Consider the following 243793-nt stretch of genomic DNA (forward strand, 5'->3'; position numbering starts at 1 on the left):
TTTTTTCTCCTCTCGAGCCACTGTTAATTCCCAGTTTTTTGTTTCTTGTTTTTTGTTGAGCCCTTTATAATGGCTGTTTTTCGTTGTTTCCCCCCCAAAAAACCAAAAAAAACATACAATTGTTCAAAAAAAAAAACAAAAAAACAATATTCAGAAAAATCAAAAAAAATATAAAACAACAAAAACATTAAAAAAAAGTTCTTTTCAGAACTACCTCCCATTTTTAAAAATTACTAACATTTTAAGCACTCTTGACTTCATTTTTCTCATTGGTGTGCTTACCGGTGCGCGCACCGGAGAGCGCCCCGTTAGCGCAATAAAAAAAAAACAAGAGAAGGAGGGCAAAATAAGAAGAAAAAAAGTAAAGGATGTGGAATGAGAGGTAGGGATAGAACCGGGCTAAAAGAACAATCCTGAGGGAAAGTGTTAAGAAAACAGTGAGCAAAAGTAAATAGGAATAAAACAAGATGTATGATAGTGACTAAGGTTAAAACATGAGGAATAACAGGGAGAAAAAACAGAAAGCAGAAAAGAAGAAGTGACAGAAAAGGAATGATTGAAACAGCAAAGAAATGTAAATAACATAGGGGCATATTATCAACATAGGCGATAAAAGTTTCGCCGCTTTTATCGGCAGAAATCTGCCGCTAAAGCCGCTTTTGCGGCAGAAAACTGCCGCTAAAGCCACTTTTGCGGCAGTTTTCTGCCGATAAAAGCAGCGATAATTTTATTGCCTGTGTTGATAATATGCCCCTTAGTGTGCTTGAACTACAGAGAGAAAGCATAATGAACAAGTAGTGAAAGAGTGATCAGTCAGAGACAGTGAGAGTAATAGAGACGGAGTGAGTGAACAAGAGTGAGGAACTATGAGAAGAGAGGGACTGAGAAAAAGAGTGGAAGGAGTAGAATAAGTAAGTAATAGAGAAAGGAATGAGGGAAGTAGCAAAGGCAGGAAAGTGAGGGTTAAAGAAATGAAGTAGTGGAACTAATAGAAGTTAAATGTGATAGAAATGTAACGAAAAGAGTACAAAACATTTACCTTATAATTGTCGTTAACTTAGTCACTTGTTATTTTTATACTTTCAATCTGTGAAAGAGAGAACAAACATTTGAAAAATATTAAAACATGTATTTAAAAATTAGAAAAGACAAGGGAACAGATTGAAGGACAAACAGTTTTTTAACAACTTTGACACTTACAGAAGCCTCTGCTTCTCCATGCCCCCTACACAGTCCTAAAAATATACATTTTAAACTAACAGTATCTTGATGCAGATGAAGTGAGGCCTATCTTGCAACATGGTGCATCTTTTGCACTGCTGCTGTCTCACAAAAGTGACGCAACGGCAGCGCAAAAGAGGTGCACAGCCATCATAAAACTGTCCCTAACATTTTAAATGATTGTTTCAGGATGCCAATAAGGTGTGTCCTATCCAGAGGTTTGTTTGAGGTGAGGCCTACTCAGGGTTGCAGATGAAATTTAGAGTTGGTGAAGAGTACAGAGGAGATAATACATGTCCATGCCTACCAATGAAGTGAGTCATGTCCACTTCACTCTTGAACAAAGGCCAGACCTCCTCTGTTTTCTCCAAGTCGTATGGGAAACTTACAAGGCCTATCTGAGGGGAGTCTTAAGTTCATTAATGAATCATAAGAGAAAGAGTAGGAAAATAATAAGAAAGGAAGACTTGACGGCAATAACAAGTAAGGATCTTGAACTACAAAATGCAATCCTAACGAACTCCAGTAGAGTACATTCGCTAGAGAAGGAACTTACAGAGTTACAACTTCAGTTAAAAATTTCAGATGAGAGAATTCTTAAAGAAAAATGGGAGTCTAGTAGATTAAAAAATTTCGAATACGGGGAAAAGTGCGGAGCCCTCCTAGCCTGGAAAGCTAGAGAAGAGAGAACAAGAAATAACATTAAAGCCCTAGTACAACGGCAGACAGGAGATTTGATGGAAACGGATGCAGAGATTAGAGGAGAAGCAAGGTCCTTTATGAGTAGTCTCTACACGGAAGACAAAGATCCAAAGGGGGAGGATTTAGAATCCTGGCTGGCAACAAAACATTTACCGCAAATGTCTGAAACAGATAAAGCTTATTTGGGAAGTGAGATCACAGAAGGGGAAATTCTGGGACAACTGAAGAAAATGAAAAGAGGGAAAGCTGCAGGCTCAGACGGGTTACCAGTGGAGATTTATTTAGACAATAAAGATCAGCTAATACCTCCGCTAAGGGATCTTCTTAACTCATTATTAATCCACGGTCATTCTACTCCCCCCTCATGGGCTGAAGCCATTATAACGCTCATACTAAAACCTAACAAAGATTCCAAAAGAATAGAGTCCTATAGACCCATTTCATTGCTAAATACCGATATGAAGATCTATTCTGGAATTCTAGCCACTAGACTATCGAAGGTTATAAAATCCATAATTCACCCTGACCAGAGAGGCTTTATACCAGGGAGACAGTTAAATGAATTAACATTTCAAGCAATAGGAGCCATAGACTATGCCAGCACTAAAAATCTTCCGCTTGCCCTGATCGCCATAGACGCGGCTAAGGCCTTTGATCAGGTCAACTGGAAGTATTTATGGGCCACAATGGAGGCATTTGGGTTCCCTCTTATCTTTATAGAGGCGGTCAGATCATTATATCATAATCCAAAGGCGAAGGTTTTAGTTAATGGAATCCTATCCGAGTGGTTTGATATATCTCGTGGAACCAGGCAGGGCTGCCCATTATCTCCCCTTTTGTTCGATGTGTATATAGAGCCTTTTGCGTGTGGAATCAGAGAGGACAACATAATTCAACCATTCCAGCTCGGTAATCTGTCTCTGAAAGTGGTATTGTACGCAGATGACCTTCTCTTATATACCTCTGATCATTCAGCAGCAATACCAAGGTTGTTTCTCTTATCGGAAGAATTTGGGAAACTGTCAGGCTACCAGATAAATAAGGAGAAAACGGAGATTATGGGATGGAATAATAACATACACGTATTGGGTGCAAAACAGACAATGAGGTACCTGGGAATTCACTTAACCCAATCTGTAAAAGACATTACATCACTCAGTTGGCAAAAGGTGGCTAAAGACATTAATAAAACCTTAATTAGATGGGGGAGCCTGCCTTTGAATATATATGGTCGTGTCAATCTCATTAAGATGACAATCCTTCCAAAATTGACTTTCCTATTCAACTGCATCCCTCTATCATTTTCACCTAAAGACATTAATACTTTACAGGGCAAAATCGGATCATTCATATGGGCCTGCAAGTCCACTAGAATTGCATGGAAGAAGCTGAGAAGGGGCTTAAAAATTGGAGGGTTAGCCCTCCCGGATTTAATGCTATACTGCCATGCCTTCCACTTTAAAAATTTTAGGCTTCTTGCAAACAAGTTAGATGCATCATCGCAGGGCCGCCTGTTTCAAGCCTTATTAAACGATCTACCTTATGACCATGATTTCTTTTTATTTAAGTTTGGAGACCAGAATTTTTTTTTTTTTATTCGCCTCAGAATCCTACTGACTGCATTAAGAAATTGGGGGTTTATCAGGAAGACATTCGATATCCCTTATTATCATACACACACTCCAATATGGGATTCTCCTGGTACACCTCAATGTCTTCAAGATCGACTTTCACAACCTTTGAAAACAGCCGGGTTAAAAAAATGGGGAGATTTCTGGGGAGATTCAGGCTTAGTGAACTGGAACTCTTTAGCACAACTAACCAATGGCCAGCTGACTAGGTTCAAATACTATCAATTATCTGCCTGGTGGTCTAGTCAAAATATGCAAAGGGAGAAAAATACAGACATTCTTGATGCAATTGGCAGGGGGGGGGGGAATGGTTAAAAGAACTTTCATTTTGGTACAATTTAATGATTACAGAAGAGGATAGTATTTTGCACTTGGAGCTGAAAAAATTATGGGGAAACTGTATACCTGACCCTCCTGAGGAAATCTGCAAAGTTTGGTCAGACTCTTTTACTCTTTCACAGAGGCTAATTAAACCAGCCAATTTAAGACGTAATCATTTGTTTACGGCTTATAGAGTCTATTGGACTCCGGCCAAATTGCATAAGATTACTCGTAATAATTACTACTGTCCCCGATGTAATCATTGTACCGCTGATGATGTCCATATTTTCCTTGATTGTCCAGCTATTCAAGATTATTGGAAAGCGATAATGGATTTTTTGAGTGACGTACTTTCTATAACTATTACTTGCTCTCGTAGACTTGTATTTTTTGGCTTACTGGACGATTATAATATTAATAGTCTAGACACTAAGTTTATTTTCTATATAATAGTCATTGCAAGGAGACAAATTTGTATGGAGTGGAAGTCAGCGTCTCCTCCTAGATTTGTAATATGCTTGAAACACATAATGGAAGTATGTAAAATGGACTTAGCTGGTCGTAACGAGAGCACTGAAAATGTTTGGTCTAAACTGGTGATCTGGATAAACAGGTGAGCGGTCCTATGATTATGCCAGAGGTTGTGTCGGTCCTGTCCTCCACTATGCCTAGGGCGCCCAAAATAGGCTCTGAGGAGTGGGATAAGGAAAACAGCCTACCTCTGGGACATCCCTGTCTGCTATGATACTGTTTCCGGGGCGGATACGAAAACAACAGTATAAGAGGCAACAGCGAGACCCATCTAGAGCATAAGAATTCTGGTGGCATATATGAGGAAAAAAAAAAAAAAAAAGACCTCCTCTGTTTCCCTGGACAGGCCTAAACTTGATCTGCACAATGTGATTCGTAATATTAGGAAACACAGGTGATGTAATTGAAAAACGTGCAATTTCTTTTGTTCATTTCACAATCACATCACTTGTGTTTCCTTTGCTTATGTATCTCATTGTGCAGATGTAGTCCAGCATATGAAAGAGTACGCAGAAGTGCAGCACTGCATGCAACAACTTTGACACTTACTGAAGCCTCAGCTTCTGCATGCCCCCTACACAGTCCTAATTATATACATTTTAAACTGACGGTATCTTGCTGGAGATGAACTGAGGCCTATCTTGCAACATGGTGCATCTTTTACACTGCTGCTGCGTCACAAAAGTGACGGAACAGCAGCGCAAAAGAGGCGCACGGCCATCATAAATCTGCCCTTAACATTTTAAATGATTGTTTCTAGATGCTGATAAGGTGTGGCCTATCCACAGATTTGTTTCAGGTGAGTCCTACTCAGGGTTGCAGATGAAATGTAGGCTTGTTGAAGAGTACAGAGGAGATAATACATGTGCAGGCCTACCAACGAAGTGAGTCATGTCCACTGCACTCTTGAACAAATGTCAGACCTCCTCTGTCTCCTGGAACAGGCCTAAACCTCATCTACACAATGTGATGTGTAATGTTAGGAAACACAGGTAATGTAATTGAAAAACGTGCAATTTTTTTTGCTCATTCCACAATCACATCACCTGTGTTTCCTTTGCTTAGGTATCTCATTGTGCAGATGTAGTCTATCATATGAAAGACTACGTAGAATGTGAGCACTGTATGCAACAACTTTGACACTTACAGAAGCCTCAGCTTCTCCATGCCTACTACCAGTTCTAAGTGTATATCATAAATACAAAAAGTACATAATTAATTATACATGTTAAATGGTTTATTTTTGCTGTTCTCAGAATTTATCAAATTTCACTAAAAACAGTGACTTGAAGGTATTCATCATATAACAGCGGGGAAAAAAAACCACAATCAAAATGATTGTGTTTACAAAACCCATATAACATAACCAATCAGAAATCAGAACTCCTGAAAAGTAACTTACTTTCCATGACGTCGAAGGATATCCTATGAACAGCTTACACTCTGTTGTGCTGTTATTATTTTCAGCTCGCCACTTTCTGAAAGAAAAGCTCCATCGTTTTGACAAATATGTTACATACAATAAATGACTTCTCGCTCTCTACCGCACCTTTCCACAAGGCCAAACCGTGTAAGAGCCATTTATAACTCTTGGAATTCTTCTAAGCAAATCCCGTCATTTTGTATTTCCGCAACTTTCAGAAAGAAAACATTCAAGTTTACTTTCACAATCCTGTACTAGTAATATCTCACCCTTCTTGCTCACTCATGTTCCACATTTCCTATGACACTGATACTGCTTACTATGAGGCACATTACACTACCTCTATGACTACTACAATTATTTAATTCTCTTGATCACAGTGGATGTTGTCAAAGGACCATCATGTCATATAATAGCTGCAGTTAGAAATGTTCTTCCTAAAATCAACAACTGTGTAGCCACAACATTTGTAATTAAAGTTGAAAACTTATTTTCATCAGGTTTATATAGTTGGAATTTTTAAATGACATTATAAGCAAAAGTTTGTTCAAAATATGTCGACAGCATTGCAGACTTACATTACCTCTACTCCATGTTTTGATTGGCTGCTTGAATTAGCTTATTAAAAGAAACAGTTTTTCTGAACTCATTCAAAGTGCAGTTATTTTTCCATGACATCAAGTGTTATGGTAAGAACACCGTTTGCTTTGGGAAATACTCTGTTGTCCTTTAACTAATCCGTGCCCACCACTTTCTGTAAGAAAACCTTTTTTTTTTTCAGTAACTACTTAAAACTCAAAAATAAATTTTGACTCTACTACACTTATCCTCAAGGCCAAATAGTGTAGGAGCCATTAGAACCTCCTGAAATTCCTCAGAGCAAATCCCGAGATTCTTTCCCTAAAATATTGGTTGTAAAAACACCAGGTAAGAATTTTTAAGGTCAAAAGGCAATTTTTTTTTTAAAGTTAAAACAGAATCATTGCAGAATGACCAGCCGTTTCTAGACTTCAAATAAGCTGTGTAATGTCCTGATGTTGTTGAAGGACCGTCATGATATATAATTGCTGCAGTTACAAAAGTCCTTCCTGATATTGACAACTGCGAAGCCACAACATTTTTTATTAAAGTTGTCAATTTTGTTCCATCAGGCCTACATCGTTGGAACATTAAAATGACATACTGGCCATATGTTCGTATAAATAATGTGGACAACATTTCAGACTTACATTGGCTACACTCCATGTTGTGATCAGCTGCTTTTACTAGATTATTAAAGGACACTGATTTGCTGTCTGGCAAAGTTAAATATATAAATTTTTCTGAGTCTACACTAGTAGTACTTGATACCCTACAGTTCTCGCAGTCATGCTGCCATTGATAAGAAAGCCCAAACAGGTGATCTACATCTACACCTTCATCTTGCAATACATCAAGCATATACATTAAAAACTCCTGACAATCTTGCTGAATATTTTGAGAGAATTGTGTTTGACCTGAACATTTGTCTAACAGATTTCGAATTTCAGACACACTTTCTATTTTTGTTCTATCAGTGCTACATTTCTCTAACACAGAATTCAACAAACTGCAAAATCTTTGATCCGAATTGACCACAATCTCTTCTTTTAAATTTTCTAGAGAAAACAAAACATTAACCACTACATTAGCATAGCAGTTGACACCAGAACTGTTTTCAAATTGAAAACCAACAACATCTTCAACAAAATCCTTTTTCTTTCTGCTTATAATTTCTGGTTCATCGACTTTTCGTCTTTTTGCTACAACCTCTCTACTATTGGTCACATTTCTTCGTTTCCGGCCTACCACACTTTTCTCAAACAAAGGATATTGAGGCAAATGTGGCGCATACTCTCTTCTTAACCTATTGTATTCCTTAACACAATCTAGATCCGCACAAATGTTTGTGACATCACACTCAATCAAGTACAATCCCGATAAAGTTCTGACTCGTGACAATGCCACATATGCCATACCCTCCTTGAACACAGAACTGCCAATATTCACCAATGCACTGTCTACACTTAAACCTTGCGATTTATGGATTGTCACCGCATATGCCAAGCAAACAGGAAACTGCTTACGGCGAACATATAAGTCTTTTACAAGCAAAAACCTAGCAGAGCAACGACCAATTAGCTGTACTTCCTCAATGCCATCAAATTAAATTTTTAAAAATTCAATTCCATCTCTATTTCTGTATTTCTCAAAATCAACAACTTTACCCATTGATCCATTTACCAGACCTCTTTCAACATGTAAATTCCTTCTTAAAATTATACGGCAATTTAAGCACACATTCAGAGTCTTTTCAAAACCAGCAGTTTTAGATATAGTCTTCTCTAATGAATCCAATTTTGATTTCAAATTCTCAGACAAAATAATTGTTGCTCCCATATGCTCTACTCTGTCAATAGCTTCCAGCTTCACAATCTCTTGGTTTTCTAAATGCAACATTTTGTTGTTGAAGATGGCACATCCTGCAAGAGTTGGCATCAAACATATTCCAGATTTCTTCTCAGTAATTTTCTGAAAAATATTCTCAGGCACAACGTCTTCTTCTGGATACAAATTTGACAGTAATTGTGCATGTAAAGCTTCTTTCCCATGCTCGGTCACTTTTCCGATTCTAACATCTTGTAGAATATTCTTATAATCTTCATCCTTCGCTTGACGCATATTTTCACGCAGTTCAGCATAATTGAAGTTTAACCATATATTGACGTTGCCAATACTCCCTAGGCACTTCCTGGTATCTTCATGCGTGAGCATTTTGAACACAGGTTGTCCTTTCACTGGTGTCAGCTGCAGAAGATCACCGAAAACAATGATGTGTTTGCCACCAAATAACACATCATACTCTGTTTTAAGAGTAAATGTAAATGTAAATGTACAGGAATTTATATAGCGCAAATCACCAAGCGGTTTCTAAGCGCTTGCTTAGGGAACCCGTCCTGGTATTCCCCTGTGAGATAACCCCAGCAGGGTATCCGCAAGGTGAAAGCCAGGCATCCCACCGCGAGGGGCCGTTGTGGAGATTAAGCAAGCTATTGCCCAGAGTCGCAGAGTGTGAACCCGTGAATCAAGTAGGCACCGGAGCGAGAATTGTCGAGTCCATGGACATTTGTTTAGGACTCAAGACCCAGCTGAGCCAGGAATTGAACCCTGGTCCCGGGCTGACCTCTGCTTCCAGGTCTGCCTCCTCTAACCAGTGAGCCACACTTCTCCAAGAAGCTCAAGAGCTTCTTGCATTCTCAAATGCACAAAGGCAAGCATGACATTGGAAACCATGCTTACTTCGTCAGTGATAAGAAGTTTCATTTTCCTCAAGACTCTTGAAACTTCACAACAAGCATCTCCAGATAACTTGTGGTATTGTAATTTGTTATCATGCTCCACTGGCAGCATCAGTAGACGATGCAAAGTAATACCTTTAATGTTATGTGCTGCCAGTCCAGTTGGAGCGGTGACAACACAAGACAGCGATGACTCAGTCCTTTTCTGTAAATAACATGAAATTGCTTTAATGAGGAAACTTTTTCCAGTTCCCGCTTCTCCACTCACGTACAGTCGGACAGGCTTCAACGACGTACATAAGCACTCTTTCTTCTCATGACTTAATCCATGATCAATTTGGTTGGTAACTTCGTCATATATTTTCCTCTGCTCAACGTTGAGTTGTCTTTCCAAGTCTTCTAAGTTAACCGCATCCTCCCGAGCATGTGCCATGGCTCTTTCCACTTCAATCATGGCAGTAGCAGCTTCATTTTCGATAACTGGTCCTCCTAGTGGATCCTGACTCAATGAAACAGAACTCTGACTGTCCTGAGAACTGTCTCTAGCAATCTTGGCTGCAATCGTTGCTTCCTGCTCGATTTCCGCATTCAACATTTCTAGATATTTGGGAAAAACAGGACATTCTATGGTCTCCTTGGCGGCATTGAAAGAGTCTTCGTAACAGAGGAAATCTCCAAGCAGTTCCTCTTCTGCACGCCAAGGCTTGAAAAGTTGCAAAAGTGCTAAATAGAAAAACTCTTTTTTTTCAGGAGATTCGCCACTCAATTTTCGATGGTTTACCAAGTGGCATTTTCTTTGCTTGACCAGACATCCCTCACTTCCAATTACAGCATACACTCCTTTATCAATATCTTCTATGATGTTCCTCTTGAATATGTAATTTTGTAGAACCTCATACAGACAAACATTCTCGAGGTGACTGCTTCTATTTGGATAATATGTATCCAACATGTTGGTCTTCAAAATATCGGTACTGTTTGGCTCCTTTTCTGCCAAATACTCAATTTCCCGCACAGGTTTCAGAACTCGATTACGCGTTGCAGCAAGACCAAGACTCGCCCAAACGATACTCCTGGATTTGGCATAGAGACTTGCTGAAGACAACCGGTCAGAACATTCGTAAGCTCCGATTTCTCGATGTGACAACATCTTCAGACTGAAACTGTACAACTTCTTACTGAGGCTCTTTTCATGGGAAATGTCCTCCCACATATCCTTCAATTCTGTCTTTTCTTTTTTGGTGATGTAAGATGTCACATACCGAGCCACAGCCATACAGTTATCAGCCACAAACTGTATATCCATGTTAGCATTCCACATGGACAAAATCACTGGGTTGTAGTCGTTGATGTACTTGGACTCTTCGTTCCTTTTCAAATTGTATGTGTTTTTAGGTGATTTCTTCATCACATTATGTCGCAGCGAAGACATCAAACTGTTCACTCTTCCTTTAGAAATCACCGGTCGTGGAAAGGCGAAACGACATTTGGTGTAGAACTTGTCCTTGTTTCTGAATTTACGACAACAGTACTTTCCACAACGATGGCTTTGGAAGCGTAAAACTTGTTCTCTTAGGCTTTTGTCTTCCTTTGCGTTTGGAACAGCACATGTAGAATACTGTTCTATGAAACTCATCACTAAGTCTTCTGGATCTGTTCCAAATTTAGGTGCATCCTTGATCCACAGCAGCATATGTATATGAGGAGCACCTCTTGCTTGGTACTCCTTTCTCCAGAAGAAATCCAACACCTCTCCAAGAGGTAGATTTTTCTTGTTCATGATGAAAGACATCATAGCTTCAAATCTATGATTGAAGTACCTGCATACATTCACTGGATCCAAAGAGCACAGTTCTCCGGGTGTCTTGAATTCGATATTTTCAATGTTTCCATTTGCCTCTCGTAGAAATTCAAGTAAGTCTTCCCAGCCATACTCGGCACAGCTGAGAGTGAGGAACCATGTGGGAGTTCCTGAGTTCCTAAGTTCCTCAGCATACATTTTAAATCACCATGACGACGGTACCAGTACTCATTAGTACCACGCTGACACGCCATGAGATTAATCAGGTGAGAATCCAAAATACTGTCTTGCACATTGACTTTATCCATAAAGTCACTTGCCGAGATGTTTTGCATCAGTACACCACTTTTCAAGATGTGGTTCACTGCATATGACAGTCCAGACAGATCGCTTTCAAACAGGAGATGAAACAAATAGGGAATGCATTGACGAAACCTAGGATCTTCTGCATACAATCGTAAAGTCCGGTATTCAGAAGCAGGAATTTGATGAGGTCGCTCATCATATCTTCCTCCTTGACCTGTTGGAAATAGCTGTGGGAAACACCGAGCTTCCAAACTTTCCTCCCAAACACTAATGGGACTCCCTTTGGCTTGTTTCATTTGAAACAACTCAATAGCATTCCCCATGACTTCCTTGGAATGCAAAGTTTGAACACTATAATGTTCATATATTTCTTCATTTTTAGAGGGTTCTACTTTCTCAATTTGACCAGCACACAAATCGCTATCCTCTTATTCACTTACTTCCTCTTCTGCAACATATACATTCTTGTAGTACTTATTGTTTTTTTTCAAATACAATGTTGCCTTTTTGACTTTCCTAACATCCACTAAATCTTGCCATATTTTCTTACTCTTTGTCGGAACCCCATTAACTAAGATAACCAGAGGTTCCTCTTCCACTTTTTCTACTCCAATTGTATTAATGTTTTTCTTCAAATCTAGAGGCAAATAAACAACTCTTCCCTTTAATCCTCTCTGTAAATCTGATGGAGGCAATTTCCCTGTCTTTGGCTCCATTCTTACAATAGCCTGAAAGGGATGGATACTTTGAATCAAAATAGATTCATAAGTATTTAAATCCTTCAATTCAGAAGGAATCTCAACCAATTCCAGATTATTATGAACCGCTCTAGCAGGCATCCGGTTTTGATTTAATTTGTTACAACAATAAGTACACACACGTTGATCCAATCCCAAATCAAAACAATTTTCTACCATCAAGTATGTTGCGAAATCCTTCCATTCACTATTATTTTCCCTTTCACTTTTCGCATATAAATCCACTAACTTAGTCTGATTCTTATAATAAGTGCGTCGACAACACACACAAGTGAAATTAGGCCTCTCACTTGATTTCACCTGAAACGTGACAATTTCCTTCTGAAAATTATCTGTACTGGAAACCTGTACACTATCTTCCACATTACCCTCTTCTTCTGGGTAAATTTCAACATTCTCCTCTTTACTTGCAAAGTAACAAAACTCAATTTCTTCACAAATATTCTTCACATCTATTTCAGAACCATGCAAAAGAGCAGTGCATAATTGTTTAAGCATAATTGCTGGACTCTTAGCATAATACAACATTCTAACTAATTTCCTCACTTTATTATGATGCACTGCTAGCATCCTGAAATGATGAAAAACACTCTGGCATACTCTCCTGGAAAGACAAGCCAGTGAATGACCATGCAAACCTGTCACTTCTCTCACTCTGCAAGGATCTAATTCTTGCAACAACTTCATTTTCTGTTTTAAACTTTTCTTATTAAATGTCCGTACAAAATCACAAAGCAAATTGATGGAATCCTGTCGCACACTGCAAATACTACTACACTTCCAGATATACACTGGTCCCTTAGGACGTCTTCCTAAAACCTCATTACCTAACACCACTTCTGCCTCTGTTGTCACACGTTTTTCTTTTTCAACTGGACAACCATCTTTCACCTCATAAGCTCGACCACTGGTGTCAACTGCATGCACCAAATCATTATCCTGGAAATAACTCTCCTCATTAAAAAATGCCTCACAACTTGAACTATGCATCCATTCTCCTGAAAAAACTTCACAAAAATTACTACGATTAACTGTTCTCTTCCATCTACTATTTCTTTTGAAATCATAAATTGCCTTGTTTAGCGTCCTAATTCTATTGATTATCAAAATAAATAACTTTCGCTTAATTTCAAATGCCTGATCAATAATTTTCTTAACTTTTTTTTTCTCTTATAAAAAACCACTTTCTGTTGACCTTTCTTAATATTTTTTAACAAATTGCCAATTATCCTGTTGCGGAACATTCGTCTACGAATGTCCCTAAACTGATTTTTCCTTCTACTACCCTGAACTAATTTTATGAGCATATTTGACTATTTTATGAAAGACACTACACACAACCTGTTTTTGAAGTTGTGTTTAATTTTAAATGAAACGGTTTACATGTTTACTTTTCATTTCCAGTAACTTTTAAAAATAAATGTTTATAGTTCCATAGGCTCAAGCAGGTCAGCTTCCCACCCTATGTCATACAATTCTGACAAATCGGCATCCTCATCATGTTCTTCATCATCCTCAGGATTTAAATCATCCAAGGGATCTACTTCCACTGACGTTTCAATGACAAGTTCAATGATAAGATCGAGATCAACGGATTGCTCATTATCACTCATGGTTGATGTTGTCGTTATCTTTAAAGAAAGAGAACAACAATGAGATGTTGCAGAGTGAGAGACAAATCTCAGAGACTATGATAGTAAAATTGTTTAACAAGAGTAACATTTTGCAGATATTATTTAGCCATGTCAAGCGATGCTGAGGAGGTGAGGCCTATGTCGAAGTTTTCAGTGAACAGGACTCATCTCTTCTTAACCTTGGATAAGCCTCACCGACTCTGTGTCCCCTGCTCATACTTAAATGTAAAGGGGCAGATTTATGTTAACTGGCGCATCCCCAGGGATGCACCAGTTAACGTGCACCGCTGCTCTGTCACCCATGGTGTGCCGCATTTACAATGTGGAGCACCATTGAGCAAAAACAGCACAGATGCGTCACGCATCTGTGCCGCAAAAGCGGCACATTGCAGGAATCACGTCGTAAGCGCGACATGTCTACTGCAATGCACAGGGGCAAGCCACACATTGCATGGTGCATCACTCCTTATGCCTGTTTCAAACAGGCGTAAGGATTTGATTCAGCAATGCCATAAAGCTGACTCAGTGAAATCTTCTAAATTTCACTGTGTTAGTTTTACAGGGCTTTCATGCAAATGAATGCCCACCCTGCAACAAAACGCCTATATAAAACCTGACGCAGGTTTCATGTGGCACAGGACTTTACACCGTGACACATCTGCCTAGATGCATCAAGTTGTAAATATGTCGCAACATAGCGCATCTTTTGCGCCGCCGCTGCGTCACAAAAGTGACGCACAGCGGTGCAAAAGAGGCACACGGCTATCATAAATCTGTCCCTAACATTTTAAATGATTGATTCAGGATGACGATAAGGTGTGGCCTATCCAGAGGTTTGTTTGAGGTGAGGCCTACTCAGGGTTGCAGATGAAATTTAGGCTTGTTGAAGAATACAGAGGAGATAATACATGTGCAGGCCTACCAATGAAGTGAGTCATGTCCACTGCACTCTTGAACAAAGGTCAGACCTCTTCTGTGTCCGTGAACAGGCCTAAACCTCATCTGCACAATGTGATTCGTAAAGTTAGGAAACACAGGTGATGTAATTGAAAAATGTGGAATTTCTTTTCCTCATTTCACAATCACATCACCTGTGTTTCCTTTGCTTAGGTATCTCATTGTGCAGATGGAGTCTAGCATATCAAAGAGTACACAGAAGTTGAGCACTGTATACAACAATTTTGACATTTACAGAAGATTCAGATTGTCCATGCCCCCTACACAGTCCTAAATGTTTACAGTTTAAACGGACGGTATGTTGTTGGAGATGAAGTGAGGCCTGTCTTGCAACATGGTGCATCTTTTGCATCACTGCTGCATTGGTTTCATGTGGCACAGGACTTTACAGCATGACACATCTGCCTAGATGCATCAAGTTGTAAATATGTTGCAACATAGCAAATCTTTTGCACCGCCGCTGCGTCACAAAAGTGACGCACAGCGGCGCAAAAGAGGCACATGGCTATCATAAATCTGTCCCTAACATTTTAAATGATTGATTCAGGATGACGATAAGGTGTGGCCTATCCAGAGGTTTGTTTGAGGTGAGGCCTACTCAGGGTTGCAGATGAAATTTAGGCTTGTTGAAGAGTACAGAGGAGATAATACATGTGCAGGCCTACCAATGAAGTGAGTCATGTCCACTTCACTCTTGAACAAAGGCCAGACCTCTTCTGTGTCTGTGGACAGGGCTAAACCTCATCTGCACAATGTCATTCGTAAAGTTAGGAAACACAGGTGATGTAATTGAAAAATGTGGAATTTCTTTTCCTCATTTCACAATCACATCACCTGTGTTTCCTTTGCTTGGGTATCTCATTGTGCAGATGGAGTCTAGCATATCAAAGAGTACACAGAAGTTGAGCACTGTATACAACAATTTTGACATTTACAGAAGATTCAGCTTCTCCATGCCCCCTACACAGTCCTAAATGTTTACAGTTTAAACTGACGGTATCTTGTTGGAGATGAAGTGAGGCCTGTCTTGCAACATGGTGCATCTTTTGCATCACTGCTGCATCGGTTTCATGTGGCACAGGACCTTACAGCATGACACATCTGCCTAGATGCATCAAGTTGTAAATATGTCGCCACATAGCAAATCTTTTGCACCGCCGCTGCGTCACAAAAGTGACGCACAGTGGCGCAAAAGAGGCACACGGCTATCATAAATCTGTCCCTAACATTTTAAATGATTGATTCAGGATGACGATAAGGTGTGGCCTATTCAGAGGTTTGCTTGAGGTGAGGCCTACTCAGGGTTGCAGATGAAATTTAAGCTTGTTGAAGAGTACAGAGGAGATAATACATGTGCAGGCCTACCAATGAAGTAAGTCATGTCCACTTCACTCTTGAACAAAGGCCAGACCTCTTCTGTGTCCGTGGACAGGCCTAAACCTCATCTGCACAATGTGATTCGTAAAGTTAGGAAACACAGGTGATGTAATTGAAAAATGTGGAATTTCTTTTCCTCATTTCACAATCACATCACCTGTGTTTCCTTTGCTTAGGTATCTCATTGTGCAGATGGAGTCTAGCATATCAAAGAGTACACAGAAGGTGAGCACTGTATACAACAGTTTTGACATTTACAGAAGATTCAGCTTCTCCATGCCCCCTACACAGTCCTAAATGTTTACAGTTTAAACGGACGGTATGTTGTTGGAGATGAAGTGAGGCCTGTCTTGCAACATGGTGCATCTTTTGCATCACTGCTGCATTGGTTTCATGTGGCACAGGACTTTACAGCATGACACATCTGCCTAGATGCATCAAGTTGTAAATATGTCGCAACATAGCAAATCTTTTGCACCGCCGCTGCGTCACAAAAGTGACGCACTGCGGCGCAAAAGAGGCACACGGCTATCATAAATCTGTCCCTAACATTTTAAATGATTGATTCAGGATGACGATAAGGTGTGGCCTATCCATAGGTTTGTTTGAGGTGAGGCCTACTCAGGGCTGCAGATGAAATTTAGGCTTGTTGAAGAGTACAGAAGAGATAATACATCTGCAGGACTACCAATGAAGTGAGTCATGTCCACTTCACTCTTGAACAAAGGCCAGACCTCTTCTGTGTCTGTGGACAGGCCTAAACCTCATCTGCACAATGTCATTCGTAAAGTTAGGAAAGACAGGTGATGTAATTGAAAAATGTGGAATTTCTTTTCCTCGTTTCACAATCACATCACCTGTGTTTCCTTTGCTTAGGTATCTCATTGTGCAGATGGAGTCTAGCATATCAAAGAGTACACAGAAGTTGAGCACTGTATACAACAATTTTGACATTTACAGAAGATTCAGCTTCTCCATGCCCCCTACACAGTCCTAAATGTTTACAGTTTAAACTGACGGTATCCTGTTGGAGATGAAGTGAGGCCTGTCTTGCAACATGGTGCATCTTTTGCATCACTGCTGCATCGGTTTCATGTGGCACAGGACTTTACAGCATGACACATCTGCCTAGATGCATCAAGTTGTAAATATGTCGCCACATTGCAATTCTTTTGCACCGCCGCTGCGTCACAAAAGTGACGCACAGTGGCGCAAAAGAGGCACACGGCTATCATAAATCTGTCCCTAACATTTTAAATGATTGATTCAGGATGACGATAAGGTGTGGCCTATTCAGAGGTTTGTTTGAGGTGAGGCCTACTCAGGGTTGCAGATGAAATTTAAGCTTGTTGAAGAGTACAGAGGAGATAATACATGTGCAGGCCTACCAATGAAGTAAGTCATGTCCACTTTACTCTTGAACAAAGGCCAGACCTCTTCTGTGTCCGTGGACAGGCCTAAACCTCATCTGCACAATGTGATTCGTAAAGTTAGGAAACACAGGTGATGTAATTGAAAAATGTGGAATTTCTTTTCCTCATTTCACAATCACATCACCTGTGTTTCCTTTGCTTGGGTTTCTCATTGTGCAGATGGAGTCTAGCATATCAAAGACTACGCAGAAGGTGAGCACTGTATGGAACATGGCTATGTAACTCAAATAATCAAAATCTAAATTTGCCAAGCACAGATGGGGACGTATTTACAAGGACCTTGCACCACGGGGAAATGTCTTAAATTAAAATGGGAAAAATAACATCAAAGGGACTCAAAGGCCTTGTAAATATGCCCCAAGCAACCTATGAAACTCTAGCAGTACATATCAAGAAACCTAATTGATTTCAAAAAACGTTTTTAAACAAATGATGTAAAGCAATTATATACCTACATTCATGGGGAAGTGACTTAAAATGCTCTAAGACACATAAAAGTGTTTTTTTTTAAGGCCCTTGCACCATTTTTGCGTCACTTTTAACATGGCTGTGTAACTCAAAGAATGAAAATCTAAATTTGCCAAGCACACATGGGGGCGTATTTACAAGGACCTTCCACCACGGGGAAATGTCTTTAATTAAAATGGGAAAAATAACATCAAAGGGACTCAAATGCCTTTTAAATATACCCCAAGCAACCTATGAAACTCTAGCAGTACATATCAAGAAACCTAATTGATTTCAAAAAACGTTTTTAAACACATCATGTAAATCAATTATATACCTACATTCAAGGGGAAATGACTTAAAATGCCCTAAGACACATGAAAGCGTTTTTTTAAGGCCCTTGCACCATTTTTGCGTCACTTTTAACATGGCTATGTAACTCAAAGAATCAAAATCTAAATTTGCCAAGCACAGATGGGGGCGTATTTACAAGGACCTTGCACCACGGGGAAATGTCTTAAATTAAAATGGGAAAAATAACATCAGAGAGACTCAACTGCCTTATAAATATGCCCCAAGCAACCTATGAAACTCTAGCAGTACATATCAAGAAATCTAATTGATTTCAAAAAACGTTTTTAAACACATCATGTAAAGCAATTATTCAACCACATTCATGGGGAAGTGAGTTAAAATGCCCTAAGACACATGAAAGCATGTTTTTTAAGACCCTTGCACCATTTTTGCGTCACTTTTAACATGGCTATGTAACTCAAAGAAACAAAATCTATTTGTAAAACACTTGACACAAAGCAACATTTTAAATACACAACTTTCTTCATAATTTTCTCCCTAAAGCATACTATTCTCTATATAAATTAAATGAATCTTTTCTCACCTTAGCAAATACTTTATGAGTTTCAAAACAGTCTCAGACACACACCAATTTGTCTTCAGCAGAACAAAGGGTATGCACTCCAGAGGCTGCAGCCAAAAAAAGCGTAGAAATGCTGTAATTCATCACACATATCTCTCATGTCACCCAATCAAAACTCTTCCCTCACTTTTTTCGAATCAACACCCTTCCCCCCTCTGCCCTTTCTGCCTTTTTTGCATAGCAACCACCTCCTGAAAGACCTCTCATGTTTGCAACTTCACACAACAATGTTTCAATTGAACTCTGAACTCTCAGTACACCTGCGTATCCAGTGCAATCTTTCATAAAATGATTTTTTCTTGACCATTCAAATTACATCTTTCAAAGAACTCATCCATGCACCCTAACTTTCTGTTTCCAGCAATCAAAATCCACCAATCATTGCTACTGATTCATTAGCACAGACACTCCACAGTTTTTTTCATTATAAACTCTTATTTTTTCAACTGCCATTTCATTGCCACACTTCATCTGACTGCAGCAGAACCTTCTCTCACCATGTTTTCTGTCTGGATTGTTGGACATAGTTACATCTACTGGGCTCAAAGGTATGCTGATAACAGAAATTTACCTAACCTCAATTTACAAAATGTGGAAATCAAGTGGATTGGCCACAGAGGATTAAAATGTCACCAATTGATACCATTGGTGAAAACCTTTTTGCATTTGCCAAAACCTGACCTGTTAATTGTGCACTGTGGAGGAAATGACTTGGGCACTTTGACTGGGGTAGGTCTGGAAATGCTTTTAAAGGACACCTTTGACCAATTGATGGCACTTTTTCCTCAAACTGCCTTGGTATATTCAAATATATGCCAAAGACAGAAATGGAGGTGGTCGAACCAATTTTGTCCACAAATTGAGAAATCGAGGAAGCATGTAAATAAGTCTGTTTCAGCTTACATGAGAGACCATGGAATGGGCTCCATGTACAACAATAACTTGCGTTACTACATGCAAGATATCTACAGAGGAGATGGAGTTCACTTCTCAGATGAGGGGAACAGAATTTTCATCCTGAATTTAAGACTGTGCATTGGTACCTACTTATAAGTACCTAAATCTACCACAAACCCAAAAGCTCTTCTCAGAGCTACCCTAACTATGATCACCATAAACAAATTTTAAATGTAACTTTTTATTTACTAATTTTCACAATTTACGCTTTCCGGAGCGCTACCCGGTACGCGCACCGGACGCTCCTCAGCCACCCTCAGAAAACCTAGGGGGTCAGGATACGTCTACCGTGCCCCCTTCTACCCATTCTGAACATTATTTGCCCTCCATCTTGTATCTCAATTCTACCGAAACACAAAATGGAGGACTCCCGTAACGCTGCCGGTTCGCGTACCGGGGCGCTCACCGGGAAGCGCTCAATTAAAAAAGGTGGGAAAGTAATTTACAGAAAAACGACTGGAGACACTTTCACCAAAAATAGATTAGCTCATACTACATACCAATCCCTACCATTTTCACAAATTTGATTGAAATTCCATTTAGCCATTTAGCCTGTAGACCTCTCTAAATACCCTGAGGTAAATTACTTCACAAAACACATCTGAAGTGTTGGAATTGACAACCAATTAAAATGTTACTTTCATTTTCTACTTTTTTTACCTGACATTTGATTGGTTATGTACCTGAATATATATAAAAAAGAGAGAGAAACACAGCCATTTTGACTACTACTTCCTGAACTACATTGCAAGATCATTTTCACTCACAACTTAAACTAGTTTTTAAAAGGTAAGATGTTATTTTATAAATTTGAAAACATTTTCAGATAGTTATATACTATCCCTCTGTAAGAGTTAGACATTGAGAAAGGCTTGTTTCTTATAATTATGGATTGATTTAGGTTTCTGTAGTATAATTATGAATTTACTTAGGCTTTTTCACAGGCACTTTTTAATAGTACTACTTCACGCCTCAAAAGTACCTGTCTGAACTTAAACCCAACAGTGCCCTATCTCTACTGATATATTTATTTTTTATGCAAATTTCAGCACAAAAATGGAAGGAGAACAGAACGTTTCCTTTGAAATTGTCCTAGACATGAACAATGAGGAAATCATTGAACCCATTGACTTGGAATTCATGGATGAATCACGAGACCATGAACTTCTACAATGTGTAGAATCTGTGGATTTCTTACTTCAATATGAGGACGGTCAAATGTGGGAAGTTATGTTCAGTCAAAAAGAAGACATATCGGACAGTCAAATGTTAGACGTTCTATTAAATTTTGAAAAAGAATCAGAAAAATAAAATTATATTTAATATTAAAAAATTGTTTGAGTCTTTAATCATTTTTATATGTAATTCATCAACTAGTACCAAATTGATTATAATGTAAAGTCAGACTTATAGTATACTGTGCACAATCCCAAAAATATATTTATATTTAATAATCATAAATACTGCTACTTAAATTAAAAAAAACAACAAAAAGAACAATCAATAAACATACAATATTTCAAAATATCATAGTCTATCATTCTTTTTTCCTTATAGTACGCTCCCCAGACCGCTTCCCGGTGCGCGTACCGGGCGCTCCCCACGCAAAAAAAACAAATTTTTTTTTTTTTTTTGCCCCGCGGGGCCCTTTTAAAGCCTCCACATCAAACCTAGGGGGTCAGGGAGGATCTACTATGCCCCCTTATGGTCATTTCCCCCTTTGTTTTGGCCTCCTCTTGTCTCTCGATCCTACCGAGAGACAAGATGGCGGCCGCTCCGGACTGTTTAGAATGGTGACAGACACCGGAGAGCTAATCAGCTTCGCTTCGCGAAGTTCCGTTACGCGTCAGGTACGCGAACCGGGGCGCTGCCCGGAGCGCGCTTACAGATATATATATTTTTTTGAACGTTAATTTCTCAAAATACACTGGAGCACATATATTGAGACCTAGCAAAGGCACATCGGGCTAACAGTCCCTACAATTTTGCCAAGTTTCGTGCAAATCCATTCAGCCGTTCGGGCTAAAAGTGAGGCCAACCGCCCTATGGAAATTAACATGGGAAAAACGCGTTTTGGGACCCCCCTTTTTTCTCGGCCCCCCCTTGACGAACTCCTCCCAAATTTTCAGGGGCTGCTCAGAAACAAAATGTTCAATTTTCCTGAAAATTTCAGCCAATTCCGTCCACAAACGCCAAAGTTATTAGACATAGAATTTTCAAAAATCCCATAGAGAAAAAATCCTAACTATATATACCTACTGGCGACCGCCAGTAGGTAATAAATATATATATATATATATATATATATATATATATATATATATATATATATATATATATACACACAAACACAGGCGGGTGCTATAAAGTGAAGGCAAAATCGCGCATCAATATCAAAGCTCTGAGGTGAAGAAATACCAGCACTCACGGGAGCAGGTTCATCCAGAATTTAATGGGGTACAAGTATGCACAGACACATTTCAGCAACCGCCTTTCTCAATGATGAGGTGCTCATCAAACCCATCCCCCAGACCACAGCGGAAGGGCCCATAAAGAGATGAGCATTTAGTCATGCCAAAGATCAAGCAGGCTTCTAGTGAGTAGCCCTCAGCCCACTTCCCTAGGTCAGCACACACACAACACGGGCAGTCGTGAACTACAGGCTTTTATTACACACCAAACTTTTATTAAATATATGTAGCATAATATCAAAAATCACAAGTATATTGGTGATAGTAAATGTAAGGGAAGCGGAAAGAATGAAAAAACAAGCAGCATGTAGTTGTATATTGTTCCTACATGTCCGAGTTCCTAAACATTATTAGCTGTTTATCTGCTATAATCAGAAGTGTGTTGCAAGCCTAAACCAAGACGAGGGACTGTCCAAGCTTGTACAGCCCACAGGGTGGCTGGCTGCAGCTCAGTATGTTGGCAATGTATTTGTCGAGACAACTCATGGACAAAACTCCCCGGATGAAGATTCAGACATCTTTACTTCTGGCCACGCTATAGTGTTCTATATGAATCGGTCCTCACAAGTTGACATGAGAAAATGTTCTCATGGGGGGGTGTATGCTGAAAGAAACACCTGTAGAATACAGTGAAAACATCTCCATACACTAGGGTACACTGCGGTATGGGGTATTCTTGTGATTGGCATGACCTACCCTATCAGACCCCATTAAATACTAGGGCAGGGGGATTAAAACTACCTAGAAGTCCCTAGTCCACAATAGGGCATGGCAGGTTAGAGGCCAGCAGCTTTTTCTGCACTTGCGTGTGTTCACTGTTGAAGCCTGAGTTCAGTTTAAAAGCAGCCATGGGTGGCAGGTCTGCTTTAAAATTTAAATTGTGCCCAAACTCGACTTTTGTGTTTGTGGCACTTAAAAATGTATAACCTACAATATTGTGGCATATTAGGAATCCCCAAGGTCTCCCCTAGGTGTCCCAGGGGTGGGGGTCAGGCAGGGCTGGACTGGGAAACAAAACCGGCCCTGGCAAAGTGCTTGGCTGGCCCTCAGGTGGGGTTGTGCGGCCGAGCTGTATGCCAGGGCCGGTTTCGGCCGATTTTGTTACAGGAGTCGGTATTGCAGCTATGCTGCAAAAACGGCCCTATAACAAAAACGGCCCCACAGGAGCTCAAAAGCGGCCCCCACATTGGTGGCCTACCGGGGAAATGCCAGGTGCCCACCACGATCAGTCTGGCCCTGAGGACAGGTATTTAAGGTAGACCCTTATAAAACGAGTTTTATGTGCCCTGGGTCAAGTGAAATTTCACATTTCACTCCCCACATTGTGATAAAGTGCTGCCCAAATTTGACTTTGATGCTAAGACCACTGTGGAGTGAGGATCTGAAATATTTCTACAGATTCAGAGCCCATAAAGTCTCCCCTAGTTGTCCCATGGGGTGGGGGTCCTGTAGCTATAAGCAAAGTGCTTATAAAATATGTTTTTATAAGCCCTAGTGCTGGAAAAATGGCCCAAGTAATTTTTCCCATTGCAAATCCCATGCCACATAGGGTAACATGGCAAGAATATATTAACTAATAACTCCTGATAGGAGAATGATAGAACTTCCATTGAAAGACTTCCTAGAATGGTAGTGATGAATCCAATAATATCATATTGTTGAATTACTCCTAAAATGTACAGATAGGAAGTTATAAGACTTTCTTGTTTATAAGTCTGAAATTCAGCCTTCCAGTGGTCTGTCCTGATTGGTCAGAGTTAAGTGGATTAGCCAGGTTGCCTTTAAGAGGTGATAAAGAGCCCCTGGGGTTAACCAGCTCTGCTGGGAGGGCAGTGTGCTGCTACACAAGGAATGCCAGAGCAGGGGGAGGAGTTGTAAACCATGGTATTCAAAGAGTAGAGGACGGGCTCAGTGTCATTTACAACTTCACTCTTTTGACCCAAAGCGAGAGCTAGGCTTATGGAAGGAATGTGACAACAAAAGAGTACCAGAGGGTCTGAAAGGAAAGCAATGGGTTTGTGGTGTATGAAACCAGACGACAGTCACCCTCACAACTGATCTGGGGAGAAGAAGTATTCAATGACACCCTGATGGATGGTCAAAGATACCCATCAGTCACCATTTGTAACCGCCCTTCATCATTTGGGTTTCTTTCAAAACCATCTACCTAGATATGTCATTCTCAAACAGAAGGAGACCACGATGTTAATAGATCCCTTCAGTTGAGAAAACAGGTAGTATGGTATACCACTTCTCAAGGTTGGTAAGTGGAAAGTGTAAGGTGACTAATAGAGTGCAGTGCAAAAAACTAAGTGGATGAAAAAATAAATAAAAAGGTGTGTTTAAAATTGGATGAGGGAGTACAGAACAGAATTTATTCGGGTGATACTCACTCCGCCAATATTAAAATTATTTGTTCAGACAGTTTAAGAAATGAGCTGTCTAGAGATGGAACCAGGTCGACATGTTTCAGCAATTCATGGACATGTGTGTCCTTGCTTTCTTCAGGACCTTTACAACAAATTAATGCTACTGCGTAACAAAGAAATAAATAAGTGACAATAGGAAACACAGTTCACAGTCAAGTACTGATTTCACCTGCAATCTCTAGGTGAAGGGTCTTGTCTTGTTCCTTACAGGTTATGTCGTTCACTAGAAAGAGGTCAGAACAAGAAGGGTTGAGTGTCGGGAAAATGGAATTACACACTGAACACACAAACACACACAGGGCAGCTAGGTCCAATGATGATGGACCTTCAACTGAGTCAAATTATAAGAGTTGACTATAGACACTCATATACGTAGTGTAGTTTATTTACCAGTATTAGGATATATACATTGTATGCCCAATTGAAAATACCTCTTACCGCAACTTGTAAGAAGTGAAGACCTCACCCCACCTGGCAGTGGCTCAGGAGTAGAGTGAAGCACCGCTCTAAAGGGACAAGTGAACAACAAATCATACACTTGTCTCTCCTCAGTAAACAGACCACCAATTAACGAAAAACCCTCAGAAAAAATCGAGAAACATTGGATCAGTGATCCTTTACAAAAAGTGAACTATTGTCCACGGACTCGATAATTCTCGCTTCGGTGCCTACTCGAATCACGGGTTCACACTCTGCAACTCTGGGCAATAGCTTGCTTAATCTCCACTACGGCCCCCCCCCCCGCGGCGGGATGCCTAGCTTTCACCTTGGGGATGCCCAGTAGGGTTTATCTCACAGGGAAAAAGCCTGGACGGGTTCCCAAAGCAAGCGCCTTGAGACCTTGCGGTGATAAGGGGCTATATAAGAACCTTTGACATTTGACATTTGACATATACAAGCTCGTTGCTTGTCTCAACGTTAGTGTTAGGAATGTCTCAGTATTAATTAAAGGTTAAACACGTGGAGACATGTACAGATCTATAGCGCGGTCGAGTGTCTGTGAAGTGAGGCATCATAGTGCTGGATGTTTGCATAATGCCAGATCAGCGTCGGAGTAAAAGATAGCAATGGCGTGCTTACCTCTCCGTCGGTACTTCTGAGCCGGTGTCTGAACCGACTGGGGAGGCACCGACGGATAGCTTTGCACTCTGTTAAAAGGACCACGCGGATTGGCTGAAGGAACCACGTGATGCTTCACTACGCTCTCCGATACGCCCCCTACACCAAAGAGAAGTAAGGGCGCCTACCGTTGGTTGAATACAGTTTCCTCGGGGACCGGTGGTTGTTGATAAACAAACCGCAAATTTACGTAAACAGACTTTGTCCCAAGAGTTAGCGTTCGTGTCATCCCCCGGTTCACCGAAACAGTATGCCGTTCACTGCCTGACGTCGGGAACACAAAGACGTCTGTCATTAGTAACGTTCGAACTCTAAGATAACCGTTGATTATTAGCGAGCCACTCGTAGGGGAAAGGCGAGCCATCGTGAGCGGGTTCGTTGACAAACGATTGTTATAGAGTAACACCCAAATTATCGATGGTTCGCGAGTGCCTCATAAAGTAAGTTCAACTCTCAAAATGCAGACTCAGTCATCGCCTCTCCAATAGCCATATAGAGAGGTAAACATGTTAATGTGTGGTATATATAGATGTAGAAAAGGGCCATATTATAGCAGGTAAGGGAGAAAATAGGCTAATCACTGCTTGGTCACGTATGTATACACAGATGTAAATGCGAATACCTATACTCATTACATGGCACTGGACTTTGCAGCAGCAGCTGTTCCTAGACATGAAAGCGTCAAGGGAATGACAAGAAAAGGACACCTGTTATTGATCGCCGTACCAATCTAGGCGGGTAGTTGCGTGAAATCAACTGTTCAGACAATGTTGTAGAATGTTCCTTGTATGTTGCAATAGTGGAACAATTCCTTTGAACCCGCAAAAATTGTCCAAAAGGGATATTTTCCCTTAGAGATCTGGGATGATGGCTATCGAATAGTAGGAGGGAGTTCCTTGACATAGGTTTCCTATATAGTTCTGACTGTAGGCCATCAGGCGTTGCCACAATTAATAAGTCAAGGAAGGCGAGATTATGACCTCCTATCTCGATGGTGAATTTGAGAAAGGAGTTCCTACTATTCAGCCACTCCAGGAACTCAAGACATCTATCACCTGAACCACGCCAGATGACCAGCACATCATCGATGTACCTTTTCCAGGTCTTCAAATTATCGATGTAAGGATTATTGTCACTGAAGATATGCTGCTGTTCAAATGAGTGAACATAAAGATTCGCTAGGCTGGGGGCGTAAACGCTCCCCATACTAGTACCAGACACCTGTAAGTAGATGTCTTCCTCGAATCCCATGCCACATAGGGTAACATGGCAAGAAGATATTAACTAATAACTCCTGATAGGAGAATGATAGAACTTCCATTGAAAGACTTCCTAGAATGGTAGTGATGAATCCAACAATATCATATTGTTGAATTACTCCTAAAATGTACAGATAAGAAGTTATAAGACTTTCTTGTTTGTAAGTCCGAAATTCAGCCTTCCAGTGGTCTGTCATATTTGGTCAGAGTTAAGTGGATTAGCCAGGTTGCCTTTAAGAGGTGATAAAGAGCCCCTGGGGTTAACCAGCTCTGCTGGGAGGGCAGTGTGCTGCTACACAGGAATGCCAGAGCAGGGGGAGGAGTTGTAAACCATGGTATTCAAAGAGTAGAGGACGGGCTCAGTGTCATTTACAACTTCACTCTTTTGACCCAAAGCGAGAGCTAGGCTTATGGAAGGAATGCACAGATGCAGGGGGGAGAGACTATGGAGACTATGGGAAGTAGCCATCCTAGGGGTGTGTTTAGCCAGCTCTTACCTCCCTGCTGGAAAATCAGCCATTATTAATTTTGAGGATTTGGTACACTCTGGGACAAAATAATGCACACTCTACAGGATGTGGTCATATCCTTGGGGAGTTGCCCTGCTCCCATTGGTCAGGAGTGACCTCCTGCCTGACCCAGAGAACTTGGAATGAGTATCTGAGAGAGTCAGTGCCTCTCAGATCTGCTGCTTAAAACTTAATAGAATCAGAAGGGTCTACGCTAAACATTTCTGATGTGCATTTCCAAAGGCCAGGACTCTGAGATTGCGCCTTTTTTGCACCATTTGAAACAACAGCCCTGCGGATCAAACGTGCTTCAAAAGGACTAAAGAGTGGACTCTCTGCAAGCTACAGGTTAACATAGCTCACCTGGACATCACCACAAAGATTCCCCAGGCTGGAGTACTACCAGTGGATTTGTAAGGATTTTGTTCAAGTGGATCGCGGAATTAAATTCTCACACTTTCAAGGACCCCTTTGGAGATTCCAGAACCTTGGATTTTGTGTTGGATACTTTGGGACCCGCAAAAAGAACTTCAGGCAGGAGTTCTAACTGGACCCAACCTGCAGGATAAGGCTGCACCAGAGTGGTGAGATATTCTCCAGAACAATTGCAGAACATGAATGTGTCCCTGTCAGATCAAATTAAATGACTAAAAGGGGCACTGTTGGTTTCTAAGCACTAGAAAGTGACTAATCTTTAAGAATTTGCAGCCAAGCATGGGAATAATTCTCTAAGACCTTTGCTGAGTCTTATCATGTGTTAATGGCCGTATTGCCAGTGGCAGACCTACATTTGCCCCTACCAATAATCCACTTTCCAACAGATTGTGACGTGTTTCATGTACCTTATTGCAAGGCAGCCAATGCTATATGTTTTAGTTAAATAATAACACTCATATGCGATGCATACATGGAATATTGGTGCACTTTTGGAAAAAAAGACATGCTAATAATACATGAGTATCATGTTTTATTATAATATATGGCACTTCAGAACAGTGCAAATACCATGTCATTCAGGACAGGGATCTTAGGTCACAGGCCATTGACTGGGGGTCATATAGCAGTACACAGTGGGAAAAACAATGTGCGCAACATGGGCGTTGATTCACCAAAATGGCAGGGATAGCGAAAGGGACAAAGTATGCTTAGTAGAATGCACACGCATTGCACTTTGGCAGAAGGGAATGTGCTTCAGCTCATACCTGCCAAAAGTACTCCTCTCCCTTGGAGATAAAAAATTAGCAATATCTTATTTGATTTGGTGCATTTTTTCTCTCCCATTTAGGTGCAAGGCAGCACTGCAACTCTGCTGCAGCATTGCCTTGCATCAAAGAATAGTAAATCTGGACCTCAATATCACCCAGTCTCACTCAGTACCTGTCACTCGACTCTCACTCACTTTTACTCTCAAGCACATGCTTACAAATACAGAATTTGTTTTTAACATGTGCAAGCTCCCTCTCACTTAAGTACGCTGTCACCGGCAAGCACGCATACAACATGTATTTAAAACCATGTTTTCTTGCCACAGCTGCCACCATAGGTACTAAGGGTTGTCAGGTTTTATTACATTAATAGAGAATAATGTAAAATTATTCACTATTAGTGAAATGAAAACACAGGTAGACAATAAGGAATGCAGAACCCTCATGTGTTCTTGTCACTGATTTTGCTAGCCCTGAGGCCCCAAGAGCAGTGCCAGGGGTGGTGATAAGCTTGACATGGGTTGCAGCCGAGACCCCTTGAAATCTTTAAATGACATCCATGGTGAGCAACACACCTACTAGCGAAATGCACATGAAGTGCGGTTGCAGTTTGATAAAACGTGAAAATGGGAAATAGTCCACCTTTGAAATGTTGTTGAACTTGACAGTATACCGCGCATTTGCCGATGTGTCTTGGCAATTAAACAGAGGGAAGGGTTAAAACCAGTGATCGAAGTGGGTGGCATCGGCAGGGCACGGCGTTAAATAGATTCCATTCCCCTATTTTTTGTATTTTAATCATGCGTACCTGGACGGCAGAAACAGCCATGGTCTGCAGATAAGGCTCGACGTTCCAGGCCATTCCGAGACGGTCGGGAGGGCAGAGAAGTAAGAGGACTCTGTCTTTTCCTTGTTGCCCAGAGAAGACAAGGACGGTGTTCACTTCTTCTCTGCCGCTAGCAACTGCCCCATCTCTTTCTTGCCATTCTTTCCTCTCTTTTTGTTTCGCTATTTTTCACTTGCTGAAAATTGTGACTTCAAGAAACGGTTATCACCCTCTCATTCCTCCTTTTGTTTATTTGTTCCCCAGTGAAATGGATCCAAAAAAGAAAAACAGTTGGGGGGCATGACCAAGATGGTGTCTTGCTAAGACGCTCCTCCGGAGCGCTCCGCTCCCGCCGGCCTAATTGCAGCATTCCCGGTGGCACCGGGATACCGTTACCGACTAGGGGATCCTCCAGTAGCGCGTCGCATGCCGGAGGAGCATTGTGGAGTCGGCGGCACCCCAGCATTGAGCCGATCTCTTAAAGCGGGAATACCTAGCGGGACTACTGTCTCCTCGGGGAGACCTCGACGGAGCCAGTGGAGGCGGCGGATGCCGCAGTGGTCCATTATGAGCCCTGGGTGCTGCCACACGGTGCTCTGAGGATGATATCCCCCGACCGGAACAACAGCTGACTTTCGGGCGGGGCCGCAGGAGCTGACCCGGGCTGCGCTGCTCACGCGAGGTCCCGGCTCTACTGCAGCACACAGGCCTCTCCCTGGTAGTCTTGAGGGGGGCGTGTCTACATCCCCTCTAATCTGCGGAGCTTTCCGGTCCTCCCTGACTCCTTGGCTGACTCCTTCCTACTGATTGGGGTGCGCAGGGATACAGCTTCATCTTCCCTGCTGAGGGAAGGTGGGGGCCTGGCTGGTGGAGGCGGCGGAGAGTGCACACCAGGCCGGGCCACTCCTGGGAGGCCCTGAGGCCTGGCTTGATCAACCACCTGGCTCAGAGGTGAGTCCACAGCAGGGCTTTCTGGTGGGGACCACGATTCCTTAACCCAGCAACAACAGACAGCCGGGTCCCCATCACACCGCACTTTACCCCTCCTACTCTTAAGGGGCCCCTATACTGCCTTGAGGCTGGACTGGAGAACTCAGCACCCCTACCTGAGCCCTGCTCTGACTCTGGCGCCCTGCTCTTAGATATTTAGCCATTCCTAGCCCAGACACGCGGTGGGCCCACCCACGCCTCACCTCGCCCTGGCCGCAGGGACTCCCCAGGACTCAGGTTGCTGCTACTTGGACCCTAGCTCAGCAGCAGAGGCCTTGGTGCGGGCACGCAGCCTTGGAGATCCCAGCTGCAGGACTGGCAATCCCTCTGCAGCACAAGGGAGATAGGGCCTAGCAGCAGGCCCTTGAAGGTACTGCGCTATTGCTGTTCTGTGGACCTGTAGCGCCTGCGAGGAATCGGCGCGCAAAGACAACCAGCTGCGATCCCCTGGCCTGGCGCAGCCTCCTGCAGTTTCCCTAAGTCCTTCACCGCGGGCAGCTCCACTGCGCTTCCTGCTGTGGCCTGGGCACTGGGCCCCACAAGTGCGGATGCTGTGGCTGCCCCCAAGGGCAGAAAGGACAGATCCGTTAAAGAACTCTTGCTTAAGTCTACCCAGCAGCCGGAACGCCAGACGAGCCTGGATGGCGCAGATTAAGCAGAGGGGAATGGGGGTCCAGAGGCTCCGATCAGCTGCTCCTTCCTGGAGTCTCCTCCCTCCGAGATGACTTGCCCACCCTGATGCTCAATCTCCAGGCGGACCTGCGGGATGTAAGCCGCGACGTGGACTTGCTGGGGGACCGAGTGCACATGCTAGAAGAGCACAAAACAGGAAGAGATGAGGAATTGAGGAACATCCAACAAGAAGTTATCCGACTGAAGGAACAAAACCTAGATCTCCGGGCTCATACTGAGGACTTAGAAAACAGGTCCCATCGGATCAACATCCGCATCCGCGGCATGATGACAGCGAGGGGGATGTTGATGTTGAGGCTCTCGTGGCAGGCCTTTTCTGTGCTATCTTAGGGGAACCACGCACGAGGTGGGCCCACGCAGGGCGGCCCCTGCACCCCCAGCAGATATCTGACCTGTGTACACGACTACCAGATAAAGGAGAGGATCCTCTGCGAGTCTCGTTGGAACCCCACCTTCACGTACTACGGTCGGACTCCCACCTTATTCCAGGATTTAGCTGCTTCCACGCAGGTCTTTCCGCCTGATCAAGCTTCAACTTCAAGGCTCTGGCATACGATATTCCTGGGGACATCCATTCAGGCTGATCTTTTCCTACCAAGGGGAGCTGAGACAAATCTGTTCACTCCAAGCAGCCTCCAAACTCCTGCGCATTGAGGAACCCACACAGGATCCATAGAGCCAGAACACGCGGCCCAGCTGGCGCCGAAGTGGTCACGGATGGACCACCATTAAACCCTGAGCCCTGCTACGCGCCTTGACCCGGACACTGTGGCCAAGGACCAACTGGCAGTGCTAACATCCGTCACAGGAGTATCTACAGAATGAGGTAGACCCCTGCCATTTGCGTGATCCATTGAGTACGCACCCTTGCCTTAAGCCGAAGACATTAATGACCTATATGGGCATTCTGGTAGAAGCCGGGAGCTATGGGCCTCGAGTGCCCCTTTCTCTCTTTTCTAAGACATTGACTTTGGTCTCACATATTCTTCATGGTTTTTTTTCCTATGGGGGTTTTGTTTTACACAATGTTGGGGTCTCCTTTCCCTTGCCGAATCTCTATTGCACACCCATAGATTGACTACCCATGCATGTTGTTACCACTTTGCTTAGACCACCTTCTACCTACGATGTCTACAGGCCGTCGGGCCTTTCGGTCCCTACAGTGCATAACTCCCCCCATCTTAATCTAGATGAGTATTAAGATTCTTACACTGAACGTGAAAGGGCTCAACAATCCCATTATGCGTAGAGCTATCTTGTCTTATCTGGAGAACTCCGGGGCCCACCTTTGCTTGCTACAAGAAACACACTTACCAAATGCGCTCCAAGGCTTTCCCACACCAATGTTACTCTTCCCTCCCCACTAAAAAGGCTGGAGTAGCCATCCTAGTCGCACGCACATTTCCTGGGAGGGTGGGGACCAAGGTGACGGAGGTCAAAGGACGACTCCTAGCGCACTCTGTGACTATAGGGGGGCATAACTTCACATTGGTCGCTATTTATGCTCCTAACGATGGCCAGGGAGCTTTCTTACACAAAACAATTGGAGACTTAACCTCCATACACAATTAATATTGTCCTTGGGGGTAATTTAAATATACTGTTCGACGGTTAGCTCAATTGCTCTGCACAGCGGCAGGAGTTCACAGGGGCTCTTTCAGAAACCCATTGCTGATGGTTACACGACCTAGGGTTAGTGGACAAATGGAGGCACCTCCATCCTCATACGTGTGACTAGACCTTTTACTCCCACGCCAGGGGGACTTATGCACGACTTGACTACTTCCTGATATCTCGCTCATTCTCCGATTGGTGCAATCATCCATCATTGAACCTCAAACACTTTCGGATCACACAGCCCTGACCGTGACTCTACTGTTCCCTCCTATTATTAGACCACCATATTCATGGCGATGTAGAGACGCACTCCTACATCGCACTGAAGTAGTGGCATGCCTTACAACAAGCATTTGCAATGCAATAGGTCTCGCATTAGGAAAGTTTGAGCTATTGGCCTTGTAAATGACAAATTTTTTCTTTGTGTTGGTTTTGAAAATAGCAAAATTAATAGATTTGTCATTTACAATGCCAACAGTTTTAACTTTCGCAAATGTGACACCTTTAGCATTTGTAATGCAATATGTGTTGTATTTACGTGACTTAGATGTATTGATGTTACAAATAACAATGGCTTTTATTTTTTAAAAATAATTAATACTTAAATAAAAGTTATTGTAATTTATAATGGCAATAGCTTAAACTTTTGTAAATAACTTTTGTGAAGATTATGTTCAGTGTATTTTATTGCGACGAAAATCGAAGAACAGAAGTGAAATATTAACATTTTTTTGTAACATTTTAATAAAGCTTGAAACATTGAGAGAACATATTTGAATCAGTTGTTGAATGGTTGCACAGATTGATGTTGTAGTGGCGACGAGTGATGCTGTGGCGACGAGTGATGCGGTGGCGACGAGTGATGCGGTGGCGACGAGTGATGCGGTGGCGACGAGTGATGCTGTGGCGACGAGGGATGCTGTGGCGACGAGTGATGCTGTGGCGTTCAGTGATGCTGTGGCGACGAGTGATGCTGTGGCGTTCAGTGATGCTGTGGTAGCGCATAGTGATGTTGTGGTGCTCCTGAGTGATGCTGTGGTGGTGCTGAGTGATGCTGTGGTGGTGCTGAGTGATGCTGTGGTGGTGCTGAGTGATGCTGGTGTTGCGCTGAGTGGTGCAGTGGTGGTGCTGAGTGATGCTGTGGTGGTGCTGAGTGATGTTGTGGTGGTGCTGAGTGGGGCTGTGGTGGTGCCGAGTGATGCTGTGGTGGTGCTGAGGGATGCTGTGGTGGTGCTGAGTGATGCTGTGGTGGTGCTGAGTGATGCTGTGGTGGTGCTGAGTGGTGCTGTGGTGGTGCTGAGTGGTGCTGAGTGATGCTGTGGTGATGCTGAGTGGTGCCGTGGTGATGCTGAGTGGTGCTGTGGTGATGCTGAGTGGTGCTGTGGTGGTGCTGAGTGGTGCTCTGGTGGTGCTGAGTGTATAATCATATAACCACTTGGACATATGTAAAGCCCTTTGCTACTAAATAGACTTGGGCCACAAAAAAATTGTAAAATGGCATAGTAATTTCTTGAAAATATATACCCTGGGCCCTCATTTGAAACATTTGATCATAGATTCGAACTGAAACAACTGTCTGAAAAAAATATGTTCCAACACAGAAGCTTGAAAGCTGGTAAATGGCAATGCGCTGCATTAACTGTTGCACTACGTCAGACCAGAGAGGTTTGTAAATGGAAACAGAACCTTGAGACAATTATATAGAACAATATTATTACACGTTACCTAATATGCTTCTTTTGTAGCTTATATGTATTTGGAAATAGCTTGAAAAGGCTGCTTATTCCGGATGAAGGTAAAAAAGGGCTCGGACTGAAATCAGTATGTTTAGGTTTTGTTTACCTTTCATAAATACGTTGTAGTAAAAAAAAAAGTCACAATAAGGAGACTGGATATATGTGACTTTGTGGCTTTAGTGTTCACTACAGACTAATGCATTTACTGTACTTGCCATATAGTTTAGATAATCTGCAGAGCGGATTTCACAAAAAAGTTTTGTTGACCAAATGTATGACAAATAATACTACCAGAAAAGGTGACACATAAATTAGCTTTTTGCCACATAGTTCAAATACCTTTGCCGCATAAATAATATCACTGCACTGTGGTGTGATATATTTATATATATATAAATACACAAACTTCAAATGGATGCAGCAAATAAGAAGCAGGAAGTCCGTGCAGGCGTGATTTCTTTCAATAAACAAAGCTGTACTTGCTGTACTTTCAGGTGAAAGGCAACCGACTTGAATTCTCCCATTCATCTACAGGTGGATAGCAGCTGCAGCAGCCTATGCATTATCTAATTCTACCACAGTCTTTAGGTGTTATCGCCAATATGTATCATGGTATAACTATGCTAGTACCGCACATTCTACCTTCGTAAGGAGGCGTGGGATAGCATTCTGCATGCTTTTGGTGTATGCAAAGCTTTCTAAACAAAAGCAATGGTGTACGAATGACAAGGCGACTCAGTGCAAGGCAACAACCCAAAAAAGCATGCCATCCTCACATACACATCAGTTGCCGGTCCTTAAACTGGCAGCAGCTGCAAACATCGAGCAGGATAGCTCGCTTTTCTTAAATATCGAACATAAACTTGACATTCACCAGATGTATTTTATGAATGGTGTGCTGGCATGCACTTATGATAGTGGATCGTGCATTATTTGGGGTTTGGGTGCACGCACTGTATGCTATGAATGCATGCAGTGTGTGTGAGAGTGCGTGGGCTGTCTGTGCACCCTGTGCGTTAAGGGAGCCCAGGTACAGTTTGACAGCATGAAGAGTGGGCCGCTTGTGCTGTGCTGAATGGACGAATGCACCAATTTTATGAGCAAGCACACTCTCTGATGTGCACGCATGTTGCAGAACACCCCTATTGAATGAATGACTCGAACATTCCAGTTACATATGGTGCCAGTGAAGCGCTACTGTAGTTTCTGTCGTGAAATATGACTCGCAACCATAGAATGAGGAGACACAACTTAGGAGATGCGTCACTTCCTGCTATCGGGGAACAGTAGGGAAATTCAAGATGACTGGCTTAAGGAACGCTGGTTATCCTCCGTTTTAGCTCAAATATAGTCTGCTTAGCTTTCGGATACGGCAGCTTGAACTTCGTCTTTTATTTTAGAGGAAATTTTTTTTTGAGGCGCCCAGTCTGCGCTCAGGACCTGGCGCAGTCTGCGCTTTTTTCTCTCTGTCAGTGGCACATGGACGAGACAATCAACTGGATCCGCTTCAGTCATAAAACCGAGCCCCATCAAAGCTACCGGACACCATAAACACACGTATTACATCATGACCTTTATGTATCACACCAACTTGTCTGAGGAAGTTTACCCTTCTGATCACTGAAGATCTTGTTCCTCGCAAAAAAAACAAAAATGGATTTAAGCAACTATACAAACTTTGTGGTTAACGGATTTATCACGTTGTTTTCACATACTGTTTGCTTGCTCTTAAAATATCCAAATCAATCGGTTTGTGTTCGTGCTTGTGTGCACAGTCACTCTGAATTTCTCATATTGTTATCACGGTTGGTTATTAACCTAGATTATTGTGTTGGATGTATTGAATGAAAGGTAAAGCCGTTCTAATGCTCTTGTCGTTGTCAGCTAAAAAAAACAAGTACAATAAAAACTCACCGCCGCAGCCCGGCTTGTACAGGAAGCCAGGCAACCTGTGTTGGGACGGGGGCGGGGCCGCAAAAAGACAGGAAGCAGACGGGAGCCTACCCCGCGCTCCTGTGCCCGTCAGCCGGAAGATTGCCGGGAGATTTGCGTGTCAGCTAGCGGGGCTCCCGTGCTCGTGGAGAGCCCCGCCTGCTGCTGAGGATGACCCGCTGCCTGCCGAAGGAGAGAGGGACACACGAAAAGAACTCGGTGAGTGGGGTGGGAGGGGTGGAGGGGACATGTGCGTGCGCGAGTGCGGCGGGGGGGCGCGGGCGGGCTGTCTATGTGTGTGCGTGCGTGCGTGTAGTGTCTTGAAGTGCGTGTGTGTGACTGTGGGGGAGGGGGGTGTGTGTGAGCGAGTGTCTGTGCCGTGTGCCTGTATGTGTGCCGTGTGCCTGTATGTGTGTGCCTGCGTGTGCATGCGCTCGCCTGTGTGTGCGTGCGTGCATGCAGAGGGGTGGGGGCTGCCTATATGTAAAGCGCTCTGATACCTGATTCGGTTCGGGTCTAGTTCGCGCTATATAAAAGTCTGTAAAAAAAAATGGCTGTGAGTTACTCTGCGCATGCGCGGGTCAGACGCGCGCTCCCGCGGTGAAAAATGCGAAGGAAACGCTCGTGCACATTGGTGTCCACATTCCCAATAACGGGCAACAATAGTTGTCGAGCAGACACTCTCAATGCTCACGCATTGAGAGTACGTCTGCTCGACCTAAAAACATTAGAAGATGTTTTTAATTATAAACAACACGCATGACACCTCTATCATATCCCTTTGGGAAACGCTTACATTAGTGGCTGGGGGAGACCTCATAGCTACCTCTGCTGCAGACAATAAGGCCTGTAAAGAAAAAAGGGATGAGCTTACTGAGCACATGCTGGAATTGGAAGGGATCCATAAGAGGACGGGAGCCCCCCGAGGTTTGCGGAAACTAAAAGCGAGCAGGACACAACTAGCCAATCTCGACCTCGATAGGGCGAAATATGCTGCGCTTCGGTTGAAGCATGCATTTTATATGGGAGGGAACAGATGTGGTCACCTATTAGCCCATTAACTGAGCGTGCAGAGGCAAGCAGCGACGGTTCCCCTCATCTTGACCACCGATGAAGCGGAACATACACGTGCCGAGCACATAGCTGACACATTTCGAGACTTCTACTCCACCCTGTACTCCGCACTGCCCCAGCCCAACCAGAACCCTTCTAGGAATTGCCAGGACGTAACACTTACCAAGCTGATGGAACATCAGGCAGCTACCCCGAAAACCCCCATTAGGCATGAAGAGGTTATCTCGGCTATATCCCGACTTAAACTTCTTAAATCCCTCGGACCGGATGGGTTTACCGCCCTTTTTTCTAAAACTTTTTGTCCCCTTGTGGCCCCCATATTAACGCAACTTTTCAACTCCTTTGCCGACTCCGGGGAACTTCCGCCTACCATGCTCCTAGCGTCAGTTGCAGTAATACCCAAGCCTGGGAAAGACAGTCAATATTGCGCTCCGTACAGGCCGATATCACTCCTAAACATCGACTTCAAGATCTTCACAGGGATCCTTGCGGCAAGACTAGGGCCTATGATGCCGGGCCTGATAGATCCGGACCTGGCAGGCTTTGTCGCAACGAGGCAGTGCAGCAATAACACCTGACGGTTATTACACCTCCTAGACAAGTCCCACTGGTAGTCCGAGTAAAGGATCTTACTCTCAATAGATGCCGAGAAGGCACTTGATAGGGTTCATTGGCCCTTTTTGGAGACTGTCCTGGAGAAACTCGGGGTTGGCTGTCGGTTTCGGCGGTGGGTCTTCAGTGGCTACAGTCATCCATCAGCCACTGTTACAGGGAATGGTTTTACCTCTGCACCTTTTAACATCACCAGGGGTACGCAGCAGGGCTGCCCACTTTCCCCTTTACTATTCACTCTCTATATGGAGCCGCTGGCCCAGCAGATATGGGAGAACTGGTTGATCCAGGGAATCCTCTTTGGAGTAGAGCGTCACACAGTTAGCCTATATGCGGCCGATGTGGTTGCAACACTCGAGTCCCCTCGCACCTCTCCCAGCTTTTCTGGCCAAACTGGAGGAATTTGCAGCAGCTTCTGGCTTCAAGGTCAATGTAGCTAAATCCCAAGCGTTGAGCTTCTCACTGAAGCAGACCACCATTATCGTCCTGGCCCATACGTGCCCTATTCAATGGGAGCAAAAAGCTATGCCCTACCTGGGCATTGTGTTGTCTTTACCCATAGCTGAGTCAAACTCCCTCAACTACACTATGCTATTGCGCCAAACTAAACAGGAACTCCAGGGGTGGCGACCATTCAATCTTTCATGGCTGGGTAGGATAGCTGCCCTTAAAATTAGCATAGTCCCCAAAATCCTAAATCTTTTCCAAACTCTCCCGGTGAAGCCCTGTCCGGGTGTCTTAAAGCAAATGCAGTCTGAATTGGTCTCATTTGTTTGGGCAGAGAAGAGCCCATTACTAAGCAGGGAGTTGAGCTACAGGCCCCATGTGGAAGGGTGGTTAGGGATCCCTGACCTTGACCGCTATTACAAGGCAACGCAACTGAGGGCCCTCCTAGAGCCGGAATCTGAGAAGCACTGGCTCTTCATGGAGCGAGCGCTTGCGAAGATAGCCCTCTGGAAGATTCCCTTCCTTCGCAAGATTAGTAGACCTCCAGGGCTCTATGGTTCTTTGCTAGCCCGCGCCACATTGACAGCGTGGGACGCGACAGCCACCCGCAATGGCTTGACGACCTTCCCCTCGTCCCTCACTCCCATTACCGAAAACCGGGATTTCTCTCCGGGCCTTAATCGGGACGCGTTCCATCATTGGGATACAGAGGGGCATAGGTCTGAAGGGCATTTCTTTGACGTTGAGGGCTCCCGTTCCTTTGAGGATTTCAAGACCGCTTTCCATGTGCCAGAAACAGAGCACTACCATTACCTACAAATATGACACTGGGTCATGAAGACCCAGGTCCGCTCAGGAGTGGGGAGGTTCCTCACCAAGTCTGAGCGATTACTGCTTTCCAAAAACTCCCCCGAGCGACTCATTACAGAACTCTATCACATCCTGCGGCCCCCTGAACAGTTGGTCAAGTCAGCTGGCCAAAGACACTGGGAGCTTGAACTAGGACGGTCGCTTACCCCCAAAGAATGGATGGTTATTTATTACCGAGCCCGGCACTCAGCATGTAATATAAACAACATTAAGACGGCCACTAAGATCATGACATACTGGTGCCTTACACCCTCCCGGCTTCACAAGAGCGACCCCGATCGCTCTCCCACTTGCTGGAAGGGGTGTGACTCTCAAGGCACACTCTTACACCTGCTATGGGAATGCCCTACGCTCTCTACTTATTGGTCACAGGTGCTAGACGAGATTGACAGCCACTTTGACACTACACTCCTCTGCTCTCCTGCACATGTAGTCCTGGGGGTATCTGACAGACTTACTTATCCCCATACTTCTCGCAAATGCAAACAAATAGGTATAGCCTGGGGGCAGCATTACAAAATATTCTATCACACTGGGGCACAGACACTATACCAAATAAACAAAGATGGCTGCACCGACTGTGGTATGTTCTGGGCATGGAACGCATCACCTCCTCGCTTCAGGGGAATGGGGCCTCCTTCGCTGATGTGTGGCGCCCCTTTGTCTCCTTGTTTTGCACCGAATTCCATGAGATGTCCTGTCCTAGATACCTACGGCTGCTTCGCCTTCCTGACCTAGGTCAAAACGCAACTTAGACGATATCCCCGACGATTTGGTGGATTGTTTCTCATCTTATGATTCAGATGTCTGGTACTGGGGAGGGGACGGGAGGGGGGAGGGAGGGTACGGGGACGGGGGTGGGTGAGTTCCTACTTTCTTTATTTTGTTTTTGTGTTTGTTACCTTGATGCTCTGAAAAGCAATCTGACAGCTACTGGCCTGCGACTCCAGCCATATCTTACACTGCATCTTGTTATTAAAACTCAATAAAAAGATTTCAAACTAAAAGAAAAAACAGTTTTGCTGGAAATGTCATTGTTTTCTGACATTGTTCTATCCAAAGTGCAGTCTCCGGATTAAAAGGTTCAAAATATGAAAAATAAATAAGTATCTAAATAAAACAAGAGAGAGTAGTCACAAAACAAATTAGCGTCTCTTTACAGAATTTACCAGTGAAGTGCTACTTTTGTTTTCTTGTTTTTTTTTTAACAGTACTGTTTTCCCCGGTGGGTTAGTGCACCATTCCTAGAGGTACTGGAATGCCTGATTGATGGATGGATTGGAAAAAAAAATGTGTACCGCGTCTCTGTGTTCACGGACGTGGTCTTTTTATACTATACTGCTTACCTTTTGTAAGTATATAAGCAATGGACATTGAAATTGGTCCCTTACGGGCCCCGTAGTCATGTCCTTTACTTTTCAGGCAAAATCACTCAGTGATTTCTGAATATTGAGTGTAAAAGCGGTAAAGTAACCATCTTGTTACTTACGTTTCACAGGCTTTACTTAATTTTGCATTTCCTATTAGTGTTTGCTTTTTCCAGGATACTGTTACTTTTGTTGTTGTTAATTGAGACAACATATTTCTCTTGTCTAGTGCGTAATTTGAACTGGGTCACATGCAAGTGTTTATAGCAGGGCACAATTGGGTTGTAGTTGAAGGCAGTGGAAGTTTCTTTCAGTCGGGCAGAATGGTGTTCAGTGGGGGAGAGGATGTGGCACTATTTTCAGAGCTGCCTAATTTGGAATTGAGGAACCAGGTTCACCCTTCATGACCAGTTCCCCAGACCACTCTCCTGAGGGAACACTGTCCCATGCTAGACATTAGAGGGTCCCATAAGACCTTAGTAGCCCTGGTGTCTTAGCACCAGCAGGTGGACCCTAGCGGTTGCAATTGTAAATTAACCTTGAAGGTCTGTCCATCTCATTCCATACTGAATTCACCTCCAGTCTTGCAAGCAGGCCTATGAAGCAACACACCCTAGAGCAGCAGTGACTATGTCACCGAGGTCACAGGACCATTGAGAAGGGCCAGCTCTAGGGCGGTGTGACCACACTGTCAGCTGACTTTGGGTAGGGGCGTCGTGTTTGCATATATATTCAGTTTTAAAAGCACTTGCTGTCTCCTTCCTTGCCTACAACAATTTTTGGCAACAATAAAAATGTCACAATAACTCCAGTGATTTAAGTTCTTCCTACAGAGAGATAGGAGTTTTGTCTAGTGAAAGTTGTTACTCATGGATAAGTAGCGCAGAGGGTTAATGTGCAGGCTGCTAACAATATGTACCATGCAGATCACAAAGCGCACATAATGTAAATAGGGCAGCGGGTTACTGCTTTTGTCTGAGAGATCCTTTTGTTACTTTCAGTTTATATGTTAAAATCCTAATGTACAACAGTGAACTATTTATTAATTGTCATCTAAGAGCCGCAGGCAAACTGCAAGGAAAAGATAGATTTTTACACCGTCTTTGAGTAGCCTAATGTTTCAAAAAGGGTCATTTGGATAGAAATCAATTCTGGTTATTAAAGAGAACCCTCAACCATGGTGTTAGAACTGGGGGTGAGGTTCCGTGACGATTTGAACCCGTGTTTTTAACATTGTCGCAAATACATAATTTTGGTATCAGTGAACCGCAAATGATCCATTTAGTATATCCCGGTGTTTTCGCTATGCTACGAGCAAGAGCACTCCTGTCACAAACACATTTCTGTTCTACCCATGGCATCCATCTTAGATCACGGCAGACATTTTGTATTCCTTGCCCTCACATAGTCAATGGACACGCAATGACCTCTTTCAATTAAGGACACATAGGCTTTAGCAGGCAATTCACCTTGCTAGTGACACGTGCACCTTAGGCAAGCAACGCTGTGACAACATGACTCAGCAAGAGCTGCCTCCCCAGCCTAAACCAGTCCTGCTATACTGGTTCTCGTGTCCGTTGGCCTGATCATGATTAGGCGGCCGAAGCTGGTAACCTTGCCCATTTACGACCCACAAACATCTCTTATCCTACTTTTCTATCTTCTGCACCTGGCTCTGCTCCTTCCCTTCTGGGCCTTTATTAGGGGGAGGTAACGAAATTTACGATGAGGCGGTCCGGCTCTTGAATGAAAAGCTGACATGAGATTATGATGGAATAGTGGGAACCCTTCGTTCTTAATATTTTGACATCGGACACTGTGGACGATTCTTGTGTAAATGCCAAATATTTATTGTTTAGGACACGAATGTTTAGAACTGTTCTAGCATGTAAAGAATTTGCCCCAAGCAGAAAATTTAGTATTTAAGGAGCAACCCATTTTGTACAAATCGAACAGGCTCCTAGATACTGCCATGTGTAGTTTCTGTGACTTCTGTGTCCCTGCAGTAATAAACCTTTGGTCTTTGACGCCACCATCGAGAAGCCCGTGTTTCTGTTTGTTTGTGCACCGAGGCAGGTAGAACTCCGGGGTCTTCGGGTGTTATCCCTGACACCTCTGGACGGAACCAAAAAAGTCCAGAACTCCAATTGGCGCCCAACGTGGGGCGACGTCATTCGGTACCGGTCCAAAAGCCTGAAGAGTTCGAGAAGCTTCGTGTGAAGATTCCAGAGGGAGGCGCCCCACTTCATCGATCCCGGCATATCGCAAAAGTGGCCCGACGTTCTCTTCCACGAGGGTTCCCGTTCGGATGGCTACAGTGGTCCGTTGCTTTGACCGTCGCCCTGTCTTGGACCCGAGGTGCAGTCCTTAGTACGGCGAGACGTGACGGGTTTCTCCTTGGTGACGTCTTCAGTGCCTCAGTTAAGTATTAAGTATTAAGTAGTTGCTAGTTGGTTACTTCGTAAGGGTTGCTCCTGTTTGGATAATCCTTTTAGTTTTTGGTTTGGTTTGGTTTCGTAAGATTATCACTGGTTGTTCTGGTTAAGATAATCATTTGGTTTAGTTTGGGTATCGATACATTTGTTCGCTTTGGTAGGCCTAAGTTCTTGGTTCTTGGTTCGAGTACACAACTTTTGTTTGTGTTTTGTCTGTTCTGTGTTCCGGATTATAAAATGGTAAGTCGGAAAAATTGTATGTTGTCTTGTTTTAGTTGCAACAGTGATTCCCAGTTGGAGGACTCGTGTTCGGTTCCTCCGATTGGAACTCCCCTTTATGATCTATATTGCAAATTTGGTGTGGGCCCTATCTCTTATAACGAGGTATGGATCCACTATACAGAGAAAGATGGTGTCCTTAGTTGGCCACTGCATGGTAGTTTTGAACCCCAAGTTCTTGATAACTTAGAAACGAAATTGTTCAAGAAGAAAGCCCGGCCGGCAATGTTTGATTCTTTCCGTTATTGGCGAAAAGAATCTAAACAGAGAGAAGTTAAAAAGTTGAAGAAAGAACAGAAAGAGCAAGAGTTGACTTTAGAACAGTCTGCTAAGCAGCTGCAACTCAACGAGTCTGAGAAGGCGATGGAGGTGACCAATAGAGAGCGTAATTTAGCGATAGACAAGTGCTATCCTGCTTTGCCATCGAGTACGGCTAAGATAGTAGAGGACCCTGAAAAGGATCCCCTGTTGTCTTACTTGTTAAGATCACCCCCACCGTATGCACAAGGTGCTACGGCTCCACCTATACCGAATGTTCAATTACCGGTTGCTGGACAACCTGGTGTTCCTGCTCTTCTGAATCAAGTTCCTGTACCTCCTGTGGTCAATATTAATGTTCCTTCGGCACCCCCTCTTCCATGGTTGCCGGCTTCTTTACCTATACCTGTATCGCTCACACCTGCTAGTTCACAGGCTACTTTGCCCGCTACTCCTACTGTTCCTGTTCTATCTGTTCCAACTGCTACTCTATTTACTGCTTCTGCTAATATTATGACTCCGCTTTCTGTTCGTCGGAGAATCACTGATTCTGTCTCTAATATTTTATCTCCCTTCTATAAAACTCTGATTAAGACTCCTACCTCTGACTCTGTGCAGAGACGTAGTCAGCTTCCTAGCACTGAAGAACGGGGAATATTAGATTCCACTGCTCTTAGATGGGTTTCGAAAGTTGGAAGATATAATGTACAAGATGTATTAGATACATTTATGCAATGGAACGAACCGACACAACGATATGTGTTCGATGAAATGTGCTTCCTTCTACGTGAGGAATTGGAAGAGGATGACTCTGAATCAAATCTAGAAGAATTAATTAATGTTCAGAAAGAGTTTGCTGCAGGTATGATAGTTGGTCAAAATATAAAAGAAGCGATGGAAATGATTTTAAGTTATAGGAATGACCCATCACTTCGTTCACCGAGGGAGTTAGAGAAACGTAGTACGAAACAAAGTCGTCAATACCCAATGAGGGAGGTTCCACCAATTTGGCGTGAAGCTGTGCAAGCTAATGTAAACCTTGGTATTGCAGCCGCTCCGGCCCAATTCCAGAGAGTATGGATACATATTCCATGGAAGCGAGCTGAAGTATTAGCAGTGAAACAGGCCTTGCCAGATCCGCGTAAAAATCCTGCAGGGTACTACAAAGAGTTGGCTCAGACGGTTGAAGCTTGTGTATTGAATCTAGCTGACATAGATCTGCTATTTGGTAATGTAGTACCGCAACCAATTTGGGCTAAAATTCGGAAAGAGAATCATCCAGTTGCCCTAGGTGGTGATTGGGCAGCTATAATTGCGGCGGATGGTCAGCAAACAGGTGGTTCCAAACCTGAACCCTTAATTGCTAATTTGCCCTGTAGAATAATCGATTTAATGAAAACCCTGATGCCAGCATTGCGCGTTAACTGGGACAAATTGTCCGCGTGCAAACAGAAGAAAGACGAAAGCGTCTCCGACTTTTTCACAAGATTCGAGGAGACTTTTGTGGATCATAGTGGTCAGGATATGAGCACAGAAGGAGGCCAGAGATTTTTTGTTGATAAATTTGTGCACAATCTGTTGCCAGAACTTAGTGGTAAATTAAAGAATTCTGAGAGTGCGTGGGATGTCTCTACGACTGCGCAAATACTTGCGACTGCCCAGTACTATGAAAATAGGGATAAAGAGGAGAAAGAAAAATCAGATAAAAAGACGAAAGATTTAAAAACTAAAGTTCTTTTACAGCAAGCATATCCGCCTCGCACGAATCAGACTAATACACAGCAAGGGTCATATCAAAGGACGGAGTATAATTCTCAGAGGCCACAGTACCAATGGAATCAATGTGCTTATTGCAAAATGGAAGGCCATTATAAGACTGAGTGTCCAGTCTTAGCGCAAAATAATGCTGCGACAGCTCAGAGAGGTCGTGGTAGTTCTATACAAAACTCTAGAGGTCGAGGACGAGGTGCTATGCCTCCACAGACAAGTGATCGCCCTTCTAATCATTTCGATCAGCGAAATGGACAATCTGCCCAACAAAATAGGTCTCAACAGTATCATGTTGAAGACTGCTATGAAGCTAGTGAGGAAATTCAGCCAAGGGAGTACTAGGACAGCCATGGACAAAGAGAGGGAGTAGTATCAGTTCCAGTAGATCAGAGTGGGCCTTATGTCGCAGTAGCAACATCAGGTATAGTCGAACCGTTTCTGTTGGATACTGGTGCAGCAAAAAGTTCTATCATACATGCGAAACTCCCTGGCGCACCTTTGTCTGGCTCAACAAATGTTTCAGTAGGTTTTTCAGGCGCCCCTGTTCACAACCCTGTTTCTGGTCCTTTGTGTATTTCTGTTGGACCCCGCCACTTGAAAGCACCCCTGATTTTGACGACAGGTTGTAATGAAAATCTGCTTGGTTTAGACTTGTTAAAACGCCCATATGCGACATTGTACTGTTCTCCAGAAGGAGTACAGCTTACGTTGGGTAAAAGAATCACCTCTCCAATGTACTTGTCGATGGATGCGCTCCCACCAGAGCTGCGTTCTCTCCCTGATACTCTTTGGGCGACTGGTCCTAATGATGTAGGTCTTTTGGAAATCCCACCATATGTAGTAACTTTGAAAGCGAATGTAAAATTTCCACGAATTCCACAATACAGAATCTCTAGTGAAGGTGAGCGTGCGCTCCTACTGATAGTACAAGATCTGATCAAGAAAGACGTTGTAGAAGAAACTAGAGGTAATGTCTGTAATAGTCCTGTACTGCCTATTCTGAAACGAACTGACCCAACAAAACCTCCAGTATATAGGTTTGTAATTGATCTTAGAGAGGTTAATAAAATTGTGATTCCACAGTTTCCTGTGGTTCCAGACATTACTGCATTGTTAACATTGATTCCTGCTACAGCAGCATGGTTTTCGGTTATCGACTTGAAAAATGCCTTTTTCAGCATTCCGATAGCCGAGGAAAGCAGAGATATCTTCGGTTTCTCTCTAGGAGGACGAAGCTTCAGGTTTAAACGTGCTCCACAAGGTTATTGTGAAAGCCCATCTATTTATAGTCAAGCATTAAAAAGCCAGTTAGACTCATTTGTACTTCCTCCTGGTTCTGCTTTAGCACAATATGTCGATGATCTTCTAGTGGCTGCCGATGACAAGGAAACTTGCAAAACAGCTACAATTTCTTTATTGCATCATTTGTCAAATTTGAATCACAAGGTGTCACCTTCAAAAATGCAATACTGTTGCCAAGAAGTGACCTACCTAGGTCATCTCTTGTCAAAGGAGGGAAGGAAGTTGACCCCAGAGAGAATAAAAGCAATTACACAGATGAATGTTCCTAGCACGCAGAGAGAAGTACGTGCCTTTTTAGGTATTACCTCATATTGTAGGCAATGGATCCCAAATTTTTCTCTTTTGGCAAAACCATTGGTAGCTTTGACTGGGAAAAATGTTCCGAGTCCAGTGCCATGGTCCGCCGAATGTCAGGAGAGTTTTTCTGAGTTACGTAATGCACTGTGTTCAGCTCCTGTATTGGGTACACCCGATTACAGTAAGCCATTCACGCTCTATGTCCATGAGAGAGAAGGTTGTGCGTTGAGTGTTTTGACACAGAAATTTGGTGATAAACAACGCCCTTGTGCGTATTTTTCATCAACGTTAGATCCGGTAGCTAGAGCGTTGCCTAGTTGCTTGAGAGCTACAGCCGCAGCTGCAGCCTCCATTCGACAATCTGCTGGTTTAGTAATGAACAACATGCTAGTGGTTATGGTTCCTCATGCTGTGGATACACTCATGAACCGAACCAAGACGCAGCACCTTACCAGTGCTAGATTATCAGGTTACGAACTGACATTGCTAGCGAGTCATATTCAGATCAAAAGATGCAATGTATTAAATCCAGCAACATTGTTGCCGACTAGTCAAGAGTCGAGTGATTCCGAACCACACGACTGTTGTTTCAGAACTGAGGAAGAGACAAAAGGACGAATTGATTTAAAAGACACTCCGTTATCAGATCCAGATGGCATGTTGTATGTTGATGGGTCTTGCTTCAAATTGGAGAATGGTGACGTGACTGCTGCCTATGCAGTAACGACTTTGAGTACGATTGTGGAGACTGCAAGAGTGAGTCAGAATTCTGCCCAGGCTGCAGAATTGATCGCGCTAACAAGAGCGTGCGTTTTAGCTAAGGGAAAGAGAGTGAATGTGTTCACAGATAGCCAGTACGCGTTCGGCGTGGCCCATAGTTTTGGCCGTTTGTGGAAAGAGAGAGGTTTCATTACGTCCCATGGGACTAAGATCCAACATGGTCAGCTAGTTAATGACTTGTTGGAATCTTTAACCTTGCCGACTGAAGTTGCGATTGTGAAATGCAGTGCTCATAAAGCAATCACGGATGATGTTGGTCGTGGGAATGCTTTTGCTGATGAGACTGCTAAACAGACAGCTAGAAATATGATGAGTAGAATGTATGTTACAACGTCTGCAAGATGGATTTCTGAGTCTGGAATGTGTGAGGACACAGTGGAAAGTGTGAAAGAAATTCAGAAAGAGGCGACTGAGGAGGAAAAGCTTGCATGGAAAGAGAGCACGGGTAAATTGGACTTGAGTGGGTGTTGGATTGACTTGTCGGAACAACAGCGTTGGATGTTGCCTGATGCGTATGTGCTTGCAGTAGTAACGATGGCACATGGAACAGCGCATATCAGTTCTAAAGGGATTTGTAAGATGTTGGCTCCAGTTTGGAAGAATGATGGGATTAGTAAGTGTGCAGAGAGAGTGGTGAGAAATTGTATGGTATGCTTGATGCATAATCCTGGCAAGGGAATCCCCACACCTGCAGGTCACTTCGCTCCTCCTTCCTGCCCCTTTGAAGTGATTCAGTTAGACTTCATTCATATGGATCGTTGCAACAATCTAAAGTACGTCCTAGTGGTAGTTTGTGCGCTCTCCAGATGGGTCGAAGCATACCCACTGAAGGACAATACTGCTTTGTCCACTGCCAAAATCCTTCTTAAAGAATACTTCCCCAGATTCGGAATGCCACGGATTGTATGGTCAGATAACGGAAGTGAGTTCGTAGGGAAAGTTATGCAGAGTGTGTGTGCCGGCTTAGGGATTAAACAAAAGTTTCACAGTGCGAATCATCCCCAGTCTGCGGGTTTAGTTGAGGGTTACAATGGCACCCTTAAACTGAAACTTGCTAAGATACAAGCGTCCACGGGTTTGCCCTGGCCAGATGCACTGCCTTTGGCTTTGTTATCAACAAGAGCAACTGTACATTCTAGAGTAGGGCTTAGTCCATATGAAATAATTTTTGGTCGTCCTGCAAATGTTTGGGGGGTACCTAGACCGAAAGAATTTAAGCAGCTGGAATACCCAATGTTAATTGATTACCTTTTCGACTTGACTGCTAAATTGAGCCTTATTCACCAACAGGTTTTCGATGCATTACCAAAGCCACCGGAGAGTCCAGGTCATCAGCTGAAACCTGGGGATCAAGTAGTCATTAGAAATTTTGCAAGAACGAAAAATCTTCAGCCCAGATTCGTTGGCCCCTTCCAAGTCTTATTGGCGACGAGAACTGCTATTCGTGTGGCCGGACGGAAGAATTGGATCCACACGACACACGTCAAACGTGTGCCTCTGCCACTTCCTTATGACAACTGGGTAAAGAAAGGAATCAGTGCCTCTGAAGCAGAACAAATACCCAGTTTCATCCCTTTCAGTGATGCAGAACTGATCCCTGATACATCAAACTCTGGCTCTCCTCCTGAAACTGCTCTTTTGAACCCTGAACATTTGCCATCTGCACCAAAAGAACATTTACCATCTGCAAACGTGAACATTGCAACGTCGGCTGAAAATACATTGTTTCCAGATCAGACAGCTCCTGCAAAACTGAGATACAATTTGCGTTCTCGCAATATGGACAAATAAAGCAGGAAACTGCCTATTTTAACAGCTAAATTTTTGATACATTGCCTCCAGCCAGGAAGTTTGCTATTATTTTGTTGTTTTAAATTTTGCCTTGCCGTCTGGGTAGCCGTAGGGTCGTGGCTGTGTGCCTAGTTGAATCTGCGGGGGTCAGACACAAGGTCGATCTTTCTGTTAGTTCTGGGAACTCCCAGGGCTGATAGAGGCATTTTCATCTACGTACACATCATCAGTGGTCACGAGCGGATTGTAGAAGATGGAGCTTCCTGAGCTGCAACGAAAGAATGTAATTTATGTTCGCAGAAATAGACTGTACAGAATACTTCACAGCAAATGCTTTCTAATGCAATGTGCAGTTACGTTTTTAATTGTTTTGATAACGTTGGTGGGTGGAATCATCTTTGGTGTGCATTTAATTTTTATGCCGGTGACTACAGTACCTCCCCTTGATCCTACTACTTCTACGGTTTCTTCTATGCATTCTTTTCACTCGTTTCCTGAACACGAACAAGCTCGACGCTCAGAATTTATTAACAATACATTTGTACAGCTCTTGCATCAACACCAACTGGTAGTTAATACTACAGACTGCTGGGTGTGTGGCTTGATACCTCACACTATGGATAAAGGCATTCCCTATCTAGTCTTGCCTTTTAGCTATAATGGATCATTCCAGGCCTTTCAGACCATTTTTTCCTATGCCCTTGAGACCTATCCTCCGCGTCCACCACGGTCCACTAAATACAACTCAGCCAACAAAGCTTTAGTCCAGGGAATTATTGACATGATTAAAGACGTCAATAATACTCCATCTTACCCTAGAGATGAATTACGGGTGTATTTGAGTTGGAACTCTACAGAGTACCGCCTTAGTTTGGGAGAAAGCAAGCGTAAAAGCTCCACTTCAGTCTGGGTCGTGCCTCACCGAGGTCAGGTCTGTTTGCAAGGAAATGGGAGAAATCTGAGAGCTCAGCTAGGGAGGAGTGAGTGCTTTGAGACTTACGTATTTCCGTCTAACTCCTCCCCTGCCTTCCTTACTGCTAGGGGTACTTACTTCATCTGTCAAGACAGAGCGTATACATGGCTGCCTGCTGACTTCTAAGGTTCATGTTATATTGCTCGATTGTTACCTCCGACATACACTGCTTCTTCAGATTATCACAAGACCAGAGTAGCAAGAGGTGTCTTCAGCAAGGAAGATACCGCTGGTCAGGAAGCTGGAGACTTCTTCAAAGGTTTCCTTCCGTTTGGGGGGCCTATGGCCAATAGTAGAAATCTACGTCAACTAACACGGGTAGTTGAATCTACTATTACAGAAACTGCTGGTGCCCTTAGTAACTTAACAGCTGAGCTTCAGGCAGATCGTCTCATGACGTTACAGAACCGAATGGTTCTAGACGTAATACTTGCAGATCGAGGTGGGGTATGCAGAATGATCCAATCGAGCTGCTGTGTTTTTATTCCCAATAATGCTCCAACCGTCTATGAAGCGATCTCTAAGCTACACAAGATTTCCGACTCTATACACGTAGACAAGGGAAACTGGTCCTTCATGGAGTGGTTTTGGACTCTGGTATCAGCGTGGGGATGGAAGGTTCTGATGGTCATTGGTGTCATCCTAGTATTTCTGTTCTCGTGCTGCCTTATTATCCAATGTGGTCCCGCTTTGTGTAGTCTCTGTGCTGCAACCTGTTTCAGAAAACCACCTGCATTTGGAGAGAAGGTACGAGACAAAATGATGATGCAACAACATGTCACTGACCTAATGAGCATAGAGTTAGACTCTGACATAGACTGAGTAATTGCCTATGTAAGGGCAAAAGGAGGGTCTGAGGTTCCGTGACGATTTGAACCCGTGTTTTTAACATTGTCGCAAATACATAATTTTGGTATCAGTGAACCGCAAATGATCCATTTAGTATATCCCGGTGTTTTCGCTATGCTACGAGCAAGAGCACTCCTGTCACAAACACATTTCTGTTCTACCCATGGCATCCATCTTAGATCACGGCAGACATTTTGTATTCCTTGCCCTCACATAGTCAATGGACACGCAATGACCTCTTTCAATTAAGGACACATAGGCTTTAGCAGGCAGTTCACCTTGCTAGTGACACGTGCACCTTAGGCAAGCAACGCTGTGACAACATGACTCAGCAAGAGCTGCCTCCCCAGCCTAAACCAGTCCTGCTATACTGGTTCTCGTGTCCGTTGGCCTGATCATGATTAGGCGGCCGAAGCTGGTAACCTTGCCCATTTACGACCCACAAACATCTCTTATCCTACTTTTCTATCTTCTGCACCTGGCTCTGCTCCTTCCCTTCTGGGCCTTTATTAGGGGGAGGTAACGAAATTTACGATGAGGCGGTCCGGCTCTTGAATGAAAAGCTGACATGAGATTATGATGGAATAGTGGGAACCCTTCGTTCTTAATATTTTGACATCGGACACTGTGGACGATCCTTGTGTAAATGCCAAATATTTATTGTTTAGGACACGAATGTTTAGAACTGTTCTAGCATGTAAAGAATTTGCCCCAAGCAGAAAATTTAGTATTTAAGGAGCAACCCATTTTGTACAAATCGAACAGGCTCCTAGATACTGCCATGTGTAGTTTCTGTGACTTCTGTGTCCCTGCAGTAATAAACCTTTGGTCTTTGACGCCACCATCGAGAAGCCCGTGTTTCTGTTTGTTTGTGCACCGAGGCAGGTAGAACTCCGGGGTCTTCGGGTGTTATCCCCGACACCTCTGGACGGAACCAAAAAAGTCCAGAACTCCAGGGGTCTTTAGTTGGCAATGGTATATACCTTTGACCAAATAGGGACCCTTGCTTCTAAGTCAGGGAAAGGGGATTACACTACTGGTAAACCCCTGCTCACCCCCTTGGTAGCTTGGCACGAGTAGACAGGCTTATCTCAGAGGCAGCGTGTTGAGCATTTGTGATCACATACAGTAATACATTGAAAACACTACAGATGGACACCACACAGGTTTTATAAAAAATAAGTATTCTTTATATAGATTTAGCACAAGACCACAAACGACAAAAAAAACACAATACAGTAATCAATAATAATTCTTCAAGATGGTAGGAATAGTTCAAAAATAGGTTATTCAAAGCAGTCTTTAGCAAAAGATAACCCCAACGGGAGTTATCACGACGTCAAGGTCAAAGAAATCCCAAAGTACGGAGCCGATCGCGAGGTGCGCGGCGTCGGACCCTGAGTCAAAACAGACCCACAGAGAACAGTACCTTGTAAAAGCGAAAACAAAGACAGCTCACAGCGTCTGGGAGGTGTGGCGTTGTTGGCGCGTTGATGCGTCGGTTCCTTGCTTCGGGGAGATGAGGCGTTGGTGTCATAGATGCCGGCGCAGGGAAGGGAGGCTTCGGTGCCTGACCGGAAAGGAGGTGATGTCACGATGGCGCCAAAACCACGATTCTGTAAGATGTCACGATGTCGATGGTTTCTTGACCACCCACATCGACGATTGGCTCCGCGATGATGTTGGCTTCAAAGTCGATGCAGCACAGCAGCAAGCGTCGGGCCGATGTTGCAAGTGGGAGCAGCGCTCATGGCTATGGCAGGCTTACGATGTCGTTCGCTGGCGTCGATGTGGCATGGCGGGCTGCGTTGGGTCTACGTTGCAAGTCGGAGCAGCGGTCATGGCTTTTATGCAGATGACGGCGTCGCTCGCTGGCATCGGTGTTGCCGAATTCCTTCTGTAGCAGCTATAACAGCAAGTTCCAGATGCAGGCAAACAGAAGGGGTGAAGTCTGATATCCCTGAGACTTCGGTCAGGAGGCAAGCTCAAATCAAGCCCTTGGAGTAGTATTCTGCAAGATGATGAAAGTTCTTCAAAAGTTACTCCTCCTTTCCTTGGCATCAAAGAAACCACTGCAGGCCAACCCAGCAAACAGCACACTGGCAGAGGGGCAGTCCAAACTCCTTCCACTTCCTTGGTTCTTCTCCTTGGCAAAGGTTTCTCTTGTGTTCCCAGAAGTGATCTAATTTCTTGGGGTCTGGGTCCCCATATTTATACTGCAAAATCATTTGTCCTCTGAAGGCAGAGGGTCCTGTACCTAGTCCAAACCAGTTCTGTGAAGTCCTGGAGCACTTTGTTTACATGACACCTTCTTTTTTCTTTGGGAGGGTTGGGCAGGGTCATCAGACACACCACAGGAGGTGGAGCCAGCATTGTGGCAGGCACCGTCCTATTCAGGCCCAGGTGCTACTCCTCCAACCACTCTACACACGATAGGTCTATTCAGCCCTGTGCTGATTCACCCTGTCTCCTGGAGCCACCCCAGCCCATGTCACTCACAAGGTTTGTTCAAGATTGCGTCGTCCAGGGTCTCCTGTCACATGGTCTCTGAAAAAGCACCTTCCCCCCCAGGGCTCACACCCGTTACAGTGGATTTTAGTGCGTGTCTGAAATCTGTAGGCCTTAGGAAAGTAAAACTAGCCCATGTGCTCCCTATCCCCATAAGAGAATAATGGAATACACACTGTAAAGCACACTGACTTTCCCTGGCATGTTTCTTTCCACGGTATTAAGCCTATTCCATGTAACCACCCAATTCTGCATAAGTCTTGCCACACCATTCACTTTGTAGCTGTTCCTGGACTGCGCACAGCAAGAATCTCCCTTGAGCAGCCCATCCACGTGTGCACACAAATGTACACATGGGTCTGCATGTAACCAGCCGGTGTCCTTTACTCCAGCTGCTGCGCATCGGCCTGGTCACGCCAGGGGGACACCAGTAAAATCCCCATGCAGTCTCTCATTATGCATTCACTGTGGATGAGTCCCAACTTATGAGGCTCCCCCACAGTAAAAGCTCAACAAGTAGGTGCTCAAAAAGCGAAAAATCCAGGCGGCTCATAGCGTCAGAACCACCTTCTAACACAACTCTACTAAAAGATGTATTTTATCATTCTGAGTTCAAGCATACTAAATTTGAATTTCTACTGTGTTCCTTGAGTCAGTTAGGATTATAAAATGTTATAATCAAACTGCCCATTCCGGCCTATGGGGACAGGTAGCCTTGGAATAGTGAAAAATGAAAATGGCTGTAATTCACTATCAGGACATGTCACACACATCAGGGCATGTCCTACCTCTTACATACAATGCACTCTGCCCTAGGGCCTACCTTAGGGGTGTCTGATATGTAGAAAAGGGAAGGTTTCAGAACTGGCAAGTGGGTGCACTTGCCAAGTCGACATGGCAGTACCAGACGGCACACAAGCTCTGCAATGGCACGCCTGAGACAGACTTTACAAGCTTCTTCTGTGGGTTGCACAATCAGCGCTGCAAGCCCACCAGCAGCATTTGATTTGTAGGCCCTGGGCATACATGATGCACTGTACTAAGGTCGGACAAGTAAATCAAATAAGCCAATCATGGAGTCGCTAATCAATACATCAATTTAACAAAAGGAGCACTTGCACTGTGGCACTGAATAGCAGTGGCACAATGCCCAAAGCACCTAAACCAATAAAACATATCAAAAACAGATGAGGCAGTCAGTGAAAAATGGAAGGGAGACTCATGCCAATGGTACCAGGTCTAACACATGATATTACGTTTTAAATTCTGAGGTTGTGTTTCTCCAGACCAATCACTGTTAAACTATATGGCCTACTAGTATTGTTGTCATGGGACTCCTACACCTTATAGTCCTTAGTCTTATGTAACATTTCCTATACAGTGTTTTACACACATATAATTGATTGTCTCTGTGTAATGTGGGTGATGTAAAGTGCTCTGACACCCTACACTGGTATGAGTGGCGCTGTAAATCAAATTCAATGCATCTGAGAGAGAGCACAGTTATGGAGACTTGAGGGGTATTGTTAAAGAATTGTAGTGTGGGAATCCATGGTGGAGGTGGTCATTGGGGGGCACCAACAAACATTGTTGCACAAGGTGCCACCAGAGCTAAAGTCCAGTCCATCTCACTCATTGGTACCTCCATTTGGCCTTGTTTCAGCAGTAGTAGATGCAACTCACAAAGGATCGACAATGCAAGATTTGCTCGCACACCAAACTAAGTATGTAACCTTCACAGTCTCTTTGGTTCATGCACAAGCACTTTTAACATGTGCTGCCTGCTTTGTGGACACTTGGATTATGCACCAAAGAAGGACAAAATGATGCTGCAGTGTTGACTATTATGCAGCTAAAAAAAGGCTGCAGCGTGATGCAGTATATTTTCTGATACTTTATTATTCTGACATTTTCACACATGCTAACAGTCTTTGCAAAAAATGTTGCCTTATTAGTGCAAGTGTAACATACAAATGCAGCAGTGAGAAAGGTGATCAGTCAACCTTTACAAAGGGCCCTCCACTTCTCACAAGTCACATTTTTTAGTAACATATGATCCGTTTGAGCTACAAATAGTGTAATAGTTAAAATTGTCAGATTATGCAGCAAATGATGTATTATGTGGCAAATGTGCCAGAGCCATAATCATGTGGAAAACATTTGCACACAAGGATATTTTGCCATTCATGTTTGAGCTGCACTTGTGGGAAAAGGGAGGAGATTTGCTGATGACAGAAACTGTATGGCTCAGACAAATGGCTTGCGATTCCACTTTTAAGCGTATTTGTGAAAGGAAACGTATTCCACTTTGTGAATGTATTTTAATGTTAATAACTCACTATTTAACCTTAAATAAACATTTGTATTTATTGGTTGAATTTAATAACATAATAAGCTGCAACTGTTTAGTGAAATGCCCAAGAAATACAAAAAATTGGGATGTTTTGCGCATTCTGGCCATACCTCTGACTACGCCCACTGATCCAATCTTTGGGTTATTCCCGCGCTCTGATTCTCCGCCCACAGTTCCCCTACTCATCCTACCCCCCCTTCACAGACCACTGGTTAGAACAGATGTGTTTTGGGAGATTTCTGATCGCATATCTGTTTATTTTAAACGTTAATACATTTTCCAAATAGATCAAAGCGCAATAGCGTTGGGGTAATGGTTCTACAGAAGGGGACACATTTATCTCCAAGAGGAGCATGGAAAGGTGAAAAGGCACCCATTTCACAGCTTAAAGAACCAATGTACTCAAATTTATCAAAGAGCTGGGTCTCCGTAACACGCAGCAGCTAGCTTCAGCTGCAGATTATATTTTGTCACGCATTTTATTATATTGAACAGTCACTGGGTGGGGGAGTGGGGGTCAACAAAAGGTGAAAGAAAAACAAAGACAAAAATAGATCAAATCTTTCCCTTTTTTATTCACGTTTCCAAAGAAATCTGCAAACCACAAATCAGCAGAATTGGGGCAAAAAATCGTAATACAAATAATCGGGATCACCATTTAATAGTGCAAGTGAATTGAGAATATATTTGCTGGAGAACAGTGACAGTACAATAAATATTAAATATTGGTAATTATAATGTTGCCCACCACACTCTGCTGCCCCCAGTGACCCTCCCTGAGACCTGTAGTTATCCTCTTCCATGAAGGAATATGTGTCCAAACCTGTCCCAAAGTGTACACTGGACAAAGCTCCCGTCGGGGTTCATACAAGACCCCCCTGAACTCCCAGGACCTCAGGGCCCGCAGCCCAGCTGGTCACTGAACCCCAGTGCATGCCGGGAGGAGCCGAAGTTGAAGACTGGAGGCCACTGGGGCGCAATGGACCATTCGTCCAGGAAGTCCAGATCACACCGGAAGTCCTCCTGCAAGTTCCGGAGCAGAGGCGCGGGGGCGTGTCCTGGCCCAGGGTGTCCGGGAGGCTGAGGGAGGGAGGCTTGAGGGGGGACAGGTGAAGGCCCAGTCCTCAGAGTCAGGGGGGGTCCTGGTACCCGGAGGCCCGGTGTCTGCCTTCCGCTGGCGTGGGCTGGATAAGATGAGGCCTGCTGCTGGGGATGGTGATGGTAAAGGTTCTGGTCCTGATACTGGTTCTGGTCCTGGTATTTGTCCTGGTGCTGGGGATGGTAAAGGTTCTGATCCTGGTTATCGTGCTGGTCGTGGTATTTGTCCTGGTTCTGGTGCTGCTCCGGGCACTGGTCCAGTTGCCGGTGCTGCCGCCGCCGCTGCTCTGGACTCACAAATGGTTTTCCGGGTTTGCGTAAGTGCCGCGCTCTGCGGTTCTGGAACCAGACCTGTGTCAAAGGGAAAGCAGAGAACAGAGGGTGAGGGGAGGACAGACGGGAGCATCTAAAGAGAACAGACTCTAGAACACCCCCCCCCCCCCCGTGAACCCTTGCACCCCTCGCCCTGGACCCCGGGACTCCCCTCTGCTGCCTCCTTATCCTCTGCCCCACCTCCCCTCGCCTGTCTCTTTCTGTCCATTCTGGTTCTGTGCAGAATTAAAGTCATTTTTAAATACCTCAGAGCGGCAGGAGGCAGGGGACAGAGAAACAATGGGGCAATGATTTCTGGTCATAATATTCAGACTTTTCAGAAAGAAGGTCGAAGAAGAGAGAAAGCGTACAGAGAAGAGAGAGAGACAGAGCCCGGTAAGGGTAGGTCCTACGCAGAGACTGAAGGATGCAACATATGAGAAAGAACAGGTCGCGTTAGAGTGGTGCCTAGTTACATAACTGGAGGGAGAGACGTTTAGGGGGAGCAGAGCCATCAAAAGTAGAGATAACGAGAGAGATGTTACGCACAGGAGATGCTGCCCCGGGCCTGCGCGCTGCACTCACCTGGACCCTGGATTCGGGGACCCCGGTCACCTCGGAGATGTGAGTCCTGCTGCTGAAGTCGGGGTAGGGGTTGAGGTGAAAAGCCGCCCTCAGGAGGGCGAGCTGGTCTGTGCTGAAGCTGGTCCTCCTCCTGCAGCCCCCTCCAGAGGAGGGCAGAGAGGGCTCAGGAGAGGGCAGAGAGGGCTCAGGAGAGGGCAGAGAGGGCTCAGGAGAGGGCAGAGGGGGCCCGGTCATCCTGAGGGCCCCGCCAGAAGCCATCCAGGGCTCTTCCGAGGGCACAGCAGGCCTGGCACTCTTGAGGGCCCCGCCAGGAGTCAGCCAGGGCTCTTCCGAGGGCGCAGCAGGCCTGGCACTCTTGAGGGTCCCCCCGTCCTCCAGCTCTTGAGATGCCCCTGCAGGGTGGAGACGGAAGGGCTGTTAGAAACACTCCTCATCTCTTATAAACAATAACAGACACTAGTGATCCAGCCCGGGTCAGGCTGCTGGGCCAGGACCGGTCCAGGCACTCACCTGTCAGGGCTGCTGGGGGCTCTGGGTGCTGCTGCGGGGTCTCCCGGGCCCTCTTGGAGGGGTGGGCTCGGGGGTAGTCATTCTCCAGAGACAGCACCTCGCAGATCACCAGCTCCAGCTCGGGGTCTCTCTCCATCCTCCTCTCCGCTCCGGACTCTGCTCTGAGGCCCACCTCGGGCCCTGGTTATAGCTGCTCCTGGAGCAGAGGCTCACGGGAAGGGGCCACGGGCACGTGTATTCCAGGTATGGTTCAAAGGGTGCCGGGTGGGCAGTGCCAGTGTTTGATGCACTGAAGATGCCACAACTTTCAAGTCTGGGTCAGAACTGAGCCCTGGCACGGACCCGCCCCGCCCACTTTTCACGCCTCTTCGGCACCGCCAGCTTCAAAGAGATCACAGAGGGGCCGGGGCAAATTAAAGCGGTGTATGTGAGTCCTTCTCTGATGCCAATACACTAATGGACACAATATACATCCCTTCCCCGTCCACGTGCTGGAGGGGAACAATAGCTAAATGTATTAATTTACTGTCATGTTCAACTCATCACATACGCTGACAGTAAAATACTAGAATTATTTCACAAATTACGGGTGAATACCTTTCTTTATTAGACAGTGAAATGAATGTGATGTCTTGTCTGCTAGAACCCTGCACAGAATGGGCGCTGCGTTGGCTAAGCATCTAGCGGCAGATATGCGCTGAGGCGTTTAGGCCAGTAAAATAATATTATTCAACTAAATGGGTCTCTATTTTCTGACCTTCGTCCAGCTCCTCACACATGGCCCATAATGACATTTACAGACTTCTGTGCCATCAGGCGGGCACGTGGACGTCCTTTCATTTATGCATAGATTTTATATAGCGCCTATTTGTTCCAAGGTCGCCAGGGCGCTCTACGCGAATAGTTTAATTCATGTACAAAGAACTAATGACAGGATCAGTATGAAACTTTCGGGATTCGACTGGAAGTTTGACATATCACCATCTCCAGCTCGGGGTCTCTCTCCATCCTCCCGTCAGCTCCGGACTCTGTTCCTTGGGGCCCACCCCGGCCCCCGGTTATAGCTGCTCCAGGAGCAGAGGCTCACGGGAAGGGGCCACGGGCACGTGTATTCCAGGTATGGTTCAAAGGGGGCCGGGTGGGCAGTGCCAGTGTTTGATGCACCTGAAGATGCCACAACTTTCAAGTCTGGGTCAGAACCGAGCCCTGGCACCGGACCCGCCCGCCCACTGTTCACACCTCTTCGGCACCGCCAGCTTCAAAGAGATCACACAGGGGCCGGGGCAAATTAAAGCGGTGTATGTGAGTCCTTCTCTGATGTCAATACACTAAGGGTCACAATATACATCCCTTCCCCGTCCACGTGCTGGAGGGGAACAATAGCTAAATGTATTATTTTGTTATATGTATTACATATAGTGACAATTAAATACTACAGTTAGTTCGCAAATCAAAAGTATAACTTTCCTCCCAAGCAGTAACATTTGTGTGAAATTGTATTGTCCATTAGAAGACAGTCCTCTTAAATTAATATCAAATGTATAGTGCATTCTCATGACGCTGATTAGTGTAATACATTAATTGTGTTTACCATTACATACTTAAATGTGTTCGTAGGTATGAGCATCTATCTGTACATCAGTTTTAAAGATTTTAGGCCAGTAAATTAGTATCACTCGAGAACTGTGGGTGTGTGTGTTTTGAACCTCGGCCGGCTCCACGAACAAAGTACATCGGTAAATGTAATGTCTTCAATACCACGCGTCAGGGCGGTCAGACACGTATGTGTTTTTTCATTTACGAATGTATTAGATTTTTTAATAAAACGCTTATTCAGCCCAAGGTCGCCAGGGTGCTTCGCGTGAATTGTTTAATCTGTGTACAAGAATGCAACGGCAGGATTAGAATAAAATGTACAGGAATCGATTGAGTGCTTGACAAATTTACCATGCTGGTGATGCAAATATCTGTTGATATGACGTAAGACATCTTTTGACCAGAAGACATGCATTACTGTGTGATGTCTTACTAGGGTCAGAGAAATGGCGCTTTGTGGACTCGGGGAGCTGTGACTAAGAACGATTTCTGCACACGAGTATCCTCTGATGGCACTGCACACTGCCGGAGGGTGACGGGCTTTAACCTGAAGTAAGGCCTTGCGCGCCCTTGCTTGCTCTCCACTGATCCGCATGCGCATTGAGGTCATGTGACGGGGCTCAGTTAATCATTAGCACGTGCTTCCGTTCTTTCCCTTGCAGGTAAGGCGCGCCATTCCCGCTATATATGCATTCTTTGCTAAGTGCAAGGCTTTAAGTGGGCCGGGTCTCACCGAGTCTGAGCACCGGCAGTGTTTCTCAGATGGCCTCGAAACGGGTCTCTATCGGTCTCTGTTTTGTGCCATGGCATAGGGGTCTGTTTCTTTTCCGGACTGAAGTGACAACAGGCACATGGATGTGCGCGTGAGCGTTGTAGGGAAAGGAAATCCTTTAAAGAGAGTAATTTTCTCTCTGGATTTCCCTTTTCTTTTTTAAACTTAGGAGCAGCAACTTTGTCGTGGTGTTACCAGGGATTTAAGTGGAAGTTTTTTCACTATTATATACAAGCGATAGTGCAGTTTTTTTTATCTTATGCAACTAATAACCATTGACAAAGCTAATAGTCCTTACTTGCTGTAGGTATGATGTTAATTGTTGTATCACAAATCTGGATGCAATGACAGAACCAGCAAAATACAAGTCAGACGGCACACTTTGCTAAGCACAGATTTTTAGCTCACGTGTTTTTAAGCCACGCCCTTAATTACAATGACCATGCCCTTTGAGAGACCCCCCCCCCAGTTTTTTCATCCCACTTAAATCCCTGGCCAAGTGGTAAAGTAGGGTGAAAGCCTGAGTCGGAATCAGTTGCAGGGGCGGATGTGGACAAGGCCAGGACTCTGCAGACCCTATGAGTCGGTATCAGGACTCGCCAGCACCGGAGGCACACTTGCCAACTCTTAAAAACAAGAAAGAGGGACATAGTGAAAAAAATGGAGGAATTTATTTTCCCTGACTAACATTGCAACAGAGGCACTTCTAGTGTCTCACCCTTGCTGCCCGCTTACACCTGTTTATTGTATTACCCTCCTACTTGTATTTTGCACTGTATTTTCTTTCTCTCCTTTATTCTTATGGATATTGATCTAGATATTGCTTTTTTCCTTACTCCCATCATATTGTAAATCGCTCTTTTAACCTTCGGGTCGTTCGCGCTATATAAAACTTTATAAATAAATAAAATAGGCGACATCCACAGGTAAAAGAATATAAAAACAGTTTGTTTATGGCTTTAAAAAGCAATAGTCTCCCAAGTGATTCGGGCCTGTTGGTGTGTAGAGAGAGGGGGCTCCATGTGCCCGATAATGAAGCGCGGGTGGGGTCCTCTGACAAACAGCAGCACACACGCCCAGGCGGGCTGCTTTGGGTGGCTATTGCCTCGTCTGGGTGTTAAAGGGATACAAGGAAGCACGTGGACATACATCACAGCTGTGGCCAGGCTGCTCATTGAGAGCGCTTGCCCTGCAATATTCCAGCCACCCCAGCCACATTGCTCCTTGGTTAGGGGTACAGCAAGATCGCCTAAAAGTTGTATTTTTTCTATTACTATTATAATTCGTTTACAAAAAAGGGGAAATGGCTAAAATCGTTTCTCCTCTAGTGGTTGCTATTTGTAAGACAATGCTGGCTGAGGTATAGGGCACATAGGAGTGGTTCAACTACCCCACCCTCCAAGAGCTTACTACAACGTGTACACCCACCAGAAAAATACAGGGCTCCAAATAACTGTTCCACAGAGCCAGTAGGTGCAACACACTCCCAGGCCATCACTAAGCACAAGCAGAGACTATTCAATGGGCCCACAGAGACAGGCCCTGAAAAATCTCACAACCGAGTCTGCTGACATCCTAGAGCCCTTCCAGATCGCTGCTGATAGTAGGGGCAAGGAAGCTGCACCCTCCTCTGTTCACATAACACTCCACCAGCACCACACAACCAAGGAAGACCCAGACAACTTACCTTTCATTGTTGCAGCATTACCTCCCACCATACACTGCCATCAGTAAACCACCAGCGCAGGCCAAAACACCTTACTTGCCCATTGTTTTAGCATTTTTTTCCCACCATTTACTTCTATATGCAGGACATGAGGCCCTTAAATGGCAACTTTGCTTACAGTGCCACCAACTGTACATTCCCAGCAGTAGACCACAAGGAAAGTCCTTACCTGGCCACTTTTAACATTTTCCCCACAAGACCCCAGGCCAGTAGACTCCAAGACCAGACCCAGACATTTTACATGGTACATCGTAACATTACCTCCCACCGTACACTCCCACCAGTAGGCCACACGGCCAAGCCCAGTCACCTTACCTAGTACCTTGTTAGATTGCTTACCCTTCCACCATACACTCATTCCAGAAGACTCTTAACTGGCCCATTGTTGTAGCATTACCTTCCACCATGCACTATCCCTAGTAGAGCACTATGGCAGACCTTTGTTGAAGCAGTATCCCTCTCCATGCAATCCTGTGAGTAGACTACAGAGGCCAAATGTTCTGCTGACTGGATTCACTTAGAGTTTCTGTTTCTTCTACACCCCACCAGTAGACCACAAAGGTAGGTCCAGCCACCCAGTACTTTTGGAGCAGCTAGGTACATCACTACCATGTTTTACAAACAATATCTCTCCTGGGACCTCGACAGGTCCTATAGTGGTGAAATGAGAATAAGTAAAGAAAGGGGAGAACAACAGTCAATGATGTAGGAGGGAGTGTTCTGAAGATGAACAGAACACCTATAAGAGTCTGCACCCTCCTGATTCAGTAATGTCCCCAGGTTGTAAAGTGGGAAGACCCTTTTGTTATTATAGCCCTCACTCACTCTAATAGTGACATGTTTCATCATGGGCTCAGCCTGACTCCAAAAGGTCAGGGTGGGCTCGACCATATCAAACACAAGGAGATGGACGATCACTGAAACTTTTCTGACACTCAACCCCAGTCACAGATCTGGGTTGAATCCATCATCGTTCTTTAGCTCACTTCGCCACCCCAGTTCAGACATAGCTATATGCAAATCAGTCTTGACCCTGTGCCTCATGGGAACAGCCCAACCCGAACTGACAAAGCATGTCTTCCCTGGACTGGAAACAAGCATGCTGGGACCATTTCAGGCTAACAGCCCTCATCAGCCAGGCTAGCTTGAATCCAGTGCCAAAGTGAGCAAGAGACCCAGTTCTGGGCATACCCTGCGACTTAGGATGAACAAAGCAAACACAAGGAGATGATAGAATGAGCGCTAAAACCTTTCAGACACCTACCCCCAGTCACAGACCTGGGTTGGATCCATCATCGTTCTTTGGCTCACTTCGCCACCCCAGTTCAGACACAGCTATATGCAAATCAGTCTTGACCCTGTGTCTCATGGGAACAGTCCAACACGAACTGCCAAGCCATGTCTTCCCTGGACGGGACACAAGCATCCTTGGACCGGTTTCGGGGTAACGGCCCTCATCAGCCAGGATAGTTTGAATACAGTGGCAAAGTGAGCAAGGGACCCACATCTGGACACACCCTGCCAACTTAGGGCAAACAAAGCAAACACAAGGAGATGATGAACGGAGCGCTGAACCTTTTCAGACACCCACCCCCAGTCACAGATCTGGGCTGAATCTATCATCGTTCTTTAGCTCACTTCGCCACCCCAGTTCAGACACAGCTATATGCAAATCAGCCTTGACCCTGTGCCTCATGAGAACAGTCCAGTCTGAACTACCAAGCCATGTCTTCCCTAGACCAGAAACAAGCATTCTGGGACCGGTTTCGGGCTAACAGCCCTCATCAGCCAGGCTAGCTTGAATCCAGTGGCAAAGTGAGCCAGGGATCCAGGTCTGGGCATACCCTGCCAACTTAGGGTGAACAAAGTAAACACAAAGAGATGATGGACGGAGCGCTGAAACTTTTCAAACACTCACCCCCTCACAGATCTGGCTTGAATCCCTCACCGTTTTTTAGCTCACTTCGCCACCCCAGTTCAGACACAGCTATATGCAAATCAGTTTTGACCCTGTGCCTCATGGGAACAGTCTAGCCCAATGTGCCAAGGCATGTCTTCCCTGGACCAAAACAAGCATCCTGGGACCGGTTTCAGGCTAACAGCCCTCATCAGCCAGGTTAGCTTGAATCCAGTGGCATAGTGAGCAAAGGACCCGAGTCTGGGCATACCGGCCAACTTAGGGGGAACAAAAAAAACACAAGGTGATGATGGATGGAGCGCTGAAACCTTCCAGACACTCACCCCCAGTCACAGATCTGGGTTGAATCCATCATCGTTATTTAGCTCACTTCACCACCCCAGTTCAGACACAGCAATATGTAAATCAGTCTTGACCCTGTGCCTTCTGAGAACAGTCCAGCCCAAACTGCCAAGCCATGTCTTCCCGGGACCAGAAACAAGCATTCTGAGACTGGTTCCGGGCTAACAGCCCTTATCAGCCAGGCTAGCTTGAAACCAGTGACAAAGTGAGCAAGGGACCAACGTCTGGGCATACCCTGCCAACTTAAGGCGAACAAAGCAAACACAAGGAGATGATGGACGGAGCGCTGAAACATTTCAGACACTCACCCCCATCACAGATCTGGGTTGAATCCATCATCGTTCTTTAGCTTACTTCGCCACCCCAGTTCAGACAGCTATATGCAAATCATTCTTGACCCACGTCTGGGCATACCATGCCAACTTAGGGCAAATAAAGCAAACACAAGGAGATGATGAACAGAGCGCTGAAACCCTTCAGACACTCACCCCCAGTCACAGATTTGGGTTGAGTCCATCATCGTTCTTTAGCTCACTTCGCCACCCCAGTTCAGACACAGCTATATGCAAATCAGTCTTGACTCTGTGCCTCATGGGAACAGTACAGCCCAATGTGCCAAGGCATGTCTTCCCCGGACCAAAACAAACATCCTGGGACCAGTTTAAAGCTAATAGCCCTCATCAGCCAGGCTAGCTTGAATCCAGTGGTAAAGTGAGCAAGGGACCCACGCCTGGGCATACCCTGCTTACTTAGGGCAAACAAAGCAAACACAAGGATATGCTGGACGGAGCGCTGAAACCTTTCAGACACTTACCCCCGTCACAGATCTGGGTTGAATCCATCATCCTTCTTTAGCTCACTTCACCACCCCAGTTCAGACACAGCTATATGCAAATCAGTCTTGACCCTGTGCCTTCTGAGAACAGTCCAGCCCAAACTGCCAAGCCATGTCTTCCCGGGACCAGAAACAAGCATTCTGAGACTGGTTCCGGGCTAACAGCCCTTATCAGCCAGGCTAGCTTGAAACCAGTGACAAAGTGAGCAAGGGACCCACGTCTGGGCATACCCTGCCAACTTAAGGCGAACAAAGCAAACACAAGGAGATGATGGACGGAGCGCTGAAACCCTTCAGACACTCACCCCCAGTCACAGATTTGGGTTGAGTCCATCATCGTTCTTTAGCTCACTTCGCCACCCCAGTTCAGACACAGCTATATGCAAATCAGTCTTGACTCTGTGCCTCATGGGAACAGTACAGCCCAATGTGCCAAGGCATGTCTTCCCCGGACCAAAACAAACATCCTGGGACCAGTTTAAAGCTAATAGCCCTCATCAGCCAGGCTAGCTTGAATCCAGTGGTAAAGTGAGCAAGGGACCCACGCCTGGGCATACCCTGCTTACTTAGGGCAAACAAAGCAAACACAAGGATATGCTGGACGGAGCGCTGAAACCTTTCAGACACTTACCCCCCGTCACAGATCTGGGTTGAATCCATCATCCTTCTTTAGCTCACTTCACCACCCCAGTTCAGACACAGCTATATGCAAATCAGTCTTGACCCTGTGCCTCATGGGAATAGTCCAGCCCAATGAGCCAAGGCATGTCTTCCCTGGACCAAAACAAGCATCCTGGTACCAGTTTCGGGGTAACAGCCCTCATCAGCCAGGCTAGCTTCAATACAGTGGCAAAGTGAGCACGCTGTAGGAAACTATCTGAACAGCCTGCAGCTTCATCATAAGCTTCTCATCCAATCAGAAGCAGAGGTTTTTTACCTTACGTGACAAATTTGGGAGGCTAGCTAGAGCCTTCCACATGTGCTGAGGGCCCCATAGTTGGGTATTTTTACCAGGACCATATCCTCAGTCTTCAGTTGAACTCAAATCAAATCAAATTAGGGACCCTTACTCACCCGTAAGGGTCCCAAGGCACTGGGGGTGTGGAAGGGGTTCACAGGTCCCAGTCCATCAAGAAGGGGGTCTGTCGAAGAGCCAGGCTTTGAGGTTTCTTGCGAAGATGGGGAGGGTTGTTATCTGTCTGAGGTGGAGCGGAAGGTCGTTTCAGGCACTGGCCGCACGGAAGGAGAAGGAGCGGCCTCCCGATCTGGTCTTTCTGATGTGGAGGACCACGGCGTAGTAGAGCTGGGCTGATCGTAGGGTCCTTTGGGGTTCGTGGAATTTGAGTCGGCTGTTCAGGTTTGCTGGTCCGGTGTCGTGGAGGGCCTTGTGAGCGTGCGTTAGCATCTTGAAGGTGACTCTAGCTTCGATGGGGAGCCAGTCGAGTGTGCGCAGGTGCTGGGAGATGTGGCAGTGGCTTGGCAGGTTGAGGACCAGTCTTGCGGCAGCGTTTTAGATGTTCTGTAGCTTGCGGGTGAGGTTTTTGTTTATTCCGGCATAGAGAGCGTTGCCGTAGTCGAGCCTGCTGGTGACCAGGGCATGAGTGACAGTTTTTCTGTGTTCAAGGTGGATCCATTTGAAGGTCTTACATAGGAGGCAGAGGGTGTGGAAGCAGGAGGATGAGACAGAGTTGATCTGGCGGTCCATTTTGAGTTTTGAGTCCAGGATGATTCCCAGGTTGCGTGCGTGGTCCGTGGGGGTGGGCGGACTTCCGAGGGCGGGGGGACCACCAGGTGTCGTTCCAGGCACCTGGGTTTGGGCCCATGATGAGTACTTCCGTTTTTGTTTGTGTTTAGTTATAGGCCTGAGCAGAGATCCTGCTCAGGCCTAAGTTCAGGGTTTGGGTGTCATTACTTTGTGCAGACAACAAAGCATGGATGATATGTGTGTCGTCTGCATATGAGAACAAAGTTAAGCTGCAGCTCTCCACCACCTTTGCAAGTAGGTGAGCAGAAATGTTAAACAGCATTGGGCTTAATGCCAATCCCTGGGGGACGCCACAGGCTAGTGTTCATAGTTCCCACCTAGCACTGCCTGAAAAGACCTGGAATAAACGGTCTCCAAGAAACCAATACATCCAGACTAATACAGCGCCTTCCAGGCCCAGTGACTTCAGCCTTTCCAGGGGGATGGAATGGGACACTGTGTCAAAGGCCGCACTGAGATCCAATAAAATCAATGAGGCTGTACCACCCTCATCCAGGAGACACCGTAAAAGTTCAGTGACCCCTAGGAGAGTGGATTCAGTACTGTGTCCTGCCCGGAAGCCTGACTGAGATGGATGCAGACCATTAAAATCTTCCACAAAGGTAGCAAGCTGCGAATTGAAAATGATTTTCCAGGACCCTCGAGGATGGGCAGCATTGAAATCGGTGTAAAACTCGATCAGTTAGTGGGGTAGAGACTGGGCTTTTTCAGGAGTGGGAGAACCATAGCATGTTTCCTGGGTTATGGAATGCCACCCTTTCCAAGCGAGGAGTTGAGTACTTCTACCACCTTTTGGAGTATCTCCTGATCCAAGAGACAGAATTTCCACTGACGGAGACGGTCAAGTGAGGAGCCAGATGTAACTGATCTCAATATGGTCAGGAATTGAGATATGTTCAGCGAGGACATTTGTTCAATTTTCTGAACACCTGGGACCGCACATGGCTGAGTTTTTACCTTTCCTAGGCTACCCTCCTCGAGCAAATTACTCGGGGTGGTACAAGCAACCAGAGCAACAACCAAAGGACCCTCTGCGGGAAGAGTTCGAATGTTGGCCACTTTCTCAACAAAGAAATTGGCCAAATCTTTGCAAAGATTGTTGGACAACACGGGTACCAGAGAGATTTGTTTGGGTTCTGAAAGTTCCTTAACCACATTAAACAATGTTTTGGGCATTTATAATTTTGACAGAGTAAAATGGTGCTCTAGTGGCCTTTCAGAGCCCTTTATAGGTTGTTTAAACCTAGTTTATACACCGCCTTCCTCTCCTAACAGTAGGACTTGCTCCACTCTCTTTCTCTAAGCCCTCGCAGTGTTTTATTTTCTAGCTGCAAGGCTTTGCTAAACCATGGAGCAGGGGGATGAATTCTCTGCAAGGCACTCAATGTCACTGGAAAAACACACTATCTTGCAGGGCTAGAGGGATGTTTATAGACCAAGCCTAAGTATTATCCCCATGGAAATCAACGATCAACTACAAACTTAGGGGTCTAATCAGGGATCCAAAAGTAATCCTCTACTCATAGTAACCTTATCAGTAGTACAAGGGTACGAAGACAGTGACACTAACAAACCAGATCACACGATGTGAAGAACCAGTAGCGTAAGTCACCCCTGGTATTAGGATTCCCATCAACAGTCTTGTAATGATCAATATTATCATTTGGTAATCCTTATCGGGTATTGTGTCTCTAGATCATTGAGACCGGCATACCCAGATAACCAGATACGGGGTAGCGACCCACAATCACTCGGTACTACCACATGATGTTGATATGATGGGAAGTGCAGTGTAAACAAATAAGTGGTGGTCTAAAAAAGGATAAAGAGCTCAACCAAGAATATTTTTAATAATTGTTGGCCCCTTCCCTAATAAAATCAAGAACAGTGTAGTATCATCATCGCAGTCCACACAAATAGCTGCGAGGAGACCAACATGTTTCAGCCACTAAAGGTTAACTCCTCAGGCTTTCGTCAGGGTCTCTGTTCAATCAAAATACTACTGCTTAAAAGTGAATAAAGTGTGAAAAAATATAGAAAAAACACACAAGTGAAAACCAGTAAAGGATATAGTGTTCCTTCAACTGTATCAACTCCTCTCTGACTCAGTCACGGCCTGAGACAACGACGGACAGAGCGGGGTCTCACATATCCTGAGCCAGGTCCAGGAAGAGGTGAGGTCCACTCCCCGGACATTTTGGTACAAATTCCACCAGGTGCCGAAGAGAGGAGTTGATACAGTTGAAGGAACACTATATCCTTTACTGGTTTTCACTTGTGTGTTTTTTCTATATTTTTTCACACTTTATTCACTTTTAAGCAGTAGTATTTTGATTGAACAGAGACCCTGACGAAAGCCTGAGGAGTTAACCTTTAGTGGCTGAAACATGTTGGTCTCCTCGCAGCTATTTGTGTGGACTGCGATGATGATACTACACTGTTCTTGATTTTATTAGGGAAGGGGCCAACAATTATTAAAAATATTCTTGGTTGAGCTCCCTATCCTTTTTTAGACCACCACTTATTTGTTTACACTGCACTTCCCATCATATCAACATCATGTGGTAGTACCGAGTGATTGTGGGTCACTACCCCGTATCTGGTTATCTGGGTATGCCGGTCTCAATGATCTAGAGACACAATACCCGATAAGGATTACCAAATGATAATATTGATCATTACAAGACTGTTGATGGGAATCCTATTACCAGGGGTGACTTACGCTACTGGTTCTTCACATCGTGTGATCTGGTTTGTTAGTGTCACTGTCTTCGTACCCTTGTACTACTGATAAGGTTACTATGAGTAGAGGATTACTTTTGGATCCCTGATTAGACCCCTAAGTTTGTAGTTGATCACTCAATGTCACTGGCCAGGTAATCTCCAGGGGATTCATAATCTACTGATCAACCACTGGTAGATCACAATCCACTGTATGATCGAAATTAGATACAGTGCGACACAGTCGGGCATTCAAATCAGAGATCAGAGATGTCTAGTCTCACCCAATTTCTAGACGAGCCCTGACCAGTAGCCGGTTTGCTAAAAGGAGTACTCTGCTTCTTAACAAAGAAAGGCACAGCTAAATGGTCTGACAACAATAACGACACCAGAGGGTCAGTGGTAGGACCCTCAAGATTGGAAAGAAATTGGGTAAAGAAGAAGGCCTGTCTCACGGGTGCTTGCTGAGTTAACCAGACCAATATGTTGCGCACCTTGATCACCTTTAAAGGTCGCTCCCAGGTTACCCAAGGGACCTTAAGGGTGGATATTCAAGTCCCTTATAAGTGTAACATTTGCACCCTTTAAGATATGAGGGTCAAGTAGGTCAGGGACCACTGAGCACCAGTTCCCTGCGTATCCTGGTGGCCGATAGATTAGCGCCCCAGATAAAGTGACTTTATGAAACAGCCCTAAGGAAAAAACCAAGGCTTCCCATTCTGGGATAGGTAGCTCCTGCGTCTTGCACAAGTATTTATTCTTGAGTATGATGGCAATCCCGCCTCCAACCCTACCTTGCCAATCCCTTCTGGAAATGGCATAATTGGGTAGAAGTGTGGCGATAATGTCTAGTAAAGATGCCTCATGCAGCCAGGTTTCCTTTGGAAACACAGCATCAGGATTATTATTCAACATGAAATTAAATATATGTAGTTGATGTTTGGCCAGGGATTAGCAATTAATACTTAAGAAAGTGAAATTCGCTCTCTAGGGTACTCCTTGATGGACAGGCTTTGTTGCTGATCGAGTAATAAAGACATGTGGCATTGGCATGGTAACTCATGCACCCATCATCCCCAGGATTGGCAGGGACGTTACATCTAAAGCAGCTAAAGGAGTGTCTCTTCGGGTCCAGAGAGGCAATGCCTGGCCTCCCACAGGTCGACCACAGTGCCAAGAGCTCTATGGAGAACACCAGCTATTCTTCTGGGTGCAGACGGACTTGCCTTAGGCAAAAACTGCACCACTAACTTGAGCTGGCACTGGGACAACCAAGATGGCTGACAAAAAGGTGCAGTGAGACGGGCGCTTGAACACGCGCTCCACGCTTCACCACGAGTTCCGCGCTTCACCACCAACTATTTTAAAAAGTCAAAAAGGCATTGCAATAAATTAATTGCGCTGTCTGGGTCCTGACGGTCCTTGAAAGCAAGTTGCCCAGTAGGGGAGCCTTTGGTGGGCAATTCTCTGCAGGAGGACCCTGCAGGCATGTGCCACAAACAGGCTACCCTTCTAGAGATGTTGCTTTGAAGAGCACTGTCAGCGGCCCAGGCAACATACCAACTTTATGCAATTACCATCAAGGTGATTACATAGCCCAATTTGACAGTGCTCCTAAAAGCTACTGTATCAGGTTTTGTTTTTACTCTGCAGAGCAACCCAAATTCAGCTCCAATTCATCTGGTAGTTCTACAAAGCTCTAGTATTTTCACTTGTGTACTGGCTGTGGACCCCTACAAGCATTCACCCAGGGGTAGGCAGCTGCATTCGAGCACACACCAGAGTCTTGAAAGAACCACTTTTTGAAGGGAAGCGGGGACATTTACAGACAGATTATCGAGGCACCTGAAGTCTAACTGGTGACTTCTAGAAAACTGACAACTGGAGCAATAGATAGAAGCAAAACACAGTTTACATTCCTGCCCTACTGTGGTACCAGGTGCTTATAAAACTAGATGAAATTACATATATCTTGCCCACTAACACAAAGACATAAATCACTCCCTGGAAGGTGGTTTATTCTCGCCTTCAGGCTGCTCTTGCAAGTTTTCCCCTTCAAAGGCAGATACATACTTTAACTCATAAACCTTTTAATGCTGAACATCAGTATAAAATTATGCTCTTAGTTCTCAGTGGTAAGATATTAAGGGTGCTTGTTCAGTGGTCGCAATTACAAGTGGGTCAGAGTCTACTGCACCTGGTAGTTACTGGGAGTGAGAAACTCCACATCCCCTGAATACATCTTGACAGGACAATCTTGTCATACTTTCTGGGGAAAAGGGCCTGGTGAATACTGGGAAAGAGGATTTCGATGTTGAAAGCACCAATATCTTCATGTTATTGCCCATTTAAAAAGCGACAACTTGTAGCATGGACTATGTACTATACCCATTACATTTTGAACCATGGGACACCAGACCTTAATGGGAATAACCATATGGTGCACTCTTAATCAATCCTTGGGAAGTTTTATACTTTGGGAGTGACGCCTCTTACATCAGAGCCTTGACTAATTGACTAAAAGTGAGGAATTAATACTAAACATAAGAAAATGTAGCGTTTACATATACTCATGCATGGTAATTCACTGAATTTTTGGAACTATATAATGAAAAAATGTTTTTTTATTCACAGCCTGATTGTTCCCCCTCCTTGTTTGTATACACCCCCGCCCTGAAGAAGGTGTGGCCTACTTTGGCACTTAACACGGAAACGCGCGTCAGCGTGAACTTTTTGGACTGCAGCAACTTAGTCCCTGCGGACTATACTTCCTCATCTGCTCTGCGTCCATAATTTGCACCCCTGTCCAAATAACCATTTTTCCACTCTATGGCAGTCGTGGGTGTCCCCTTGTATGTTAATGAATGAGAAAACGAATGAATTGGTGAACTCTGGATTGTATGTGAGTTGTTCTTGTGTGTATGGGAGTATGAGGAACTTATGTATGTATTTTATTTAAAGTGCCTATATATTCACCTGTTGTTCCTTATGTTATCATTTTTTGAAAAATGTATATATATGAAATGTGTTTCACAAAAACCAATAACTTGGTCTTTAAAAAAAACTTATAAAAAAATAGTAATAAAAGGACTATGTCTCTAAAATACCAGTAAAGTCTATGGCTCAGATGTTTTGTTGATGTCACCCCATATATAACTTTGTGGATCCCTATTGGGACCCTTGATATCTGTATTGGCAGGGTGTGTTGTTTTCTATTTTGTTGCACTCTTAATCAAGAACTTAGCAGAAAGTGATGAAAAAGAGTTCCACGGAGTGATCAAACACACATTTGGTCAGGGCTTAAGCGCTGGTAACGCTCGGTGCAGCAATCTTTATTGCCCCCTCCCCCATAACCTCTTCCTTCACAGATTCCCTCACTACCACCCTCCAATGGTGACCCTAATTTCCCCTTAGCGCCTCTCTCTCTCATTTATTTTATAGCGCTACTCATCCCACTGAACACTGTCAACGTGTTTTTACATCATCAACATATTATACAGAGACAATGAGTTATACACGTGTGTAAATCAATGTATAGGAAATGTTAATTAAGAAAAAGAGGACTACAAGGTGTAGGAGTCGAAGGTCATTCATACTAATGGGCATTATATGTTAAGAGTGCTAGGTGTGGAGAAACGAAGGGGAAGATTAACGATGCACAGTAAGTAAAGTTGCTGCAATCTGATGGGCTGCAGGTGAAAATGAGAGAGACAACAGCACCATATATACAAAAATATGGTGCTGTTGCTCTCTCCTCTAGTGCTGGTGTACATTAGGATGTCTTGTGCCAATGCATACACATTTACACCAGAGTGGAAGGTTGTTTGTGTGATTTCAAGCTTAAGCTTTATACTGGAAAGTTACACTTCCAGCCCACAATTCTTTGCTTTGACAAAGTTTAACACTTTATCACATTGTATGTGGGCTGTACAGTGCAGTACTCATGCAAAGTTGGAAAGGTCTTTTGAAAATAAATCTTTTCCCCAACTTTGCGCCTTCCTTGAGGAGGTGTACATTTTTTATGCCAATCCCTTTCTATCAAATTTAGTAGAGAGGGATTAGCGTCTAAATCCCTGGGTGAGTGCATGGGAATGCCCATGTACCAAACGTAACACAGTGGTTGGTCATACTAGTAAAATTGTATTGCTACCCAAAGGAACCCTTTTTAGCGAGCTTCAAATAACAAAAGATAGAGGGGGAAAACAATAAGGTTCTAATCAAACCAAATTAGAAATATTTGTAAGGCGCTAACAGGTCGATAAGGCAAAAGGACCCACAAGTGAGACTTAAAACACTTCATTAAACAGCCAAGTCTTCAACTGATGTCTAAAAGACTCCGGATTCTGAATGGCTCTGGGAGACAAGGGCAAGGTATCCCAGCCTCAGGTAGCCATAGCAGAAAAGCAAGAATCACTCCATCTTTTCTTCTTTGTCTTGGGCACTACTATCAGTAAACCTCCATAGAGCGCAATGTTCTTGGAGGCTGGTAGTGCAGCAGCATCTTGCGCAAAAATCTAGGCCCCAGTCCATACAAAGCTTTGTGAGCTAAGGTCAGTTCCTTAAATGTCATTCTTGCCTTGACCGGCAACTAATGCAAATCTTTCAGGTGGGCATACACCGTGCTACTCCTAGGAATCTCGAGTAAAAGCCGAGCAGCAGCACTGTGCACCACCTGCATTCTTTTTAACAAGTACTCCAGGAGGAAGAGCATTGGCAAAATCCAGCATGGGACGTTATCAAAGAATGGATCATCAACATTTGACAGGAAGCGGGAAGCATATACAGAAACTTCCTCAACATCCTGAGGAGGTCAAAACATATCCTGACCATGCTTTCAACTTGAGATTTGAAGGCGAGATATTATCAAACTTTACTCCTAAATTTGGCACTACAGTGGAAGGAGCTGGTGGAGAGGGGGACTGGTTGAGCCAAATCTCACCTCCCCACCGTGGAAGGGGGAGGGGGGGCAAAAACCAACACCTCTGTCTTGCTAGTGTTGCATTGGAGATTGTTCTGAGAAATCCAATTAAGCACTGCAGAAAGACACAATTTCAATTTAAGGTGGGCAGTTGAAACATCGCCCTCCCATGTTCACATTAACTGCGTGTCATCAGCATAGGAAATAATCTGCACCCCTAAAGACTCCACCAAGGCTGCCAGCACGTAATTTCTCTGTTGTCCAAAACCTTGAATTCAGATTATCAAAGAGAAATATCTAATTCCTTTACAGCCTGTAGGTGGCAGCAGAGCCTCTTGAATATTCTCGATTATTTAAAATAAATTAAAACAATTGAATAGCATGTTTTTCTTACCTACAGTTAAGTCATTATTTTGTCAGAGCATTTGCTAATGTTTGACATTTTAACTAATTATATATAATTTCTCAGTTTCAGCATGGCATTGCTTCTTTTTAGTTGTCACATTTCACTTTCATTCTGAATCATATCACGCTGATTACAAAAAATATCCAAGTACGCCTTATTCATTAAATAGAATTTTATTCATCCATTTATAAAACAGATTTTTGTTCGGCACGCGGATATTTGTAAAAGGTACTATGTGGCCCCATACTGAAACGTTTGGAGACTCCTGTACTATATTATGAGTCAAAACTGTGGCTAAACAAATCGCATATCATTTCCTCAAGTGCATTAACCACCAGAGTTATCATGCCATTGTAATACCCCCTGAAAAATAAAATGCTGTGCACATAAAGATCTCTCCAGGCTGCTCTTATCCCAGTCCGGCTTGCCGTACAGAGGGCACCCCTTGATCCTGGCACCCTGTGCGACGGCACCTGTCACACTCCCCTGAAGCCAGCACTACATTATATACAGGACGTTTCATACTTGCACCAGTGCCTTTAATGATCAATTGATATCAGTGCTTACACAAAGCTGTCCCACAGTTTTGTTTGTTAGCCAATGAAAGTTTATGTTGCACAGACTAAGATTTATTTATTGCACATGAAATGCTCTTTGGTTAGTAGGATTCACTGAATTACATTAAAGTCTCTTTTGTCCTGAATACAAACTTGTTGAAGTTGGATTGTAGGTGATTTTATATGAATTCATAAGTGAGACTGACTGAGGTTTTCTAACGTTGCACAAGCTGATCACTTTACATAAAAGATGGTGCACTTAAAACCCATGTAAATGCAGATTGTTGAAAAGGGTGCTATTTGTTTGCTTCAGAACCTGAAGCTAGAAAATACAAAGGACTTGTGTCGAGGTAGTGACTGGAATTGAGATGTCTTGTGTGAATCTATATTGGTGACCATCTATAGATCCATTAGGCCAGAACCTCCCAAGGAAGACTGTCTTAACACCTTCGCTGCGGCAGCAATTCCGCCGCAGCGCTAGGGGGTGGGGGGGGGGCACTCCCATGCTCGTGACGGAACCGCTCCATCGCGAGCCTCGGGCGCGCTGTGCTTGTGACGGAACGGTTACGTCACGGCCCGCCCGCTCAATAGAACGCGCAGGTGCAAAATCAGCGCCACGCAGGAGCGCCGAGCGGGCCGTGATGGAACCGCTCCGTCAAAAGCACAGCACGAGTGAGGCTGGTAACGGAGCGGTTCCGTCACCAGCATGGAAGGTGTTAAGGGAATGAAAACACTGCATGCTGGTTGTTCAGAACCTTCCAATGGGTCTGGCCTCAAGAATGCAATGAAAACCTCGCAGCCCGATTGGCCAAAACTAACTCAAGGGCTGACACTAAACAACTATCACACACTTTGTGAAGACCAGAACACAAGAAAGAAGGAACAATAAATGATAGACAGGGTAAAAAAATACTATAGAATTGAAACCATGAGCTCAAAATACAACACCTTCTGTAGGTTAATGTCTGGGGGGTTGAGTATGGATATGTGAATGGCGGTTTATTTAAGATAGGATACCACTCAAGTCAAAATTAAAAAGAAACAGTGTTAGAAGAGGGTCAAAGGTTGCCAGGACAACACACTCTGCATGAGTGGACTAACTCTTGCTGCTGCCTGCGAAGCACAGTATGTTTAACCCAGACTTAAAAGGGTCATGAGAAGGGCGGATACTAAAGTGATTCCATCACTCTGTAAACACTTAACTGGGTCACATTTATAATGCTGCATTTAATGTGAGAAAGATGAGAGAGAGAGGGGACAGCGAGAGAGGACCAAGAGGAGAGTGAGAGGAGAGATCATCCTTTATGAGGTATTTGATGGGGGGGGGGTGGAAGTCTGGGACTTATAGTGGAATAGACTGGGATGCATCATAACACAAACTGGCATATGGTGGAAACCCTGGAGGATGAAACCTAATGCTCATCATAATATTGACTGGCAAACAGGGGCCGTTTATGAACTGATTACCATATGGAAGGTTGTCCTTGACTTATATGGATGGCACCTTAGGTACATCACATGAAGAATTCCAGGGACCAATCCATGCACTGCATGACATATGGCGTCCCATATGGGACACTTCATGAAATTACTAGAATTTGTAAAAACGCATGGTCCACTTCATGTCTTTGACAGTCAGAAAGTCAATGCACAAGGGGCATTTTGGCACTGGCTGACTTAAGGGAAGTTGCCTGAGGACCATGACGGCAATGGGTATAACAAACAAGGTAGTAATGAATAACATTTGTGCAATAACTAAAAATTTAAAAAAATTGTGGGAGACAAACTTAGCACTTCCAGAAAATGAAAAGTTGATATTTAAGCACACATTTAAAGCATGCACATTTTGCACAGTGAATGTATTTTTAGAAAACTACAATTTGGAGTTCTGGACTTTAACACACTTTTAGGACAATAGGAATACATTTACAAAATATTCCAACCTAATATTTGAGTAATAATTCTTTTTTATGCTGATTTGAGGGAGATGTATTGTTAATGTTGTAACAAAATTCCTTTAGTTGCAAATAATAATTTCTTCCTGCTATGGTGGATATATTAAGCCTACCTCCATAATCTATAACAATGGTTTTTCAAGTCTTTATTTTCGCTATGCATATCTGCTGTCTGAAACTGCAGCCCTTCATACAGCTGTAACCAAAATGGTTTTTTTTGCACTTTTATATTTAGTTCGAACTCGCTACATGAGCACCAGTTGCACACATTTTTATTTTTTAGGTACATGGTGATTAAATGATTTGCCCAGAATCAAAGGATGTTTGAGCTGACGACAGACTCGAACCTGGCTCCTCAGCATCATAGTCGGTTGCTCTAGCCATTAAGCCACATCCTCTCCCCATCTGTTGACAATAACTCTTAAAGGAAAGCACTGCTGTCTAAAGACTGATATTGGTAGTTACACAATTTTATAATTTTTGAACCTTCAAACTAGGTTTTCAGTCATGGTGTATAGCAGCTAATTTACACAGAAATGATAGGGTGGGAAAGCAAATAATTGAAGCTTGGAATAAAAAAGGTTAGTATCTATTTCTAAGCATTGGAGATTGATAGCTTAAGCTAAGCTGGGGCATAACATGACATAAAATATGTTTTTGTGTAAACTGAATGATGGGGAGAACAACGTTATTAGAGAATATAATGAAAAGGGACAGGATGTGTCCTAACGGTTGGAGCAGTCTACCTCAAAGCTGGGGAACTGGATTTGAGACTCTGCAGGGATGTTCAACTTCCTGTGATTCAGGGCAAATCACTTAATCTTCCAATGCCCAACAAAAATGAATGTGTCCGTCTGTAATGCAACTGGTGTTCATGAAAAGCGCTCTAATACCTTTGTGTCAAGTTCGCGCTACATACATCTCAGGAAAAATAAAATTAAAAAAGAATAGTGCAAATTAGTAGAAATTGGGAAGAAACAAGAGAGACTGAATTACAAGAAGAGGATGAACAGAGCTTCAGGAATTCAAAGACACATCCTAGGCTAAAAGTTGAGGAAAAGATGTGTATGGTGCATTAGAAATCTCAGAAAGATGAGAAAGTAGAAATTCTTGGAAAAAGTAAAAGTGATCAGAGTTATGTGATTGATGGTGCTTTCTTGGCTGAAGAACCAATATTTAAAGAAATATATTATGTCTGTGGCAAAACTGCTTATTTTAATCTCCGGGATAATTGGGTGAGAAGCTGTTAGCTTGCTTTCTTCCTGGAAACTTATCTTACCAATTACAATATTTCTTTAGATTAACTTCCTGAAAACAATAATTTAGAGTCTATTTCTAACCATTTGAGATTGATAGTGTGGGCTAATCTGGGACATAACATGACATAAAGTAAGTTTGTGTGTTAACTGAATGATGGGAAGAGCGGGCTTATTAGAGAATATAATGAAAGAAGAGTGCAAATTAGTAGAAATTAGGAAGAAACAATAAAGACTGAACTACAAGGAGAGGCTAGACAGAGCTTCAGGAATTCAAAGGCACGTCCTAGGCTAAAAATGGAGCAAGAGAGGAAGGAGTGATGTGATGTGTATGGTGCATGAGAAATCTCAGAAAGATGAGCCAGTAGAAATAGTTTGAAAGAGTAAGAGTGATCAGAGTGATGCGGCTGATGATGAGTTTCTGGCTGAAGAACCAATATTAAGATAAATGTATTATGTCTGAGGCAAAACTACCTGTTTTACTCTCCGGTATGATTGGGTGGGAAGCTGTTATCCTGATTTATTTAATCTTCCCTTGTGTTTATCATGCAAATGAAACGAGTGAAAGGGAAGATATTAGTCTTAAAAGAGTGAAAAGTAGTTTTCAAGTACTGATAGATAGGTTTGCTGCTTTGATACCTCCTAGAGATGCTGCCTCGAATGATGTGAAAATAAGGAAGCTGTCTACTTTGGTGGATCATGTGGCTACTAACAATGTCCTTGCATTAACCGGTATTAATGAAGAGGCTATTCGTGCTCTGGAGATTAAATGGTCTTCCTTTGGACATTCATCTTGCGAAAGAGGGTGGAGTCTGTCATGTACTTAGGGCCCAACAGTGCTGCACCTACAAATTTGACAATACCAAGCTAATTTTATTAGTAACATTAGTGATATTTTGCCTACGGCAAAAATTCATGAAGAGTATGATCTGGAGGGGACAATCCGCTCATAGTTTAGTGAGAATGGAAAAGGAATTACTAAGGTTGGCGAGTGGTTTGGTGATGTATGTGGGAGCATGGTTCAGAAAGTCTTAACCTCAATAACAATTCTTCTTCTTTGTATAATCACTTTCATTCTTATAAATAACATTTTTAGAAGTAGTTCGCTTTAAGAATAGTCTCAATTTTGGGTGCAAAAATAAGGTGCAGGAGACAGAAAAAAGGAAGAGAGGTAATATCGAACTAGAAAACATTAAGGCACACCCCTATGAAATTATCAAGAGTGTGGGAGAATCAAGGTAGAAGAAGCTGAAGATTTTGGAAACTGTGTTGCAAACTAATTTAGTTAAAAACATGTGAATTGTGATGATTTGTTCATCAGAGGGGATTTGTTAGAGCAAACCATGACTATTTAATGATAGGAATGATTTCCATTCAACACAAAGTTGCTGTCACTAATAGGACTGTGTTTTCCTTCAATGGGCCAAACTAGACCCTGACTCCAACTTTAATTCAAAATGTGAACATGCTATAATTTTTTACTCTCCACATGCAGCAAATGTTCCCTGAAACATTATCGAATGCAATATGTTTAGTGATTTTGAATTGGATGTTGTTCTTTGTAAGCTGTAGAGGAAGCTTTTCCTCTCAAATGTTACTGTTCAATGTTCTTCTTGCTTAAAGCTCACTGAGCCAATTCTTTGCAAAGGACTTACATTGTTTTATGTGTAAGGAGATTTGTACTGTCAAATTTAATGACATTAGAACATAAGTGGCTAGTTATTATTCATTTAAGTGATGGTATTAGGTATTGTTGCATTATACCCAGTATTGTAATTTGCTAACCCTATGAATCATTTTGCTCACCTCATGTTGACTGTATGATTTTACGGTGTATTTTGTAGGGGTGGGTGAAACAATTTGCTCCACCAGTGAAGTTCGCAGAGTTTTGCCCCTTCCGAGTTCCAGCTTGGGACTGCAAGCAGAGTTTTTTTGACAAGCAATTCACCAACATTGAGTTGATGAGCAGGAATTTGCATCCTCTAGCGTGATTTTCGGGCACTGAAATGCGGGCAGTCGTGATCGTTCACATTGAAAAAGATGCTGCTTGAGTAGAAAAAAACGATTCGAGCGGCAGAAAGAAACGGCACCTATAGAGCGCTGTGAGGTGCCGTTCGCGCAAATCTTACAGCTCGGAACAAGCTCCCGGCATTAAAAATCAGCACGACGTGCCAAACTCCTCCTACTCGTAAAAGCTTGCAGAGTTTTTAATCGAACTTTGTGGAATTCTGCAGAGTTAAAACTCTGCGAGTTCCACCCATACCTAGTATTTTGCTATAAAAGAGGCACATTTTGGAGGTGAGCCAGTGAGGCTTTCCCTTATTCTTAAAAATCAAACTAATACTGATTTGCTGCATACTCTGTACTTACAAATTCTACTTGAGGGAGACTTTAAGCCTCATGCTGCATTTAATGCTAGCTATTTCTGATCCTTATGCTAGTTACCTCAATATAATTTATTATGAATTTTGCCTGATTTTGAGACAAACCATATGTTGCCTTCTGTAATGAAATTAAATCTTTCAATAAACCTTCGTGGTTTCTACCCAATAATATGCTCGAGAAGGCCTATCTAACAGACTATGCTATTTGATTTGTTGGCTATCTTAGTCTATTAAAGAGGCACATTTCCTCATACATTCCTAATGACATCACAGCCCGTATCCTGCGTAGGGGTTTTATCTTTAGATTATCTGATAGGATAGCATCATCATAATTAACAAGAAAAGCAGGTTATGTATATTGCAGTATGAAAGTCACTTCACACAGGTTCCAAGTTAAAGGCTTTGCAAACAAGGTTTCTGATGGTTCACAATATGCCCTCTCATATTGGCTCAAAGCCCATAAGGTGCAAACATGCAAGTGTGTGCACGTATGTCATATTGCATCTCCATCTCTATCCAGTAGAGCACCCAAAGAACAATTTCCATGGGCCCTCAGCTATACTGCAAAGAGGCCTTCTTCACATAATGCCCATTCTTCACTCTCCAAATTATTCTCTCTCCTTGGGCCTCTCACCCTTACACCAGCTCCCAGTCCTCATCACTCAGGAGGTGGAGATTCACAGTCTTATAATTAACTATGTCTGCAGCACGGGATTTACTAGTGGCCTCATAAACCTGAAAGATCACTGGGGGGACAGGCTTGAACCTTGCCTCCTCAGCTAGGAGACAGTAATAGCCCTCTTGCAAGGAGTCCAGCTTCACAAAATTCTTGGGTGGCTTGCCGGCGGCCAGGTAGTGCTGGTACTCCTTGTCCACTTCAGCTGCCATGACCTCCTGCGGCGGAAGGCGGCAAGATCCGGATAGCACTGCCAAGCAGTATTGCACCTGGCAATCAAAGAGAATAAATGGACAAACAGCGGTGCAGAGTCCAATGAAGAAGAGGTTGGGTAGCTCAGGGTGGATGAGGTGTTTGTAGAGTGGGGGAAGTGATACACCACCAGCCTGCAGTCCTGTTTGATGCATGAGGAATGGGAAGCGGTAATTGTACCCCGTGCAAAAGATGAACACATCCGCTTGCTGCAGGGAGCCATCTTGGAAGTGGACAGACATTGAGGAAAAGCCCTGGACAGAAGGTGCTTGCTGAAGGTTTGCAGGCAGAGGACACTTCAGGAGTGTTTTGTGGTGACTCAGGATCACTTGCTTGGCCACAGTGCAGATCTCCAGGGCAATATCAATTCCAGAGGGGCCCGCACCCAGGACAACAACGGTTTTGTCAGTGAAATGATCTGGACAGCGGTAGTCATGGCTGTGAAGGATGAGACCTGCAAGGAGAGTCACAAAAGATAAATCAGAATGCAGAAGGGTCAACCAAAAAAAAGTAATCTAATTTGTGTTCATTCATACAGGCCAACAGAAGGTATGTGAACTGCAAACATGATATTTGCAAGCTACATGCAGAGGATAAAATAAAACAATTGCAAAGCGAATCATAAGCGACATATATATGAACAAATAAGTGCATCATATAATGCTGACAGATGACATTTACGTTAAACAATGTACCTTTAGCACCACAAAAGGACTGATCGTTTTCAATCACTCCCTGCAGGGCAAATGATTCATGCAGAGTAGCATTTGAATGTGTATTGTAGAATCTGGCATACTTGCAACTTTACAAAATGGTACCGAGAAAGACTTTCACTTGTATGTGCACAGTCCAAGTGTTGCAAAAGGGCAACTGTGAACAGACTTGTGCCCAATGTGTTGGCAGGAGAATAGACTTAAAAGTTATCTGGATAAAGAGAGAGGCCTATGTGGTTTGCAACACACCCTATTTGCCAGTGGACTTCTATGTTACTTACCCTAGAAGCATCTGTTTGTGGAATGTTGTGCTGTAGATTCACATGTTGTGCACACTCCTGCTTCCTTCAAAACAGATCCCAAAGATTCAAGGTCAACCAATCCCTGTCCAACCCCATGCCAGTCAAATTAGGAGTTCCACAAGGCTCCTCCCTCTCACCAACCCATTTCAACCTTTTCATGGAACCTCTTACCGATCTTCTCAGTCTCGCCAAGATTCACTTCCATATGTATGCAGACGACACCCAAATCTACATCAAGATCCACTCACTTGATGACATCAAATCACTCAACTCCACACTACAAAAAACCCAAACATGGCTGGCCGAAAACCATTTGAAACTAAACTCCTTCAAAACGGAATTCCTCTTAATCGCTCCCCCTAACAAAACTCCCACTATCCTGGATTGGCTGAAGCACTTAACAGCTCTCAAAGGACAACCTCTTATCGTCGACTCAGCGAAATCGCTACGGATAATGCTTGACAGCAACTTAAAGATACAGAAGCATATCAGCGCTTCCACAAAAGGAGCTAACTTCCACCTGAAGACCCTGCGAAAACTGAAACCCTTTCTGCCAGCCCTCGATTTCAAACAAGCAGTTCAAGCCCTAGTAATACCTAGAGTGGAATTATGGGGCGGTAACCTTATGCGGCCTCCCAAGGTCAACTCAGCTGCGAGACTCATCACGGGTTCAAAGAGAAACTCACATATCCCCTGACCCGAGAGCCCTCAACTGGCTACCATTTGAAGCTAGAATTCATCTTAAAATCGCTTGTATGATGCACAAGGCCCTACACCACAATTCCCCGCACTACCTAACTCAGAAACTGAAGCTCTCTCCGGGCAGCAGATCCTCCAGGTGTGCCAAGACACTTCTTCTAAAACCACAACGATTTGCCAAGAACAAACCTATATCCGTTCATTCTCTGGTATGGCTCCTAGGATCTGGAACGCTTTGCCCACTGAAACAAGAACGAACCCGTCCTCTGCCTCCTTCAAAAAAGAAGTGAAAGCGATCCTCATGGCTAAATTCATGTGAACTCTGTCCTTTTAGCTAGCTTCACTGTATATTATAGCTATCTATGTCTTTGTGCTCCATAGTTGTCATTTTTATTTTCGCAATAGCTTATGTGTACATGTATAAGCTATGTATAGCTGTTTCACCTATATCTTTGTTTGCTACATCTTGTTTTGTACATTTGTCTTGTAAAGTGCTCTGATACTCCCAAGGGTCTGGTTCGCGCTATATAAAACCCTCAAAATAAATAAATAAATACTCCTGCCATCCAGTGTTCCATCCAGTGTTCCAGAGGTTTATTAGCTTAGTGAAAACAATGTTTAGGTTCCACACAGGACAGGATGGAATCTGTGGTGGGATAAACTTTTTGAGCCCTTCCATGAAGCCTTTGATGACAGGCACCCTGAAATGCAAAGTGTGCTATCTGTTTTGGAGATAAGCAGCTGAATGAAGCTTAATAGACGTATATGCGAAGCATGACTTTTGCACACCAAGCAGGTAACAATGCTTTGGACTTTTAGTTTCAGAGTATGAATGTTTTAGGGATACAATAGCACACAAACCGTTTCCACTCGGCAGCATACTATACAGGCCTCCTTACAAAAGGTCATGCATTCTGCAGGCAGATTAAATTACCCAAATACTATGACTTCAGGAGCCAAAACACAAGATTGAGCTGTTTGGCGTTGGGATGTCTGAGAATGCCTTGATTTTGGGCGGAAAGGTCCGGTCTGTTGGGCAGCTTCTCGTGGGGCACGAGAGAGGCTGGGAAGAGTGGTTAACAAAGGCTGTCTGGCACAGGCTAGGGCTACTAGAATGAGGGTGAGGGATGTCAGCCGAGCCCTTTGAACCACAAACAGAAGTCGGAGAGGAAGAAAAGCATACCCACATATCCCTGACCAGTTCATCCATAGTGCACTGCTCATGGACTGTGGCTGTAAAAACCTGGATGCATATTGCGCTTTCGGCTGTGACAAACAGGAATATGAGGGGGAATCCCCATCAGCGGAAGTATGGGGTAGAGTTCCTATTCATGGGCTTGCAGATGCATCCTGCTGAGCAGGCCTGCGAAGTCACCGTCCACAACACATATGTATGGAATGAGGAGATGGACCTTGTGATGAATCACTCACTGCCAAATGCCCTGGGCTAGGGCCAACAAGTACAGGGAGTGTGTGCCGCCCTGCATCTGGAGGTAAACCATGGCAGTTGTGTTGTGTATTAGGACAGTAAGTACTTTCTGTTGATTGAGGGGGAAAGGGGCCCTGAGGGTTAAATGTATTGCCAACAACTCCAGATGACTGATGTGGAGATCCAGTTGATCAGGTGTCCACACATTGTACAGTCAGGTCTTCTAAATGTGCCCCCAACCGGTCAGGGATAAGCCTGTGGAGATGGTCACTTGTGGAATTGGGTCCAGGAAAGGCCTCCCTGCAACAGACTGCTGGCATTCCACCACTGCTTAAAGCTATAGTACTAGATCCTCCTACTGGCGCAACACTTCTGACCTTTATGCTGCTAGGCACTCCTGCAATGGATGCATTGTACCCCGACGTGTGTGACCATGGCTATACAAGAGGGCATCATGCCTAGGAGGTGCATGATCATCCTGACCATTACCTGGTGATCTGGCTGAAAAAGAGGTAACATCCTTTGGAATGCTTTCACCTTTGTTGGGGTGGTGAATGCAGTTTTGCCCCTATGAAGGGCTGTACCTGTAGGGGCCAGAGATGGGATTTGGTTGCAGTGATGGTGAAGCCTAGGCCGTGTAATATATGTATTGTGGCGTGGGTGTGTGCTAGGCATTGCTTGTGGTTGGCAGTCTTGAGTAGCCACTCATCCAAATAAGGAAAGAAATGGATGCCGCTCCCTCTGAGGTGAGCTGTTACCACTGCAGAACACTTTGCAAACACCCTGGGAGCTATTGTCACTCAAAAGGGAAGCACTTTGAACTGATAATGTTGACCACTTACTACAAACATCAGGAAACTAAAATGTGCAGGGTAGATGGGTATGTGGAAGTAGGTGTCTTTTAGGTCAAGAGCGGTCATGAAGTTGCCTTACTGTAGCAGTGAAATTACATCTTGGAGCGTCACCATGTGAGAATCGAGGATGGGACTTAGGGACCTGTTCTTGTTGGGGATCAGAAAGTAAAAAGAGTACACCCTTTTTCTGTGGTGCTGTTGCGGCACAAGTTCTATAGCTACTTTGCTGAGTAATGCGTGCATCTCCTCTTAGAGGAGCTGCTGGTGTTCTGGGGAGAGCTTGTGTGTGTGGGTTAGGGGTGGGGGAATAGATCCGAGGTGATCTCTGCTCAGCAGTGCAAAAACTGCTGTAATGTTCCCCCAGAGTGGTAAGGGAGTCAATGCTTAGCAAGTGTTGTCCCCTAGTGGGCTAACCCATTTTCTATCCCTTGGTTATTGCTGCCTCTATATCCTCCCTTATAGGAGGTGGTTGCTGCTATTGTTTTGTCTGAGGGAGAATGTTGAGACCGTAGGGGCTGTAAATGTGGTCCCCCAATGATATGGTCTGAAGTAAAAGGAGCCGTGGGCAGCTGGTATCTGTAGGGCATCAATGGCCTGGGCCGTCTGTGTCCTTTTTAATTTACTCCAAGATCTCATCAACTTGAAACCCAAAAAGGTGCCCCTCGTCGAAAGGCAAATTGAGGAGATGTTGGAGCTCCAGTTCAAAGCCAAACACATGCAGCCACGTGTGTCTGCGGTGAAGGACACTTCTGTTGATTGGATGTGCAGCGGGGCCGACTGCGTCTAGAGCACACGTGATGTTGGTGTTTGAAATGATTTTCCCTTCTGCCTCCAACTCTTGGCCAAGTTTCCTATAAGGCTTTGGACAATGTTGAATTACATCTTACATTTCACACCTGTGGGCGCGGTCATACAGAGAGAGCACGCCCTCTAAATGGGCAATCCGCCAATGTGTGGCAGACTGGGCGGTGAAGCGCTTGCCAGTAGCATCAATCATTTTGCTCTCTAGGTCAGAAGGGGAGGCATCACCTGTACCCTGAGTCAGCTCCAAAGGTGGGTTTTGTACCTCTTCAAAAATGTATTTCCTTTTTGGAGGAACATGATCCTAGGGCTTTTCCAGAGGCTTGGCCTGGATCCAACCGGTGACAAACACAAAGGGTATCTATGGGTCTAAATAAGAAGAAGACCTATTGATGTCAGACCAATGTACAACTCATAGAAAAAGAACCAAAAACGTAACTAGGCAAGATAAACTAAATCTTCACCCTATGAGGGATACCCATCAGTCTCCACTCAGTACCGCCCTTCATCATTTGGGACTCCTCAAAGGATATGTCCAACATATGCATAATAGGTGGTTTCTGAAAGGAAGATGTAATAACATTCATCCACCACCTAGTGCGTTGTACTATCCTTCAGCTGTTGTTACTAACTGATGTTTCAAGTAGTGGGTGATGGGATAGCAGTGTGTGTGAGAATAATAAGTGGTGAAGTAAAAATAGAATAACCGAGCAACAAATATTTTATTCAGCTAAATGCTCTGTCTTCTATATTTAAAAGCAAAATAGCAAAGGCAGTTTAGAACAAATAGCTGCGTGGATCGGCAGCAGGAAGAAGAGTGACAGCTTACTTTCCAGGTGACCACGTTCCTTCACACACAGTTTTGTGATTTTTGTTTTCACTTGCACGTTTTATAGCAGTAGTAGTTATAAGGTCCTGAGGAAGGCAGGGACTACTTGGTCCCGTTGCTGAAACATGTCGACCTATTAGATCCAGGCAGCTATTTGTTCTAAACTGCCTTTGCTATTTTGCTTTTAAATATAAGAGACTGAGCATTTAGCTGAATAAAATATGTGTTGCTCGGTTATTCTATTTTTACTTCACCACTTATTATTCTCACACACACTGCTATTCCATCACCCACTACTTGAAACATCAGTTAGTAACAACAGCTGAAGGATAGTACAACGCACTAGGTGGTGGATGAATGTTATTACATCTTCCTTTCAGAAACCACCTATTATGCATATGTTGGACATATCCTTTAAGGAGTCGCAAATGATGAAGGGCGGTACCGAGTGGAGACTGATGGGTATCCCTCATAGGGTGAAGATTTAGTTTATCTTGCCTTAGTTACGTTTTTGGTTCTTTTTCTATGAGTTGGACATTGGTGTGACATCAATAGGTCTTCTTCTTATTTAGACCCATAGATACCCTTTGTGTTTGTCAATGTTGGATTAGGGATAGTGTCTATGCTAGGTCTTTAAACATTCCCTTTGGCCCCAATTAACTTTTTGTTTGTACTGGATCCAACCGGTGCCAAGTTGAATATGGATGCAATGCTGGCTGGCATCGAACTCTTCATGAAGGCGCTGAAGGATTAGCTGTTCAAAGTCCTTGGAGGTAGCGGAAGAGGCAGGCATTGGTTGGCGCCCTCTTCAGATATGTAAGTTTTCAAGGCCCATGCAGTGCTACACTTGCTTTCGAGTCTAAGGTCCTTGGCTCCAAAACTGGTCTGGAGGCGGTTCTCAGGGCTGGAGATGTAGCACCTGCTGTGTTAGATGGGCGAGACCTGGAGGCAGAGTTTGGTGATGAAGTATTGCGTGTAACAAGACCAAACCCTTGACTCTGTGCCGACCAAGGCATGCAGCAGTGGTGACCCACTTTCAGGATTATGTTGATGTCCATGATCAACAGATGATGGCAAACTGTGCACAGTGGCCATAGCCAAGGGCCCAAATTTGGCTACTATGTTCTGTTGCCTTTCCCAATGTATTGTAGTTGTATACTTCCTGCTTCTTGGAGTCCCATTTGCTCTGCCAAAATATTTACACATTTCAAAAGGTGCTGTATGGCTCTGGTCGAACATTTATACATTTATTGCAACAGTACTAACATTGTTGTAATGCACCTAACTCACACTACAATACATCCTTTAGGCTAGGCCTTGAGTGCTCACTTGAGTGACCCTGAAAGTCAAGGGGGCTTAGTGAGACCACCTTTCCATGAATCTTGGCTGGTTGGGAACTAACAGTTGGAGGATTGTTTGTTGATTCGCAGTAAGCGGATGCAACAACCCACATCAACCTGCTCTCAACTAAAAAATAAAAATAAAAGGCAGAACAAGTAGTCCTCGTTCTCCCCTAAATAATAAGGAATACAAAGAAGCACTGTTGTGGTCAGGCAATGTAGTTCACAATGGCAATTGTCTGGTTCTTGACAGTGCTTGAAAGCAAGCTGCCCAGTAGGGGAGTCTTTGGTGGGGACGTCTCTGCTGGAGAACCCTGCATTCATGTGGCACACACAGGATACCCTTCTATGGCTATTGCTTTGAAGCGCATGGTTAGGGGCCCAGCAACATAGTTCAATTTGACAGAGCACCCCTAAACTACTGTTCTAGGCTTTGGGCTATTTTTCATCCGTGGAGCAATCCTAATTCGCCTTCAATTCATCTGGAAATTCTACAAAGCCCTATTATTGAACTTTAGTATTCTCAGTTGTGTATTGGCTGTAGACCCCTACAACCTTGCACCCAGGGGTAGGCAGCTGCATTTGAGCACACACCAGAGCCTTGAAAGAACCACTTTTTGAAGGGAATGGGGGGGGGGCATTCACACACAGATTATTGAGGCACTTGAAGTCTAACTGGTGACTTCTGCAAGACTGTAAATGAAGCAATAGGGAGGAGGAGAAAACAATTTACAGTTCTGGCCTACTGTGGTAGACAGGTGCTTCTAAAACTAGATCATATTACATATATCTCGACCCCCTTAACACAAAGCCATACTTCAGTCCATTGAAGGTGGTTTATTCTTGAAGGCTTAACTTGCCTTCAGGCTGCTTTTGCAAATTTGTATTCAGTGGCCCCAGCTGTTCTGGCTAAGTCAAGTTTTTCAGTCAAAGAATTTTTCTACTTCAAAAGCAGATACACACGCTTACTCATAAACCTATTGAAACTGAACAATAGTATCCAATTATATCCTTAGCTCACAGTAGGAAGAGATTTTATTTTAGTTGCTTGTGCAGAGGTGGCAATTACAAGTGGGTCGGAGTTGTGAGAGCGGATTCCTTTACATGTTGGAGCTCATCACTAATTGAGGCTTATGCTAACTAAAGTTGTGTTTACAATGTCCTCCATTTTGTATTAATGACATCAATATGACGTATGACGTGATAACTGTTGTTCTTCGTGTTCCAAATAAAATACTGCAAAACTCACATTAATAAACTGAGAGCTGTTCTCAGAGACCTTTCACTCTGTACCCAACCAAGGACAATTCAACTGTCCCAGGCTTTTATCACACAATGTATCAACTGGATTGGTGAACTAACAGTGGCAATGTCTGGAAATTCAAAGTAGTACCACAATGGGAGAATCTTCTAATTTATTTGCAGTAAATTGTTTCATATTGCTCGTTCCTTATTGGTGCATTTCTCGAGAATCATGTACTCATGTACAATGGATCAATGTCTTTGCCTAAAGTCCTATAAAAGGATGTGTAGATTTATATGTGAGGTGAACACCTTTTCCCCAGCTATAAAGGCAAATATATGCTGGATTTCACTTAGAACTGTACCGAGTCCTTTGTACTTATGATTTGGATGCTTTGCTACTAAAGATTTCCTATGGCATGTTCAATATGAACTGCCTATTAACAATTTCTATAAAGCTTAGAAACAACCCTTGTCTGCCATTTTTACAAGAATGTTTGTCACCTGCTACTGGGTTTAATCATTCTAATGCCAGTGATGGCTCCAGTTGGGGAGAACTAAAATCTGTCTCGGGACTACACCGCACCTGGTCCCAGGCATTGGCACGCCCTATAAGCAAATATTGGTATAAGTCTACACGCTGACAAAGTTTACAGCTTCTGGTAGATACTTGCCGTGAGAAAGTTCAAATCCCCCAGATACATGTTGACAGGACACACCTGCCATGCTTTCCAGGGAAACAGACCTGGTAAATACTGAGATAGCGGATTTCGAGGAAAAAAGCACCAACAACTTCATGCCCCTCCCCATTTAAAAGTGGATAACTTGTAACATTTGCTATTTATTATACCTATTACATTCTGAACCATGGGACACTAGACTTTAATGGATCAAACCATATGGTGCACTCTTAATCAAGGACTTTGTAGAAAGAGATGAACAATAGTTCCAAAGAGCGATGATACACAATGCATCAGGGACGGCTTTGACATTGGTGGCACCCGGTGCAACAATCTTTATTGCTGCACACCATGACCTCCGCCTTCACATATTCCCTCACTACCACCATCAATGGTGCCCCTGATCTCTCTTTAACCCCTCTCTCCCACATTTTATAGCACTACTCATCCCAATGTAGACTATCAGAGCGTTTTACATCACAAACATATTATACAGAGAGAAAGAGTTATACAAGTGTGTAAATCGATGTATTCGAAATGTTACTTAAGAAAAAGAGGACTACAAGGTGTAGGAGTCACAGGTCATCCATACTAGTAGGCATTATATGTTAAGAGTGCTAGGTGTGGAGAAACAAAGGGGAAGAGTAACAATGCGCAGCAAGGAAAATTGCGGCACTATGCTAGGATGCAGGTGAAAATAAGAGAAAACAGCACCATATCACAAAAATATATATGGTGCTGCTGCTCTCTCCTCTGGTGCTGGCACATCTTAGGCTGCCTTCCAATGCAAATACATTTACACCATAGTGCAAGGGTGTTTGTGTGATGTCAATCTTAAGCTTTAGCCTGGAAAGGTATGCTTCCAGCCCAAAGTTCTATGCTTTGACAAAGTTGAACACTTTACCACATTGTATGTGTGATGTACGGTGCAGCACATGTGCAAAGTTGGAAAGGTGTGGTGACAATAACTCTTTTCTCCAACTTTGCGCTTGCCTTAAGGAGGCGTCATTTTTTTATGCCAATCCTTTTCTACCAAAGTTAGTAGATAGGAAATCCATGGGGGAGTGCATGGGAATGTCCACGTACCACCCAAGGTATGCCTCCTTGAAGCAAAGTACCATACAGTGCTAATGTGTTTAACATTAGGATTACTGTACAACAAAACTCAAGATTTGCACTTACAGTAAGTCCCAACACACTTTGCACCAGGTTTGCATCACCTTTGTGATGCAAACCAGGCGCAGACACTGCCCCATAAACGTAACAGTGATTGATAAATCAAACTTATAAAATTGTATTGCTACCCAAAGGAACACTTTTTAGCAACCTTAAAATAACGAAAGATTGAGGGGGTAAAACCAATAAGGTTCTAAACCAATGCCTTTTAATTTGCTTGTAGCACTTTGATTTCAGTTCATAGCTTAATGTGCTATATTATTGTTACTTATGGACTCCAAGTAGGAAAAGGATCTCCGAAACAAAAGCAATAACCCACTGAGCTATCAACATGAAAATACTAATCCAAGATCTCCATCTCACACGTGGTGCTTTGCAACGGGAGCATTTACCATTTATTCTACTAGATCATGAGTCCATTTGAGTACTTTATTTTGGTTGATAGACCGTAAAAGTGCAATTAAATCTTACATTACATTAAAATAATCGTTATTAAACTACATATTCAAGTGACCCAGGGATGTCCTTAATTACCCGCCACAGTTCATGGACCCTCGTGACAGCATATGCCCACAACCCTTTGGATTCCGCCTAATGTGATGCGCCCTATTATTAAAAAGTCCTTAAAACGGAGTGTTTGCATCTTCCTCAAGGATAAAAAAGACATTTAAAATCCTAAATAAGGTGTTAAACTATTGTCGATTGGACAGTGGGCTAATGACCCTTCATAACCACCTTAGCCATAAAGTGGTTACAATGTGTCCAAACGACTCCGACTGAAAATCCTGCCCATTAGGTTGCTTGACCCTACTAGAACTGGTCGATCTATGATCCATCTTGGTTAAAACCAACTAGGGAGGGGGTAATCATTGGGTCTGGGTGGGAAATATGAGGTCTCGGAGACAGGTGGGATGTAAAACATGAACCAATGGCAGGCTAGTGATTTGTTGGTTTCAAATAGTGCCGCGTAACCACCTCACAGTTCCAACTAAAGTTCATGCCCTTCACTATGTGGCCTGGTCTTATCCCCGAATGTGATGTCTATTAGCTTAAATCTAAATGTTGGAGCCTAGGAGAGACTTGCGCGCACACAACATAGAAAATAGGAAGCGCAAAACTGCAAATACAATTGGCTGTTGGGTGTTATATTTCAGGAGCCTAAATGCTGCTGCACAATGAACGGTCCCCAGATTCCTACACAGCTGTTATCAAGCTTTTTTTATAGCCGGGGCAAAAAAAGAACACATGCAGTTCAGTTTCCTCTACATTAGTACAAGCCGGGCACCCTAATTGATTGGTGCCCACCCATCTGTTGGAAAATGAGCGCAGGGGGAGTGGCCTGTACCTAAATTGTACATATAACTTCCTTGCTAATACTTGCTCTATCTCATCTAGGAAAGGCTCCAAATTATAGTGGACTTCAATTTTTTCCCTCTCTATAACTCCTAGCCAGTTCCTTCCTTGTTATTGCAGGACACAATGTTTCTGGGTCACTCCACATACTCATTCTTCCTATACTATAGAGTGCGTTCCTAATATATGTGAGCCACGCTATTTCCCCTGCCCCCGGAAGACCCATGACCTCTTTAAGTTCAGATCTATAAGCTACCAATTCAGGGGTCGCCCATATGCGTCGCCAGAAGGTTAGCGATCTGAGACCTATTACCTCTGCGATCGGTCTCACACCAAGATCCAAACGTGGAGGAACGAGTGCAGTGCTAATGGGAAGTCCAAATATCCACCTGATAAAATTGTTCTCAATCTTAGGTATGTTTTTTGTAGGGCAATGCCCTCAATTTTTTACGTAAGGGTAACCCCTAGATATTAAAACACCAATACTCTCTCAAGCGGTGTGCTGTTCGGACAGGGATTAGGGCATTGTGCATGCTGGATTGAAGACCATATATTTGGTCTTCTGAATATTGATCTCCATCCCTCTATTATTTCAAAAAACAGCAAAGCTAGTAAGGATCCTCTGAATACCCATTGGTGACTTGGAGAGCAGGAGAGTGTCATCAGCAAACATCATTGCTGCTATTTTATAATGCGCTAGCTTCGAGGCATCAATGTCATTCCCCTCATTCAATGTGTCAACCAATGCCTTAATATACAGACAAAGCAATGTGGGGGCTAGCACCCATCCCTGTCTGACTCCTCTGTTCACTACAAGAGGCGCAGTGAGTTCACCATGCTTCCCGAACCTAATTTGAGCATTGTTGGCTTCGAGCAATCTCCTGATCATATGGCATAGATAAGTAGGGACCCCAATGTCACTTATAAAAGACCATAGCTTGTTCCTGGGTACGAGGTCGAAAGCAGTTTTTAGATCAACAAATATTAAATAGAAACTGCTTCCCTCTAGAGTCACCATTTTCCAGTGCAAAAGGCGGAGCCTAAAGATTTGATCAACGGTGGAGGTGTTTTTCCTAAAACCAGCTTGGAAGGGTCTCAAGATGTTGTGATCCTCCATCCAATCCTGGAGGCATGCCAATAGTATCCGGGATAAGATTTTCTGAGTCAAAACTGTGACTAAAGAAAATTGCATATGTTGTCCTTAAGAGCATTAACTACCAGAGTTATCATGCCGTTTTAATAGTTCCTGTAAAAGGCTGTGCACACAAAGATGTCTCCAGGCTGTTCTTATCTCAGTCAAGCTTGTGGTGCAGAGGGTACCTCTTGATCCTGGCACCCGGTTCAACGGCACCTGTCACACTTCCCTGAAGCCAGCACCACATTTTATACAAGACTTGTCATTCTTGCATGATCAATTGATATAAGGGCTCACACATTGTTGCAGCAATTTTGTTTATTAAGGGCTCTGTTAGCCAATGAAAATGTATGTTGCACAGACTGGAATGCATTAAATCTCTCTTCTCCTGAATACAAACTTATTGAAGTTGGATTGTGTGTGATCTTATTTGAATTCATAGGTGAGACTGACTGAGGTTTTCTAACAATACACAAGCTAATCATTTTACATAAAAGATAGTGCACATAAAATACAAAATGTTAATGCAGATTGATTAAAAGTGTGCTAGATTTGTTTTCTTCAGAAGAGGAAGCTGGAAAATAATAAAGGACTTGGTGAAGACAAGAACACAAGAAAGAAGGAACAATAAATGATAGACAGGGTATAAACAAAAATACTTAACTATTGAATTAATGAGCTAAAAATGCAGCACCTTCTGTTAGTCAATGTCTAGATGGTAGACTAAGGATATGTGTATGGTGATTTATTTAAGATATGATACCACTCAGTCAAAATTAAACTGCATTAGAAGAGGGTCAAAGTTTGCCAGGACAACACACTCTGCATGAGTGAACTAACTCTTGCTGCTGCCTGTGAAGCACAGTACGTTTAATCCGGACTTAAAAGGGTCATGAGAAGTGGGGATACTAAAGTGATTTTATCACTCTGTAAACACTGAGTGGGTTACATTTATAATGCTGCATTTAGAGTGAGGAGAGAGGAAGAAGGGACAGCGAGAGTGGACCGAGAGGAGAGTGAGAGGAGAGAGAAAGGAGAGAGCATCCTTCATGAGGTATTTCATGGCACGTGCGGGTGGACGTCTGGGACTTCTAGTGGAATGGACTAGGATGCATCATAGCAAAAATTGGTATATGGTGGATACCTTAGAGGATGAGACCTAATGCTCAGAGTACTGACTGGCAAAAAGGGGCCCATTATGAACTAATTAGTATATGGAAGGATGTCCTTGACTGATATGGATGGTACCCTAGGAAGATTACATGAGAAACTTCAAGGTCTAATCAGTGCACTTAGGGGCATATGGCGTCCCACCTGGGACACTTCCAATATTTTAGACTATATGATCATTAGGAAGCATAAATTAAGTACATTTCTTTGTAATTCTGAAGTGTGATGGAAATAAATATTTTAATGCGATCAAAATAAATCAATACAGTTAGTGATGCCATTTCTACACATTATTGTGTGCTGTATAGTTTTATCAGTAAAACTGTATGTCTGTTCACATGTAATGGCCATTTTAATTGAAAATGTGTTGTCTGTAATGGTTGTGCACCACCATATCATGTATACTCCAACTTGTGCCACTCCATAACAGTCTATGCCACTCTACCTCACTCCCCTCTATGAAATTCTATTAGGTTCTACTCTAGGCCACTTCAGTCTACGACTCTTGCCTCCACTTTATGCCACTCCATTTTACCACACTCCACTTTACGACACTCACAACATTCTAACAACACTCTACTCCAATCTACGAAACTCCACACTATGGGACTCCTAGCCATTCTCTTCTATGCCTCTAACTTTCTTTGAGCAGCCAAGCTGTTGTACAACATAGCTAAACCACATTGGCAAAGCTAATAGCTCTTGCATAGGTGAGACTTTGCCAAAGCCTATTAACGTATCCTCCAAAATATGGAATATTTGACTTTTGCAAAATTTCCAAGCTTCAACAAGACAAACGTTAACTTTTCTGGTGCCAATTCCCTGTAGATGGATGTCCCATCTGAAAATGGCTTGATGTCTGGCAGCAGTGATTTGGCTCCAAAGTTTTCCCCACTACCTCTCAGAGATACATAGCACTAAAAGGCAGGCAAGGGATACAGCATAAACCAAGGGATATAAAAGTGACCCGTGGCAGGAATTCAGTGGATAGGATGGCATCCCTCAGCAGCAAGAGCGTATCCTTGCCGTCGCACAGGACTCCATTTATGCTCTTCTAAATTTTTGACTGCTTTTCTTTCCTTTACACCAGTGACATTAAAAAAACACACACACACACACACACATATATATTTATAGGATGCACTGACCATGCAAATTCATGATTTTAATATCCCATATGTTCTAATATTCACACACTACCACTTTTAAGAGAGGAAGGAAAGTCATGAAGTATCTGTGCAAGCCAGAAGCGTCATTCTCCTAGGGCCCTGTGAATCACTTCTATGTCTCTGGGGTTGCTTGAAGTCAGGAACATCATTCTCTCAGGGCTTTATAAATCACGTTGGTGTATCTGGTGTTGATTGGGTGTGTGGGAAATGGTCCCAAGTCTTGAAAATCTGATCTGTGACACCGATGAGCAGATGTCATTCACTGCGAGCAACAAATCTGCTGACTCTACTGGATGAATCATTCCAAGGATTATTCAATTAAGATTGACTTAATCACTGTCCCAGCCGACAAAGGTCCGTTGAATGGAATTCTGGGTTAGAATGGGAAACCAATAGCAGCCCTCATAAAATTGAGTGATGCAACATGTGACTACCTAAGAGTGCATGGCAGGGGAGCAATAAATAGTTAGCTCAGTAAACTATAGCTTGTGAATTACGGTGCACCTTTTTTGTTTTATTCATTAATTTTGTCACTTTAGCCTTTGTTTTTTCAGTGAATTTCTAGAGTTTTTTCCTTTACTGTAAAGTTAGATATTGCCATTCCCAACTATAACTTCACATTTAACCTTTGTTTTTTCCAGTGCATTTCTAGATTTGTTTCCTTTAACATAAAGATAGTTATTGTTACAATACCTAACTATAACATCACGTTAACCTGTTTTTTTCAGTGATTTTTTAAATTAAATCATATTCACTCAAATCCATCACTGAGCATATTGCTGATCATGCGCAGTAGAGGGGTGGTCCTGAGCCAACCTTTGCAGATGCCAACACCCTGCTAAGCATGGCCATAAGCCATGCATGTTGGAGTTGGCTGCAACGCCTGGCCTGGAATCGGGCCCAGCCCCTGCGGCACACGCAGCAGAATGCCATGTGCAGCCTGGGTTTGGCTACAGAGCCTGGCTAAGGACTTGTTCTGCATCCAACCCCTATTGGTAGCAAGCCCCCCACCGTGCGCAGAGTGGGGCTGGGCAGTCAACCCCCCTGCCATGTGCAGCCTTCTTCTTTGTAGAGTGTGGGGTTGGCCATAGATACTGGCCTGTGGCAAGGCACTGCACCCAATCTCCCTGAGGCAGACAACATTCTGTCCTGGCCAACCCCTGGCATTGTCATGCAACTCTCCATTGACACCTAACCTTTATATATGTTTCTTTTCCAGCAGTACCGCACTAGAGGTCTCGCTGGGTACTGCGTACACATGGCACAATATTTTGTTTTTTAATTTGGTCCCAAACGGTCTCAGACAGCTGCACCCACAAAGGCCAAAGGGTCAGGGTACTCCTGCCCCCTTATACCTCATCTGTTTTAGAGTCCCCATGTTCCTAAATAGCAGCTGCAGCATTTCTGTTGATGCTGCAGCCAGCCAATCCAAGCACTATGCTCAGTAACAAGTGACCATACTGGTGCCATGGTACCGATGGCAGACAGGAATGAAAACACTTTCGGGTATTCAGAACCCTCAATTTTTTTCTTTTTTTAAATATGCGGTACGAGATTTGCAGTTGGCGGCGGTGGGCGCCATTTTAGGTAGGGCTGGGGGTGCGCTCTAGTCGCGCCGCCCTCCCAGGCTATTTAGAGCTGCTCATTGAAGCCCTCGCTGCCTATTTTAGAGCTCTCCCTAGCGAGAGACACTAGGGCTGCGAGCGTTTTTACCTGGAACCTACTTGCTGGCATATTTACTAGTGAAACTGTGTTTTAAGCTGCAAAGAGATCGTTTTTCTGAATTTTACTTGGGGGTTTCTAAATAGAATTTTAACTGGGGAATTTATCTAGGCACACTAACATCTCTCTAACACGCTGATTTTCCTTTTCTCTGCCTCGTCCAGCCGTCTTGTGTGATTTGCTGTTGGCGGCGGTGGGCGCCATTTTAGGTAGGGCTGGGGGTGCGCTCTAGTCGCGCCACCCTCCCACCCTCCTCACACCCTATATAATGTGTATTCCGGCCAGACGGCGCAGCGGGCTGGCGCAGCGGGCGCGCCGGATGCGCGCCGAAGCCGCGCCTAAGCCAAGCCCGTCTGCGCCGTCCGCGACAGGAGACGGCCCAGGGCCCCTACCCCTGGCCCGGATTGTAGATTCTCCTGGAGCAGGAGTGAATTAGTAAGTTTTGCCTCTAATGTGTGCACTCCTGGCCACCACACTGTAAGGGTAGGGGAGAATGAAGGGTGTAGTCACTGCCAATTCCGCTTCAGCACAGCGCTAGCAGACACCAGGGCTAGCAACTCCTCGCTGTCCTGCGGCCTCATTAATGTGAGGTCGCTTAGCTGTCATAAACACAATGTATATGACCTTCTCATTGATAAACATCCTGATCTGCTGTTTATCACAGAAACTTGGCTTGATGCCAACTCTGATCCCGATATCATTCAGGCCTTACCAGATGATTATCAGATGGTGCGCCTGGACAGGCCGGTAGGCAGAGGAGGCGGAATTGCGATCGCCTTCAAACAGCAATGGGCCTGCAAACTAGAACCAGTTAATCTGGCAGGATGTGAGGCGGGTGTTTTCACCATAACAATCGACGGGAGCATGACTGTAAAGGGTCTGCTAGTTTATCGCTCACCGGGTCCTATGTCCAGATTTAAAGGCAGTCTTTTAGAGTGTGTCACAGAAACAATGATAAGGAGGGACAAGTTTCTGCTGTTGGGAGACTTAAACACACACCTGGAAGACTCACTAGACAAAGGAGCGGTGGAGTTCCGGGAAGAACTTCACACCCTACAGCTAGAGCTAAAGGGGCAACTTCCAACACATAATCGTGGGCATCTGTTAGACCCTATATTTGCCAATTGGGAGGATGTCTTAGTTGCTCCCCCAGTGCCCCTGCCCAGGACAGATCACTTCTTTGTTCCTTTTGTTATTCACTTGCCCAAGCATAAAGCTATCGCTCCCACCCCTCTTAACTACCCTCGACGTAGGTGGGCAAGATTCTCCCTGCTAGAGTTTAACAAGGCTCTTACCGCGGAAGGGCCCCCAGGAGGCAATGACGTGGCAATGGCGAATAAACTGCTCAATGACCGCATCACGGCTGCTTTGGACTGCACAGCCCCATTGGGCCGGTCAACCAAAGGTGTCCATAGACAAAGAACCGCCCCCTGGTTCAGCGAGGTGCTGCGCTGCGCCAAAAGGGACTGTAAACGAGCAGAAAGACAATGGAGAGTGGCATATGATGACCGGATGAAAGAGGCCTATCTCATTAAGAGACGTACCTATCATAACAAAATCCGGATAGAGAAAGCCACATACTATGCAGACAGAATCCACGGGGCAGAGAATTCTGCCAGGGAACTGTTCAGCATATATAAGTCCCTAGCCACCCCAAAAACCTTTACTAAAGATGAGGACCACTCAGTAGCAGCATGCAATCGCATTGCCAACTATTTCGGAGACAAAGTGTCTAAGATCTATTCTACTTTTCCCGACATACCACCTGCAGCGGAAGAGCCTGCAGACTCAGCAGGAGATGAAGCCGATCAAAATCTGCTATTTAATTTCACTATCCCCTCATCGGAGGATTTAGTTAGAATTTGCAGATCTGTCAAATCTGGCTCTCCTCGAGATCCCGCATCCCCAAAAAGGCTGAGTGACAGTCTGGAGACACTAGAACCTTACATCAGGCACCTGCTAGATGTCTCCTTCCGATCCAGTTCTATACCTGAGGATTGGAAACAGGCTGTGGTGCTTCCCCTACGCAAGAAGCCTAACATTGGCTTTGAGAAGCTGGACAATCTACGCCCCATTTCTCTGCTGCCTTATTTCTCTAAGGTAGCGGAGAAGGTGGTAAACAAACAGCTAATGAAATATGTGGAGGAAAGCAACCTTCTTCATCCTACCCAATTCGGGTTTCGGCCCCGTCATTCTACGGAGTCCGACCTTCTCAGGGCTACCGAAACCCTCAGGCAAGGTGCTGACGAGGGACAAACCATGGCTCTAATCCTCTTAGACCTCAGCGCGGCGTTCGACACTGTAGCACATTCCATCTTGCTACAGTGTCTGAACAAAGGTGGGGTGAGAGGGGCAGCGCTGAAATGGATTTATTCATTTCTTGCAGGCCGAGGCTTCCAAGTGAGGCAAGGTGATCACTACTCTGAGCGTATCTCTTTGGACCAGGGGGTGCCGCAGGGCTCGTCCCTGAGTCCAACACTTTTTAATCTTTATGTTGCCCCGATTGCCACCTTAGTAGAGAGTCACGGCTTCCGATTGGTGTCTTATGCCGATGACACCCAGTTGGTTATCTCCCTGTCGCGTGCACCCGGTCTTTCGGCGGACATCTTCAGAGCGTGCATGCAAGATCTAGCTGCCTGGATGTCCGCCAATTGTCTCAAGCTCAACGGAGGCAAGACCGAGGTGCTGGTCGTGGGGGGAGGCCAATCGGCATGGACATCGGCATGGTGGCCGCCATGCCTAGGTCCAACACCCATTCCGTGCCAGAAAGCAAAGAACTTGGGCATCTGGTTCGATACTGACCTGACCTTTGGCCCCCAGATCAATCGGGTGGTCGGATCATGTTTCGGGACCCTCAAAAGTCTCAGGAAGGCATTGAAGTTTCTACCTGTGAGAGCCCGTCAAACCCTGGTGCATGCACTAGTCACATCAAAGATGGACTATGGCAATCTTCTCTATTTAGGGACCTTGGAGAAGAATTTGAGCCGCCTACAGATCTTACAGAATGCCGCTGCCCGACTAGTGCTTAGACTACCCAGAAGAGCCGCATCCTCAGCGGCCCTCCGGTCTTTGCATTGGCTCCCGATCAGAAGCAGGGTAGAATTCAAAGCACTATGCACGTGCCATCGGATCATCAATGGGAGGTCTCCTCTCCCTTTGAAAGGACTGCTGACGTTTTACGAGCCGTCTCGCTCCCTGAGATCTTCCGGCTCAGGACTCCTGGCTATCCCCAAGGTGTCTAGAGCACGGATGGGCGGAAGATCCTTTAGGTACCTTGCAGCTTCTAGATGGAACAAACTACCCATAGCATTGCGATTAGAACCATCAGAACTAATCTTTAGAGCCAAGCTTAAAACTGCACTTTTCGCACAGTAAGGTATTCCGCTTCTGTAGGTTCCAGTAGGTATCTGCTCCTCAGCGCGGGGACACGCCGCTGTGCGTCACCAAGCGCTTTACAAAACCCCCTAAATAGAAATAGAAAATAGAAATAGAGATGAGTATTGCGAAACTCCTGTAATCTGACTGGACCACTGTCCAGATATCACTATCTTTAGGAGCTTATTTCTCAAAATTTGCTAAACAGATTTGAACCAAATCACAATCAGCATGCTATCTCCGTAAAGATCTGGCTCTCTGCCAAATTTGGTGTAATTCTGTTCAGCCGTTTTATCTAAAATGTTTGTTAAAATTCCTCCCTGAAATGTTATTTTTTTATTTCGTGAAGATTCGTCAATTTGTGCCAAAGTTAATGACAAAAAGAAAGACACCCTTCTTATGGAAAGTCTAACCTTAACATAGCTATAACAACAAATGATGACTGCCACAATGTAAACTAGCGCATGTGTGTATGTATGTATGTATGTATATATATATATATATATATATATATATATATATATATATATATATATATATATTATATATATATATAAAAAACGGACTTCATGTAAGCATCAAATACAGTAGGTTACCTTTACTTCACCTGCATAAAAGGTGCAGAGAATGAAAATCACCTATGGACCACCAGTGGGGTCCAGGGTGGGGCTGCTTATCCAGTCATTGACAAACACTATTTGGAGTGAGTGGTATGATACATGTCAGCCATATCCAAGTCTAAATCATATTAAGATTTCATTCATTTACTAAGGTACAACCTGGGATTATGCACATGTTGGATTTATATTCTCTACATGGCATTGAGTCAAATAAAGAAGTTACGTTGAAGCACTAGGTATAACTGAGTACTTGCTACAGTTACTTAGGGAGTGAAACCATTTTGATTATGGGGGCTTGCCCCATCAAGGATAGCCACACTATGACCAGTACAGGGCGTCTTGCAGGAGACAGTCCTGCAGGAAAGGCAAGTCTCTATCCCACTCAGTCTTCTTGTCGCATGATGCATATATGCCCAGGCATGTAAAATCATTGGTCGTAACCTTCATGCCAGAGGTCCGTTGTTTCTCCGTTGATTGGGTAGACCACTGATTTAGCTGTATTAACCATGAAGCCTGAAAAAAGTAGATCACCTGTATAGATGGAAACTGTCCACATATCCAGTCCGGTCAAAGTTAAAATTTGAGCAAGTTGGCATAACCATTCCATCAGAGGCTTTGTGGCTGAGTGGCAATGTCTTTTATTAGCGGAGCCAAACGTTTAGTGTTAGTCCGGCATCATCCAATAAGTCACCACCGGTCTGGTCCCTCTGCCCACCAAGGCCAAGCATGAGTGCCAGTGGGAAATGATTCGACAGACCTTTGGCAAGAATATGTGTATTCACGAAGAGCCCAAGAATGGGGAGTATCATTAGAAAGTACTGTATCCCAAAAAAAGGAATGAGTTAGCCCCAGAGTAAAACATAAAATAATGGTAATTAGAGAGTGAAAGATGCCAAGGATCACTCAGGTCCATGGATATTGCAAAGTCCGCAAGAGGAAACGTACTTCTATATATTCAAGTAGGGCTGTGTGAACTGTCAAATGACTGACCTATAACACATTTAAAGTCTACACCCATAACCAATATACACCTGGGAGATTGCACCAGGGGTTCCTTGATCTTTCAAGGAAGGCTTATGACAGTGGCTTGTGAGGGGGCTGGGGGTATATGCTCGGTATAGAGCACTGTTTGTACATAGGATGTCACATGTGGAAACAAATCAGCCTATCCGTCTGTGTTGTGTTGGTAGGAATTGGAAGGAAAGGCGTCATTTGAGCAGTATGGCTATTCCCTGGAAACTCAATCAGAACAAACTTTTAATGTATAATACTGTCCTCAGTTTTACCAATGTATTATTAACCTTTCTGCCATGCCTCTGTGTTACATGAACAGTATTGCTGTATTAGCCGGAGGTGAAAGGGGTTAGGCTTGATGTTCGTGTATAAAGAAACTGCTGCTATCCATATAGATAACAGGATGGGATGTAAGAAACACCAGAGTTAATTTCAAAGCAATGGTGACAAATATCCTTTGTGTTAGCTGTCAAACGTTGCTCACTGTGCACGTTTGCTATTTTTTGAATCTTTAAAAAAGGTCTCATACTTGTTTAAGCTGCCTATTTACTTTCATTTATAATTCTGCTTGACCTACTCAGATGTGTGCATAAAACAAATATTCACGCCTGATTTTTAGTTCTAAATTTTAGTCCTGAATTTTGACCCTATGTCATATTTACACTCACTGCCTCCATGTCAGGTGGTCACCATTTCAACAAAGAAGTGATGAAAACAACTACTGACACAGAGTCAAACTTGGGTTCCATGATTGGATATGCCAAGGGGTGCGGGGGGACTTGAGGGGTATGAAGATCAAACCAAGAACTAACTCAAGATCAAGAACAAAGAGAAAATCAAAGAACTCAAACTCAAAAAGTGAAACTGAAAATTCGAATTTCAAAATCCCACAAAGGAAACCCGCTTGCAGTTGAACTAGAGAATGAAGCTGTTCTAGACAAAAATGTGAACCAAGTGAAGAAGTGGCAAAAGTTCTTGAAGTGTATGGTTTGAGGGCGACAACCAGCTTAGAGTTTAGCGAGAATTGAAAAGGGATTACTAATGTTGGTGAATGGTTTGGTGATGTATGTGGGAGCATGCTTCAGAAAGTCCTAACCCCATTAACAATTCTTCTTCTTTGTATAATCAGTCTCATTCTTTTAAATTACCTTTTTATAAGTAGTTTGTTTTTGGAATGGTCTAAATTGTGGGTGTAAAAATATGGCGCAGGAGACAGAAAAAAGGAAGCCAGGTAACTTCGAACTGAAAAAGATGGCCGAGGGTCAGGAGCTCCTGGAATGAGCTGCGGGTTGGGGATCACCTAAATGGTCGATATCCCTGTTTAACCCCGCACCCAGCTCATGTGCATGCTGCCCACCAATCACCCCAATTCACCTCCTGGGTTCCCGCAGACCCCTCTTACCTTGATGCGGACCGCCGTGCGACTGCCGAATGCTGGGCACTGCCGGAGGCCATCGGATGCCCGGATGTCTGGCGGGCGCCTGCCCTTGGCCGAGGCTCGACAGGGGAACCAGTGCGGATAGCGGGACAATTAAGGAGGTGGTGATGACATGCTCGCGATCGATCGACGAGAGCCCCCACGAGTTCTAAACTGGCTTCCACAAGCTTCTGAGTGTGCTTTGCCAGCTTCCAGCGGGGGATGATGAGGCAGGGCAGCAGATTGCACGGGAACCGGGTGAGTCACTGCCCGATTGTTACTCTACCCTTCATTAGCACACCCATCAGAGGGGGCGTCATCGGCTAATGAAGATAAGAGCCCCCCATCACGGGTGCACCATCTACTGAACTTCGCCAACACGACGCCTGGAAGCGTCCTGGGGTCTCTTTCTGACATAATTGAGGGAAACTCCCCCGTTCTCTTCATTGATCAGCTGAACTGATCCCTGCAGGGGGAAGGGGGGCCCTGGTGTCTGGGATCTCATCCTCCATTTTTTGTGTTCCTTTCTGCCTCGTGGACACACAGCTTTCCTGCAATAGGCATGGAAAGAGGACTGAATCACCTAACATGGAAAGGAAAAGAGGCCTGATCTAAGAAAGAAAAAGCGGCGGCCATCTTAGAACAGTGTGAAGAGAAATGAAATGAAATGAAATGAAAGGTAAACGTATAAAACGCGATTGCTGCCCTGGGGCGTCCAAGCGCTGACTAGAAAGTGGGATCGCTGTCAGAGGAAAGCAGCCGGGGGAATTAATAATGAGCGTTAAAAAGAAAAGTCTTTAATTGCTTCCGGAAGGAGGACAGGTTAGGGTCGGCCCTAAGCTGAAGGGGAAGCGAGTTCCACAGTCTGGTGGCATTGTAAGAGAACATCCTGCCACCAGCTCTTGCTCTCTTTATTCTAGGAACTATGGCCAAGTAGGCCTGGCTAGAGCGGAGGTTTTTCTTAGGGTGTATCTGAAGGAACAAAGAATAAAGAAGAGAAGAGTAAAGAAAATAAAGGAAAAGTATCTGAAGGAATAAAGGAAATAAGAGAAAATAAAAGGAAGGAAAGAGAAGATAGCAAAAGGAAAGGGGTCTCTCTGGACCTTCTCTACATTTTGGACCCTCTTGAGGGGGCAACTCCTCTTGGCATCATTGCGCACTAGACATTCCTTGTACATAAGCCAGACCTACCACCTGAATCACTCCTTCGGGACCTGAGTATCCACACTTTCCCAACATGGCTGGGCATGGTCTGACCCCCACAGGCGACAACTCCTACACCGTTATCTATCCTGCCTACCTCACGAAATCCGCAGCTAAATCCTTTAAACACTCCCTCCTGGAAAGGCACCCTGAGACCCTAGTCTCTGACCATCGTACCACCGTGGACAAGGGCCCAATCATCAATGACCTTATCTTTTACTCCAGGAGAACGGCCATCTGGCGCAACACACTCTTGAACCTTCTCTACGTACATAATACCAGGAACATTCCACACGGCAGCAAGCTCATGATCGCACCTTCCGCAATCCTGCGTGCTGACCTCACCATCACCTTATACAAAAATGGATTCATCCTGATCCAAGCTTCAACAAAAGACCTTAACAAATTTGCGGACCTCTTCCCTCTCCTTAAAAAACATGTACACGACCCCCCTGCTTCCCCGCTCCCCCTGTGCCTTCCCCCGCCTAAACCTCCAAGGGACTTGCCCGCTCTCCAGCCATGCACGACAGGGCTCCAAACGCAGACCGAAAGAGCACCCCTACTACGCATCCAGCGCCTACCAATGCCGGCGAGCCTATACCCACTACCTCCACTCCACATTCCCTTCCCTCTTACAGATCCGGACACCAGCCCAATGGTCCTACCCTCTAGACAGCTTTGCCCGTCTACATGCCTACCCACACAAGCCATCAGTAACCTCCCCAAACCCTCTACCTCTAATCCACCTTGCCGGGGGGATACAGGAACTCTCATCTCTGGTTGTCTTAGTCACACCCCTAAGCCTAATCCCGCTACCTCTAATCCACCAAACCGTGAGGATACTGGAACTCATGACGCTGATTGACTTACCCAAACTACTACGCCTACTGACACCCCCCCCCCGGCCAAACCCTCTAGACCTCATAGCTCGTCCTCCAGGTCCCCCTCACCAGCCAGCAGTAGCCTCCCTAAACACTCTACCCTAAAACCTCCCTACCGCGGGGTTATTGGAACCCATGACTCTGGTCGTCTCAACCACACCACTAAGCCCACTGCACTCTACACCAAGTCAGTTCCATCACCGCCGACCCCTTGCCCGCCAGAGCACCCTTCTTTCAGGGATTTGGACACTCTCTACCGCAAAGCCACTGAATTAACCCTGTGCATACACAAGTCCGCCATGGACCTCAAAAACCTCCTGCACCTCTCCGAACTCACTCTCTCTAAAATCAGGCTCTCACAGAACTCTACCCCCCCACATCCTACTCCAAGCCCCTTCTCCACCCTTTCCCGTTACCCCTGAGCCCTCAAAGGCAGCCCTGCTACTTCTCAGAGGAAGAAATACAGGCCCTCCCCATCTATCCTACAAACCTACCCCTGCTATGACTAGCACTATGGAACTCTCGGAGGATGAAATTGTTGACCTCCCCATTAGCTACTATCATCCATGCCCCTCTGTCCTGAAGACAGATCAACCCACGGTCGACAACCTCACTGAACACTATTCCTCAACGATATCCAATATAATTGATGACCTTGCGCCACTGAAACGAACACAGATCAACGGATCCCTTAACAATGAGAGGAGGTCTCTCCGACAAACAGAACGGAGCTGGAAAAGCACCCTACCGCCGACCATCTTAAACTTCTCCGACAGGCCAGAAATGCCTACAACAAAAAAATCATTAATTCTAAAAAATAATTCTTCAGAGCTGAACTGGATAACGCGAAGAATAGACCTCGCAAATTATTCGAGCTGGTCAAACACCAATCAAATAAACTTGCCAAATCATCCAAAGAAACCCCTATTTCTACAATCACATGCGAACAATTCTCCTTCTTCTGTGATCAAATCTCTGCTCTAGGAAAGGAACTCATATCTGCTACTAATTCCCAAACCCCGCCTGTTCCACATCCCCACTCAGTGCTGCCCCCACGGTCTTCCCCCAAAAACCAAGCTTCATGGTCCAACTTCAAAGTCTATGATGAACACTCGATCTCTAAAACTCTTTCCTCCCTAAGCCCCAACAATCACTTCAACGACCCTCTCCCTTCAAAATTGCCTTGCCTCTGTTTCTCAGGCTATCATCCCATCCTGGACGACCATAATCAACTCCTCTCTCCTACAGGGATCAATTCCTGACTCTCTCAAAGCCGACCAGGTGGTCCCCATTCTTAAAAAACACACTTTAGATCCTGCCTCTCCTGACAATTACAGACCTATCTCTAACATCCCTCTCCTAGCTAAAGTGCTGGAAAAATGTGTTCAGCAAAAGTTAAGCCAACACATCGCTAACTTCCACCTTCTAGACGACTTGCAATCTGGTTTATCAGGACCATCAAGCTGAAGGCCTTTTTCTATAACCAAGAACCTAATGTCGAGACATCAGACACGGGTTTGAAACCAAAATCTTCCTTCACACCACAGGATAACCAGCTCCCAGTGGAAGTCTTAGCTTTTGAGAAAGCTGTCATGACTGAGTTAGGCAAATTGGATACAGACTCCAGGGTCTTTCAGAACATGAGCAGACTAGAGAACGAGGCTGTGAGGGAATTATCAAGAAACAAATTGATTATCATAAAACCCGCAGACAAGGGCGGGGCCGTTGTGATTCAAACAATGACGGCATATGATCAAGAATGCAGGAGACTCCTCGCAGACAGGAGGAATTATCAGGTTCTGGATGAGGACCCCACAGAGTCCATACGAATCCAAGTGGGAGCAATGACCGAAGAAGCTCTCAGCCATGATTGGCTCACGAAAAAAGAGGCCCTGTTTCTGACACAGAAAAACCCACGGGTACCGTATTTTTATACGATACCCAAGGTTCACAAGAACCTCGAGAACCCCCCTGGTCGCCCCATCGTGTCGGGCATCGCTTCTATTTTGGAACCCCTTTCCAAGTTCGCGGATGCCTTCCTGGGACCTTTGGTACAGGCCACTGATACATATCTTAAGGATACGAAAGCCGTCCTTCAATTACTGAAAGACCATCCTTTCAACCCAACCTCACAAATCTTACTGAGCCTCGATGTGGAGAGCTTGTACACCAGTCTCCCACACGATGAAACCCTGAACATCATTGAGGAAGTCTTGTATAGCAAGCAGTGGCTTTACCATACCCCACGAGGTGTGGTGATGGAATGCATCTCGATGGCCCTCACGAAGAATTTTTTCGAGTATGAGGGTACCCTCTACTTGCAACGCCATGGGACTAGCATGGGGAGCACCTTTGCTCCAAGCCTGGCGGGTCTCTATGTCCACCACCTGGAGACTACCAAAATCCTTCACCAGGACAATCCGTTCAGGAGTAAAATCCTGTCATGGAAACGTTATATCGATGACGTCTTGGTCATATGGGAAGGCAATAACCAATCTGTTTTGGATTTCATGCAATGGATTAACAGCCAGAACGATTTCCTGAAATTTACTCATCAAATGTCCAATGAGTCCATGGTCTTTTTAGACCTCAACATTTATCATGAGGTTGGACATTTAAAGACAGAGACACACTTTAAACCGACAGCAAGGAACTGCCTCCTCAGGTTCGACAGTTTTCATCCACGTCACCTGAGGGAGAACTTACCATATGGACAGTTCCTTCGCCTACGTCGGAACTGCAGCGATGTGGGAAAGTACAAAATCCAAGCACTGGATCTGAGCAAAAAACTACAACAGAGGAAATACCCAGATAAGATCATTAACCAGGCTATGAAAAGAGCCCGGAACAACAACCGGGAAGCTCTTTTAGATGACAACCCACCAAAAGAGGAATCTGTCAGACCAGTCTGTGTCACGACCTTCAGCCCCGTGTCAAACCAGGTTTCCAAACTGGTAAACAAACACTGGCGCATCCTTACGAGTGTGAATTTAGATCTGGAAAAACCCATCTTTGCACATAGGAGAGGAAGAAACTTGAAGGATATCCTGGTCCATACAAGACCTCAAACCAATGTAACACAGCAGACAAGGCTAAAAGGACTACATGGGCATCACCCATGTGGGAATTGTAATAGTTGCCACCTGACGAAGAAAAGCCTGACTCTTGAATTTAGTAATGGCGAGAAATGGGAACAACGCGCTGTCACGAATTGCAACAGCCGCAACGTGGTGTATCTTATCACATGCCCTTGCGGAAAAGAGTATGTAGGAATGACCACACGTGCAGTCAAAACCAGAATTAATGAACACAAGAGCAATGTGAGATGCAAAAAACAGACAACGAAAATGGCATCTCACTTCCTAGAGGCACAGCACTGTGTGAATGATATACATTGGACTGTTATTGAGCAATTGAAATCTGAAAGAGGCTTGTTTGAGAAGGAACAAAGATGGGTGTTCCGTCTGGGCTCAGATGTGACTGGGTTGAACGACTCCATTCCATGGAGCCAATTGCGCTAAATAACCCCCATTTTTTGCCAAGCACGCCGAGATCTGTTAAACACCTACTCCATTCCATGGAGCCAATTGCGTTAAATAACCACCACTTTTGCCAAGAACCCAGAGATCTGTTAACCATCTCCCTCCACACTCTTTTTCTAGTTTTCCCTGTCCTCAATACTCACTCCACAGGAGGACATCCTCGTTAACATCCAGGTCAAAAAACCCTACTGTTCCATTTGGCTCATAGGGGTCCAGTGATAGATGTAGTCCATTAGTCTTTGTTTTGAAAATTTACCTCCTAATCGGCTTGTTACCAGGCTTTAAATACTTGTAACATTTCCCCCCTTAATGCCCATGGTTAAATATTATCATTATCCCTTTTTGTGTAGGCGGCTTATACATGGCGCCTTTTACTGTCACCAAAGCGATCTCAGCTCGTCTCCTTGTAACACACGAGGTTTCTATGTTAAATCAATTCGAATACAGGCAATTATACCATCTCCGCGCATGCGCGAGGCGGCAGACACTGAGTCCGGTCTGTCACCGGTATCGCACATGCGCGAAGCGACTCAGGGTTGTCACTGACGAATAGAGCAGGGGCGCATGCGCACCACTTTAACACTACTCCTCCGCACATGCGCATCCACACGGGAACACCCTACCCGGTGCGCGCAGATGCGGTATGCAGACTAGGGGTCCGGACCAGTTATGGGCCTTTTCCGCTTTCAATTAGGGGCTAATTGAAGCCTTCTGAGACTATTTAAACTCGCTCCTTAGTTCACAGCCTCACTCGTCGGAGCCGCGTGGAGGGGGAGCAAGCCAGACAGCCCTGTGAATAACCGTGAGTGTGCATGGATGTATGAACAAGCCTAATGGTGTGTGATCTTTTATTATCGAGGGATTACAAACCTTTTGATCCATTCCCTTAAATACCTCACAGGTTGCCATATCGGGTAGAACGGACCCCCCAACACGCTGTGGCTCATGAGGCCATTGGACCTCTCTTAATAAGTAAGCTACACAATTGGGTCAGAAACCATACCCTCTAAGACCTATCTGATACTTTGAATGTGTATGTGTCTCAGTCTATATGTTGTTCGTTTTTTTCCGTTTTTTTCCTTTTTTTAGGGTTCCTGGACCTTCACTTTTGTTCCTTGTTACCCTTCTGTGTATTTACACAGTATAAATACGAGAACATGTATTATCCTGTTTAATAATAATTCTTAGGGTTCCTGGACCTTCACTTTTGTTCCTTATTACCCTTCTGTGTGTTTGCACAGTATGGACACAACAATCTGTGTCATCATGTTTTACATGACTTTTCTGTTACAGGTATCCTGAACCGCCAACTGGGCGCAACGGACCGTACATCCAACATAGATAGGTACATTATTCACCATATCTATTTTTGTAGAGCACACTTTTAAAATCTACACACATGTGAGTAAGGTGGGGATAAGTAGTGCATATTCCCGTCCTGAAGAAGGAGTTCCATAACTCCGAAACATGTCGACGCACTAACTTGGTTGGGTTACCCTAATTAGTAAACCACAACCACTCTAGCACTCTTTTTAATAATACCAGCCGGAGACTCATTAAAATTTTTTTCAGCACTCACGTGCCAGGTATTTTTTAATCCTTCACTTTCACCTCACCACTCACATTTTGGTACCCTCACACACACCAAACACATAGTTCACTCATAAAGTGCTCCTGCGTAGTCGTGAAGTCGTAGCACGCCGCATTCCGTAGAGGTTTGCGAAGACCCCGATGATGAAGCATGACACCAAGGGGCCTGTTGGTGTGTGAGGGGTATTTTAACAACACTGGTTGCTCCCCACCATTGTGGTAACAGCCGCCGTCCACCTAGTGGATTCCTTTTTGTTTATGATAGTTGCTAGGGGAGACAGAATCCACTATTCCCTCTCCATCCCTCTTTTGTTAAAGATTATTTGTAGACAGCGCGCAGCTGTGGGAACCCCTCCCTTATCGAACAACACTGTATATGTTTGACGACACACTTCACATTCATCATTAGATTGACCATCCACAGAAACCACCATGGAGGATGAACACGGGCTTACTTTCACTGAGGATGACATTGACAGGATTTTGGCGCAGGACAATCCATTCGAGGGTTTAAGCACCGACAACCCTGCCCCTACAGTAGGAGATTGGGATGAACTAACCAATGTGCGGAAGGTACAGATCAGAGCTGCCCTACATGGACTGCTAATGAGGGAGTACTTAAGGAACAAACTAGCCCCTCAGGGCTTACTAGTAAAAAATGAACCTTTTATCTTCCAGGATGATTTAGCTTTTAAAAAAGCATGGTCTTTGATCTCCTGGCATTGTACCAGAGACTGGTTAGTCCTCATAGTACAGACGGCAAGTAAAAAATCCCAAGAATTAAAGATTGAAATACAGAGACTGGAAGTCCAACTAAAAGGTTATATCCAACCGGCTGATTTAAAGAAAGGTTTAGAAGAACTTAATAAACAAATGTCTGAGTTTGAGGCCACTTTAAAACAAAGTAAATTTAATAAATTCAAAAAAGATAAGGACCGCTTTACAGCTGAATGGGCTTACCCTTACACCAAAGCGGACTATGTGGCTAGTGGGAATACCAGTGACGCTGACAGCGTCAACTCTGATGGGAGTTCCGCCAGTAACAACTCTGGGGGATTCAGGAACAAGAGATATCAAAGGGGCGGCTATCGGCAACAGAGAAACCAGTATCCACGCCAAAGGGGATGGCGGGGTTTCCAAGGACCACCCATGTTCAATCCTTTTCAGGGCCCATTTCAGTTTCCACAGTACCAATATGGTCCACCACAAATGGGACCAATGTACCCACAATGGGGGGATGATCAGTCCACCGTACCACAACAAAACCAACAACCTTTTTTATCGTGGGGCCCAGGATCCAACAGGGGCAGGAACAAGAGAGGGAACAATGTCACTTGGCAACCGGTGACAGAATCAGACCCCAGAAGGCACACCAGGAGCATGACAGCGGGTCAAGCCTCAACCAGCAAGAGAGGGACTTAGTTATCAACATATCCCCATGGCCATTAACTGAGATACAGCAAAAAGTACTGAACAAGGGTCTAGGTTATGTACCAACGAACAAACCAGACATTTTTCTTCTACACAGGGAGGTCCAGGATTTTATCAGGACCATCAAGCTGAAGGCCTTTTTCTATAACCAAGAACCTAATGTCGAGACATCAGACACGGGTTTGAAACCAAAATCTTCCTTCACACCACAGGATAACCAGCTCCCAGTGGAAGTCTTAGCTTTTGAGAAAGCTGTCATGACTGAGTTAGGCAAATTGGATACAGACTCCAGGGTCTTTCAGAACATGAGCAGACTAGAGAACGAGGCTGTGAGGGAATTATCAAGAAACAAATTGATTATCATAAAACCCGCGGACAAGGGCGGGGCCGTTGTGATTCAAACAATGACGGCATATGATCAAGAATGCAGGAGACTCCTCGCAGACAGGAGGAATTATCAGGTTCTGGATGAGGACCCCACAGAGTCCATACGAATCCAAGTGGGAGCAATGACCGAAGAAGCTCTCAGCCATGATTGGCTCACGAAAAAAGAGGCCCTGTTTCTGACACAGAAAAACCCACGGGTACCGTATTTTTATACGATACCCAAGGTTCACAAGAACCTCGAGAACCCCCCTGGTCGCCCCATCGTGTCGGGCATCGCTTCTATTTTGGAACCCCTTTCCAAGTTCGCGGATGCCTTCCTGAGCCCTTTGGTACAGGCCACTGATACATATCTTAAGGATACGAAAGCCGTCCTTCAATTACTGAAAGACCATCCTTTCAACCCAACCTCACAAATCTTACTGAGCCTCGATGTGGAGAGCTTGTACACCAGTCTCCCACACGATGAAACCCTGAACATCATTGAGGAAGTCTTGTATAGCAAGCAGTGGCTTTACCATACCCCACGAGGTGTGGTGATGGAATGCATCTCGATGGCCCTCACGAAGAATTTTTTCGAGTATGAAGGTACCCTCTACTTGCAACGCCATGGGACTAGCATGGGGAGCACCTTTGCTCCAAGCCTGGCGGGTCTCTATGTCCACCACCTGGAGACTACCAAAATCCTTCACCAGGACAATCCGTTCAGGAGTAAAATCCTGTCATGGAAACGTTATATCGATGACGTCTTGGTCATATGGGAAGGCAATAACCAATCTGTTTTGGATTTCATGCAATGGATTAACAGCCAGAACGATTTCCTGAAATTTACTCATCAAATGTCCAATGAGTCCATGGTCTTTTTAGACCTCAACATTTATCATGAGGTTGGACATTTAAAGACAGAGACACACTTTAAACCGACAGCAAGGAACTGCCTCCTCAGGTTCGACAGTTTTCATCCACGTCACCTGAGGGAGAACTTACCATATGGACAGTTCCTTCGCCTACGTCGGAACTGCAGCGATGTGGGAAAGTACAAAATCCAAGCACTGGATCTGAGCAAAAAACTACAACAGAGGAAATACCCAGATAAGATCATTAACCAGGCTATGAAAAGAGCCCGGAACAACAACCGGGAAGCTCTTTTAGATGACAACCCACCAAAAGAGGAATCTGTCAGACCAGTCTGTGTCACGACCTTCAGCCCCGTGTCAAACCAGGTTTCCAAACTGGTAAACAAACACTGGCGCATCCTTACGAGTGTGAATTTAGATCTGGAAAAACCCATCTTTGCACATAGGAGAGGAAGAAACTTGAAGGATATCCTGGTCCATACAAGACCTCAAACCAATGTAACACAGCAGACAAGGCTAAAAGGACTACATGGGCATCACCCATGTGGGAATTGTAATAGTTGCCACCTGACGAAGAAAAGCCTGACTCTTGAATTTAGTAATGGCGAGAAATGGGAACAACGCGCTGTCACGAATTGCAACAGCCGCAACGTGGTGTATCTTATCACATGCCCTTGCGGAAAAGAGTATGTAGGAATGACCACACGTGCAGTCAAAACCAGAATTAATGAACACAAGAGCAATGTGAGATGCAAAAAAACAGACAACGAAAATGGCATCTCACTTCCTAGAGGCACAGCACTGTGTGAATGATATACATTGGACTGTTATTGAGCAATTGAAATCTGAAAGAGGCTTGTTTGAGAAGGAACAAAGATGGGTGTTCCGTCTGGGCTCAGATGTGACTGGGTTGAACGACTCCATTCCATGGAGCCAATTGCGCTAAATAACCCCCATTTTTTGCCAAGCACGCCGAGATCTGTTAAACACCTACTCCATTCCATGGAGCCAATTGCGTTAAATAACCACCACTTTTGCCAAGAACCCAGAGATCTGTTAACCATCTCCCTCCACACTCTTTTTCTAGTTTTCCCTGTCCTCAATACTCACTCCACAGGAGGACATCCTCGTTAACATCCAGGTCAAAAAACCCTACTGTTCCATTTGGCTCATAGGGGTCCAGTGATAGATGTAGTCCATTAGTCTTTGTTTTGAAAATGTACCTCCTAATCGGCTTGTTACCAGGCTTTAAATACTTGTAACATTTCCCCCCTTAATGCCCATGGTTAAATATTATCATTATCCCTTTTTGTGTAGGCGGCTTATACATGGCGCCTTTTACTGTCACCAAAGCGATCTCAGCTCGTCTCCTTGTAACACACGAGGTTTCTATGTTAAATCAATTCGAATACAGGCAATTATACCATCTCCGCGCATGCGCGAGGCGGCAGACACTGAGTCCGGTCTGTCACCGGTATCGCACATGCGCGAAGCGACTCAGGGTTGTCACTGACGAATAGAGCAGGGGCGCATGCGCACCACTTTAACACTACTCCTCCGCACATGCGCATCCACACGGGAACACCCTACCCGGTGCGCGCAGATGCGGTATGCAGACTAGGGGTCCGGACCAGTTATGGGCCTTTTCCGCTTTCAATTAGGGGCTAATTGAAGCCTTCTGAGACTATTTAAACTCGCTCCTTAGTTCACAGCCTCACTCGTCGGAGCCGCGTGGAGGGGGAGCAAGCCAGACAGCCCTGTGAATAACCGTGAGTGTGCATGGATGTATGAACAAGCCTAATGGTGTGTGATCTTTTATTATCGAGGGATTACAAACCTTTTGATCCATTCCCTTAAATACCTCACAGGTTGCCATATCGGGTAGAACGGACCCCCCAACACGCTGTGGCTCATGAGGCCATTGGACCTCTCTTAATAAGTAAGCTACACAATTGGGTCAGAAACCATACCCTCTAAGACCTATCTGATACTTTGAATGTGTATGTGTCTCAGTCTATATGTTGTTCGTTTTTTTCCGTTTTTTTCCTTTTTTTAGGGTTCCTGGACCTTCACTTTTGTTCCTTGTTACCCTTCTGTGTATTTACACAGTATAAATACGAGAACATGTATTATCCTGTTTAATAATAATTCTTAGGGTTCCTGGACCTTCACTTTTGTTCCTTATTACCCTTCTGTGTGTTTGCACAGTATGGACACAACAATCTGTGTCATCATGTTTTACATGACTTTTCTGTTACAGGTATCCTGAACCGCCAACTGGGCGCAACGGACCGTACATCCAACATAGGTAGGTACATTATTCACCATATCTATTTTTGTAGAGCACACTTTTAAAATCTACACACATGTGAGTAAGGTGGGGATAAGTAGTGCATATTCCCGTCCTGAAGAAGGAGTTCCATAACTCCGAAACATGTCGACGCACTAACTTGGTTGGGTTACCCTAATTAGTAAACCACAACCACTCTAGCACTCTTTTTAATAATACCAGCCGGAGACTCATTAAAAAAATTTTCAGCACTCACGTGCCAGGTATTTTTTAATCCTTCACTTTCACCTCACCACTCACATTTTGGTACCCTCACACACACCAAACACATAGTTCACTCATACAGTGCTCCTGCGTAGTCGTGAAGTCGTAGCACGCCACATTCCGTAGAGGTTTGCGAAGACCCCGATGATGAAGCATGACACCAAGGGGCCTGTTGGTGTGTGAGGGGTATTTTAACAACACTGGTTGCTCCCCACCATTGTGGTAACAGCCGCCGTCCACCTAGTGGATTCCTTTTTGTTTATGATAGTTGCTAGGGGAGACAGAATCCACTATTCCCTCTCCATCCCTCTTTTGTTAAAGATTACAGCACGGAAACCACACTCCTCCACATTGTCGATGATGCTCTTCAAGCCCTTGACCAAGGCAAAACCTGTCTCTTGATCCTCCTTGACCTATCCTCGGCTTTTAACAAGGTTAACCACGAAATTCTCCTGAATCGCCTCAATCTTAGGATGGGCCTGGATGGCATGGTGCTGGCCTGGTTCCGATCCTTCCTCCAGAACCGCTCGCAGAAAATCCTGATCAATGGCAACCTATCCGCCCCCTCTCCGATCACAGTTGGAGTCCCCCAAGGATCAACCTTATCCCCTACCCTTTTCAATCTGTACCTCGAACCACTCTCAGAGGTGCTGCGCACTGCCAATATCTCCTACCACATGTATGCCGATGACACACAGCTCTACATCAATATCTCTTCTCCTGAGGATATCCGTTCCCTGAACGAGGCCTTAAATCTAACTGTTCACTGGCTCACATCCAACCAGCTCAAACGCAACGCCCAAAAAACAGAGTTTCTCTTAATCTCACCACCTAACGCCAATACAGACTTTCAAGCTTGGACCAAGGCTATCACAGCGCTAAACTGCTCTCCTACTATCGTTGACTCTGCGAAATCCCTGGGAATTACCTTAGACGGCAACATGAACATGCGGGCCATATCAACATGATGGCCAAAACCGCAAGATTTCACCTGAACTACCTACCAAACTTGAAACCTTTCCTCGACCCTCCTGATCTAAAATCAGCCATCCAGGCCTTAGTCATCTCTCAACTAGAATATGGTTGCTCCACTCTTGCAGGCCTACCCAAGACCTCTCTGGCACCCTTGAAAGCCTGCCTCAACGCCGCCGCCAGACTCCTAACTGGCTCCAAGAAGTTTGGCCACATCTCGCCCCACCTTAAAGCTCTGAACTGGCTTCCTATCGAGGCCAGCATCCAATTCAAACTGGCTTGCATCACCCACAAGGCCCTCTATTCCAAGTCTCCTGCTTTTCTCGCACAGAAACTTGTATTATCTGGAGGAAGCAGAAACTCCCGGTCAGCCAGTGCCCTTTTGCTCCAACCCGCACGCTTCAAGAAAAAAAAGAACATACATTCGGGCTTTCTCTGGGGCCGCTCCAAGAATATGGAACTCACGCCCACCCGCCATTAGAAGGATACCGTCTGTTGCCCACTTCAAAAACGAGACCAAATTGTTCCTAATGGGCAAATTCCTCTCCTAAAGCTCACACTACAATCACCCCCTCAACCTGCCTTTACCTATCATCATTGCACTTTTCCGTGGCTGCCTTCCTTACGTTACCCACCCTGCACTTCGAACTATCTGGGTGATGAGACTGCTTTTCTAGTTCATCGCATCGCTTTTGCTCCTATCCCGTATAGTAGTCGATTTTTATGATTGTTTTGTTTCCCCATATACTGTTTCTATTTGTTCCTTTATCCCTTGACTCTCCTTCCCCCTTGTTATATATTCCCCTGATTCTACTGTAAAGCGCTCTGATACCCTCACGGGTCTGGTTCGCGCTCTATAAAACACTAAATAAATAAATAAAATTAAGGTACACACCTATGAAATTATCAAGAGTGTGGGAGAATTGTGATTCTCCTAAAACCATGTCTAGAATCTGGATTTCATTAAAGACACGGAGGCTGACATTATGCAATATGTTTTAATGCAGTCTACAATAGTACCAGAAAAGAACATTGAAACAAGGCAAATGGCATGAGCTGACAACAATCTGCCTCTTTTAAATCAAGCGAAGAGAAATAAGAAAGTTCAAAGGTATCGGATTGAAAACTTAAAGGATTCTAAAGGATCCAAATGGAGACATGAAGAAGAAAGTAACCCAACAAGTATTCAGCCAAAGGACCGTAGGTTATGAAGAAGGGTTACTTGAAAAGAAAGAAAGCAATGAATGTCTCTAGAACAAAATAAACCATATCAAAGACAAGATAAAAGGAAATAAGAGTTATTTCAATGCATCACATAGGTATGAATGTAAATAAATAATCCATGTTGAAGAAATCACAAATCACCAAACACTAGTGGGATAATATCAGCCTCCGTGTCTTTAATGAAATCCAGATTCTCTAGACATGGCAATAGGAGAATCACAATTTCATTACATTACATTTTGCATGTTGGTAGCTTTGTAACACACTATTAGACATATGTTTGATAGGTTTACAAAAATGTCGAGCAAAGGTACAAGCGTTCAACCAGTCGGACGCTTTAAGAATATCATCCAGCTTACCTCCAGACCATAGAGATTTACTGGCCATAGCACCTCTAACAGAATGAGCTTGAAATTTTGACAAATCAATACCTGCTAAGTTCATGAGGGTCTCAACCCATCTAGCAATGGAAGTAGAGGTTATGGCTTTATGAGGCTTAATAAAGGAAATGAGAAATTGTTTCTTATCAACAGGACGTAGACTAGACATTCTCTGATCATATACCTTCATGCACTCAACCACACAAAGTTTTGGGCAAAGATCGGAACGTGGATAGAAGATCAAATCAGACATGGCTTTGGTTCTTCTGCAAATCTCGAATTTTACTCCAAATATGTTATAAGATCTGTTAGAGATCTCCAGGGCTTTACCGTCAGAGACTCTACGACAGGAGATAAGACAAAGAAGAGTTGCAAGCTTGATGGAGAGAAGCTTTCTATTCAGAAGGGAATTATCAGGCCAGGAGTTGAAAAGATCTAGAATCAAGTTCACATCCCAGAGGGTATCTTGTTAGGGTCTTGGGGGTCTCCTTAGTTGAATGCTCTTCATCACTCTGCAAACAATGACATTTTTACCCACTGTTTTCCCATTGACAAGTATATGACCAGCAGAAATGGCAGATCTATAGCAATTGATAGATCTATAGCTTGAACCTTTATCAAATAGTTCGACCAGAAAGTTCACTACATCAACAATAGGTGCCTGTAGGGAATCCAAGTTCCTTTCCAGGCACCAACGAACCCAGATTTTTCAAATGTTATTGTATCTGTAGTGAGTGTCTGGTGCCCAGGACTCTCTGAGGAGAGTTGCCGCTGATGACGAAAGTCCTGAGATTTCGTTGGATCTCCTGACACTCTCCAAGCAAGAAGGTTCAAACTCCCTGTTTGGGTTAGGAGATGAAAATCTCCATACACGTCTGTAAGGAGGTTCTCTAGAGAAGGGATTAAGAGGGGAAGATCGTAGGCCAGTTCCAGAGTGGTGGGAAACCATGCCTGGGATGGCCAGAATGGAGTTATCAGGACAAGTGAGCATTGGTCTTGTCTCACTTTCTGTAAGACTCTTTGGATCATGGTAAAAGGAGGAAAAGCATATGCGTTGATCCCTGACCATGGTAGTAGGAAGTCATTCACTGCTAGAGAACCGGGGTCCGGCATCCAGCTGAAATAATTCTCTAGTTGAGAAGTGAGACTGCTCGCAAAAAGGTCTCCAGGGTAATTAGATCTTCGTACCAGAGACCGGACCTAAGGGCCCTCCCTTTTATCCTTTGTAAGGCCCGATAATTCAGAGGGCCTGGAAAAATCGCCTGAATAGAAGAAGAGAGAAGTCCTAAAAGTCTGGCTAGTTCCCTCAAAGGAAGATCTTTTTGTCTCAAAACATGTCTTATCTCTTTCTTGATCTTTGAAATTTTGGTGGAAGGTAGAAGAAGGAGACACTTGGAGGTATCCAGGGTGAAACCGAGGATCTCCAGTGATTTTGATGGAGTCAGGATAGACTTTTCTTTGTTTATAATGAATCATAGACTTTCTAGAAGATTCATAACAGTTTCCAGATCTAGGAGAATTTGTTGAAGGTCTTGAGAAATTATCAGAATGTCGTCGAGATAAACGATGAGACGAATACCTCTTTCTCTCAGAAAAGAGGCGACCGCCCTTACGACCTTGGTAAGGCACCATGGGGCAGAAGAAAGTCCGAAAGGAAGGGCCTGGAACTGATAAAAATTATTTTTCCACATAAATTGGAGAAAAGGTAGGTGGATTACGGCCAAAGGAATGGTGAAATACGCGTCCTTTAAATCTAGTTTGACCAACCAGTCTTCTTTCAAGAGGAGGTCTCTCAGGAGGTGTATACCCTCCATGTTGAAATGCCTGTAGACCAGAAATTTGTTGAGATTTTTCAAATTTATTACAGGTCTCCAACCTTTCCCTTTTTTCTCTACGAGGAATAATGTACTTATGAATGTTAAAGAATCCAAGGGAACCTCTTTTATTGCACCTTTCTGGAGCATAGAGGTTATCTCCTCTTCTACTATTTTGTGTTTTTCCAAGGAGAGAGGTATCTTGGAAAGGAGGTTTGAAAGGGAACCTGAAGAAAATCTATCATAAATCCCTTGAAGGCGTTCAGGACCCATGGATCTTGAGTAATTAACTTCCAATTCTGGAAAAAAGCTTGAGTCTGCCTCCCACCTTTAAGGGGATAGAAGGGGGAGGGGGTAGGAGAGGAGGACTTACTTGGTGGATTGGAGTTGAATGAACCACAGGATCTAGATCCTCTTGAGCGAGTTCCTCTCAAATGCTGGGGGTAGAAGGTAGGAGTGTTGAATTGCTGGTATCCCCGTCCAAAGCCACGGAATCTTTGATAGGGCCCCTGGTTAAACCGGCCAGAAGAAAGGCCCCTTCTTCCGGCCCTTTCAAAAAGGTTACTGTTAAAAACCCTTTTCATATTCTGTTGAGCCTTGTCTAGGGCTGTAAATGTTGAGACATATTTACCAAGGGACTTGATGAGTTCCTCTCCGAAAAGAAGGCCTTTTGGATTTGCAGATGGCTCTTTGTCGGCCATATCGGAAAGCTTGGGATCAATTTTGTAGAGAATTAGTTTATGCCTTTCAGCGTTAATGCTCACGTTAACGTTGCCCAAGAGTATTAGGGCTCTTTTGCAGCAACCTCTGATATGATCTGTATTAAGAGGTGTGCCATGGATATGGCTCTCTTCAGCTGAGTCGAGAATTCTTGCAAGGGGGCCAAGGACATCTAGAAGATGGTCCTAGCAACCCTTAAATGATTTTTCTATCCCTTTTCTAGGGTCACGACTGAGCTTAAAAAGAAATGTTATAAGCTCAGAGTCTAGATTGGGAGTCAGACAGGTCTTATCTTCAATGGAAGGACTTGATCAAGACGAGGAAAAACCCTTGGCGAGCTAGGCATGAAGCGTGTCTGCTGCCAAGGTGAATTCCTCTCATCACCACCGCGACGCAAGTATTGCCTAAAGCGCGTCGCGGTAGAGGGACTGTAGGCTACATGCGCCGGAAACTTTGAGGAATTGTTTGGGCGTTCATACGCGTGAGGAGCGGGGAGAAGAGTAGCGCGTTGCTCATGCGTTGTAGTCAAGGTAAAGCTTTATCGGTAGCGCGCGAGGGAAGTTAAGCAGAGCACCACTAGCGCGTGAGGAGACGCGGGGGTACAAGCGGCAATTTAAAAAATAGATAAATAAATAAGGAATACTTACGTGTTTTCTGTAAAGGAAGGGTGTTAAGGATATTAACATAAAAATACACAAGGCAAATGCAATGATTAAAAAATTCCCGACTACGGGGGTGAGGTGGGAAATCTCCATAAATTGGAGATCGGTAAGGTGAGGGGAGGGGGGTGGGGGTGGTTTTTTGGGATTAGGCCACCAATAAACTACCAATAATCAAAATAGAGGTAATTCAAAGAGAGAGAGAGGTTACTTATCTGCTCGGAGCTGCATTTAAAAGAGGCAGATTGTTGTCCGCTCATGCCATTTACCTTGTTTCAATGTTCTTTTCTGGAACCTTTGGAGACTGCATTAACAGATATTGCATAATGCGGCCTCCGTTCTTGTAATGAAATCAAGATACAAGAAGCTGAAGATTTTGGAAACTGTGTTGTAAACTGGTTTAGTTGAAAAAAAGTGTGAATTGTGATGATTTGGTCATCAGAGGGGGGTTTGTTAGAGCAACCAATGGCGCTTAAATGATAGGAATGATTTACATTTGACACAACTGTGCTGACACTAATAGGACTGTGTTTTCCTTAAATTGGCCAAACTAGGCCCAGACTCCAAGTTAATTCAAAATGTGAACATGCTATCATTTTTTACTCTCTTCACATGTAGCAAAATGTGCACTAAAACATTATTGAATGCAATATGTTTTGTGATTTTGAATCGGATGTTGTTCTTTGTAAGCTGTAGAGGATGCTTTTCCTCTCAAATGTAACTGTTCAATGTTCTTCCTGCTTAAAACTCATTGAGCCCATTCTCTGCATAGGTCTTTCATTGTTTTCTGTGGAAAAAGATTTGTACTGGTACATTTGATGACATTAGGGCATAAGGGGCTTGGTGTTATTCATCTAAGGGATTGTATTAGGTATGGTTTAATTTTATTCTATATTGTGATTTGCTGAACCTATGTATCACTTGTTCACTTCATGCTGACTGTATGATTTTACAGTGTATTTTGTAGGGATGGGTCAAAAGTTTGACTTCTCCAGCAGAGCTTGCTGAGTTTTGCCCCTTCTGTATTCTGCATTCGACATGTGGTGGAGTTTTTTGCGCTCACAGGTCACCAACATTAAGTTGGTGCGCGGGAATTTGCATTCCCTAGCATGATATTTCGGGCGCTAAAAAGCCTCCGGTGAGATTTCTCAAGACGGGCGGTCGCGAAGGTCGGTGTTAAGAAAGCTGCCGCTCGAGTAGAAAATCGATTCGAGCAGTAAAAGAAACACTACCCTCTGGTGCACCGCGTGCTCCAATTTGTGCTGATTTCACAGCACGGAACAAGCTCCCAGCCCTAAAAATCAGCGTGACGTGCCAAATTGCAACCACTCACAAAATCTCATATAGTTTTATGTCATTTCATGGAATTTTGGGAAGTGAAACTCCGCAAGTTCCACCTAACCCTGGTATTTTGCTACAAAAGAGGTTCATTTTGGAGGTGAGCCAGTGTGGCTTTCCCTTATTCTTAGAAAGCAGACTCACACTGATTTGTTGTATTCTCTGGACTTCCAATAATTTACAAAATCTACTTGAGGGAGACCTCCGGTCTCATGCTACTTTTAATGGTAGCTGTTTCTGAACCTTATGCTAACTCCCTGAATATAGTTTCATATGAATTTTGCCTGATTTTGAGACAAACCATATGTTGCCTTCTGTAATGAAATTAAATCTTTCAATAAACCTTCAGGGTTTCTACTTTACTATCAGTCTTGAGAAGGCCTATCTAAGTGACAATGCTATTTGAGTTGTTGGTAATCTTAATCTAAGAGGCATATTTCCTCATACATTCTTCAGGACAACAGTGCCTGTATCCTGCGAAGGGGTTTTAGCTTTAGATTATCTGATAGGATAGAGTCATCATAATTAATAAGAAAAACAGATTATGAATATTGCAGTATAAAAGCCATATCACAAAGGTTCCAAGTTAAAGGTTTTGCAAACAAGGTTTCTGATGGTGCACAATATGCCCTCTCATATTGGCCCAAACCAATAAAGCCCAAAGACGCAAGTGTATGTACGTATGTCATATTGCAGCTCTATTTATATCCATTTGAGCACCCAGAGACCCATTTCCATGGCCATCAGCTGAACTGTAAAGTGGCCCTCCTCACATAATACAGGACTTCACTCTCAGAAATATTCCCTCTCCTTGGGCCTCACACCCTTACACCAGCTCCCAGTCCTCATCACTCAGGAGGTGGAGATTCACAGTCTTATAATTAACTGGGTCGGTGGCACGGAATTTAATGGTGGCCTCATAAACCTGAAAGATCACTGGGGGTACAGGCTTGATTCTTGCCTCCTCAGCTAGGAGACTGCAGTAGCCCTCTTGCAAAGACTCCAGCTTCACAAAGTACTTGGGTGGTTTGCCGGTGGCCAGGTAGCGCTGGTACTCCTTGTCCACTTCAGCTGCCATGGCCTCCTGCGATGGAAGGAGGCAAGACCCTGCCAGCACTGCCAGACAGTATCGCACCTGGTAATCAAAGAGCATAAATGGACAAACAGCGGTGCAGAGGCCGATGAAGAAGAGGTTGGGTAGCTTAGGGTGGATGAGGTGTTTGTAGAGTGGGGGAAGTGATGCACCACAAGCCTGCAGTCCTGTTTCCTGCATGAGGAATGGGAAGCGGTAATTGTACCCCGTGCAGAAGATGAACACATCAGCTTGCTGCAGGGAGCCATCTTGGAAGTGGACACAAGTTGGGGAAAAGCCCTGGACAGTAGGAGCTTGCTGAAGATTGGCAGGCAGAGGACACTTCAGCAGTGCATTGCGGTGACTCAGGATAACTTGCTTGGCCACAGTGCAGATCTCCAGGGCAATGTCAATACCAGAGCGGCCGGCGCCCAGGACAACAACAGTTTTGTTAGTGAACTGCTCTGGACAGCGGTAGGCATGGCTGTGAAGGATGATACCTGGGGGGAGAGTCACAAAGAATATCAGAATGATCAGACTGAGGGTCAACCAAAAGAAGGAAACCTCATTTTTGTTAATTTACACAGTTCAACAGAAGGTATGAGAACTGCAAATATGATATGTTCATGCTACATGCAGAAGATAACATAGAACAATTGCAAAGTGAATTATAAGCGACAGATATAGGAACACATAAGTGCTTCATATAATGCTGACAGATGATATTTACTTTAAACAATGTTCCTTTAGCACCACAAAGGGCTGATGTTTTTGTATAACTCACAGAAGGGCACAAGGGTCATGCAGGTTAACATTTGAATGTGAATAGTAGAATTTTGCATACTTGTAACTTTACAAAAGGGCAACTGGAAAGTAGGCTTTCACTAATATGTGTACAGTCCAAGTGTTGCAAAAGGGCAACTGTAAACAGACTTTCACTAATATGTGTAAAGTGCAAATTATCAGATTAATGGTAGACACAAATTGCCCAGTAATACTTGTGAATTATTATAACAATGTTCCCCACGGTTTATTAGAAGGGTTTGTGAAGGCAATGCGTGGACAGCTGCATAAGCTGCAGGAGACAGGGAGCAAATATTTGATTGTAGTCTGGGGGGGGATTTTAATACTGCCCTCTGTCAACACTCGGATACTGGGAACTGCGGAATTACATATGACAGGGAGACCTTTTTTTCCACATTTCCCACATACAATGTATGGTGAATGTTTAATTGAATTAGTATTTGAGTTTGATCTGGGTTTCGCCAACTCTTTAGGTAGTCCCCCTGTGCCTCTTGGCCCTAAGTTTAATGGGCGTGGAACTTTTTCCACAATAGATTTTATCTTGGTTTCCAATCGTTATGGTTCAATTGTTGATGATTTCTGCCAGCATCAGATTGCATTGAGTGACCATTTTGCTCAGAGTGCTTTTCAGATAAAATCTAGTTAAAGTTAACAGCCCAAGTTCTATTTTAGAAAGTATTTCTTTATCTAGTCAAAATGGTTATACCCTGAGCTGGGAGAAAGTGGTACCCACAGATTTTATGGCTGGTGTGGTAACAAATTGCCACAATGAGATTATGGCATGCTTGGATGAAAACACTGCATTAGAGGTAATTATTGATAGTTTTTCTGATATCGCAGATTACGTCAAGAAGGCGCTTACCATTAGTGTAAACTGTAGGAAAAGGCGTAATATGAAAAAGGGGTGGTTCGATCCAAATTGTACTCTGGCCTATAGAAATCTTAAGCATGCCCTGCATAAAGAAGTTAAAGATAGGGATAAAATTAGAGAGGCACAGAAAAAGAATATAAGCTTGCCCTAAAACGTAGAAGAGATAGCCTGAAAGTAGAGGCCTGGATAGCCCTCCGTGAAGCATCCATTGCCAAAGATTCTAGTGCATTTTTGGAAGGCAGTTAATGCACCCTTTTTTATAGATGAGGAGCTAGCCACTATTGAGGTGGCTATCCCAGAACACAGATGGATAGAGCACTTCTTGATATTGTATGATGAAACACCCATACAGCCACATGACACTATGGGCACTGAGACAGAGTGTGACATATTGTCAAGGAACTTCGAGGAGGACCATGGAACATTGTTAACCGCATGCGTGCGGGCGGAATTCCGCCCGTACGCTGGGATTTGCGGTATCGCATGTTACATGACGAGCTGGGCTCGTCATCAGCGTAGCAGGAGGCTACCTCATGACGAGCCCAGCTCGTCATGAGCGTCGAAGGGGTTAAGGGACCATGGGAAAGCACTAGTATTTGAGTTAAATGAGGAAAATCTGGCTAATGCAGCAAGTTCGGGAAGAAAAGCAGCAGGGTGTTGTGGTAAATAAATAAATAATACCCTATTTTTGAATGAATAAATGAATAACAGATAGCTCAATAAATAAGAGTCAAGATTCGAGGTAGTAGGAGTTTTGCAGGTTTAATACAGCATAAGGACAGGAACAGGACGACCTGCACAGGAATAGGAAGGCAGGGCCCAGCAGCTGCTGGGGCTGGATCTGGGATGAGCGCGCTAAGGAATAATCTTTTAATAACAGTACATGAGCATATATACATAACGCAAACACATAGCATTACATTGCAATAGGCGTAGCAGTGGGTGGAGCAAAGGGTGTGACGCGTAGTAGTCGCGAAAGATAAGGGTGAAAAGAGGTGTAACAGGGCGTATACATAGACATGTGATGCAAACGTAACAGAATATGTCATGAATGGGGCGGAAACCATGGAGGGGGCTACCTGAGGAGCCGGGACCTCTAACCTGATGGTGCGCGCAAACTAGCAATGACGTGTTACTAGGAGAAGCTGGGGGCTTCGAACTCTGTGCTAGGAGCAGAGACTGAAGTCTGGAGAGTCAGGGCGACATGTACCTAAACAGTATCTAGTATCTGATGTTTAGAGAACATGTTGATATAAACTAGAAGTCAGGAGGGGAAAGGCTAACAGACACTAAGACTGGACCATGCATTATTCTACATGTAGTGCGTGATGAAGAATATTAAATGACCATTAAATGCAGTATTTCTCTTACATGGAGACGTGAAGGCTAGACAATGACGGAAACTATTGATGCGATTCAGTAGCTTTTAGGAATGCAGAGAAGGAGGACTGAACTGATAACTGGAATCATAACATACTCTTGGCAGACTCAGAGGCAGAGCCAGGCTGAGCCGGGCACTGCGAGGCAGGAAGTAAGTGAAGGGTCGAGGATACAGGTGGGGGCTGTATCGCTCCTCAGCGAGGGCTTCAGGAGACAGGAGACAGGAGCTGAATCTGGTGTCCAGGCCCTTTTGAGGCCTAGAACGGGAACTTTACATACAATAACGTGCACACTGAGAAACGTGGCAACGTAGCTTTACATAGGCCTGATATTCGTAGTATTCACGAGAACTGGAAACTGGCATACTAGAGGTGGACACAACTATAATTGCGTCTTTAAATCAAACATAGGGAATACATATGCATATTTAATCATGCACATATAACATATGATGGATGACACGTAGGGACACAGAACATGACAAAATTTACTTTTCCACATTCCCTCCTTGTCACTACGTTTCCATCAGGAAACATCAATATTCATGATACCATCTATCATTTCATACAGTATCATTTGCTCGTCTCGAATTATCCTGGAACGGGATTTAGAACGGGGCTTGGGACTAGGAATACAAGAGGTAGCACAAATGCCGCAAATCGCAGGGCCACATTGTATACAGAGGCAGCAGCTGAATATGATCGCTACTGCAATACCTAGAAAGGACAATACTTTCCATCCCCAGGCGGAAATTATATTCCAGAACCAACCGGACCATGTCCAGGTGCCTGGATCTTGGTGTAACAGATGGGCAATTTTATGGAGTCTGGTTATAGCTGAATAAACAGACGGCGCGTTATTTGGAATGAAAATGCAGCAACTAGATCCGATGACTCTACAGGCCCCGCCCCTATCGGCCAATATGACGTCAAGGACGAGACGATTCTGGAGCACGGCAATTCTCATAAAGGATTGTTCTTCGGTTAAATTACTTAGAGCAGAAGTAGTCTCAATTACTACTGCTTCGAGTGTTCTGGTTAATCTACGTATCAGTTTACTATTCACAACTGTACCTAAATAAGGAAAGACACCTTTATTGATATCTATATATTGTTCTAGAGTAGTTTCAGTATAATCGACAATCGGGAGGTTTCTCTTGGGTCTTGTATGTACTAGGTGGGAATTCCTATGGTAGTCGGGTGGGGCTAGGAAAACTGGTGGCAGTAGGAAGGCAATGTAACAGGTTCCCTCCCAATCGAGGGGCAGACGAACATATGCAGTTTGACCACAAATAAAATAAGAATGACGTGAAGCTTTGAAAATAGATTTCCCACTGTCACTATACTTGACAATAGTAGTACAATCACTATGTCCTACATGTACGGAACCATTATTTCGGACACATAATTCGCCTTTGACTGGCAGTACTGAAATAGCAGGTAAGTCTGGAGTAGTATCAGACTGAACATTCAGGACCATGAAATTCGAAGAATAATTACCTAAATTATACACTTCATTTTCTAGATCTAACCCGGTTCTGTGGAGGAGACCTTGCTTGTCTGGAAAACATGTACTGTTAAGAAAAGATATATCTGTTAAGGATGACGTTAACGTGGACCATGCTCCACACGAACCATTATGTGAAAAAGGATAAGGAAAAAGTGGCAGAACTCCCTTCGGTGTCTGGAAAGGGGGGAGTCGACCACATACCCAACAATTAGTGGCATTGCTGGTCTGGTGTGAATAATGTAACATGCGGATGAAAGAATTATTTCGCATAGCGAGGCGGTAAGAGAGTTCATGAGGAGGCAGATCACTAAACGTATGCTCTATTGTAGCATTAGCAGACTTATTTACATGAAGAACTGGGAAATACAGGTAAAATGCGTAACTGGTGCAGGAAATCATAATGCTGAGAAATAATATGAAACATAGAAAAACGATACATCGAATTGAGTTTTGACTAACTCTCTCACTATGGGGGTCTATTTTATACATGTCAGAAACAGTCTAACCGTTTCACCTAGGGGAGGACTTAGACAATCAAACTGGCTGACTTATTTTACTCGACCGGAGTTTCAACTTATACTCCTGTTGTGGAGTTTTCTCTAACAGGGGAGGGTTTGTAGCAATGTCTTTTGCGGGACAGTCCTTGAGAACAATATTTTGGCAATCCTTCAAATCCTGGGAAATGTTCTTTGAGACGGGTTTCAGTCCATAAAACTTCTTTACGTGTGAAAGGTGCACCCAGCCTTTGCGACCCTCCAACTTCACGGCTGTACGGGTGGCGAGGAGGACCTGTCGGGGCTCCTTCCAGCGTGGCTCCAGCGGACTTGAGCGGTCAAAATTGCGGACAAGAACCATGGATCCTGGAACGATTTCATGCGGTGCCACCTCGGTATTGTCTGGAAATGCGGCGGCAACCTGTGAACGACAAGAGTTGAGGGCAGACATCAAGGAAGCTAGGTAATCTGTCAGCATATTACTTGAAACATCGGTAATACTTCGGGGTCTAGGAGTACCCCACATGTTAGGGGGGCGGCCGAATACGACCTCATACGGGGACAGACCTGATCTGGAATGTGCGACCATGCGCATATAGAACAAAGCGACTGGCAGAGCTACTAGCCAGTCTACACCTTTCTCTTGACAAACTTTTGCAATACGGATTTTCAAAGTCTGGTTATGTCTCTCTACGAGACCGGCTGCTTCAGGATGGCGTACACAATGAAACTTCCACTGGTACCCTAACAAAAGGGAAACATGCTTCATCAACTCAGATGAGAATGGCTGGCCGTTGTCAGAATATACGACTCTAGGGAGTCCATAGCGGGGGAAGAACTCACGAACCAGCTGCTTGGCAGTGGTCGCGGCGGTGTAATCTGGGACTGGATATGCTTCTGTCCACCTGGACAAAGCGCATACAACTACAAGGACATACTTGAAACCTCGACATCGTTCCATCTGAATATAATCCATCTGGAGGACTTCAAAAGGGTGGTCAGGGGGCTGGAATCCACCTTGTTCCACCGGGACACTTTTACCTGGATTAAACTGGCAACATATCATACAGGTACGGACTTTCTGCTTGGCTGCAGCTCGTAAATGCTTGTTGAACCAAATGTTCTGGATACTGTCTAACATAGCTTTTTCTCCTAAATGTGCTGGACTATGTGCAGTATTAATAATGACTTGAACCATAGAGTCGGGGAGAAACCATGTGGCTCTACCCTTCGTTAACCATCCTTGATCTGTCTGGACCCCTCCTTGTTCGGACCATTTCTTGATTTCTTCAGGAGTAGCATGTAACTGGATATCTATGACATCTTGTGTAGGGTCCTTAACTGTCATGCATGTAGTCGGATCTGGAGTGTGTGTCTGTGTCGGATTAACTGGAATGTCTGGAGTCTGTGCTGTAAGCTTGGCTGTGCGATCTGCTAGATCGTTACCTTGAGAAATAATGTCAGTAACTTTCGTATGTGCTTTGCACTTCATGATAGCGATAGATGTCGGTAAATGTATGGCATCTAACAGAGCTTGAATAAGGAGACCATGCTGAATCTTGGTTCCATGAGAAGTCATGAAACCTCTCTCTTGCCAGAGCACTCCGAAGTCGTGTACAACTCCAAATGCGTAGCGTGAATCTGTGTAAACATTAACTTTCAAGTTCTTGGCGTGTATGCAGGCTTGTGTCAGAGCAACTAGCTCTGCTGCTTGAGCGGACAGGGTGTCAATACGGTGTGTCTCAATAACTTCGGTGTCGGTAGTCACTGCATACGCGGCGACTAGTTCTCCTGTACTTGTTCTCATGCATGAACCATCCACATAAAGTGTCAGGTCGGGGTCTAGTAACGGAATATCTGTCAGATCTTGTCTTGGCTTTGTCGTAATGTTAACTACTTCCACGCAGTCATGTGTGGCAGAATTCGAAGTAACTGATGGTAACAGTGTAGCAGGATTGAGAACGTTGCAGCGTCTGATTTCTATGTGTGGCTGAAACAGTGTCAATTCATAACCTGTTAAACGTGCAATTGTCAAGTGCTGAGTTTGTGTTCGGTTTAAAAGAACTTCCACGGAATGTGGAACTTGTACTGTCAGGGAGTGTCCTAATACTATGGAATCACTTTGTCTGATAGCTAGGGCTGTGGCTGCAACTGACTTGAGGCACGCAGGCAGAGCCTGGGCTACAGGATCTAATGTGCTCGAAAAATAAGCACATGGCTTGTATTGTCCTGCTTGATCTTGTGTGAGAACAGATAATGCTGTACCTTCGCGTTCAGTGACGAAAAGTGTAAAAGGCTTACTGTAGTTCGGTGTCGCTAGAACTGGAGCTTGGCATAGGGCTTTCTTTAACTCATTGAAACTAAGTGTATGTTCAGATGTCCAAGGGAGTACAGTCGATACGGCTGCCTCCTGTGTCGTTAACTGTATCAGTGGCTTGGCTAGAAATGCATACTGAGGAATCCATTGTCGGCAGTAAGAAGTGAGGCCGATAAAAGCACGTACCTCCTTCTGGGTCTTGGGCTGAGGAAGACTCGCTATTAACTGGATACGGTCTGGTGTCAACTGCCTACCCCTCTTGGACAGTAAGTGTCCTAAGTAGACCACTTGCTGGACACAGAATTGAAGCTTAGAAGGGGACACCTTGTGCCCCATCTCGGCTAGGAAATACAAGACTGTAAGGGATGCTCGCTCGCAAGCACGTTCAGAACGGGCTGTGATCAGGAGATCATCGACATACTGGAGCAGGGCAGTGTCAGTTGGCATGTGAATGTTGTCTAGTTGTCTCTTAAGTGCTTGACTATAAATACTAGGACTTTCTGTGAAACCTTGAGGAGCTCGTGTGAACATATAGCTCCTTCCATTTAAACAAAATCCGAAAAGGAACTGGCTATCTGGATGAATAGGGACACTGAAAAACGCGTTCTTGAGGTCGATTACAGTAAAGAACGTGGCTTCGGAATCAATGGCTGTCAATAGGGAAGAGATATCTGGAACGACTGGGTACTGAGGAATAATACATTTATTAAGTTCTCGTAGGTCAATCACTAATCGATATACTGGGGGTGCATTTGGATCAGTACGTTTCATGACTGGAATGATCGGAGAATTGCATACATTGGAGTCAGTTTCTACAACCACTCCTTGAGCCATGAGCTCGTCAATAATTTTGGATAAGGCTGCTACAGCCTCAGGTGGCAATCTGTACTGTCTGATTCGTGGTAACACCACACCTGGCTTGAGAGTCACACGATGGGGTGTGATTTGCATATAACCAACATCAGTTGGACCTTGCGCCCATAGATGCTGCGGAACATTGGACAATCTGGGATCAAAATCTCGTAATACATAGTGACCCTTAAAGTCACGTAGGAACAGACGTATTCCCTCTGGAGAACAGCATATAACTGCACCTAACTCTTTCAGTGTTTTAATGCCTAATAGGTTTTCTGGACATGACTTAGTAAGTAACAAATCAGTAGTACGGGACAATGGACCTACTTCTAGAGTAACTGGCTTTGATATTTCATTTACAATGGGTTTTCCTGAAAATCCAAGGGAAACATTTCTTGAGCCTGAGAGCGGAGCCCCTGGAACTTCGGCGTGACTGATGGTGGTCCTACTTGCCCCTGTATCAATCAAAAACTTTCTGTCTTTCCCTAATACTTGACTGTGAACATAGGGACCTTCTTGATCTACAGGTATCTCGATGAGAGGCAAGCCTACCTCCCTCTCTAGGCTGTTTCATGAATATGGCTGGTACTCTGGATACTCAGACTGTGCATACTGGTACATCTGCTGTGTAACGTGCTGTGTTGCAGCAATAGGCTGCGGTACAGTAACTGTCTGTTGTGCATTCTGTGGCTGAGGAGTCTGTGAAACTTGTTCGTGTCTAGGCGGACGTGGTCTTTCTTTAGTCTTACCAGTGGCTATGTTGTGTTTCAGAACTGCACACTCGTTTATAAAATGACCTGGCTGTTTACAATAATTGCAGTTCCCTTTAACGGGAGCTGCAGGATGACTGGCTTGATTCGGACCCCTCTTCTGACTGTCTTGAGGAACAGATTGTGCAACTAGTACTTTCATTTTCGTGTCTTTCATACGTTTTCTCTCGTGTTCTTGTTCTTCCCTGATCCTATTCTGGTGGTATTGGAGCATCTGCAACATCTGGGACGGGGTATTAGCTTGCCAGGTACTTTCGACTTTCAAAACTCGATTCTTAATTTGTGGACTTGAATTCTCGACTAATTTAGTAACAAAAAGGTGAGGGTATGACTCACTACTTGTCTTGAGGCCACTGTTGATGCTAAAACATTTCTCAAATCTGGAATAAAAATCACTAATGTCTTCGTCTTGTTTCTGTTTACAGGCTGAGATTGCATCCCAGTCTTCTTTTCTAGTTGTCAATAACCTAGGCAAAACTTGTATTAATAATTCCGGTAATTCTTTACATTTCGCTCCAAGACCGGTACCTGGTACTCGTGCCTTGTCTTCGGCTTCTAGAACTGCCCAATCGATCTTTTTCTCTCCCACCTCCCATTCTTTTTCCTTGAGCTTTTCATACACCCCTGCGGGCAACAGAACTTTCAACATTTTAATTATATCTGGGTACGTGTATTCTCCCATACGGAGCATGTCTTTTAATTCTCTATGGAACCCTGCTGGATCTTTATCATGACAGGGAATTAATTTCTTCATCTCTAGGAGTTCCATCTTTGTAATCGGAGTGTAAACAAACACTCGTTCTAGTTCGCCACCCGTTCCTCTAACTGGGTGGACTTCTCGTAACGGATTCTGTCTCTCCATGTAAAATGGTTTACTTTCTGGGGGTGAGACATGAACAAAATGCGGATTCAAAAACGTTCTATATTTGTGACGCTGTTCTAGAATGACACTAATTAAATCGGTACCTAAACCTTTCCATCTATACTGGAGTAACTCGTTCAGGATATCGTGTAACGGGCCTGGATCAGAGTGTTGACCCTCATACAATGTAATGAGGTGCTGAATCATATACATACCCGCCAGTCGTTGCTCGGCTGGGGGCAGTTTCAGAAACATTTGTGCCACTATTTCGTCTGGAAAAGTGGTAGAATCAGTAGTCCATCGGACTGCCGATCGGGCTAGTTCTTGTTCATGCATAGTACTTAACTCACTATAACCGATTCGTGATTTCAGAATGTGATCGGTAGCTTGAAACACTTGTTCTAGAGAACCTTGTTCTGGTGCTGGATGATGAAAAATAGACTTGTGTTCTAGGCGTAAATGGCGATCTGGAAATCTAGATTTTCCTACATACGCTATTCTGTCGGGATTCTCGTCGTCTAACTCTTCAGGATCAGAGTTACTTTCTTTCTCGCTTACTTGTGCTGCTTTACGCTGTTCGTGTAACTTTATTATTTCTTTACGGATTTTCTTGTACATACTTTCCATAGCACTGATGGTTCTGTGCTTACCCTCGGCTATATTATCACTCCACTTTGTCAGGGTTCTCATTTCGGCTTGATCTTTGGTCGGATAATCTTGTTCTCGTATTAGACAATTAATCAGAAACTTTAATAGCATGAGCTGGACTTCAGCTTTTCTTTGAGACATGACTTCGCCAATGCTTTCTGGATCATCCCCTGTACGGATGAAACGATATATTCTGTCTAGATCTTCTTTCATATTCGGTAGGGTGACTAGATACTCGGCCACCCTTCTTACACGTAATGAATATAAAACCATATTATCCTCTCCTGGGACTGGATCATAGCCACATTCATTAAGGGCTTTTCTTATTTCTGCTACAGACTGATGTCTGGGCGTACGCTGTGACGCTTGCATATGTAATTCGGCTGTCGTTAAACGCTTGTGTGGCGGCGGGGTTTGAGGAGTACCTCCCCCTGCGGCCCCTAAACTAGAGTCGTCGACTGATCCTCTTCGTACTAGTGTGGCAGGAAATTGAAATGCGGGCTGAACTGGTATGGCGGGCTGGACCTGGGGGACCGTAGCAGGTACTGCAAGGGGTACCCCGGTGTCTGGAGAAGCAGGGAGTGCCTGATTTACAGGGACTGGTGGAGCGGGGACAGGATTTGCATATTCTTGGACTGTGTCGTCCAAATAGGACGAAATAAAAATATCAGCTGCGGTCTGTTTGTGACGTAGCTTGGTCGGAACTAATGGTGGCGGGAAATTACTGGATGCCTCTGGGGTCGCTTTTGGCAAGCCCTCGGCAAGGAGAGGATACATACCCCTAATAAGAGCATGCCTCTGTCTGTCTGACTGTTCGGCTTTAACTTGTTCACCTATCTCGATTAGTTCTTTTTCTTGTGCTCGTTCTAAGGATTCTCTACTTAATTCTGACTTTCTGATTTCTTTTTCGGTTCTTTTATGAGCTTCTTTGCGCCATAACTCGATGGCATCTTTCTGTGACTGTCTGGCTTTCTTTTTCCATAATACCTCTTCTACTCGCATGATGCACTCGGCATCCCATGTACCCGATACGGGCCATCTATACTTTTCTTCTAACTGTTTGGTATACTCTACCCATAAATCTAGATATAGTATGGCACTTATGCCATGTTTCTGATACATAAAATGACCTGGACTGTCCCTAGGCGGAACTGGAACTGCTGCTTCCAGCAGACCCTTTCTAGTTTTTAACTGACGTAACTTAGAAAACAAGGGCATGACTGGACTGTAATCTAGACACAATACAATACACAATGAACACGATACTTATTCCCCATTCATACCACGACATTAAAATACATGAAGAACATTTAAAAATAACAGTTCGAACAGAATACTACCTGGAATACGGAACACAGAATACATGAATTTTCTCGAGAACAGAACTGACTGGAACAGAAACTAGATGCACTGCTGAAACAGTACGAAACTTACCGGTCTCATAAAGAGACACGTCAGGACCCGCATCCACCGAAGTGGACACTTCGTTTGTGGGTCTGTGTACCACCAACCCACGGACCAGAGTCAATCAGATTGACCCTGTCTAGATACTACCCCAGTAACGGTACTCACCGGGCAGCAAGAACGGAAGGCCTCAGACTGGACTGGACTGCTTCGACGTCGGACGGACGAACTTCGGACTTCTGTTACGGGTGGGCCTCCGGATACCTCGGACCTTGGACTCTCGGCTTGGGCTCTGGTCGGGACTCGCCGCGTTCCTCCACTGTCTCGTCTGGATGCTGGACCGCCTCCTCCGTCTCCTCCGTGGGCCTGAGGGATACTTGAAGCAGAAATATCTGCCGGTGCGCAGAAGAGTTCCGTCACGACTGCAGAGGGTCAGGGGGTCGGCGTGGCTTCACCGACGCGTGGGGAAAGGGCAAGTCCCTGTTCGGGCGCCATTATGTGGTAAATAAATAAATAATACCCTATTTTTGAATGAATAAATGAATAACAGATAGCTCAATAAATAAGAGTCAAGATTCGAGGTAGTAGGAGTTTTGCAGGTTTAATACAGCATAAGGACAGGAACAGGACGACCTGCACAGGAATAGGAAGGCAGGGCCCAGCAGCTGCTGGGGCTGGATCTGGGATGAGCGCGCTAAGGAATAATCTTTTAATAACAGTACATGAGCATATATACATAACGCAAACACATAGCATTACATTGCAATAGGCGTAGCAGTGGGTGGAGCAAAGGGTGTGACGCGTAGTAGTCGCGAAAGATAAGGGTGAAAAGAGGTGTAACAGGGCGTATACATAGACATGTGATGCAAACGTAACAGAATATGTCATGAATGGGGCGGAAACCATGGAGGGGGCTACCTGAGGAGCCGGGACCTCTAACCTGATGGTGCGCGCAAACTAGCAATGACGTGTTACTAGGAGAAGCTGGGGGCTTCGAACTCTGTGCTAGGAGCAGAGACTGAAGTCTGGAGAGTCAGGGCGACATGTACCTAAACAGTATCTAGTATCTGATGTTTAGAGAACATGTTGATATAAACTAGAAGTCAGGAGGGGAAAGGCTAACAGACACTAAGACTGGACCATGCATTATTCTACATGTAGCGCGTGATGAAGAATATTAAATGACCATTAAATGCAGTATTTCTCTTACATGGAGACGTGAAGGCTAGACAATGACGGAAACTATTGATGCGATTCAGTAGCTTTTAGGAATGCAGAGAAGGAGGACTGAACTGATAACTGGAATCATAACATACTCTTGGCAGACTCAGAGGCAGAGCCAGGCTGAGCCGGGCACTGCGAGGCAGGAAGTAAGTGAAGGGTCGAGGATACAGGTGGGGGCTGTATCGCTCCTCAGCGAGGGCTTCAGGAGACAGGAGACAGGAGCTGAATCTGGTGTCCAGGCCCTTTTGAGGCCTAGAAACGGGAACTTTACATACAATAATGTGCACACTGAGAAACGTGGCAACGTAGCTTTACATAGGCCTGATATTCGTAGTATTCACGAGAACTGGAAACTGGCATACTAGAGGTGGACACAACTATAATTGCGTCTTTAAATCAAACATAGGGAATACATATGCATATTTAATCATGCACATACAACATATGATGGATGACACGTAGGGACACAGAACATGACAAAATTTACTTTTCCACAGTGTCCCTGTCGATATCTTTAAAGCTAATATTGCACAATGGGGCCCATTGTTGACGCAAGTATTTAACGCATATAGTTCTGCTGGCTTTATTTCAACATGGTATGAGTCTATCCTTGTTCCAATATTTAACAAGCATTGAAAATGCAATAGGTCTCGCAATAGAAGAGTTTGACGTTTTTCGTTTTGCAAATGGATGAGTGGCGTTGCGTGGATGAGTGGCGTTGCGTGGATGAGTGGCGTTGCGTGGATGAGTGGCGTTGCGTGGATGAGTGGCGTTGCGTGGATGAGTGGGGTTGCGTGGATGAGTGGGGTTGCGTGGATGAGTGGGGTTGCGTGGATGAGTGGGGTTGCGTGGATGCGTTGCGTGTGTGAGTGGCGTTGCGTGTGTGAGTGGCGTTGCGTGTGTGAGTGGCGTTGCGTGTGTGAGTGGCGTTGCGTGTGTGAGTGGCGTTGCGTGTGTGAGTGGTGTTGCGTGGGGGGATGGATGGATGGATGGAGTGGGGGATGGATGGAGTGGGGGATGGATGGATGGAGTGGGGGGATGGATGGATGGAGTGGGATGGATGGATGGAGTGGGATGGATGGATGGAGTGGGGGGATGGATGGATGGAGTGGGGGATGGATGGATGGATGGATGGATGGAGTGGGGGATGGATGGATGGAGTGGGGGATGGATGGATGGAGTGGGATGGATGGATGGATGGATGGATGGATGGATGGATGGATGGATGGATGGATGGATGGAGTGGGATGGATGGATGGATGGAGTGGGATGGATGGATGGATGAAGTGGGATGGATGGATGGATGGAGTGGGGAATGGATGGATGGATGGAGTGGGGGGATGTATGGATGGAGTGGGGGATGGATGGAGTGGGGGATGGATGGAATGGGGGATTGATGGATGGAGTGGGATGGATGGATGGATGGATGGATGGATGGAGTGGGATGAGTGGGATGGATGGATGGATGGAGTGGGATGGATGGATGGATGGATGGATGGAGTGGGATGGATGGATGGATGGAGTGGGGGGATGGATGGAGTGGGGGGATGGATGGATGGAGTGGGGGGATGATGGAGTGGGGGGAGGGATGGATGGAGTGGAAACCGGGCGGCAAGGGCTGTGATTTATAATGTGTTATGTTTAGGAGTAAACGGGCGTACGACATAGCAGGTATGTCCATCTTTAATGAATATGTAGGGCACAAATGACGTGATAAACAGAAGAGGCGCAGATTGGTGGTTGAAGAGCCCAGAGAGTGGTAAAAACAATAACAAAAGATGCAGCAAAGGCTTCAAAGTTAAGAAAAGATGCAGGCACTGCTTTGGTATTGTGAGGAGGAGGACATGTAACCGGAAATACAATGTTTATAATGTAAAAGTTTAAATCAACAGGAAACATGAGAAATTACCTGGCTGCAGTGGAAATTAAAGAGAAACATGCAGACAAAGGTTTTATGCCGGAGGACACAAATGAACCAGGACGGGAAAGCAAATATTTATGATGTAAAACTATATTAACAGCAAACCTGCGAAACCATGTGGGGAAGGAGGATATTTAATAAACAGAGAGGTATGTGAAAACATAAAAGAAACAGGCAGGCAAATCTTTCTGATTCTATAGAGGTTAAAACGCACGGGGAAGCTTTAATTTGTAATTTAAAACGTTAATGTAGCAGGAGTTTAGAAGTGTAGATAGTTTAAAAGATTAAATAAACAGGAGTAAGCAGGCAATGAAACATAACAAGTGAGACGGAAAGCCAGAGGCCAGCATCAAACGGACAATACAGAGGGTCTGTTGCTTGTGTGCTCAGCCGTGACCTGCGCCAAGGAGCTGAGAGCGTTGGGAGAAGGGGGTGTAGTGCACGCGCTGGGAAGAGCAGCAGCAGGGAGGGGGTGGCAAATGGTTCTTTGCTTTGGGCGCTCTGTAGTGGGGAAGGGGGATGGGGCACGTATAGGAGGTGGCAGGAAAAACAGGGACAGGGTAGAAGAAACAGTAAGGGGATGGGATAAGTTAAACAAGTGAAAAATGAGTGAGCCCCTTCATGGTTGTGTGTGACAGACACCTCCTTTATGCTGCAGTAATATCGGGGAATTCAGAAGTAACAAGGAGTGGGGGAAAGGAGCGGTGGGAGCGAGAGGAGACGAGATGCCAGCAGAGCCGAGGATGGGAACCCAGAGGCGGCCCTAAGGCTGGCAGCAGAGAGGGGAAGTCGGAGAGGCTGTGTGCGGGGAGAGAGGAACAGATGGCTGTGAAGCAGGGGGGGGTGGGTGGGGAGCGTAGGGACGGCTCAGATGCCTGAGGCAGAGCGCACGCTTTAATTTGTAATTTAAAACGTTAATGTAGCAGGAGTTTAGAAGTGTAGATAGTTTAAAAGATTAAATAAACAGGAGTAAGCAGGCAATGAAACATAAGTGAGACGGAAAGCCAGAGGCCAGCATCAAACGGACAATACAGAGGGTCTGTTGCTTGTGTGCTCAGCCGTGACCTGCGCCAAGGAGCTGAGAGCGTTGGGAGAAGGGGGTGTAGTGCACGCGCTGGGAAGAGCAGCAGCAGGGAGGGGGTGGCAAATGGTTCTTTGCTTTGGGCGCTCTGTAGTGGGGAAGGGGGATGGGGCACGTATAGGAGGTGGCAGGAAAAACAGGGACAGGGTAGAAGAAACAGTAAGGGGATGGGATAAGTTAAACAAGAGGCTGGGAAACAAAGAACGTGTAGCTGGAGGGGGCGGGATGGATTACAGAGAAGGAAGACGGGTGGGAGAAATGTGCGAAAAACAAGTAAACGAGTAAAACAAGAGCACTTACAGGGGGCGGAGCAGGGAGAGCGGCCTTTGAAGTGCACTTTACACGGCCGGCCGGCAGTGAAACTGAAAGCATGGCCGGCCGCCGTGAAAGCCTTTGATGACGCAGCAGGGGGAACAGACGGCGAGAGGGTGTGAAAGCAGCAGGGGCAGGCAGGCGGCTGGGGGCATGTGCACGCGCTTTTAAGCGCATGCGCATTAAGCTTCAATTTCACGGGCACTGCAAGGAATCGCCACGATTCCTTGCAAGTTGGTTAAAGACTGTTTAAGCCCCAATAGTCTCGCAAGCTCGATGCGCATGCGCATCGACAGGCGAGACCTAAAAAGGGGGACAGGAACGAGCCGGCCTGTTACCGACCAATATCGTTGTTAGATTCAACAGTGAAAATTGTCGGTCTGGTTATATTGAACAGACTCCAGGATTGGGCAGAGGAACGATCGGTGATAAGCGACTTGCAGTTTGGCTTTCAGAAAAAGCTAGGCACAATTGAGCAGGGCCTAAACTTAAACATTTTATTGAATAAGTATACTAAAGCAAAAAAGAGGGCACTGTATTTGGCCTTCGTCGACTTATCATCGGCATTCGATTGTGTGAGGCACAATAAATTGTGGCTTATTCTAGAAGAATTGGGCGTCGATACAGTCTTAATCTCTTTTATAAGACAGTTTTATTTAGGGGCAAAGGCGCGGGTACGGTTTGGGACAAGTGGGGAATGCACGGGTCACTTTACGGTGAAACGAGGTGTTAGGCAAGGGTGCGTCCTTGCACTGGTTCTTTTTACTTTGTACATAAACAACATTGAAAAGGTCTTGGTTCAAGAATGTAAAGACCTACCTGAGGCAGGTGAACGCCCTATTCCCGCACTGTTATACGTGGACGACGCGGTTCTACACCGTTGGGACTGTAAAGAATGGTTACCAGCTTTGCAAATTTTATGTCAGAAAGAGGTCTCACCATCAACACATCTAAAACTTTTATAATGAATTTTGGGTCAGGATGTTTAAAGACAAAATCAATTTTTATTGACAAAAAACGGATTGAAAGGGCAAAGTTATTTTCCTATTTTGGAATTCTGTTTGATCGTACGGGGTCATGGGTGCAGGGTGTGAAAGCAAGGAGATTATAATATATAAAGACCATATCTGCACTATCAAATTTCAGTAGGAAATTGGGCAGACGTCCCACAGTGAAATTATTAGATATTTACAATGCGAAATGCGTCAGCGTTTCTTTGTATGGAGCTGGCATATGGGGGTATGCGGACGAAAGCTCGCTGCAGGCAGCTGAAAATGTGTTTTTAAGACTTTTATTGATGGTCCCTAACAGCACCCCTTCCTTTATTTGCCACACTGAACTAGGTCTGACATATCTGGAAGACATTATTAAGATTCAACCAGTCCTGTTGTGGCATAGGATATGGACAACAGAGGAAACACATTTTGATCGTGGGGTTTTAGAAGACTGTGGGGGCCTGGACGGGGTGATACATATTAGATGGTTGCTGTATGTTAAATAATTTTTATATAATATAGGACACCATGAATTTTATGATAATCCGCTCACTATGATTAGGATGAGCAAATTGCTGCCTGAGTTTCTTGACTGAGCGGAGTTTGTGCATTGAATTCAATAAACCAACGGTGCAGGCACACAATCTCACACTAACAACTTTCAGCCTGCAGCCATACCTACGCCTGTTAATTAGTGATTATGACCGTTTCCTACTGATGCATTTCCACCTGGGTACTCTCTATAGATTAATACATTTTCCATCTGTAAATGACTGGTCAAAACAACTTTGCAAATGCCCGTGTGATGACACTTCTGACCAGTCTACTATACATGTGTTATTTTTTTGCACATTTTATTCTATACAGAGAAAACTATGGATCGTTCCTGTTTTAAAAGTATTAGGTATGAGGTCTTGTCGTCCAGCATTTGTGGCACTTCAACAATTAGAGACAGTTTTTGTGGTAGCCTCTGTTACAGCCTTTTTAAAAAAAAAATTAGGAGCAGGAAAACGCTCACAATCTGATAAAAAGAAAAATGAATTTATGTTTATGTACGTGGTGCCATGTCCCCTATTGCAGTCTTTTTATGTGCTTTTATGGTTATATTTGTGTAACCGAATAAAGTATTATTTAATTGAATTGAGTGTACAGTCCAAGTGTTGCAAAAGGACAACTGTAAACAGACGTTCACTAAAATGTGGACAGTCAAAGTGTTGGCAGGTGAACAAGACTTAACAGTTGGCTAGATCAAGAGAGAGACCTGTGTGGTTTGAAATGCACCGTAGCGGCCAGTGGACTTTCACCTATTATAGGAAACCAGACAAAAATCTTCACTCTTCATCACTGAAGATGGCCTATGCCACATGAAGAGCTGCTGACCCACAACCTCTTTGGCCCTCAGGTAGCAAGATATCCCTACTTCAGTTGAACACCACGAATAACCACAAACCCAGGAGGTAAGAAAACTTTTACTTTGCGGCATGTAGTGCTATAGATTCACATGCTGAGCCTACTCCTGCTATCTAGTGTTGGGCTCTGACATGTGGAAGGTGCTTTTCTTCGAAGAAGTCTTTTCGAGTCACAAAGCACTGTGACTCCATCTTTTGCTGATGATACACATGGGCTTTGGCCCTATTATTAGATTGTTTTTTCCTCACACAGGGTGAGGACGTATATGAAGCATAGAGATACAGAAAGATGACTATGTGTAGGAACGATTATAGATTAAAGTTTAAGAGAAAATATCTGCAGCACTGAAAGGCATTTGGGGAAGAGGGTGGGCACATGTAAATCTACAGTGCTATACGCCACAAACAGATGCTTACAGGGTAAGTAACATTTTCCGTTCAAGGCATGTGTAGCTGTAGATACACCTGCTAGGCACAGACGGTAAAGCACTCCTCATGAAGTGGCGGCTAACCTGAGCATGTGGAAGACACTTTGAAAAGTGTGTGAAGGACAGCCTGACCAACATTGGCTTATTGGCATGCTGAAACATCCTCACAGGAAAGTTTTGTGAACGTGTGGGATGCAGACCAGGTAGCTGCTTTGCAAATGTCAAGTATAGTACATTCAGTTTTAGCAGGCCTCAAAATAAACAAATCATCTTCCTGTTGCTACATGGTCGTCAGTGCCTGACTGACCTTCCTGGGGGACTTGCCTGGTCTCCCCAGTCCTTTAAATATCTGGGTGTACAGGTGTTTTATACTTTGGAGGACCTTCAATATGGCAATTTTAAGCCGGTGTTCCGGAGCTGGGAGTGCTGCTACAAACAGCACTGAAATGTTGGAGGGTGTGCCTTCGGAGCACGGCTGGAACTCCCCTATATGCACCGGATTTGCCCCTAGTAGGGCTTCAACATGGCAACATCCTCTCCCATAGCTGCCAAGGTTTCAGATTGCTTATGTGTGACATTGTCATAATTTCAGTGTAATTATGAGTGACATTCAACAACTATGAGTGACACTTTCTCGCAAGCAAATTCAATCAATGAAGACGGGGGAAACACATAAGTAGCAGAAATTACACCCATTTGCGCAATGAGAAACTCTAAAAATATCTTTAAACTGATGCATAACACCAGAAGTGGAAGGGCACCCACCTAGATTACTTAGGCTCATGAGCATGACGTGCTAAAAGTAAATGAATTAAGGAATGTTGATGGTGCTAGTGACACTAGACTGCTGTAGTGGGTGATAAAAAGAGAAGGAGGCGGATAAGGACTGTTTCCAAGATTGGATCTCCTCACTTGAAAGCACACATTAACGTTCGCTGAGGTAGGAAATGTAGCCACGGTACAGACTCCACTACCTAAATTTTGAGCAGGTGTTGTTCTTTAATTTCTCCTGCTCTGACTAATGTAAAATAAAAAGCTTTACCTAATCACTTTCTTGACTGCTCGGCTGTTATAAATCTGGCCTAATCAAATGAGTAAACCGACATCAGTTTTATTTAAGAGCACTGATAGTTTTATGAGTTCAGATTTTTCACTTCAAAGAGTGAAGACGGCGCCATGGCAATAGGTGCCTCCCCCGGGGCTGGGACATGCTCTCACAGCTGCAGGCAGCAGCCCGCCGGCAGGCTCCGGTCGGGCCCGAGTTGGTTGACTCCCTAGTCCAGGGGGTCTTGATTTTACTGACTACACACACTGAACAGAGCATGCAGCGGGCCGAAAGTGGCGAGGAGCAGCTATCTCTGCTACAGGGCGGCAGCACGCTCACAACTGAGTCAGCTGCCGCCAATGCTGGTGGGGCCTGGTGAGCCTCAGAAAGGCCGCGGCAAGCCTGCGATGGTGCAAGCGGTAACTGCGCAGGTCACGGTGGCTTGCGCATAACCTCAGCTACTTCCACCAAGACTTAGCGACTCATCTTCCTGTCCAGTGAATGCCAGCGCCAATTGTGAAGGAGGCACCAAAACAATTATTGCAGTGTGGCGGGCAGCAGCAGCAAACCTAATAAACCATAACTGCTGCACACTCGGAGAGAGTTATGGATACACTGTTGCAATCACGTGATCACGTCACGTGAATGCCATGCCCCTGGCAGGCCCGCAGCAGCTGTGGTATAATGCTCATTGGTGTCGGCACGACACACCTGACCTGCCATTCTAGCTCACTTGAGACTATTGCAAGACACTGCCAGAGCAGCATGTGGTGGGCGAGGTCAGGGCCTCGCGCGCAGCGCTAGATTATAAGAAGGGGACACACACACTTAGTTGTAGGGTATGCCGGAAAGACCCCGAGCGGTCTTCCGCGCTTTTTAATATATACCTCGGGGCGTGCCTGTCCCGAGGGTGAAGGCGTGCGTGTGTGTGTGTTGCAACAATGTAGGTGAGAGGCCGGGTGGCTCTCTACATCCCTCCTTCAATTTAGTTCACATGTAAACTGTCCAAACACAATGGCTAAGGGGAAGTGCACATAAAGTCTCGTAGTCTTTGGCTTGGCCCAGGATTGGGCCGCAGGTGGTATCTGTGGTTGGACCGGGCAGGAGACTCAACAGCCCCGGCCGGGGTTGGTGTGTCATCTCGGGAGGAAGAGGTGCACCCAGTTGTTTCACTTCGGGGCACGCCAAGGTGACGCCTGTCTTCTCCTGGCTGGTCACGGTTCGGAAGGGGCACGGAGTTTCGGGCCCCCGTTCTTCCATCACCCGGACCATCTGCGCCGACATCGATGGTTTCGTCGGCCTCCTGGGGAGTGCCATCCGGCGCTCCTATTCGTTTGAAACAAGATACATTCCGTGTGACAGTCTGTTGACCGAGGCGGGCCGTCACCATTGTTCCTTGAATTTTCTCCACGACCCATCGCTCTGGTTCGAACGGGGTTCTAAATTTCCACCCAGGGTGCCGATCTTGTACCACAACGATGTCTCCTTCTTGCAACCCTGGGTGTTTAGCATGTCTCTTTTCGCTTGCTTTCTGGTTCGTGACCGTTCTCCGTGCCTGGATGGCATCACCATCTCTCTCTTCCGGGGTCCATGTAGAGGACGCAGGGATGTTGCCTCTTGGTGCTCTTTTGAATAGGACATGCGCCGGGGGCGCAGTGGGTGGTGCTATGCGGGGTCTGTCGGTATGCACTCAGGAATTGGTCTAATGCAGCTTCCGGGTCTTTGCCATCGTTGACGGCGATGCGGAGCGCCCTGTTGAGAGTCCGCATGAGCCTCTCCACTTCGCCGTTTGCTTGCGGCCACAACGGTGTGATCTTGCGGTGTTTTATCCCTAGGCCCTCCAGGTATGTTTGGAACTCTCGCCCTTGAAAAGGGGGTCCGTTGTCCGACTTCACCTCCTCCGGGAGTCCCATAGTGGCAAAGACGTGGTCCAACGCTTTCTTGACTGGTCCAAATGCTGTGGAGGAGAGTAGTTCCACGACAGGGAATTTTGAAAAAGAATCCACGACGACCAGCGTGTGTCGACCATCTGGGAAGCTCCCGAAGTCTATGCTCAGCTGGGTCCAGGGTGTTGTCGCCGCTTCTTCAGTGATGACTGGGGCTGGGGCCGGATCTGACCCCGTGATGGTGCAGGCATGACAAGAGCGCACCATCTCATCCACCATGCGATCCATGGCCGGGAACCATACTTTGTTGCGTAGTCTGGCCTTCGTCTTGGCTGTTCCTTGGTGGCCCGTGTGAGCGATCACGAGGGTCTGTTGTTGGAGGCTTGCTGGCACCACAATGAGATGCCCTCTCAGTATAATGCCTTCATCGCCGATGCTCAATTCATGGCGGATCTGCCATAGCTGTTGTCGGGCATGGCTAATCTCCGGACGAAGTCCTTGAGCTCCTTCCAGAAACCTCGTCCAGCTTCCAGTGTCCAGGGCATTCTTGACGCGGGTCAGAGTCTCATCTTCAGCGGTGGCTCTTCCAATCTCCTGCAGGGTGAGGGTCTCCGGGCAGGCGGCCACGGACACCATGTGGACGAATTCCTCCACCAATGGACTATCCGCCAGTGGGATTACTTTTCTGGTGACATCCGGATGCCTGGACAGATAGTCCGCTGGATTATGGGCGCCGGGCCGGAAGACTAGGGTGAAATTGTAGCCTTGTAGCTGGACGGCCCATCGTTCAATCCGCGGAGGGGCAAGCCTGGAGGACCCGGTGAACAGGGGCAGGAGTGGCTTGTGGTCGGTCACAATGGTGAAGGGTTGGCCGCAGAGATACAAGTGAAAATGTTGGCAGGCCCACTTGATGGCTAGCGCCTCTCGCTCGATTTGAGCATATCGCGTTTCAGTGTCCGTGAGAGCCTTGCTCGCATATGCGACAGGTTTCCAGTCATTCTGGCCATATTCCTGCAGTAGAACAGCGCCGAGGCCTACGGGGCTGGCGTCCACGACCAATTCGGTCTTCCTGCGTGGCTGGAAGTAAGCCATTGTGGCCTTGTCCAGAAGGCTCGCCTTGATTTCCTGGAAGGCTTGGTTTGCTGCGCCAGTCCATTCCCATTCATGGTCTTGTCTAGTGAGTGCGCGGAGGGGCTCGGCCAGGTCGGGTATAAATCGGCCACAGTACGTGGCCATCCCGAGGAAGCTTCTCACCTCGGTGGGGTTTCTGGGCGTGCTGGCATTCTGGATAGCTTCCACCTTCTTCGGATCAACTCGGAGTCCTTCGCGCGTGAATCGGTAGCCGAAGAAGTCCACCGCTTCTTGGTAGAACGAGCACTTTTCCCTGTGGAGGGTTAGTCCATGTTCCTGTAACCTTTGTAGGGTGGCCCTCAGATGTGCATGGTGTTCCTCCAGCGTGTTCGAGTAGATCAGAATGTCGTCGCTCAAGTTGATGACCCCACTCAGCCCGGACAGGACTTCCTTTATTGCATTCTGAAACACTTCGGCCGCTGATGACACTCCAAAGCTTAACCTCTTGTATCTCCGGAGCCCGACATGGGTGGAGAAAGTCGTGATGTATCGGCTGCTCTGATCAAGTTCCAACTGGTGGTAACCCGCGTTGAGATCAAGTTTAGAGAACCACTTTGCCCCGTTGAGGTCGGCGACGATGTCGTCCATGGTGGGCGTGATGTGGCGCTCCCTTTTCACGGCAGTGTTTGGCAGCCTCATGTCGACGCACAGCCTGATGGCGCCAGGCTGCTTGGGCTTCGGGGCAACCACCAGTGGAGACACCCACGGAGTCGGTCCCGACACCTCGATGACATCGAGGTCTTCGAGCTTCTTCAGCTCCTCTTCGACCTGAGCGCGGAGGTTAAAAGGCACTCTTCTGTGACGCAAGGCGACGGGACGGATGGAGGTGTCTATGTGTAGTTTGATTTTCTTGCCTTTGAGCTTTCCAAGGCCGCTGAAGAGCGCAGGGAAGTCTCCTAGTATGGTATCAGCGTGTGATTGGTGGACTTGGTTGGCGAAGAAGACCAGCCCGAGGTCTTCCGCGGTGTTGCAGCTGAGTAGTGTCCCTTTCTTCCCCTCCGTTACGTGGAACCGGGCCTCCGTTGTGTACTCCCCATTGCGAATGGTGGTGCTGATGATGCCGCGTAGCGGCATGGGTTCGGTGCCTCCATATGTGTATATCCGAGCGTTCGTCGGGGCCAGTGAGGGTTTAGGCGACATCTGTTCATACTGGTCAGAGTCCATGACATTCACGGAGGCTCCGGTGTCAATCAGCGCTCTGATCTCCGATCCTTCCACCGAGATCGTGCACATGGGTGGTGGTCTCTTCCGGGTGGATATCCTGCTGACATAGGATACTACATATACTTCATCGTCTTCGTCGTCCTCATAGTACGGTTTCCGTTCTTGGGCCTTCGTGTCGGGCGGCGGGTGTTCTTGTTCCAGCGACAGTTGTCTCACTCTGGATGTCATCGACCGAGATCCATATCCGCCTCGCGCCCTTTGGGCGTTGGGCCTGTATCGTCCTCCTTGGCACACCGCGGCAAAATGGTTGAGTCTGCCGCACTTCGAGCACGTCTTTCCCTTCGCGTTGCACACAGCGGTCGCTGCATGGTCTCCCCCACAGTAGGCACACTGAGCGTCCCGGGTCTGCCACTGTCGAGCTCTACCTCCCATCGGTCTCCTCTGTATCGCGTCAACAGTTTCTTCCTTGATGGGCGCCATTTTGGGTGCGGCTTGCGGGGCTATGGGGGACCGGAGCGCCAGCTCCATTTCATCTGCTCTGGAATCCGACAGTTCATGGGAGCGGGCAAGAACGAGAATGGCATCCAACGTGATGCCCGGTTGTCTGAGGATGAGCTTCCGTAGAAGTTTTGATTTGCAACCTACGATGATCTGGTCTCTGATTTCCTCACGTGGTTCTGTAAATGGGCAGCTGCTAGCCAGCCGGCGCAGCCTCGCATAATACATGTCCACCGATTCGGCCTCCGTTTGCCACGCCCGCTTAAACTTGAACTTCTCATAGTCGGTGTTGACCTGGGGGTCAAAGTGGGTATATGCGGGGCTATGGGGGACCGGAGCGCCAGCTCCATTTCATCTGCTCTGGAATCCGACAGTTCATGGGAGCGGGCAAGAACGAGAATGGCATCCAACGTGATGCCCGGTTGTCTGAGGATGAGCTTCCGTAGAAGTTTTGATTTGCAACCTACGATGATCTGGTCTCTGATTTCCTCACGTGGTTCTGTAAACGGGCAGCTGCTGGCCAGCCGGCGCAGCCTCGCATAATACATGTCCACCGATTCGGCCTCCGTTTGCCACGCCCGCTTAAACTTGAACTTCTCATAGTCGGTGTTGACCTGGGGGTCAAAGTGGGTATTCAGCGCGGCCACCGCCGCGTCATAGTCATCGTCCTCACCGGTGTTCGGGAGAGACTCGAAAAGGTCGTAGATTTCTGGGCCTCCATACAGGATCAAAAGTGATCTTTTCACGGTGTTATCGGTTTCTCTGGTGCCTCTAAAGTAGAGGCTCAAACGCCCCAGCCACGCCTTCCATCGCGGCGCCGCAGTTGCTGGGTCCGCAGTCTCGCTGAATGGCGGAAGCGGGGCCACTCCAGTGTGGGCATGGCTGACTATGTGAGTGTCAGCTCCGCGCCGTGGAGGTGGGCGTGGCGTAGCGGCATGCGCGGCCGTCCACGTGGGTGCACCCCCTGTGGCGGCGTCGTTCATGATGGTGGCCCTTCCCTTGGATCACACCCCACCTGCGCGGGCCGCGCAGCGAGGAACGGAGATAGGATGGTGAGTACGTGACCGTCTAGCTTCCTGACACGGGGCTCCCACGTGAGGCAGAAGTTGAGTTGGCCAGTGCTTGTTTGTCACCGAAATGCACGTCGCGGTGCGGCAAGGAAGGTGGGCGGATGGTGGCACACGTGACTCGCACCCTGGACGTGGCGTGGGTGGTGGCAGGACAGCCACTCTGTAGCGAAAATCTCAAAATGATGGAACAGTTGCACTTGCCAATGTTTGATGATCCTGTTGATCCCTGTGTAGTGACTTGTAACGGTCCACCGTGTTATTATTATTTTTTTTTTTTTTTCCTTTCTTAGTGCTGCAGACTTCGATATTCCCCACCTGCTCCTGGTGAGAGCACAGACGCGCAGGACACGGCAGGATGAGGCAGAGGGCCAGACACGCGTTGGAAGCACCACGTGGTTGTGCCTCGGGGCTGACGTGCAGCGTCCCCCCTGTTCACCCCTCCCCCTCCGGGGCAGCACGCTATGGAAGCGCACTCGCGCTGGATGCAGAGCGGGGCAAGCCCCCAGACGGCAGCACTCGCAGCGCGGGGGCCGGGCAAAAGCCGCGGGGCGAGGTACTCACCAGGCGGCTCCCGCCAGCTGAACGCGCTCCAACCAGGGAGGCACGTGGGCAGGGAGCCGACTTTGAGCAGGCACAGCAGGCCGGCGGACGAGCTCCGCGGCCCGGGAAAACAGCAGAGCAGGGGCGGCCGGCAGCAGACGACAGGTGAGGGGCAGGACAGCTCCGGCAGGGCGGCCAGGCACGCGTAGGAGCAGAACCGGCCTCGTCACCAGTGTGGTGGGCGAGGTCAGGGCCTCGCGCGCAGCGCTAGATTATAAGAAGGGGACACACACACTTAGTTGTAGGGTATGCCGGAAAGACCCCGAGCGGTCTTCCGCGCTTTTTAATATATAACTCGGGGCGTGCCCGTCCCGAGGGTGAAGGCGTGCGTGTGTGTGTGTTGCAACAATGTAGGTGAGAGGCCGGGTGGCTCTCTACACAGCACGCGCTCCGCGCTGCGTGCTCATCAGGAGTATTTGGCCAAGGCGGCAATTTCGGTCCTACTCATCTCTTCCTCTGCACTGCGGCGGTTTCAAGGAGGCGCTACAAATGCATGACCTGGCATTTTATTGCGGTGTTGCAGACCACTGCCCAAAACTGCGTTAATATCACGCCTGATGCTTGGTACTTGGCAGGACTGCTAGTCTACAGCGACAGCACGTGGGTGGACAATCAAACACTGCAGTGTGTGTGTGTGTTTAATTCTTACATCACCCAGATTGCTTTTGTGTGACATTTGGGTGTTTTCAGTGTGCGTGTAATTAACACTACTGCCAAACCAGTGACACTCTCTTATAAATACATCAAAGCAGTAACTAGTATTTTTGTGCTTCTGTGTGAAATTTCGATTATTATTCAATGTCAAAACCTAGCTTCTGTAGTTAACCAGTGAAAACCATTAAAAGCCAGACAAATAGAAAAGCTTCTCAACGTGACACCGGCAAGCATGTGCCCTTACGTTTGCTGTACCTGAAATAGTCTCCTCGTAAAATGCTCCTAGGTAGACGTTCCTTACACATTGAAAGAACTAAAGGGTTCTGCTAAAAACAAAACTACCTACCCGACCTACCAGTAGAGAGGCGAATACCATGGATCTCAGCTGCTACTAATAATCAATAAAGATTAGAAACCATCTGAAGTTCTGTACAGCTCATCAATCGATCCTAATAACACAAAGTGACATAACCAACACCCTAACAACCATGCACCCAAAGCGCACCCACAATCTTTGTTGTGAGTATAAGTGCTATATATTTGACTATGGGGCATCTGCTTAATCAACAATTCAAAAGTGACTTACACCGATCATATGGAATGTGCTACATAAATACTAACACTGTACTTTAAAAAATCTCTTTTAACATCTGCTCTACGTGTTACCTCTTTAATAGACCTACCAGCCTGTGACCTTGCCCACATGTTTGAAATCGTGGCTGAACTGGCAGTGCCAAATCTCTTTAAATATCCGACCTTGACAGCCTCTTCCCCCTGACCGGTCTCCCCACTTTTGCAATTATTAATGCTGCTTAGAGCATCACTCCAGGGCCTCTGGCCCACGTGGGAGATTCAAACCAGGATGTGAGGCCCCAAAAATACAGGCCAAAAGAACAAGCATTTGCAATGCAATAGGTCTCGCAATTGTGAGATTTTGAGCTATTGGCCTTGTAAACGACAATGCTTTTTATTTGTGTTAAAAAAACTGCAATAATAAAAGGCATTGTCATTTACAATACCAATAGGTCAAAGTTTCTAAAATGTAAGACCTATTGGATTGCAAATGCTTGTTGTTTACAAGCATACCATGCTGTGCTTTCACGTTAATAGAGGCTACGCCTCTTTCTTTAGACGAGCTGTCTAAAGAAAGATCTGTGGCCGCTATTAAAGTTAAAGCGCAGTATAGGGCGCTTTTATCAAAAAAGCATTTGTTTGCAAAGTTTACAAACAAATGTTTATTTTGTGGAAAAGCACCCCGTGTACGCGTGCATGGCACGCTGAATGTTGCAGGAAAGCATGCAGTGCCTGCAGTAGGAGAAACCATTAAAGAAAATAGTGCTTACAGAGTAAATAAGACGAACAGTGTAACAACCGAAGTAAAATGGCCAGGCCTCAAGAGAGGTTACAAATGAAGAAAAGGTGGTACGAAGGAGAGACTAAAAGGCCTATTAACGAATCAGAAACCAGAATTTACGAAGGAAAATTACACAATTTAGTTATTAGAGGGCTCTATTTGCAAGGTGACATAAACTGCTTTGCTAAAAAGGCCTTGGTGTGAATAGTTGAAAAACCCCATCTTGGGCCAACTCTCATTTGTGCTTAGTTCTATAATGTTAAGTAAATGAAGCTTTAAGATGTACATTTGTATATGCAGCACGATAATTGCATGCGTTAGCAACAAAGTAAGTATGTATTTTGCAGTTGCTTTCCCCAAGCAGGTAGGAGTATTGTGTGTTGGAAGCCATGCAGTTATTTCATGGAGTCAAAGAAAGGTGTTTTGCTAAGTTGAAAGATCATTGATATTCAGTTGTTATGTGGGCAGAAAATGCAGTGGGTTGACACACGCCATAATAATAATAATCTTTATTGCATGATTAATTAAAATCTTTGCAATTAGGCAATAAAAACAAGAAGGAGAAAAGTACATGAATAACACACGCCATAAAGTTCCATGGTTTGCTGTGAAATATGTGGTTTGATAGGAGAGAGTATGTGGCTCAAAGGAGACTCTTTAATTGCTTTTAGCTACACAGTTATGATATATGTTTCGTAAGATTGTAGTTAATATGGCCACGCAGTGCTGTTGAAGTTTGGGTACCTTCATTCCCTGGTCTCAAGAATTTACCACAAACTGGAGACTGTGTTGGATGGACTCAGATTATCACTTACGTGGAAGAGGGTATTCATCTACTTTCTTGCGCAGGTTTGTTGAAAAGTGACTTGTAAGTGTTGTTCAGTGAGTGTAGTGAACTGTTATTATCAATCAGGAACGTGCAAGTTAGTTTTGTTGTGGATGAGCTTCAAGTTGGTCAGCAAGCAATATGGGTGGCACTATTCCCCTCCGAGTTTTATGGGTTAACAGACACCCAGATTGTGTGGTTTGCATGTTTTTGTTCACATTTGTGGGTTAGATATATTTGAATTGGAAAGTTTCCTGATCCTTTGTTTTATTAGAAGTTGACAAGATCTCCTTCCAGCTGTAATCAATTCCCACCGCACTCATGCACACTAGCCTCTACATAATACAGTAAAATCAACAATACAAGTGAAACTTTACGCACCAACATAATATACAACTGTAGCGGCTTCTGAAAACTTAGGCAGCTGTGTCACAGTTGCAGAGGAACAGCTTCCATACTGTCAATCGATCGGATTTGACATTGGGACAATGTCGCTTGGACTCATCTGCATGAGGCCAATTTCTGCTCCTAAGAAACAACATCCTAAACAGTGGCAAGTCATCGATCATGTGATATTCGTCTCCAGTCACCTCTCCCGAGCCAGTTCAGCCATTTCCACATAAGTGGCTAATGAAGAGGATATAAGGATTCTCACAGATGTTTCATGAGGATGGTATGTGCCTTGCTGACTTTAGTATTCAACCCATATGGCCATTGTCAGCTGCCCGAGGGCTGATACCAATAGGCACTCAGAACCAAAGAAATTATGGTGTTTGGACAAATATGCTGGGGAGGTACAACATTTTTGTGGAATCATCTTAAAATAAACTTACAACATGACAGTATTGAATAATTCAGAGGAAGTGTATTGGCACATACCCCCCAAGCTAGGACAAACTAAAATCATAAGGACAGCCAACACTAAACAGGAGCTGAATGAGATACCCTTCTCATGCCCTTTTTTACCCCCTCTAAAACAGTGAATAATGGCAATGTAAACAACAATGTTATATCTCTACTGCACACAATACCATCTCCATTCTGCAGGTGCTGTAGTAAATACTTGCTATACAGCGCTCTGGAATGCCAAATCGCTAAGACAGAGTTCAGTAGGAGGAAAAATTTGAAAGTGGATACATCCAACTTAGTTAGTCTACCGGGAATATCGTATGTTTTTAGAAAAATGTAGCCAGGTGAATAACGGTCTTAAGTACTAGCATGGTCAAAGGAGTCACCCGCCTGCTAGTCAACTTCAAATAAAGCTCGATTGTCGACATCAGGAACTTAATACATCAGGGACAAGCTCTGTAACGTATAGTGGGCAGCACAACTACGAATAGAAATTCAAATTTCACCATATACCCCACTAAACGCTTTTGCAAGTACTCAAGTCAGGCTCTTTATTTTAGACATTTGAGCACTATCTGCTTTTAAAAGGTCCCTGACGTAGATTGATGGCATCTTGCTATACCCAATAGGCAAGCACAATGCCTCCAGTTACCCAAAAGAGCTAAATATGTACATTTAGCTGTGCTGGGATTTTGCATCAGGTTCCCGAGTAAACAAACAAGTACACAGAATAACTGCTACTTTACGTTTAAACCCTGCCTTAAGAATAATTATCCTCAAGTTTCACCAATCCATCAAAAATTACTGAAAACAAAGTACAAAGAGGGACGTGCTGCCAGTCCTATAATCTCATCAACCTTTGTCCTAAAAAAACTGAAGAACTACTCAATGAGATCTTTGTGAGGCTTGGGTTTCCTGAATGAACTCATTAATACGAAATGCAGCGAGTCTATGAGCCGACAATAGGATTTTTTCCTTGCCCATTACCCTAGGCTACGAAGTGGCATTCTTTGGGATGCATCGCTTCTGAAGAAATTAGTACAATGAAGAACCAGCTTGCCTTTACGTTGTATATAGGTTGCAAGGCCCCACCATTTTAATGCCCGGTACTGCCAATCAGATGCGTCGTCCTAAATGAACTGGGCTTAGCCGTACACAGCACGTACAGCGCTGTTGACTATCAGAAATGGACACATCATCTTAAGACCTAGCCAGATCACAAAGTTGAGTACAGAAAAACAAGCATTGGCGAAGCCGAAAGATTCTGCCTGGGCAAGATCTATTGGCTTTGTCAATGTTATTTCAGCCATGTTATACAGCAGCGCTGATGCTGTGCAGCTTGGCTGAGAGGGGACAAAATAAAGCGCCATCATGCAGTGAGAGTTTACCGTGTCACAGTGTCTTTTTTGTTTTTACTTTCAGTCATGATGCACTGCATTTGCGCTACTGAATTACATGGCTTAAAATAAATACATTTAAAACAAAAACACAAACACTGAAAGGACACTCACAAAGAAACCACAATGCACGCACAGCAGAGTGTGGGTGGGGGGAAAGGTTGCGAAAATCCACAGAGAGTGGGCGGAGGGTGAAGAGGTGCATAAATCCACAGACAGCGCAGAGCGAGCGGTGGGAAGGGGGTGCGAAAATGCATAGACAAGGGAGTGCGAGCAGGCGGATAAAAAAAATAATAAACTGAGCGTGGTGTCCCTGACGCCACGCATCCTAAAAAAGTTTTAAACTAATGCGTGCTGTGTTCCTTAATAAAGTAAATAGTTATCGGAGTTGAGATTTACAAAATGAGCTGTCCCCATTGCCAAAGCAGAATGAAAACAAGATTTCCTTGCGCGAATAAAGAAAAAAAAAGTGCTCACCCACTAATTAAAGGAGACAGTCTCAAGCCGCAAGCAAACGATCCAGTCCGGATGGGCGAGCCAAAAACAAGCCTCACTTCAAATAGAAAGCGAGCATTTACCATAGGATGACGCGCGCCAATAAAAAGCATGGGCGGAGCTTCCTCTCCACTTCCAAAATCTCCTCGATTACAAGAGGTCTCGCAGAGCGAGCAGCTCATACGCTGCAACACTAGGTGAGACCTAAAACCTAAAAAGAAAAGAAAATAAATGTCCAGCCTTTAGCAGCAGGACTCCAGGGCCTCTCTCTGTCCACGTAGGACCTCGCCCACCAGGAAGGATTTGCGAGGCACCAAAATGAAGAAGTTACAGACCGTCACTGACTAAGTGTCACCGAGTCTCAGCCGACTCGCACCATTTATTATCCTCACTGGTTGATTGAGGCCGGTGCAATAATCACATACAACACCGCCAACAGCTAGAACTGTCAGAAACATGCTTTAAATTACCCCCGGCGCTTTTGAGAAAGAAGGTCAGAAACACACAGTTGGTCAGAGCCTGGACCCTGCCAAGGAAGTGAGCTATACAGCGAGCTTTTCTATAACTTGGGTACGGCGTCCACTGACTGCAGGCTGCTGCTGGAAGAAATTATTTCTATAATGTAAATAGTTCAAGAAACACACTTGGGTAGCTGTACTGCACCCCTCGGTCTCTCCTAATGCAACTTAACTTGTTACAGCGACTCTGCACTGTGAGGTAAGCTCAAACTAGGAGTGACCATCTGCAGCTCGCCTCCTCAGTCAGTGAGTCCTCGACTCGGCCAGGCCTGTTGTGTCCGACCAATCCAATGACAGTAGTTCACTCTCCCTATCCTCAATTGGATTCTAAGCGGCACAGCCGGGGGTCAAATTTCCCGCAGCTGCTCAGACTGATAAAGCCGATCCACACGATTGTCACTGCTGCGCCATGATGATATGTGCAAAGAAACCCAGTGCCTCCCACAAGGTAACTCCGGCAGCACTACATCACGTAACCTCCGCTCCAAGCGACGCCTAAAGTGCAACACAAAACCTGTCAGACTGGGCTGCTATGTCTCTGTAGTAGCCAGTTAGCACTACCTCCACATCACAGCAAAGAGCGCACAGGAATCACATCTCCTTCTCAGAACCTCATGATGATGCATTGTAGTACCAACCTGCCAGCAGAGCTACTACTAGTGCATGCAAGCGAAGGCGTGCTGCAGCTGCATCTCCTCTTAGAACTATTAGGCAGTGTAATGGCTTCAGTGACAGCTAAGGCCCTATTGCGCCTCATGTGTGACAGTGCATTTTAGTGCAGAAATGCGGAGTACCACACTGAAATGCATTAGTCTAATGCCTGATGCGCGATACTTGGCGGGACTGCTCTCCGCATTCACAAGGAGACAATTGTCGGAATAGACATCAGCCGGTGTTATCAAGGTGAGTGACTGCTTTCAAAAATGGGACCTCATCCCGCTGGATGATTTCTTATCCCACTATGACCTACCGCAGGGCCAGGTCCTAACGTACCATGCTTTGGAGAGAATGTTTGGGGATCTATGGCGGGGTGGACGGCAAGTGCTGAAGACTCATGGGGTCCTCCAGGCACTGGCCACACTAGAGGCACTTCAACATCTAGTGAACTGACTCTACAGAGCACAGATAGAGATGACCACAACACCTCTAGATCGGACACAAGGAAAATGGGAAGCAATTATAGGGAGAGACTAACTGGACAAGTAATGGAGTTCTGGGGAGTCCGAAGTGGGTGTCTAGAAACACCAAATTTAAGCTTATCCAATTGAATTACTTACTCATAGCCTCCTTGACCCATCACAGATTACGAGTCATGTTCTCAGGTATAATCCCACTTACAGCGTGCAGGCGTTCCAAAGCTCGTATAAAGCTCAGAAATTGGCAGCACGTCCAGCTACCAGTAAATATTTTCTACTGATGAGAGAGGAATCCCGAAACACTGGTATGTAGAAATACGGTTGCGAAAGACGGCATTGGCTGAAAAATTATAGGAACTTTGTGTTTAAAGCTGCACTACAGCTACCAAGACGCTCTGGGTAATGGCGGGGTTACATGCAAGCAGCACATTCCTACCCACTTTGAGCTCCTGAGATGGGTTTACTGCCTCTTCAAAAAAGAATTTCCTTTTTGGAGAAACACGTTCTTTGGGATTCTCTTGAGGCTCGGGCTGGATCCGGCCAGTGCCAGGTTGAATGTGGATGCAATGCCGACTGGTGTCAAATTCCTCATGGAGGCGCTGAAGGATTAGCTGTTTAAAGTTCTTGAGGTAGCGAAAGAGGCAGGCATTTGTTGGCGCCCTCATCAGAGTGGATGGCTTTCGAGCCCATTCAGTGCTAGACTTGCTTTCAAGCCCAAAGTCCTCCGCTCCAAAACAGGTCTGGTGGCAGTACTCGGGGCTGGAGATGAAGAACCTGCTGAGTTAGATGGGCGAGAATTCGATGCAGACTTTGGCAACAAAGTATTGCCTACAAGTCCAAACCCTCCACTTGGTGCTGACCAAAGCATGCAGCAGTGGTGATCCAGAGGCCTCATGAGCGCTTTGGGAGGTTGAGGCTCCAGCGCCCAGAGGAGGTAATTGATGGTGAGGCACCATCTGTTGGGTGGTAGTACTCACTGCAACCACTTTGGATTCGTGTTGTGCCGGCGGGGAGCTCTATTCGCCCTCCACTTCTGAACTGGAACTCTCTGCAAAAGAAAGCTCCTCTACCTTGCCTCCGGTGGTCTCCTGCTGTGTCACAATAAGTATATGTTTGTGCACATTACTCTACCCGTCCAGCTTCCTCGTAAGTACATTGTTGTGGTACTGTGTATTTACTTTCAGGATTGTTACTATGTCCATGGCCAACAGATGATCGCAAACTGTGCACAGTGCCTATAGTCAAGGTCCCAAATATTGCCACTATGTTCCCTTCCTTTTACCAATTTATTGTAGTTGTATACTTCCTGTCTATCAAGATCCCATTTGCTCTGCCAAAATATCTATACATTTCAAGACATTATTAAAGTGTTGTGTACTCACAGCTCTGGCCGGACATTCATATCTTTATTGCAAGAGTATTAACACCTAAACTCACCCTACAACACATCCTTTAAGCTAGGCCTGGAGTACTCGATAATGTCGACCCTGAAAGTCAAAGAGGCTTAGTGAGGCCACAGTTACTTGAGTTTGGGCTGATAGGAACTAACAGTTGGTGGATTGTTTGATGATTTGCAGTAAGTAGATGAAACAACCCACATCAGCCCGCCCTTGACTAAAGAAAGAAAAGGCAGCTCAAGTAGTCCTTGTTCTCCACTGGAGGATGAGGAATAAAGAGCAGCACTGTTACTGTCAGGCAATGTAGTTCTCTTAATGGTAATTGGTTTCAATATATTACATTGTCCGGCTCTTGACAGTGCTTGAAAGCAAGTTGCCCAGCAGGGGAGCCTTGGGTGGGCATATCTCTACTGAAGAACCAGGAGGACCCTGCAGGCATGTGCCACATACAGGCTACCTTTATAGAGACATTGCTTTGAAGTGCACTGTCAGGGGCCCAGCCAACATAGTAACGTTTATGCAATTACCATCAAGGTGAATACATAGCTCAATTTGACAGCACTCCTAAAAGATATTGTACTAGGCTTTGGCTTTTTTTCATCTGCAAAGCAACCCTAATTCAACTTTAATTCATCTGGTAATTCTACAAAGTCCTAGCTCTAGTATTCTCACTTTTGTATTGGCTGTTGACCCCTATAACTGTGCATCAAAGGATAGGAAACTGCATTTAAGCACACGCTAGAGACTTGAAAGAACCACTTTTTGAAGGGAAGGGGGGTATTCACAAACCGATTATTGAGGCACTTGAAGTCTAACTGGTGACTTCTGGAAGACTGTAAACTGGAGCAATAGAGGAGAAAACATTTTACAGGTCTGGCCAACTGTGGTACCAGGTGCTTAAAAAACAAGATGAAATTACATATATCTTGCCCCCTAACACAAAGCCATAATTCACTCCCTTAAAGGTTGTTTATTCTGAAGGCTTAACTCGCCTTTAGGCTGTACCTGAACAATGCAGGTCTAACAACTACATTGGAGGGGCCCATAAAGCCCAGGATGACCAAGTTCCTTTGGCGGTGAAAACTGCAGGTTCATAGAGGATCGCTCATAGTCAGTGAAATAATGTCACCTTCCACAACAGGTAAATTGTAAGGTAAGTTTTATTGAAGAGGCAAAGCGCAAGCGAACAGCCCAGGAGAGGTTCTGCATGATCACAGACTCAATTCCAGTGTCATGGAATTCCTTCTTCAAATGGAGTTCCACCTTCTGGAAATAAGAGCGCGACATACAACATAATAATCGTCTGGAAATTCAATGTAGTACTACGATGGGAGACTCTTTAAATGTATTTTGTAGTAAATTGTTTCTTATTGCTCATTCTCTATAGGTGTATTTCCTGAGAATAGTGTACCCATATAGAATGGAATGAATGTCTTTGTCTAAAGTCTCAAAAACGGACATATAGCTTTCTATGTGAGAGAGAAACCTTTTCCCCACCTGTAGAAGGTGAATCTATGCAGGATTTCACTTAAGAACAGTACTGAGTTTTGTACGTATGATCTATAAACTTTGCTACTAAAGATTTCCTAATGCATGTTCGATGTGAACAGCCCATTATTTTTTTTTATATAAAGCTTATAAACAACAACTCTTGTCTTTAAGATTTCACAAAAATGTTTGTCACCTGCTACTGGGTTTAATCATTCTAATACCAGTGATGGCTCCAGTGAGGTAGCACAAAAGTCCATCTCGGGATTACACAGCTACCGGTCCCAGGTACTGGCACGCCGTAGATGTAAATATTGGTATAAGTTTAAGGGCTGACAAAGTTTACAGTACCTGGTAGATACTGGGAGTAAGAAAGTCCACATCCCCTGGCTAAATTGATAGGACAGATCTGCCAAACTTTCTGGGGAAAAAGGCCTGGTAAAATTCCTACTGGGAAAGCAGATTTCGATGAAGAAAGCACCAACAGCTTCATGTTATCCCCCATTACAAAGGGAGAACTTGTAACATGAGCTATTTATTATACCCATTACATTCTGAACCACTCTTAATCAATGACGTAGTAACAAGAGTCCCACAGACTGATCAAAAACACATTAAATCAAGGCCTGCTTTGACATTGGTGACACTAGTGCAACAATCTTTATTGTAGCACCCCATGACCTCCTCCTTCACATATTCCCTCACTACCACATACAATGGTGCTCCTGATCTCTCTTTAACTCCTCTCCCTTACATGTTATAGCCCTACTCATCCTAATGAAGACTCTCAGAGCGTTTTACATCGTAAACATATTATACAGAGACAAAGAGTCATACAAGTGTGTAAATCAAAGTACAGGAAATTTTATTTAAGGAAAACAGGACTACTAGGTGCAGAAGTCAAAGGTCATCTATACTAGTAGGCATTATATGTTAAGAGTGCTAGGTGTGGAGAAAGGAAGGGGAAGAGTAACAATGCACATTGCAGCGCTTTGCTAGGACGCAGGTGAAAAAGAGAGACAACAATCTCTCTGGTGCTGGCATACTTTAGGCTGCCTTGTGCCAATGCGTACACCTTTGTACCATAGCGCAAAGGTGTTTGCGTGATGTCAAGCTTAGGTTTTATACTGGTGGAAAGTTACGCTTCCAGCCCAAAATTCTATGCTTTGACAAGGTTTAACACTTTACCACATTGTATGTGTGCACAGTTGGAAAAGTCTGGTGAAAATAAATCTTTTCTCCAACTTTGCGGTTTCCTCAAGGAGGTATGCCTCTATGACGCAAAGTAGCACATAGTGCTAATTTGTGTTACTTTAGGATTACTGTACACCACAATTCAGGATTTGCACTTAAAATAAGTCCCAATACACTTTGCAACATGACGGCGATTCAGGAAGAAGACACTGCCACATATTACGGTGGGCGATTTTCTCACCTCTTACCAAAAGGATTATTATGTCCAAGCCATTTTCTGAGATACTTAATTTCAGTCTGACAAACGGTGGTTACATCCAACTTTCAAAATTTGAATAGACGTAGTCTTCAAAAAAAACTATTGTGTTCTACTATTTGGTGGTCTGTTAATAATTCGATTCAAAAGGTGAAAATATTTGCCAGATCACATTTTGGAGGATCTCTAAACCCAGAAAAGCAATGTTCTATTATATTTCGAATTCCACAATTTGCAGTACAAGCCCCGATGAAGTTCCAAAAGGTTGCATCTTTGGGGAACGAAACGTGTTGGCTGTTTTTATGAACTAATTTTGAAATAAAAGAAGAGATTGATGAAATAACAACAGACTATATTGTGTTCAGTGCACATCCTATTGTTAAATGTACTTTGGGAATCTGTAACCAGTGGCACCAAAAGGTGACAGGTGCTGGAGAATTGTGAATGATCATCCTTATTCAGCAGCAGACATATAGTGATAGTGCTAAGTCCGTCACCTTGCTTTGTGTTTTTTACGTGCAACAGGATTGCATCACCTTTGTGGTGCAAACCAGGCGCAGAGTCTGCCCCATAAATGTAACAGTGATTGGTGAGTCATACTTAAAAAATTGTATTGCTACCCAAAGGAACCCTTTTTAGTAACCTTAAAATAACGAAAGATTGAGGAGGGAAAAACAATAAGGTTCTAAACTTTTGCCTTTCAATTTGCATGCAGCAATTTGATGCCAGTTCATAGCTCAATGTGCTATATTGGAAGGATTGTCACTCATGGACTCCAAGTAAAAAAAGATCTCCGTCACTAAATCAATAACCCACTGAGCTACCAACATACAAATACTAATCTAAATTCTCCATGTCACACGTTGTGCTTTGCAGTAGGAATATTTACCATGTATTTTACTATATCATGAGTCAACACCGTTACAAAAAAAATCTTACATCTTTTCCTCCATTGCATTAACCACCAGAGTTATCATGCTGTTGTATTATCCCCTGGAAAATGCTGTGCACACAAAGATCTCTCCAGGCTGCTCTTATCTCAGTCCAGCTTGTCATGCAGAAGGCACCCCTTGACCCTGGCACCTGGTGTGACGGCACCGATCGCACTCCCCAGAAGCTAGCACTATATTGTGCATAGGAAGTGTTGTACTTGTTGCAGTGCCTTTATCGATCAATGGATATCAGGCCGTAGACACTGCTGAACAAACAACTCTGTTTATTAGGGTCTCTGTTGTTTGCCAATGAAAGTTCATGTTGCACAGACTGAGATTTTATTGCACATACATGAACTGCTCTTTGGTTAGTAGGACTCATTGAATTCAATCTCCTTACCCTGAATACGAACTCATAGAAGTGGGATTGTAAGTGATGTTTGAATTCATAAATGAGACTTACTGAGGTTTTCTAAGGTTACACAAGCTGATCATTTTACATAACAGAGAGTGCACATAAAATACAACATGTTGATGCAGAATGCTGAAAAGTGTGCTAGATTTGTTAAGTTCAGAACGGGAAGCGAGAAAATAATAAAGGACTTGTGTCGAGGAAGTGACTGGAATTGAAATGTCTTGTGTGAATCTATATTAGTGACCATCTATAGATCCCATAGGCCAGAACCTCCCAAGGAAGGCTGTCTTAAGGGAATGAAAACACTGCATGCTGGTTGTTCAGAACCTTTCAATGGGTATAGTCTCAAAAAGTCAATGACAACCTCATAGCCTGATTATTTCAGGGGCTGACACTAAACAACAATAACACACTTTGTGAAGACCAGAACACGAGAAAGAAGGAACAATAAATGATAGACAGGGTATCAACAAAAAAACTTTAGCATTGAAATCATGAGCACAAAATGCAGCACCCTTTGTAAGTTTATGTCTAGGGTCTAGAGTATGGAAAAGCGAATGGCGGTTTATTTAAGATAGGATACCTCTAAGTCAAAATAATTAAGAAAACTGCATTAGAAGAGGGTGAAAGGTTGACAGGACAACACACTCTGCATGAGTGAACTAACTATTGCTGCTGCCTGCGAAGCACAGTATGTTTAATCCGGACTTGAAAGGGTCATGAGAAGTGGGGATACTAAAGTGATTTCATCACTCTGTAAGCACTGACTGGGTCACATTTATAATGCTGCATTAAATGTGTGACAGAGAGAGAGAGAGAACCGAGAGGAGAATGAGAGGAGAGAGCATTAAGCAAAGGATGCAGCATGAACCAAGGGTTTTAAAAGTGAGCAGTGGCAGGGCATCAGTAGATGAGATGGCATCCCTGAAAAGCAAGAGCCTATTCTTGCTGTCACACAGGGCTCCATTTAATTGCTCTTTTTTTAAACTTTGACTGTTTCCCCTTTGTTAAAAGTGGTAACAAAAATGTGAAGATTTGATGCAGTGACCACTCACATTCATAGTATTAATGGCCCACATCTACGAGTGTTCACACGTTGCCACTTCTAAGAGATTAAGGGAAGACATGAAGTATCTGTGAAAGTAGATCTTCCCTGGAAGAGGCCAGTGTGTTACCAGGTTTAGCTAGACAATTGACAAAATCCGAAAACCGAACCTGTTTGTCCTGAAAGGAAGCCAGGAGCATTATTCTCCCACGGCTTTATGAATCACTTCTGTGTCCCTGGGGGCGCTTAGAAGGCAGGCAATGGTCCCAAATATTGAAAATCTGATCTGTGACATCAATGTGCAGACGTCACTCACTGCGAGCAACGCCTAATCTGCTGGACGAATCACTGCAAGGCTTATTCACTTATGACTGACAGTTAATCGAAGGTTCAGCCAACAAAGTTGCTTTGAATGGAAGCCTGGGCCAGACTAGGGAATCGAAAGCAGCCCACGCAAAAATAAGCGATGCGATATTGGAGGTTATGGAGGTTTCTGTTTTTTCTTATCATATTCACTCAGCTCTATCACTGAGTATATCTCTGATCAAACGCAGTAGAGGGTTGGGCCTGCGCCAAACTCTCGAAGACCGCCACCACCCTGCTAAGCATGGCCAAAAACCGTGCCTGGCACGGGATTGGCTGCAGCATCTGGCCTGGAACCAGGCCCTGCTCCCAGTCCCCGTCTTGTACGCACGGTCAAAGGCTGAGAGCACTGTGGGTTTGGCCACAAAGCCAGGGCTGTGGCCAGGTCCTGCATCCAGCCCCCCATGGGCAGCAAGCCCCCCACCATGCACAGCGCAGAGATGGGTGGTCAACTCTCATGCCTTGTTTAGCCTTCTTCTGTAGATGGTGTGGGTTGGCCATAAGTACTGGCCTGTGGCCAGGCACTGTGCCCAGCCGCCCGAGCCAGCCAGCAATCTGTCCTGGCCAACCTCCCGGATTGTCGTACAACTCTCCATGGACACCAACCCTTTATATATTTTTTTTGCAGTACTCCCACAGGACCACATTGGAGGTTTCGCTGGGTCCATGGGCACACTGAACAACTCTTTGTTTTCATTACGGCCCAAAGGTCTCAGGGAAAGCACCCCTCTGCCTTACAAGGGCCAAGAGTACTCCTACTCATTTTCAACTTCATCTGTTTCAGAGTCCCAGTGTCTTGAAATAGCAGCTGCAACATTTCTGTTGATTTGCGGCCAGCCAATCAGTTTTCTCAGTACCAGGAGAACATACCGGTCCCATGCTGAAGATATAGTGGACGGGAAAAAAAGCTCTATCGGCTACTCAGAACCCTCAATTTTTTTCTTTTGATATACGGTACCAGGAAAGTGCTGTAGTACTCCTGCACTCCAGCGGGACCAACTGACCAGTTATCATCTTTTGAACCTTTATTTTTTCAAAAACAGCTTAACAGATTTACGCCAAATCACAAAAAGCATGCTTCCTGAGTAAAGATCTGGCTTTCTGCCAAATTTGGTGAAATTCTGTTCAGCTGTTTTAAGAAAGAGCTTCTTAAAATTTGTATCTGAAATTGCATGGGGAAAATACGTTTTGGAATCCCCCCATTTTTTCAGCCTCAGTCGGAAAAATCACCTCGAATATTTGCAGAAGGCACCAAGGTGTATATACTTTAAAAACACTCTTTCTATGGAAAGTCTGACCTACCTATAACTACACAATGGGGACCGCGACTGTGTAATATATATATATACATATGTTATGTTCGAAATATATATATATATATATATATACATATATATATATATATATATATATATATATGTGTATATATATATATATATATATATATATATATATATATATATATATATATATATATATATACACACACACACATACACACACCACACAAAACCCTTGTTGTTACCTGTACTGTTATAAAATTTAGAAGTTCAATGCATGAGTGAAATTAACTGAAAATTCTACAAATTTACAGACTGTAACAATAACATGGGGTATTGATGTCATAGGTAATATGAACAGTATGCCTCAAATAGGTGATCTAAAATTAACTAACATCTGCACACAGACTCTACTACAACTAACAGCATATTAAGTCTGTGACTAATCACCTAAGCTGCCATGGTCTCCATAAACGCCTTTGCCTTTGTCTCCTAGTTGTGTTTTCACCAATTCTTACAGGCTCAGAAGCTTTGTGACTCACCTTGAAAGTTCTCAACTCCTGGAATTTCAGGGATGAAGGGGTCGAAAAAATGCCTAAAAATGTAAACAAGACATAAGAAGGAAATATAGCAAATAATGTCAGCAAGTTATTGGCACTATATGGAGATTATAATAATATACCACCTAGCTCATATCCGTTGACGAACATCTGCAACCAGTAAAATGCACAAAGAGCCAATAACAGAGAAAAGGCCCGCACTATTGCCCATTCATTTATTGGCCTCTCTCTCATTCTATCGTGAGATTATTTGGCCCATTAAGAAGAGTCAGAACATGGCATTAAATCAGGGACGCTGAATAGTGTTGGGCCCTCAGAGGAGCTTAACAATATCAGAAATGTTTTCAAGGTAAAGACATCATGTAAAGATTTGGCCGAACATCAGATCTTAAGTTAAGGTAGGGCCTGCGATGGCTAGGAACAGATTCACAGATTCCTGCTATTATAATTGATGGCAGAGTGTAGAATAGTGGATTTTTAAACCTAAATAGCATAATGATTCAGGAAGCAAAACCGTGTAGATTACACAGAATAATTTCCTATAACAGAGGGCTTCGATGTTCTGGGTCAGAGGCATTTTATTTTTTGTCACTTCTTGTGAGTTGTGGTGTACTTTCCAATGGAGAATTTGAAGACAAATTTCTAACTAGGATTTTGAACTATAGCAAGAAATAAATCCAGCGTTAAGTGAAATAGTGAGTGTGTATACAGTGACGTATATACAAGCCGAATATAATTCATAGAAGAAACTAATCAACAAGAAACATCTATGAAACGAAATTATTTGTGTATCTGTTTATCCAGTGCATCCAAGGGTTCCTTATGGATTTGTGCATGTTTGCTTCATGGAATATTTGTCAGGCCAGGTTCAGATGTTATAAACCACTGTATGCATTGATTTCAATTCGTAATCTCCATTGGGAAAATTTCCACTTAAGAGATCTAAACATAATTTAACCTCCACAAGGCAATTCTTTGCTGTATCTGTCCACTTTCTGTTGGTCCAGGACAATATACAAATATAGATCCAAACTTAGAATTTTAGAGCCATTGTTTGATGGTCCAAGTGCCAAAGAGTGTCATGGAGAGGTTAAGACATTACCAGCCCTTGTGCAGAACTGGTGATTGTGGGTAGTCTAGTTACTATGTCTTTGGAGGAACAGAGATCAGGCAGTAAGAGCTTAGTCTACACGTTAATGCACACAGTGTGACTCTTAACTCCACAAGGCTGACAAGTGAGATACATTCATAACATAATAAACGACTCAGCACTACAAATCGGCCTAGGAGACATATGGGTCTTTTGCAAAATGTAAACAAATAAATAAGAACAAAAAAAATACATGCAAACAAAACTTCACAAGAATAGTAGGGAGGAAACTAAGTTCAGGGGTGGGTATAACCAAGGTTTGAAAAACGTCATGAATAGGAGAAATTTCTGATAATTTCTAGTTGATAATTGTCTGGATATGCCTCGCATCTCTTCAGAAATTAACTGCTGGCATTCCAGGCTGTGTACATACAAATTATCTTAACGTTTTTGAATCCTTGACCTTGGGGTTTTAATGTGGTACGGTCCTTGTTTTTGGAGGGTCTTGACAATGCAGGAGGGTTAAAGGATAAAGCTATAATTCATATATTTTACCTAAATGAGAATAGACAGCCGTTGCCCTCTAGGACACCAAAGACGTTTTAAAATTTTCAGAAATATGGAAATATATGACATTAAATCTGTATGGGAGGTACTCCTGAAGTCAGAAATATGGACTCAAAGAGAGTCCTCGGTTAAAGTTATACATCACTCTTGTTTAGGAGAATGGAGAAAACAGTTTCAAGCCTTATAAAGTTGTGGATAATGTCCAATGCAAGTTTCACAATATATAAATGACTGGCGGTAGGAATTAAGTTAAGAGGGGATATGTGGAAAAGGGTATTTTCAGATATTACAAAGACACCAGTCAAAATTAGAAAGTTAAAATTGTTGAATTCATTCATGTGCTGGATATGTGTCCGAAAGAAATCAAGTATTATAAGTGTAAGCTGGTTCACTGTGATACAGTTCATTATTTGGGGACGGATATATCAACATAAATTGTAATGGTAGTAAAGTAATGTGCACATAAGCGTAAAGAGAATTTTTATTTCTCTCTTTACAGGAGAGTAAATATTGAGCTATGGTACTATTTAATGGACTCAAAAGTCTGTTGCTGTAAGCAAAAAACAATATTGTGTAAATGAAAGTGCATGACTCCTACTAAGATTGACGGCTAGGTGGCAGAGCTCACAAAGTTTGTTACCATGCAGAAAGGCATGAGCTTTCTGAGAAATATAATTAATCATTTTCAAGGAATGTGGAAAATTATTTGTTGATATACTATGATTACTTCACCTTCTTTTATTGAAGAAGGCTGTACTCAGTTGGAACTATATTTACATTTCAGTGAATGTATGTAAATATACAATCTAACAATGTATTTAGCAAACAATGCACAATGGTTACTTTAAGTATGATGACTTGTAGTGGTTAGAACAGTTTAGAAATGATGCAGGTTTAGAGATGAAGTGAATGAAGAGAGTTCAATAGGCTAATGATATAACTGGTCTTCCCAAATGGAGGATGAGGAGTTCTGCATAGCGGAGAATGGATTTTTGAGAAGCAAGAGCAAATAAGGGTTGCCTATAATGAATGACACTTCTACTGTCATTGTGAGGCAGAAGAGCTTGTACTGTTAACCTGCGGTCTGGGAGAGGAAATCAGGGATTTCACTTTAGAGAGAAGATGTAGGTGGAACCCATCATTTCCAAATAGTTTGGACACATGGTTAAAAAGTCCAAGTAACAAAAGATTCCCGGAGCACACAGATAATATAATGCAAAGTTGCAAAAGTAACAGTTCAAATTCTTGACTCCTCAGTTGTAGTTGTGTAACAGAAAGGTCTTTTATTTCATAAAGTCCACTCCTTGCGCCAACGCGTTTCGCCTAGGTTAAAGACACCTATGGCTTCGTCAAGGCTGGAAATAATACAGAAAACGTATATTTGTAATCATTTCTTACATATATCGGTTAATAAAGCCAATCACCATTTCAACAGGCAGTATGTGTCAGGACTGTAAACCACCTAGGTGACATGTAATCCTACATGCTGTTCATTATACCATTATTTAGTATGCAAACTATCAAAATCCATGAAGAAAAGGTATAAATATATACAAGTGAAACATGTATAAATATCAGTGTCCAATATTATATCATGGACCCATGAAGTGTCAATCAGTTTATTGTTAATGTACAACCCAAGTGCACGTGAGAAGAGAAAAGAAAGGAAACAAAAATGCATCAATAAGATGCCAATACCTTCACTTAGTCAGGATGTGCCCTGAAATTGAGATTTTAGAGAATCTAAGTTAGCCTACTCACTTATCAAAGGATGTTTAATTTAAATAGGTGGATTGTTTTCAAGATCTGATTAAGTCGAATGGCATACCTTCACAAGTGTCCCCTCCAAAGTAAATATCTTTATATCTGTCCGATTTTCCAATATATGTATGAAGAATATTTTCTTATAGCTGTTGTCCGTTTTTAGCACGTCCTGCCCAGGAGTAAGTAAATCCAAATTAGTGTCTCCATATAGATATTGACACCACACGCTAAAGTGATAAATCCATGTAACTAAACAAGGTAGGTCGGGGTGTCCTGCGCTTACCTCACAAATGAAGAGGATGGGTACAGAAGATCCAACAAATGCGGTGGGTCCGATACCCGTAATAGTTATGTCCCAAGATTCAACAGCGTAAGTCTACCTGCGAACCCAATTATCAAACAATAAAGTTAAGCCGATATTCCATATGGACATTGGAAACTAGTAGATATTATTAAGTATCTCTACAAGTAGGTCTCTATCTAAATCTTACCTTGTCCAAATAAGACAGAAACTCAAATCTGCGGCGTCCTGCCCGTGTGCAGGCAAGCATGCACAACTTCCGTGTGTGCGCCGCGTTTTACTATGACATGAAAATAGAAACACGACAAGTCTCTCCTATCCAAAAAAACCCCGCTAGAGCGGTCGCCATTACAGAGCGGAGCCATGTAATTATCTCAACAGAAAAGCCCGAATCAAGAGCTCTAAAAGGGCTATAGAGAAGACCGTCTGCTATAGAGACTAGTCATTGTAATATAAACAAAACAAGTTATTCTTATAATTAGTATTGTTAGACGTATTTTGACGGAGCTGTCACCGATTTGGAAGCCCGTATCCCGGACAAATGGAAAGCCCTAATAAATTATTTAAGGCTCAGGGAACCCACTGGCTACAAACTGTAGAGGTTATGCTATTCCGGCAACCTCTGTCCATAAAGGGTTTGTGCGAAATTAAATACTACTCAAAAATAGCCCGTATTGGGGCTATATCCAATTAGTATAATGGTGCATTCGGGTTGTGCATTCACTTTTGCTGAGAATTCACCAACAGGTTATTGTTTACTTAAAATAACATGTATATCATAAACATTCATTGGCAAAGAGTCATTTCATAGTCAATAGAAATACATTACAATCTTGCGAGAGAGTTACCAGGTTGCGCATCAGTCCCTGCCACAGATCCAGTAACAGAGAGAATATATAAATCGATGTAGAACATTTAACAATTGTATTCTAATCTCCCAGAAAGAATTGGAGTTCATGATCAAAGTTTATCCCGTGATCCACGGCTTTTAAGCGCATAATCCATTTGGCCTCACATCTGCGTAATAACAGTTCTCTATTCCCACCCCGGGGGTTAGGTTTGATTTGGTCAATCCCAAAGAATACAAAGCTTTTGCTGGTATTTTGTATAGGACAGTTATTGATGTGTTCCGCCGTGGGGTATCGTGCATCATTATTTTTTAATGCTCTCATATGTTCCCCCATGCGGTCTTTAAGCATTCTGATTGTGCTTCCTACATATACCTTGGAGCACTTGCATTGAATAATATACACTACGTATTTGGTGCTGCAAGTGATATTTGTTAAGATATCATACTTTCTGCAACCATCAATGTGAAACTATTTGGTTTTGTCCAATGCATATTTACACATGCCACAGTGGCCACATTTGTAAACATCTAGCCAATTGTCTGGGCTCTGTGTTGGGTAACTTGGGCTAAGGAGGTTACCTAATTAGGGTTTTTACAAATGTGGCCACTGTGGCATGTGTAAATATGCATTGGACAAAACCAAAGAGTTTCACATTGATGGTTGCAGAAAGTATGATATCTTAACAAATATCACTTGCAGCACCAAATACGTAGTGTATATTATTCAATGCAAGTGCTCTAAGGTATATGTAGGAAGCACAATCAGAATGCTTAAAGACCGCATGGGGGAACATATGAGAGCATTAAAAAATAATGATGCACGATACCCCACGGCGGAACACATCAATAACTGTCCTATACAAAATACCAGCAAAAGCTTTGTATTCTTTGGGATTGACCAAATCAAACCTAACCCCAGGGGTGGGAATAGAGAACTGTTATTACGCAGATGTGAGGCCAAATGGATTATGCGCTTAAAAGCCGTGGATCACGGGATAAACTTTGATCATGAACTCCAATTCTTTCTGGGAGATTAGAATACAATTGTTAAATGTTCTACATCGATTTATATATTCTCTCTGTTACTGGATCTGTGGCAGGGACTGATGCGCAACCTGGTAACTCTCTCGCAAGATTGTAATGTATTTCTATTGACTATGAAATGACTCTTTGCCAATGAATGTTTATGATATACATGTTATTTTAAGTAAACAATAACCTGTTGGTGAATTCTCAGCAAAAGTGAATGCACAACCCAAATGCACCATTATACTAATTGGATATAGCCCCAATACGGGCTATTTTTGAGTAGTATTTAATTTCGCACAAACCCTTTATGGACAGAGGTTGCCGGAATAGCATAACCTCTACAGTTTGTAGCCAGTGGGTTCCCTGAGCCTTAAATAATTTATTAGGGCTTTACATTTGTCCGGGATACGGGCTTCCAAATCGGTGACAGCTCCGTCAAAATACTTCTAACAATACTAATTATAAGAATAACTTGTTTTGTTTATATTACAATGACTAGTCTCTATAGCAGACGGTCTTCTCTATAGCCCTTTTAGAGCTCTTGATTCGGGCTTTTCTGTTGAGATAATTACATGGCTCCGCTCTGTAATGGCGACCGCTCTAGCGGGGTTTTTTTGGATAGGAGAGACTTGTCGTGTTTCTAGTTTCATGTCATAGTAAAACGCGGCGCACACACGGAAGTTGTGCATGCTTGCCTACACACGGGCAGGACGCCGCAGATTTGAGTTTCTGTCTTATTTGGACAAGGTAAGATTTAGATAGAGACCTACTCGTAGAGATACTTAATAATATCTACTAGTTTCCAATGTCCATATGGAATATCGGCTTAACTTTATTGTTTGATAATTGGGTTCGCAGGTAGACTTACGCTGTTGAATCTTGGGACATAACTATTACGGGTATCGGACCCACCGCATTTGTTGGATCTTCTTTACCCATCCTCTTCATTTGAGAGGTAAGCGCAGGACACCCCGACCTACCTTGTTTAGTTACATGGATTTATCACTTTAGCGTGTGGTGTCAATATCTATATGGAGACACTAATTTGGATTTACTTACTCCTGGGCAGGACGTGCTAAAAACGGACAACAGCTATAAGAAAATATTCTTCATACATATATTTGGAAAATCGGACAGATATAAAGATATTTACTTTGGTGGGGACACTTGTGAAGGTATGCCATTCGACTTAATCAGATCTTGAAAACAATCCACCTATTTAAATTAAACATCCTTTGATAAGTGAGTAGGCTAACTTAGATTCTCTAAAATCTCAATTTCAGGGCACATCCTGACTAAGTGAAGGTATTGGCATCTTATTGATGCATTTTTGTTTCCTTTCTTTTCTCTTCTCACGTGCACTTGGGTTGTACATTAACAATAAACTGATTGACACTTCATGGGTCCATGATATAATATTGGACACTGATATTTATACATGTTTCACTTGTATATATTTATACCTTTTCTTCATGGATTTTGATAGTTTGCATACTAAATAATGGTATAATGAACAGCATGTAGGATTACATGTCACCTAGGTGGTTTACAGTCCTGACACATACTGCCTGTTGAAATGGTGATTGGCTTTATTAACCGATATATGTAAGAAATTATTACAAATATACGTTTTCTGTATTATTTCCAGCCTTGACGAAGCCATAGGTGTCTTTAACCTAGGCGAAACGCGTTGGCGCAAGGAGTGGACTTTATGAAATAAAAGACCTTTCTGTTACACAACTACAACTGAGGAGTCAAGAATTTGAACTGTTACTTTTGCAACTTTGCATTATATTATCTGTGTGCTCCGGGAATCTTTTGTTACTTAGACTTTTCAACTTTTGTTGAAAATTAGTGGGGGTGGGTGTTACCCCACATTTACCTGGATGCACCAGGGAGATAAATTGGAGTGTTAAGACTGTGTATGCTATATACTACATGAGCGCCATTTACCCATAACACCTGATTTTGTGGACATGGTTAAAAAGTAAGATATGAGTGAAAAATGAACATAGAGGATTTATTAGCTATAGCCAGGGTAGGAATGGATGCTTGTGGGCAATCTTGACTGATCATAGGAAGGGTCATTGGGTTTGGAAGAGGTCAAACCATACTTATAGGAAAACCAGGGACATTCGCAATTCTGGAAATGAATTTCTGAGTGTTGATATCTCTAGTTGACACCCTCCAAATACAGCTGGGTATCAGTAGAACTGGGTGTCAACCACTTCGTGATACATCAAAATGTTTTAAGCACCAGGACTTCTCACCTGGTCATCTAAAAATTAAACTGCACAGGTGCTAAGATCTAGCCCTGTGTCATGCCACAGGAGAGGAGAAACATGGTGAATGCCAAGGGCTCACTTTAAGCACATTGGAGTCTTCCTGGCAAGAATAAGCAGTACCAGTCCAAAACGTCCCCCTCACAGTTTAGCCTAGTTTCTCATTGCTACAATAGTCAGATGTTTCTCATGCCTAACCATAACAAAAGACCAAGTAGAGGTTGAGATTTACTACTTAGCAGTAGCTGTCATCATCAGGTATGTGCAATCATCAACCAAAACCCAAAGCATCTCTTGCTTGGTTCCATTTCTTTGTCTGAAGTGATTGGTGGAAGCGGCACAGGCATTGTTGAATGCCAACTACAATCAGAGGCATTTTGGGGATGACAGGACAGGCGCCATATATTGCTTAAGAGCTGATAAATGTCTTCTTGAGTGCTGAAAACCAAGGTTAATCTTATCCTTGAAGTAGGATTTTTTCAAGTTCAGTATTTGTGTCTTGTATGAGGTTTAGTGTATTTTTTTTTTTCTAAGGTTATTAATAAGGTGTGGTCCGGGTCCAGAGGGAAGCAGAGCACTGCGCATTATGGAGACAGGGATGGAACGATGCATTTTTAGACAAAGTACCTTGGAAGGGGAGGAATGATTTAGATCTTTTATTATTTGTAGGCGGAATGTAGACCCAATCTCAAGATGCAGCAGGAGCATTTTCCAGATTTTAAGGACATTAAATGAAATTGTCTGCCTCTGAGCCTTTTCTTTGATGCCCTTCCAGATAGCCAACTACATCATAGCACAGCTAAATGCTTCTTTGAGCTTCAAGGCTATTTGGACGTTTTAGGCATTGACAACTCTCAAATGTTTCCAAGTTGTCTGCAGACACGTTGTTTGTGAATATCCTGGAGCTTAGTTATTGGGTTTCAACAGTTTCAGCTTTGGGGGCTGGCTGCATCCAGCTGGTGACTTGTGTTGTTCAATAATAGGTTTGGGAGTCATGGTGGCAAAGAGTGCCAATACTGGGGATTAGGGTCAGCAGAATGCCAGGGATATCTACTGAACTTCAGGAAAATATGGGGGGCATGAATGAAGAGATACTATGGTTATGATTAAATTGAATGAAGGGGAAGACACATTGCAGGACAGAAGGTATAAAAGACTACACTTTTAAGAAACTTTCCAGGTGGCATTTGAAATAACCCAAAAATTCATGAATAATTAAAGGCAGAAAGAGCACAATATCTTTATGGTTACTTGTTACCCACCGCTTGACAACTAAATGAGTTCACAATATGAAATGGCAAAGGCTGGAAAATGATACACACTGCTGATGTTATGTTTGACTGTTTTCACTCGACAAAAGAAATATTTAAAAAGAGATTGGTTTTGGAGATTGCTGGCTTTAGAGAAATGAAGAGGGTCCTATGGCCAGTACAGTCCAACGTGTTTAGACAAAGGTAGGACATTAAGCTTTTGTGATTGGAGCCTGGATAGTTGATGTTCTAGAGAAATGAAGATGCCCTAGTGTTGAAGGTCATGTAATTGTTTTGTACGATTCCACGGAATATTAGATTCACCCTTTTAGACAAAACTGGAAAAGAGAGAACAATCAAGACAGTGGAATGACTGTCATTACTCTGTGGGCACCAATTGGAAACAGAGAAATTAATGTATATTCAGGAACTGAGTCAGATGTAGTGAGATTCAAGTGAAGTTGAAAGGGGGAGGAGATACTAGTCAGGCAAATTTTAGAGAGGATAAGGGGAAACCAAAACAACCTCCTTATTTCAAATGCCGGACCCAGTGGCCATTCCTTAAATTATCAGACATTAGGATGGCATATATGTGGTTTGAAGATGGAGGGCAGTCATTTTTTGAACAGGAAGAGGAAGTTGAGGCTGTTGTTGTGGATGAGGTCTACACAGGTTCAATGCTGTGCGCCAAGGAAGAGTGCAGCGGGCTTGGATCAGGTAGCATTTCATCAGGGAGGTCTAGATGAACAGGGGTGCAGTGAGAGCCAGGTGCGACAGCGAGAATCCATGGGCCAGATGTAGGAAGCCTAATACCGGTCGGTAACGGTCGAAATTACCGAATTTCGGCCGTTACTGACCGATATTAGGCATTGGAGATGTAGGGGCCCAATTCAAGGATTCGGTAATTTACCAAATCTGTAATTAAAGGAATCGGTAAATTACAGAGTCCTTAATGTAGGAAGCACTCAAGTGAGTGCTTTTCACTTGTAAGGATTCGTTATTTATCACCAACTACAAGTTGGTGGTAAATAACCAAAACCCTTAAAAAAGCAATTTTGTGCTTTTTTAACAGTGCCATGTGGCAGTATGTGTGCCACATGTGCACCCACGCACTATTCAGGGGTGCAACAGGGTGTCAATGTGACACCCTGCCATCGGTAAGATTCAGTAAATACCGAATCGGTATTTACCGATTCGGTAATTCCCATTCATTCACCGAATCGGTAAATACTGATTCGGTATTTACCGAATCTTACCGATTCGGTAAAAAATACCAAATGGATACCTACATCCCATTTACCGATTCTAAAATACCGAATCGGTAGAATTCGGTATTTTAGAAATCGGTAAATCTGGATTACCTACATCTGGCCCCATATGTGTTAACTTATACGCACTGATGTCAAACAGCAACTTTCCAAATGAATAGTCAATGCTTCATATTAAAAAAAAGCATTTGCTATGCAATAGGTCTCACATTCATTAAATGCTGAGCTATTGGCTTTGCAAATGTAAAAGAAATGAGGCGTCTGCCTGTCTTTGGTTTTTTTATTTATTGACTTTTGTAGCAATGGCGACACACCGGGCTTAAGCCTTTAGATGTTCAAAGCTAAAGCGTGGCATGCCACCATTGCTACAAACGTGAATAAATAGTGGGGGAAAAAGGTGGTGGCACAACTTCCCCCCCCCCCTTTTTTTTTTTTAAATTCCTGGGATCTTTTGTGTCACTGTTTTGCTGTTTTACAAGCTTACGGCTCAAATACACCGAATTTTGACTGATGTACTGGGGAAAGGGGAATGTAGGTGGAGATGGAAAACCAACAAGAATCGTCAAAGGAAGCACAAACCTGATGCTACAACACTAACAGGAAGGGACAGGAGTAAAAGAACAGGCTGACACTGCTGCAATGGAACAAAGTAAAAAGGACACGAGTAGAGGGGGAGAGGAGATGATGCGCCTTACATGACTGCCCTACTGAGTAAATGGGTGACAAATGAAGGTCTTGTGGGGGATGACAGAGGGAGCAAAGAAGGTTGAGCAAGTCCAAGATCTGACCTACCATTGGCACAGTTGGTTGATAAACACTGCCTTTCAGTGGTTTTCAGTCTGGGTGCTGGGCATGACGAATGCTACTTTATTGAACTGGCCAAGTCCTACTGAACTAGATGAACAGCTAGGTCACCGATGACCCACCCTACAAAAAGCAGCAAATAAAACAACTTTACATTTACATTAAGGAAGTCAAAAGACAACTGAATGATGAAACCTGTTACCGAAAAATTAACAAGGATCCAACATCTGATCTAAAAAATGAATTATTAAAATAATTGATGAAGGGACAGTACAAGGCTTCCTTGGCAAAAAAGAAACTGAGTACTTGAAAATAAAACATCCAAGAACACCTCTATTTTATGTGTTACCCAAAGTACACAAAAATGAGAAAACACCCCCAGGACGCCCAATAGTATCCGGGTGTGAATCCTTATTAGAACCCGTTTCTAAGTTTGTAGATTTCTTCTTGAAACCGCTAGTAGTGGAAGTTAAGTCCTATATACAAGACACGACGGACTTCATAAATAAATTGACAACAATTACATTTGACAATAATTCTGACCTGATGGTAACCATGGACATCACGTCTCTATACACCCAAATCCCACAAGATGAAGGCATTCATGTTCTAAAAATGTTTCTCAATGAAAGACAGAGACCACACAAAATACCAACAGAATTTATTCTAAAACTTGCCGCATTTGCGTTGAAGAAAAACTATTTCTATTTCAATGGGGAATTTTTCTTCCAGGTAGGGGGCGTGGCGATGGGATGCCCATTTGCTCCTGAACTAGCTATACTGTTCATGTCAAAGTATGAAGAAACGTTTGTTTATAACAACAATCCTTACATACAATGGATATCACACTGGTATCGATTTATCGACGATATCTTCTTCGTCTGGTCAGGACCAGAGGATGAGTTAATAAAGTTCCATGACTGGATTAACAACAGAGTACCATCAATAACTTTTAGCATGGAGCATTCAAAAAACAAAATGCCATTTCTGGATGTAGAAGTGTATCCCTCAGAAGGCGGATTAATAACTACACTCTATAAAAAACCAACAGACCACAATAAGGCTTTGCACTTCCGAAGTAACCATCCACGGAGTCTGAAAGAGAACCTTCCTTATGGACAATATTTAAGAATCAGACGGAACTGCCAATGCAAAGAAGAATATCTGAGACATGCAGAAATCTTAACAGCTAATTTACAACAACGAGGCTACCCCAAAAAACTACTGAAAAAATCACGAAAAAGAGCATGGTGGACGCCACGGGACACCCTCCTGGAAAGAAAAACCAAAAAAGAAACTGACAGGATGGTGTTTGTATCCACTTTCTGTCCCAACTCCAACGCCTTGAAAAAGGTGGTGAAACAAAACTGGCACTTGTTGCGCAATCTGGATCAAGCATTCAAAAATCAGCCCCTGTTCGCTTTTAAGAAAAATTGCAGCCTAGCCAACCAGTTAGTTAGAGCTGCATTACCGCAAGAACAAAATCCGAATTTACGGACTATGCTTAATCTGCCACCCATTCAGGGACACCATAGATGTGGAACCTGCTCCTGTTGTGATACCACGAAAGAAGGATCGGTCTTCACACACAACCGGATCAATTGGAAACACGAGCGGTCCTCGAATTGTAAATCACGGTACGTGATATATGGCATTCGATGCCCATGTGATTTAGTCTACATAGGCAAGACTAACCAAGAAATACGCTCAAGGATACAACAACACAAATCAAGAATCAGAAATAATGTTATAACGGCACCTTTAGTGAACCACTGGCGAGAGAAGCAGCATAAGGAGAATGACCTCATTTGGACAGTGATAGCGAAAGTGGAAAACGATGCCAGAGGTGGAGACCTAGATGCAAAATTGACCAAAATGGAGGCAATGTTAATTGTCAAATTTGACACGGCCATTTCGGGATTAAACGAACTGTCTGAAATATTTAAACTCTGAGTAATGATCCAATGTCCCCCCAAATTGTTGCTCACACATGCGGAGATCAGCTAAATAGTCACTAACAATCACACTTCATTGTGTATTACACACACAATCCACAACTACCATGACCACAATGCATGAGCCAGGAGAGCTCAATGATGGATGACAGTCTGTCGGAATGAATATTTTTAATATATTTTTATATTTCAAAAGTGACACCTAACACACCAGTGGCATGTCCTCACAATGCTAAGACCAACCGCCAATAACATCGCTTTCCCCGGTTATACTGAAGCCAGCAAACTAACATGCGCATTTATAGATAAACAAGCAATAGCCAACTACAGGCTCCATGATCCTTTGCGGACCCGGAAGCATCCACGTCGCGGACGCGGTTCCAAACTAACGAGGGAGAACAACATACCGGCCTCGTCGGTGACAGGTATGAATTTCCGATGCCAAATTATACTTTTGAACACCTGCGAGGGAACAGAGCACATCAGATAACCTCCGGTTGCTCTCACCCCCAGAAACTCGAGACGAAGGCACAGAACCCCCAGCTCCACGAGATACGACTCGTTCATTTGAGGTAAGCCCACACTGGACGTTTGAAAAACTGCCACAGGTCAAAGAATGAAAAGGAGAAAGTCACTGACTTTCCCGTTCTCATTTTTGTTTTGCAGCAATCTAAAAATCGGTCAAGGCCAACAAAATAATTCACTATAAACCGATGGTAGACATACATAGTAAGTAGCATATGAATGGATATTGTGTGGGTGCATTATAATCAAAATGGAGTATGGATGAGTGACAAAGGGTATTAAATATATTTTTCAGATTTCCATTGTTGACGGGCACAATTGAACCCACTCTGGTCTCTTGATGATAGAGAGGTAAGAGTAGGAGGCTGGCAGTGGAGGTGAGGGCAGCATCAAAAGCGAGAAAGGATTTTAAACCACCACAATTGTTTTTTTTGGGGGTTTTTTTTCCAACAGACTACGGTCCTGATGAGAACTCTATAATTATATGAGTTCGAAACGCGTAGACTGAAAGAGCCAGAAAAACTTCGAAGTCATACAAAAATAGACCCCATCTTTTTCTCTTTAGAAAATGTTTAAGGCTTTGTTGTGATAATTTGTTGTTCCAACTGAAAATAATTTGTATATTTTCTGATTGTTTGTTTGTTTTTTATAAATTGTTGTTTGTATTGTATGGAAGTGGTATGTATGATGTTTGAATGAAAATAAGTTGTTCTACATTGTTGTAAATAAGTTTGTTTTGTACAGAAGGTCATAAATGATAAACTTGGTATAATTAATTTTCCAAAAAAGTCAAAATTGAAAAATTGACACAAAAATAATTTAAATAAAATGTGACTTTTTCCACATAAAACATTGGTTCAAAGTCAGATGTTTTAGCCAAAAGTTAAGGCAAATAACTAGATAGCAGCACGTGCACTCTGTTTTGTTTATTAGCAAATAAAACAAGGCAGGTGAAAGGGTGCTGTGGCAGTGCCAACAGATCACAGGTGCCAATCACCACGAGCTGTTGTGGAGAGTAATTTCTGTGCACACTTAGCGGAGAGCCATAAAATCGATAGCTTAAGGTGAAACACTGCTCTGTACCAAGCCACAAATATTTGCGAAGAAAAAGGAAGATGGCGCAAGCAGAAGCAAGCAAACCACTTTGCACCCACACTCCTAACCTCAGACGACCTAAACAACATGGTGAAAAGCCATGGTTGAAGATTCTTCTGCTTTGACTGAAAGTCATTCACTTTTTTATTTGCCTTAAACGGTTGCTTTATTTACTTTTTCAGGTGGGTAAAGAGGAAAATGACGAGGTCATTGCTTTAAGTGGGGGTTGTGCAGGTGAAACAGCGGTATTCTGCTGTCTAAACGGCACACACTGCGGTTTTCCTGCGCATTGTAATACAATTAGCACTGCATGTTAGGCACTGTCCACTTGCATGGCTCGTTGGGGCGTAATCCGACTAGTGCTTAGACTTTGTCCTGGTCTGAAGGCATGCACAGAAGGAAGGGTGTGGTGATGTAATGAGATCTGAACAACCTTGAAGACCAAACAAGTCACTGGAGCTGGCTCTTGTCTGGTGATTACTAGATGTCTTTTGAGTAAAAATGTTTTAAGACTGTTGTCGTGAAAAGTAGCACAGCAATATATTTTGTGGAGCAATTTACATAGTTATGTGCAGTGCTTTAAATAGAAATATAAGTACGGGTACTTACTGATTAGAGTACTTGCTGTTCATGAGAAGTTGTGCAGCCCCCTTTTTTCTTTCTATTTACTATTGCAGCAATCGCAGTACCCCACGCTTCAGCTTTAGAAGTTTAAAGCTAAAGCGTGACATGCCGCCATTGCTATAAAAGTACATAAATGGAAAAGAAATGCAGCATCCTTTCCCCTTGTTTTTTTATTTATTGACTTTTGTAGCAATGGCGGCATGCCCGCTTTAGCTTTAGATGATTAAAGCTAAAGCTTGGCGTGTATCTATAGCCACAAAGGTTAATGCAGTGCTGTGCAGGGGGATGGGGCATGCTGCAGGAAGGATAGTAGCAATGACGGGCGGAAGAAAGTGCAAGCGAGAAGCAACAGATGGGCAACCAAAAAAAACAATTAGTGGTGTCCGTTGGGAGGGAACCAAGCACACAAGTGTGGGACATATGGACAGTATTGACCAACCAGAGTAAAGGAATTTAGAAAGGCAGGCAAACTAACCAACCAGATGCGCCGGATATGTTGAATGTCCATATCCTGAATACAGCATGTCTCGAAGAGACAGTGCTAGCGCTGCCTAGGCAAGACCTAAAAAAGGGTTTTTGATCAAAAAACAGCAGATGTTATTAACAACTACTTAAACATGGTGGAGATCTGTCTACATTACTTGGACCAAGTACACCCTTTCCTGTTCTAGCAACTTTCTTAATACTCAATAGTTACAGGCTTTCTGCACTTCTCTTTCAGTATGGCAATCTACGGAACTTTTATTGTATACCATTATACCATTTGCATACTGCTTTCAACCTTGGAGTAAATGAGAAGTGGGCAAGAAGCAGAGATGCACACATACTTACCCACTGCACACCATGATGGCATCAAACTGATGTGTCACCCTGCCTCCTCGATCTCCCAGGTATCGCGCAGTAACCTCCCATGCGGTTATGCCATCTGCGTCCCCTTCAGGTCTGGGTGCAGGTATCACATGCTCAACCAGCGTGCGGAACTAGAAGGTAAGATAACATTCAGGGATAGCTGGGCAAGATCTGAAACCCGTAAAGACAGCAACATTGGAAAAATTAGCAAAACGGAACAACAATTGGTTGAACGACCAACTGGAGGAAAAGAAGTAGCTAGATGGTACTGGCTTCTGTTGGAGGAAAGCGAAGGGGAGTTTAAACTCCCGGATGAGCTATGGGGGACAGAAATCGGGACTCCATGCGAGGAGAGGTGGGTAAACTCTTTTGAGATATTACGCAATATCGTAAAGCCTTCTTGGCTTGTACAAAATCACATTTTTTCTGTACATAGGGCATATTTAACACCACGGAAACTCTCTAAATATCAAACAGGCAAAAAATGTAATAAATGCAACTTAGCAGATGCATGTGATATACATATGTTCTTAGAATGTCCTAATATAACAAAATTTTGGGAAGACGTGAAAAACACTTTAAATTCCATACTAAACACTTCCTTGTCAATAACTCTCCCACTTGTCATCTTTGGGACAGAAGGCAATATCACAGGCAAGGAAAAGTCATTTCTTTTTTATGCAATTTTGTTGGCGAGAAGACAGATTTGTATACAATGGGTAGAAGACACCTCCTTTACACTGTTCATGGCTTACATCATTATACGAGATTTCCAAAAGAGACCTAAAGAGATCTGTAAATAAGAGAAAGTTGGCATTCTGGGATCTCTTGACCAACTGGAGATGATCCGGGTTTTTTTTTTTTTTTTCTTTCCCCGGGTCCGATGATTATGCCATCTTTACTCTTCTGGACCAAGGGCTAGGACAGTTCCGAACAAGGTCCGGCAGGTTGAAACATACCTAGATGGAGTCAAAAGAACGCACCCCTAACTGTTTTTTTCTCGACATATATCTCCCACCAATAGTACATATCACGTCAGCAATGTCGTGCAAGGTGGTTGGTATTTCTCGTCGGAGGGGAAGGCAGATGAGGACAAAAAAAAAAAAAAAAGATAACATTCAGGGACGGCTTTACGCATAAACCATTCACACGTGGGAGAGATTGTTGTGTTAGAGCATACTGAAGTCAAACAGAGAAATGTGAAAAAACTTTGTGATAGTCACTAAAAGTTCTCAGTCAACTAGTCATACCCTGCTCTGTACATGTGGGAGAGCTACCCTGATGGCATTACATAAACAGACAGGGAGCATTCACCCCAAGTCCTGGTTATAGAGCCCCAACTTTGTCACCCAGGACCTTCCTAATACATAGATGATGGAAGGTGAGGCAAGACCTTATTCATGATTGAAGGACAGAGGGAGATCCCAATGCCTAACTTCTGCTACTAGTCCAGGAGGCATCCTTCTTATTGCACGACTGGATCACACAAATGCAGTCTACTTACCATCCAATGTTCTTAAAACTGGATAGGTTATCCTATTAACAGAAAGTATCAGAGTGGCAAAATAGATAAAGAACTAGGTTAGCGAACATCGCAATTCAAAAATGCCTGTCATGGTAACCAAGATAAAGAGATCAAAGCTGAGAATGGTAGACAGTGAAGTTGAAAAAAGTATAAAAATGACATAAGTCCTTGAAGGCAAATCACAGCCATAGAAGTAACACTATTTATTATGGGAGTTGTATGGGGTGTGAGGGTTCTCTGGTTGGTTGATTAGAAATCTAGTAAGCCGGGGCTTATGACCAACTTAATGAAATCAAAGTGGTGAAAGGTAGTGGTAGGATACAATCCAGCACCATACATTCAAATAAGAAGCTTCCTGGAAGTCAGCCACTGGTGCAGTGCATGATATGCACACACCACACCCCATAAGTGTTGCTAAGTATTTGTAAAATAACAAATCTCACAGACCAGTATGGCTAGAAACCCACCTACATGTGAAGCAGCCATGTATTTTTATTAGAGTCTTGATATACTGGCACAACAGAGAAGACTGATCATCTCAGGGGCCGTACAAAGAGAAGAGCAAGTTTTGTGTTACTCATCTTTGTTGGTGGTTCTCACTAGTTTATTGTTCATCTCATCAGACTCATCTTTGCTTATCAAAACGTATACCATATTGTGTTTGCCATCGTCTGCCAATTTATAAACTATACCTATTTTTCTGTGTAAACCAGCAGAATGTATATTCAAGGGGAGAAGGGAGGGTCCATAAAATGACCTGCCAAATGGACAGTAATTAGGCAGATCGCAATTTGCGATTCCCTGTGAAAGACTGCAAATGCAAGGATGGTGGTCTGCAAGGCACTGTAAACCACCATTCTTGCATTTGCTTTTCCAATTGGGCACACAGGAGGACAAATTGGGCAGGAATGATCACGTTCCTAGAAGCTTTGATATCGCCTTTAAACTTAGAACCGCCTTATATCTTTCCCATTTGTAGATAATGGTACAGTTGCAGAGGACACCCTAGGAGATTTGGGTGACTGCTATGATGCAGGCAAGTCCTGGTACCAAACCTTGACCACAAGCGCCACCAGTAAGACAAACCTGCAGGACAGCAGGATTAACACCTTAAGATACGATGGGCCCAGAGGATATACCATCCTCGTGCGACAGAATGAATCTCAACAGAAGCAGCCCAGTATGCAGCTAGTCATCTGGAACAACTTCTGGATAAGGCAGTCAGAGGATGTCTTAGGGCTGAGTGCCTCCGCAAGCCACTTGAAGCCAATGTGGAGGCAATGGCCAATATAGACTACAGAAGGCCACATTCCCCACAGAGTTTGTCATGGACTCAAAGAAGGGCGCTGACAGGCCTCGGTACGTTTGCCAGGACAAGCTGCTGAATGTTTCAGGCCTTTGACCAAGATCCTCAATATGGCTGAAGAGGCAGACTCCTGTTGGGGTTGTCTCTTTATGGAACTTGAAGGGAGCATAGAATGTAGAAGATTGAGGGTCAGTGGGGTGTAAGACAGCGGTGGAAGGTAGAGAGAGGTGGGTTGTAATTCTGAGGGATGTGCTGGAGGCATTCCTCTTGTATTGAATGTAAGGAATTAAACTTATACCTGTGTACCTTGGTTAGGAGTTGCACTTTAATTTTATTGGCGACAAGTGGGTGCCGGATCATCGTTTGGAAAAGGACAGCTGCCTCTAGTGGAGCTGCGGATTGCAATCTACTCGCCCAGGCTCAGAGGTTATGAGGGGGATCAGCAATTTTGAAGGCAAAGAATAATGCTGTATGGCATTGTATCATACGCGGAGGCGGAGTCCATTCTGCACAGCATCGCAGAAAACCAGTGTGAAGCCGCATTGCACATGCCTTCTCTGCCACTTGCACAAGAGCGTTCTTCGCGAGTATGCGCTGTTGTATTTTGGTGGATTCGGCAGGCCCTCTGTAGGTCAGACAATGCAGTTAAGCGTTCCACACCACCAAAAGTGGCGGCCATCTTAATTTTTGAAAATTCATGTAAGCTTTGCCATGCAGGGTCATACAGCATGTGTGCCATATTGGATTGGGCAATTTTACGAGTTAACCAAGAAGAAATGTGGCAAAAGTTTGACTTTTGTTATGAAACTGCTGGCAGCTGTGGGAACTGTGCCAAAGGTTTACCTTGCATTTTAACTAACTTGGTTTCAATTTCATTCATTTTTATATATTTTAGTAACATTTTCTCACATGTGTTTCTCCATTATGAGTGGGGAGCCGAGACACTTGACCTCATTTGTAACTCTGGAGGGAGCGCTCCATTTCAAAAGAATGCCCTTCGGACTTGCATCTGCTTTGCTGGTGTTTCAAAGACTTTTGAAGGAGATTTTCAGACTGTGAGGGCATCCGATACTTCCAGGATGACATACCGATTTGTGGTCAGAATCGTCAACTGCATAATAGGCGTTTGGACAGGGTGTTGCATATTCTGCTGGACAAAGTAGTAACTTTGAGGGGAGGCAAGTGCAAATTTGAACAGTCTGGGGAAGACTACTTAGGACACCAGATATCCAAAGAGGGTATCAGTCCCAAGGTGAAGTTGCTTTAAGCAATAGAGGAAGCTTCCATTCCAGATAATAAAGATCAGCTGAGATCCTTCCTGGGGTTGGTTGAGTAAAATTCAAATGTATTCCCAATTTTTCTGACAAAACCAGTCCCCTCAGGAATGTATTAAAGAAGGGTGCCTCATTTTTGGGGAGTGAGGAGTGCCAATTTGCTTCTGACAAAGTATGTTCTGACATTGTATCAGCAGTTCTTTTGAAGTTATTTGATCCAATAGATAGTAGTATCATAGTTACCGATGCCAGCAACTGTGGGTTGGTTGCGATTCTCATGCACAGGAGAAGTAATGGTACAGAGGATGTTGTTGCTTTCACTTTCAGAGCACTCAGGGGTGCGGAGCATAGTTACTCAACCATAGAAAAGGAAGCCTTGGCACTCTGGTGGGGAACTCATCATTTTCGTACATATGTGTGCGGAGTTTCTTTTCTGTTAATGGATCACAAACCTCTGATTGGATTAAATTATTCAGCACAAAGAAGAGGTGACAAGGCTTGCCAAGAGGAAAAATCGTTTGCGGGAATTAATTACGTAGAGTATGTTCCAGGTAAGATGGTGGTGGTGAAGGATGATAGTTAAACTGTGTGTTTAGCAAATTTCACCAACAATGTTTTGAGCAGGGGGTTGGAGCAGAGTGAATGGAGGGAGAGCTTCACAAACATCGTGTTTACAGTGAAGTTATGAAGTGGGTCACACTTTATGACTTGGGGGGGCCCAACACAAAGAAACAAGATGAGAAATTCACTCCATATGGGCAAGTAGCCACAGATTTAACAAGTGAAGATGGACTGCTACATAGGGTGGGACACCTGGTGGCACCTACAAGTTTGAGATGAAGAATTTTGGAAGTGTCACATTGTAATAAGAGCAACAAAGCATAGAGTGCGAGAGGATTTTTGGTGGCCAGGGTTAGACAGAGCTGTGAAGTGTTTTGTGATAGACTGTAGTCCATGTGTCATAAGTGATATCTTGTCTGAAAGTGGAATTGGACATAGCTGGCCCCATAAAAAGTTTGGGAGAGAATTCCGAGTTCGCAATTGGGCTCATGGACTATATGTCAAAATGGCCAGATAATGGATTTGTGAGTAATGTCACCTCCTCTTCGGTCACTCAATTTCTAGACAAGGTATTTGTAGGGGAAGGATACCATGCTGAGATTGTAACAGACAACGACACACAGGTGGTGTCAGAAGAAATGGAATTATTAGGAGATTCCCATGGTATTAAACACATAAAAACTTCCCTTTACTATACTATGAGCAATGGTCTGGTAGAACACTTCAACAGCACACTGAAGGACCAGTTGCAGCTGGCAACTGTCAACAACTTAAATTGTAAGGATGTGGTGGATGACATGTTGTGAGCATATAGGACAACCCCCAATAGCTCAACAGGGATCTCATTCCTCCTGTTGCAGGGTAAAGTTCCTTGTTCCAAACTCAAGCATGAGAAGATGGTTCAGAATCATATTGATGATGCATGTTTGGTGGCGGTGGTGGAAGTGAGGGAAAAGGTACAGAAGTATGGAGGTGTTCGCATGAAACCAGACCTTTATGATGTGAAAGTGGTAACCTGGGTCAGGATCAAGACGCCAGGACATATTCTCAAGTATGATTCCAGATTTTCGGCACCCAGGCAGGTGGATAAGGTAACTACTAGTACTATCCACACCAGTGATGGCAAGGTATGGAACAAAGGATAATATTCCTATTGTTCCTCAAAGTAAAGCTGACCTTGTGCCAACTCATCCGAGGAAAACATCTAGGGATGACTGTTCAAGAAAGCCACATGTAACCCGACCTAGAAATTAAAGGCTTGAACTGATGTGGCACAAGGATTACATTGTTGGGGTGTCTATCAGGCAAATTGTGACATAATGCATTATTTCTTTTTGTTATTGAAGTGTTTAGTCTAATCTTATATTTTGGTATCTATGTTTTATTCTTTGTTGTATTGGAATTGGAACTCACTTTATTATGGGGGGAGGAGGTTTGTCTCTTTATGGAACACAGAGGGGAGCATAGAATGTAGCAGGTTGGTGGCCCTGGGGTTCAAGGACAGCGGTTGGAAAGTAGCGAGATTAGGGTTGTAATGCTGAACGATGAGCTGGTGGCGTTCCTATTGTATTGGACTTAGCACAGAAAGTTATGTAAATGGAGATGGACTGCGATTGGTTACTGTGAAACTATTACCCAGAGTTTTATGGGAAATGTAGTGTTTATTCACTCATGCTGGCTGCTGTTGGAGAATAAGGAAAAGGTGGAAGGTATAATCCTGGCCTCTGTATCCTTATTAGAATATAAATTGTTTCCAAGATACCTAAACATCGTTTTATTCTTTTGTAGTTAGTCTACTACTTTTTTGCTCATATAAAACTTTCCCTTTGCTGTCTTGATGGCAGAGCATGGAGACACACTGTAGACTAATTTCTAAACCCTGATCCTGACAACTCACATTATCCTGTCTTCTAACTATATTGAGTACTTAGTGTTGGAATAGGAGTCGCTTAAACAGAGTCCCTCAAACATGTCTTTTTTGTTCACTTATTGCTCCAACTCACGTCTTCTCTTGCTTATTTTGCCTTCTCCTTTCTTACAGATGTCAGAGCTCACTGACCAGCTTTGCTCCTATTCTACTCTGCTCGGAGCTGGTGATAAATGGTAACTGGCTGGTGACTCCACGCAATGGAAACTCTGCATGCAGATTTGGACACGATAAATGCAGGCCTGCATGTAATTCCCAATTTCTGGGGACAAAAATCAGAGCGGCCAGATTTAAATGAGGGTATCCTGACAGGAATCATTATTTCAAACCACACTGTTACACCAAGACTAAATCCAGCCCATTTGTAATTCAGACCTGATAGATTTGTCTAAAATTACACATACCACACACAGGTAGGAGAGAGGACTGACAACAGGTACTGATATCATAATGCCATCATAATGCCTACATCGAGCATTCTGTGATGCTATGCCCACCATACTCACTTGAATGTGTTCCTTGACCTTGAAGCGGTCCGCATAGCTCTCCAGGTAAGCCAAAACTTCAGAGTGGTGCAGGAAGGAGGGCAGGTTTGGGGGAAATGGGTGATCAGGGTAGGCCATGATTTCTTTGGGGAGGTTAGTCCTGTGGAGGAAAATTATTTTAATTAATACGTTTCACAGTTCATCGATAGCGGGAAATGAGCATCCATCTCACCATCTGCATAGAACTTGCAACAGCCCATGTGTCGTGGGTAAATAGATGATATAATGTACAGGTAGCCAGGATGGTTTATCCAAGATGTAAGTTTATTGGAAGATTAATACAAGTTCCATGTAGGTCTCAGGTAATATCATGAATATAAGTAAATAGTAATTATAAAGTCCCACCAGGAGCTAGATGTTAATTGCTCAGCCCACTCTTCTCAACTGTCATTCCACAGACATACAGGCACACACACATTCTGAACTCTCTGACATCACGCACTCTAACATTCTACATAGACTCTACATTCACTCTGGCTTGAGCAACTAGAAAGTGGTAGAAACCATGTACAACATATCCCCTTTTCTTCACAGGGAATAAACAGTAAATAAATATAATAACTTACAACTAAGCAAATATAACATAAAAGATAAACTTGTAAAGAAACTGGCAGATCAAAAGGAAAGAGAGAAAGAAATGAGTGAAAAGCAAATATAACATGATAGATAAACTTGTAAAGAAGCTGGCAGATCAAAAGGAAAGAGAGAAAGAAATAGGTGAAAAGCAAATGTAACATGATAGATAAACTTGTAAAGAAGCTGGCAGATCAAAAGGAAAGAGAGAAAGAAATAAGTGAAAAGAATAAAGGAAACAAAGAAATAAAGTAAAAGGATAAACCATAAAACATGGCACATATCCCTTTCTTTTGGAGAAATTAAACAATGTGAAATTGATTTTTTTTTAAAGTGCATTAACATATAGTAGATATCTCATTGCATTATACATATTATGGGAATGTACAACTTTTAATAAAATAACCTCAATGCTTAAACTTATTAATAATAACGCTAAGGCGTATTCATACCTGCACTTCTTTAACAATAACGCTAATGCGTTTTGAAACCTGCGCTTCCTCAATAACGCAAACGCGTTTTAATACCTGTGCTTTAATCTACGAAGTTAACACGTCTTAAAATCTGTACTTTAATTTATGAAACTAACACGTCTTTATACCTGTAATTTAATGTACGAAGCTAACACGTCTTAATATCTGTAATTACTAAACATTGAAGCTAACGTGTTTTGATACTTATACCGTGTTTTGATACCTGTATTTACTAAATTGACGAATGACATGTTTTAATACCTGTATTATCTAAATATTAAAGTTTGTGCTATAATACTTGCACCATATCCATATAATAATTCTAGAATATCATTGCGTCTTACTACTAGCACTTTAAAGTTAAATAGTATACACCTAAAGTTACACAAACTATAGTGCACTATTAATAAATTAATTTAAAATATGGCTAAAAGAATATAACTTACACTGCTGGATGTATAGTGAAAGTATGTCAGGCATCATGTAAATATGTAGGAATTGAACAGTTAAAGAGTGTGCGCACTACTCTCACTGAATAAATTAATAAGAGCAAGAAGACCAGCTTCTTCCTAATAATATCCTACGAATAAAAATGGTATATGTGTTCAAGAATAATAAATACCGTACTTGACTACTTTACGATAAGGTTAAAAGAAGCAGTGAATATTAGAACATACAGCTAGAAGGAAAATTGTGTTATATTATATAAAACCATGTTATTTGCTAAAAAGTTTTTGATCAGATTAGATTATTCATGCTCAAAAATTAATGTAGAATAATTAATACAGTTCAAACAATGTATATTACAACACCGGTGAGCGAACTCTCTCACCCGAGTTGACAACTGTCACTGCATTCAGTTAATTTCACGAATTTGTTAATGTCTGCGCAGGATAAATACTTTCACTAATGAAGAAGTGAGGATTTCAGGTATTGCCACATTTTCAAAACATACTTTAAATTTAAAAACGTGAATTGCAAATATCCTCTTTTCTCGACAGTCCCACAGATATCTGAGTGAAGTTCATTTTTAAAGATGGTGGCACGTCTCTTGGCGCAAGGCCAGGTGGCTCTCGGCACGTCATTGCTTTAAAACAAAGGATAATCACGTCACACGGAGTTGAAGGGAGAAAGTAGGCTGCACGCGTTCCTCGTTCCCTTCTCTTTTAAAAGTGACAGTTATGCATTGCGCAGTTAGCCTGTGATGTTTAAAATGGTAATGAAGGTTAATGTATTTGTGGCGCATTTTCAATCGCGCATTCCCCATGAGTATGACCTCGCTCAACTTTCAAATACAGCTAACTCCAGTCGTGCCTTTCTCATTGCGCAGTTCGAGTAATATTAAAGAAAAACATTCCCAAACATTGCCAAAGTAGTTGCATGACTCCATTCAGTTTATAAACACAAGCGCTGTGTTCTTCTTATCAGTTGCGTGTTATTGACTTTGAAATGTTCCAGGCACACGATGTGACAGCTTAAACTGCCCATAAATACATCTACGGCACTGCTCACTCGAAATTCATGCAAGCGAAAATGATTTCTGTTTACAAATTTAAATGTCAAACGAAAATCCGACAGCATAACAATTTCAAAATCACTTTTGACACGCAGGTCTTTAGCCAAGGTAATATTCCAATTAAACCTCTCCTTTCCTTAACAGCTGCAATATTTCTGCAATGACGATTTCTGCCATCTCTGCCATTATATTTATGTATAACACAACGATCACTTTCAACTCGGTCATAACATTTAAGTGAAGTGTGTGTTTGTATGATGAATTAATTGCGCTATCTGTCAGAATAAAATTTTCATTTAAATGAAAACCCTGGGTTGGTAGGCTGTCCGTTGGAAAGGGACACTGGTGGGACTTACCAGGGTTGTTCTCTTGTTCTCTTGTTTTCCGTTTCAGCAGAGATAATCTTCATATATTTAAATTACTCAGATTCTTCGTTTTCAGTTTCAAAAGATCAAGTTTCTTTACCTCCTTATGATTCTTGCACGCTGTAGATTCTTATTTTTCCTCAAAACGTCGCCAAAATGTCGTGGGTAAATAGATGATATAATGTACAGGTACCCAGGATGGTTTATCCAAGATGTAAGTTTATTGGAAGATTAATACAAGTTCCATGTAGGTCTCAGGTAATATCATGAATATAAGTAAATAGTAATTATAAAGTCCCACCAGGAGCTAGATGTTAATTGCTCAGCCCACTCTTCTCAACTGTCATTCCACAGACATACAGGCACACACACATTCTGAACTCTCTGACATCACGCACTCTAACATTCTACATAGACTCTACATTCACTCTGGCTTGGGCAACTAGAAAGTGGTAGAAACCATGTACAACACCATGTATAGACAATAGCCCAACAAGCCCATCCTGGATCACAGAATGACCAGACAGCACATGTCCCAGAACACTCCTCAAATGGCCCTGGTGAAACAGTAACTGCCACATAATGAAGTGACTTGCCCCAGAGTTGTCCAATCGTCAGTAATTCATTAATTACCACACTATACTCGAAGACATTTCTACAAGACCCAATGTTCAAATTTTTCAACTTTAGCCTTCCATTAACCCGTTAACTGCGAAGTAAAATCCGCCACCGTGCGGGCATTTCCATGCGCGTGGCGGGGCCGGGTCGGCCAATAGACATGCGCAGCACTACCGAGGTAGTGCCTAAGACGGCCGTTGGTCGACAGGCGCACTTAACGGGTTACGGTATGTCTTTTTACAGCACATCTGAAATCAAATAATATTAGTATATGGCAGCACTTAAATACTGTACGGAAGGAATGCTGCAGCAGCAGGGGAGCCAATGTCGTGCCAAGATGGCCACAGTACTTCTGGGCTCCGGAGCAGCTCTACTCTCCAGATGTATATAGACCAAGAGTGCAAGTAGAGGGACAAAGATTGCCCCTCCACCCAGAATGGAGTGAGTGGCACCCCAGGGTCTGAGTTCCATTTTCCTACCAAATCAAGCAATGGCCTTGTGTCTTCATGTCACCTCCCTGGACTGTGTACGGACAGTTGCGGCGGGGTCATAAGAGGTGGAAAACTGGATGGAGCAGAAAAGACCCAGGAGCAAACAAGTGCTCTGGGTGGAACTGGCACCTGTAAGCGCCCTCTTCTGGACTGGAGCCAGCTGCAATAAGAGAGATTGAGTGAGTTGGTGCCACAGGAGCTCCTCATATAGTGATGATCAGGTGCCATATTAGCCACTGAGGCCTGCCTCGGCTGTTTTTAAAATACCACCTAAAGATCAGAGAATGAAATAGGGAAAAATAAAAAAAAAAGCCTTCTTCGCCCAAGAATCGCCAACCCCTGAAGCGACTTAAAGGATTGATGAGGAATACCCAGTAAAGGAGAAATCCCTAAGACACACAATGAGGTGATTATAATAAAAATATTTAAAGAGATTCAAGGTGCGACGCAGCACGTAGACACGAAGATGCTCTCCATGGAAGGGCCTTGGATTCCCTTGCGAGTCCTATCTCCAAGACTCAAAAAAGAGTTGAAAGATCTTGTACTAGCGAGACAGTGCAATAGAGACCAAGCTGCAGGAAGGTGAGCAGCAATCCCAGAAGAGTCCACAATTTGAAAACTGCCTGTTTCCCACCATCTCTCTCTTCGAGTCAAAAGTTGCGACTACAAAATAAGGCGCAAGCAGCAAAGATCACAATTCCAGGGGTTCTAGCTATAGCAGGCCTGGAGAAATGGACACATCTATTACAGAGTTTCTTGAATACTCAAGTTCTGAATGGAGCAGGAGCAGACCCAGTAAAAGTAATCAGAGCAGCTCGCCTAGCCATCTGGGAGTTCTCTAGGAGGGGAGTTGGAAAATGCACACATTACAGGTAGACTGACTAAAGTGGAAGCAAAGAAAAGGGATAGGATGTTGGAGGGCTCCAAGATGCTTGTTTTTCCTAGAGCTGAGCCACTCAACCTTAGTAAAAAAGGCAGTATCTACAGACCTTGAAGAGGGAAGAATCATCGGGGATGGAGGCAACCTATGGTTTTCAGGGGGCATGCGAGTGGTTGCAGAAGAGAAGACCTATGTGTCACCAGCCACTGGGCTGGGAAGAAATACTTAGATTCTCAAGAGAAGCCGCTGGGCGAGGCACCATGAAGAGGTCTGGAGTGGTGTACACTGATCCAGGACCAGCAGTGAAGTGACACCCAAACTAAGAAAAATCCTCTCAGAGTAGGCCGCAAGATCTCTGATATTTTGCCATTTCTCTTTTTCTTACATTACATTACAGTGTTAAATCTGGTGTGACTACCTGAAAGTGAATGTTTGAATATTCGTCCACTGATACTTCCTTCCCTCCCCCTCCCATTTGTGCATGGTGTATTGAGGTATAGTTGCTTACTCTAAAGTCTTCACTGCTTAATAGATGTTAACGAGCATTGAAGCCAAAATGGCAAACTTGGTTATAATGTACAGAACTGTATGTAGTATTTTATCGGTGCTGGAATTTACAGTGGTTTTTAACCTGTTAAGACAACCTTTGAAATTCTGATAACAATGAGATTTAAAAGTCAGTACTCAACAGAACATCACATGCAGCAAATAGCTTATCAGAAGTATCACTTTGGTAATTATTCTTGTATTGAAAATGTGAGAAGCCGTTTTTGAGGAATTCTATAAAGCACCATTGGGTGTTGCAACAAGAAGCAATTCTGGGTGGTTGTTCTTGAAGAGGTTAACGCGGGAGCAGAATGTTAATAAGGTCAACAGTACCTGAGACAGTAGACATGGATACTATTTATTACTGGATGCCAATATTATGAGGTTTATTTACAATATTGCAGAGTTTCAAGTGCTGTTCCTTGGGCACTTTTCATCTTACAAATTCAAACAGCACCTTTAGGCTATTCAGTTCTCACTGTGTGCTTTGCTAAAAAAATATTTTCTCACCTTGGACATGTTTACCAAAACTATGTGTCAATGGCTTTTACAATTTAGCCTCTGGCTACCAAGGGAAGAGCACATGGGATGTTTTGTAAAGCTCCCATCTAAAGTTTGGATTGAGATGAAAATATAAGTAGTACAGAGTACTCATCGAGGAAAAAGAATGTCTGCATTAACTTGACAAGTGCAGTACAATTCACTTTTTATACACTACAATTAGTCGCCATTCAAGATGGCAGAACTCTTAACAAACAGGGGATAAACAATGCAGCAGACGTCATATGATAAAAACAGAGCAGCAGATAAAAGGCTAAGCGGGGGGGGGGGGGTAAACCATAGTGAACATAGAGAGAACCAAACCGCAAATAACAGGGGTAGCAATGAGGACAGATGGAGACCAGGAAGGCATCTACAAGACCTATGTGGTCATATTTAAAAAAAACATCTTCTGAGTTGTTTTCTTGCCCAATTAGCAAAATCTCAACAATTGTGTTACTCGGATGATCAGCACACTGAGATCTAAAGGAGTTAAATGTGTTTTTGAATTTCCCAAGCCTGGTAGCTTGTCAGATGTTCACTGGCAGAGACCTCCAGAGCACTTTGTCTAGGTCCTGTAGGTAGTAGTGACAGCCTACGTCAGAGTCTGTGCCCTGTATTATCAGGTGATGGGGAGAGTGGAGTGGTGGAAGGCAGTGATGGAAAGAATGTATGGCAAGTAGCCGTGTGCCTATCCCTCTTTGGGCGTGATGGAGCAGGAGGAGGTGGCGGACAGGGGTTCTTCCTCAAAGGTGAGGGGTATTTCTTTTGGATTGAGGCCGAGTCCTGGGGTTAGAAGCCTTGTGAGTATCTCTTCAGTCTCTTCTTCGGCTCCGACAGAGGCTTGTTGACAGCGTGGTGCCAAGGCGGCATCAGAGCCGAGTGAGGCTGCGACTTTGGTGCAGAATGAGGCTTTTTGCTGCCTGTGGAGATGTGGGCCTCAACAGTTTAGACCTCTTTAGGCATGGCTCTAAGCTTGATGCTCAATCCCCTTCCGAGTGGTTCTCTGCCTCGGCCACAGTCTGCTTGGGACTCAAGAAGGGCCTTGAGGCACAGCCGCTGCGTGTGGGGAAAACTTGGTGTGTCGTCCTGAAGCTGGTGCCTACTGTGGTGCTGGTTCAGGGAATTCGATCTCTTCCTCAGTGTCAGTGCTTTTGGAAAAGCAAACCTCAAGTTCCTCCAGTGCCCTCACCCAAAGGGATATTGGAATGGCTGACCTCTTCCTTCTGGATGCCAAGTATGTTTTCAGTGCGAAAGCGTCGAGTGTTGCTGATAACTCTCCATGCCACATCCTCTTGTGTGCCCACATCATGTGTCTGAGAGTCTTCTTGCAGCGGAACACAAGGCAGGCGTTACACGACTATTGTCTGTGCTCCGGGGAGAGGTAAAGTTTGCAGACCTCGTGGTGATCTGCCAAAGGGTATTTCATGCGGCACCCAACACAAAACTGGAATGCAATGCATTGCATAAATCAATCCTAGGTGCATTTGCAAGGAAAACCTTGATCAGCCTTGAAGGGGAAGCAGTGAGTCGAGGCTGCAGTACAATGGATTGTGTCCAACTTAAGAAATAGATCATGAAGAAGGAATGTTTCAAAGTTGTTTGTTTCATCACTGGGTGGGAAAAGAGCTGCAGAATCAAACACCAAGTAATCCAGTGCATATAACGCTTCCACTTCCAGCGGCATCCCGAACATCCAAGCCTGTTGGCAGAAGAACATGACCTGAGGTGAAGTAATTGTGTTAATACATTCTGGACCAAGGCAGGGTCACAGCACGTCTCGTGATTCAAATTTCTTTGGAAAAAAACAAGTTGCAAATGGCCCAACATTGGACAGCAGGAGCATGTAGAACATGTGTATCTACAGCCACGCGTGCTATGAGCATAAATATTCCCCAGTAATGGTTAGCACCACAAACCATAGCTTGCAAGCCTGCCATGGAAGCCTGCCATACAAACCATAACTCAGAGACCAAAAATAGTGTTCAAAGACCTAGCCTTTATTTCTTTATTTTTTTTATTAGAGTTGTATATAGCGCGATCTAGACCCGAGAGATCGGGTATCAAAGCGCTTTACTTGTGCACCCGTTTTGTTACAGAAGGACACATTCATTTTGGTTAGGCACAGGGAGATTAAGTGATTTGCCCAGAATCACAGGATGTTGAGAGTCACTGCCGAGACTTGAACCCAGTTCCCCAGCTCCGAGGTCGAACGATCTAGCCGTAAGGCTACATCCCCTCCCCATTATTGCCATATCCCCTTATCACAACGCTTGGTGACTGCTATGTAGGGCTGCTCATGTTACTACAAAAAAAGGAGAGAAGAGGAAGATTACGCAGACAGACACACAATCAAATCAGCTAGGCCCAGGATGGGTAGCTTCTTTCTGATAACTAGTATGCCTGCTGGGAAAGTGTGGAGGTAGCAAATTAAACTAGCGTGGATATGCTGAACTTTGAGGCTCTTATGTTCTTGCGTCCAAATGTTTTACAAAAAGCCTATTATAGAATAAGGATTTTTTGGTGTTCATTTTAATTATATTTTTGATTAACAGGATACTCCTCTTTACCGCTTTTTGGTTCAGTTGCATGTTGTTGGACCTAGCCCCTTTCTGCAGGGTTTTCCCCAAACTTTTTGCCTTCTTCCACCTATTTTTCTGACCTCTTTTGTTGGCTTTAGGACTCTGGGCACTTTACCACTGCTAATCAGTGCTAAAATGCATGTGCTCTCTCCTCTAAACATTGTATGATTTGTTTACACCGGTTTGGTATATTTGATTTACTTATAAGTCCCTTGCAAAGTCGTATCCCATATACACAGGCCTGTAAATGCAATGCTACTAGTGGGACTGCAGCACTGTTTGTGCCACACATACAAGTAACCTTTCAAATTTGTCTCTGGCATTCCACCCCAGAGCCTGTATGTGCAGGTTAATGCCACTTTGACTTGACATTTAAAACTACTTGCCAAGCCTTAAACTCCCCTTTTCCTACACATTGGTCACCACTAAGGTAGGCCCAAGGTAGCCCTGTGGACAGGCAGCTGTGTAAATAAAAAAGGGGCTATGTGACTTTATGTGTGACATGTCCTGGTAGCGACAAACAGCCTATTTTGTTTTTCACTGCTGTGAGGCCTACTCCTCTCATAGGCTAGCATTGGGAATTCCCTTAATTTTCAAGTAGTAATTCCTAATCAGAAAGGAGTGGCATTGCCATGTTTGGCATGTTTAGAATAGTGGTGATAAATCCTATTTACCGGTGTAGTTGGATTTTATATTACTATTTCAGAAATGCCACTTTTAGAAAGTGCTACGCAAACAAGTGATGGACGGAATGCTGAAAAAATCATACATTCACCCCCTGTCAAGAGATCTGGATTAGTTCCATCATTCTTTTGCTCACCATGCTACCCCAGTTTAAACCCAGCCATATGCAAATCAGTCTTGACCCTGCTCCTCATGGAAACAGCCCAGCCTGAACAGACATGCCAGGTCCTCCCTGGACCAGAAACAAGCATCCTGGAACCGGTTTTGGGGTATTACTCCTCATCAGCCAGGCAAGCTTGAATCCAGTGGCACAGTGAGCAAGGGACCCACGTCTGGGCATACCCATCCAACTTAGTGTGAAAAGTGCTACGCAAACAAATGATGGAAGAAATTATGAAAAAATCATTATCTTAGAGAGTGAGCATTTATTTGTGCTTATGACACATTGTGCTTTGCAACCTGGCTCCAATACATGTCTCAGAACAGTGACAGCTACAATTGGTGCATATTTTTCAGGCAGCAACAACACAGGTCGGGCTGGGTGCGACTGGGGATACATCTGCATACAGACAGTCTTTATGGGCTGGGAGAGGGAGAGGTGGTTTACACTTTACATTTGTATAGGTTGTGTCCTGCCCTCACACAAAGGACTGATTTGCCCCCTACTGATGTCTGGAGCAAGGACTGGGTGGAAAGGGATTGTTGCACACTTCTACGGGTTGCTTTGAAGTCACTCCTTCATCAAATACAATTTTGAGTATAAGTACAGGGGCTCTGACACCAAATCTTTAGACACTGCGTGGACTTGTAACCAAATGCTGCTGGCTCTATAAACTGCAGATTGCCAGAGGACAGCTGTGCTGCCAGGTGGAACCGCCATTTGGACTACTTGCTTGTTGGACTGGCCTGCTGCCTGATGGCTGCAAGGAGGACTGACACTTTGTACTCTACCTTATGTGCTGGCCTGCTGCCTGCCTACATGCTCTTGTGCCTAATGAGTGCTCTCCAAAGGCCTTGTTTGCGTGCCCCCTGTTCTCTTGAGGTCAGAGGATCATCTAAGACCTTGATGCTGCTTCTCACTGCCACTTCTGCTGGGGAGGGCCTGTTTACGAAGGATTAGCCTGTTGCCAGCACTCTCTTCGGCGCCAAGGTCACACTTCATGAATGCAGAACAGCGCTCTGACCATGTAAGCACCTTGGGTGCACAGAGAAGTGAGCCATGGGCCTACATTGTTTGCACCCTGACCTGGGGGAAAATGGGGGGGGGGGTCTTGTGTGGCCAACATGCTTCTTAACCCCTCACAGGAGTGCTGCCTTTCTAAGTAGTGACCCGGCGCTCCAGGGCCCATCCATGGCAGAGTTTAGGCAGATCACAGTGCACCCACCTGCCTCGCCGCTGGATACAACCGCACTACTCAAGCTGACCCAGAGCAGATTGGAGAAAGCCTGCCAAGGCCCTCGAAATGAGACTGTAGCTGTGAGGATCCCGTCCTCGTCAGAAGTCCCACCCAGAGTGGCCGCAATTCATAAGGCAAGGGGTACTGTATATCCTCCAGGATCCGTGCGGGGATTGCAGTTGCACTGCACGCTCGCAGACAGCTGGATCTTGTCAGTGCGGGCAGCAGATGTCTGGGAGAGGACGTCTGCACCAGCCACTCGAAGGATTTGGGTTCGGTTCCCCCCACTCCCAAGCTGTGGTGAATTATCGTATCTTACCAAGTAAGTGCTCAGGTGCTCCTGGGGCACACGGCTGGACCTTGGTCATAAAAGTGCTGATTTCAGCTGGAATCACTAGGATCTACCATAACCATGCTAATAGGAGCACAGATGTGTGGTACCCACCATTTTTATGGATATATGTGGGATTCATGTGTTTCTTCTAAACCAGTCTGCATTACCTGGAAAGTATTTATGGTATGATGGTGATATTTGCAGATTTATGCGTTCTTCCCTAACCTAACTGGCATTACTGCTACTGTTATGATGCATGTCCTTTTGATTCTTGCATTGTTCAGGATAACGAGTACTATCTCTGTATTTGAACAGCATGCACAGTATTTATGATTCATGTAATTTTGGTCTGGTTTTATGTAGAATCCTGTCCGGAGTCTCTTTTGTGATGTATTCATTGTGTTATTTTGTGAGCATATTGCGCAAATACTTTAAACATTGTCTCTGATGATAAGCCTGACTGCTCTGTGCCAAGCTACCAGAGGGTGAGCACAGGTTATCTTTGGTGTGTACCTTACTTGCCCAGACTAGAGTGGTGGGTTCTGCCTGGCTTAGGTGCATACCCTAGGCAACCAGAAACCCCATTTCTAACATATGTTGATTTCTGTTTGCTTTGTATTTGCACTAGTGTACAAAAACCCACATTATGGAATGGTGTTCACGTGAAATATACCACTGATATAGAATGGAATCAAAAAAGGTCGTTCAACTGTGTTTCTTTCTTTATATTGGAAGGTTCTCTCGTGTCCATAGGAGGGTTCCCCCTCCTCACCTTTGCTATGCACACAATAAATCAAACATCTCTGCAGCATGGATGGTATTAAGGCAGACTCCACATTCTGATTTTACTTTTTGATTTCTCCTCTGCCACACTTCCTTTTCTCACCTATTGACTTCCTTTTAATCATACCTTTCCACCTCCTTTCTAGAAGTTTCCATTTCTTCTATGATTTTGCTTTCTGCCTTTCCCACTCTCTTACTACTTTCGATTCATATACCTTTATGCAGAAATTGGAAAATCGGTTAGATACTTAAGAGATGGGAAAAAGGACAGGTTTGGTCTTCCAGGTACTCTGGCATTTCCCAGCTTGCATTTCTCTTTTATGGCTAGATGCAGGGGCATAGTTTAGTCAGTGAGATTCAGGGGTGTGTGTGTGTGTTTTTTTTTACATTTCCCATTTAAAACAAGCATTTGCAATGCAATAGGTCTCGCAGCATTAAAGTTTGAGTTATTGGCATTGTAAATGACAATGCTATGCATTAATTTTTTTTATTTGCAATTGTTATATAAACATTGTTTGTGAATGGTTAGCTGGTGAACTAGTATTACTGCTTATACTCTTGATGCCTGTGATGATGTGGCACACGTGTCCTCGTATCTTTGGACCAGTTTTGGTGCCTGCAGAAAGGTGTTTGCAGTTGTGGATGTGGGTTTGGGAGGGTATGTGTAATTGGGTTGGGTTGATGGGAAGTGCTGAAGGCCTATAGATGTGGTTGCGCCTCTGTGGAAGTGTTTATCTCTAAGGAACCATGAAGAGGTCTACTGGGATCAGGCATTGGGACATTAGTGGGGGCTGTATGGTTTGTCGTGGTCTTTGCGAATTGATTTGGGTCAGTGGGGTTGTGCTGTGTCAGGGGGATGCGATGTGGTGGTGCAGATGTGATGTTGCTGTCGGTATGTGGTGAATGGTTGCAGTCGTGAGGTGGTTATAAGAATGAGATGTGGCTGTAGAGAGGGGTGAGCTGTGGCTGTGGGGCTTTGCACGGATGTAGGGACTGTTGGCATCAGGTACTGGTGCCTGGTGATGTGTTAAGGTCGGTGGGGACGTGCTGGGTGTAGGCGTGTGTCGGTGCTCGTGATATTGGGTAGGAGGCTCTGTTAATGTATCACGGCTCTGGGACTGTGGTGTGCACCCGGCTCTGCGAGTTGTGTGGAGAGCTCTGTTGCAATCTGTTGCCCACTCTGGCGACGGGTATGCTTCTGTGTAAGTGTGCTATACGGGTGTCTGTGGCGGTGTGTTGAAGTGCGTGATGCGGCTGTGACGGGGATCTGTATGCTGCGGTTCTGTTGTAGTGTGAGCGAGTTCTGGAGACGTCCTTGCGCTTGGAGATGTTGCCGAACTTCAGCGAAGATGTGTGGGCTGTAGGCAGCAAGGACGTTATGACATACCTACCTACTCCACATGCTGCCCCCTCCTCTCAGAGTTTGCCGGCCTGTACATGCGGCTGCTCCCGCAGAATCGAGGTGCAGCAGGAAGGGAAGGGGTCCTGCTCCGGCGGGGAGGGAATGGGCAGCGGTGAAGTGAAGTCCTTGGAACAGACGAGCAGCGCGCACAATCCCGACTCGAGAGACAGCTGGCACCAGTCCTGCCTGGAAAAGAACTGGGCAGGTCCGGCGCCAAGGGTGCGCTGCAGGCGAGGACAACCCCTGCCCCGGGGCAGCAGCCGCAGGGCCCGGAGCACGGTGACAGCGGGCGGGGTGGGTCAGGAGTCAGGACTCTCACACCGGAGGGTCTGCAGGCAGGGGGCAGTGTTGTGGGGGCCCCGGGGCCGGTGCGTACTCGGGCAGCGCGGCGCGTGCGTCACCGCGGACGTCCTGCCCGCGAGCGCTGCCTGTGATGCACAAAAACCAAACGGTGTCCGGAAGTCAGGCAAAGTCGCCTGTGACGGGGGCGGGGCTTCAGCGGCAACCAAGTGATCGCGAACTACAAAAACAAGGAAACCCGACAGGTCAGCAAAAAAAACGAGCTTCCCAGGAGACAGCGCCTGGCCACAGCGCGCGTTCGCGTGCGGGTGGCACTTTCAAATCGCCATGCGCGCGGCCAGTGCTGTCCTCCTGGAAAGCTCCTGGAAAGCAGACACGCTGACTATAGGTCTTTGGCGAGAGCGAGCTTCGCTCGCTTCACCGAGACCTAAAAAGTGATGGGACCCGGGTGAAGGGGTGAGATGACCAAGGTTAGGGATAGACTGTTCCTATGAGTAACAGGGTCAGTTGTGATTTGCATTAGGTGAGCCTCTATCTAGAGTGGCACTGTGGGCGAAAAACAATGTGTTGGTGTTAGGGTATGCGAAATTTGCGTAAATTGCTGTAGTGTAATTAGGCACAATTACTGCTAATTACATATAATTATGTAAAATGTGACGCCGTCATTTCATACTATATTTTTGTATGAAATGCATCCTGGCATCATTTTTTATCGTGACGATGTAGTTAAGCAAGTGCACAACCAACAACAGCCACTCGTGTTCTGTTGTTTCTGTGCGTTCACGGTACATTTTTACATCATATTGCAACATTCATGGTACATTTTTACAGCGAATGGCACATAATTACGCTAATGGGCCAAATAGCATAATTTGGGGAATTTATGCATAACAAGCATAATGCGAACTTCCCAAAATTACATGAATTGTGCTGGTGTCATTTAAAATTTGCCCAGGCCTAGTTATATGCTACCCCGAGCAATTACCAGTGCTTAGACAATGCCAAGCATTTGTGACGTCACCTTTTGGGTGTCTGACTGACAGCCTAGAAACCTGCGAATGGCGCAGCTTTCCAAGCCTACTACTTCCAATGTTTGAATATCCCTAATAGCAGTACATTTGCATATAAGCAAGGACTAGGTCTATGGGTGCAGATTTACTACTTTTTTGGGGAGTAAAAACAAAAAACAAGCATTTGCAATGCAATAGGTCCCGCATTAGGAAAGTGTGAGCTATTGGTATTGTAAATGACAATTTTTTTTAATATGTGTTGGCTTTGAAAATATATAAATTAATAGCATTGTTATTCACAAAGCCAATAGCTTACACTTTCCTAATGCGAGTCTATTGGCTACGGCAATGCTTATTGGTGGCAAGCAAGGACAGTGCTGTTGTGGTGTTGAGTGATGATATGGTTGGGCTGAGTGATGTGGTGGTGTCCCAGAGTAATGTGGTGGTGCCCCTGAGTGATGTGGTGGTGTCCCCGAGTCATGTGGTGGTGTCCCCGAGTCATGTGGTGGTGTACCCGAGTCATGTGGTGGTGTACCCGAGTCATGTGGTGGTGTCCCCGAGTCATGTGGTGGTGTCCCCGAGTCATGTGGTGGTGTCCCAGAGTCATGTGGTGGTGTCCCCGAGTCATGTGGAGGTGTCCCCGAGTCAAGTGATGGTGTCCCCAAGTGATGTGGTGGTGTCCCCGAGTGATGTGGTGGTGTCCCCGAGTGATGTGGTGGTGTTCCTGAGTCATGTGGTGGTGTCCCTGAGTCATGTGGTGGTGCCCGTGAGTGGTGCCCCTGAGTGATGTGGTGGTGCCCCTGAGTGATGTGGTGGTGTCCCTGAGTGATGTGGTGGTGTCCCTGAGTGATGTGGTGCTGCAGCACAGAGACTGAAGCGAAGAACACGCAGGGTTGAGTGCTACAAAGCGCGTTCAATTTATCAAAGCACAGAAGGATGGAGCCGGGAAAAAGCAAGGGGAAACAGGAAAACACAGGGAGAGTGTATAATGATAGAGGCAGCGAGGGCTGGGGCTTGGACAGCAATCAAGTACGGGGTCGAGAAGGCACTGAATGGGAGAACACGGAAAATACTCAGGGCCAAGGAAGGAAGATGCAAGCACACGGGAGAGCAAGCGGAGACCAGAGGGCAAGGAGTAGCAAGCAAAACAAGCTCTCGGCATTGCTGTGGCGGGGGCGGGGGAGCGGGAGCGCATTCCTTTGCAGTCTGATGCGGGGGAGCGGCAGCCTTTGAAGTCTGATTGGGGGGGAGCGGCAGCCTTTGAAGTCCGATGCGAGGCACAGACAAATGGTGGTGTGTGACGCGGCTGGCGCTGTGCACGCGCATAGATCACATGAACTGTGTCTAATCCGCTGTTCTGGTAGACTGTTCTTTTCCCCTTACTATAATCTCACCGGAGCAATGCGCAAGCGCATTGGCTCAGGCGAGACCTAAAAACACATACCAAATAATGAGCCGCAAATTGATTTATTTGGGGGGTGTCACAACCTAAACACCCCCCTCACCCCTTGAAGCTACATCCTTGGCAAGATTGGCTGTCAGGATCCAGACCTAAAAGCGATTCGCTATTAGATTAAAAAGATTGCACTGTAATAGGCAAAGTTTGGACTTGTTTTTCCCTTATAATATTCTTTGATGTTGGGAGAACTTGCCCAATGCACTAGAAAGGACCGGACTCGCTTACTGGTTCTGCGCTACATGGGCTGGTTCAAACATTTTCCAGGGCTGGCTTAGGGTCCCAGACTGGCCTTGGTGGGAGACTTGTTAGTTCACACTCCTGTCTTGCATTCATCATCCACTATTACTTCTTTGAACTTGGAGGTATAAGTTAACCCTGGGCGAAGCACTATGCTACGCTCGCGTAGTTTGCGAAGTTTGAGCAACTTCACACTACGCGAGCTGCACGTAGCACAGTGCAAACACGCGTAGCGCAGCGGTCATTTTTTGCTTGCTCGCGGTCCTCAAAATCATGTTGGCGACCGCGAGCAAGCAAAATGACATCCCGGCGAGACTTTTTCCTCGTTCGCGATCAGATACATCAAGTTGCCGATCGCAAGCGTGGAAAATAAACCTAGCAGTGAGATTCTCAACGCAGGAAGGTCAGGTTTCTCACTGCGAGTGGTCGCGCATGCTCACGACCGCTCGCGATGAGAAAGTACCAGCCCGCGTTGAGAAAGCTGCCGCTCGAGTAAAAATCTACTCGAGCGGCAGAAAACTACAGCTCGTACTGTGCAAGATGCCGTTTTCAATGATTGCACAGTGCCGGATGCTTGTCCTTACTGTGCAATCATTGAAAACGCATCTTGCACAGTGCGAACATGCTGCTACGCAGCTCGCGTAGTGCTACATTAAGTTCGCGTAGTGCGAAATGCACTTCACGTAGCGCTACTTTGCGAACTACACCCACCCCTAGTATAAGTCACTTTGGGAATAAACACCTGGAGCTGAAACCACATGTGCAGTGTTGACAGTATAACTGTTCTCTTCAATGTTATGGCAGTCGCAGGTAGAGAGCCACTTACTTCAAGTCTCTGTACATACTGGAGTGGATGGGCAAGGCATCGTCACTGGTGCCAGTCTTCTCATTGTAAACCCAGGTGCCACCAACCCGGTCTGATGACTCAAAAACCACTGGGGCAGCAAAGACATCGGGCTGAGCCAGAATATGTCGCGCGGCACACAGTCCAGCTGCTCCTGCGCCGATCACCGCCACCTGCACTTTCCTGTTTCCCATCATCAGAGTTGCCTGCAAGAGAAATGATAAACAAAAAGAGTCATTCACAAGGTAGATGCGATCCCCACTGCAGAAACACAATCATCCCAATGCAATTTACAAGGCCAGCTGGTCTTTCAAAGCAATCAACCTTCTATAAAACAAAATCGTCTCCAACTTCCATCTAAAGATCAGAACTCTCTACAGCAACTTCGATGAGCAGAACCTAAACACTGACCCTACACCTCCAATCGACAATGCACCCCAGCCTACCATCACCACCTGGAACCCTGTAACCACAGAAGACACTGCCAAGACCATGAGAAGCATGCACTCAGGAGCACCCACTGACCCCTGCCTGCCCCACATCTTCCACAGAGCAACCTCCACCATCGCACCCGAACTACGACGTACCATCAACTGCTCCCTCAAAAAGGGCTCTTTCCCCGACTACTGGAAACACGCAATAGTCAAGCCCCTCCTCAAGAAGCCCACTGCAGATCCGACGGACCTCAAGAAGGTCCCTAATACCTCAACAAAAGAATCTCCTTCTATGCAACCAACAGAAGCCTCCAATCCGCCAATCTTGTCCAAGCCGAAATCCCTTCATAGAAGCCAACTCGATCCTTGATTCTTCCCATTCCGGATTCCACAGCAACCACAGCACCGAGAGCGCCCTCCTAGCCATCATGGATGACATCCGCACCCTCCTAGACCAGTGCCACACTGCAGCCCTCATCCTACTAGACCTCTCAGCAGCCTTCAACACAGTCTCCCACCGCACACTAACTGCCAGCCTCCACGTTGCCGGCATCCAGGGAACTGCCCGTGGCTAGATTTGCTTCTTCCTTACTGGCTGAACCTAAAGAATTAGACTCCCACCTTCCTCTCCGAACCCACAGAGATCAGCTACGGAGTACCCCAAGGATCCTCACTCAGCCCCACGCTCTTCAATGTCTACATGACCCTCTCGCCACCATCATCAGAAAACACGGACTCAACATAGTATCCTATGCCGACAACACCCAGCTCATCCTCTCCTTCACCAATGAACCGGACATCACCAGACACAGCTTTCAGGAAGGTATGAAAACGTTGCAACCTGGATGAGCAACAGCTGCCTAAAGCTCAACTCAGAGAAAATGGAAGTCCTCGACCTCGGATCCACCCCCTCAGTATGAGACAACACCTGGTGGCCCACCACCCACGGCGAACCTCCCACACCCATAGACCACGCTCGCAACCTCGGCAACATACTCGACTCCTCCCTCACCATGAACGTATGATCAAAGTTGTATCCTCCACTTGCTTCAACACCCTCCGCAAGACCTTTAAATGGATCCCCCCCGAATCCAGGAGGATCGTCACCCACACACTCATAACCAGCAGACTGGACTACAGGAACGCCCTCTATTCCGGAATAAACAAATCTCCAATCCTCAAACTCCAGACCGTCCAGAACACCGCAGCCAGACTTGTCCTCAGCATCCCACAACAACATCACATCACCCAACACATACGAGAACTCCACTGGCTCCCCGTCGAAAAGAGAGTAGCCTTCATGCTCCTCACTCACACCTACAAATATCTCCACATCAGTCCCCCATACCTCAACAAAAGAATCTCCTTCTATGCACCCAACAGAAGCCTACAATCCACCAATCTCGTCCAAGCCGAAATCCCACGCATCCGCAGACCCAGAGCGGGGGGGCTATCCTTATCCTACATCGCAGCCAAGACCTGGAACAAACTCCCACTCAGCATCAGACAAACACCTACACTGCAAGCTTTCCGGAAGAGCCTCAAGACCTGGCTCTTCGGATGAGACTAAGCTGTGCGAACCCCCACCTCCCCCAGGGCCTTGAGACCCTCGCAGGTGAGTGGTGCGCTTCACAAATCCCCGATTGATTGATGCAAAGGCTGGCTTGTCACAAGGTGTCACAACACCACCAGCGTCTGTTATTCTGTGCACTGGCAGACCTATGGGGGCCTTTACAGCACTATTCTGTCTCCACTTGAGTCAGAGCAACAACTTTTTGTTTTAGAACAGAGCTGAAGATACTATTATTCAAAGGGCGACGGTATCCAGGGCCACAGGAATTATGTGGCAAAGGAGGACCAATTAAGAAAAGACAAATTACGTGGCATAATGTGACACACTTTCTGTTATTATTAATGAATTATTTTGTCATTTTTACACCTGGTAACAGTGTCTGGGAAAATAGTTCACTTTATTAGTACTAATTTAACACCTAAATACAGCAATAAACAACTGAAAGATGACCAGTCAGCGTTTGCAAAAAGCCTTCTAGTGTACAGGAACCCAAATCGTCACATTTTTTGTAACTTTTGATCCGCTTGAGCTAGAAACATTTTTTGTTTTGTTAAATCAGTAGATTATGCAGCATATGGTGGATTATGTGGCAAATGTGGAAAATCCATAATTATACGAAAATCGCTGCATCCGCAGCATCACATAATTCCATTGGCCCTTACTATATCACAATTCACACATGCTCGCAGAACGCTGCAAACCCTCCTATCACTTGCTGACTACCTGTACAGTGCTCTAATACATACGTACATACAGGTAGAGGAGGGCAAAACAACGAATTCATAGAAAGAGCCAAGCCAGAGACTTGCCAAAAGTCCAATTTGGTACAATGAGCCAAAACATGAGCTGAACATTCAAATATGTTGGTATATAAACCACACAACAAATGTAACCTGTGATAAAAACTCATTAAAATACAATAAAAAAATGTTGTTAACTTTTGAAAGTCTTTAATTTTATTACATTTGGATACAGCACTGCATAGAGTGACATGAATTAAATGTAACATTCTGAGCTTGAAATTAGAAAAACTTATGAATTCTTCCTTCTTTAATGCACAAAGCCGTTGCTATGAGAGAATCAACAAATGAATCATTTTGTCGTGTGCAGTGTGTGAATGGCCAATATTGTTATTTTTATTTATTCTGAATATTTATGGACTAACAACAATTTACTAGAAGTATATCCGGGCATTTGAAATCTCTGGTTGGATGGAAAACATGAAGAGACAGTAGGAACAAGCTACATAGAGAAAAGCCAGGTTTTAATCTTTGTGCTAAGCAAAATCATTCTCCACTGGACGCACTTCCAGGGGATGAGCATTTCAATGTTTGGAAGAAGCAGGACAGAAGCCTGGAGGCTTAGGAGACAAAGAATGGAATCTGAGAAACATTACATATATTGGGAAACAATATAACCTATTAAAACAGTATAACCTATACAAATATGTATTAAACCATTATAATCTATTACACCATGCAAATCACTCAAATCTGTCCTCCATCTAGGAGCTAGATGCTGCTTAGAATTTCTCTGTCTCAAGAAAATACTACCCATCATCTCACTCTTTGCTGAAGAACAGACCCATTGATCCTTACTCGCAGCGCTAATCTCTGCACGAGAGGCATTGTGAGAAGAAGTGGAGCGTCTTTCCCACAAAAAGGACACAAATGCAGTCTGGATTGTTTTATTTTTATAAATCCAAACAGCATTTGTTTCCTTTTTAGGGCACCATTATATGCCCCACCAAGAATACAATCTTATTTGGATATTGTCTTCGGCTAAAAAGAAATCCAACAAGTATCTAGGACCTTGCGTGGGAAAACACTCTCACACCCTTCTGTGCACCAGCAGGGAGCCAGACCCTATTTGGATCCAGTAAGCAGCATGGCCCTCTCTGGGACATATACACCCACATGTGCTCCAGAAAGGATCCAGATGCGGTTTGGAAAAAATCCAAGAAGTGGCTGACTCTTTTCTGGGGCACAGACACATTAGTATGTGCCCCAGCTGGGAGCTAGACTGTTTGGATTTTTGTTACACCAAAGAAAAATCCAAACAGCATGTGGCTCATTGCTAGGGTGCAGACACACAACTAACAAAACATCCCAACAACAATTGGTTCTCCTTGCTAGGGAAGAGACATACAGTGCCTTCCTCCCACAACCAAACGCGAGAGGAAGAAGATATGTGTCTGAGCCCCGGCGCGTGGCAAGATGCTACCTGGGTGCTTTCTTAGCATGAGAACCAGATATTTTCTGTTCCTGTGCTTTATAACTATTTGCAAGTTGCAGCAGGTATGAAAATCCTACAAGAAAGCAATAGATAATTGAAAGGTTGATAAAGCTCATAATCCAGGAGTGGTCCTTTTAAGGTCTTACCTAGGCACACTTACGCTGTCTCTTTGAGACATGCTATATTCTGAATATGGACTTTAAGCTTCACCCATTTTCCGTCCATGTATTTTATTGCCTCCTTTAACTGTCTTTTGGAAATGGTTTTGTTTCATTGGTTAATTTATTTAGAAGTCCCTCCTCAGGACCTCAATTTCTCCTGTTGTAATCTCCCATAAGAATTGCCCCTGTTACGTGTTATTACTCAATATTATTTATTTAAAGTTTGTGAGCACTATTTTCTTAATGACTTTCTCCTAGCTGATGTTGTAGGCACAACATGCTCTCCCACTTCTGCAAACCAGAGTCACCGGGTTTTCCTGGCTCAGTGCGATGCCCAATCATGGATGCTGCACTTTATCTTTTAAAGATGCTCCCTCCCCACGGCCAGTCGCCTCACTTCATGCTTCGTCAGACTTTTTTTTATTTATTAGTCGATTTTGCTTTAATTGTGCCTACCCCTCACCCCTCTCATAACACTGCTAATCTGACCCCCAACACCCCTCGAAGATCGCTGCTTTTTGGGTTTCGCCTGCCGAAGGCTGCGCTCTGCGCAGCTCTTCAGCGCAGGTGAAATCCTATGTCGACACTAAGCACTTCGGGAACGTCCCCCGGCTCTCATTGGCTAGCTCCATAAATGGAGGCTAGCCATTGAGTGCCGGATCTGTCCGTCAAGGCCGGACCAGATTCGGGGGCGTTCCCGAGATTTTTTCCCAGGGCGGAGTTACGTTTTTTCCCGTTCCCTCCCCTTTCACTGAAAGTGAAGTCAGATGCGCTGTCCATTCCCGCCCCCTCCGTGTGCCTCCCCGCCCCTCCCTCGCTGTCCTGTGCACGTTTCCCGCCGTCCGTGTCCTCTCCCGCCCCCTCCCGCCGTCCGTGTCCTCTCCCGCCCCCCTCCCGCCGTTCGTGTCCTCTCCCGCCCCCCTCCCGCCGTTCGTGTCTTCTCCCGCCCTCCTCCCGCCGTCCGTGTCCTCCCCCGCCCCCTGTGTCTTCGTAGGTGCTTGTTCAGAAAGCGAGTGAGGGCGTGATTACTCACAGCTGCTTCTGTTCCTGGCCAAGGTGCGCCCAGAGACCGATCCTCCTCCTCGAGGCATAGCCCGGGCTCCTCCAGCTAAACAAAACAGCAGCTGCTGGCTCTCAAGAGCCGGGAGAATCGCTGTTTTAGCAAACACGCGTGCGCACTGCCCGGCCCGGGACTTGTTGACCAGCCCCGAGTTGTTGAATACCTCGAATAGCTATCATATTTGCAGTTGCTGCTGCTCCAATTCAGCGGGGCTCCGCTTTTTTCCCTGCTGTGCTGTAAACGAAGAGGCTAGCTTTTGTCACCCCTAGTTGTCTCTCAGAGCTACCCAAATTGCCAAGACCCCAAGCCCACGCTGCCCCCACCCCTCCCCGCCCTAGGAGCTCACGAATCTGGTCCGGCCGGGCCGTGCTTGCTGCTGTCCTGCCTTCCTCCCGCCGTCCCCCCCTGTCCTCTCCCGCCCCCCTCCCGCCGTTCGTGTACTCTCCCGCCCCCCTCGTCTTCTCCCGCCCCCTTCCCGCCGTTCGTGTACTCTCCCGCCCCCCTCGTCTTCTCCCGCCCCCCTCCCGCCGTTCGTGTACTCTCCCGCCCCCCTCGTCCTCTCCCGCCCCCCTCCCGCCGTTCGTGTACTCTCCCGCCCCCCTCGTCCTCTCCCGTCCCCCTCCCGTCTTTGTTGTCAGGGGCGCTAGAGTCCAAAGAATGCTGTCAAGGTTCAAGCACATAAGGTGAGTGCCGTTTTATTTTTCTTGCGCCGTTCCCGCTCCCGCTGTCCGTTTGCGCCCCCCCCGTCCGTGTACCGCCAGCGCTATGCTGCAACTTCCCACGCCACTGCCCTCTGGCCACCGCAAACATGTTTCCGACGGTATGTCTGCGAACCACGGAGTCATGGGGGGGCACTGAATGTGAATGAGTTAGCTGGCTCATAAATGGTGTACGGGGTGTTGGTCATGAGGTGAATCGATATGTATTGGTCATTTGTATAGAATGAGGTTGTGGTTGCAACCAGTGGCATTCCTAACTTTATCAACGTTTTTCAGCTCCTTAGAGCTCACGTGCTGTGGAGTAGCAACTAATGAAGAGGTCCAATTGGACAATCCGAATTCTCCAGAACCGCTCCTACAGCGAGCAGTGCTCCAAGCCAACCTTCAGCACTACTTTGCATTATTAAGTCAAGTTCGGGTGTTCAATGTGTTGTGTGACTAGCTGTGTGTCGGTGTGCTGTTTCCCGCGGTGGAGCTGGTCACATCCGCTTACACCGCAGGACTGCACTTGGGGTGTTCGCCTCATGACTCATAGTAAACCTGTTGAACAAAGCCCGCACGAGCCAACACGAGGCTGGTCCGGTGCTTGGCCTTCCGCTGGTTGTCTCTCCTCCGTCTTTGGTGGGAGATCTCGCCTGCAAAGTGGGACTGGTTACTCAGTAGGAAGAAGGTATTTTGGTTTGTCGCTTTGAGAAACATCAGGCTTATTTTTACAAGCATCCAGGCAGAGGAGTTTTTTTTCCACAGATGAGGCCACCTGGGACTCTCCCAGGCAGGCAGCACTCCCACCAGTTGCTATTATCTTTAGGTTTGTCATGACAGCAGCTATCTGAAGACCGATGTTTACCAATTCTTTAATACATACATACACACATAGTGCCGGTGTTTGCTCTGCCCTGAACAGTATTTCTCTCACCCCATGTTATTTTCTTATTTGTATAGTATTCAGCCTGCTATGGAATGATTGCATTGCAGCGCATGAAGGAATATTTTATATCTCAAAAGAACTCTGAAATCATGGGACATTAAAGTACATATTCCGTAGATGCATCGTATATAAAAATCAGTTAGTTCGTTTTTTCCTGTGCATCAGGCGCTCTTAATGTTTTAGCCGGCACTCAAAATGCAAACCAAACATTCTGGCTTTGCCAAGGCTTCTTTTGTCTTTGTCAACATGTGCGCCGCCCTCTTGCCCGATAGTTCGTGACCGCTCGGGGGTCCTCTCCCTGTGAATCCGTCACTGCTGTGTCAGCGCCCAGGCGTGGGGTGATGCTGTTGCCAGGATACCTTTAAATCCAGGGCTGGTAAATCTGTGCAGCCTTCTCGACAGTGGTATTGATTAGAGGGTTTGAACTGTGACCTTTCTCCTCATTGACTGCACCATGACCACCTCTGCACAAGTCATTCAGCAGGAACTTGAGGCGCAAGAATGAGCATGGTTAAACCTGAATATGGGATAAATGTCATTATGGGTGCATGGTGTACAATTAAAAATATGGAATATGGTCTCTTTTTTAAAACCGCTCATTTGTGGTATGATAACTGAGGTGAAATAGTCTTGCAAAACAGGGTTCCCTTGATGCTTTGTTGAGATGCTTGATAAACGTACGTTGTCGTCTTAGACACACCGGGGCTCCAGGGTGTGTGTGTATGTGACTGCTCCAGAGTGTGTGTGTATGTGACTGCGTGTGTGTGTGCGTGTGTGCGTGCGTGTGCGTGTGCGTGTGCGTGTGTGTGTGTGTGTGTGTGTGTGTGTGTGTGTCTGCTCCAGTATGTGTATGTCACTGCTCCAGTGTGTGTGTGTGTGTGTGACTGCTCCAGGGTGTGTGCGTGCGTGTGTGACTGCTCCAGGGTGTGTGTGTGCGCGCGCGTGTGTGTGTGTGTGTGTGACTGCTCCAGGGTGTGTGTGTGTGTGTGTGTGACTGCTCCAGGGTGTGTGTGTGTGTGTGTGCTAACAAAGCATGAATAAAAAACATTGCCATTTACAATGCCAGTAGCTCCAACTCCAACAAATGTGAGACCTATTGCAATGTAAACAACAATGCCATTTATTTAGAAGTAAAAAAAAAAAAGAAATGTCATGAGCAATGCCAATAGCTCTAACTTTTCCAAAGGCGAAACCATTGCATTGTAAATGCTTGTTTAAATTGTTTGATCAAAATTAAAGCTTCAGTGGTTCCCAATGTGTGCGCCGCGGCACCCCGGTGCGCTGTGACAAGTAGCCAGTGGTGCTGTCCACCAAGCACACTGTTTGGGAACCAACACATACTCTTCGAATAGTGGCATTGGGATTCCCATGCACGATTCTCTTGCATTGTTATGACGAAGAAAGTGCGCCTGTAGGTGAAAACATCATAACTGACTTGCACACAAAAAAGTTTTCTTTGAGGTGGATAGGATACCTCGGATGTGCAAAGGATTACCTCACAGAGAATCACAGTGTACTTTAGGAACTGACACTTTTTGTGCAAAAATGTGAGGTCTAGGAAAAAAATTATTTTTGCTTTTTTGTAATTTTGAATGTGTTTTATATGTATGGTGTATATATTTTTGTTGGATTTTGTTGATCAAAGTGGTCAGAAAAAAATGACTATTGGTCTTCACCAGATATGAATTAAGAAATAAATTGTGGTTTCGACCTGGAATGAATAATGAATGTGACTTATTGAAATACATATGAATCTGATGGGACATGGAACCAGTGTATAGGAGTAAATAATTGTACCCTATCTTGATTATTTGGGACATTTGTTCCTCCACATCATTTTGTTTTTTGAACATAGGTGAAAACAACAGCAACGGCTCCAGTTCTAACACTAAAATACACAGGCAGAGTGGCGGGTTGGTTACACCTGCACATAAACAATGAGGGTGAAGGAAAATGAATGCAAATTTAAACCAACGACAAACACTAAACAGCACTTACAAAACGCCAGTGTCTGCAGTGCGTCAACCTCCGGCAGGGTTGGCTGCAGATACGGAGTGACCCCCTTGGACGTCACTCGTCGCACTCTGCATTTTTTTGGTATTTTTTGTATTATTTTTGCATTACTTTTTGTAACTTTCTCTCCTTGAAGTCGCATCACTCCTCCCCAGGGCGAGAGCACAGCCTGGGCTTCTGCGGGGAGATAGAGGAACTTCCAGCTCAATAAGACATGCAGCCTTCTGGGCACACCTCTCCATAGTACGGTCCAGGAAGGGGTCTCCCCTCGCAGCTGTTTGTGGCAGTCCGGCTGGATGCTCCCATGGAGTGAGGAAGGGGCGCACCTTCTGGCACTCTGGGCATGCTCCTTGTTCTTTGTTTCAACCAGAAACAAGCCTGCTTCCTTTCTGCCGCTGTCTCTCAATTTATTTCAATTTAAAAAGGGTGTATTTGCATGTGCAAAATATATGGATGGCAGGATTCGCAGGAACGCTAAGGAGATTCCAAAAGTATTGTCTCGGTTTTGCACAAGTCCGTCACTGTAGGACCCTGTCACTTGCTGAAATGCAGTGCTGTGAAATAAATACCACCAGCATAAACAGGTGGCCCATAACATACATACATTGGGAAACGGTCACTACAACGCGGCCGTTTCCACGCAAACCTTTACCACGCATGCATTACAACGCATGCGTGGTTACCACGAAAGCCTTTACCACGCATACCTTTACTACGAGATACGTAGTAAAGGCTTGTGTGGTAAAGGCTAAAAATAGAAAAAGGGTGCTTGGGGGGGGGGGGGGTCTCCCCCCCCGCCAAAAAAAAGCGTGGGAAAAAAGGGGGGTTCGAGGGGGGTCTCTCCCCCAAAGAAAACGCACCTGATGTGACGAAGCGGAGGCAATCGGCGTTGTTTGAGAGGAAACTAAAAGAAACTTCCGCTTCCTCTTTACGACGTACGACGTCGCCGACAACAAAGAAGATGAAGGAGAGGAGACGACGTGAAGAGGTAAGAGGAATTTTAGTTAAAAAAAAAAAAGATTAAGGGTTAAGGGCAGGGGTAATTATAAGGAGTGGGGCTGGGGGGTCACGTAAGGGTACAGGGCAGGGGTATAACCTTTATCAAGAGTATGCCCTTACCATGCCTACATTTACAACGAAAAATCGTTGTAATTCTATGCGTGGTAAAGGAATATTCATGGTAAAGGGTAAGCGTGGAAAAAGCATTCCGTTGTAAAGCATGCGTGATAAAGGCATGCGTTGCAACGGAATGCATTGTAACAACATACTACCATATACATTAGCTTGGCGACCTCCCGAAGGAGATGCAAAGGGGCTTGGACTTTGCAAGTTCTGCACAAACGCTGCAGAGTCCTAACTAAATCACGGTATTTTACACAGTATTTTCTGCCATTTCTATGTTTTCTTCTAGATTATATCAGATGTTATGCTTACTTTTATATACCCTTATTATAAAATAAGTGATCCCCCGCTGAAATACCTCAAACCCCCACCAATTCTGAGTATCAGTAAATACTATTCTCATATTTGGTCCAAAGTATAAAAAAGTTTGTTTCACTCCTAGCCCAAGTTCACAACTAAGAAAGATCTGGTCTAACTCTGCTGCCCAACTTCACCTATGCCGTTCTGTTTGTCTTGCCAGGCTGTGGACATTCGATATTTGCTAGCTGTCAGACAGTTCGTCACCCTTAGCAGGTATTCTTAAAAGGTGTAGCTCCTTTCAAGGCAGAGTTTCTCTGAGCAGTTGGGTCAGTCTGTATTCTGAATAGTGCACAAATTGATAGAGAGATTTTGTCTGAGACTAGATTAGCAGCTTTCTACTGGAGGATGATATATGCTTGGCACCTACTTCTGCAGCACCTTACACTTTTTATACATAAACGCTGCAGGTATGGGTTACGTTTGCACCAAAGCATGCGTCTCATGTGTGTGTTTTCTCCCATTACGAAAGGTTAAACAATGATTAATGCATAAATAAATCAGGTACATTTGCTACTCACTAAGCAGCGCCTCTAATAATTTTACTACTGTTAAAATTAGTTTATCAGTAATTAAAACGTATTACAAACATGCATCATACATGTGGTAAAACACCAATACAAATCTACTTAAATATAGACACTGTTAAGATCTATGAATAATTCACAATTGATACATATAAAATCCACATATAAATTACTCCATCACAGAGGAACATTAAGTTACCATCATAGGGAGTTCATTCATAATATTAAACAGGGACCCCAGCTGCTTTCTAGTCAAAGTTATTTGTATTCTATCCATATCATTTTAAAATTATACACACATCTTTTCGAGTTAGCAACGTGTGTACTTTGCCCAATTAGTTTATGTTAACATAGCCATAGCTTATAATATAGCACAGTGTGCATCTATTTTCCTTTAAATAATCACTCCACTTCAAACAAAAAACATAAGTAAAAAACATTGTCATTTACAACGCTAATAGCTCTAACTTAGGGAAATGCGAGCAGATTGCATTGCAAATGCTGGTTGTATATTGCTCAAGGATATCCACAAAACTATACAGTGAGGGCAAAAATGTGACTACATTTGGAAAAAATGGGTAACAAGGTTTTCATCTGTAAAGTTTTGCACAGATGGCAAATCAACATTAATAATATTCCATTATGTGTGTTAGACTCTTGCAAGAGTGAGCAACTGAGTGGTGGCTAACAATGTTTTTGTCACTCTGTACTGACCATGCACCAGTTGATAATAACATCTCTAATGAAGTCTAAAGAAGCTGAACCAATCTGAATTCTGGATTACCCATTAAAATTCTGAGGCAGCTTTTTTTTTTTTAAAAGTGTGTTTGATGACACCGATTTAAATTGGTAACCCCATATATAGGAATAGAATAGATATGTAGTATATTATACCAAATGACATACCATTCAACGTTCACAGACTTCTCTTAATATGATCTGTACCCCACTAGTGCCTATTGTCTGGGACAGGCAATGCCCAGGGAGGCAAAAGTGGAATGCACAAGAAAGAATCCTGGAATGAGGTCGATTTTTGGGATGTGGGTAGTGGTGGGGTTAGGTCTTGAGATCAAAAGGCACCCGGGGTAACCTAGCTGGTGTGGAGTGCGTCGAGGACATCACTTCTTCTTCCCCAGAAAGGCCTGCAAACATCATGCTTTGGTACTAAAAAATTGAATTTCTTCACATTACTGAGAAGGAAAGTTCTGGAATTTTCATGGCATGCGAAAAGTCCCACTACCCAGTCTTCCCACCCACACCATTACCGATAAAAACAGCAACTCGTGTGGGAGGGCAGCAATAAGCCAAAACCGTGTCCGTGTGAAGTCAGTGTACTGTTTAATGTGTTTTTCACACAGTGAAAGTCATGTTCTACTTCTGTCACATCAAAATAGGATTTCCCACACAAGCAGAGGTACTGTTTTTATCCAGAGAAGTGTAGGGGTGTTGGATTGTGAGGCTTTCAACGTTTTGCACAAATTCTGCAGTTCGGTCACATAATAGTAAAAAACAAAAACATCCATACCTTCACATTTGCAGTGGATTCTGGTTAATTCAAATTGTGATTCATACAAGCAACATCAACTCTGATTCCCAAGGAAACCTAATTTTTATAACTGTCTGGGTTTTGTTGGTTGCCAGGGGTGCACACGGTCCCTGGGCCTAAATACTACCTCATTAACAATATTCCCTGATGTCTAGTGTGTGAATCCCTGTTGAAACAATTGAACAGTCATGCATTTCTGCGGCTCCCACACTCATGCAGCCGGGGGGGAGGTAGGCAGGGACCACAGACAGGTGTGGGTCAAGGACTGGAAGGGATATCTGACTGCATGGGGAAGACAGAAGTGAAGTATCATGTCTTGGGAGACAATTGCTGAAAATCTCACAAATGTCCGGTTCAAATCGTTGAGGCAGCCAATCAGGGCAAAGCAGGTCTGGCACCCAGTGATAGAACCTTGGGATAAGCAAATGCTAAAAATATATATGGATGTGGCATGTTTCCATAGAGCCCAGGAGCTATACTTGCGACCAAAGACAGGTACCCTAAACCAGCATTTCACTTTCAGTGGCTTTTAAAATTTCCCAAATGGATTACAGTCAGTCAGTCAGTCAGTCAAATTACTTTATTCGGTTTATATTAAAAGCATAAAAGCATGCCAAAAACACATTGTGCCAAAAAGTTATAAAACCATGATTTACATTTAAAAATATTGGAAATATACAAATATTTAAATACACAAGACAGATAAAATAAAAACAAGCATTGGCAATAGGTCTCGCTTGTGGGACCTTATAAGTATTTAGTTTTGCAGCACAATATCCTTGTTGCGTAATCGGATATTGTGCTGCAAAACTAAATACTTATAAGGTCCCACAAGCGAGACCTATTGGCAATGCCAATGCTTGTTTCTGTAGCTGTAGCTTCCTCTTTGATACTATTGTGTAAATGTCAGTTGCATCATGACGAGATACCGAATTTTAGATAAAGAAGAGTAGAGAACAGGAATGCAACTAAAGTCTATTTCTGAACTTCTGAAAATCACCTTCTGACAGATGTACTGCTTGAAGCACATTTCAAGCTCATTTCAAAGCTGACAGAGACACCCCGACACAAAGTCAGTTATAAATATATGAAAGGTGCACATCAATAAACACCGACTTTTGGAGATGCGGGAGAGCTGTGTTGTCTTCTGTGTCTTGTTTGTGTCAGTGTCACAGACCATGTTTTTCATGCGACAGGCACGGTGGCTTTGCGGATTCACACTCTGACGCCATAAAAATGCCCTTGCAGCTGGCCTGGTTCAGGAGCCATTCCAATTAAGCCCGGTAGGGAATTTATATTACGTTGTCATAATGCGCAAGATTTCGGGAGTTGTGTTAATTGCATGCCATTCGCAGTGAACATTTAACGCAAACACAAGGAAGCAACAGTGCAAGAGCAGTGTGTTTTTTTGCAGTGCTATTTTTACAAGCAAGTTACGTTTATGGAGAGGAGGGGGCTGCAGATGTTGTTGTATTAGTATAATTGAAAGAAAAACCCGTCTGTAATTTAAATAAAACGTGAAAGAAATGCTCCCTGGTGGTTTTCCTCGTCAAATAAGTAGCAACATTTTAATGGGAACACTAGCGTCAGTAGGCAGCAAACCCGGACGACTCCGAAAATGTTTTAGTTGCAAGCAAATGGTGGGGGCCTGAAGGAGGAGGGGGTGCGAGGGATGAGGGAACACGGCCTGGGGGAAGCTGGCTGGGGAGGGGGAGGAGAAATGCAAGGAAGGCTGTGTGCGGCGTAATTAGGGGAGGAGAAGCCGAGAAGCCGCAGAGCGCACGCTGGGCGAAGCCCTTTGATGTGCTGTGCGGCAAATGGAGGGAGGCTGATGCGCGTTCATGTTTGAACACGTGGTTCACATGAACTGCATGAAAACGCCAGCAAAAAGCTGGTGGTTTCACGAGAATTTTCGCCACTTGAATTATCGCTCCGCTCGATGCGCATGCGCGCATCGATAGGTCGCGAGACCTAAAAACATATTGGGTGAATTACATAAAACCACAACCATAAGTTCAATTAATTCAGATTGATATGTTTGGACAGTTTAGACATGACTTATTTTCCTCGTGGTTCTTACAGCCGCAGTAAGGAAACTAGCAACATCAAACATTTCCCACACATTTGATAATAACTGCAATTAGAGGAGAGCTGGCTTAACTTGCAAAAAGCCTTTGTTAGCTAAAATTGGAAGGATAAAACGCTTCCGAATGCCAGTAAGGTGCTCGCAGAAGAAAATAAAATGCATAGTGTCCTGAACAGAAAAATCACCGCAAGAACAAACCTCCAAATCTTCCACCCTCTTCCAACCTGGTGACTCTGCAAGAAGAAAATTAAATTGATTCAATCTGAATCTAACCAGTAGGAATTGATGATTGGGGTTTGTGACACTCCGTTTAGCAACTGGGAACCCTGAACCAATATAAAAACAATAAATGCCTGGTATCCCTACACTCAGGAAACCAGAAGAACAAGGTTGAGGGCCAAGCCTTGGCAAGGATATTTTCAGTCCAAGGGATACCAAAGTATAGGCCATGTTTTCTGAAATAGAAGTTCACCCGGGCTATGGTGTCTATTAGCCATATACCAAGGTTCGGATACAGTACAGTATATTAGGGCTCAGTTCAATATAGTACCCTTTGAGTCATTCTCACCACAGTGCCAATCTCCATGTTCCCTGTCAGCAGCCGGCAGGGATCTGTAGCATGTATCTCTCTTCTCATAGACCCAGTGGATGTATGATCAGTCTGCGATCTGGGTGGCCATAGTACAATAAAGCAATGGGAGCGGCTGCCCAATGTCCTTGCAGACAAGCACTGGTAATGGACATTATTGGAGACTCAAGCAAGGAGTCAGACCCGCTTCGGAGTCTCACATTGAGGTGCAGCAGGTGGGCTGCCACAGAGACAGGGTTCACAGATGCATCAAGGCAAGTGCGAGTGCACTCTTCCAATGCTACAGAGGTATCTCCACGGGGCACAGTTCGTTGCTGCAGCTGCAGAGCCTGCCTGGTGCACAGTTCTTGCTTGTGGCAGCGTTTGCCCGGGTACAACTCGGGTCACGGCTGGAAAAGTCCAATTCATCACAACTCGGAAAGGCAATTTTGGAAAGACTACACCCCAAAGTCCTTAGGTCCTACAGGTAGCTCTTCATAGTTTTCCTTCTCCTGGCAGGACCTCACACCACCAAGGTCAAACAGCTTCTGGCACTCCCCCAGACAGTCACGACTCCTGTCTGCAGGGGTGGCAGGCTTCTTCTCCCTATCAGCAGGCAGACTGGCTTCTAGGTGCTCAGGTCACATCAATAGCTTTTCCAGCACGGTAAGACTACAGGCAATGTCGCCTCACCACTGGGAAGCTGGCGGTTAGGCAGTCACTAACTGAGTGGACATTAGTTTGCTGAGTGCACATCAGAGTACACCCTTCCATGGTCAAAGAAAACTGGGACTGGAATAAGTGGGTCAGCGGCTCAGACTGTTATACAGTCAAAGCGGACAGGACCAACTTGATGTGGTTCTTCTTTCAAGATTCTTTTAGACCGGTCAGCCTTAGGGTCTTCCCCCAAACTTTTTGCCTTCTCCTGTCCTGTTTTGCTGAATTCGTTTTTGTTTGCTTCAGGACTCTGTGCATATCACTACTGTTAACCAGTGCTAACGTGCTTGTGCTCACTCCCTAAAACTTGATACAATTGGCTTACACCTGATTAGCATATTTGGTTCACAAGTTAAGTGATATACCATATACCCAGGGCTAGTAAATTAAATGCTACTAGTGCGCCTGAAGCTTATTGTGCCACCCATTTAAGTAGACCCTCCAAACATATCCCATGCTGCCAATTTGACCTGGCAAAATAAACCCCTTGCCAGGCCTAAAACTCACGTTATAAGACATGTAAGTCACCCCTAAGGTAGGCCCTAACAGCCCATAGGCAGAGTGCATTGCATTTAAAAGGTTTGACTTTTGCTTTTATACTTTACATGACCCAGTGGGAAATTTCACAAATTTGTTTTTCGTATGTATGGCCGACCTCTCCCATAGGATAAATTGAGTTACCTTATTACATTTAATAAGTAATAACCTTTGTTTGGGAGCAGGGAGAAATATCATGTTTGGTGTTTGAGAATGTGAAATTTAAAATCCTCTTTAATGGTAAAGTCGGATTTTAAGTCACAATTCAGAAAATGCCTATTTTAGAAAGTTGCCATTTTCTGGTCCTAACCATTTGGAAACTGCAGCCTGTTTCGTGGGTCACATGAATAGGTGCAGTTAGAAACTGGGCTTTTCTTCCAAGAAGCCAAACAATAGAGGGGCTGAGTTTTAGCCATCTTAGCAGGATGAGTGGGGCGGAGCTGTGCACAGCCCCAATTCCAATTCAAAGACACTGATTCAGCTCACATACAAGAATTTCATACTAGCCTATTGTTACTACAGACAGCTTGGGACTCGGGCAGGGAGACAGGAAATTCAAGACATCTCTGTTGGGGGGTGGGGGGAGAGGGGTAATCTCTAGAAGTTTCTTCCATTTTTTTATTTATTTTTTGCAGAGTTTTATATAGCGCGAACTAGACCCGAACCGAATCAGGTATCAGAGCGCTTTACATTTTTTCCAGTTACGTTACATGAGGACACACTTTCATTTTTTAGGCACAGGGAGATTAAGTAATTTGCCCAGAATCACAGGAGGTTTTGGCGTCGTTACCGAGACTCAAACCCAGATCCCCAGGTCAGAGGTCGAGCGCCCTAGCCGTTAGGCTAGGTAGCTGGTACCGGATATAAAGTTAAGATCCTCAGACCCACTCTTTAGTTCATTCTGGAACTGCCGAAGGACTCTCAGAGGCCTGCCCTGCTGCGTGTGGCCTGCTGTGTACTTCAGAGCACTGCCTTGCTGCACAAAGAGGGCCGCTGTGCTCCTCAAGACCCACTTTTCTACTTCAACCCTAGACTTCTAGAGTGCCGCCACGTTCCTGCTTCAACCCAAGACTTCTAGAGTGCCTCTAAGGTCTGGTTGGCTGGCTTCCTAAACAGAGCCTCAAGGACAGAAAAGGCTCCTACCATCTTATACCTGGACCCAGCCTGAATGCATCCTGACCAATCCTGCCTCACCTCCCTCCCTCCAAATGGTGCCCTCCATTTCTGGACTTTTGGAGGTGGTGCTAAAGGTGCCAGACAGCCACAAAGTACTCTGAAAACAGAGAGGAGATCAGGGCCTACCTGCTTGCCAATCCGCTCAAATTGCATAGCTGGTTGGCCTGACTTTGCAGCAGAAAATCCTTGGTCAGCGGCTCCCTGGCGATGTCTCCTCCTAGGACACCGACAACTGCCTTGCCCCACTGAATTTGACCTTTTCTTCAAAACTTCTTCCAATGTCCATAGGTAATTGGAGACTTGGCCAAACCACTCTGTATATCCAAAAAGCGCTCCATCACGGTCGGCTATAATTTTTGACTTTGCCGCAGTCTCGTGTGACTAGATTTTTAAGATTTGTCATTTTGGTGTAAAACTATTTATTAAAATGCACTCTATTTTTCTTAATTACTTTGTTTTTTGGTGCAATTTGTTTCCGTTAAATACTTTGTACATTGCCGCTATGTTAAGCCTGACTGCCAAACTAGCAAAGGGTTAAGCGCAGGTTAGTTTAGTGACTTCTTGTGGTTCACCCTGACAAGGATTGTGGATGTTGCTTGAGTAGGGTTTCACCCCACTCAACCAACCACCCAATTTCTTACAGTGTCCTTTCCAGGCTTTCCTCCAGACACAGTTTTCGTGTAGAATTATGCTCCTCGCAGTAGTCCTGCAGGTCTCACAGCAGAATGGAGTACCCACAACAGAGGCAGAAAGAGCTGTGAGATTCCTGCTCCTGATTATCAACAACCACGCTGAATAGTGTTTAGGAAGAGGCACAAGACTAGCCTCACCTAACGGGTCCCTATCACCTTGAACAATAGAGACTGCAGTCCCACCATAACCCCCTCTACCATTTACCAAATGACAGTGCTACAAGAAGACTGATCAGCAGTTCCTCTGTGCTAAAGGTACAATTGAAGTTTTAAAGGTGTTTGGTGTCCTCTGTCCCCCCTGCTTAAGCAATGTCAGCAATACACTTCCATTGTTTGAAAAACAACCGCACCTCTATCAGGTGAACAGGAATAGGCCAGGGGCTTCCAAAATGTGACCCACAGGTCCCCATTACTCTGGTACGTGAATTCTGATTCTGTGTATTAGTGAGCCATACTGGCCATTAACACAAACTCACACAACATACATTTTAGATGTTAACGCTAGGATCTCGGTTGGCACATAGAAACTGAACTTCACACAAGAGAGCCAACAGGCCCCCACTCCAGTGAGAGAGGTAAAAAGGTCTGGTCTCAACTATGAATTGACATAATACTGTATGTTGCACCACAGCTCTACTGCTAAACTCACAACAGGGACAGTAGTTCAATGTCAGTAAAATAAAGGCTTAGTATGCCCCTTTAAGATCCTTGGTCCACACTCATGTGAAGGCACAGGCCCAGGACTGGGGAGGCTAGGGTCAAAGTCAAAAACCAGGACTCCAGATAATCGCAGTCAAAGGAAGGACAGCATGAGTGTACGCCATGCAGGGGACATTCCCATTCCAATAGGTGGTTTGGCATTCACAGAGAGAAACGCTGATAATATGTGGCTGGAGTGTGTGTCACTACAGCCAAGGGACAATGGCTCCAACTAAAACACAGGAACTCTCCACTAGCATTTCACTTTCTTTCCAAATTTCCCAGATGCCATGCAAACAGTTTCTCGCATATGGAAAACCCATAAATGTCTGGTCCCCTGCACTCAGGAGACGCAGAAAAACACAGATTGTGGTCACTTCTTGAGTGAAACAGACTAGAGGAATTACCACATTTAATAGAAATGCTAAATATTTGGCAAATATCATGTTCCACATGTTCTGCCAACAAGCCATGTAGGGCAGGGAATGTCTGGCTTGCATCAATATATTTATCATGACATACAGAATTGGATTATATATATTTATAACTTCCATATACTCCTGCGTTTTTATAGCTGTAATCAAATGAACAGTGATTCTGTCACAGGTTTGTGTCAAGTAAACTAATCTATCATAATTGTACACTCCCTAGGAAAACCCACAAATATTTGGTATTTCCAGATATTCAGGGCTAGGTTTTGATGGTTGCCGCTCCAGGATTTACGTTTGTCCATTTGAGAAGGACAACAAAATATAGATAAAATGTATTTTTAAAAAAATGAAATATCTGCAATGAGGTATTAACGTGGGGTTTGCACTAATACATAGCCCTGAATGTTCCAAAACAAATTTGTAGTTTCTATGGGTGTGTAAGGAGACCAAAGAAATACATGTATTTAAACAACCTAATGTAGATTTTTTTAAAGCTGTGGCAAAGAGGTGTGCAAGCACCCTAACAGTGAAAGGTTTAACTTGTTAACCCATCTTATCAGTACAGTACAGTACAGCTAGTAAGCCAGTATTAATAACAATAATAACTTTATTTCGGTCAAATAACCATAAAAGTGCAGTTAAAATACATATTGAAGTTACAAGTGTCGATATATAGAAGGAACAATGAATGACACGTATATAGACATCAAATAGGGTCCTAAATAATGTAGTATCTTCCTGCTTAGACGAGTAGAACCACTAACAACAAAAACCTCTAAAAGTCCTAAAAGTGGGCTAAAAAAGGTATATCATGTTGCCTAGAAAGTCCATGCCAATAGGAGTTTTTCAGGACCCTAGGAGTCATGCCACTGTCACATGGTCCACAATCAATTAGATCAAGTAGTTAAAACCAAGTAAAATACAGACAAAACATCAAATGGCACAACAGATATCTGCAATAAAACCAAAATGACCACTATAAAACATACGCTGTTCCAGGCTACTCTGCAATTGTCAAGTAGCACCTAATGGCCCCGCACTTTCGGGACATACACTTAGCAGCAATAGGATACATGTTAGAATTTTATCTCCTGTTGGCAATGATTTTGTAAGATAAAATCTGGGCTGGAATGGACTACAATCTTCCATCCCTCTCACTGATGCCAAGAGATGTTGTCACTCAGTTATAACCCACCAAAAATACCTCCAAATCAACAAGTCATTCTTCACTCGTCTAGACAAACAAATACCGTGATGTGACTTTACAGTCCACTACATTGCAAAGGCACTACACCCCGGGGCGATCAATCTTCATGCAAAATTCAAATGACCCAACAACGTGTGTGCCAGTTGCAGCTCCCACTTCCCTCTTTTCAGAAGCTTATCAACCAAACCATTCCGCACCTCCAAATTATCACTTGGAACACGCAACGCCATTGCCACTCAACCCCCAAAAATATCAGAATAGCTGTTGGTCCCTCTGTTCCAAAACGGTCTGGGACAACTGCCAATGCCTTCATCAGTCTAGCACACTCTCCATGTACCCTTGCTCTCCCCATTAGCAAGAAATCATCCAAGTAATGAAGAACTTGATCAGATGATGCTACTGCGCGAATCACCCTTTCCAAGAAAGTGCTACATTTTTCAAACACCGTGCATGCTACTGAAAATTCCATAGGCATGGACTTGTCAACAAAGTAACCACCCTGAAACTGTATTCCTAACAAGTGGAAATTATCCTGGTGCACTAGCAAGAGGCTGTCTTTCCCAGCTACACATCGACCCTGCACCAAGGGAGTGGCTGTGTCTACGCTGGCATAAGACACTGAACACTACGTCTGGTAGATGAAATCATTCACAGAACTCCCTTCAGGCTGATACATCATCTGTCATGGCCTGAACTCCCCCGGAGATTAGTTTGACACCATTCCTAGCGGGGTCACCAGCAAGTTCCTCAATGGAGGAATCAGAATGGCCCTGCCATCCCACCCTGGCTCACTTCCATCAACAACTTCTCCTGCACTAGGATATCCATTGCTTTGCAGGACTTCAGATTGTCTGCTTATCCACCCACTTGGGTACACGTGAAAGGTATGCGAAAACAAAAACTAAAACCCTCCCACAAGAAAGCCACTGCTACGCCATTAGGATATCTCTTCAACCATGGCAGTATTGCCTCCAGTTTAACTGGAGTATCCACTTGTCATCACTCCATTGCCATCCTCCCTGCCCATCCTGCCGAGGGCGAGCTGCATCCGGATGTGCACGGCAAGAGGGAGTGTCTGCAGCCACACCTGGAGCAGTCATGGCGAAACTTGCAGGGATACCTATAACAGGCTCCCTTGTTAAAATTCCATCAGACCCCCTTGTGGGGATGCTTGCTTCCCACCCACACTCAGCTCCGAGTGGGGAGACTCAGAAAGGTCTAATAAGGAATAGGAAGTCCATTTGCAGTACATATCGTTTTCACAGGACTCGTAGGTCTCACTTACCATAGCCAAAGCTCCTGATTAATATCTCCACATGGTTTTGTCAGTGTGGTGCTCTTTCATGCCCTGAACTGTTCATCATATCTTAACTACACCAAATCCCCAAAACTGGTGCTGGCTGTCCTAATAGTGTGTATATAACTAAGAACAATCCTATCAAAGAGAAGGGTGACTGCAAAAAGAAACCTGTCCATATATTTCAATGCAAAGTTCTATTCTTTTTAATAGGTTTTCAAGTTAAAAACAAACATAATATACAAATTACATCAAATTGACACCCAAAAACAATTTATACAAAATTCATAAAACATTATCACATAATATTAAAAAAGGGCAAAAAGTGGCAATCAATACTTTCGACGCGCGTTTCGGCGTTTCTGAAAACGCCTTCCTCAGGAGCCACAAATATATCTGAAATATATAATTAATAAACATAAAAATACAAACACTAACATATACTAAAAAAATCTATTACAATTAAAAGAAAAACATCATAAAATGTAATTAATACAACAGATTCACAACAATCTTTTTATGCAACACACCTTCCCTACTTGCTACAGCAAAGTAATATTTGCCAGACAAGTTACAAAGCTAGTAGTTCTATATTTGAGCAGTTGTTTGTTAATCATATCAAAAATAGATAGGGGATCAGTAGAGAGTGACCATCCAAGATTTAGAATATATTTAAAGCGACTGTATATAAAGGGTACGGACCCAAGACATCCAGTCGTTGAATAATGATGACCCCCATTATAAGTCATAAAGAGTGTTATAGGCAGTTATGTAATACAAAATGGACAATACTTACTTCTAAAATTTCCACACAATGGCTAGGGTCCACTTCTAGTTCCTTAGCAACTGATAGATCGCTGTTGCAAAGGACATGACACTAAATTACTACGGATGGAAGAGGACATATATTAGATGTCTTAGATGCCGTACTTCAATATAAACCTATGTTGCAGCTCAATCACGTGATGACAAACGTAGCATAATTTGCTCACCCAAAGGATCGAATCACTGTTTTTAATTAGTGTTTAGCTGGTTCTAATCGTCACACGTGGAGACCACACGACCACGTTTGTAGTTCAAAATGTGGCTTTGTTTCATAAGATATCGCTTAGCATCTATATGGTAAACAAAAATTAAGCTATAATTACTTATATATTTGTACAGACGATAAACGCAATGAAACGTCCAGGAACGAACCCTTATCAACATAATGCGTTTACCTAAATATATTCTAGACGTAGTCTCCTCGTTGCGATTAGAAAGGAGGGTTCAATACTCTCGTCCAGTGTCCTGGATAAACCTTATATAGTCTTATAAGATTTTTCTGTTCCCCTGGACAGAAACAAATACCCACACTAATTGATATTTTAATCTATAGTCTTTAAGGTTATTGACTCATTATCATCTAATCTTTACGATTATCGGTCGACACTCCATTAAGTAAGGACGTAACTTTATATATACGCTTACCGCTAGATAAAAACAGAAATCTGATGATATGCAAAGTTCAGTTAAAACCAACACGTTCCCCTTAATCACTTGCCTCACGTCTGGCCTCTTGTGTGAAACCGAAGAAGGGCCAAGAAAAAAGGAGAAAGACAAAAAATAATTCTTACATTATTGCTAAAAGCATCTATTTTAATATCAAAACCTCCTCAGAAAATAATACGGGACTTCTCATTTGAAGAAGAACATAACTTACACGCAGCTATGATATGTAGCAACTAGGCCAGACAGCCGAACAGAATCTAATCGTGTCCGTGAGGATTACAATCTTCGGAATCCGGGCATTAAATAACCGGTCCTTTCCTTCACTCCGCGTGATTCTAAATTACAAAAACAAACACAACCACAGTGCTTGTAATTAAAAACACAACGTTTGTTACGGTTCAGGCAGCATAAACCAACAGGTCAGTGCTGTACAATTATCCTTACCGTCAGAGGTTATGTGTAAAGGGAACACGGCGCTGCAGAGGATGACTGCCGGCGTTTCTTGGCCGTTAGAAAAGGTATCACCTGACGTGTTTCCAAAGGGGCTTAAAATACAGGCATCAGGAGCTCACGTGATTAATCTGCTCCGAGTGCCTTAAAGCCCCAGTCCTACTAACTTTACTATTCAATAAGTAAATAAAGGTGCGTATATTTTATAAACAGAGAAGGTGGAGCGAGTAAACAGGTAAATCGATTACATTAAAAAATAGGCTTCTATGCCTAGTAAAAGCATACTTAAATTATATAAATGGGTATTCTCTGTTCTAAAGTAGCAAATAACCTCCTCAATCAATAATATGAGCGTGTCAATGATGGCATGCCCATTATTAAATTACCTGAATACCTAGCTGTCCTAATAACATTCATGTACTTCCATAAGGTCACACACTGCTACAGGACCTTTTCACACAAGACAGTGGCGAAAACAGTGAGTGCCGCCGTCCAGGTATCAATGTTAGTGGGCACATTTGGCTTCTTAGCTAGCTCCCTTTTTTCTGCAATCGAGCCCTATGGAGCAATTTAAACAAGTCCGTATTGCATACTGTGAGTAGCCTCGTACATTTGTGTGAATTCAAGTTGTGTGTGGGTCCTTGTAACAGGCTATAATTGACAGCTGTGGCATGAGGCCAAAGGCAGTGTGAATTTCGCACAGTGCCTATCAGTGGATCAAAAATGGATTCAGACTAAATGCTTATCCATTTCTCAAAGGCTTTGTACAGTTCCCACCTTACCCTTTCATCATGACTCAGAGGGACCTTAATTTCGTTCTCACCTTCCTTCTGTGCGCCCCATTTGAACCTCTGCACAACTGACCCCTTCAGCTGCTTACCATCAAGACAGTCTTTGTAGTGGCAATCAAATCTGCCAGGATGGTAAACGAATAACAGGCTTTGTCATCCAGGCCTCCTTACCTATCAATATTCCCTGACAAGTTGGTGCTTCGTACTAGTGCCTCTTCCCTACCAAAAGTGGTAACACCCTTCAATGTAGGGCAATCTGTCACCTTGCCCACTTTCTACACTCCTCCGCATCCTTCTAAAGAAGAGGAGCGACTCCACCCTCTTGATCCAAAAAGACTGTTGTCGTTGTATCTTGACCGCACTAAAGAATTCTGGGTGGACGACAAACTCTTTGTGGGGTACATGGGAGCTTAGAAAGGTCATACGGTGCAGAAAAGGACTATCTCATGGCAGGTCATCCTCTGCATCAACATTTGCTACACTCTGCTGAAAAAGCAGCCTCCTGAAGGAATAAGAACTCATTCTTCCAGACCTAAAGTTTCTACCACGGCATTACAATGTGGAGTTCCAGTCCTCAACATTTGTCAGGCAGCAACGTGGGCATCACTGCACACGTGTACAGAGCACTACAGCTGAATAGTCAAGTCCGAAGGGATGGTCTTTTCGGCTGCTCTGTCCTGCAGGCCTTTTTAGTCTACACATGATCACAGTCCCTCCTCCGTGGATTGAATTGCTGGGGTATCTATTCAAAGGTAAGGAATCTGGGGCTACATGTTTCTAATACATGGACAAGTTACTTATCTTTGGTAACGCCTTATCTGATAGAGACATGATCTAGCTGAAAGTTCCTTACCGACCCACCCATCCTCCCCACTCCGTGGACAGGTTTTTAGTCAGTGCTCTAGTTGTCACAACACACCAATGTCATTGCACTTCATGGCTTCGTGCTTCTGGTGTGGAAAGTCGTGAAAAGTGGGAAACGGCCTGAACAACGATTTTTTTTAACAACGAGTGGCCTTAACAACAACTCATATACAACGAACTGGGATTGAACCACGACCTTCTTAACAACTACTTCATTAAACAACGAGTGGCCTTAACAACGACTCCAACCTTTAAACATGAAAAAAATGTAATTTATTTAAAGTACACTTCAAACGTATAATAATTTTAATAAACATCTAATGATAGTCCGTTTTAATTTACCTGGTTTTAATTGGCCAGTAGATGGCACTGTAGGATTGTTTTCAGGCAGGAGGACCCTGGGCACGGATCAAGAGGATCTGTGTTTCACCGTCTTAAAGCTGCTGGAACCTCAGATTTGAGATCACAGACATGCATTGTGTGACATGTTGCTTTTCAGCGGGGTCTGTGGCACACCACAAGGCTCATCTGTTTCTCGGCGCCCCCTCCGCCCTGGGACACGTTGACATGTGCACTAGACATCACATAGATTTTACGGCTGAAATCTTTCAGAGAAAACACCTGGCGAATTCTTCGGTGAATGTGAAGGGTGTGGCTGAGCAGACGGCTTTGCTTATGTCCAAGAGGCAACCTATTTCTACTCAATCCACCATGAGCAGAGGATTTGTAGACCTTGGCTGTTGCCAGCAAGTTTTAAACCATTGCTTTCTGCATATAAAATGTGAGAGCAAACTTTCTTCAAATAAGACATAGTCCAGGAAGATGTCTGCAAGGAAAATTTCCTGAGTGCTGTCAAAAGCTGTGGATATTTTAATAAGAAACCGGGCCAGTGTTAACATACATTTCTGTCAGGGAAAACAAGGAGTTAAGAGAAAAGTTAATCCAAAGAAATCAGGCACCCTATCCAGTGTGTATAAGTGATTACTATGGGGAATATGGATTACTACTATTACTATTACTACATTTATATGTAAATGGGATGTATTTCGTAGTTCAGTGAGTCGTGGTTCAAAACATAGTGGTTGGGATTTGGTCGTTGTTTAGCCTTCGTGGTTTAGGCACTCGTGATTCCAGAGGTAGTTGTTAAATCATACAACCGTGAAAAGTAACTGACACCAGCGCGCTGAGGAAGTGCCTCTATAGGTGATGCGGACATCACTACGGCGCAGACGACGCCAATTAAGTCACGCGGAACTATCTGATGCCACCTACCTACAGGGATATTACTCAAATAAAAATCTTCCAGATCCAGTCTGAAGCCTGGGACATTCTCTGCAGAGCACATAGAGCAATTGTCAGATGTGCCAACTGTAAATGTAATTCTATATGAAAGTGTGTGAAAGAGGTATACAGCTGTCGAAATAGTGACAGCACGAAAGTTAACGAAAAGGCAGGACTTACAGGTGAGTGGGTGTATTGTGTGTAGGGGGTAAGGAGAAGCAAGGAAGCATGTGCAAAAGGGAGTGAAAAGAGGGCACTGACGAGTAAAGAGAGGATCTGGGCGATATGCAGATGATGGGTGTCAGAAAGATATCAGGAAAAAAAAGAGCATATGGGTCTAACCGAGAGACTGCAGAATTATGGTGTGAGAAGAGGAGAACTAGAATCATTTAGACACTCCGTAGACCCCTACTCCTTCCACAGACCCAAGTAATGTGTAATTCATAGTCTACTTAAAACGTTGAAATTACTTTGCATGTGTTTGTGTATGTGCAGACTTCATGACTGCCCATTGTATGTGCCTCACTACTTTTATCTGGGACTCCTTTTGTATATCCCTATAAACCACTTTTACAGACGCCAGTGGCTACAAAACCCGTGGAACACCCAGCCAGCCAGCACCCTTGAAAGTACTGTCACCAGGTCACTGAGTTCTAAACACAAAGTCACTATGTGGAAAAACAAACTTTGTATAGCTGACAAGTTTCCCACGTCCATGCGGGATGTACCTCTCCAGTCCAAGTATTTATTTTGTGACTTGTAGTCAGTGCTTTAAATGGGCAGGCACTGTCCGGTACTGAGTACCTGCACTCCTTTAATTTGAAAGGGAGGGTCCCTGCATTTCTCAGCATTGCTGCAATACACTTAATGGGAGAGTATGGGCCTGTCTGAGGTGCAAACAGGTGCTCTGAATAGTGATTACCTGCAGTTCTAGTTCTTTCTGTTTAAAGCACTGCTTGTAGTCCTGTTTTATAATGGAATAAACACAGGGCACAAGTCAAGGGTACACGTGGGTAGACTGCGTCAACATGCTCTTTTCACAGGGTGGACGCCGCCTACCCAGCCAAGCAGTTGGGCCCCGCAGAAATATGCTAAACTCATCCGGGTGTAATTTTCAGACACTGGGACACATTCAGCAGTGCCTGTACATTGTCACCTTTTGTTCAAAGCAAGCAGGCGCTAGGCCCCCCAAAAAAGGGCGTATTTAAGGGGCCACTGGGCCTCCTTTTGTTGGAGTAGCCTGGCTGGGAGCTATCTGGAGACTAACACATAGATGCAAATGCAATGGAGGGGAAACAAAGGAACATAGATTGTTATACTTCACAACTACATTTTTCTGTTGTTGTATACAAGACCTATGCATGCATTGTAAGACTGTCTGATGTGCTGGTCTGTCCCAATATTTACACAAGTAAAAATTTAAACAAGACAATTTTGTTTTATTTATTTTATAATGCTTTAGAGCTTCTCATCCCAATGCAGGGTGTCAGAGCGCTTTATGTCACGTATACATAATACATTGACAATAAATCATGTGTGTGTAAATCAATATACAGGATGTGTTAAATAGCGAGTGTTACAAAGTGTAGGAGTCACTACTTTCATAGCTCACTGTGCTATATTAGAAGGATTACAATTTATGAACTGCAAGTCACAAAAGGATTTTGGTGTTAAAAGCAGTAACCCACTTATCCATTTACATAAACTAAAAATATTAACCCTCTACGCTTCTTTGATTCAAAACTGGGACAAGACAAAACACAGCCCTCTCCAGTAAATATGGTAACCTCCAGAGTTATCCCTCAAGACCTGGCTCTTCGGCTAATTCAGACCTGCGGACCCCTAAAGGGCCTCGATACCCTCATGGGTGAGTAGCATGCTTACAATTCCCTGATTGATTGATTGATCGATCGATCTTATTATTCTCTGAGATTTACCGGGCACACAAAGATCTCTGCAGCAGGTGATAAGATAGGTGCATAAGATATTTTCAAAATGCAGACTTAGCAATGAATTAAGCGTAACAGATTTACTGCCACGTTACTCCTTGTTACCAATTTCTTTTTGGCATGGTTTTAAAAAAAAAATATATATATATATATATATATATAAAAGTTGAGGCCCAGATTTTGCATCGCAGGTTAAGTCACTTTTTTGGTACAGTCCTGTCGCGAAAACCTAATTTTTTTAAATATTGTAATGCGCTCAAAGGTACTCATGATAGACATGCTATAATATGTGTGAGGTCTTAAGATCCGATGTCACTTCTTTACATGCCAATAGATCCAATACAGACGGGAGAATCCAAATTATTGAAGCCAAAAAGGGCTTTAGTTTGGCTGTCTCCTGCCTGAACTTACCTCTGCATCAACGGAAGTCAATGAGGAAACTACAAATCCTTCGGATTCTTTTTTAAAAGAACTCCCACTTACCTCTCCTACAAATTTGGAATGTATGCTTCTTGTGAAGTCATGAATTGTGATACCACTTGCTGTGATGTAAAGTGCGATGTCACGCACTATGATGTCACTCGCCATGAGGTCACTTGAATACTGCCTAACTTGATTAGTCTCCCACTTCTCTGTTATTAAGGGCGTGTGCCCTAAATAAACAAGACTAGAAGTACCAGTATTAAAAAAAATAGACTGGAACAGAACATCCCGGTCAAGTTGCCAGCCTAATATTACGGTAGCATTTTAATATAGTAGTGTCTGCGGTATTCAGCATGTCTTCGTTTGTACAGTTTGCGCAGATGGAGACATATACTGGAAGCAATTAAACAGGAAGGGTGTCTAGAAGTCCCTCCAGTGTGCTTAAAAATATGATTTAACGCGGTTTCGTAAATAGCCAATGAATTATTCACATCAAGTTATGTTAATTGTTTTGATATTCAGCGTGCACATTTTCAAAACATTTATTGGCAGGTGGTCACTGTCCCACAGGTAAAGTTGCCTTTGGACTACTGTTTTTAGGTTTCGCCTGGCGTCCGCTGCGCAGCAGCATTCGCGCAGGCGATATCTTTTGAGAAGCAGTATGGGGCTTTGTCCCGCCTCTCTCTTCCATTGGCTAGCTCCATAAATGGAGGCTAGCCATTGGAAGAGATGGTTGTCAATCACTCTTTCCCCCCGTCAAGACGCGATTCGGGGGCGTTTCCGTGTCTTTTTTTAAGTCCCGCCCCCCACACCCTCCCTCTCGCCGAGGAGTTGTCCATGTTCTCTATCCTCCCCGTCCCGTTGTTGTGCCTTGTTTATCCCCCGCCCTCCCTCCCGTTGTCCGTGCCTTCTCCCTCCCTCCCGCCCGCCCACTGTCCGTGCCTCCTCCCTCCCGCCCGCCCACTGTCCGTGGCCTTGTTTATCCCCCGCCCTCCCTCCCGTTGTCCGTGCCTTCTCCCTCCCGCCCGCCCACTGTCAGTGCCTCCTCCCTCCCGCCCGCCCACTGTCCGTGCCATGTTGGGGAGGCTGGGAGGTGGCCGTAGTATCAACAGGAGCGTGTGCTCGAGTTGCAGGGCAGTGCACGAGCCTGGTTGCGCGCCGGCGGTGGAGGTCGAGCACGGGGACACCTGTGGGAGCGGCGAGCAGAGGCCGGCAGTGATGGCCGCGGTGAGAGGGAGGCGGCACCGCCATGAGGGACTGAATCAGGGCCCGTATTACAACCCCTGCACCGGAGACCCGCTCAGGGTCCACCACAAACATGACGTCTCCTAGGACTCCACTGGCCACCGTGAGCGAGAAGGATACCCCCGAGCAGGTGAGCTGGGAGCGAGATTGACTTCCGGGCAGGAAAGGGTGCACCTTCCGACCTGCCCCCTCCCCCTTGTTATGGTTTGTCAGGTCTGGCAGTATAGGATGCAAGCCCTTGACGTGTGTCCAGTGGCATAGCAAGGTCGCCGTGGGCCATAATGCAAGGAAGGTAATGGGCCCTTGCAGGACGCTGTTTAATAAGAGAACCCTCAGCGTGTCAGTGGGTTCCTCTGCCCCTTTGCCCCGATTTCACTGCACCTGCTGAACCAGTGATGCCCACTTCTGTGTGTGGATGGGAAATAAAAGGAGTATTTATCACACAAATCGCAGGCCACGTTCATGAGTGATAGCCAAATGACATAATTTCAGTTCAGGTTTCATTACTGCAGAATACCGTAAACCTCGATGACGAACATTGACTGAGAGAGCTGCGCTCGGTGTTCGTGGTTTTAATGTACTCCACTTTCATCACGAGTATATTGGGAGTAGTAGCAACCTCATGCAGAGGTATAGTGCAGAGTGATGGGCTTTGAGGCTCTCTCGCATATGCGCAGAGTCTAAGGGCCAGCCCTGCACTGCACGAGTCTAAATGACACGCCCGACTGCCCCACCAAATATCTATTAATGAAATGCAACGGCGTTTCCTGCTATTTCAGACTAATAACACTGCCAATTGTGTGGACATATGCTTTTCGATTCCTTGGATCCCCTAAAAGGCTGCTTTTTAGTGCTCTTTTTCTTAACGTTGTGCGTAAGTCTTCATAGTCTCTTATTTTAAACTGATTCTCAGCAGCCACCCCACTTTACTTTGCTTGTGAATCATACAGAGTGATTACGGTAATGGGACTATGTATGAAAAGCAAATAGTTTGAGGAACCGGATGCTAAGAGCCGTACCTGCTCTTATTCACCAGGCTTAGCTAGTTTATGAATTAATTTCCTGTAGAACAGCTCCTTTTTATAATTTTTTTAGGGAGAATACTGTCGGTGAAAATGCTCAGCGCCTTAGACGAGATGACCTGGAGGTAGGTGACATTGCTTAGTAGAGGATTTCAGTTTCTTTTATTTACTTTATGCTCCTACTTTCACTCTATTGCCTACTAGTAGATTGAGAGTAAAAGAGGAGCATGTCTATTTTCATGCTTTTCCTTTTCCCTTTTTTATTCCTGTTTTTATTGCACTTCGGTCAGCAAACGTTGAAATGTGCCATATTCCGGTTCTGTGGTACTGTCTGCGTACTTAAGTTAAGTATAAGTTAAACATACTTAGTCATTTATTGTGTGTTCTGGCTGCAGTATTTATGTAATTTATTCTTGTCTATCATCGACTTTGGTTTTGACAATCTACTTCTAATTGCCACCGCTACGCGTCTACCTTCTTCCTGCCTCAAAATCCCCCCAACACACTCGCACACTCTCTCTCTCACTCACTTGTTTTAGAAAGATCTTAAGCAGGGCTTTAAGTTGGATGGGAAAACTGGGGGGTTGGAGTCTCCCATAGGGGCGTGGGTGTTATAATTAATGGCGTGGCTTAAAACACTTGCGCTAAAAATCTGTGCAGTGTGCTGGCCAGCTGGTATTTTGCTGCTTCTGTCTATTCATCTAGCTATCTAACACAATAAGTAACATTAAACGTAGCTAATTAGCAACACCTATTACTTTGTTGTATAGAATATTAAAAATGGATCCGCTCTTGTAGGCAAGGTTGTGGCGTAGGGCTGCAGGTTCGAGCTTGGCATCCGCTCAACATCCTGTCATTCAAAAAATGAACACGTCCTTGTGTAGTGTAACTTTTGCTCATGTTTGCGTTATTAAAAACTGAAAATTAGTCACTTTAAAGTTACTTCAAAAGCAGTGACAGGTGCTACTATTGCAGAATAACTTTTTTTTGTTTTACCCCCACCTCGAGAGTAAAAATGGAGAGCCCGATAGCGATAGGGATCCGTTTCGGCAACTGCTTTTAAGAACTGTTGGTGCTGAGCACCGACAAGACCCCGCCTACTTAAAGCCCTGATCGTATGGTTGCCCACTCCAATGTTCACTGTTAACACTTACAAGATTACCAATTTTTGTTTTGAAAGGGGGCTCTTGTGGGTAATGTAGAGCAGTGTTTGGGAGGGGTGCACTTACTCTTTGAGATGATTATGTGCGATATTTTAAACACCTACTGATGGCCTCATGAAAGTAAAGAAGCTTTTTCCAATAACCAATCCTAAATAGTCTTTCTACAGCAACCTACTGGCTCTCCCTCACTAGGGTCTTCACTTTCTTTTATATAGCCAGAAACTAATTATGGGGCTGATTGGTAAGACTGGACATCCAAGTTTAGCATTATACCAAATTTACGAGAGATATACCGGCATTTGTGAGAGATTAAGCTATTGGCATTGTAAATGACAATGCCATTTATTTATCTGTTTTCAAAACCAACACATAAATACAAATGTTGTCATTTACAATGCCAATAGCTCTAACTTTTGCAATGGCGAGACCGTTGCATTGTAAATGCTTGTTGTTTGTTTGTAATCTTTTTAAGAGATTAGCCTAGTATATTATAGCGCTGGGCACCCGGGATGATTTCATAGCGCTCATAATAGTTACGCCGTAAATTACTGGTCCGCTATGCTTGCAGCGCAAACTAAATCGCCACACATTCTCCAAAGTTGCTCATGATTCGGGCTGCAATTAGTAATCGCGTTCTATACATTAATAAGACTCACCTGCTGTCGGGGAGGTGCGCTCTCTCAGCCCATTCGTTCCTCCGCCACCATCCGTGCATCCAGCTGCGGGACGTCCGTGTTCACTATACTAACGCTGCAGGCAGGCAGCATAGGACTCTGCCCTCTCCAGGGGTTGGAGTGTGGGCGTGGTCCGGGCGTCAGAACTCACGCGCAGCTTTTCTGCACGTACAGCGCGTGGCCATCTTGAGTTAGTAAACAGATACAAAGGGCATTTTGCAGATATATTAAATGTGCAATGTTTGTCACGTCGTAGGAACGCTCCACACAGATATTTCAGTACAAAAATATATATATATATTAATATGTTTACACCAAGATGTCGATGCGTCCGAAACAGTCAA

At 44.4% G+C, this 243793-nt stretch overlaps 2 protein-coding genes across 2 annotated transcripts; both read right to left on the reverse strand.

Moving 5' to 3' along the window:
- Positions 1 to 82162: 82162 nt before the first annotated feature.
- On the reverse strand, positions 82163 to 84308 carry LOC144797972 (senecionine N-oxygenase-like). Its single transcript, XM_078668778.1, has 2 exons — positions 84275 to 84308; positions 82163 to 83542 (listed from the first exon to the last, which is right to left on the reverse strand). Exons 1-2 carry the CDS (start codon positions 84306 to 84308, stop codon positions 82797 to 82799), a joined length of 780 nt encoding a protein of 259 aa, XP_078524904.1. The 3' UTR covers positions 82163 to 82796.
- Positions 84309 to 124709: 40401 nt separating this feature from the next.
- LOC144799521 (uncharacterized) lies at positions 124710 to 243559 on the reverse strand. The gene is made up of 6 exons (XM_078670883.1): positions 243432 to 243559; positions 209994 to 210217; positions 192939 to 193077; positions 185822 to 185970; positions 169569 to 169621; positions 124710 to 127249 (listed from the first exon to the last, which is right to left on the reverse strand). The coding sequence occupies exons 2-6, from the start codon at positions 210206 to 210208 to the stop codon at positions 126504 to 126506; spliced, it is 1302 nt and encodes a 433-aa protein (XP_078527009.1). The 5' UTR covers positions 210209 to 210217; positions 243432 to 243559; the 3' UTR covers positions 124710 to 126503.
- Between the last annotated feature and the right edge of the window lie 234 nt (positions 243560 to 243793).

This window comes from Lissotriton helveticus, chromosome 12, assembly GCF_964261635.1.
Source record: "Lissotriton helveticus chromosome 12, aLisHel1.1, whole genome shotgun sequence".
Classification (NCBI taxonomy): Eukaryota; Metazoa; Chordata; class Amphibia; order Caudata; family Salamandridae; genus Lissotriton; species Lissotriton helveticus.

What these genes read in the sequence shown, in the direction of transcription:
- LOC144799521 (XM_078670883.1), bottom strand. Translation starts at nt 210,208, where the DNA reads ATGATGGGAAACAGGAAAGTGCAGGTGGCGGTGATCGGCGCAGGAGCA. An exon ending in GCCATCATGGTGTGCAGTGG is followed by an intron (nt 169,622 to 185,821) that starts GTAAGTATGTGT and finishes TTACATTTTTAG; the next exon opens with GCATTTTTTCGACCCCTTCA. An exon ending in AGGAGTTGAGAACTTTCAAG is followed by an intron (nt 127,250 to 169,568) that starts GTGAGTCACAAA and finishes CTCTCCCCCCAG; the next exon opens with GTATCATCCTTCACAGCCAT.
- LOC144797972 (XM_078668778.1), bottom strand. Translation starts at nt 84,308, where the DNA reads ATGGAAGTGAATCTTGGCGAGACTGAGAAGATCG. An exon ending in TGGCGAGACTGAGAAGATCG is followed by an intron (nt 83,543 to 84,274) that starts GTAAGAGGTTCC and finishes CTCTCCTTGCAG; the next exon opens with GTCTCATCCTTCACAGCCAT.